Raw genomic sequence first — 288,358 nt, 5'->3', positions numbered from 1 at the left:
ATTTGCTTGTTTATTTTGTTGTTTAATTTTTTTTTTTTTTGCATATTGGGTATTGCACCAATAACATCATCAGCTGTCATGCTGATTGTCAGCCACATTCAATGAGTGGGCATAATTGTAGTTCAGTCTGTGAGGCCAGGCCACTGCTCAGCTTTCTAAGATTGGGGCCTGCTTTGGTTACTCATCTAAAGTTTTAATAAGGACAGATGTTTTTAAGAAATCAAATCTTTAAAAAGTTAGCAGTTCAGGAGCTTGACCTTGGCTTGCCCTCAACTTTGTTATTTCTCTTGCCCCTTTCTTCTAGATAGTATAGCTGTCAGATTGATTTTCCTTTACGAACTTTGCTGACTATGATATCATCGTTCTGTTATTTTGCCTCTCCCACCTGGTAAAATGTTCACTCTGGAGTAATATGTACTTTATTCATTAAGACAGATATATATGCACCTTGAGGTTATTAATATCATGAAGACTGTAGACAAGATAAGGTTGCACATTTTTATACTTCTTTCTCTTCCAATTATAGTATACAGACAGGCTGGTAAAGTTCAACATCATGTTTATTGTAATGTGTACAAAGAGCAATGAAAATTTAACTTGCATGTCTCCTCGAAATAGTCCCAAAAAGGTCACACACATACATACAATCAAAAATTTACTGCAAACAAATATATACCATATATGTTTTATATATGCTATATATATATTAGGGGGCTCTGCCCCCTGCTCGCTTCGCTCACCCACCCCGGGATTTGGTTTACCGGATATACAATTTAAAGAGATTGTTATTTTCATGGGAATTGTTACATATGCATTATTTTCACTTTTACTTTAAAACTTTTGTAAAAACAATACTTGTCCTTCATTTCCGGCCCCGGGCATGGTTACATCTCTTTCTCGCATGATGTATAACGCTGCTCATGTTGTGAAAGGGGGGGTGGGCAGCTGAACACACGCTAAGGAGATGCCGTCAGATCATCTGCTGTCTTTCTGCTGCTGCTGCTGAGCTGCCTGTTCTGTTTGTCGCGCTTTGCGTCGATCATTTCAAAGCCTGTGCAGCAGCTGTCCTTTTGCCACTTCATGTCTCTGCCACTCGCATTGTGAAAGGGGGTGGGGGCTGAATGCATGCCAAGGAGAAGCAGTCGGATCATCTGCTGGCTTCCTGCTGCTGCTGCTGGCAAGCAGCGTGTTTTGCTTGTCACTTGTCGTTGTTTTAAGAGCTGGGAGCACATGATGTCTGTTTGCCAAACGCATTCCATCATCTGCTTGGTTAGATGTCTGTGAACTTGTTTTAAATGTTGTCTCACTGTCTTGTCTCGGGGGACATCAAATTGTCTTTGCGTGACGTTAAAGTGTCTCTCTCAGGATGTTAAATTTTCTTTCAAGAAGATCACGTCTCATCTCCCTAGTCTCCCTCCCAGGATTTTATTTATAATAAATTTATATATGTGTGTGTGTGCGTGTTGATAAGTTGTGATGGCTGGGGGGCACCAGGAAGCCCCAAACCCCTAACACAACAATACAAACAGGCCTGAGTTCAAAATAAAGGGGTGTTTATTACACAAAATATGTTTTTACAAAGAATGCATATGATATCTCTCTCTCTCTTTCTCTCCACACTCCTCGCCAATCCTCCAGTCAAGTGTTGCCTTCCCTCCTCCCAGCTCCGACTCACCTGAATAAGGCAGTGTGGCCTCTTTTATTGAGCACCTGGGAGTACTTCCAGTGCCAGGGCTTCACCCATTGGAAGAACTTCTGGTGCATATGGAAGTCCTAAATAGTAGGGAGTGTAACTCCCTTTAGCAACCTCTTGAAGCACCCACAGACCCCAGCAGGGCTGCACTACTGGACTACAATTCCCAGCATTCCCATCTGGTGTCCAGAAAAGTATCAATATTTAGGAATGCTGCTATCTATTGTCTTGGGATATAAACAACCCCTAGAATCCTTCACTGTCCCTCTCTTGGCCGGGATATCTATCCATCTACCTAGAGCCTCCCATTTGGCCAAGGTACCTTTCGCTCAATTACAAATGATTGTAATGAGCTATCTTTTAGAATGACAAATGCAAGACATGTTATTACAATGTGCATATAAAAAAGACATTCCATTAAATGGTGCACTGCAAACGTTAACACTGAGGTCTACTTGTCATGGGTGAATGCTTAGATGGATAGCACAGCTAGTATATATGTGTGTATGTGTGCATATATATATATACATTTATCTTTTTGTAAAAGAGAACACAATGACAAGAAGAAGGCTTGGGGATTCACACCCATATATTGTCTGAAGTTTTTCTCCGTAGAGCAATCACAAAAGACTGAGTCCAGAATGGAACTGACAGGGAAGGGCAAGGAAAAGAAAGGTGGTGGAAAGGGCAGGAAGTGAGATCAGCAGGAGGGTGTGGCCTGGAGAAGGAAGTGGAAATGAGTTAGGCTGTAGTCAGTCTTATCTTCTGTGGTTCTGCAGAGATACCCATTGCTAAGCCCATAGACTGCCTCCCATGCGTACGTGTGTGACAATATGTATATATAGCCATGTACTGTTTGCCAGAACGGAGGAGTCAGAAAAGGGACTGCATGGGATGGCTGAGATCTTTAATAATCTTGTTTGTCTTTCTAAGGCAGCAAGTGTTGCATATGTCATAAAAAGAAGGCAGCTGGGTGCTGGCAATATTCTCTGCCGCCTTTACTACCCGCTGCAGGGATTCCTAAGATGTCAGCCATTTGGAAAACTTCCTGTGTTATGCCCTCTTCACTTAATCAATAATAGTCACTTCAAGAAATTTACAGTGCCTACAAAAAGTATTCATCCCTTGGAAGCTTTCACATTCTATACGCAACAATGAATCACTGAATTTAAATTAGTTTTTTTGACATTGATCAGCAGAAAATGACTCTTTAATGTCCAGGAATCTCAAAGAAAAGGGAATTGAAAAGCAAAAGTCATGGGGTGGAGACAAGAACATATCCAAGTCACAGAATATCTGTTGGAGTCCAGTTAAATCAGTCATTAAGAAATGGATAGAGAATGACACAGTTGTAACTCTGCCTTCAGCAGGCTATCCAGAACAACTCAGTGATCATGCAATAAAAAAACTAGTGAGAGAGGCCACCAAGATACCTATGATAACTCTGGAGGAGTTAAAAGTTACAATGACCGAGACTTGAGGTGCATACAACAGTTGTAGCCCTGGTGCTTTGCCAGTCACAGCTGTAAGAGAGAGTGGCAAAGAGAAAGCCACTGTTCAAAAATGCACAGGACATCTCGGCTAGAGTCTATCAGAAGGCATATGGCAGATTCTGAGGTCAGCTGGAATAAAGTTGTATGGTCTAATAAGACTAAAATTAAGCCTTCTGACTGTCAGACTAAACACCATGTTTGACATAAGGCAAACACTGAACATTATCAAAAACACACCATCCCTACTGTGAAACATGGTGGTGGCAGCATCACGCTGTGGGCATACATCTCTGCAGCAGGCACTGAAAAACATGTGAGGGTAAAATGGAGTAAAATACAGGGAGATCCTGAAGGAAAACCTGACGGAGTCTACAAGGAGCTTGTACCTTGGGAATTAAAGGTTTGTTACTTGACTTCATAAAGGTTGTTCACTCCTTGTGCAGCCTGAGACAGCTTGAACAGTTTTGCAAAGAAGAATGGGGAAACATTGCAGTGTTAAATGTGAGATGTTGATGGAGAAACCTGTGCACAAAAACTCAAGGCTGTAATGGCTGCCAAAGGTGCATCTACTAAATACTGACTTGAAGGGGGTGAATGATTATGCAGTCAGTTATTTTGTGTTTTTTATTTGTAATTAATTTAGATCACTTTGCAGAGATCTGTTTTCAAGTCTTATTTCTGTTGATCTATCAAGAAAACCAAATTATATTCACTCTGATGCAATTTTATATCACAATTAGTATTACCATCAAAATATACAAACCAGAGATGCACTGAAACATTTTTTTTATTTTTTATTTTTATTTTATAGCTACTGCACAGAATGCTAGTTTTTCAGCTCCAGTATTTTGTACAAATCCCTGTACCTCATGCATAACCTTTAATTTCTCTTTAAAATATTAAAAAAAATCACCACATAGTTAATTTGAAATGCAGTGGTGTGAAACACTTGATTAACTGAGCAGTCAACAGTATGAAAAAGAAGAAAAGAAAATCATTTAGCAATCCATATTTCATCCACGTCCGCAGCAGAGACATCTTTATATGTGTGTAATAAAACAAATAGTAGGTTCACATCACAATTCTTTTTTGTCATGTCATAAAGAGGCTGGTTTCTGCTCTTTGGCATAATGCTCCATTAATATATGAATTCTGAATAAAATGCACATAAATGGTTTCATGCAATATGCTTGAGAGCACTCTAATCCCTGTCTTAGGAGAACATCTTTGATCTGTTTTTTTGTTCACATCTATCTATCTATCTATCTATCTATCTATCTATCTATCTATCTATCTATCTATCTATCTATCTATCTATCTGCCCGACGTATTCAGTATCATTATCAACTTTTGTGCTACAGAAAAATACTAAAGCCATATAGATTAACATCAGGTTTTATAAGGATATTAGTTCTAAACTTCTGAACTATTTTTCATCTTTACTCTGACACACACACACACGTACACATACAGGGAAACTAATTCATCTGCCATCTTTCAAGCAGTAAAATCAAGGAAACGATGCTAACATTTATCAAATGCTTCGAAAAGAGTAACGGGAATGTCATCATTTGGAATAAATAACAGCGCACATGATGAGGAAAGCTTTGATAAGCATCAGGGTAATGCAAGCGACTGCAGTGTGGTAAATCTCACCCATAACAGGGCACAATTACTCATTCATTAAGTCATTTGCTATGCATCAAATGTCCTGCAAATTAACTGACCATGTATATATAAATCATCTGTTTGACAGCAGAATGGAGTCTCTAAGGCAGCAGGAAGGAGGGCGCATTTTAGCATTACCCTGACCTGATATAGTTGGATTAGAAGCAGTTTGCCAAAAACCAACATGAAAAACTAATTAGAGCTGCTTAGTGACCATGCTTTTGACAACATTTCCATTTCTAGAAATATCTATCTACTTAAATACAAAGCAAATGGAAGTGATCTGTTGGGGGGGAAATTAAGATGAACACAAGGTGTGTGTCTGTCAGCGCAACATAATATTTTTAAGAATACAATTAAACAGGAGAGCCCCAAAATTTGATTTACTTTATTTCCAACACAGGTGGATTGGAATTTAATTTGGTGAGGTTCACGCAAACGAAATATCCATTTGCAAAATAAAGTTAACAGTAAATGTTATCCCCAGCAGCACTCAAGACTTAATAAAAATGTTAGACTGTTCAGCCAATTTTATACAAAATGTGTTTTTAAAGAATATCACAATATTCTTCCACTGTTTATGCAGTATTTTTCTGCTATACTGGCTTAGGCACTGGAGTTTAATTCCAAAACGTGCTGGTTTAGTTCCCACCTTTCACTCAATGTGTGACACTGAGCAAGTCATTTAACATGCCAGTTCTCAAATTGTACAAAATATCTGTAAACAACTGAAATATTTTCTAATAATTCAAGTCACCTTGCATAAAGGCATCAGCTAAACATAAAATAATAATAACAATAATGATAATATTAAGACTATGAGCCATTTCAAACCAAAAGCATATACTGAACCTTCACTTGCTTGTATTTTCCTAATCCACATATTCTGTTACAGTGGCCAAGGGATCTGTAGTCTGTTCAGCAGTATCAGCTACATTCTGTTCAGGGCTGGTGTCTGCCTCATGCTGGATAATTTGGAACAGCTGCCTCCTCACTGTGACCCAGAACTGAAAAAGCAGGTAGTAAAATGGATGGCTCAGTGAATGAATGGATGGTTCTTGGTTCACAACCTGACAGCACAAAGTGAAAAGATTTACAGCAGAGTCCAATTCCAAACAAGAATTAGCCTTTGATTAAGAAACAGGTTATAATGAAAGCCAGTGGCTATCCAGACACTGAACTGAGTAGACCTGGTGTCATTTATCTTTCAAATAATTAAAAACATCGGGTTACGAATTTTTATTTATCTATATATACCAGAGGTGTGTACTGTATAGGGAAGGGCCCACTTTTAGCTTTTAGCAGTATCCCTGAATAGGACAACCATTTTTAATGTGAAGTCTATATATATACACAGTATGTGTTGTGAGTGTTTCGATGTGATCTTTGGCCATGATAACTCACTCCAAATCAAAGCTAATTCAGTTATTTGTATCATACACTATATGATCAAAAGTCAGTGGACATCTGGCCATCACACCTGTAATGAGCTCAATGGAGATGCCATTCCAAAACCATGGGTAAATAATGCAGCTAAAGCTGCTTCCACTGTTCTGGGAAGGCTTTCCACAAGATTTTGGAATGTGCCTGTTGGAATTTGTGCCCAATCAGGCAAAAAAGCATTTGTGAGGATTGGATGAGAAGTCCTGGTAGGCAATCAGCGTTCCAACAATCATGTGAAAGGCATATAAGAGGGCTCTGTGCAGACTACTTAAGTTCCTCCCCACCAAACTCATCAAACCAAGTCTTTATGGACTTGGCTTGGTGCACAGGGACACAGTCATGGCTGAATAGAAAAGGGCCTTCCTGAAATTGTTGCCACTACGTTAGAAGCGCACAATCATCTATGTGTCTTTATATGCTGTAGCATTAACAGTACCCTTCACTGGAATCAAGGGGCCTATAGTCTAAATCATGAAAAAACCCAGACCATTATCCCTCCACCACCATACTTTACACTATGCAGTCTGGAAGGTAGCATTCTCCTGGCATCTGTGAAACCCAAGTTTGTCTATCAGACCACCAGATAGTGAAGTCAGAGAACACTTTTCCACCACTCCAGAGTCCAGTGGCAGTGGTTCACCACTCCAGTTGACACTTGGCATTGCACATACTTATCTTAGGCTTGTGTGCAGCTGTTCAGCCATGGAAATCTAATTCATGAAGTTCCCAATGCACAATATTTGTGCTGATGTTACTTCCAGGGCAGTTTGGACCTCTGCTGTGTTGATGCATCAGAGGATCAGAAATCAGCAGCCCTGCTCTATGAGTTTACATGGTCTGTCACTTCATGGAGCTGTTGTTGCTCCTACTTCACAATAATTAAACAACAACAGCGACAACATTGTATTTCTTGTGGACTCAAAATCACATAAGGAATGCCTTGGTAGGCTTTAACAAGTCCTGTTTTGGACAGCCTCCAACCTTGATTCCCCAAGAAGACAAGAAAAAACTCCCAAAAAAACTTTCTAGGAAAAAAATATAGAATAAATTATGGGAAAGACAATTCAGAGAGAGACTCCCTTCCAGGTTTGTTGGGTGTGCAATGAATGTCAAAGAAATGGGTTAAACACAATACCCAAAACAGAATACAAGTAATCTTCTACACAGAAAATCTATGCCACCTCAGAAATACAATACAAAAGTACAAACTACTTTGTTCTTGCACAGTGCTCCTCACCAAGTACTGCGACAACTCTCCAGGTAAATAACATTTATTTATATAGCACGTTTTCATACAAATTATGTAGCTCAAAGTGCTTTACAAGATGAAGAAATAAAGAAAAATATAAAAATAAGATTAGGCAATGCTAAGTAGGTAGAATATCTAAATCAGTCCTATTGGTTCTCAGGCTTCACGTGGAAGAATTAGATGATGATGGCCATGTGGACATCTGGCCTTCAACCCATCAAAGTAGGGACTGCATGGTGCCTTGATCAGGTGATGGTGGCGCAGATCACCACCACAGAAAACCGGAAAAAGAACAGCAGAGAAAGTAGGGGTTAATAAGGATCGCGGAGCCTTGATAAAAATGATAATTAAATGCATATACAGAATGCAAAACAACATCCGTCCATCAGTCAGTTGTAGAACCACTGCTAGATTGTAGAAAAGGAGTCAGACAAGCCAGACACAGTCAGAGTCCTGGAGACCTCGGCCAACAAGCTGCTTCCCCCCCTACTGGCCTTTCTGCACTGCTGGGGAGGCCAATCTGTTGAAAGGAGCCTTTTGCCTGATGATTCCGGTGCTCATTTATCTGAGATGACTTTTCCATGGCAGGGAAACAACTTGGCAGTAGAGCAGTGGCACCACGTGCCACATGAGAATACCGAGAAGCGAAACAGGAAACGGAAGGGTTAGAAACAGTTTATAAATATTGTGTTGCTTTTATTTTAGTACTAATGACTAAAACAGAGATGCAGTGTGCATAGTTAATCAGCAGCTCTACTCAGGGTATGCTAAACTGAAGTAGTGAGTCTTCAGCCTGAATTTAAAAGCTGAGACTGAAGGGATATCTGTAGCAGGCAGACCAGCATTTGGGCCCTGTAACTCACACTCACAGTTGACCAGGGCAGATCTAGCAGACCAGAAATTACATTTACTGACTTGTGGCCAAGGTGGCATCCTATGACAGTATCGTGTTTAAAGTCATTGAGCTCTTTGCTTCAAACCACTCTACTATCAGTGTTTGTCAATAGAGATTGCATGACTATGTTCTTGATTTCATGTGCCTGTTAACAATGAAACACCTGAACTCAGTAATTTGGTGGGGTGTCTGCATACTTTTTTGGCCATACAGTGTAAGTTGCTAAAAGCGTATTTATCTTGAGAGAAACTGCTTCTGTAGATTTTAAATTACCGTATATACTTGAGTATAAGCCGACACGAATATAAGCCGAGATACCTAATTTCACCTACAAAAACTGGAAAAACTTATTGACTCGAGTATAAGGCTAGGGTGAGAAATGCAGCAGCTACTGGTAGTTTCAATAGTCAAAATAAATATCAGTAAAATTACCTAACATTAATTGAGGCATCAGCTAATTAATTGAACACACAGCCTGGAATGAGTCTCACAGAGACTGCACAGCACCACACAGAGTCCACAGCAGTTCTTCTACCGCCCGCAGACCAAACCAGATACAGTGGAACCTCGGGTCACGACCATAATTCATTCCAAAACTCTGGTCGTAACCCGATTTGGTTGTGACCTGAAGTAATTTCTCCCATAGGATTGTATGTAAATACAATTAATCCGTTCCAGACCGTACGAACTGTATGTACATATATTTTTTTAAAGATTTTTAAGCACAAATATAGTTAATTATACCATAGAATGCACAGCGTAATAGTAAACTAAATGCTTTCTGTCGGGTTGGCGGAGGCAGCAGGACCTGACTTGAATATAAGCAGAGGGTAACGTTTTTCAGCACATTTTGGATGCTGAAAAACTTGGCTTATATTCAAGTATACGAGTACACAGATAATAATTGTGCATTTCTAACACACATTGGCCTGCAGTACTTTATTGCTGGAATCATTGATTTGTGTAAGAAAAGCCATGTTCTGGTCATATTAAATATATATTGTTATTATGATTATTATTATTATTATTATTAAAATTAAGATGAACTAATTTACGACCTACTGATCTGTTATGCATGCACTGTAATGAAATATTAAAAAAAAAAACTGAAGTCATTTATTATTTAAATGTGCTGCATACCACAGAGGACTCAAAATTGTTTTGGAGTGCCTGAATGTTGGAACAGAAGGTAACAATTAAAATCCTAAACAGTTTTGCCTTAAGCGTATTACTAAGGGACACATATTACATCAGAAGGGCTCGGATGAAAACACAATTGTTTAAAAATTGAGGTAATTACTTTGTGCAAAGGGAACAAAAAGAAATCAAACAACTGGTGAATATGATTTTTTTTGCTTTCAAAAAAAGGTGTTTATTTTTTTCCAAATTAGCTTCATGCTGAGTACATTACTAGACAGATTCATTTGGTGTTGTCTTTCACTGCTACTTTAAATTCATGAATGACTCACAGTACTATTACTTGCAGTCTCTAGCGAAGCGTATTCTTGTATTCTTTACTTCGGAGAAAAAGCATTGGAGGCTTTAGTGCACACACCACTGGTTCTGTGGTCACTTACTAAGCTCCGGGAGAATAAGCATTGCAATTCAGACAGCAAGCAACATGTGGGGAAAAAGAATTAAATTTATGAAGTGCTTAGTAGCTTGTCTACAAAGAATATGGCTGAGTACTTACAGTGAATAATAATCAGGACACATTGGCCACGGGAGAGTGCCCGCATGCTCCAAAACATTTTTAAATGAGAACCTCTCAAAAAAATCATCACATGGCCATGTATGGCATACTGAGGGTAATTTACCTCTTGCATTTTCAAAAGTTAACATTATATCAGTCTTTATCTCAATAATTAATAAAAATAACCACATGAGCATCGCTAATTAGACTGAAGCCACAACTGTTAACTTTTTAAGGATTAATCTCACTGATCTGCAACCCAGCCTTTTAAAAATTGTATTACCTGGCGGCTTTTACTGATGGATGACACAATAATTTTTTAACTTCATTTTGCAAGAAGGGCCTTCATCCTATTCACCCAAACAGCAAACCCATAAAACCCTTCCATCAGTCTGGCTCATTACCTTATTAGATTAATGACATAAAACCTCATTCACCCTCTCTGTTAAATCTCTGAAGAGCAACCAAAAATAACATATTGTATTTATGATCCCACTAGCTTTATAAGTCAACTTTATTTTTCAGTTCACTTCTCAAAGTATGACTACAGTCAGTGTGATTTGCTCCTGTGATTAGTGTGAATAGGCAGCTCAGTGCTTAGTGCAAGGATTCTGCCAAACTAATGAGTGCGAAAAGCAGGATAATTACTTGAGAAACAGGCCAAGATATAACACAAAGACATGGTCTAGAGCCAAGCCAAGGGTTGCAATATCAGAAAAGAACTGAAGAACAGAGTGCCAATTCAAAAAATGTGTCACGAAAATGGAAGTCAAGTGACTGATATATTTTATTAATCCACAACATTAAATCACAGTGGATTTAATCTGGCTTTCTTTAAACTGATCAACAGAAGTTGAAGAGTCAAAATTAAAGTAAAACTGATCTTTGCAAATTGGTCTAAATTAATTACAAATATAAAACACAAAATAATTGGTCACATAAGTAATAACTCCATTCAGATCAGTATTTAGTAGATGGCGGCTCTGACCTTCACCCTGTGTCCATAGGTTTCTCTCTTTTTTTGCACATCTGGACACTGCCATATATCTCTGTTCTTCTTTGCAAAACTGTCAGGCTGTCTGGGGGTCATAAGAGTCCAGCCACAAACTCTCAATAAGATTGCAATCTGGACTTTGACTCAGCCACTCCAGGATATTAATATTGTTGTGTTTAATCTGTTTCTGAACAGCTTTCACTTTTGGCTTTAGGTTGTTGTTTTGTTGGAAAACAAATCTTCTACATCAGACTTTCAGCCAGGATTCAATGTATTACCCTCACAGGCTTCCCAGGGTCTACTGCAGAGAAGGATCCACACAGTATGATTCTGCCACCACCGTGCTTCACGATTAGAATGTGCATTTTTGATAATGCAGTGTTCTGCTTACCCCAAACATGTTGTTTAGTCTTATGGGCAAAATGCTCAATTTTCGTTACATCAGACCAAAGAACCTTCTTTCAGCTGACTTCTCTGAGTCTTCCAGGTATCTTCTGGCAAACTCTAGCTGAGATGTCACATGTGTGTTTTTTTTTTTAATAGTGGCTTTCCCTCTGCCACTCTCCTCTAAAGCTGTGACTGGTGAAGCACACAGGGAACAGTTGTTGTCTGCACAGACTCTCTAATTTCTTCCACTGTACCTTGTCCTTTAGAGTTATCTTAGGTCTTTTGCTGGACTCCTTCACAATTGTTCCTCACGCACAATCACTCAGTTTTTGTGGACAGCCAGCTTAATACAGAGTCACAGTTGTGCCATACTCTTTCCATTTTATAAATGATTGATTTAGCAGGACTCCAAGGGATATTTGGCGACTTGGATATTTTCATGTTTCCATCCCCTGACTTGTGCTTTTCAATCACCTTTTCATGGAGTTGCTTGAGTCTTCATTGTGTAGAGTAGGCCACTATACTGACTCACCACAAGCTGGACCTGCTAGATTAGGTGCATTTATATTATAATCAATTAAATCCTCTTGACTACAGGCTGATGATCTCTATTGAACTACCTGTGGGACTTCTAAAACTAATGGCAAGTGCCAGTGATGATGTTTATTTTGGTGTGTCATGTTAAAGGGAATAAATACTTATCTGGACAATTCCCAGACAGGGTGCCAGTGAATACACTTACACATCAGGCCCGAATTAGCAACTCTGACCCTCCTAATTGGTATGTCTTTGGACTGAGGGAGGAACCCCATGTGGGGTAAACATATAAACTCCATGCAGGGACTACTGGAGATACAAACCCCAGTCAGTCTCCTGGTGGCAAGTCAGCAATGTTACCACTGTGCCTCCATGCCGCCTGGTAGGTGAAATCCATGTCGTCTAATCCCTATACCTCATTTACAGTCTCAGTAATAATGAGTGATATAAAAATGTGTGTACTTAGAATTAGTGAGTTACAACCAGGCCCTTAAAGTTCAACAAATTGCTCCTTTTAGAGTTGTTTATTGTAATAAGCAGGTGTTACATTTTACACTAGAATGTTGTGTGTGAATTCTAACACACACAATGCATGTTCACAGCGTGAGACCATTCTTAGTTGTGTTGTCATTGAATTCTTAGCTTGTAAGCATGAAGTATCAATGGCCGGGAAGTAAACAAATTAAAAGAAAAAGACATCTTGCAGTTAAACTAGTGAATGTTACTGTTAAAACTTCAAAGAAGTAAACATTGTAAATAGCATTTAACTAATACGACACCAATACAAGAAAAGTACATTAGGGAATGCAAACTGTACATCCTTTATGGTTTCAGATCCAGCTTCTAAACTGTTAGACCAAACTGCCTACCAGAGCTATGTAATGCTGGGAAGAATCGCCAATCCACCAAAGAAGTGATAGTCAAGATATAGGTGGTGTCAAATAAAATAAATGGGAACAAGAGAAGGGGATTATTTATGGATATATACAGTATACAATCATAGACCAAGAAGGTATAACACAAGTATCAAATAATAATAACAAAATGATATCAAAATTTTGTAAAACAAAACATAAAACTCTAAAGTCCTTGATTTAATAGAATATAAAATCCCTTTCCTTTAAATTGCATAATCATGGAGAACCAGAGTCAATTCTAGCAGTGATACTAGATGATGATGCCAGTTCAGCACCGGCCACACGCACACACCCACTTTGAATCACTCATACAATAGCATTTTAGAGTCAACAATTAACCTAACATGTCACTGGCATCTGCAATTAAGCAGGAGTACCTGGAAAAAAAACACCTGGATGTTGCATAGTGGATAATACTGCTACCTTGGAGTTTCTCTTTGTAGTATTTAACATTTTTTTCATGTCCCCATTGGTAATCTGCAAGCAATCCTGTCTCTCCCATATCTCAAAGTCAGGCTGATAGGTGACTCTGTGTTGCTTTGCTATTAATGAGTGTGTTTCGTTGGAGGAAAGGACAAGGAACTCCGGATGCCTCAAATCATGTTCCTTTCTCTTTTTTCGGTACAGGATCAGAAATTTTCTAAGAAGGACATAAGATCAAAGATCGTTCCCAGAAGTGAGTGGAAGTTTACCATGACCCTGAAAGCATGCAACAATACTGACACCATTTCCACTCATATATTCCCTGGACAAGGCAGAACTTAGATCAGACTTAGAAAAGGCAGTTCACTTCCAGTTTCTGTGTGAGAAGCACAGCAGAATTTCAAAGGATCCCTAACTCTACAACTTAAGGAAGTAATGAATCTGGCACAGGATTCTGAACTTAGTCATTTATTATTTAAAGAGAAACTATTGGACTTTTTATTTGAAAGAAAGCCAGCTTCATTAGCTAGATGTGGATTTGCCTGACTAAGGTCATTTTCCCTAAATCTTTTGAAATTACAACTTGTTAGTGAACACATCTCAATACCCAAGGTTAGAGCCTGAAGTAAAAATGTGGTTGTCTTGGCATACTGATCAGCTCCCTGTTGACAATATGCATCTATATTTGTATTCTATTATATCTAATGCATCTCTTATAATCTGTTACCATCATACATTATTATAGTTTATCTTAATTTAAAAGAAAAAGACATCACAAAACATATTTTGTTCTTTTTCAAAAATTTTTTTTGACTTCTACAAAATATATAATAAAAAAACAAAAATATAAATGTAAATATAGATATTATTCTTGGCCCAGGGGTCCTCAATCACTGTCCTGGAGTGCCGCAGTGGCTTCAGGTTTTTGCTCCAACCCAGTTGTTTAATAAGAAGCACTTATTGCTCAAGTGACACTTCTGGTTCACTTTAGTTGCCTCCCTCGTTAAGATTTTAACCCTTATTGCTTATTTTTGTCTTAAACAGCTGTATTCTTGGTTTTTAATTGCTCCTAATTAGCAACAACATGCAAATGACAAAAGATACTCTCATTTCTCCATTTAGCTTGTTACCATTTACACCTGTGTGTATTTATTATGCACTACTGGGTTTAATTAAATACTTGGAAGGAAACTGAAGAGAAAAAAGTGAAGGACTGAGAATTACTCATCCATTTTAGCCTTCAAATCATTTGGATAATATCCTTAGAAAGGGGAAGAAAATCTAGGATATGAGAATTACCTGACATAGCAGAGTTAAAGTACTAACAAGCCATGAAATTAAATTATTGGCAAGAATTGCTTTCTAATTAAAAAACAGGGCTAGAACAAAAACCTGCAGCCACTGCGGCCTTCCAGGACTGTGATTGAAAACCCCTGCTATAGCCCAAGTCATTGGTTGCAAAGGTAAACCTACCAATGTGTCAAAATAGGCCTTCCACACATTGTCAATGTTGTACCATTGAAGGTGTCCACTATCATTAGCCTGACACTTTTCTTTTCCCGCCAATTGTTTAGGTCCAGTTATGAGAGTCTCTGTTTTAATTTCTAGCCAAATTAGAAAAAAAATGTTCTCCTTGATAAGCAATCCATGCTCCCCTAAGAGAGTGCTCCATGGACACAACCACACCAATCTGACCCTATTAAATTACATATTGAAATATGGAACTTGTCATCTCTGCAGTTTCCAATAAATATTTTATATAATAATAGGTGAAACTTGTAAAAATAAGTTCAGTAGAATAAAGCTGAAAAAATAAATAACTGAATAATTACAGCAGAGAACGCAAGACAATGTGTCCCTCAAGGAGCTTGGCTGTAATGTTTGACTTGAAGGGATAACTGCATACAAAATTCTTGTCATTGCATCTTGCTAATATCTTTGCAAATCAACCCCAGACAATCTCACTCAATAGAACAATCATGGAGTTATTACCAATACATTAAATATTCAAGTCCTTAGGCAAAGAGTTTTTAAGACGCTGTAATCATAAGCAGGACTGTCTCCTTGGAGACTTTTACCATGTCAGCTCAATATTAAAATGCTACAAAAAGCAGAAGACGCTGGCCTACAGAGATTTGCACAGATGGCAATATCCTTAGATTTTCAGCGGCACTTTATTTATGTGTATTTTTTGTAGGAGTTCTAAAACATGAATTGAAGTGCTGAAGCTCAGGATTGAAGGTGGGGTTCTTTCCTGAGAGTAAACACTTCTTGAAAGGTTTCAAAATTCATCTTTGAAAAGCAAAGCAGGGATAAGAGTTCACTGTGAGTGATTAATACAGTGTGTTGGCTGAGAAGCTAAGAAGTTACAATTAGAGGAAACTTTAATAACCCATCTACCTATTTTACAAAGCCACGTCTTCCAATAGAGGGTTGTTGTTAGCCAGTTCCTATCCCAGCAGCATTGGGTACAATCCTCACTGGCTTTTCAGGTTATCAGGAGTGCACCTTCATACACCCACACAGACATATACTATACTAATTAGTCTTACATTCATACTGTATCTTTGGAATATGCAAAGAAACTGTTACAGCGATTAAAATATGTTAAGAAATAAAAATATGCAAAAGAAAATTTAACTGAGAGTGAAGTACTAAACAAGTGCCTTTTTTTCTGAAACATCGATTTGTTATAGTCTTTTGCTGTTGTTTAATTTACTGTCCATTTGTAATATCTAGCATAGTAATAATTGAATGATATAACTGCTAATTGAGCGAAATAATGTCATGCACATTTTTAACTTAAAGAAAGGAACAGCTTTCTGGAAATAAGTCATTGTAACTCACTAACGTTTAAGCTTTGTAATCTTTAATAATAATTTCTGTTAAGTTCTCCTGGACATCTGTAAGGGGGATGTGACCAGAGTGGACGTAATTTTATGTGGACATGTCAATAGCAATGTTTTAGTTTGTATGAGCTCCAGATATCAAAGACAGGGACATATTATATTATATTATATTATATTATATTATATTATATTATATTATATTATATTATATTATATTATATTATATTATATGAGCACATCTTTCAAGGAAGAAACCCTGGCAGTTTACAACTTACCTGTGTATCCTTTTCTTTCTTGTTTCTCTAAAATTGGAGAGGATACTTACATGCAGGAGCAAAACAACTGAACTAGGTAGTGGATTATTCCTGAGCTGCTTCATTGGTGAATACTGTACCCAGCTGGTCCGGGGGTATGCCAGGGGCTACAGAGCTGCAATACGTAGAGGCTTCCATACTGCAGACTCTCTCTCTGCCCTTTTTCTTCCTGAGGAGAGGCCATCACTCTCTGATTCTCTCATGGTCTCCCTTTGTAGATGGCACGCTGAATCAAAGGATATGCCAAATCAATGTCAGAAAGGATAGAGAGCCAGCCTAGCAGCCTTTTGTTGAGACGGTTTTATTAACACTCACTGCTTACATTTTGGTCACATTATCTATACTAATAAAAGGCAAAGCCCTTACTGACTGACTGACTGACTCATCACTAATTCTCCAACTTCCCGTGTAGGTAGAAGGCTGAAATTTGGCAGGCTTCATTCCATACAACTTACTTACAAAAGTTAAGCAGGTTTCATTTTGAAATTCTATGCGTAACGGTCATAGCTGAATCCTACTTACGTACATATATACGGCCATAGCCTGCAGCTTGGTCGCCGTGTGAGGCGGAGTTGCGTCCCCATCACCATACCTCCCACGTAGTTGGCTGCCTGCCTATACTGCGTTAACCATACCCACGTCAGCAGCAATCCAATAGACACGCTGCCACTGAGAGTGAGAAATGCAGCTACCTGCTCCTGTGGACTAGGGAAAAAGGAAGAGACATTTTTAACACATGGACTCTCACCCAGGAGGAAGCCAATGTACTGAAAACTTATTATGACTGTTTTGAGGTGTTTGTCATGCCTAAGATAAATACAATATTCGCGAGATACAAGTTTAATGAGAAGACGCAGGGTATAAACGAGACTTTTGATCACTTTGTAACGGAGTTAAAATTGCTGGTGTAGGACTGTGCTAATGCAAATGAAGATGAGATGGTCAGGGATATACTGTACTAGTGTTTTGCACAAACTCAGCGAAAGTGCAAGAGAAACTTTTAAGAGCCAGGTCTGAGCTAACATTAAATAAAGCCGTGGACATCGCAAGATCGCATGAGATAGCACAAGCACAGCTGAGAACTATCGATGCATGTACTCCGAGCGGCTCATGTGAACTGAATGTGAACGCAGTACACACACAACAAGCAAGAGCTCCAAAGAGCGCTGAACAAAAAACGCATTACACAATTGACAAGGCAGCAAAAGAATATGAAGCGCAGCTACTGTGGAAACAAAGCACACGGTGGAAAAAGTCAATGTTCAGCTAAAGGAAGACAGTGTAAAAAATGTGGTAAATTGAACCACTTTGCTAAAGTTTGCAGGACTGGGAAAGGTAAATCCGTGCATGCAGTGTGTGATGTCTCAGATAAAGAGGAAGACGAGCTGTTTATTGATGCAGTAAGAAAGGAACAACCCTCTGAAGCTGAACAAGTCTTTGTAGACATATCAATAGGAAAGCAAGGTGTAAGGCTTAAGTTTAAATTAAGTTCATAGACATGCTGCCGCTAAATATTCGCAGGCAAATCCACAACTTAATACCGGGAATGCCTGTTAAACATATTAGATTCACGAGTACCAATTTGGGTATTGAACACTTCGATGAATGAAACCTGTTATCTTTACAACGGTTGACAAACACGGAATGTAACTTGAACACAACACATCCTTCAAATACGAACCTGATTGAAAGAAATAATGATAATCAAATCCTTGAGTACAGCAACACTCATAACAGTCACAAAACAATTACATTGACAATCATATTACGTTATTTTTAAAATGTTTCCTTTTCTTTTTCATAACTTCTATAACACACTACTTCTCTGCTGCGAAGCGCGGGTATTTTGCTAGTCTATAATATATGAATAAATGTGCAGAGAACAGCGACTAGGCTGATTCCAGGGTCACAGGGGTTTAATTATGAGGAAAGGTTAAAAGAGCTGAGCCTTTACAGTTTAAGGAAAAGAAGATTAAGAGGTGACTTGATTGAAGTGTTTATATCATTCTTTGTGTAAAGAAAATCTTCCTAACGTTTGTGTGAAATTTACCCTTAACAAGTTTCCAACTGTGTCCACGTGTTCTTGATGAACTCATTTTAAAATAACAGTCTCCATCTACTGTAGTAATTCCCTTCATAATTTAAACACTTCAATCAAGTCACCTCTTAATCTTCTTTTCCTTAAACTGTAAAGGCTCAGCTCTTTTAACCTTTCCTCATAATTAAACCCCTGTGACCCTGGAATCAGCCTAGTCGCTGTTCTCTGGACCTTTTCTAGTGCTGCTATGTCCTTTTTGTAGCCTTGACACCAAAACTTCACACAGTACTCCAGATGCGGCCTCACGAGTGCATTATAAAGCTTGAACCTCTTTGGACTTGTACTCCACACATCAGGACGCTATATAACCTAACATTCTGTTTGCCTTATTAATGGCTTCTGAACACCGTTGGGATGTTGATAGCATAAAGTCCACTGAAACTCCTAAATCCTTCTCATAAGGTGTACTCGTGATTTTCAGACTGCCCATTGTGTATTCAAACCTAACATTTTCATGAATAACACCTAAACAGAAAATAGGGATAATATGAATACGTCACACAGATAATGACCGAGCCAGGAAAATTGTGAAATTTCCATCTAATGCACCCCTGAACATACTTTTCAAAATTGTTTAAACCCATGCCATTATTTTAAAGTTCAGTAAAACTTTTTTGTGTGATTTCAGATTACGTACAATAAGCAGCTCCCGTGAAGTTCCAGAGTTGGAAATAGCACTCATAGTTAGGATTACATCCTGAAGACTAAGGAATAAAGTTATGAGATCAAACACATGAGAGTAAACTATTAAGAGCCTGGAAATATCACTGAAGATTATTTTGTGCAATTCAGCCTGTCTTGACCTCCTCTTGTGTATTCAGCAGTTAGCTGTCTGTAGACATGAGGCCTTGGTAACAACATTAAAAGCACTGATTAATAGGACAGCTTAATCATTTTAGTCAATTTTCTGAAGAGCGTGAGAATATGACTGGGCATAACATGTCAATAGCTGAGTACATCAAGACAGAAATGTTGGTGTAGACAAAAAACAGCATGAAATTAAAAAAAAAAATTAAGAAGAAGAACAAAGGAGCAAATCCAAAACAGGCTATCTGACTTTGCTCCATAATTAAATGTACAACACAGTCCATGTGTGCATGTATTATTCAAAAAAATTACCACCCATGCAATAGCATTGTCAGGATTGGGCATCTGTTAATTTGTACTTTTTTCATGTAGATTATCATAACCAGGAACAGGTTGAATTAAACAATTTTGATAGCACTAAAGATTTCAGGCAATAGTATATTAAATTGCTAATTTGTTTGTAAATGAGAAAGCATCACTATAAAATAAATAAAAAGTAATCTGCAAATTAGAGACAACCCTCAACAACCCATTTTAATGACAGGGAAAATTAATATTAAGAGATATTTCAAAATGTAGTTTAAGATATCTTAAAATGAATTTAAGTTATCTTATAAATTTAGCAAATCCAGAATTTTATGCACCAACCTTAAAACACAAAAACATGTAAGACGTGCACCCTGGAAATAAGCCTCCAGATAATACATCATGGTCCAAAAAGTCCTCTGTAAATAATTTTGTGAATCCCAATGTATAACAAACAGATTCTTTGCTGTTAATGATACAAAGAATTTCAAAATAACTTCCTGCTCATTTTCAGATATCTCAAATGACTTTCAAGATATCTCAAAATAACTTCCTGCTCATTTCAAGGTATCTCTATTGCATTTCAAGATATCTGCAAATAGACAGGAAGTCCCATTAATACATACACAATTTTACAGGAAGTGATTTTGAGATATCTTAAAATGAATTTCAGATATCTTAAAATGTAGGCAAAGTCAATTTGACATATCTGAAAATGAGCAGGAAGTTATTCTGAGATATCTGAAAATGCATTTGCCTGAAATCCATATGAGATATCGCAAAACATATTGTACATATCTTTGTAAAATGTAAAGGAATATATTTAGAGACTTTTGGAGACCATTTTCAGGTATCTTATAAGGTAAACTGCATTTTAAGGAATATGAAGTTCATGATGAAATATCTGTAAATGGTAATTTAGCATGCCACACACTTCCCACCCACATCTAGAGCTTCATCAGTTTTCTCCCTAAATTTCAATAACAGCAGGCTAGAAGATGCAATATATAGTATTTTGCAGGGTAAGTTGTACAAAAATGATCAAAAGCCAAATCACATAGAAAATAAACATTAATATTCACTGAAAATAAAACTTTTGAAGTCCAACAGCCAAACATTCAATCTCAACAATCACACTGTCCTAGAAAGTGGCACAGAACCCATAACAACCCCCATCACTGCCTATGGGAGTGCTGCACGCCCTCAGTACTCCACGTTCCAAACCTGTGTTCAAAGGCTGAATAAGGAAAGATTTGTGCCATTGCATGATGAATATATGGTACCCCAGAAAAGCAACAGAATTTAAAACCTATCAATACTATGCCTCAAAGAAAGGATTCGGGATCTGACTTTTAGCCTGTTAAATGATGAGCTGTTGTCATCACTTACTGTTTATGCAACCAACACAACTGCCATGACTCAACTAGGAATTATGGGATGAACACAGATAGAAATGGTGACCTAGTCTAATCTAATCTAATAAAGTGGAGGCATCCAGATGAGAGCAAAACAACTTTTTAGCCAATGTGCAATTATTTGAAAAAATACAAGACAATATTTAGGCTCCACAAAGGAATGGATGCTTTTTGTTTCTTTTAAACCAGTCTAACTGCTGAGACACCACCCACCACAGTACTCCCATATGATTTTTCTGTCTTTTATATGTATCAGACTGAACTATCAATTTCTAACTTTTTATAAGGTCGCAGTTTAGATTCCACGTCAGCACCAACAAAGCACTGAATAATCTTTGCATTATTAATTTACTGATAAACGTAAGTAGGCAAATTTCTGCTTTTGTCATAAAGGCTCAACCACTTCCTCAACTTTCACAGATATCTGATGAAAGCTGTTGTTCTTGAACTTCTGTAGGTGCACAATAGAGTCTGTCCTCACTGCCTGCATCACATACTGCTACTGCACCTGCTTGGCTGCAGATAGTAAAACACTGCAGAGAATGGTGAAGGCATCATAAACTATTACTGTCACCCAGCTGCCTTCTATTTAGGAGGTATAGAATATGTGCGGCCATAGAAATGAAAACAGGACTATTAAAGTCCTCAGCCATCCTGCTCAGTCTCCCCTTCTGGCAGTGAGTACAGGGCATTTGACACTCACATCAGCAGATTCCAAGAGTTTTTATCCACAAGTTGTAAAATTCATAATAGCAATAAGTCATAATAACAATAATGTATTTCGTTTTGTATATATATTGCACATATATATATGTGTGACTATAGACTTAACTGAGAGTATGATGCAGAGCCAGGGGTTTATGAAAGGTACAATGCCTTTTCTGACTCTTTCACAAACCACCAGAAGGAAAGCCCTAATAGAGCTTCCCTGTCAAACCACGCCCTGCAGACCTCACTTCCGGTTAAGAACCTGCCTCTTCCTGTCCTGCAAATATAAGTTCCGAGCACTCTAATCTCCTCCTCAGTCACAGTTCTGACACAGTCAAGCTACTACTGCTGGTTGTGTTCCAGACAATATACAGGGTATCTTTATATATGATATATGCTACCTTGGCTGTCTGTCCAGGATTTTAAATCACCTGAAGCTCGCAAACCGTTTGACTTATTGACCTAAAATTTGATACACATATACTATCTGATGTCTATTATCTGATTTTGGGGTGATGATTGACCTCCTAGGTTATTCGTCTTTTTATTTTTATTTTATTTTATTGTAGAATCAACTCTTGGCAGTGGCCAGCAGGGTGGCCATGCAGTGCATGCATGCAGACACCGTTCTCATTCCTACCACCTTTGCCATCACTTCACCTACCTCTTCATATCTTAATTCATTCTTGAGGCAGACTGAAAACTTAAGTGCTGGCCTAAGTGAAAAATTAAAGAAAACGCACTAAGTAATTGCAACACAAACACTGACTTAATCAATTTTAACGTGAAAAGATGCAGACGAAAGAAGAGAAGAAGCTGGCCGCTAGGGTGGAGAAAAGAAGAGCTGCTCAGGAAGCAGCAAGCGCATCAACCTCTGAGCAAACGAATGCTAAACGTACAGAGAAAGAGGATGAAAACTATGAATGCTCAAGTCAAGTGTATTCACTATATATATATATATATATATATATATATACAGTGGAACCTCGGTTTCCGAGTAACTTGGTTACGAGTGTTTTGCAAGACGAGCAAAATGTATTAATAAATTTTGACTTGATAAACGAGCGATGTCTTGCAATACGAGCAGTATGGATACACTTTGTCTGCTGAGTGTCATGTGATCACAACTGAGCTGATGGTTCTTCTCTCTCTCTCTCTCTCCTTATCTCTCTTGCTCGCAAAGCGTCTTTTTCTCCTTATCTCGCTTGCTCACAGTGCAGTCTCTCTCTCTCTCTTGAGGGTAATTGTCTCCTATTCTCCGTCTGAGTCTGTTTGCCTCACTCATATAGTCATCATCTGTACGAGCGTATACTGTTTACTACAGCATTGTGACTGTGTGTGTGTGTGCGCGCTGTGAAGTGCGAGTCCCCATCTTGCCCCAAAACACGAAGCTGAGTCTCATTACTTTAACAACACCAGCCGCCTGCAGCTTGAAACAGCAACAGCGCTGTTATTTATTGCAGCAGGATGTTTATAATGTTTCTTGTATCACCCATTGACGGCAGGCGCTTATAGCATGTCTGTGATCTTTTTGAATGTGCTTATACGGCGAACTGCTACAGCGCTGGGAGACTGCGATTGCTTTGGGACGCTCTTCCGCGTGTCGTCCAGTTGGGTGGAATCCCACATGAGTTTAGAAACTCACTCACACCAGCCATGATTCTTTTTAAAGGTAAAGTGCAGGTTAATTTGTTTTATGTATTTTTACTTTATATTTTGTATTAATCATTTTTATATGAATAGTTTTGGGTTGTGGAACGAATCATCTGAGTTTCCATTATTTCTTATGGGGAAATTCGCTTTGATATACGAGTGCTTTGGATTGCGAGCACGTTTCCGGAACGAATTATGCTCGCAAACCGAGGTTCCACTGTATATATATATACACACACAGTGGAACTTTAGTTTGCGAGTAATTTAGTTTACAAGTGTTTTGCAAGACGAGCTAAAATTTTTAATAATTTTAGACTTGATAAACGAGCAAGGTCTTGCAATATTAGTATGGATACGCTTTGTCTGCTGAGCGTCATGTGATCACAACTGAGCTGATGGTTCTTCTCTCTCGCATGCGCACATGCGCGTGTCTCTCTCTCTCACGCGTGTGTGTGTGTGTCTCTCTCTCTCTCGCGCGCGTATGTGTGTGTCTCTCTTTCTCTCTCTCTCGCGCGTATGTGTGTGTCTCTCTCTCTTGCGCGCGCACGTGTGTGTCTCTCTCTCTCTCTCTCTCTCTCTCGTATTCTCTCTCTCTCTCTCTCTCTCGTATGTGTGTGTCTCTCTCTCTTGCGCGCGCACGTGTGTGTCTCACTCTCCCTTTCTCGCGCGTGTGTGTCTCTCTCTCTCTCTCGTGTGGGTGTGCGTGGGTGTGTGTGTGAGTGTGTCCCTGACTCTGTCTCTCTCTCTCGTAGGCAATCATCTCCTATTCTCCATCTGAGTCTGCGTGCCTCACTCATATAGTCAACATCCGTATGAGCGTATACTGTTTACTACAGCATTATGACTGTGTGTGTGTGTGTGTGTGTGTGTATTCTGTGTATTTGGTTTGCAAACACTTTAAACAAATAAGGTGCTTCTTAATAGCAGTATTCCCTTAATATGGTGGCAGAAAAAAAATATTTCTTGTAAATCTCAACTTAAACATTAATGTGATTAAATCAAATATAAAAGCAAAGCTATTTGCCACTGCCAGGGCATTAACATTTTATCTAGTTTGTTATAGAAGGGGCCCGTGGTCACCGCCAGGCGGCACCCCACTTCCAGACCATCATCTGCCACATCCAGCCGAGGCAGGAGCCCGGCCAGGACGCCCAGGAGGACCGGAGGAGGGCCTGTACCTCCGCCAGACCACGAGGGGGTGTCCACCCTGGTTATGTTGGTGGCCTCGGGTAAGGGGCATAGAAGTCCAGCCCTGTAGGGGCCCGTGGCCACCGTCAGGCGGCGCACCGCTGCCTAAATATCCCGAGAGCCCAGCACTTCCGCCACCCCAGGAAGTGCTGGGGGGAAGACTTTGGGAGACACCCGGAGAGCTGCCGGGAGGACAGCCGGCACTTCCGCCACGCTGGGGCGTGGCCAAGGGAGGAATGCCCGGGAACACCTGGTGCTCATCCGGGAGCTGTATATAAGGGGCCGCCTCCCTCTAGTCAAGGGTGGATGTCGGGTGGAAGTGGACAGAGCAGGAGAGAGGACTGGAGGCGGCCAGGAAAGAAAGGCACAGGAACTGTGAGCTTGGACTTTGGGGAATCGGTGCAGAAGGCACTGGAGTTTTGTGCACGTGTGTAAATAATTATTGTAAATAAATAGTGTGTGGTGATGAACAATATGATGTCCGTCTGTGTGAGTCCGGGCCAGCATTCACAATATATATATATATACACACTGTATATACATACATTACATTCAGAAAGTATTTAGGTCCAGTATTCACTTTTTCATGTTTTGTTATGATGCAATTTTGCAGTAAAATCAATTAAATGCACTTTGTTTTACTTAGTAAACATTACTTTAAACTTCAAAATGACAAAGCAAAAACACAATTTTAGATTTTTTTTCAAATGTACTTAAAATAAAAATAGAAATTTCACTTTGACACAAGTATTCAGACCATTTGCTATGACACTTCACATTTGGCTCAGGTGCATTCCATTCTATTGAACATCTTTAAGATGTTACTACACTTTGTTTGGAGTCCATCTCTGATCAATTTGTTTCACTGACAGTGATTAGAAAAGGCATTCACCCATTTGTAGAAGGTCCCACAGTTTACAATGTGTATCAGAGAAACATCCAAGCCATTAGGTCAAAGGAGTTTCCAGCAGAGCTTAGAGGCAGGATTACATCAAGGCATTGACCTGGGCAAGGCTACAAGAATTTTCTGAAAGTTCCCCTGAGCACAGTGACCACTATAATTCATAAACTGAAGATGTTTGGAACAGCAGGGACTGGGGGACTAGACAGGGTTGAAGGAAAGTTGAACACAGCAATGTACAGAGATATCCTTAATGCAAACCTGCCCCAGAGTGCTTTGGACCACAGACTTGGGGTGAAGGTTCACTTTCCAACAGGACAATGACCCTAAGCACAATGCAAAGACAACATACGATCAGCTTAAGGACAACTCTGTGAATGTCCTTTAGTGGCCCAGCCAAAGCTTGGACATGACCCCAATTGAACATTTCTGGAGAGACCTGAAAATATTTTTCCATTGATGGTCTCCATCCAATATGACAGAGCTTGAGAGGATAGGCAGAGAAGAACAGCAGAAAATTCCTAAATCCAGGAGTGTGATGCTTGCCGTGTCAATCCTAAGAAGACTCCAACCTGGAATCGCTACCAAAGGTGCTTCAACACAGTACTGAGTAAAGGGTCTGGATACTTATCTCAGTGTGATATTTAAGGTTTTTTCTTAATATATTTTGCAAAAAAATGTCTAAAATCCTACTATCCAACTCTGTGGTGCTGAGTGTTGCTTGATGTGGGGAAAAATTCATTTAAATGATTTAATGTTATGCTACAGCATAACAACATGTGAAAAAAGAGAAGGGGTTTGAATACTTTGTGAATGCACTGCTTGTTTCATTCTATATGTGTATGCTGTGTGTGTGTCATTTGCTGGTATTGTATCACTGTGACAAATAAGAGGAGACATGCAAGTAAGAATTTCGTTGCACTATGTACACAGGAAAAAAATTTTAAATTTAACATGGCAATTATTTTAATTTTTATTAGGTGCTATAACAAAAAACTACGATTCATTTGGAGCATTTCATGTTACCTTTTCATTTATATTTCTATGGGTTAGAAATTATATAAAAAAACAGACTTTCCACTACTACAGTGTATACTAAATATGTTTTCATTCCATGAAATGAATGCTACCTGGTAAGTCTGTTACTACAGTTCTTTTTTTGCTCCAAGGTATTCTTTGCATTTTTCTACTTTAGTGTATTGTACATGTGTTTTTTATTGCTTTTTCACTTGTATTGAAAATAATTTCAGTTTTAAATTGTCAAGCTCAGTTCACAAAAAATGGTGAAGGATTTAGATATTGCAAATTTAAATTTGTTATTGGTGTTAAAAAACTGCACCCAGTCCCCCAAAAAGGTGTAAGACATCCCCGGCAAATCTAATAGAAGTATTGGTTTTATGCTTTCTACATGAAGCTCGACCTTGTGCGCTCTATGCATACTGTATGACACTCTGTTTAGTCTGCCGAAGAAAATGAATAATGAGATCTTTTAATAGTGGCAGAGGGCCAAGAAGTCTTATTTCCATGTAATAGCCCCATTCATAATTAATTATTCATAGTTTTTATTTGTACAGATCTTTCATAGATAGAACCAGCAAAAATATGTCAGCTCTGCAATTCAGTGCCAATGCCACGGTAGCAATTGTCAACTAAATCTGTCATATTATTACAGGTTGTAGCCTGTAACTAGATCTTCTAAAATTCTGTCATTTTCACACTTCTAAACTAATCTTTTTTGCAAATATGTTTTACTAGACTGACACACAGGAAGTTTTTCTTTCTGACATGTACATTATTTGTAAATGTTGAGGGAGTTCCCATAGCATCCCTCAACCCAGAATAATGCAAAGGAAATCAAAGTATTAGTCATAAAAGGTGCATTTATTAACTCAAAAGGAAAACAAAGGAGGAATGAAAAAAGTGGGCACAACAAAGTAATAAAATGAACAATGGAGCACAACACACCTACTGCCTATCTGAGCCTGCCTATACAGGTATCAGGACCGACCACAAAGCGTCACACTAAAAAAGTTGCCTACTCCACTGTGGTGTAGCAGGTCCGCGGCTACTAAATAATCCATTTGGCTATGTCAGTCTCCTTGGGCTCGATCTTGCATCCGCGGGGAGTTGATGGAGTAATTGGGGCAAGTCGCACCTAAACTTGAGGGTGTGATCATTCTCAATTGCTTAATCAGCTTCCTGCAGTGCGTGATTGAGGCGCTGTGCCCACAGAGCTGTATAAGAATGGGCCGGCACAAAGAGGAGAGGGAAAGGACAAATAAGATGGAATAGGAAGAAAGGCTTCGAGAGCAAGAGCAGCATAGGGCAGTGAAAGAGTGGACGAGCCGGGCAGTGAAAGAATAAGGTCAACGCAGTCAGGGGTCCTGGATGGAGTGAAGGATTGGCACTTAAGGGACAGATTGTGCCCAGTGAATGGGAGAGTGGGTACGATCATGGAGGAGTCCGCCCTAGGGATCCGAGGGACAACAACAAGTGACTTACGGCAGTTTAAGTCTCTCCTACTGAGCATGCCTTGGGTGAGCTGGAGAGACTGGGAAAGAGCTGTGCTAGTCTGGTGTGACCCTAAATGTCTGCTGTAGGTTTTAATCTCATTTTAGCCTTGATTTAAACATTTTGGATTTTACGGATTATTTATTTATGAAGATTTTGGAAAAACTGCACTATTTATTTGGCCACTTTGTTTTAATAAAAGCACTTTATGCACTTTGTACCTTCCTCTTGCATCGTTTGGTGTCCTCATTGTCCAGTTCAACTGGTTACATTATTAACGGTGTTGGGTTCGAGAGGGCCCCTGAAGAGAACTGGGAGCATTGAGTAGAACCCACATCATCACATTCACTTTCCAACTTCTTCAATCTCTCTCCCTCTCTGAGTTTTTTTTTTCAGTCAACTGCTTCCCCTCACTTTGCTTCCAATTCTACACTCTACAGAAAGGTGGGATTGAGAGAATTAACACATCAGCCCCGTGTCAAGCTTTGAATTACCTCCAGCGGTAGGAATAGCCTTTGAATGTCCTGTGACTGGCTCCTAAGAGCTCCCTCCTAGTGTACAAGTACATGAAGTTTATTGTTTGTGGGTATATACCACAGCTTGTGGCAGCATAACTATTTAATATTTATTGTGAGATTTAAGAGGATACAGAGATAAACAGACCAATTCCCAGAGCAAATTCAGGATATCAAGGGCAAAACACAGAAGACAAAAATAAACCGAGTACCAAATTGAAGGGGAGTAGCAGGGGTGGATTAATGAATTGGCTCCCTGACTGAATGTGCGGCCTTGTCTGTTGGGGACAAGGTGAGTCATTTGATCAATTCCTTTAACTAAATTTCCATAACTTCCTACGAAAATTACATTTTCTTAATTTACCGATGTGCTTTACATTACCTGCAAAGAACTAAATATTATGAACTTTTGTGCTCTCTCGCTCTCTATCTATTAGTGATGTGCCATGAATAAACAAACTAGTTCTTTTATGCTTGTCTTGGTCTCTGAATGAGTGTACTGGGTCAGTGATGTTAAAGAACAAATCTTTTTGAGGCATGCGCAGAGTGTGCTACGTTTTATATAGAATTCTGCAACAGTCTGGAGCTATCATCATAACTTCACTTAATATGGCTGCTGTCTTCAGGAAATAGCCTATCAGTAAACTGTTTTGAGCAAAACGGTCATGATGAGAACTAGCCAATGACTGACTTGGTAGATGACACCAAGCACCTCCTATTGATCAGTTCATTCCTACTGAGGGACTATGACCATCTCAGTACACTGACTGATTGAATAAACCAGTATGTCCCACTACTGATCTGGAAAAGTTCATTCATGAACTGCAGACAAGAGATTTGCAGTACAGTACACTCGACTAGGTCATCAAAAGAATCGGCTTGTGTACTGGACTGCAGAAAAGAGACTCAATACATTGAATTGCAGTTCACTTCACTGATGATCTATGCACAGGAGATTGCATCAGAAAGGACATGATATAAAAGAGGGAAATCGCAGGAGATTAATCCAAAACTGAAACTAATTTTATTTAGTTATATTTCAATGTTCACACGCTGTTCTTCTATAGTGATGTGTGCACTATTCTAAGGTTCTATTTGTACAATTTTTTATTTTTCAAAATTCAATAGATTATTATTAGTATTATTGTGCGTGAATTACTTATTGTGTTGCTTGCTTTTTATATTGTTTGTATTGTTTGGTGGTCAAAGTTGTTACATTGTTAGAATACTATTCTAGATTTTAAACTAATCAGTGATTCAAAGATTCAAATCGTTTTGGTGAACTGAAAAGAATGAAATTACTAAAAAGAATCATTTTGGCGTGTTGTCGAGCTACAAGCTGAGTGAGCGAGAGGGCAAGTGCAGTACCGCAGGCGCGAGAAAGGCACAACAACCCCACACCACCTAACCAACATATACAAAAAGTGCATTAAGAGCAGTGGCGAGACAGAGAATATAGGTTTAAATTTAACAAATTAGTGATTTATGCGCAAGGAACTGCAGCAGAGTCAGTATGTAAAAGTGGTCATATAATGAAATTCATACTTGCATTTCTCCTCAGAACAACTGGAGAAAAATATTGACAGATTCTTAATCTATATATGGAACAATATTCTGACACTATTTGTTATGTTACACTATTTGTAAAATAATAGAAAATTTTAAATTGTTTTAATCAACAACTGCAGTGGTTAATGTTCTGTTGGGTGATTAGGTACATCCAGTGTTAACAGCGTAATGTCAGGACTTCTCTTTTTTATCTTATATCCTCCCTTGTATCTAAATTATTTTATGTTTCATTTCACAAAAAAGCCAATTTTCAAACAAAGGGAGTGCAGATACTATTAGCTGGCAAGTCATGAACAGACATTTAGTTGGTTCTAAAACCTCATTTTGTCCATGTTACACTCTTACACATTCATGTTTAAAAGGGTTTGGCCAAGTGAAGCATCGAAAATGATGCTGCAGAGCAGGTGAGAGGCAGAAGGACAATGCAGCTGCAGGAGTATCTGAGGGGCAGGAAGACAGGGTGGAATCTGAACAGCCCGTGCCTTCATGGCAACAAGTCCTAATACCCCAAATTTGCTGTGGCTACAGGATTTCCTCCAAACCAGCTTCCTTTAATTGGGCGGCTACTGCTAAGGTTGGTTGCTGCATTCATCACATAACGAACCACCCGGATTGCAACGGGTGACACCTCAGCACCACACTGGCTGGAGTGCTACTAAGAAAGTGGTTATATCCAAATTTCAATCTTTTTTTTGCTATCAATCCAGAAATTACAAGCTGACTGTACTCATTTTTTGTTGAATGGAGCTTGAGTTTTTGTGTTAGACAGTTTCTAGATTTATAATGATTTGTTATTTTTAATGTTCTGGATATTGAAGCCACTGTTTGCAAATAAGGACATGTGGATATCACTGAAATAGTTATTCTTTGCAATTGTTGTTCACCTTGGGGTCTGCTGTGCTTATCATCAGTTCTCAGTATATTGATACAGTTAAGAGTTAAAAAGAAATTGACTAAACAAAGCATTTCAAGATACGGTAAAAACACAGATCTTTCTTACATGCGCATACATGTAGCTATGAAATTAATGCACTTTTCTTATTTCAAAACAAGAGAAGAAAAAAAATGTCAGATAATTAAACAATAAGATCAATAAAAGGTAGAATTCCTGCACAGGCTGTAAAACTGGTTGAAACAGAAACCTGCAGGGCGTGGGGAGGGGGATTTAGGACTGAACCTGAGAACCAGTACACTTCACTACTTATAAATCAGTAGGGAATATTATATGCATGTGCATTGGACAGGGTGCAAAAATAGGTTGTGCCTGGCCAACTGATGTGTATTGGTCTGGACAAAAGCTCTTGGACAATTTTAAATCCAAATCTATCCCAATGACAAGCTCTTTGTCAATGTGGTCTTTGGCGTAAAATAGTCTAAAAGTCTGTAGTGCAACAAGAAATAGTCAACTGTATGGACACTGTTGCTCATTGAAGCTGAGATACAATATATATTTATATTTATTTGCTTGGCAGATGCTTTTATTCAAAATGACATAATCGAGTAACATTAGGCTAGGGATATACTACAACAACTGAAGTAAACAGGAATCATAAAGGAGTTTGCAGCAAAGAGCACCAGAATGAAAAAGCTTGCAAAGGTAGGCCTATAGCTTTTGCTATCGCACTGTTTTGTGTTGTGAGTAATGGTAATGGACAGGTTGACAGACGAGATTAGACAGGAGTCCCCATGGACTGTGATGTTTGCTGATGACTTTGTGATCTGTAGCGAGAGTAGGGAGCAGGTTGAGGAGACCCTGGAGAGGTGGAGATATGCTCTAGACAGGAGAGGAATAAAGGTCAGTAGGAACAAGACAGAATACATGTGCGTAAATGAGATGAAGGTCAGTGGAATGGTGAGGATGCAGGGAGTAGAGTTAGCGAAGGTGGATGAGTTTAAATACTTGGGATCAACAGTACAGAGTAATGGGGATTGTAGAAGAGAGGTGAAAAAGAGAGTGCAGGCAGGGTGGAAGAGGTGGAGAAGAGTGTCAGGAGTGATCTGTGACAGACGGGTATCAGCAAGAGTGAAAGGGAAGGTCTACAGGACATTAGTGAGACCAGCTATGTTATATGGGTTGGAGATGGTGGCACTGACCAAAAAGCAGGAGACAGAGCTGGAGGTGACAGAGTTAAAGATGCTAAGAATTCCATTGGGTGTGACAAGAATGGATAGGATTAGAAATGAGTACATTAGAGCGTCAGCTCAAGTTGGAAGACGACTCAGTTAGTAGGAAGACAAGGTCAGAGAAACAAGATTGCATTGGTTTGGACATATGCAGAGGAGAGATGCTGAGTATATTTGGAAAAGGATGTTAAGGATAGAGCTGCCAGGCATAAGGAAATAAGGAAGGCCTAAGAGGAGGTTTATGGATGTGCTGGGAGAGGACATGCAGGTGATGAGTGCAGAAGATGCAGAAGACAGGATGATATGAAAGATTATGATCCGCTGTGGCAACCACTAACAGGAGCAGCCGAAAGAGAGAAGAAGAAGAAGAAGAAGCTGTTTTGTGTTGTATGTTCACCTATGATTTTGTGGATGTTGTTGGTTGACTGGCTAGGTGGCAGTAGGCCACTATGTGGACTCATGGAAAATACCTTTTTTGCTGATATTTTGTTTTTTGTAAGTGATTGACATTGCTTGGTCTTTCATTTATTATTGGTGATGGTTAGCTTTAAAGCCATATTGGAAATTCATATTGCACATTTTTGTTGCCCATTATGTATTGTTACATTCATGCATATAAAAGTAATGTGTGCATCAAGTGCCACACAGTGATTTGCATCTTGTGGGTCACTTCCTGAACATGTAAGGTGCAGAGAGGTGGGGCATTTATATAAACGGGAAGGTCATGAGGGGCCAATGCTGGCCTCAGCCTGGGGCCTCCAAATTAGTGAATCCATCTCTGGGGAGTAGTCTTGAAATCGAAGCCGGAATGAAAGTCAAAAAAACTTAACAAACCTCTTTACCCGTTTTATACACTATACAGAGAATCGCAAAAAAAGGGTTTTGTTTATCCACCGAGGGATAACTTCATGTTTTGATCCCGCCAAATGTATACTCATTGACCGTTACATCACCAGCACAACAGGATGAGTAATGTGACATCTAAATGGTGTTGCGCAAATTCATAATAACATAAATATTAACGTTTCTTAATCGTAACACAGAAAACCAAATAAACTGCAAAATCAAATTGCTTATAAACAAACAATAAAAAAAGAAATAAAACATGTACAGTATTTAATGACCAATAATAAATAAAATAAACCATAATTATAACAGAGTGCGGCACCGTACTCTCTGCCATTGTCAATTACTTGATGCTGTCCAGATTGCCTTCGCCTCTCCACTCCAATGAGCTATAGGGAATTGTTTGGGGCAAAAGATTACTAGTTTAAGAAAAAGGCTAAGGTTGGGGATGCATTGGTGTGGCATGTACAACGTTCCAGGTAGACAAGCCACCTCACTGGATGAATGTTTATTGTCATTTCCTTTGTATTTTGCTCTTTTTGTCTTGATCCCCATTTTGTGTTAGCTACGCACCATTTTTGATATAATCCATGTTTTATGGTGTATTTTAGGTATGTACTGGAGAATGACGAGTGATGGTATTGCATGTTAGTTGGACGTGCAAGTGAATATTTCACTGTACCCAGAACATATCACAATACTACTTTTACACGATTTTGTCAGGTGAAAATTTAATCTAAAATTAAATAACTTTAGAACTGCAATACATTCCAATTTCTGTTTGACTGTCCGGTCCATGAATAAAGAACAAAGGCAATTATTTTTACAACTGGAGCATTATGGGCAATCTTTCCTATGAACAATGCAGTGTAGTGAATGGCCAGTGCCCTTGCCCGGCTGGGATGCCTATATAATGGAAGGACCTGGGGAGAGTGTGCTCAGGCTTTATCTCCCCTAGGACACTAGATGGCAGTCCCTCTGGGTTGCAGTGATGCCTCAGATTCCCACAAGGCTCCAGGGAAGTTGGCACAGCCCAGTTGGGTTCTGTGGGTAATGCCAGGGGGTATTGTAGGAAGGGTTGAGCCCTTTGGTGCAGCACTTCCACTACATCCAGAAGTGCTGCTGGAAGTAGATCACAGGACATCTGGGAAACAGAGTCTGGAGGAGGTGAACAAAGCTTGCTGGAGGAGGAGTGGAGGTGAAGAGAGAGAAACAGAGAGAAGTGAAAGATTAAAAAAGAAGAGAAGTGTGTATTGTGCCATGTTTATGATTTAACTGTCCTGTGCAGATGGGAAACAAGGCAAGGCATTTCCCATGGTAAAAAAAAAATAAAACATGTGTGCTGAACTTGTGTCCTCCATCTGTCTGTGTCAGGTTTGGGTAGCAGAAGCGCCCTCTGAAGGCCACAGTACCTAATTAGCTAACCTTGATGGACTGAATTGTCCTGCCTTTGTTAAACTTCTCAAGTAATTATATATTTTATAAAAACATATTCTTTAAAATATTGCTGTTCTTAAATGAAAGGCCACAAATGTAGTCAAATTTATGTTATTTTATGATTTGAATACTTTTGTTATCGTACTTTCATGCAACTGAAAATACCAAGCCTTGGGTACAAAAATGACCTTTGATTTTTAAATTGCTCCACACCACAGACATTAATTACTGTGAGACCTCTCACTCCTCTCTACTCCAGTTCCGCATTTGTTCCTTCTTATTTCTCAACTCCATATTCACTGGCTCCCTTAAAGCCAGACCAAGGAGTACTTCGAGCATGTCAATATCAATCCTCACTAGCACTTCCATGTCAGAAGGACTCTGATTGGGTCAGTCTAGTCACCCCTCAGGAGCTCCCTTCAGTATCTCAAGATGCCCCTAACAAGGATAACTGTTCAAACTATAATTCCCATATACCAAGGGTGCCCACACTTTTTTGGCTTGTGAGCTACTTTTAAAATGACCAGGTCAAAATGATCTACCTACTTTAAAAATTATATATATATATATATATATATATATAGAGTATAATTTATACATAAATTATATGTTGTCATACCTTGCATAACTGAATAACCTTTATGGCACAGTAACAATTCAATACATTTATGGTCACTATAGTATTTGGATTTAATAATCTTCATGTGGGGAAAAGGCTGACTGGCATAAATAAGTACAGCCGGATAATGCATTTAAGGAGGTAGCACACTTCTTATGCTTAATGATCGAGTGACTCACCCGGAACAATGCTTCAGTGCGTCTGCCTTTGCTTTTGAATTCAGCCAAGTGTCCGATTAACTGCGATTTTAGTTCCTTCTCCTTTCTCTTTCTCAGATCGCTTTTCGGATGGAAGTCACTCCCCCAGTGGTTTGCACTCACACTGGGCTTAACGTTCTGGGCCCAGGCATAATTTCATCATGACCACGTGACTTTTTGTAAAGCCAAAACAAGATCCGAACATAGAGTGACAGCATTCATGTCAAAATGATTTTACTTATTTTGTGCTTTTTTTTTAATGGAGTCGTGTAGGGCAGGATAACGGGTTTATCCCCTTACAGTTTTATTGAGTGTGCAGCACAGCGTTTTGCTGTTAATCAGACTGCATGTACGAGAAGATTTTTACGTGACAAATCAAGTTAAAATGAGGAATTTGCAGCTTTTCTTGCCAACTACAATTCACATTCATGTGTAAGGTGAGAATAAAAACTTGTTTTTAACTCAAAAGATGTTGAATGAAATGAGACTTGTCACATAACTGACGTCATGTGCTCAGGTACGCTTAGTGATCACACTGTTCCCGAATGCTACTGAATTGTGCTTCCAAGTTGGCCAGGGCACAGAGCGATAACATTAGTCAAGTGAACTAAACTTCACAGGGTTACATGTGGACAAACATGCTCAGGTACGGAAGAAATTTCCAGTGTGAATCCACCCTCAGACAGGTCCGTGGTTTAACGCAGTTCAGTCCACAATCATCACAAGCGCACATGGAAAGTAGTCAAAACAAGGCGAGATGTATTTTGTTGTGGAGCATATCTGCTGTTTTAGAGACATTACCTGAGGGCCTCTAACAGCAGGGAAGTTAACAAGGTGTACTAGGGTCAGTAACTTGTGTGTTCTGTTGTGAATCACAATAACACATTTACCCAGCTGTCTGAGGGCTCAACCTTCTCATTCCTGTGTGGTTTCAGTGTGGATGTGTCTCTCCCATGTCAATGTTATTTACAATATGCTCTATTTAAATATAAAAGAATTGCACATGCACTTATCTTACAGCCTGGTGCCCCACCCAAGACAGACTCTTTGTACCTGACCCTGTATTGGGCACAGCAGGTAGGCAGATTACCTTACACTGAACAATTTTAGGTTTATATCTTTATAGAATATATTACAAATGCTTTATGTGCCTTCAAGACAGCAGAATTCCAGTCTTAAAAGGCACTTTACTGTAATTATGATATCTGCGATAAAAATTTTAGAAAGCGGCCTCAGGCTTTTTTTTTTGGTTTGTTTTAAGTGGTGAGGTCATTATTTTTCATAACAGCTGAAAAACCATATGCATTGCATTAGTGCCTGCTTACATTTGATGCTAGAGTTACATAAGATAATCATTTCATTCACAGCCTACACACCCAGGCACTAAGATGACCTCGGGGGCTACAGGCTTTGCATGTCCTAACATGCTGTAAGATGCCAGCGGAGGAACTTCAGGACATAAAATGTCTGTGCACAATACATTTCTTTGAATTACAATTTGCTTATCCAGGATTACTTTCTATCTTGCACCTAAGACTACCAGTACAGGGAGTCCTGGAATCCTGAACTAGATTGACTGAGCTTTCTGTGCAGTGAGCCTGCCTAAATATTTTTATGCTAGCGTTATGAACTTTTCTGATGCTTACCCTGACTTGCACCACCTGTCAACAAAGGAACCCACCTGAATAAAACAGCCAGATACTTTCATTCAGACTTTATATCAAGAGAATTAAAGCAGCTAAACCCTTGATATCTATTATGAAAATAGTTCATACAGAAAGTTAAAGAGCCTGCTATGATTAATGTATTATTATCCCATTCTTACAAGAGTCCATACATTTTCTGGTAGGTATTGAAGTGATCCAGTGCTTCTCTCAGCCCCAGTGGTCACCCCATACCCTATTATATTCATTATTTTAAAATTTTCATACATGGCTCAAGATAAGAAAACAGTGAATCCAATGATTAAATTCATCTTTTCTGCAAGATGGAACTCCTCCTTGCCTGTCCCCCATAGACTGTACTAAATTTATTTTTCTACTGATTATGCACAGCCAGAGCAGGCTTTCCACAGCTCTGAATAATGGAATTTACTCACCACTGAAAAAGCAGACCTGCAATGCATGCATGTCTTCACTTTTGCCCTGTTAGGTAATCCACAGCATTCCAACATCTCTTTAGGATTTAGCCTACTGTGACTGGTTGCAGTTCCTGGCCTGTTTCTGTCACCGTTAAGTTTTCATGTTGTCCCAGTGCTTGTGTTGGTTTACTCTAACACCTTTGTTTGTTAATCTGTGACTGTAAACTGGTCTCATATGAGTGGATCCTGGTAAGTGCAGGAGTGTGGCCATTGACAAAGTGGAGAGCTATCCAGAAAACCTCCAACCCTCCTGTTCCCTTGTTGTTCCCAATGCCATGTGGCCTAAGGGGGCTTGGGCCAAGTTAGTTAAAATTAAGGCAAAAGAAGTTAATTAGCAGCAAAAACTGGTCACTAATTAAGAAGATGGTTAGAATGAAAACCTGCAGCCACTGTGGCCCTCCAGGACCAGAGTTCAATACTCCTCATATAAACAGTCATTTTCTATTATCCTTTCACACCCAGGATGCAATCATAAGTGATCTTTTGAGCAGAGATAGGTGAATATACAGGGTGAGTCAAAATTATGTTAACACTAATGGATTATTTTTATCTCAACCACACCTTTCCAGGTGGACGGTTAGGTCATGGTGGAAGAACAGTATGGCCTTCACACTCCCCTAATTTGACACCCTATGATTTCTGGTTATGGGTTATGATGCAGGAGAGCGTGTATAGCAGGAAGGTTTATGATATCAATGACCTGAAGGACAGAATACGAACTGTGGTATCATCTATTCCCAATGAAATGTGTGTCATCCAGCCACTCACCATTGGCGGGGTCTGTGTTGAGAGGGTCCCGGTGTTCAGGTTTCTGGGCATTAAGCTGGAGGATGACCTGACCTGGAGCGCCAACACCAAGGAGCTGCTGAAGAAGGTGCAGCAGAGACTGTATTTTTTGAGAATCCTCAGAAAGAACCATCTCCCCAAAAAGCTGCTCCTTGCCTTTTATCACTGTTCCATCGAGAGTGTACTCACGTATGGACTGTGTGTGTGATACGGCAGCTGCACTTCCTCAGAAAGGAAAGCTCTCCACAGGGTCGTCGGGACAGTGGAGAGAACAATTGGTTGTACCCTGCCCACTCTGGAACAAATCTACACCTCCTGATGCCGCAAAAAAGCAATAGACATTTCAAAGGATTCATCACATCCCGGTCATTGCCTCTTCTAGCTTTTGCCATCGGGCAAGAGATACAGAGCAATGAAAACCAGGACAAACCACCTTAAAAACAGCTTTTATCCAAAAGCAATTATGGCACTGAGCTCAGAATAAAACTGCTCCATATTATTCTCCCAATGTGCAATATAGACTTTAAGTCAACAAGTGCAATTTGTATATTTTGTGAAGTACTATTATTACTATTCGGTCTGTTACTATTTTCTCTCTTCTTGTCTTTTTAACTCTTATGCCTCACACTGAGTCGACTGCACCTTCAATTTCATTGTTCCTTTGTAAAAGTGACAATGACAATAAAGATCTATCTATCTATCTATCTATCTATCTATCTATCTATCTATCTATCTATCTATCTAAATGGTACTGTTGCCTGTTGGTTTTTGTGTGTTAAACATGATGGCGACCAGGTTGAGACATTCCTGTAAATCATCTTGCACATATGAAGTATGTTTTGTGACTAAATTGTTTCCACCATTCAAATGTTAACATCATTTTGACTCACCCTGTACTTCAAATATACCCAATTTAGTGGTACAGTGTTCTAAAGGATTCTCCGCCTTTCACACCATTGGAGCTGTTAAACTGGGTGGCACATTAGGAGTCTTGCATACTGAATTTGTTGAGCTAATGTTTGATGCAGTTAAACAAATGAATGAAGCAGCAAACAGATGTAAAAACTGTAAGCTTTATTATAGAAATAATTCCCGTCAGCCTACTATTGATGCACATTGCACCATCACTGATATAATAAAGAGAGGTGACTCTTTTGAACTGAATAAAAGACCTTTGCTCACTTTGTATGGAATATGTTGTTGCTATTATCCTCATCTGAATCTTAATCACCCTCATTACAAACTTTTGGGCTGAGAGGTCACACATATTTACTTCTGGGCAGTAAAACTTCACTCCCTCCAAAGCTGATTACTTACTTGTGCCCATCGCTGTCCTTGCTAATGTATAATGAAAAAAGTTAGTACAAAACAAGATTGATGAAAAGCTTAGCCAGGAATCAAAGTCAAGGAACAAAAGCAATATTTGGAGCACATAGCTCTGATTTAGGATCATCATGAAAAGGGCTCAAGATAAAATTGTGATTGCTGCCAATACCCTTCAGTTTGTACTAATGATGATAAGGAATTGGAAGCACTATGGAGAGCTGGTTCTTGGCAATCAATGAAGTACATGGCAGAGTGAGACTGTAGAGGCCAGAGTCTTCTACTGGAAAAGAATCTGGCTAAGAAGGGCTGTTTTCTCATTTTTCACTTTCTTTGGCACACATGTGATGACAAGAGAGTCAATTGACCTTTTGAATTCAACAGCATCTGACAGAAGATAGAGAAAAAATCCCAGGGACGATGCCAAGCAGTGATACACACACACACTTAATTAAGAATGGCAAATAACCTAACACACATGTGTTTAGGAGGTGGGAGAAAAAAAGAGAACATGCTATCAACAATCACTAGGCCTCAGAATTGAAAACAATTTCTTGAAGCTGTGAAAATCTTCAAAGGTTGTGCCAAACTGATCACATACAGTGCATTCAGAAATTATTCAGACCTTTGCTTTTTACACATGTTGTTATGTTGCAGCCTTAGGCTAAAATCGTTTAAATTAATTTTTTCCTCATCAAGCAACATTTAATTATCAGCAATGGCAATGCTAAAACAAAGTTTTAGAAATTTTTGCTAATTTATTTAAAACTAGCAAAATACCTGCACTTCGCAGCAGCAAAGTACTGCCTTAAAAATTTTATTAAGAATATAATTAAACCTTTTTAAACTGAGGGAAAATATACCAACAATTATTTGTTAAGGATCTCTTTGTATGCCACGTTGTCAGTTCAGCCCTCCGGTTGTAATATGACCAAGCTGTGCGCTGAGGTTACTCTTGAGTATGCAACTTACAGTTGGCCATGTGAACAGTAATCTTGTTTCAAATCTCACAGCTTGGATTGCTGCTGTCATAATCGGTTTGAGTTTCATGGTTTGTTTCAATTACGACAGTATTTGTAGGACTTGTGTTGAAGAGACATTCGGCATCTGTCAAGCGTTGTAAGTATACAACCAGTTTCATTGATAACTTCACATCCAGCTTTTGAGAGTTTAAACATTCATAAACATCAAAGTGTCCACTATTGAAATCGTCACCTGTGAATCTAAGATGTTTAAAGCCAGAGTTATACTTCAAGCGACGCGTCGCATGCTGCAGTGGACGCTCCTGCTCCGCAAGCGTTGTAGTGCCTATATTTGCGCTGTCAGGGATGCCAGGGGCCATGACCCGGCCGGGACGCCAGGAGGGACCGGAAGAGGGTCAGAGCCCTGCCTGGACCACGTGGGGTTTGCCTTCCGGGTTGCTTTGGGGGCCACGGGTCAAGGGCATGGAAGCCCTTCCCTGTAGGGGCCCGTGGTCACCGCCAGGAGGCGCCCCAATGCCTGTGGGGACTTGTTTCCCCCAGCACTCCTGCCACACCAGGAAGTGCTGGGGGGAAGATTTAGGACGGCGCCCGGAGAGCAGCCGGGAGGACAGCCGGCACTTCCGCCACGCTGGGGCGCAACTAAGGTATGCCGGGAACACCAGGTGCTCATCCGGGTCAGCTATAAAAGGGGCCGCCTCCCTTCATTCAGAGCTGGAGTCGGGTGGAAGGAGGACGAAGCAGTGGAGAGTGGAGGCGGCCCGAAGAAAGGCATTGTGGACAGGACTTTGGGTGATTTGGGGTTTGTGCACTGAACTGGGTCTTTGTGACCGTTATTTGGGGGTCTTTGTGACCATAATTATTGTAAATATTCTCTGTAATAAACGTGTGGTGGTTTAAAAAACAACATGTCCGCCTGTCTGTGCCCGGGTGACGTTCACATCTGGCGTAGTCGGCAGGATGCTCCGCCTGTTTCAAGGCGGAGACCTGTTCAAAAAAATATTGTTGTGGACGGCCCGGTGCAGCAGGGACCCCACCACGCATACGCTGGTGCTGCGTGCACACAGCCCGCGGGTAAGGAACCCACGGACCGCCAGGGGTCCGCAGGAGGGCCGTTATTCCCTGAAGCGGGCGGGCGGCGTGCATTGGAGGAGTGCAGCGGGCTCCCGATCGCGCGCCGTTGCTGGAGGCGCCCGGGACGGCATGGCGTCCAGAGAGGCCGCGCCGAGGACGTTTCCTCGGTTAGACGGGACCTGGGAGGTGAGTCTCCTGCCTATCGGCAGCCGGCCCTTGGGGGCCGGGCGTGTGTTTTGTTTTCCAGGCAGGGACCTCCCGGATCCGCGTCAGTGGCGGGCGATGTTGGTTTGCGGGGCTCGGTAGGCGGCGGCAGCCGCGAGGGCTGCGGAGGAAGAGACGCTGCAGCTCGAAAGGTGCTGGCAACGACAAGGCTGCCGGCAAAGCGTCGCCGCCGCAGAAGGGGAGCCAAGATGGCGCGGACCAGAAGTCCCTCCCCTGACAGGCACGATTGGGCGGTGTGTCTTGTGTGCCCGCCGATGACTGCAGAGAGCGGGACCGAGGAATGTCCATCACGGGCAGGGGAGACCCGATTGGGCGGAGGAAAGGCCCACAGGAAGTGGCGGCGCCGGAGGCTGACAGACAGGTAGGCTCGCGCCGGTTAACTTCCTGTCTTTGCCGGCTGCTCTGGCGGAGCTGGAGGCGCCCCTTCAGCCCGTGGAGCAGCGTGTTTACAGATGCTACGTGCCCTCCGGGCTGAGGTGCTGGAACTGGAGAGGAAGGCGCCGCGCGCTGCAAACGTTCGATCGACAGCGGACGGGCGCGACGCTGGAATCTCCAGCCGGAGAGGTACGGCGGAGGCGGTGAGTACAGCCGACTCCGTACAGCATGCGGGAGGGTCTGTTGAAAAGGCTGTGATGATAACGACCAGTTCCGAGTAAGCAGCCCTCCGACAGGAGGTGCGGCGCCGCGGGCTGTATCGCGGCGAGGGGAGTCCGAGGACGCTGAATGGACACGGGCTGCTAAGTGCCCCGGGTCCTAGCGCCCTCCGCCCCGAGTCGGCTGCGGTCTTGCGCCGCACTATAGGGACGCAGAGCGGGACAGAGCGCCTTTTATTCCATAAGGAGTCTCAAACCGTCATGGCGTCCCAGAGTGAACGGAGGAATAAAGGGCTGGGTGCCGATTCCTCCGATATGTTGCGGACGCAGATGGGAAAGGGGCTCGTGTTGGTTAATACGGAGTCGCATATCGTCAAGGCGTCCGAAAGTGAAGGGAGGATTAAGCGGCTGGGTGCCGCCTCCTCCAATACAGTGAGCCAGCGTTGCTGGGTGCACGCCAGCGGCTGGCCGCCCTCTGAGGGAGCAGAGGGAATCCCTGAGGCCGGCGGTGAGAGAGCAGGCGGGGCCGACAGGTCCACTATCGAGAGGACACGGAAGCGCGGAGAGGGTGCCGATCAGGCAAGTGCCGGGTGCGGTTGAGGGGGAACGCTGCCCGTGCGTGGCACGAGCTGGGTGCTTTGGCAGCGGTTCTGCCCCTGTGTTCTCTTTTGTAGGGACGGACCCCGGGCGAGCTGAAGGAGCCCCTTCGTGGCGGAGCAGCCCTCTGATGTCGGGCCGTCTGCGGAATAATCTCTCTGCCGGTGCGCAGCTGCGCTCACAGCTGGAGGAGCCTACGGGGGAACGAGTGGCTCGGAACAAAGGGGCGCGGAGGTCTCGGAGGGGGTGCCTACCGAGGAGGCCCCGGGGTGCCGGTAAAAGGGGGGAGCACAACCTGTGCGAGGCGCAGGGATGCACCATGGGTTGGTGCTCAGATTGTGTCTCCGCCCCTGTCCCTGCTAGGAGTGCGGGGCCGGACCCCGGCTATCCTCGAGTGGGACCCGTTTCGGGGCTCTGCTGCCCTCGCGGGACGGGTCGCTCTTTCCCACGAGTGGTCTTCGCTGGCTGTGGGGCACTGTCAGGGATGCCAGGGGCCATGACCCGGCCGGGACGCCAGGAGGGACCGGAAGAGGGTCAGAGCCCTGCCTGGACCGTGGGGTTTGCCTTCCGGGTTGCTTTGGGGCCACGGGTCAAGGGCATGGAAGCCCTTCCCTGTAGGGGCCCGTGGTCACCGCCAGGAGGCGCCCCAATGCCTTGGGGACTTGTTTCCCCAGCACTCCTGCCACACCAGGAAGTGCTGGGGGGAAGATTTATGACGGCGCCCGGAGAGCAGCCGGGAGGACAGCCGGCACTTCCGCCACGCTGGGCGTGGCTAAGAAGGTATGCCGGGAACACCAGGTGCTCATCCGGGTCAGCTATAAAAGGGGCCGCCTCCCTTCATTCAGAGCTGGAGTCGGGTGGAAGGAGGACGAAGCAGTGGAGAGTGGAGGCGGCCCGAAGAAAGGCATTGTGGACAGGACTTTGGGTGATTTGGGGTTTGTGCACTGAACTGGGTCTTTGTGACCGTTATTTGGGGGTCTTTGTGACCATAATTATTGTAAATATTCTCTGTAATAAACGTGTGGTGGTTTAAAAAACAACATGTCCGCCTGTCTGTGCCCGGGTGACGTTCACAGCGCGCATACTTTACGTAAATCTGGAGGAATCCACCAGGTAGCAGTGCGAGATATTATCACGGTGAGAACAGGTACGGCTTCTCTGAGTTGTGAATTGCCTAGAACAGCTATTAAATTTCAATGACACCTTATCGCAATATCTCTAAAAAGGATGTTTATTGATTAAATCCATCAATCCAGGGATGTGTCCATTCCAGCAAGCATTGGGCACGAGTGAGAAACAATCCCTGGACAAGGCCTCAGCTCATCGCAAGGTGAATACAAGCACGCACATACACTAGCGTTATTTTAGCGGCACCAAATCACAGTGTGGAATACAAGCAGGAAATACCAGCAACATAACTCCCTGCGAGACAGCAGTGCTACCACTCTGCCACCGTGTCACCCCCATGTGTGTAATTATTAACAGTATTCATTATTTAAACAAAATTATATGTAAAATGTAACATACACACTTTAATGCATTTCATCATGAAAGTAATATAAAGTATAAATCGAAGGATTCTAAATGTGCAGAGAGTTGGAATATCGTACATTTAATTTGTTCTATGTGGTGATCTATTGCTGCTTGCCGCTGCTGTCAGCTCCAAGAAGCTCGTAGCGATTAAAAACTGGGATGACGTTTACGATGGTCTGCTTTAATAATAAAGTAAACTACGAGGTTAAAATGGACATTTCGAGATTAAAGCAGAAATTTCCACTTTAATCATGAAATACATGTTTTCACCGTGTACTTTATTTTTTTCTGAGTGGCTCAAATACAGCGCTATACATTATGCTGCTGTTATGAAGTTGCAGAAAAAAAAGACGGCACAAAAGATGGTATGTGAGACTTTTAAAATGTATCGTGTCATTACGATCGGGAATATGCAACGCTTGAATATAAAAGCACAAGCGCCACGAATGCATCTGTATGTCGGCATTTTGCCTCACCACATCAAACCATTCATCAAACAGCGAAGCACGCACTGCATAGAGGCTTTCTGTCACATGTAGATAGTAAACAGAGACTCTGACGTCACGTTCCGACTTTTAGCACACTGCGCCCCAACTTTTGCTGGAACTGCAACTCGCACACGCGTCGCGTTAATTTCTGAGGACCTGCTCAGAGGACGCGTGAAATGAACGCTGGGAACACGTGGCAGCCATGATGCGGGCGCATACGCGTTCTGAGCGTGAAGTATAAATGAGCCCTAAGAGGTATTGGCGGTGGTCGTAAGGTGTAAAATATTTGGCCATTTTGGTACACTTGAAAGTGACAACCGAATAATTCAGTGGCAGCCATCAACTCACATGCAGAACCATAGGTGAAGGGCTTTTAGCATTTCACTCTTATAGTGCTTCTGTGTAGTATAATTATCTCCTGTACTGTCATCAGTCCACACCTTGAACCTGTCCCAGTCATTCAATACATAAGACACAATGTTCTTCCGGATATCAAGAGTGAGTCTGATATGGCCATGCAATATGTAACAAAGAGAATGGAAAAGGCAGGTGCCATCTCCGGGCATGGAAACCACTCGGTAAGAGACAGTTCTTTGATCGATGGTGATCACCTCAATAGACATGTTAATAGGGGTATGGTTGGAACGATAAAGGAAATGGGTACCTGAACAATGTAAAGTAAGTCTAAAGTACCTACACAATTACTATAATCGTAATAAACGAACAATAAAACAGTGGAGAAGCCGTGGATTAAAAAAAAGGCTGTAGTTATCAGCAGGGAGACGTGACTCCCGTGGCGAAGCAAGTAAGGGAATGTAGAGACCGGAGAGACGGATGGCCTTATATAAGCAGGCAGCCAACAACGTGGGAGGCATTGGGATGGGGGACCCAACGCTGCCTCACATGGTGACCGAGCTGCAGAGTATGGACGTAAATATGTACGTAAGTAGGTTTCAGTTAGCGTTGGGAACCCGCGTACCAAATTTCTTGAAGATGGGCCCATAAGTAACAAAGACCATTGAAAAGTTCAATATGGCGGCCGACAGTGGCATCATACCACCAAAATAAGTACGTACATTGGTTTTGGTTAGCACAGGGAAGCCGCCTACCAAATTTCATGAAGATGGGGCCATAAATAAGAAAGTTCAACATGGCGGACGTTGTCGACTGTTATGACCGATTACACGTAGAATTTCGATATGAAACCTGCTTAACTTTTGTAAGTAAGCTGTAAGGAATGAACCTGCCAAATTTCAGCCTTCTACCTACACGGGAAGTTGGAGAATTAGTGATGAGTGAGTGAGTGAGTGAGTGAGCCAGTCAGTCAGTCAGTCAGTGAGAGCTTTGCCTTTTATTAGTATAGTTAAAAATAATGAAATACATATTGACATAGGCATTTAGAGCCTTTACTGTGCATTTTGTTGAAACACCTCTGGCAGCAGGCTTGGTATGTTCTTGGGTTTGACATAACAACCTTTACACACCTGGATTTGCGGATTTTCAGACATTCTTCTCTGCAGATCATTTAATTCTCAGTGTGCAGCTATTTTTATGGTCTATCCAAGAATGGGTTCTGGCTAAGCTACTCCAGAACATCTGTAGAGTTGTCCCTGTGTTGTCTTTGGTTAGTGCTTAGGGTCATTGTCCTTTTGGAAGGTGAATCTTTAGCTCAGTCTGAGGTCCAGAGTGCTTTGGAGAAGGTTTTTGTTAAGAATAACTCTGTACTTTGCTCCATTCAGCTTTCCCTCAGCCCTGACTACGGCTCCAGGCCCTGCAACTGAAAAACAATCTCACAGAGTGATGCTGCGACCATCATACTTTACTGTTGAAAAGGTATTGCAAAGGTGATGAGTAGTGCTTGGTTTCTTCCAGATGTGAAGCTTAGATTTCAGGCAAACAGTTCCATCTTGGTTTCATTAAAACAGATAATCTTGTTTCTTTCAGACTGAGAATTCTTTAGATACCTTTCTTGAGTCTGGCCACTCTTCCATAAAGCCCAGTTTTGTGGAGTCTTGCAATGGTGGTTGTCCTTTTAGAGGTTTCTCTCCATACGGGTTCTCTGAAGCTTAACAAGAGTGACCACTGGGTTCTTGGTCGTGTCTCTTACGATGGTCCTTCTCCCTTAATTGCTTAGTTTGGCCAGGCAGTCTGTTCTAGAAGAATTATTGTGGTTTCAGACTTCTTTTTAAGAATTATGGATGCCACCTTGCTTGTGGAAATTTTCAGTGCTTCAGAAATGTTTTTGTAGCCTTCCCCAGATCTGTACCTTGACACAATTCTGTCGCTAAGCTCTACAAGTAATTCCTTCAACCTCTTGGCTTGGTTTTTGCTTATATACACATTGTCAGCTGTGGGACATTATACAGTATAGAAAAGTGTGTGCCTCTCCTAAGCAGGTCCAAATAATTGAATTGACCACAGGTGCACTACAGAGAAGGCATAGAAACAACGATCAATAGAATGGGATGCACTTGAGCCAAATGTTAAGTCATAGCCAAGAGTGTGAATACTTATACCCATATGATATTTCAGTTTTGTATTGTGATACACTTTCCCAACACAGGTCTAATGGCAGGTTGCCAAGCCACCAGTTCCCATTTTTATTGGCAGTTTTGAAACAAATAATTCACACTGAATACAAATTAGCCTGTGCCATGATGGTAACGTGCCTTTTAACATTAAAACAAATGCAACAGCTGACAGTTCCATCTTTCTTGATTCTTTGCAGTCAAAAAACTGTCTCTTGGTTTCATTCTTCCACCATTATGGGCCCCAGCCCTAAGAGTGTTGTACAAACACAGACCATTGGGGGAGGGATTATGCCCCCTCTCTTGGCAATAGCTCAGAGCTGTGGAGAAAGCAGAAGGTACCGTTAGCCATGTCATCCCCTCCCACCCTGAGGTGATATTTGTGAGTTCACCACAACTGTCCAATGGTCTTGATGTACACGTATGCAACAGTATTTTCAATAAATTTGTAATAAATCCTAAAAGCGTTTGTGTTTTTGACTCATTATTCTGGAGTGAGTGATGGGGAAAATTTTAATTTCAATAATTTTGGCATAGGCCTGCAAAATATGAAAAAGTAAATGAGTGTGGGAGCTCTCTGTAGACACTGTAAAAATAAAAAATCCCTGTTAGTACATTGTTCAAAAAAAGTGTGTCACAAATTTTGCAAATTCTTTATGTGTCTCTGTGGGTTTTACTCCCGGTATTGCTGTTTTCATTCCAAAAATGTGTATGTCAGGTTAATTATGAATGAATGTGAGTATGCATGTGTGAATGCCCTGTGGTGGAATGGTGGACCATTTGGGATTACTTCTTAGTTTGCACCTCTTGCTACAACCACCAAGCCTCCCAATGACCATTAACTTGATTGCAAATTTCTCAAAATGGCAGTATATCAGAAAAAATCCAGTGGGACAATGCATTATAAAATACCAGTAACGGTGTACTGCACAATAATGTGAAGTGAATATATTTGACTTGAGCATTCCTAGTTTTCAAACTCTTTCTCTGTACGTTGTGAACGGTACCCGGGCACAGACAGGCGGACATGTTGTTATGACACCACCACACGTTTATTTACAAATTATTTACAATATTGGGTCACCAAGACCCCCAAACAATGGTCACAAAGACCCAGTCACGTGCACAAACCCCAAACACTCAAAAGTCCTGGCCACAATGCCTTTCTTCGGGCCGCCTCCACTCTCCACTGCTTCGTCCTCCTTCCACCCGACTCCAGCCCTGAATGACGGGAGACGGCCCCTTTTATGAAGGACCCGGATGAGCCCCAGGTGTTCCCGGCAATCTTCTGGCCACGCCCCAGCGTGGCGGAAGTGTCGGCTGTCCTCCCGGCTGCTCCCCGGGCACCGTCCCAAGTCTTCCCCCCAGCACTTCCTGGTGTGGCAGGAGTGCTGGGGAAACAAATCCCAAGGCATTGGGGCGCCTCCTGGCGGTGGCCACGGGCCCCTACAGGGAAGAGCTTCCAAGCCCTTGACCCGTGGCTCCCAAAACAACCCGGAAGGCACACCCCACGTGATCCAGGCCGGGCTCTGACCCTCTTCCGGTCCCTCCTGGCGCCCGGCCGGGTCATAGCCCCTGGCATCCCTGACAGTGCCCCACAGCCAGCTAAGACCACTCGTGGGTAAGAGCGACCCGTCCCGCGAGGGCAGCAGAGCTCCGAAACGGGCCCCACTCGAGGACAGCCGGGTCCGCCCCGACTCCTAGCAGGGACAGGGGCGGAGACACAATCCAGACACCAACCCATGGTGCATCCCTGTGCCTCGCACAGGTTGTGCTCCCCTTTACCGCACCCCGGGCCTCCTTGGTGGGCACCCCCTCCGGGACCTCCACGCCTTTGTTCTGAGCCACTCGTTCCCCGCTGGCTCCTCCAGCTGCGAGCGCACCTGCGCACCGACAGAGAGATCCTTCTGCAGACGGCCCGACATCAGAGGGCTGTTCCGCCACGAAGGGGTTCCTTCAACTCGCCGGGTCCGCCCCTACAAAGAGAACACAGGGGCAGAACCGCTGCCAAAGCACCCAGCTCGTGCCACGCACGGGCAGCGTTCTCCCTCCAACCGCACCCCGCACTTGCCTGATCGGCACCCTCTCCGCGGCTTCCGTGTCCCTCTCGACGATGGAGTCGCCGGCACCGCCCGCTCTCTCTCCGCCGCCTCAGGGATTCCCTCTGCTCTCCCAGAGGGCAGCCAGCCACACGCTGCACCCAGCAACGCGTCTCACCTTATCGGAGGAATCGCACCCAGCCCTTTATTCCTCCCTTCACTCTGGGACGCCATGACGGTTTGAGACTCCTTATGGAATAAAAGGCGCTCTGTCCCGTCTGCGTCCCTATAGTGCGGCGCAAGACCGCAGCCAACTCGGGGCGGAGGGCGCTAGGACCCGGGGCACTTAGCAGCCCGTGTCCCTTCAGCGTCCTCACGGACTCCCCCCTCGCCGCGCATGCAGTCCGCGGCGCCGCACCTCCTGTCGGAGGGCTGCTTACTCGAACTGATCATTGTCTTCACAGCCTTTTCAGCAGACCCTCCCATATGCTTTACGGAGTCGGCTGTACTCACCGTCTCCGCTGTACCTCTCCGCTGGAGATTCCAGCGTCGCGCCCGTCCGCTGTCGATAGAAACGTTCTCAGCGCCGCGAGCGCCTTCCTCTCCAGTACCAGCACCTCAGCCCGGAGGGCACATAGCACCTGTAACACACGCTGCCCGGCGGGCGAAGGGACGCCCAGCTCCGCCAAAGCAGCCGGCAAAGACAGGAAGTTAACCGACGCTGAGCCTACCTGACTGTCGGCCTCCGGCGCCGCCACTTCCTGTGGGCCTTCTCCTCCGCCCAATCGGGTCTCCCCTGCCCGTGATGGACATTCCTGGTCCCGCCTCTCTACAGTCATCGGCGGGCACGCAAGACACACCGCCCAATCGCGTGCCTGTCAGGGGAGGGACTTCCGTCCGCGCCATCTTGGCTCCCTTTCTGCGGCGGCGGCGTGCTTGCCGGCAGCCTTGCTGTTGCCAGCGCCTCGAGCTGCAGCGTCTCCTCCTTCGCAGCCCTCGCGGCTGCCGCTGTGCTGCCGGAGCCCGCAAACCAGCATGCGCCCGCCACTGACGCGGATCCTGGAGGTCCCTGCCTGGAAAACAAAACACGCCCGGCCCCAAGGGCCGGCTGCCGATAGGCAGGGAACTCACCTCCCAGGTCCCGTCAACCGAGGAAACGTCCTCGGCGTGGCTCTCTGGACGCCATGCCGTCCCGGGCGCCTCCAGCAACAGCGCGCTCGTTGGAGACCGCTGCACTCTTCCAATGCACGCGCCCGCCCGCTTCAGGGAATAACGGCCCTCCTGCGGACCCCTGGCGGTCCGTGGGGTTCCTTTACCCCGCGGGGCTGTGTGCACGCAGCACCCGCGGTACGTGGGGGGGGTCCCCTGCTGCACCGGGCCGCCCACAACAATATTTTTAGAACAGGTCTCCGCTTTGAAACAGGCGGAGCATCCTGCCGACTACGCCAGATGTGAACGGTACCGGGCACAGACAGGCGGACATGTTGTTATGACACCACCACACGTTTATTTACAAATTATTTACAATATTGGGTCACCAAGACCCCCAAACAATGGTCACAAAGACCCAGTCACGTGCACAAACCCCAAACACTCAAAAGTCCTGGCCACAATGCCTTTCTTCGGGCCGCCTCCACTCTCCACTGCTTCGTCCTCCTTCCACCCGACTCCAGCCCTGAATGACGGGAGACGGCCCCTTTTATGAAGGACCCGGATGAGCCCCAGGTGTTCCCGGCAATCTTCTGGCCACGCCCCAGCGTGGCGGAAGTGTCGGCTGTCCTCCCGCTGCTCCCGGGCACCGTCCCAGTCTTCCCCAGCACTTCCTGGTGTGGCAGGAGTGCTGGGGAAACAAATCCCAAGGCATTGGGGCCTCCTGGCGGTGGCCACGGGCCCCTACAGGGAAGAGCTTCCAAGCCCTTGACCCGTGGCTCCCAAAACAACCCGGAAGGCACACCCCACGTGATCCAGGCCGGGCTCTGACCCTCTTCCGGTCCCTCCTGGCGTCCCGGCCGGGTCATAGCCCCTGGCATCCCTGACAACGTTTAGCATTCGTTTGCTCTGAGGTTGATGCACTTGCTGCTTCCTGAGCAACTCTTCTTTTTTCCACCTTAGCGGCCCTCTTCTTCTTTTCTTCCGCCGGCATCTTTTTGCGTTAAAACTGATTGTCAGTGTTTGTGTTGCAATTACTTAGTTTTCTTAAATTTTTCACTTAAGCTAACGCTTAAGTCTTCAATCTGCCTCAAGAATGATTTAAAATATGCAGAGTTAGGGAAGGTTACGGCAAAGGTGGTAGGGATGAGAACTGCGCCTGTAGGCATATGCTGTACAGTTGCCCTGCTGCCCACTGCTGAGAGTTGATTCTACAATAAAACAAAATAAAAATAAAAAGAGGAATAACTTTTAAAGTCAATCATCACCCCAAAAGCAGATAGTAGACGTCACGTAGTACATGTTGTCACACACGTGCGAGTAGGAGGCAGCTAAAGGGCTTAAGTAATGGTAATACCACATCTGACTGGGGTGGTGGGGTGCACTGACTGTCTTTCTCAGTTCCCTGCAGACCTTTCCCAAGAAATCCTGCCAGGTTCCGGCACCTCTGAATACCTCACTTCCTGTTCTGGCCCCTTCGATGAAGTCACTTCTGGTCCAGACGACGGCACTTCCGGTTCCGGGACCTTCCATGACTTCACTTCCATCCAGAAGATGGCACTTCCGGTTCTGACTCCTTCGATGACATCACTTCCTAAACTGGCCTTTAAAGCCACCATCTTACCACCAATGTCTTTTCATAATGTCTTGTCTGTGTTTCTATCGCAATGTGTACCAAATTTCAAGTCAATAGGTTGAACGGTTTGCGAGCTACAGATGATTTATAATCCTGGACAGACAAATGGACAGCCACGGTATCGTATTATATAAGAAGATAACTCCTGTCATTATTAACAGGCTCCTATGTGTGTCCAAAGATTCTCATACTGTCTTAAAGTGAACATCTTTACAAAATAGTCTGCTAGAGTGATTTGTTTTATAAGGAAGAATTAATTTTGTTCAGGATGCAATTAAAAATGTTGGTGTAGTGAAGGCCATCATTTTTGGTGCACCAGAGTTGTGCACTGAGCGTTAGTTGCCTAGCAACAATTTCCTTCCCCAAGAATTGTCCTCAAATCTGGTAGCAGCATCACTTCAAGAAGTGGTCCACCATCCTATACCCATCTTTTAGGAGCTTGCTATGACACTTTACCTAAAGTTGTGTTAGGAATGGCAGGGGATTGATGTGCATTATGTGCTCACTTGAATCTATTGCATCGACCCTTCTTTTTCTCATTGAGGCAATTCATTTTCAATTTGATACTTTGCAAAGGTTCTTTAAAACCAAGCACTGACCTTTTCAAATCCTAACTCTTCAGGAATTATTAGATGTTACTGTCTTGTTTTTATTATATTTAATTCAGTTCTTCTAAGAAAGGAATTGGGGGATGCAAGTAGGGGTTAATCAGCCTTGGTGGAGACAGATTTTTGAGAGTCAGGCTTTCAGAAAACGATGCATGAAGAGGAAAAAAAGAATGTTATCTTACAGAAATGGAGCATAGAGACATTTCTCACAGGAGCCTCACCGTAGAAAGAGGAATGTCGGCTTTTATTTAAGGGCCTTTTTAACATCCCCACCTCTGAGCATTTTATATTCATTTTTTATATATACACAAATAAAGAGGACAGGGTCTTTGGCGCTGCATATAGAAATACAGCGGACACAAAGCGACTTCAAACATAATGAATAGCAGATCTAGAGAAGGAGCTTTTATGTAATTCAAGGGGGACTGTTCTCCATGATGAACATGGCAGTCATAGCAACAGCTATGCTGGTAAAAGGCTTTGTAAACTCCAAGGGCATTTCTATTTAATGAAAGTACAATGCTTGCAAAAAATGTTAAAAAAAAAAAAGGGAAAAAATAAAGAAAGAAAAAAAAATCAAATCTCCGTGCAAATGTGTGAGAGCCTAAAACGAGCCTCCATTTAAAAAGAATTAGAACAAAGAATGTAAGCCTGTTCTTCTTTCATATCCATCCCACCAGTGATAAACAGGCAGATGGGACAACTGAGTGAGTTTTTTGGGAATGTCTCCAATGTCACTTTTCCGCTCTGCTGGGCAACCCTGAAAAAATAAAGCATACAGTATGTGTAACTCTGAATTTTCTCAGGCGTACAATATTTTAACATTATTTTACTACATTAAATATAAGCACACCTTACAGGCTACTACGATATATCTTTGTGCTTTTTATTTCTATATTTTTTAGTGAGTCCATCATTGCAGCATGCATTAGAGGCAGGGTGGCAGCGTCCCAGCAGTCTAGAGCCAATATAAATGGCACCATCTGCTCACACTGGTTTATAGTAATGCTCCTCTTCACCATGCAGCTCTGAGATATTTTTTGCTCACTGTTGCAGCTCCCTGATTTGATCTTCAGAGGCATAGATTCAGAGACAAAATAACAATGCAATATTTTCCTTCTGCTTTTCTGAAAGCGCTACAAGAGAATCCCACTGCTTGTGTGTATCAAAAGAAAAAGAACGGCACGGTTAGCAACTGTAAGGAAGGAAAAAAAAAAAACATCAGAACTCTCCTCTCTGCAAGACAATCATGCCAAAAGCCACATGAAATGTGCGCCAGGGCTGGAGCTGCCGTAATAAACGTCAGGCATCAACAGAGGGAAGAGTGCCGACGTGTAGGCAGGTAGCTGACACATTGGCAAGGTCATCCCAAAGCGCTGATCAGGATGCTGGTATTCTGTGTGGGCTCTCCTGGGTGCTGAAAGAATTGTCTGGACTCAGCTCACATCAGGAATTCTCAGCTTGCAGCATTTTGTGGAATATTTGAACCTTTTGTGTTACACGTGATTAGCACTGTCTCTTTGGCAGTACACATCTCTTCAATGACCCCTGTGTAATACGTGAGCAGCCATTACTGAGCAAAAAAAAATATAAGTGCATTGAGATCTGGAGCCTGACAGAAAACTGCAACCAGATGTGAGTAACAACAGATGCTGCATTGAGTGCTAAACAATGGCTAAAGCTTGCAAGGTTTATCTAAAGCTCCATTTACTCCAGAATGATAATGGAAACAACAAACACTGCAACTACTCAGAATTAGAGTTATGACCCGGAGTAATAAATAAGAAGCATCTGCATCCAGGGGCAGCATGGTGGCACAGTGGGTAGCTCTGCTGCCTCGCAGTTAGGAGACCCAGGTTTGCTTCCCGGGTCCTCCTTGCATGGAGTTTGCATGTTCTCCCCGTGTCTGCTTGGGTTTTCTCCGGGTACTCCGGTTTTCTCTCACAGTCCAATGACATGCAGGTTAGGTGCATTGGCGATCCTAAATTGTCCCTGGTGTGTGTGTGTGTGTGCGTGTGTGTGTGTGTGTGTGTGTGTGTGTGTATGTGTGTGTGTGTGTGTGTGTGTGCACCCTGCCGTGGGCTGGCGCCCTGCCTGGGGTTTGTTTCCTGCCGTGTGCCCTGTGTTGGCTGGGATAGGATGTAGCGGGTTGGATAATGGATGGATGGATGGATCTGCACCTAGTCCCGGGGTCTGACTGAAGATGTATTCAGCTCAGAGTCAAAACAGACGCTGCATCTGCTTACAGTTATGGTTATAACTGTGCACACATCCAGTGTCTGCCCCTACAAAATAATTGACAACTTCATCTAATCTAAATCAAGTTATATTTTAAATGTCAAACTGGATGGACTGGCATCATGGCTGATCTGGAGAATGGTCCCTTACCTGTGCCTGGATGGGCTGGGAGAGATGACATCAAAAGGGCAGTCATTCCCCTTGTGTGACAGATGGCAATGTTTCTCTGGGGTGTCTACAGTTTGAAAACCCGCTAGATCACTATTCAGTGTTGAGTTCCTTGGGGGCACTGCCAATAGAACATCTCAATACTATGAGGAGCTTCTGCCTGACCTAGAAGTGCTTCTTCTGCACATAATCCTGACATCAGACATATTCCCAGGTCCTTCATAAAAGGGGCTGCCTCACAACATTCTAGGACTTGGAGTCCGGAGGAAGAGGATGAAATGTGCCTGAAAGAGTGAGGGGAGTGGTAAAGTAAAGGAAAGCAAAAGAAAAGAACTGCATGGTTTGAATTGTTGCCAAGTAGGAAACATGTACAAGGTGTTTTTGTTAATAAAATGGTCACTTTGAACCTGAGATTGTAGCTGGTACAGTTGTGTCTGTAGTTTGTGGTCTGCGGTGGTCACAATATCTGGTAAGTGGTAATAAATGAATCTGCATCCAGTCCTGGAGTCTGCCTGAAGTTGTATTCGGCTCGGAGTTAAAAGAGAGGCTGCATCCAGATACAGTTATGGCTTAATGTGTATACATCCAGTGTCTGCTCTTGAAGAATAACAGACAACTTCATCTTATTTAAAACCAAATTATATCTAGTAAGGAGCATTAAATAAATCTTCATTCAGTCCTAGATAATGAATAATAAATCTGCAGTGAGTCACCTTTATTCACTAAAACTGCATCTACTTTGAAATGAATACTGTAACTGAAATAGCAAAACAAAATCTTCAACTAGTTCAATATCAAATTATATTCAACAGTGGGCAATAAGTAAACCTGTATACAGTCCTGGATAATAAACAATATATCTGCACTGAGCCTTGAGCAATGGCCAGTCTAACACCTAACGTTGTACTGTATATTCTGCTGAAGTACAACTGAAATAGCAAAACAGAACCTTTGACCTACCCCCAAAAAAGTGTCCAATAACAAGCAATACATTTGTATCCAGATCTGGATAATAAATAGTAAATCTGCAGCAAGTCTGTTGTATTTTGTAAAGCTACATGCTCCTAATGACTACCTAAAATAGTAAAACATCCAAATCTTCCACCTTTTCAAACCAAATGATATCCAATAATAAGCAATACATATGTCTGCATCAAGTCCTGAATACTGAACAGTAAATCTTTGGTAGTTGCATCTGTTCCTAAAGGAAAACTGAAACAGCAAAACCACAAAATTTTCAAGAGGTGGCGTACTGGTAGTGCTACTGCCTCGTAGTTTGGAGACCTGGGTTCACTTCCTGGGTCCTCCCTGCGTGGAGTTTGCATGTTTTCTGTGTGGGTTTCCTCCCACAGTCCAAAGACATGCAGGTTAGGTGCATTGGCGATCCTAAATTGTCCCTGGCGTGTGCTTGGTGTGTGTATGTGCCCTGCGGTGGGCTGGCACCCTGCCTGGGATTTGTTCCTATGCTGGCTGGGTTTGGCTCCAGCAGACCCCTGTGTTAGGATATAGCGGGTCGGACTCTGACTGACAACATTTTCAGTACCGGGCTGGGTGCCCAAATTAAGACACCAACTAACATTGCAAGTTCACTTTTATTACTGCAAACTGGAGACTATTTACAAAACCATTATAATGAAACATGAACCACAATCTGAACAGAGGTAGTGTGTTAACTAAGGCATATATGCACACACAGAAAAAACTTAATAGCAAAATTGCATACAGTGAACAACTCAATATAAACACAACAGAATATTCAGATCCTTTGTGATTAACACAAAAATCCGCATTTAAACCCCTTGCCAGCCGCCTCACCTCTAAATCCAAAACTCGGATAACAAAGTTTAAGAGAAATATTTCAAATTCAGATCAATCTAAAAGCATTACCGACATCTGACCCACAGAACAACCTCTTTAAAACAGTAATAAATAATCAAAGAAAAAGAAAACAGCAAATGACAACCTCCGTTCCTGCCTTGGTCAGAGAACAGCATATTTAGGACAGCCGATCTCCCAAGACACACTCTGCCTCTCAGGCTAAACGCTTCCTATTACAAACAATATGGATACCAGCCACACTTCAGTTTAATGACTGCAGCTGTGTATTGACCTGATCTAAACTGCTTAAGCAGACCAAAACTTCACTTGTTAAATAGCAAATTATATTCCCTTAAGGGTCAATATATACTGTAAATCTGCATTGATTCTTAAGTAACGACATACTTGATATGTGACATAATGTTTATACTGTACTCTACAGTAAAATACTGTGTGAGCTTCCACTATTTAAACAAGAACGTGTTTTTGTGAAGTAAACAACAAAGAATGAATCTAGTCACAAACTAAACTGTAGGCTGTTAAATAAATAAATCTGCATCCAGTCCTGGAAAATGAATACTAAATAAATACCGAATCCATTTTTGGGCAGCAACTGAAGGTGATCTTCTTGCAATTCGTTGTGAGTGAAGATGAACAGTACAGTTAGTTCTAACAACTGAGAAAGCATCCAATCCCGCTTCTGAAAACCCCACCTGGTGTTGAAGAGCAGGTGAAACTGAAAAAGAAACTCCATCCACTAGGAATCAATGATGAAAACTGTGACCAGGCTTAATAATTGAGCAATAAAGAATGTCCAGCACACTGGCTGAAAGCAGCTAGTCAGCTCAAACTGTATCATCTCAGTTAGGAACGTACACTATATGGACAAAAGTATTGGCACACACCTCTTAATTATTGAATACCGGTGCTTCAATCAGAGATATGGCCACAAGTGTATAAAATCAAGAACCTAGCCATACAGTCTCCATTTACAAACATTTGTGAAACAAAATTTGTCATTCTGAAGAGCTCAGTGACTTCAAGCGTAGTACTGTGATAGGATGCCACCTTTGCAATAAGACGGTTTGTGAAATTTCATCCCTGCGGGATATTCCACGGCAGGGGCGGACTGGGTCTCAAAACTGGCCTGGGCATCCTTCAACGAGTGAGGTGAGGAGGTCAACCCACCTGACCCATTATTCATTGTAATTTTCTTAAAATTTGTAATGAGTATGCGGCTCGCTACTTGCTATGAGCCTATGATATGAACTCTATCTAAACTGCTGCCAAACTTAATCTGTACACTGTTGTTTTGACACTTATTCAAATTTTGACGACATGCTTAGAAATAAAATTTAATGAGAAATAAAAATTTAGTAACACAGCTTACACGTTACTAGAGTATATGTCAAATATCAGTGTCATGTCCAAGTGCCATTACCCATAGTACGCTAGTAGCTGCTCAGTTACAATGAAATAAATTATAACCAAGGTTATAATGAAAACCTCACATGGTTGAACTGTTCCATTAACTTAACAATAAACTATAGATGTTCCGTCCTAATATGAAAAATTCCTATCCTGTGCTTTATAACTTTATTTTATCATACTAATTATCGCAGCTGAAAACCGTTAATTATCGCTCACACCGATGACCAGAGAACAATAAAATGCATAATACATAATCTAAACTAATTATTAGTACAGAAGAATTTAAATGCTAGATATGAGATGAAATAAATTGCAATAATGTATACACTAACCGAAATGTAGCTGTATCAAAACAGAAATTGTCAAAAGGCAGTTTTGACAAAATTTTTCACTGCAACATTGTGTACTGACAACTAAAACAACTTGATGACGCAATACAGTATATTATATAGATAAGCAAAGTTTATCTAAAAAGTTTAATGTTTAGTTGTTTAGTAGTTTAGAAAATTAATTTTAATGTCAAACAGTAACCAGTACATAAGATTTATTTCATGAAAAAGCCGGCCCATGACCAGACCAGAGTCCACGGTCCACCAGGCGTTGCCCAAATGCCCTAATGGCCAGTCTGCCCCTGTTCCACGGTCAGTTGTAAGTGGTATTATTGAACATCTAAGTGTTTGGAATGTAATGTCATTAAAAACGCTGTTGGTGTAATGGTCTGGCTTCCTAATACTTTTGCCCATGTAGTATATGTGTAGGAGTTAGCTTTAATAATCCAATCTGCATTAAATCCATAATAATGACATCTCATTCTGCTGTTCAATGTTGTATCCTTCTAAAATAACTGAAATTATGAAACAGCAAAAATTGCATCTTTTCAAAATGAAACTATATCCAGTAATGTCTGCTACATCTAGTCCTAATAAGTGAGCAATAAATAAAATTTCATCCCATCCATTGTGATGTGAGATTTTGTATATAAATTGATACATATTTTGTATGTCTTTATTTGTAATTTAGGCAAAACTAAGTCAGGAAAGTGAATTTTATGACAGAGTTGGGGGAAGTGCTTGAAACAAATGTTTCTCTGCTAGAATCTCTCTCTCATCCGCCACACAAAGCCAGGTTGCCTAACTGCCAAGCTTTACCTTAACATATGGTCTTGGGGGTGGCAGGTGTTAAGATGTTCTATTTCCCCATTGGTCTGAAGTATGGCTGTTTGGAATTGGCTTGTATCAGAAGCCTTTATGTACCACAACGCCCTATTGGCTGTAGGGGTTGGACAGAACATCTATAAAATTTGCTTGGTTAACTTCACTCCCTCTCTTACTAACATCTGATGAAGGAGCATCTCTCTCTCTTACCAAATTGATGAACTGAAAGGACAACACAATGGAGAGCTCAGCTCAGCAGCCATATTGAAACAGGCATGCGGCCTGTTCTGAAGAAAGCTGACCACAAATGATGCCTTAACTAAGGACATTTTAAGTAACTACAAGTCTCTGTGCCGCCTGAAACTACACATCACCATTTATCAGGTTGTATGGTTGCCCATATTCAAATATACTTTGCATATTGTTATTTTTTATGAATATTATCAATAATAAATTATTTTATGTGTAACTTAACTGCTTGTCTTTTACTACACCTAACTGCCTGAGGTTATAGATGTAGAAGGGAAGGTGGGGAGAAGTTATATACTATATTACTTTATAAACAGTGGTAAGTCTGGGAGATTTGAGGCATTCTGACAAAGGCTACTTATTAATAATACAAAAGGGGAAAATAGAGCAATATATTACTCTACCAAGACAAAACACCATCCTTTAGACTCACCAGTGTTAAAAATAAATTGATTTTGGTTGAGAAGCAAAGAATAAGTGAATCAGGTCCACAATACTGACCAAAAGCAGTCCTAATAAGTCAGGAATAAAACTGCACCATTTTTAGAGTGATGACCCAAAATAAATCCATTGCTAATAAATGTACAATACTCTGGCGTAGTGAGCTAGACTTTAAACTTCAAACCCTGAGGTTGTGGGTTCAAATCCCACTACTGACACTGTGTGACCCTGAGCACGTCACTTCACCAGCTTGTGCTTCCAACTTGTTAAAGCAAACGAAATGTAACTAGTTGTACATCAAATGTCATGTAGACCTGAGCCATGACTTAAACTGCAATCAAATCAAAAATCTTAATGTATGTATACTCTTAAACAATAAAATTATGAAACAGTATAAACTGCAAATGAGCAGAACTTAAAGTGTTAACAGGAATGCTAAACAAATAATTGTGAATCAAGTCCTGACTTCAAATGTCTACAGCTAAGTCTTTGCCTGAAGAACAGTTAAATCAATTCATGAGCAATCAATAAATCTGCATCCATTCGTGAAGAGCTAACGAAACTGTAAAATTTAACTGCATCCAGTTCTGATCAACCAGCCTTAAAAAGTGAGCAATAAATAAAACAGACACCAACCCTGAACAATAACAAAAAATGCAGCCAATCTCAACAGCCATATACCCATCCTATACCGAGCACATAAACCAAGGTGGACATCCAGCAAAGAATAAAATAGCAGTAGGAATAAAATCCATTAGAGACATAAAAACATCATCCAGTGCAAAATAACACTATATATTAGAATTAGTAATAATTAGCAAAACATCCCCATCCGGTCTAGAATGGTGACTTATTATTACGTGTAAAGTTTAGTCTTTTCCTGAAGAATAGCATAAACAGCCAAGATATGCATTTAATAAAACTGCTTGATCCAGTTTTAGTAATGAAGTGGGTTATTCTGAGAAGAAGCAAAAAAAAGTAAATCTTCCAAGGCAAGGTGCCAGTCCAGCAACCAAAAAAACATAATCAAAAGCAAACATAGAATAATAAATGAACTTTCTGCTGAAACTGAGAGGGAGAGAGATAGAGAGAAGTTGGGAGCATGCACTAATAACAAGTTGCTGTACCCACCATACAACAAACCAATGAGCCCAGTCTTAATATGTAAGCAATAAATAAAACTGCATACAGTCCATGAGAGAGAATGAAAATGCTCAATCTTCTGATCAGTTCACACGTTCCATGATATGCACAGACAATATGATCATTTTGATCCCTGTGCCACAAGCGCAGACTAAAAAACATTGTATGATATTACAGCCATCCGCTTTGTGTATAAATGTGCATAGATCTATGACCTGTTACATTGCTAGTGAGGCTTCATCCAGTTCTGGCCAATGACTAAACCGGGATCAAAAAGTAAAGTCAGCGTGTCAGCTGTAATTATCATTCCAAATATAATGCCTAATTGTTCCTTAACTTGAGGGTTAGTTACCATGTATTTACAGTGTCACGTGCTGGAGCCCACTTCTGATGGGCTCACCACCAATGGGAGGGGCCAAGGAGGTCAGGTCAGGTCTGATCTTCAGCTACAGAAACTGGCTCTAGGGACATGGAATGTCACCTCTCTAAAGGGGAAGGAGCCTGAGCTAGTGCGCAAGGTCGAGAGGTTCCAGCTAGATATAGTTAGACTCACCTTGACGCACAGATTAGACTCTGGAACCAATCTCCTTGAGAGGGGCTGGACTCTCTACCACTCTGGAGTTGCCCCCGGTGAGAGGCACCGAGCAGGTGTGGGCATACTTATTGCCCCCTGACTTGGAGCCTGTGCATTGGGGTTTACCCCAGTGGACGAGAGGGTGGCCTCTCTCCGTCTTCGGGTGGGGGAAGAGTCCTGACTGTTGTTTGTGCGTATGCACCGAACAGCAGTTTGGAGTATCCACCCTTTTTGGAGTCTCTGTTGGGGGTGCTAGAGGACGTACCTTCTGGGGACTCCCTCGTTCTGCTGGGAGACTTCAATGCTCACATGGGCAATGACAGTGAGACCTGGAAGGGTGTGATTGGGAGGAATGGCCCCCCTGATCTGAACCCGAGTGGTGTTTTGTTATTTGACTTCTGTGCTCATCACAGATTGTCCATAACGAACACCATGTTCAAGCATAAGGGTGTTCATATGTGCACTTGGCACCAGGACACCCTAGGCCTCAGTTCGATGATCAACTTTGTGGTCGTGTCGTCGGACTTGCGGCCATATGTCTTGGACACTCGGGTGAAGAGAGGGGCGGAGCTGTCAACTGATCACCACCTGGTGGTGAGTTGGCTTCGATGGTGGGGGAAGATGCCGGTCAGGCCTGGTAGGCCCAAACATGTTGTGAGGGTCTGCTGGGAACGGCTGGCAGAGTCCCCTGTCAGAAGTAGCTTCAACTCCCACCTTCAGCAGAACTTCGACCACGTCCCGAGGGAGGTGGGGGACATTGAGTCCGAATGGGCCATGTTCCATGCCTCTATTGTTGAGGCGGCTGACCGGAGCTGTGGCCGTAAGGTGGTCGGTGCCTGTTGTGGCGGCAATCCCCGAACCTGTTGGTGGACACCAGCGGTGAGGGATGCCGTCAAGCTGAAGAAGGAGTCCTATAGGACCTTTTTGTCCTGTGGGTCTCTGGAGGCAGCTGATAGGTACCGGCAGGCCAAGTGGAATGCGGCGGTGGTTGCTGAGGCAAAACTTCGGGCATGGGAGGAGTTTGGAGAGGCCATGGAGAATGACTTTCGGACGGCTTCAAGGAGATTATGGTCCACTGTCCGGCGTCTCAGGAGGGAAGCAGTGCAGTGTCAACACTGTATATGGTGGGGATGGTGCGCTGCTGACCTCGACTCAGGACGTTGTGGGTCGGTGGGGGGAGTACTTCGAAGACCTCCTCAATCCCACTAACATGCCTTCCAATGAGGAAGCAGAGCCTGGGGACTCTGAGGTGGGCTCTCCCATCTCTGGGACTGAGGTCACCGAGGTGGTCAAAAAACTCCTTGGTGGCAGGGCCCGGGGTGGATGAGATCGCCCGAGTTCCTCAAGGCTCTGGATGTTGTAGGACTGTCTTGGTTGACACGTCTCTGCAACATCACATGGACATCGGGGACAGTGCCTCTGGATTGGCAGACCAGGGTGGTGGTCCCCCTCTTTAAAAAGGGGGACCTGAGGGTGTGTTCCAACTACAGAGGGATCACACTCCTCAGCCTCCCTGGAAAAGTCTATTTGGGGGTTCTGGAGAGGAGGATCTGTCGGATAGTCGAACCTTGGATTCTGGAGTAACAGTGTGGTTTTCATCCTGGTCGCGGAACAGTTTGCCCATCCAGTCTACATGTGTTTTGTGGACTTGGAAAAGGCGTTCAAACGTGTCCCTCGGGGAATCCTGTGGGGGGTGCTCCGGGAGTATGGGGTACCGGACCCCCTGATAAAAGCTGTTCGGTCCCTGTACAACCGGTGTCAGAGCTTGGTCCGCATTGCCGGCAGTAAGTCGAGCCCGTTTCCAGTGAGAGTTGGACTCCGCCAGGGCTGCCCTTTTTCACCAATTCTGTTCATAACTTTTATGGACAGAATTTCTAGGCGCAGCCAGGGTGTTGAAGGGGTCCGGTTTGGTGGACTCAGGATTGGGTCACTGCTTTTTGCAGATGATGTTGTCCTGTTTGCTTCATCAGGCCGTGATCTTCAGCTCTCTCTGGAATAGTTCGCAGCTGAGTGGGAAGCAGCTGGGATGAGAATCAGCACCTCCAAATCCGAGACCATGGTCCTCAGCCGGAAAAGGGTGGAGTGCCCTCTCAGGGTTGGGGGAGAGATCCTGCCCCAAGTGGAGGAGTTCAAGTATCTCGGGGTCTTGTTTACTAGTGAGGGAAAAATGGACCATGATTGGTGCGGCATCTGCAGTGATGCGGGCTCTGCATCGGTCTGTCATGGTGAAAAAAGAGCTGAGCCATAAGGCAAAGCTCTCAATTTACAAGTCGATCTACATTCCTACCATCACCTATGGTCATGAGCTATGGGTAGTGACCGAAAGAACGAGATCGCGAATACAAGTGGCTGAAATGAGTTTCCTCCACAGGGTGTCTGGGCTTTCCCTTAAAGATAGGGTGAGAAGCTCAGTCATCCGGGAGGGGCTCAGAGTAGAGCCGCTACACCTCCGCATCGAGAGGAGTCAGATGAGGTGGCTCGGGCATCTGATCAGGATACCTCCTGGATGCCTCCCTGGAGAGGTGTTCCGGGCATGTCCAACCGGGAGAAGGCCACAGGGAAGACCCAGGACACACTGGAGGGACTATGTCTCCCGGCTAGCCTGGGAACGCCTTGGGATTCTCCCGGAAGAGCTGGAAGAAGTGGCCGGGGAGAGGGAAGTCTGGGCCTCTCTGCTTAAGCTGCTGCCCCCGCGACCCAACCCCGGATAAGCAGAAGAGGATGGATGGATGGATGGACGTGCTGGTAATCTGAACTGGGTGACCAAATGAGCAAATGAGCAGAGAGCAAAAGGCAGCAGAATGACAGCACAGATTTTCCGTAGAAAGGGTAGCGTCATTCTAGATGACCTGTACGGACAGGCAGAATGGCACAAAGACACCATTCAGTACATCATGCAGTGCAGAAATGATACAATTCTGTGAGGAGAGCCAACAAAGACAGCAGTCCATGTATGCCATACAGCATTATTTTATTTTCCAGCTGTCAGGAGAATATATGAAAAATCTCTGCATTATTCATTTTGCCCAGATGAGTGCCACTCCTTTAAAAAAAGGAAATCAGAAAAAAGACATTGAAGTTTTGGCAGAAGCTGAAGACAACTATGAGACAATGAAGAGATTGCTTGGGATGAAAGCAGTGGTGCCACAGGGCACCTAATCTCTTACCACTGGTAAAAGAACCCAGCAGTGATGAATTTCCACACCTAGACACTTAAATATATATATTTCTTTTTGTTACAGCATGCCTCAGCAATTTTTTTGTGCATCTGCCAATGAGTAAAAGCTGCTAAGCACACATCTCTCTACCATTCATTCTAATTAGCTGAGCAAAGTCTGTTAGGCATATTTCCAAACTTCAGATGCATCGACCCTCCGATCACTCTGTCATTTAAAGCTAATCTACTGTGCAAATGAAATGTGTGTGTGTTCATCATTAATTCATGGTCCTCACCTTCTGCTGCCAGTGCCTGACTTACCCCAACTGCACCTCTGGCTCCCTTTCACTAAACCCCTCTATCTGACTCCATTCAATTTCCTCAGCTTTGTTTAACTTAATCCTGGCTCCTCAGTCACATTTTGAAAGAAGTCTCAATTCACACCATATATATATATATATATATATATTGTCAAAGAGATGAAACATCTGTGAGCCTCAGCTCCAGTTCCTAAACATCTGGAGGACTGTATTCCCTTGACATGCCTGTCAGACCCATTTAAATCTTTTACAGCTACGATCACAAGATTGCAACATAATTGCTCAAAAGTACTGACAGGAAACTTTGTTTTCTTTTGGCTCACCATTTAGACAATTCATCCAACCATCCACTATCGGACTTAATCCAAATTAGGATTGTGGGGGGCCAGAGTCTATCTCACAACCACTGGGCACAAGGCAGGAACTAACCCTGGATTGTTGTGTACTTGCACCTCCACACTCACTCATTTGGGGTCAGTTTAAACAGACAGATAAAGCTAACATTTGTTTGGGAAGAAAAGTTGCACTGACACAGAGAGAATGTGCAAAATCCACAGAGATGTGGCTCAGGATTTAACCCCGTCTTCTAGGCTTGTGAGACCACCATACTTACCACTAGGCCAACCTAGCACCTATGTAAAACTCAGAAATTTTTATACTACTTTAAGAAAGAGAACACCTACCGTATATATTCACATATAAGTGAGGTCTTGAAACCCGAAAAATCAGTCATAAAATCAGACCCCAACTTATATGCCCATTCAAAAATGTGACACATTTGTTTACATCTTCTTGCTTCTTCCAATCTCTCACATCAGTTTCTCAAACACCTCAAATTTTGTTGCAGCAGCGCAGTTACCAATTACTTTCGCCACTTCAACAACTTTTAATTTAAAACCAGCTTCATATTTTCTTCTGATGGAATGCTCCATCGTTGATAAGGGAAGCTCTTACGATAAGAGTGTATGAGGGTGTAAGGTACAAAAAACACACAACAGTGCAATTGTTGCTTCGGAATAGTTTGGGTATTACCGTGTGGTCATGAAGGCACAATACATAGAAAAAAAAGGCAGCATGCTCCGTGGTTACTCTCTCAGGTGGGCGTTAGCATAGCATAATCTCTTGGATCAATAGTGTGAGTTTTCCGCATTCGACTCATACAACCGACATTATAAAATACCAGAAATTATACAGTAAAATCTAGCCCCAACTTATCCGTGGGAGAACTTAAACATGAGTATATACAGTACGGTATATATGTGAAGCTACAGATCATTGGCTGACTGAAAATAAATTCTTGGCTATTTAGAGACAACCTAAGGAAAAACATGTCCCTGAGGCCCACAAAAATTAAACCTCACCGAAAAGTTAATTTAATTGTAAAACAATAAGAAAAACTTGCAACAATGTTTCACACTTAATAGCTGGAAAAGGTGATTTTATGTTGGTCTATGGCAGTTGCAGAACAGTGTAAATGGTAGAATGTCCAACCATAGATCAGCAGCATTAAGATTCAAGTCCCAGGCAACAATATCAGGGCCAAACTTTACTGGCAAAACAGTAAAGACATATTCCTATTATACACCATCAAAGGCTTTTATCTGTGTTTAGCAACACTAAAACTTCTGGAAGCTTGGCTGCTAAGGAGAGTACAGTATATCCTACAAGCAGCAAACATTTAGCTGCTGTGACAGATAGGGGGCACTATCGCTCCCTTGAACCCTTGTCCAAGACACCAGACACCAGATAAAAGTCCAAAAGTTGACTTTATAAATAATGCACAGTGCACAAAGCACCCTCCTCTCCACAATACTCATTAAATAACACAATACACAATAATCAATCCTCCACACTCCCAGATGCATTGCCACCCTTCCACTTAGTTCAACAATCCTTTTATATTCCTTGACCCAGAAGTGTTCCAATCCCCAGTCCATGTGATCTCTTATCACTTCCGGGTCAGATTAAAAGTTCTTTTCTTCACCCCGGAAGCACGTCATTCCCCTTGTCCGTGTGACTCGGATGTACTTCCAGGGCGTAAGGTAAATAAATATCGTTCCTCCCTGCAGCGTCTCCTAGTGGCCCCCATGGTATCCAGCAGGGCTGTGCATAAAGACTCCAACGTCCATGATGCCCTGCTGGTTTTCGGGGCACCTCCATACTGCAGGGAGGGCTCCACCTGGCGGCTTGGGGGTATTGGCCAGGATGAACGGCTGGCCTTACACCACACTGCCAATATTTAATTAATCCAGTTTGGTCTTGTGAAACTATTATAAGCAGCGCTATCTCAATTGATTTCCCTAGAACTTTGGCTAATACCTTCACATCATTAGTCAGTAATGAGATTGGTCTATAAGATGCACGTTCCAAAGGGTCTTTATTTCTCTTTGAAAAAGTGACTGATGCCTGACATAGGGTGTGAGGTAGAATACTCCAGTCTTTTTCTTCTTTAAACATAGCTAACATTAACAGAGCTTTGCTTTGGTAAATTTCTGCTGGATAGACATCTGGACCTCCAACTTTTCCACTTTGTAAGGAATTCATAACAATTAGAATTTTAATACCCTCAAATGTTTGTCCAGTTCGTCGAAAAACAATGTGCTAACTTTGGGCAGTTCTTTCATCGATACATATTGCATATTTGTCCAGGTTTGTCAATTTCTGTATTAGTGCTAAATATGCACAATTGAAAGATATGTCACAAATGCAGAGACCTGCCAAAGCCTTTCCAGTTGGTAGAGATACAACAATGGGATGATGTGCCACCAGTACAGAAATATACTACATTACAAAGGTAAAATGAAAGAATTAGGAGGCTTCATCCAGCCATCTATCAATTTTCTGAACCTGCTTAATTCAGCTTTAGACTGAAATCCCCAGATTGCTCTTCCCATTTTTGATGACCAAAGCAGGCCAAGCATATCATTGAAAAACTTTATATCAAATACATAGCCTGAATTCAAGTCCAAGACATTGGAATTGTGAGGCAGCAGTGCTAACCTCCACAGTAGCCTTCTGAATACAGCACCTTTCTATTGTATAAAAAACACTCCCGCAATAGTCATATGTGTTAAGTGACTCGCATAGGGCTTGAACTAGCAGCCTTGGGCTTTGATGTCCAAGCTTAACCAATATGGAGAAGTTCAACCCATTGGTCTTGATTGACAGGTGACAAAACCATCATGAAAAGATGCATTGTGTAATAAATAGAGCTGACATCAAAAGAACCAATTGGAAAAGTCCGCATTAATAATACTGGCCATTTCAAGTCTGCAGTGATTAAAATTAACATAACTATACTAATGAAGCAAAAAAAATTGATGAAATTATATTTCATAATAGATGACTCCCATTTAATTTCTTTCACAATTTTATGACTCATTTATATATATCGCTGTACATGTTCAGGGTATTATTTTATAATTGTTTTTCATTTAATTCACTCTGGACAAATGATATTCTATCGAGATGGACTGCAACCATATCAAAGGGATTTTTCTGCTTTGCACCAGATGCTGCCAGCATAGGCTTCCACCCTGAACTGGATAAAACAGGCTTGAGAATATAATAATATTTATTATCAAAAACGGTCTAGCATTTGTGAGACATGACCCATAACAGGTGCTCAAGGCACTAAAAGTAGTAGGTGAACGTTATCTAATGACCTGCCAAGGCTTGAAATCAAATCCCAAAGAACATTTGTGAGCATTTGTCTATGCAGCTTGAGCACCTCAGCTCTTCCGACACTGGCTTTCTTGCAATCCCAAGCTCTCCATACTTGGCAGCATCTGTCTAAATCCCTCCTTGAAGTTGCTGCCATTCACATTGAGCCTGAACAGTCAGCTTTACTCTGCTGCACTTTAAACAGCTCCTCACCTGTCACATTCCATTTGGATCTTTTCTTTTATGCCCGCCTCTTGTCTCTTCCTGCTGTTTTCTGTGCTGTCAGCCTATTTTCACATTCAACACACTGTTTGATAAATTTTATATTATACACACTTTGCCTTTTTATGTTGCAAGCTTATTATTAGTTTGCAAAGTGCCTTTTGAAAGGGAATCATTGCAGTAAATAAAGATCAGCTTACCACCACCTTACATCTTGTGAGTTTGAGCACATTTCTGGTCCCTGTCTGAGAGGACTTGGCACTAATTGCATTGAGTTTGATAATTTATGATTGGATGATTGACAGGGATGTGGAGAACTATTGAACGGTGGTTAGTGCTGCTACATGACAGATCCGGCCTCCTAGGTTTCAATTACGTGCCTGTCCCCTATCCATGTCCAGTGTTCTCCTTCTCTTTGACTAATGTGTGGGTTTTCATCCAAGTACTCCAGTTTTTCCTCCCAAATCCTCAAATATGTGAAAGTTTGGTGAATCGATAACTTCAGATTGTCCACATGTGAGTATGCGTGTGTGCACAAGTGGGCCTGCTTTGAGCCTGCTGTTCCCGGGATAGGCTCTGGCCCACCCCGTTACATCTTATTGGATGTGTGTCTCAGAATGTTATAATAGACAGGAAATCTGAGAAATTAATTACAAGAAAACATAACATTTTAATCTAGGTATTATGTGATGGAATACAAAGTTCCTCAGATCATTTAATGGGAAACCCCTAATGTAGTCCAACTTAACCTGATCAATTCCATTTAATCAAATACCACATTACAGTGGAGTGGGCCTATTCCGACAGTCCTCTCACACACTCCCATGGTAATCACCAATTCACCTCTCCTGAACATCTGGATTCTTTGTTAATGTATGAGTAATGGATAAAAACAAAGTAGCCGGAGGGAGAAACAAAAGGATATGATCAGAAAGGTGCATATGATATTATTTGATTTTCGGAAAGCATTTGATAAGGTAACACATGAGAGGTTTGGCATCAAACTGAAAGAAGTGGGAGTTCAGGATGTTGTGTGGTGATGTGTGCAAAATTGGCTCAGACGCAGGAAGAAGAGGGTGATGGTCAGAGGAACCTCATCAGAACTGGTTGATGTTAAAACTGGTGTCCTTCAGGGGTCAGTGCTAGGGCCTCTGCTATTTTTAATATATATAAAAATGATTTGAATAGGAATACAAGCCGGTTAAATTTGCAGATGATACCAAGAGAGGTGGATTGACAAATAATCTGGAATCAGATGAATTGAGACTACAGCCTTATGCAGATTTGCTGCCGATGAAATTATTGAAAGTAAATGTAAAGTATTACACACAGGAAGTAAAAGAGTTAGATTTGAATATACAGTGGGAGACCAGAAACCTGAAAGTACTGTGCTTATGAGAATGACTTGGGAGTCATAGTGGACTCATCAATAACAATTTCCAGGACATGTTCAGAGGCAGGGCCAGTTCTAGGTTTTTTGCAACCCTAGGCGAAGCTGACAATGTTGTGCCTAAACCTTGGAACTTTGACAGCCATGTTACATACATTTATTACATTGGAAAAACAGAGAGTGTTTTGGGGTTTAGAGCGCTCAAGTATATGTATATTATGGAACCCCATGGTGTTTCACCAGCAATTTACAGATATTAAATCAAATAGTGGGGGGTTGGTTCTCCCTTGGTGTTTGGAGTGAACCAAGGTATGTGTATATTATATAAGAATATCAGTGGGACCCCTTGTTGTTTTTGCCACCGATGATACACATATATTAAGTTAAATAGTGGGTGGGTAGTCACCCTTGGTGTTGTATTGAACATAAGCATTTGTAAATCAGAGTCTGTAATGGTTAGAAAAAATGCAGACATTTACTTCACCTTAATGGAAGAACCATCCATGTTCATAGGTTTTTAGTAAGACTAAGGTTATACAGCACCCTGATGTGGACAGGACAAATCAAAGAGGATTATAATTAATCTTTAAAGTGCACTGATGAGGCCATACCTAGAGTACTGTGTGCAATACTTCTCTGTGGACTACAAAAAAGACATAGAGGTTCTAGAGGAAGTCCAGAGAAGAGAGGCTAGGCTCATTCCAGGGCTACAAGGGATGAGCTATGAGGAAAGATTAAAAGAGGTGAACATTTTCAGTTTAAGCAAAAGGAGATTAAAAGGTGACATGACTGAAGTGTTTAAGACTATGAATGGAATTAGTGGATCAAGGCAGTTAGTTTAAAAAGAGTTAGTCAAGAATATGGGACACCGTTGAAAATTTGTTAAAAGTAAATTTCACACAAAAGATAGGAAGTTTCTTTTTACACAGAGAATTATTGACAAGTGCATTAAGTTACCAAGTATTATGTTAGACAGTCGTACTGCCAGAGCATTCAAAATTAAATTCTTGTTATCTTGGAGGAATTAAGTGGACAGGATCGGTGAGCTGTGTTGGACTGAATGGCCTATTTGCGTCCATTTTTTAACTAATGTTCTAATATTTGACCATACTGGGTCGCGGGGAGAAGGGGCAAACCCCACGTAATAAAGACTAGGCGCGTGCCGCCCGATGCTAACCTTTTAACCCTTCTACGATGTAACGTTTATCCCGTTTGTGTTACTAATTTGCACACGGTCCTGCTCCCAGATACCTTACAAGAAAAGCAGAATAAACGTGCAAATAGAAGTCTTGAATAAATTATTACAAGCGGCACTATACCATAAGCTACGGTGCACGCCCGGCATCCTCTACGAGTTTAGAAAGTCCGTGAGGTGACTAGACTACTTTCGCGGCGGTGACAGCTGATCTCAGCACTAAGCGTTGTCTGCCTTTCTCAGTTTCAGCGTTTCCGTTGCACAGTAATTCCCGTAAGCCGTTTGGGTTTCGCGGGATACCGGACCCTCTTCTGGCAGCGATGGGCACAAGGCAGGATCCGACGGGGTGTCAGTTCATCGCGAGACCCCCTCTGTTGTATTCTCTTTAAATCTACCCTTTGATCGCCGCTGGTTGGCTGCGAGGTGAGGTGACAGCTTATTTCTCATCCTTTCAAAGCACTTGCTTTGTCGGCTCATTCTGACAGGCGTTTCATTTTTTTGATATCCTTAAAGCTTACGCCAAAGACAGCATTGTCAAAATGTTTCATGCGCGCATGAGTGCTACTGTTTCAGATATTTTGCGGCTTTCAAATATATTTATTGCATTTCTTCTAATAGCATTAAGTAAGATTTGCCAGCCTGAGTAATTATTTTGCTCCCTTTTTATTTCCATTCACACTTTTAATATATTCTCCGATAAGGCGAGCAGCAGCAGCAGTGAGTTGTCTTTTCTTCAAGTAGCAATTAAAGTTAATGTCAGATCGTCTGGGGGTCTTTATTGAAATGCGTCACCATAACCAGGGGACATGAAAATATTCCATCCTGATAGGCTTATCGACACCAAGCTCCGCAATGGAAAGTTTCACGCTGCACCAAAGGAAGCGCGCAGATTCCTCTTGTCAAAGGAGACGTCACGGAGCCTCCAATGTTATTCGAGCAACGAGATTCGAGGGTCTCCAATGCCCCACAATGGAAGAAACTGAAAATACTCAGACAACAGAGATGTTTCTGGCAGGAAACTGCTGACTGGCTGTCCTTCCACCGCTGGGGGGTAAAACAGATGGTTTACGGTTCCTCAGTTCCTTCCGCCTGCTGTCAACTTTGCTGCCTCCCCCCACCTGCCCCCTTCACCGCACAGCTGCTGCAGGACCTCTTTTATAAAGTACCCCCCCCCCTAACCCCCCGCTTGGCTTTTGTGTGTTTTGTGCTTTTGTTGCACATCATTTTGGGTTTTAAATGTACTATGTTGTCTATGGCATCGTGTATGGCACGCTGGGTATATTAATAGAAGTACCCTTTGTAAAAATAAAATGTTAAGATCAAGGATACAGTGGGTATAATGCAGGGGTGTGTGCCAATTTATCCAAAATGCAGAGCCCTTCTCGCCTGGGTGCTCTTAATTGGTTTTAGATTGATGCCTGATCTAGGGTTGGTTCCTCTTTAGCACCACAATATTCACGGATAGGCTCCAGCATGCTCATTACATTATACAAGGGTTTAAAACATTCACAGAGTGGATGCACAGCTATGCAAGGCTGTAGGCTGCAGTGTAGATACTGAGATTTAGCCGAAGTGCACCAACCGATCTATACTAGCTGACTGCACTGATTTGGCATTCTGATGTTTGATCCAGGGTGGGTTACTACCAGTGATGGGTCCATTTTAAGGGCCAGTGGAGTGCAGCCCCATCAGATGTTAGGCAAAATAAGTAATAAGCTTCTTTCAGTAATCAACTTATTTCTATAATGTTTTAACAACACTCAACTTTGTCTTCTTTATATAGATATTCATAGATCTGAGTCACAATCTGATTTTTTGGTCGGCTAGTCGGCAAACATCTGCCACTTTCTCTCAGTTGCGAGAAGCAGAAATATGTGATACGATACCTGTCAAATAGTACAAAGAGTACATGACACATGTTTCACCCTAATTGAGGCTCATCAGGTGTATGAACCTTTGCTTCCCCTTACGGGGGTCGAACCTATTTATAAATTAAAGTTGACTAACTGACTCACTCACTCACTCACTCACTCACCCATCAACAAAAAATAATTTGGTCTGATGAAACCAAGATTAGGGTCCTTTCTAAATATACTGAAACCAAATATGATTCAGTAGGAAACATGCAAAATGTCCTTAGAGACATATATAATAAGACATGCAGATATACCAACAGGAAGAATTCCAATATAAAAGCAATATATTGATGTCATGTTTAACCAGCCATCCATTGATAAAAAAGTCATGGCTGGCAGAGTTGTACACCTTGGCAGCCACTGGAAGGAAGGATCTCCAAAACCACTGCAGCTAGAGCAGTCTTAAAAAGTGCTCTCTTGTTTAGTAAGAGCCCTATGCGACAGATGAGAGGCATCATTCATGATGGGCAACATTCTCCTCCAAGTGATCTGAGGTAACCCCTAAAACAGAATTCTTGACGAGTCTATTTATATCCCTGCCCCAGTACATAACAGTGTAAATATAATAGTTGACATTTTAGAACTGTATAATTTTGATTTGGCTCCACCCTTGGTGAAAAATGTTAAAAACCAAGATGGAAGTGTGATGGAGATTGTGTCTGATGTCTGCTTAGCCTGGAGGCTAAAGGAATGCAATAAAAATAAATTCAAGGGACTCCTTACTCTAAAATCAACCTTGCATTGGTTTTCTGGAAGAAAAAATGCAAATACGAGAAAGAAGAAGATAAATAATTCATTACTGTTGACACTACTGACCCCTGGACCCTATATTGGAGCAAGGAGATTCAGTCCAGGAAATTAACAAGTAAAATAATGAATAAATACATAAATATACTAATCCAAAACAGCACGTTCAATACTGTTACGAGAAGTTTAAAAATGGGGCAATGGTTTTATGACATCTGATAGTTTTAAACACCAGTGTTATAGAAAGAAAAGAGAGTCTTACTGTTTTGTCAGTCAGACCAGATACTTTCAGGTAACTTTAAAGAAATTTTCCATCCAAAATAATGTGAAAAAATTACATTTAATATTCCTGTGTATCTTTTAGAATGTAAAGAAAATAAATAATTTCCATTCATATTGCTTGTGATGTTTACTTTTAAATCGACTCAAAGGTTCACATTTCTTCCCATGTTTATCTTGAAGGTACCAAACATTGTCTACTGTGGCTAAGCTGTCCTTCCGTATCCTGAATACCCATCAGGCTTTTTTGTAGGTACTCCCTACACCAGACAGCTGTATCAATGCAATATAAGGAAGCAGGACACCTTCACTGTATACAAGTATTCCAAAACTGATGTCAGTGTGACAACCAAGAAACACAAGCATTAATAGATGGCTTTTATTTCTCAAAGCTAAATGCATAAACATATGGAAGAAAATACAAAAATAGTTTAATGTGGAATAGGAATATCTGAATTCTGCTGTCATCAGCTCTTACCCTTTTCTATCTTTGAAAGCCAGCTATTCATCATTAAGGTTGGACACACGCAAAGAAAGAAATGTCCATCCATTCATCCATCCAATTTTACACTGGATTGTCCAGTTTATGATCATAAGGGCCAGGGCTTGTTGGGCGTAAGACAGGAAACAAATTTGGAACATTCAATCACACATCCACACTTAATGCATTTTTATAATAGTAAAAATAATAATAGAGGGAATGGAAAACACTATACACAGCTATTAATACATTAATATCAAGGACCAAAGTAGAAGGGCTGCTCTTTTCCTTCTGAAACTCTTCAGCTTTTCTTGAATGCTGTCATACAATTCCAGAATGGTGTGGTGTGCAGGGAAATTCTGTTGTTCAAGATGAACATTCCCCAGGTGTTTGTTTGATAGATAGATAGATAGATAGATAGATAGATAGATAGATAGATAGATAGATAGATAGATAGATAGATACTCCCTTCAAGTACATACCAGAATTACTAAGAGAACCTGGCCCAAGATAAAAAGAGTAGCTCCAATCATGGTGAGGCATCATGCAGATGTATTGTTGTTGGTGTAAATGAGCCCTTTAGCATTTCCTGACAGACTTCTGCTGAATGATTTGCTGGCTGAAAGTCCTCAGCAACCAGGTTTCCAACCAAGGAGTTTTTGCGAAAAAATATTTAGCGCTTCAAATTTTAGCTGACGGAAATGCTAATTATCGATAAAATGTTGTACATGTCGACATAATATTTTTCCGTTTAACTTTAGCGCATAAATTCCATATCGATACTTCAGATGTCGCAAAAACTACATTGGAAACACTTTTTGTTGGAAAAAAGGGCTTTAACGCAAATAAATGTGTCACATGATCCATTTTCATCGCATGCAATCAAAACGAGAATAGCGGAGCGGTTCGCATGGTCTGATGAAGAGACTCGTTATTTCTCGCGATGAGCCAATGCAGTAGCGGATAGGCTGGGTCTCCTGCTACTAAAAGGGGTACCTGAACTCCCTCCACATCAACTGTAGCCTGGGGGTGTCTTTTAGGATGTCTAAATAATACAAAAACCGCAAAGGTAATTTACTGTGCCAGTCAAAATATTTAATAAACCGTGTGTTTCATTATCTAAACATTTTTTTCTTATTATTAAATGGCAGATGTTTTAGCATATATGAGAAATTCTCTCATTAATATTAACTTTAGTTTTTTTGATTAAACGTCGTTATTTTGTATTAATTCAAATTTCAGTTTTAAATTAAAAACCTTAAGGGAAGCAGGTTACAGTACTAATTCAGTTGTTATCGCACTGAGAAGGGATGTTGAAAGGTAGGCTCACCTGTACAGATCCGATGCTGCAAACACAGCTGCATCATGGGCACTTCCAGGAGTGCCAACGCAAATGTCTCGTATCATGCACCTGTCATCAACAAGGGCCTGGAGAACAATAGATGGCCACCCTTTGCGATTAATGTAATCGCGGTAGCCTTCCGTCGGGGGAAGAATAGGCACATGCGTGCCATCCAGCGCACCGTAAATCTGTGGCACAAGATGCACCAAGGAATTGCGGTATGCAATTTCATTGGCCTCCGCTACAGTCGGAAGTCTGATATAACGCCGCATTAATTTTTCTTTAATAGCGGTGCACACAGCATATACACATCGATGGACGGTAGTTTTACTAACCACGAAAGTTTCTCCAACTACTCTATACTCGGCGCAGGTTGCCAGCTTGTAAAGGGCGATGGCAATCCGCTTTGGGGTTGGAACAGGTGGTCGGTGACAACCTGTGATGGGCGCAACATCAGGACTGATGAATCCACACAACATCTCAAACATCGGCCGTGTCATTCTAAAATGTTGCAGCCAGAGATTTTCTGTGAAGTGTCTCCCACCACCTCCTCCCAGAAGGTCTTATTCCGTCGTCTCTCCCATACCCGTGGGTTTCGTCGCACTGGGGTACTTTCTTCGAGCTCTAGGGCTATCAGACAAGCAACTGCTTCATTCTGCTGTCGTCTTTGGATATTATGTACAATTCCAATTATTTGTGAAACTGAAATAACAGTAAGCTGGCAAATTTAAAAAAACTGAATAATCTCTCCATTTCTTTGTTTCTTTGTTTAGTGGAGGGGGTGTAACGTGGAAAACAAAAGGTAGATAATTTGCGACATACACAAAATTATGTATGGAAATTGCTCAAGGGCAGATTTTTTTTCGCGATACAACAAAACTTATGTGACAGTTCGTTTTGGAGGGGATGACGTCATCACACACACCTTTTTATCGATAAAAAGCCAGTTGGATGGAAACAGGCTGGAGACAGCAAATTTCGCACATTTTTTAACGTATATTCTGTTTGTCGATAACAAAACGTCGCAAAAAACTGGATGGAAACTTGGCTACTGTTAGTGAGTCAGGGACAGGATGTGCAACATTGTTCTTAATGGCACACAGTTTTGTTTCAATTATCTCCTTTGCTACACCCTCCAGGGGGTACAGAGTGTGTCCTATAACTGAGTCTGCTCTTTTAATTAGCTTGTTGACTGGGTGAGCCACTTGTGAAATGATGTTTATTAGTTCAGCACACTACAACATAGAAAATCACACTGGTCATCACAAGGTTGTAGAAGATATGAAGGATGTCACATTTCACATTAAACAAATGCAGTTTCCCAAGAAAGAAAGAGTCTGCTCTGCCCTTTTATACACAGTCCCCCAGTGCTACTGTTACCAACTCTACATCCACTCCCTGACTAGAGATTAATCATAAAGGCTCTTTTGTGTAGTGAAACAGTATAACCAGTTCCTTGGTTTTACTGAAGTTAAGTTGCAGACTGCAGTCTTTTCTGCACCAAGAAACAAAATTCTCGACCTGACTCCTATGTGCTGCCTCAACTTATCTGCAGGTGACATAACTCAGTGTTGCACATAAAGTCAAAGGTATACAGGGTAAACAGAACAGAAGTAGAGGCTGTTCCTTGTGGTGCTCCATTTTTTTTTCATATACATCACAGGTGCACATTTTGAGCCTCACAATGAATTAGGTTTATGCATTGATTATTCTTAGTTTCAGAATTTCTCATAAAGTATCACTAATATTTAAATTTGGGGATTGGGGAGGCCAAGGAAGGCAATTGAGTTCATCCTGGTGTTTATGAAACTACTCTTGAATTGAATCGTGTATTGGATTATCATGCAGGAATATTGTGCTTGCACCATAACGTCCACCTGGTCCTACAAATGGCCTTACCGGTATATTGTTTGCTAGCCAATTGGTACAGGTCCTTTTCTCCCTCCTTAGTGTCCAACCTTTCGCACAACTCATCATACATGATTTTTTTAGCCTTCACCACCTCTCTCTTCACCTTGTGCCTTATCTCCTTGTACTGTTGTCTACTTTCTGCATCTCTCTGACTGTCCCACTTCTTCTTTGACATCATCTTCCTCTGTATACACTCCTGTACTTCCCCATTCCACCACCAGGTTTCCTTTTCCTCCTTCGTCTGTCCAGATGTCACACCAATCACCCTTCTTGTTGTCACACTTACTACGTCTGCTGTAGTTGCACAGCTGTCTGGTAATTCTTCACTGCCATCCAGTGCCTGTCTTACCTCCTGCCTAAACTCAACCTTGCAGTATTCCTTTCTCAACTTCCACCATTTGATCCTTGACTCTGTCCACACTATCCTTCTCTTCTTTATCTCCAATGTCATCCTACAGACCACCATGCTATGCTGTCTAACTACACTTTCCCCTGCTACCACTTTGTAGTCTTCAATCTCCTTCAGATTGACTCTTCTGCATAGGATGTAATCTACCTGTGTGCATCTTCCTTCACTCTTGTATGTCACCCTATGTTCCTCCCTCTTCTTAAAATATGTATTCACCACAGCTATGCCCATCCTTTTCGCAAAATCCACTATCATCTAACCTTTTTCATTCCTGCCCTTGACAACATACCTACCATCACCTCCTCGTCTCCACTATTCCCTTCACCAACATGCCCATTGAAATCCGCTCCAATCACCATTTTCTGTCCTTTGGGTACACTGTTCATCACTTCATCCAACTCACTCCAGAAATCATCTTTCTCATCCATCGCACACCCAACTTGCAGGGCATATGCACTAACAACATTCATCATCACACCTCCAATTTCCAGCTTCATAATCATTACTCTGCTTGACACTCTTTTCATCTCCAAAACACTCTTGACATACTGTTCCTTCAAAATAACCCCTACTCCGGTTCTCCTCCCATTCACACCATGATAGAACAATTTGAATCCACCTCCGATCCACCTGGCCTAACTCCCCTTCCATATAGTCTCTTGCATGCACAATATATCAGCCTTCCTTCTCTCCATCATATTTGCTGACTCTCTCCCCTTACCAGTCATGCTGCCAACATTCAAAGTTTCGACCCTCAGTTCCACTCTTTTTACCTTCCTCCTCTCTTCCTGCCTGCTGACACGTCTCCCCCCTCTTCTTCTTCTTCTTCTTCTTCTTCTTCTTCTTCTTCTTCTACGGCCAACAGTAGCCCAATTTCTGCCAGTTTCACCCTGTTGACTAACAGTACTGGTGGCGGTCGATGTTAACCCGGGGCTCGACTGATCCAGTATGGAAATCTGTACTGTTGTCCATATGTTGATCTGGCAAAATTTTACACCAGATGCCCTTCCTGACATTTATAACACTTGTAGGGCAAAACATAAAAAAGATGTTTTTTTTGTGTAACATCATCTATATGACAGTAGTCCACCTGTAAAAAAATGTTCTTTGTGTTCAGCCTGTGTTTTGAGATATGGTCCTTGATTGGTCAGAGGACATATTGGTTACCAGTTGATACACGACAGTGTTTTAAATATTAATAACATACAGTATTACATTTTGTAAAGTCAAAACAAGTTAAAAAATTAACAATCTTACCACCAAATATCACAAGAAATCTCTGTTTACATATGTTTTACAAGTCAAAGTGTTTGGACTGCTAAGGGAAGGGAAGCAACATCTTACTCTTAAGGTTTTTCTCTTTTTTGTATACTTTGCAAGAATCTGAAGCACAAAACTTGGAAGGTGACAAGGCCTTAAGGAATTTGCTGTGCAGGGCTCATCAGTTGATGACATGAAGGATGTTGCAGGACCAAGAGGATTGTAACAGTCAAAGTCTGATCCCATGCCTGTTTTGTCCCATACATGTCCAACACAACAATTAGAGCCATAGATGCAGGCAACATCATCTTTTTGTTTAGGAGTTAAAATAGATGGTAAGGGTCTCACTTGGTGTTCTTTAAAGTGTACAGATCTTGTGGTTGCTTCTGTTAGGATTTTGTTTTCTACCAGGATAGCAACAATGCAGTGTTTCTTATAATGCTTATCAAGGGTCTTCTTCAAGGCAAGAACCTCAGAATTTTCAACAAAAGTGAAAAGGACTCCTTAAATAGCCCCATTCCTAACTGAGTGAACCTTAATAGAATGATCCTGATACTTACATCGGTCTGTTATTCCCTCTCTTGAGTCGGAATTTGGCCGTAATTGTCGAATGTTGTTTGGCAAACACTAAATCTGTAGTTGGTTATATAATGGTGTGCTGTATGGAGGGTGTGCCACTTTGAAGCATTAAGCCAGCAGTACCACTGTACTGAGAGGAAAGCAATGTGCTATGCCACCTACTAGCCATGTGCTACAACAAAAAAGATGTCATAGTCCTCTGCTGATGCACACAGCAATCGTCTGCAATGCCATAGATGTATGCTGCTCAGGATATGTTGATGGGTCACACGCCTAAATGGTGTGGTCTGCTTTCTCATAAAGGTTCACTCACTTGTTGCTGGTTGGCTGATTTGATTTTAGTTGTAGGGTCCTCAATATTGAATATGTGCAATTGAAAAAACACATGAAAAGTGAGTCTTTTTACTTTTCTCATAACTATTCCACATGTTTTTCACAGGCTGCACTCTTTGTAAATGCCTCCTAAACAGCAAGGGGGCTTTTAAATTAGCCAGTGGGCCACACAGGAGGTGCATGATTCAAGGTCGGTCTGTGACATTTTTCAGCATCTGGCTGTCATTAAAAGGCGCTTCACCTTTGGCCCATTTACACTGCAACGACTCTCTCGCAGTCAGGGGTCATCCTGTGTGGAAGGTCTCCTCAGTTTATGATGTGTGTGTCGACTGCAAGCCCTGTGGGAACTTTTCACACAAGTTGTTATCTGTGAGGTGCAGGACTCTGAATGAGGTGCCATTTGGTTTTTTTTTTTAGTGTCTATTTCCATGCAAAAAGCTAGAAATATATCAAGCTTACTTATCTTTCAAGTCAGAAAATGTCCAAAACCGCTCTCAGCACAGAATTAGCACAAACCACTGAGACTCTGGTCCAAAGTCCGGAGAGTTCTTCTTAGAAGTGGTCTTCACAAAAGAGTTGCAGCCAAAAAAACATTTTGTCAGTGGTGGAAATAAAGCCAAATGCATTACCTATGCACAGAAATACAGGAAAGGACAGGAGGGCAGAAAAATGGCAACAGGTGCTGATGAGTCAAAATCTGAATTTTCCAGACAGGCGGCAGTTTGTCTGCTGAAAAGCTAGAAAATGGCACATGGATAAATGTCTGCGTCTGCAGGCAACAATGAAGCACGATGGAGGTTTTCTTCAGGTTTGGAGTTGGATTTTTGGAAAGATAGTTGGTGATTTCATCAAAACTGATGGCCTTCTCACTGCTGAGGAGCACAGAAGCAGATTCTTGTTCATCATGCATTATCATCAGGGAGACATCTGATCAGGCTCAACTTCATTCTGAAGCAAGACAATGGCCACAAACACACAGCCAAAATCATATTTGCAGTGAAGGGAGAAGCAGGTAATCCTCCAGCAGATGGAATGGAGCCCACAGATCCCCATTATCAGTATTTTATGAAGCCAGTCTGCAATTTCTTGCAGAGACATAAGCAAGTAAATCAGCCAGATTCTGCCGTGGAACTGTGGGAGGTTCTCAGAGAGGTTTAAAACAACCAACCATGCAGATACTTTCAGACCCGCACTTTATCTACAGAAATTGCTGCTGGTTTTAAGGCAAAGTTTTTTTTTCTGTTTACTGCATATTCTAGAAAGTTTATTGATTAACTAGATAGTTCTCCGCCTGCACACTTCACTTGCCAAAAGCCTGCACTACATGCCAGCCACTTTGCATCTCTGCCGCTCACATTGTGAGGAGGGTGGCTGAACGCACCCAAGGAGATGCAGCCACTCCTCCGAAAACCCCTTCTTAAACGGTGATACAATGGGAAGCAAATACAGTTGTTTTTTTACCTCCTCTTTGCTCAATCAGTTGCTGGCTTGCTGCTGCTGCCATGTCGTGTGATCTGCATCTCACACAGCACTTCAAATATTGAAAAGCCTGTATAGCAGCTGTCCTACTCTTTGTCTTTTATTTCCGGCCCCAGGCATGGTTAAGTCTCTTGGCACATAGTCTCATCTCACGGGATGTGAGTTCTTGATAATTTTTAGTTTATAATTTAAAAACGGAATAAGAATCTGAATATCTAACAGCATCACATTAAAATCCAATAAATTCTGAAAAGAATGATACCAAACATATATATGTAGGTTTTAAAATAAGTCAGATTTAAAGCATGACAAAAAACATGACATAAAAATGTCATATAAAATTGTTCCACAAAATTGTTGCATTTTTAGGCTTAGGATTTTATACATAGAGAACAGATAAAAACTATTCATGGCATTATTTTTTAATGTATTCCTGCTTTGCATCATTTTGACAGTACTGTATATGAAACAGAATTTTACTAGAGCTGAAAAAAGAAAACAGCATTGCTGAGGTATAGCAATGTGCTAGGGCCTACTATTTCTGGTCACGACCGTTGCCTTATTGTTTATTGGTAGATGGTTATGAAAAACAATGAGATAATTAAAGGGGTTGAATCTTAACTAGTGATTAACTTAAAATTAACCCAATATAAAGACAAGAGACCCTGAGTCTGCCGATCCACAATGAAAGCTATGACTGCAATGACTGTATTGTCCCTGAAGTAAAACCCTGTACTGTTGGTGATTTCTGACATAACAGTCCAAGAACTGAGCCAATTAAATGACATGTTTTATTCATTTAAAAATATGGTTCAAATAATTAGCTACAGCCAGGAGGAAGTCTGACAGCCCAGTCACAGGTCATAGTGAGCACCATTATTAAGCAATTCACATGGTAAAAAACCAAACATCACCCAATCAAGTTACAAGTTGAACTTTTAATGCTTGGAGCCAAAACGGTTTTAACAAAATGTAAAGCAGCACCATGTGTGTTTTGAATTCTGTCAAAAATCAGAAATGTGATAAGCTGGAGTTAAATCCCCTCGGATCACAGCAGATCATTTTCAGTAATTCATCAATGCATAGGCTCCTGTATGAAATCAAAAAAGACCATAAAGATTTTGAGTGGTTCAAGGCTTAGAACAATGAGCTTCCAGTTACAGGAGACTGTTGTTTAAATCCTGGCCTGAGTGGTCCCTTTGTGAAGTGTGCACATTCTTCCCATTTCTGTTGAGGTTTTTTTCAGTTACTCCAATTTTCCCCCCTCACACCCCCTCACACTGCTAGGTTAACTGCCAACTCCAGATTGTCCCTTTATGAATGTTTGGGACATGCAGTTCACTTACCTGCTGTCCAGGTTTGGATCCTGCCTTGCATCCAATGATGCTGGGGTAAAGTCTGGGTTTCTGTATTGGAATAAGTAAATAAATGAAATAAACTATTGTTATTTCCCTTTATCAATCTACTTTCTTTTTTAATTTTGTTGTGCAGAATTTTTCTTTGTTTAATGTTTATTGCTGTTATTTTCTGCCATGCCTTGATCTCCTTGTCTTTCTTTTCATGTACAGAAGGTATGTAATAAGGTTTGTTTTAGGATGGTGGACACCCTTGGGTTGTTACTGTTGCCAAGAAGAGTTTTGTGATGATTTCACTCTAGCCTTTCCTCACTTATCTATTCTTAGAACATAAGCTTGGCGGACATAAGAAGTCCAACAAGTTGTTCCAAAATGTCATCCAGATACTTTGAAAAAGTTGTCAAGCTGTTCCCTTCAGCTGCATGACATATTCCTTTGTTCCATATTTCTATGACAGCTTTATGTAAAGAAGTCCTTCCTGGATGAAGAAATGCTGCTGGGTCAATTTCTACAATGCGTTTGATAGTTTTGAATATTTCCATTAGGTTTCCAATCATTCTTACTGATCAAGACTAAGACTCTGAAAATAGAATTGGCCCATTTGTTTCCAGAATGTCCTTAAATGGTTGCTGTTCTCCGCAGAACTTCTAGAGGTGCTGTATCTTTTTTAGCATGGAAAGAATAAATGTTATACAGCATCGGCCAGCAAAGTGGTACAAAAAGTCCACTACCATTTGCTCCCTTAAAGGTAACTAATGTGAAAAAAGAAAGGAAAACAATATCAGTAATGCATCAAGCACAAGATATTACACTGATTAAGACTGAGCAGCATCTTCATCCACCATTGAGGAGGACTGCTTGGTGTGCTAAATTTGAGAAGGTCACCAAGAAAGACTTTTGTATGCTTCCTCCATTTCTTGGAATATAAAGCAGCTGTATGATGCCCCTGCTTCAAAGAGGCCAGAGTCCGGGGGTGGAAGGAACAGACACTGTATGTAAAAAAACGTTTTTAGTAGCTTTCTGACCTTGTGTTGTACTGTAAACATCTCGCTGCACACTTGCTAGTGCCATCACCAGACAGCTTCAGCATTCAAGTGACACAGCGTGTGTAGTCTGCATGTTCTTTTTGTGTTATTGTGGCTTGTCCTCTTTTACCTCACTGCTGTTTGAGTCTGCACTTGAAGTGTTGCTGTTTCAATTTAAGCACTTCATAGCCAATCGACAGCCACAGGTAATGGTGAGGCTCCCATTTTACTTAGCATTGTTTTCTGTATTGGCTGTATTTTGTCAGATGATGATGAAGTCAAAAGGTATCACAATGATATAATACCAATCGAGACAAACCAGACACCAGCACCCTGTTGTTTGATTAATTTCTTTCTGATGCAAACAGTGCGCTAACTTGCACGTCTCACTAGCCATTACTAAAAGAGGGACAGACATTATTAGACGGGTAAATTAAAGTTAATATTAGAGAAGGCCTCACCAGAATTTTCATGCCTGAAACACCACTGACTACAATGCATAACATGTGGACATTTATGTTTATCTACCTAATGTTCAAATTAAATTGTGGCCTATCAGTTTATTCAAGTTTCTTTTCCATTTATTAATCTGATTTTGTGACTGTCTGTCAAAAGCATAATTATGTAGCTGACTTTCACAAGTACTTCTCAAGTGTGCTATTTACAGGATGACAAATCCTAATAAAGAATTGGTTTTGCAATAACAATAATGAAAAGCAGCAACAATTAAAAGAAATGAGCACACAAACAAATGGCAAAGGGGGCATTGAAATAATGAGGCGGGTCATCCTAACGTGACAAATCAATTTTTAGCTGTGTGTTTTATGTGTGATGACATAGAAAATCTGGAAATTACATATTAAACTAGAACTAATTTCCCTGAATAATAGCCCCTTTCCAACATTCATCCGCCCCCAAGTCCCAGGAAATACTACCACAAGTGAGGTGCAAGAGTGTCACACAGAGCCAGGAAAAATGACATCAAAGAAAAGAAAGATTAAAGAGCAGCTAGAAATGAGAAGGGTGCAACTTCAGGGGAGTGCAGAATTGAACTTGAGCAGCAGCTCAGCCCCAGGGGTGGACTGACCCATTGGATGCTCTCTTAATATGTGATAAATAAATCCAAGTGTATCAGATCATAAAATGAGGGCTGCCAACTCCTTAGAGTAATTAATTTGGAGCTCATCCAACAGGAGGCATGTAAGAGTTCAGCAGCTGTTGCACCCTGGCAGACAACCTTATGGTGGTATGTAAAGAGAGTGAGAGTTTAGAGAGGTCAAGGAGAACAATAATTTGAGATAAAAATGAAACTGAGGCTGATAACATCCTAGAAAGTGTGCAGGGAATTAAAACCAGAAAGTCAAAACAGGGACGTTGACAACACAAGGCACACTGAGATGGCAGACCCGTCAGAAGTGAGTTATAGGCTCTAAACTTTTAAATCATACTTGTTAATGATCAGTTTTTTCGAGAATGTTTTTAAAGATGACTCCTCAGCAAGGAAGGAATTTGGGGTGAAAGCCCACAATAACTGATTAGGTAGAGGGGGTTTTATAGAAGGACATAGACAGCAAAAGAACAGAGAGCAAAAATGGAGTTCCCTTAAAAATAGAAATGAGATTACAACAGTGTGATGAGGATCTATGGACATGGGCAGAGGTATTGAGACCCAATGTGTCTTTAAAGACAAGAGGATTTACAGATAGAAATAACAGGAAGATGAGAAAATGCCATACTAGGAACCTTTGCATTTCCACAACCAAAAAGTAGCAATAAGATCTTTAAGCTTCAGTACTGTCTGCATGGGTTATACAAAAGTATTTATACACCCCTCACAAAACGTAGGCCTTTATGATACTTTTAAAAAGCAGCCAGTGTGGCTTAGTGGATTTGGATTTGGACTAGTGCTGATCATAATGTGACCATGAGACATTTCCTTAATTACTTTATCTGTAAAGTGCCTCGGGCTGGTGTTTCACCATGGAAAGCCTCTTTTTGTTAAATTTTAATATCATAATTGTCATGACATGCCACACACTTCAGAAAGGCCGCATCACACTTCATAAAGACATTCATGACAATTTTCTTTGACAGTATCTGTGGAACTTATCACAGTTTTTACCCAACTGAAACATGAAAGGAGCAAAACAGCAAAATGATGCCGATCTGAGTTGATAAAGAAGGAGGTGTGTCCCAGTTAGGCAGTGTGCTGTGGTGGCGATTAAGCACAGCGTTCCTGGTACACATCTCACCTCTGACTTACGTGTTGTGATGCATGGCCGGCAGCTCAACCCGGCGGGACACCCAAAGAAAGGCTATTTTGCGACACTGCCTCGCCCATGACGCTAGATGGAAGTTTACCTGCAGCATAGCAGTGGCCTGGATTCCCGCAGGGCACCATGGGATCTGGAGTCCAGCTTCACAGCCCTGGTGGGTACCGTGGGTGCCACCAGAAGACGCTGCAGGAAGACTGGTGGATTTTCACTTTCTGTATAGCCCAGGGACAGAAGCCCCAAAGTACCGGGCTGAAGAAAACCCAAGCCCTCCATTTGACCCGGAAGTGCTGGCAATTCACGTGAAAGAAAGAACAGAAGCACTTCTGGGTCAAGGACTATATGAATGATTGTTGGGAACCCAGCAAGTGAGCCAGAGTTGAGAGGTAGATGACAGAGCTTGCTGGGAGGTATGGAGGAGAAAATTGTGAATAATTGTATTTATTATTATTATTATTATTACTTGCCTGTGTATGCTGGTTGGGGTGTTTAGAGGCACTATTACAGAAAAGGAAGGAATTAAAACCCTTTTTGTATTTTTACCTGGTGTCCTGGACGTTTGTCTGTCGGGTTAGAGGTGCGACAGAGCCCTCTAGTGTTCTTACAGTGTGCAACCCTGAGTAATTTGTGTAACTTGAATGTGCTGCAAATCTAATAAGCACATTTAGATAAGTGTAAGCTATCCCAGATCATATAAACATGCATAAAGGCGACAGTCAAATCTACAATAATAGTCCCTTGCGGTTCATTGAATGCATTAGGTGGTTTTGTTGAGTTATCTTATGATTATTACTTTTGTGGTACATGGCCGGCCGTTCATCCCGGCCAATACCCCCAGGCTGCCAGATGGAGCCCTCCTTGCAGCATAGAGGTGCCCTGAATGCCAGCAGGGAATTATGGACAATGGACTTTTAATGCACAGCCCTGCTGGATACCATGGGGACCGCCAGGAGTCGCTGCAGGGAGGCCCACAGACTATTTGCCTTACGCCCAGGAAGTACGTCATAGTCACGTGGACAAAGTGAATGATGTGCTTCCTGGGTGAAGAAAAGGAGGATTTTTATCTGACCCGGAAGTGTTCCAGGTCACATGGACAGAAAGGGTGAAATGCTTCCGGGTCAAGGAGTATAAAGGACTGTGGGAAATCCTAGATGGACAAGCTGAGTTGGGAGGCAGGGTGGCTAAGCGTCTGGGAGTTTGAATGATTGGTTTATTGTTTATTGTGTATTTCTTTATTGAGTATTGTGGAGAGGAGTGTGCTTTGTGCACTTTATTATTATAATAAATAATTATTTGTACTTTTATCTGGTGTCTGACGTGTGGTCTGAGGGTACAAGGGTGCGAGAAAGCCCTAATCTGTCACACTGTTTACTTTTAATATTTTTTAAAATATTTTGTGTATTTGGAACTCATTTGCCAGTGGATTGCCGGTTGTGCTAAAGCAACTCTTTCTGGGTCTTTTGTGCTCTTTAGAGCTTCTTGTGCTGCATTGCATTTTTGAAAAGAAATCTTTTATTCTATAAAGATTCTTTGTTAGCCCTTTTTTAGTTTACAAGCCAAGGGTTAATGGACCCTTCCACCTGTGGGGCTTTTTGCTACAACATTTGGGACTTTGTGCTAAGGAACCCCCTAGTTCAGGGGTGGCGAACTTCAGGCCTGGAGTTCTGCAGTGGCTTCAGGTTTTCATTCTAGCCCTTTTCCTAATCAGTGACCAGTTTTCACTGCTAATTAACTTTTTCCCCATCACTTTATTAGCTTTGTTAGAAGAGTTCAGCCCTCTGAATTAATCCTTTCTTCATTAAATGACAGCCAAGCAGAAATGAGATGTGAAACGAGCTAACAGATGACCAGCTAAACTGGGGCTTCAAACACCAACCAGTTTCACTCCAATCACTTTCTTAATGAGAAGCCAATTCTTGCTGTTAATTAAACCCATAATTTAATTCCATGGCTTGTTGCTGCTCTCATTCTGCCACAGCACACATTTTGAAAACTGTTGTTTTTCTTTTCTTTCTAAGAGCACCGTAAAAATGTTTTGGTGACCTGAGAGATCAACCTTCAACATCACCTCTCTTTAATTTCAGATATTGTGTAATGGGCACAGGGGAGCTAGTCATGTGGTGGCTTGTATTGTGTCATATTATTGTTTTGCTGCTAATTAAAGAAAAAAAAACAACTATGGGACCTGAGTCAGGTTAATTAAAAGAAGTAATCAGCAGCAAAAACTGGTCACTAATTAAGAAGATGGTAAGAATGAAAACCTGCCGCCACTGCGGCACTCTAGGCCTGGAGTTCGCCACCCCTGCCCTAGTTCATGACAACTGTAGGAGACACTCCTTTTATTCAGTAGGGAGCGCTGTCCTTGAACTATCGTTGCATCCTGTGAAGCCTTGGGTTTAAGCAAGGGTTTAGCACAAAGTGCTTACTGTTTACACCACCACACTAATGTTGTTATGGTACTTTAAATAAAGAATTGATTTTCATCCTATGGATTCTCTAACGACAAGTAAACGTCTTTCATGAATCAAACTGAAATTTCAATGTAAAATGTTTTAGCCTTATTGTATAACATCTCTAAAGTCGAAGATACACATTGTTTGGCCAATAACATAAGAGGTCATGTGGTCAGAAAATTGCCCATGCCCCCACACCTCCATTTCAGTCCTCCATACTGTCAAACAGCAAGACCAGAATTCACTTTCTGTAAATTTGCAATCTGACTCAGCGTCCTTTGGTACTTTTGTGGTAAGTCGAGTTCCCATGGCAACCAGATTTCCCCACGTGCATAGAGACGAGCTGCGCTGGTGTCTGAATTCAATCTTTGGCCTACATTTTAAGATCCAAACTATTTGCATCATTAATGAAGTATATAAAAAAGACTTTAGAGTTGCCCATCTGCTGCATTAAAAATGGTCCAAGGTAATGAAGTGTGCCCAGCGTTCTCGGCAGACATCAGCAACTGAACTGGCCTCGTTTTTAAATCACATTTTATCTAGGAATGACGTCTACCTATTTGAGATTTCTAGAATTCATCTTGCATGACATTTTAAATGATGCATCAGGCACAGGGGACATTTGAACCATATGTGAGGTTTTCTGTTAATGAGACTTCAGTTCAGACTAGACATATGACGGAGATGTTGAAGGCTGAGAAGCGCTCACAGTTATGGCAGATGCTTTTTCTTCTTGACATCCAAATGTCTCCTTTACTTTTATGTCTCGTTAGACACTCTGGTGACCACATGCAGTAGGCCCTTCGCGCTATATGCACCCCAAATGGTGGGCATGCATTCTAAATCAAAACACATTAAATAATTCATGATGAAAATGACATTTGAATGTCATCATTTGAATTTTATTGGCTTGGCATTTGGTAAATAAATTAAGAGTTACACAATGCTCAATCCCGTTATCTTTCTATAAACTTCCATCTTGTCAGATTTTACCTGAAGGAGGTATGTCAGCTGTCTGGAAATGCAATGTTGAATGGTTTTTAATCAGCCTATTCAGAGATACATATATTCCCAAAAGGCCAAAAGAGACAGACTGATAATAGTTACATTTAGAGTACTACTGTATATATAAATTATTTTTTCACATTTGTATGTGCATGTTGTCCACCGTGTATCATTTCACCAGTTTTTATTCAGCCAAGCCAGAAAAAAAATTTTGAGCCCCAGCTTAGCTCACCCATCACCCATACCCTCTGCCCACTCACATGCTCCACATATCTACAGAGATGTTAGCTGAAGGCTGCACCAGAGCTGTCTAGCCTGCCCGACTATAACCTTAGGTAGTTTCTCCTTCTGTTACTTTACAGCATGCAGCATTATTATATTTATCATATTAAAAGTTTGTTATACTGTACATACAGTTTTGCATATTGTATTATTGTTTCCCATAAATATTCTGTTTCTGTGGTTTATTTTTATTTTGAAATGTTTTTATAAAGTTTATTTTGGGTCACATCTTGATTTTTGTGTCGCCGTTTTAAGGTGACATGTGGTTGACATCATGGAGGTGGCGATGTTTAAGGGGAAGTTCACAGTCTGCATTATTCTTCTCTGTGGCTATACAATAAAAAAATGCCTCTCTGTGATATAATTAAATTCTAATTCAAGTAGGCCCTGGTAGTATGTTTGTTTTTCTGGTTGGTGGCCTACGATTAATGTCTTGACGCCTTTTTTGATTTTGATTGCTGATTTCAAGTTTTGACTCCTGGCTTTGACCCTTGCTTTGTTTGACCACTGCTCTGTTTTGTGTTAACCATCTCCTAATTTAATTATTCTCTCAAGTGCTGCATTCTACAGGACCGTTCTCACCCCTCTCATGGATTCCTCACTTTGCTGCCATCTGGATAAAGAGCCAGATCTGTAAGGTTATGTGACAGATTTCTCCTCCAGGCTGTCAGACTCCATAACACAATACAGCCCCCCATAATATTCCAACTAATCTTAAAATCTTAGATTATGATCACTTCCTCCAGTTTACACACAATTCACTTCACTTTATCTATCATTTCAGAGGATTAGGACTTGCATCAACTGGTCTCTGTGTAATTCTGGCAGTTCATTGTATTGGTGTATTGCCTTTTTTAACAGTATGGTGCTTGGTTTTGTCTGCTTGTGAAGTCTTACTTGCACTATATGTAGTCTGCAAGCCCTGACCTTCACTAGACCTTCACTATTTCATCTATATGTATTCTTGTATACAACTGACAATAAAGTTTACTTTGTATAGGTTCTCTGTTCCAGCAACTGTGAAATATAATCCCAGTCACTGTTTTGTGTAGTTTACTTGTTTTGTGTGTAGTTTTATTTTCTGACTATTGACTACCAGGTATGTACATGTAAAGTTAAATGGAAATTCCAAACTAACTCCCCATATGAGTGTGTGTGTATGAGTTTGACTTGTTATGCTCAGTGTTACTCAATCAATCAATCAATCAATCAACATTTATTTATATAGCACATATTCATACAAAAAAAATGTAGCTCAAAGTGCTTTACAAAATGAATAGAAAAATAGAAGACAATAAAAAATAAACATAAGTCAACATTAATTAACATAGAATAAGTAAGGTCCGATGGCCAGGGTGGACAGAAAAATAAAAAAACTCCAAAAGCTGGAGAAAAAAAATAAAATCTGTAGGGGTTCCAGACAACGAGACCGCCCAGTCCCCTCTGGGCAAACTACCTAACATAAGTCAAACAGTCCTCTTTGCCCAGAGGGGACTGGGCGGTCTCGTGGTCTGGAACCCCTACAGATTTTATTTTTATTTTTCTATTCATTTTGTAAAGGACTTTGAGCTACATTTTTTGTATGAATATGTGCTATATAAATAAATGTTGATTGATTGTATTTAAGGTTTTCATGAAAGGACCTGATGATGATGGTCACGTAGACTTCTGGCTTTCAGTCCATCAATGTTGGTGCATCATGATGCTTTGAGTAGGTGGAGGTGGCGCAGGCCGCCACCACAAAGAAACCGGAAAAAGAAACAGAAGAGAGAGTTGGGGTCAGTATGGATTTTAGAGCCACTATGAATAGTTATTGTGATGAATTGAACATACAGAGTATCAGGATTAAGTTAAAGTGAAGTTATGAGAAGGCCATGTTAAAGTAATGTGTTTTCAGCAGTTCTTTAAAGTGCTCTACTGTATTAGCCTGGCGAATTCCTATTGGCAGGCTATTACAGATTTTAGGTGCATAACAGCAGAAGGCCGCCTCACCACTTCTTTTAAGTTTAGCTTTTGGAATTCTAAGGAGACACTCATTTGAGGATCTAAGGTTACTATTTGGAATATAAGGTGTCAGACATTCCTATATATAAGATAGGGCGAGATTATTTAAGGCTTTATAAACCATAAGCAGAATTTTAAAGTCAATCCTGAATGACGCAGGCAACCAGTGTAGTGACATCAAAACTGGAGAAATGTGTTCGGATTTTCTTTTCCCAGTTAGGATTCTAGCAGCTGCATTCTGCACTCGTTGCAAGTGATTTATGTCTTTTTTGGGTAATTCTGAGAGGAGTGTGTTACAGTAATCTAGTCTACTGAAAACAAAAGCGTGAATTAATTTCTCAGCATCTTTCAATGATATAAGAGGTCTAAGTTTTGCTATGTTTCTTAAGTGAAAAAATGCTGTCCTAGTGGTCTGATGAATATGCGATTTAAAATTCAGATTACAGTCAACGGTTACCCCTAAATTTTTTACTTCCGTCTTAACTTGTAACCCTCCTTTACTGGGATAGGTTCTGACCCACACAACCCTAAGTTCAATTAAGATGGTTTGTTATATATAAATACTAGGGGGCTCCATCCCCTGCTTGCTTCACTCTAAATACTACGGGGATCCGCCCCCCGCTTGCTTTGCCCTAACCCCCAGGTTTTGTTTACCGGATATACAATTAAAAAAGATTGTTAGTTTCATGGGAATTGTTACATATGCATTATTTTCACTTTTACTTTAAAACGTTTGTAAAAACAATACTTTATTTCCGGCCCCGGGCATGGTTACATCTCTTTTTCACAGGACGTATAATACTGCTTGCATTGTGAAGGGGGGACTGTTGAATGCACGCTAAGGAGATGCCGTCGGATCATCTGCTGTCTTTCTGCTGCTGGCGAGCTGCCTGTTCTGCTTGTTTCGCTGCCCGATCATTTCAAAGCCTGTACAGCAGCTGTCCTTTTGCCACTTCACATCTCTGTCACTCGCGTTGTGAAGGAGGTGGGGCGAGGGTTAGTTTGGCTGAACGCACGCTAAGGAGAAGCATTCTGATCATCGGCAGGCTTTTTGCTGCTGGCGAGCTGCATGCTTTGCTTGTCTCTTGTCATTGCTTTAAGAGCTGGGAGCACATGAAGCGTGTCCATCAACAGCAGTCCAACAACTGCTAGGTTAGATGTCCGTGGACTTGTTTTAAATGATGTCTCACTGCCTTGTCTCGCGTAACGTTGTAAACACAATACTTGTCCTTTATTTCCAGCCTCGGGAGTGGTTAAATCTCTTTCTCAGGAGAGCATAATGCTGCTCGTGTTGTCAAGGAGGGGGTGGCTGAGCGCATAGTAAGGAGGTGCCGTCGCGCTGCTATCAGTTTTCCGTGCTGTACTCCGCCCTCCCTCAATCGGACCTAACAATCACTTAAAACAAAAAAGGCTTCAACCTGGCTGGGATGCTACAATACTTCTGAATTTTACTGCTTTCATATTCTTTACCTTTCTCTGCATGTGCATCGCACCATCGTTTGTTTGAGCCTTTCGAATTCCACTGCTTTCATAATCTCTTATCTACCTTTTTTTCTCTCCAATGCTTTTGGGTCTCTTTTCTCCATGCTGCTCTTTCTTCTTCTTTCTTTGACGTTTTATCTAGAACGCATTGTCCTTATACGCTTTATATGTGCTGAGAGCACAGGATCTGTGTGTGCTACGTGCCTTTACACGACTGAGTGTTATTTGATATTGTTTGCATCTAACGGGTCTTTTAAGTGTCTTCCAAGAACTTCAGAAAAGATCATGTATCGTCACCTTGCTTTTCCTTTCCAGGATTTTTTTTATAATAGAGAGACAGTATTTATTTTATATTAGCATATTACGTCACGTTAAGTTGAGTTGAGTTGAGTTATGTTACGTTACATTGTGGGAGTGCCAGTGGTAAGGGCACAACTAGAAAAAACAAGACTGAGGAATTTCACAAGACATATATCCAAGCATGAAACACAGAGAAGTAGAGTGACACAGACTCTCACACAAGCATTATGGAAAGACAGAGGCTTCCAAAGTGGTGGGTCTTAGAATTGCAACAAGTAGGGTTACAAGTGCAAAAGAAAAGGGTGGTTCTCCAGGATGCAAGTGGTCATGCAATCTATCAGACTCCAATGTGACTGAACATCAACATAGAAAGCTACTTGGGGGAAAGAAGATCACAAGATGCAGCAAAACCTCATGGCTTCTAAGTAGGAGTAAAAGGGTTCATCCTTGTAAAGGCAGGAGCCCAGCTGCCTTCTCAGATACCATGGAGAAGACTTTCTAGCTAGTAGATAAGGGGACAGATACTATGCAACAGATCAGCAGTGCTGCACAAAGAATTGGGCTTCTCGCCACCGCCACATGCTTTCCTGACACATGGCTCCTGCTGAGGACAATATGGCGTTGTGAAAACAGGCTGAGTTGGTGTCAAGCCCAGTATTGCAAGCTGGAGGTTTGGTGTTGACTGCAATAGACACAGAGAAGCATCAGTGAACAAGATATTTGAAATAGACAGTGCTATGGAAATATAGGAGAGTGAAGGTTTACAGTCACAGAAGTCCTGCAGGTTTATTGTTTGTTTATATCTAAAGTGACCCTGACATTAGGAGCAATAGGAATTGTGACCAAGCTTTAGAGAAAATGTAATGTACCTGGGCCATATGGAATTGAATGGATGTTGTAACATTTTATTATTTTTTCATTTTTATTTTGTAGGATAAACTGACTCTACAAATTTTGCTTTACTTTGGAATACATGTCTTTTAACTTAAGGTAACGTGTCAGCATTGCTCATAGGGCCTCTCTTTGGAAAGCAGTTTCTAGATCCCATCTGATAAGACTGATCATTCACAGGCAAATAACCTCGAGAGATATCTCCATGATATACCATTTTAACACTTGGTGACTGGGCAAAGAGCCATAACTCAATAACTTTGGTGGACAAAACCAAAAGGCTGGGCTTAAGTGCACTGTGATGGTTCACATTAGCTCCGTGCTCCCTTGACACTCCAACCCACAACCATCGCTAGCCATGTACCGAGATGAGCCTGGCAAATAAGGACACACATTCAGCAAGCGGTTAGTTCAAAGAATGTCAATCAATCCAAAAACAAAGTGCAAGCATAAATTCAGTCTTCGGTAAATAATCTAATAAAATCAAAGTGAAAAAGTCCAAATAAATATATCCATAAAAAGGTTAAAATCCAAGGGCAAACATATTCTTTTTAAAGCCACGAGCCATTTCGCTGCTTTCTAAAATCCAGTGTTTCCCAGGCTTACCCTCTTTGGATTCTGCAGCATGAGGAGACATTAACCAGTGGACACAGACAACCCTTTGATCCCGTTCTTTTCCATTTTGCCAGTCCGTCAGCATGTACAGGGCACCGCATCAACCTGCACTCCCTCTGCCATTCCCTATCCTTGCAGGGGACTCCTTCTGGAGTAGTTGGTCACTCCTGCTCCCAGGCTATTCAGAAGCAGCATCCCTCAGCCCCATCAAGCATCAGCCACAAGCTTCTTCTCTGGGGTTCACTTTCCTTCTGTTTGCTTCCCCTCTGTGCCACACCAGCTCTATTCCATTCCTGCCCTTCATTGTTTCTCTCCATTCTTATTCTGTTTCTTTTCTTTATGTTACCCCCTCTGCCGTACAGGCTCCTTTTTATCCTGCCTGATTGGGCGCAGTAGTGGTGCTTTGCCCACTCTGAGGTGTGAGAGAGGCACTTGACTGATCCGCTCGGATTTGCATGTATATTCATGATCAGCCTTGCACCCCAATCAACCTCAGAGTGAAGCGTGCTCTTGCACAACCACACCCGATCTGAGACTGTACTTCCCGGGACACAATTATTTATTTAAAAACTGCACTGCACCACAAACCTCTCATTACATGCATTCAGACAACCAGTGGCAAAATGTCTACACCTTTCTTTATAACCCTTTTAAAGCACCAGATTTATGCTGTCTATAGGCCCTCCACAATCTCAGCCTAGCTGTCAATTCTTCTTCATAGCAGGACACCTATTGTTTAAGCTGTAGTTTTTTGTTCTTAAGAATAACCTAGTGCTGAACCGTAAGAGTGGAACACCATGTGCAATGGAATTGGACGAGGACGCCAGTAATCCAAATCTTGCTAAAGTAAAGCAAGGTTCACATGCAAGAGAGACTGTAAATAAAGTAATATGTTCATCTTACTGAAGAAGGGAGTCGACTGATCACTGACTGCCAACAGACATAAATTTAATGCCAGCAAACATGGACCACTGATTGTGAGACCTTAGAGAAAATTGCAGTACGTCCCACAACCAAAGAGTGCCACCAAAGTGAAGAGTAGAAGAGTGTCACAATAAAGAAAGAAAAATCATGCCAAACACCCTTCCACAGCCCAGAAGGACTATCGCCTACACCTGGGGTCAACATATTATAAGTACACCAACTTTGATTCCGAGAATTGTGGATTGTAACTTAGTAGTTATAATAATGCTAGCTAATGTATCCTGGTTATTGATACTACTGTATCTGAAAAGTAGTAACCTTTGTGAAGGATGAGCTGCTACATTTCTCTTCCTGAATCTCGTAGGAAAGTTCAGAACAGCATCTTCCAAACACATACTGTGGAGCTGTGTGGAGGGGTAAGCTGTGAACAAACTGACACCAGCACCACAGTACAGATGCTATCAATTTTATAAAGTAGTGTAAAAAATTAGGCAAGACCCCAAAAACAAGGTCTGGGGAATCTGCTAGTGATTCCCATGTAACTGAAGTCAAAATAACATGTTTTTAAATGAATGATGGAGAAAAGATGTTTTCACAGACGAGAGTTTATAAAATGACCGACTCCATGATGGCAAAGGTGGCATTTAAAAAAGCTTCTGATGACCTCACGAGGTGGCACCAGAATTGACCTCACAGATCCTCAACCCTCAGAGTTTCTGGTCTGCAGATGGAAGAGAACAAGATGTGAATAGCTGCAACCGTTCTTGACTCAGAGTGGTATTACTGACAACATCCAAGCCCTTTGAATGCCTCTTAGTCACATATCTGTGACACTAGCTAAGAACCTGTCCATCTAACCATTCAAAGACCAGAATTCTGACTAGAACATTAATTAAAATATGTTTCCAGGATAATTCTTTAAACAAAAATTAAGGAAATAGAATTGGCATGTTGTGTACTTTTTCTATAAGAGAGAAAAGATCCAATCATGCTTGTGCAATTTTTACAGTATGTTCTGTGTTGTTTATTACTGTCCTTTGTCTGTATATATTCATATATATTCATCCTCTGTTATCCTTATGTTATGAGCAAACTGTGTTATCTGTCACCAAACAAAGAAAGTAAAATTTATTTCATGTGGAATGTTGCCAATTTATAAACTTCTTTCAAAAATTGCCCAGATTTCTTGTTCATTGTTATTCCGAATTAGGAAACATATAATTAATTTAGGGGTAGGCAGTATAAAAAGTGTATTAATCACTAATTGTGCACACATGCGCACTGCTTATCTGTCCAAATGGTTGTTAATGCCCTGCTACTCAAATGGATCTGACAGTAGGCATTCACCTGTCCTGAACTGATATAAATACAGGGTCTTTCTCTCTCACTCACTCATGCTTCTGCCAAGTAAACACAGCAAAAGACATCACTGTTTCCTGTCCTCGCTTCCTGTTTGCATTAACTAACCAATCAGGTTGAACTGCACATCACACGGAATGGTAATATTCTGAAGCAGTAGGCTCGCTTTATTAAATGCCGTTCATGTAAAAATTTGAACACAAAAACATTATCTTTGTGACATTTAAGTATCAACATAATTTTTTTTCATTTCCTTCTGCATGCACATACTTGCACATTTCGTACAAGAACATGTTTTAAGTGTAAATGTTTTTAAAAACATGTCTGGATCTACCATTCTGCAACCCTAAGGGCCTGTTTGCAATTGGGCCTTCACATATGCAAGAGAAAACAAATGCCTCAAACCAGGAAATGTCTAAGGTTTTCAGACAGTACAGGCCCTCCCTGAAATCTGCTATACACAAATCACTATTCTCATGATTAAAAATAAAAAAATACTTTAAAAAAAAAAAAGAAAATGAGTCCTTATTGGTTGATACAGGTGGGAAATGATCAGAGCCGGTGCATAATAGGTCACTTTTAATGACACTGACATTTGTTACCATGCTGCGAATAAAATAAAGTCCAACCAAATGGTCATTCATAACAGGAGCCCAGTGATATTGCAAAAATAAAAATAAACGTAAAAAGCGAGAGAAACAAAGAAACCGTTTTCCTGAAAACTATACCTGACATTAAAAAAACAAACATCATGATCTGGTCAAGTCGTAAATACTGCAGTTGACACTAATGAGTGACCTTTCAGGAAGTCAGGAGAGCATAACATTAGCAATAATGTGCAGCCCAATTCTGTTGTGTCTCATAACACTAACATAGATATGAAGAGCAATGGCATAGACAAAGAGGCCACTGCAGGAGGGAAGACCCACCAAATAATGCCAAACCAGGACAAAACATCCCTTTTCTGGTCTTATATTTTGTTTGGCCGCAAAATGCTTAGTTACAATATCATCATTCTGCAGAAAATGGCATGCACCTTTTAAAAATGTAACTGATGTTGGTTAACTGAAAGTTTCCAGCAGATATGATGTTGCACTTATCAATTACTTTGTTACATTCATTGTAATACACTAAAGAACAAAAAACGAAGGTGAGATTGACTTAATCTAAAATTTTGAAATTTTTTTCCTACCTGATTCGTTATTGACATAAGCTCCTAGTTGAAAGTGTTTAACTTACTGGTGCATATTTATTTGCATCGACATGATCACCTTTGCACTGAAATGGAATGATTTTGCTACTTTTAATTCAGTGGGAATTTCTTCCTTGTGCAGTTTAAATACACATCAAAGATTCATATGTGCACTCACTCAGGCTCAGATTCAGTCTTGTATTGGTTATTTCTGCAGATTTAAGGGGGATGACACAGGATCTTCTGAAGGGCTCAGGAAAACTCAATAATCCGATCGCAGAGCAGGATGGGGTGCTGCTGCTAAATGTATTTCTGGTTTAATTCACAACCCATCACTAGGAGATGATATTTGGCTCCACTGCCACCAGGCACAACACATACCACCCCTCTAGGGACCAGATAAATATAAGTGGGGCTCTTAACTATGAAGGTCATCTTTTGACCTACTAATATTAGGAAGATGGTTGTAATGCTATGGCTGATTGGTGCGTGTGAGCGTGTATGCTTCAAATGCTCATATAACATTTTACCAGCAACGACATGGAAATTAAGGCGAAAAAAAAAATCGTGGTTGATCTACTTAAGCTTCCCTCGGTACCTGCTGTGGCAACTACACTATCTGGCAGCATCGAAAACGAAGGTGTTATATCTAAATTATACACACATATACAATAATCAATAAAATTATTTTCATAACTTTGACTTAAGAGAGGTCTAATTCAACTCAAAATAATCTGTCACTCACATTTCCACCAGCTCTGATAAGTCCAAATATACCTGGGTCAAGACTCTAACTATGAATCCTGCTGGTAGGCACTTGCCTTACTGGGTCACATATATAGAAATATCCCACACATTTATTGGAAAAAAACATTATGTGTCGGGCAGTTTTACATTCACAATAATCTCTGTTAAACAGAACTATTCAGAGTAACGCCCTTTGGGACATTACTGTCAAGGGACCATCTATAGTAGTATCTTACACACATTGTTAGCACATTTCCTAACATGCAATTCTAACCCATCTACTATCACACAGTGGAAAAGCAATGTTCAGTTTTACTTTAAATAGAAAAGTCAAATTCATTTTACAAGATAATATCTAAAATATCTTTAGGATATAGCAGGCATGTATCATAGTGGAGCTGGGGAGAGCCTTTGCAGTCAGAAATGTGATTAATCAGTAGAAACAGAGGAGGTTCTCCTTTTCCTCAACAGGCTAAGGCAGCTGTACTCTGCACTATGAATCCAGAGGGCCATGTTCATGTCCATCAGCCCTAGTGAGAACCTACAAATAAGAAGGTGGCCACCCAAATAAACATCTGACAGTTTTGGGCTCATCCAGGATTCTCTCAGGAAGGGAAAACCAAGGCTGAAATGGAGAGATCCTGCAGTGAAATGAAGTTGCCCTTCCACTGAGAAACTCATTTGGTTACTATTGAGAGGGGAGTTCTCCTTTAGCTCAGCTAGATTAGATGGTTGAACTGTCCACTATAAATTCAGCAGCCTGAGTTTATATACAACATCTCCAAGACTGACCAAGATTATTTGGAGGTGTCTCCAGGATTCATTCAGGCCATGAAATATGAGGGTAGTCAGTCTGAAATGGAGAGGGACCTCTGAGAAAAGAAGACGCCCTTCCAGTCAAAGCCTCAGTTGATGACTAGGTGTGTGTGTGTTATGGATGAGCTCTACTTTAGCTCAGCTGGCTAAAATGACTATAATCTGCATTCTGAGTCCAGTAGCCAGCCACTCCGAGTGAGAACATGCAACCAAGAGAGCTTCTCCTTGAGTGAATGCCTCACTGGTGATTTTAGTTCAACGCTGGATTAAGACCCCCACTGACTCATAGGTCCTTAAAAAGAAAACTGATCATACTTTTAACAATGCAGCGCATGCACATTGGGTTTTTCAATCTAGCGCGGCATTTTTCACTCATTATTTCACATGAAAAGCAAGTTGAACCACCACTAACATTCAGGATGCATCAGTATCTTCAGACTAAGCCTTCTGACGTCTTTGTTCTGTAGATGAGCTGGTGAGGGAATGTTGTAATTGATTTGGACAACATGGAGCATTACATGTCTGACAGTTAATTAAAAAACAAAAAAAATAAAATAAAATAATGGACATTGGCACACGTCGAATGATCTGTTTAATGTACAAGGTCAGTGCTGTTGTACTGTGGTTTTTTACCTGTCACCTGAAATCCCACCAAGCAATCCGCTGTATTAAAGTAATTTCTTTTAGCTTAGAAAGCTAAGCCAGCTGCATTAACCTGTTGTCCTTCTCTCAGAACAGGTATTTCCTTTTTGAATGTCAGCCCGAACAAAAAAAACATTTATCACAATTAATGAACGATGCCACAAAATAAACAGCCTGGCAACAGCACACCAAACACCCTACCAGACGCAATTTACTGCATTCTATTATAAGGCTAGGGGATTAGTGGTAGTCTTCCAATTTAATTACACAAAAAGGAGAAGAAAATGCTTGAGGCAGTCATTACTGGATGCTTTTGGCCTTATTTCCTTCAAGTTTTGAAATGTGAATGTCAAGCTGTGAGTCCAGTCTCCTTCATGACTAGAATAAATTAGTTTTACAGACTACAAATGTAATTTTTTCCTCTAAAAATCCACTTACAGTTTCCTCTGTTGTGTATCACCTCGAAGAGAATCAGTCACAATATTGTGACCCCAGTGATGCATAAGCTCAGAGAACTTTAGCTTGGCTGCTTTCTTCTGTATATCATTTACTACCCCCAAGCCCCCGACAATCTGTGCTAAAACCAGCACTATGATTTATAGAAGGACTAATAGCAGCCAGTATTGCTTTCAGATTATTACAAATACGCAACAGAAAAGGTCTCTTCACATTTATCAATGTCTCAAGTGTGTGATGAGACCAGAGATCAGGCCAGTAACACATTTTAATACTCACAAGGTCTGTGCAGAAGATATTGCTAAATAATTTAAAAGGCAAGTGACATTTATATGCAGTTTGGTAAGGCACACCTGCTGCTCCTGCTGTTCCTCAAGTTGGTGCTAGCAATAAGAAGATCAAAGGCAAAAAAATTCAATCTGAGCAGCAGCATTCAAGACATAGAATGTGTTTAAATACTTGGGCTTCAAAAGCCTAACACTGCAGGTTTGCCACTTCAGCTTTGTAGAAACGAACCCAAAAGAACCCCAGGCTTGTACCAGTTGTGCATTCTTTTTTCCAAGCATTTCTTATTGCAATTAAAAAATAATTTTTAGATATTCACTGATCACTAAAACAAATAACCTGTAAGACTTCAGGTAGGGTAATCTCTCTTGGTATTGGTCCTTTTTTGTTTTTTTGAGGTTTTTTTTTTATGGAATGCTTTAAATTGTTTTCTACGGAAGCTGAGAGAGGACGTGCAATATCGTTATTCTTTTAAATTGTCTCTTTGAGATAACAGACTAATTTTATCGAGATCTCGAGAAAACGAACTTTGGAATAATTTTATCACGATCTTGAGAAAACAAAGCTTAACCTTTGCTCCTGGCTTCAGGCTCGCTTAAATTGTGACGCTTATATAGCTGAAGCCTTGCTAATCGTCTTCTTAAATGACGGACACTAAAGTTATTATTTTCTAAACTAAGGGATAAACATTATTCAGCCTGCGTCAGCCCTTGATTGAACAAAAATGTGATGCACTGATCAATACAGTTCTGCTCTTCTGCCATTTCAAACAGGACGTGGCTTCAATGGGCTAAACATTAAACGATACAATTATTTCATAATTTCAAGAAAACAAGATCTTTTGTTTTATCAAGATCTCGATAAAATTATTCAGAGAACTTTGTTTTCTCGAGATCTCAGTAAAATTAGTCCGCTATCTCGTGGCAACAATTTAATAAAATAACGATATTGCACTTCCTCTCTCGGCTTCTGTATTTTTCAAAACATACCCCACTAAAATTCTTGGAGCTATAGCCTTGGAAATTATTAGAAAATTAAGCCAAGATGTAGGGTATTAAATTTCAAGCATTCATAGAAAGACACTTCAAAACTGAACACTTTTCATTTATGAAACGTCACATTTTATTTTTCCATATCCTCACCACACTTTAAGCCAAAATATATTGTTTTACTACTAGAGACATCCCAGAGTCCTCAAAAGACTCCAATGAGATCAAATATGAGAGTTTATAAAACAAATAATAAACATGACAGGTGTAAATACTGTTATGAACTTGAGAGTTCTTAAGCATAAACTCTAATAATTACTCAAAAATGGCCACTACTGCAGTCAACCCCATCGAATGGAGGGAGGCAGCCCCTTTTATAATCATCCGGATGTGCCCCAGATGCCACCCGATAATCTTCCGCTGGCACTCCCCAGTGTGGCGGAAGTACCGGCTGTGCACCCGGAAGCACGCCGGGTGTCCCTGGTCGATTTCTCCCCAGCACTTCCAGGTGTGGTTGAAGTGCTGAGGACCAGGGCTCTCCAGGCATTGGGGCACCCCCTGGGGGTGACCACAGGCCCCTATAGGGTTGAGCTTCGAATCTCAGTTCCTGTGGTCCCCAAGCCCCTAGTCATGAAAAACAAACCCCATCAGTGTAGTCAGTGCAATAGTAAAGACCAATGTTATTTTCCCTTTTTTTGCAGTTGCCTCTCTGTTTCTTTTTTCTTGGTAGTAAAAACATCTGAAACCCAACAATATTATACACAAACACCATGCAATTTTAGAAAATATTCCTATTACTTTCTGTTACAGTTTGCTATAGACTGGCTGTGAAAGACTCAACTTGCTAATCTTCATGAAATAGATTAGGACTCTGTTACGTCTAGAGTGGTCTGGTATGGGGAATCTTTAGAAGTTTTTCTATGGGCTTAAAAGTAATAAATGTTCTCTTTTTACTATGAACCACCTACCTGTATTGTGTAGGCTTGTGTTCTGTTTGGTGAAACATTATGAACATTTTTTTTATTATAAATAACATTATGTCCTCCAGTCAAACTTCCTTTTATATTTCTGGTTAATATAGTTGTTTTTAACTGACTCTATCATTTTGTTCTGTTTTACCAAATGCAAAGATTCTTCTAGATTTTTTTTTAATAAAGTGGTTTAAATGTTTTCTTTAGATAATTAAATGCCAGTACAAGAAAGCAAAGGTCAAGGAGGTGCACTGTCAATCATGACTATTTATTCACCCAACAAGTTTAAATATTGTGAATACAAGAAAGCAAATGAATAACAATTAATCTATCAAGACATTACATACACATTTTATCCCAGCCTGAGGCCTCTTTGTGTTCACACACTCCCCAGGATTTCATTTTTCCCACATCCAGCAGGTTGGGCTAATTGGTAAGTTTAAGCTGAACAGTTGTAAGGGGGCCCTGTGATGGACTGAGTTCATTCCTACCTTGCACCAAGTATAAGGGAGGATGCTGCTCTTTTATGTTGATATACTTTGAACATCGTGTATTGTTACATAAATACAGTATATGGAGTATTTCTTTTCACTCTACTTTAATCATAAAAAGCTCCCTTTCTTCAGAACTGCATACCTGAATATGTGGTTCCAAAAAAACAAATGAATATGAATATACTGTATATTGACAGGAAGACTAGTGGCTGGCAGTTTGTTAACAGTGGCAAGGGCCAAGGTAATACGGGGAGGTAGACAGTCAGTGGTACAAGATGCAGAAAGAGATTTGCCCTGCAAGAAACCAGAAATGACTCTTTTAGGATACTACAAGGAAACGGTTTCATTTTGTGTTTTCTATTTATTCCAAGCCATCTGTCCTAATTATTGTCAACTATTGCTCTTAGGCCCTGCAGTAATTAGAACTACTGTGACCTGAGAGGTCTACTTAAAATTTTTACTTAACATTCTACCTGTTAAACAGTGTGTACATCAAACTGTCATGTACAGTATGTGCCACCAAATCCTAATCCCCAGTAAGGTGGATGAAGCAGACAAGAGTTAAATTAGAATGACTCAAAATTAATTGCCAAACTTTTTCAAAGAAGGCAATGGACTTGTAATGCTAAATATTTATTTGCAGATGTGTGTGGTTTTTGAAACAGAACAAATACAATAACATTAAGCAACTGTCGCAAAAATAACATCCTACAGAATACTTCAACAGGTCTTCCTCTTCTTCTTCTTTTGGCTGCTCCCGTTAGGGGTTGCCACAGCAGATCATCTTTTTCCATATCTTCCTATCCTCTGCATCTTGCTCTGTCACCCCCATCACCTGCATGTCCTCTCTCACCACATCCATAAACCTTCTCCTAGGACTTCCTCTTTTCCTGTTCCCTGGCAGCTCTATCCTTACCAAACTAACGAAATCTCACCTCTCTGACTATGTCTCCCAACTGCCCAACATAAGCTGACCCTCTAAATGTACTCATTTCTAATCCTATCCATCCTCGTCACACCCAGTGCAAATCTTAGCATCTTTAACTCTGACACCTCCAGCTTTGTCTCCTGCTTTCTGGTCAGTGCCACCATCTCAAACCCATATAACAAAGCTGGTCTCACTACCGTCCTGTAGACCTTCTCTTTCATTTTTACTGATACCTGTCTGTCACAAATTACTCCTGACACTCTTCTCCACCCATTCCACCCTGCCTGTAATCTCTTTTTCACCTCTCTTCTACAATCCCCATCACTCTGTACTGTTGATCCCAAGTTTTTAAATTCATCCACCTTCATCAACTGTACTCTTTGCACCCTCACTATTCCACTGACCTCCCTCTCATTTACACACATGTATTTTGTGTTATTCCTACTGATCTTTATTCCTCTCCTCTCTAGAGGATATCTCCACCTCTCCAGGGTCTCCGCAACTTGCTCCCTACTGTTGCTACAGATCGCAACAACAACAACAACACTTATTTATATAGCACATTTTCATACAAAAAATGTAGCTCAAAGTGCTTTACATAATGAAGAATATAAAAATAAAAGACACAGTAAGAAAAATAAAATAAGTCAAAATTAATTAACATAGAATAAGAGTAAGGTCCGATGGCCAGGGAGGACAGAAAAATCAAAAAAATTCCAGACGGCTGGAGAAAAAAATAATATCTGCAGGGATTCCAGACCATGAGACCGCCCAGTATGAGTAACCCCACCTCATCCGGAAATACCGCTATAAAGGAAGCACCGGCAAAGAGAAAGATGGCTTCTGCTGGGAAACCGGAACGAGCCGCACGCCAGAGTCCGTGACTTTTAAAAGGACTGGTTGTTGTGAAAGAAATCCCTGTACGGGACGGCACTGAAACGCTATTTTCGTTACTTTTCTTTATTTTGTCTGTTCGTCTCATGACGATTAAACAGGACGACCCGGTAGGTGTCCCAACATTCCGACTGTTTCCAGTCTGTCCTTCCACCGCCTGACCACACACAGTTTACGGAGAATGGAGATCACAAAGTTTATGATACAACACACTTCAATGGGAGCCAATACTGAACAACAAGAAATTAATATCAAAACCTCCATCAAAATAATCTTAAGTTTTTCTGGTTTCATGATCCACATGTTACCTACAGTATTTAGATGTTCACAATGTTCAAAATGCATGCATTTGTTGGTAAAATATTAAATACCATGGAACCTTGGATTGCAAGCATAATTCATTCCCGGAAACGTGCTTGTAATCCAAAGCCCTTGAATATCAAAGCGAATTTCCCCATAAGAAATAATGGAAACTCAAATGATTAATTCCACAACCCAAAACTATTCATATAAAAATGATTAATACAAAACAAAGTAGAAACACATAAAACAAATTAACCTGTACTTTACCTTTGAAAAGAATCATGGCTGGTGTGAGGGGGACGAGAGAGGAGAGGAGGAGGAAGGTTATTGTGTATAATGACTTTCACTCTAACTAACGGACTCCCTGCTGTCTGTTGGCTCACTGGAATCTTCCTCTTTTTTTGTGACTTTAACAGTGAACCTCTCTAATGACAGTTGCTTTTGCCTGAAGAGTCACTACACTTGGACACCAAATAAAAAAAATGCTTTACACACTGTAAGGTTTCTAAACTCTTCGGATTCCACCCAACGGGATGACACAGTGGGAGAGTGTCTCAAAGCAACCGCAGGCTCTCAGCACTGTAGCAGTTCACCGTAAAAGCGAATCCGAAAAGATCGCGGAGCAACAGAATCAACTCCGGCTGTTACAGACTGAAATCAAATGTATGTTTTTATTCTAAAATAGTAAAAATAAGAGCAGTTCACTTCTCAAAACAGAGTCATGCGGGATCGAACTCATGACCTTTTGATTCCTAGTCAGGAGTTGATACTGTTGCTCCACAGAGGCAGTTGTAGTAAATGTGTGTCAATGTCGCATGCTAATGTGGCTTTTTTTTTCTGCAGTTAGATTTTTGAATAGAAGCGCACTTGTTCTGTTATATTTGTACTTTTTGTGAAAGTGTTTATTTGATATTTGGATTTCTGGCTTCACACATTATACACTTCATGTCTACATTTTGTCAATTATTACTAAAACATGAAAAACGTTTCTGTTTTAACAATGTATTTACATGGATCGTTGGAGACACGGAACACACATGAAATGCATGTGTTCCAAATAACGATCTAGTATTTCTAAAAGGTGTCACTTTGCTTGACTTCTCACTCTATACAACTCCAAGCAACTGACACGCAGGTAAGCAGACTTGAGCTGAGAAAACTGTGCGTCGGTGCAGGATGTGATAGCAGGCTGCTTGCTGTTTATCCACATTTACAGGACAAAGGATGCTGATGGAGATGTGAGAAGTGTTTTAAGGTGGGACAGATCTATGAGTTTTTTTGTAAGCTCTGGTAATTCTAGTGTTAAAGAAGAAAAGAATTAGTTCAGAGGACTGAATCCTTAAAAACAGGGCTGTTAAAGAAAAGGTTAATTATCAGTGAAAACTGGTCACTGATTAGGAAAAGGGTGAGAATGAAAACCTGCAGCCAACTGCGGCTCACCAGGCCCAGAGTTCGACACCCCTGCCTTAAATGAAAGTCTGCAATGTGCACTTTAATCACGTTTGAATTGTTTGATTTGTAACTTTAAACTATGGAGCAGAGGGAAAAATAAAATCAAGGAAAGGTGTGTCTTTGTCCCAAACATTATGGAGGGCACTGTATGTACCAATGTTAATGAATGGAAAAGAACCACAAAGCCTATTCAAAGACATTCATTTATGCCCATCAATTGTGTATCCAGCCCTAATACTCTGCCATTTCTTTTTCATGTTCCTCTGTGACGGTTTGCCTTTAGTCTTCACTCTTATCTCTTCCTTACAGACATTGAGGTTCTCGGCCATGCCTTAACCCCCTCCTCCTCCCCGCACATCTGGTATGGACGTTCTGCTTAACTTTCCTGCTCTTCACTCCTTTACAGGACTCCTGTCACAATCATTTATCACCCTTCCCTATACTACAGTGACTTCCTCAAGACCCTTAAAGCAGAACCCCCACTCTGTTTGTTCATTCAACTTGCAAACTCAAAACCTGTTCAGGTTTTAGTGGTGCTGCAAATACAAAGGTTTCCGTAATAAACAAGTAGCATCAACACCTGACTAAATAAGGATAAGCTAACGGAGTTGACCATTACGACACCATTAGGAAGGAATGGCTGCTGAAAATGAGGCTTTGTAGCCATATGTGAATAATAAATAAAAAAACAACTGTCTTTCCAGACAGTAAAAGCCATTATACACACTAGTAATGTCATGGCTGTATTTTTAAATCAGTCTAATGCTTTCTTGACAAAAAAGGCATCAATTTCTATTAAAAAACATGAAAGTTTCTGGATGGGTGAAGACTTTTAACTGGTAGTGCATTTTTAAGTAGACAAAAGTACTTTAACTTAGCTTTATAGTACTAGGGTGTTGTACTGTGAATATAAAAACAAAGACAACAAGAACCGCATCCCCCTCGTTGTCACCTACAACCCACATCTTGAAGCACTTCGAAAAATTATGAAAGAACTTCAGCCTAGGGGTGTGCGATATTGGAAAAAAAAAATCTCTATATTTTCTGGGACTTTGAAGATAACGATAATTCCAAGATAATGTATTATTTGAAATTATATTGAATTATATGTTTGTCATCTATAGCTTTACTTATCAGGTCTTTTTGTATTTTTAAACGTCATAATAAATAAGATCAATTTAACCTAAACTGCATTTTATAGATGAACCCCAAACTACTCACCAATCACAATATGAAGCCTTTGCCCAACACAAGGTAGCCTCTTCCAGTTATTAATCCGCAGTGCACTGACAACGTTAGCCAATGTCATCAGCCTTACTCTTACTACATCTGCTGTTGTTGCCCAGCTGTCTGGTAACTCTTCACTGCCACCCAGTGCCTGTCTCACTTTCTGCTTAAACTCAACCTTGCAGTGTTCCTTTTTCAACTTCCACCATTTGATCCTTGGCTCTACCCTCACTCTCCTCCTCTTCTTGATTTCCAACATCATCCTACAGACCACCACCCTAAGCTGCTTAACAACACTTTCCCCTGCCATCTCCTTGCAGTCTTTAATCTCCTTCAGATTGACTCTTCTGCATAGGATGTAATCCACCTGTGTGCATCTTCCTCCACTGTTGTATGTCACCCTATGTTCCTCCCTCTTCTTAAAATACGTATTCACCACCGCCATGTACATCCTTTTGGCAAAATTCACTATCATCTGACCTTCTTCATTCCTCTCATTGACACCATACCTGCACATCACCTCCTCGTCTCCTCTGTTCCCTTCACCAACATGTCCATTGAAATCCTCTCCAATCACCACTTTCTGTCCCTTGGGCACACTGTTCATCACTTCATCCAACTCACTCCAAAAATCTTCATTCTCATTCATCGCACACCCAACTTGCAGGGCATATACACTAACAACATTCATCATCACACCCTCAATTTCTTGATTCATAATAATCACTCTGTCTGACACTCTTTTCACTTCCAAAACACTGTTGACATACTGTTCCTTCACAATAACCCCTATCCCATTTCTCCTCCCAACCACACCATGACAGAATAATTTTAATCCACCTCTGATCCACCTGGCCTTACTACCCATCTATTTAGTCTCTTGCACGCACAATATATCAACCTTCCTTCTCTCCATCATATCTGCTAACTCTCTCCCCTTACCAGACATACTGCCAACGTTCAAAATTCCTACCCTCAGTTTCACTCTCTTTACCTTCCTCCTATCCTTTTGCCTCCAGACACATCTCCCCCCTCTTCTTCTCCTTCTTCAGCCAACAGTAGCCCAATTTCCACCAGCACCCTGTTGGCTAACAGTATTGGTAGTGGTCGTTGCTAACCTCAATCCGGTGTGAAAATTTGTATTGTTGTCCGTATATTGATTTGGCAAAATTTTACACCGGATGCCCTTCCTGACATAACCATCTCCATTCATCCGGGCTTGGGACTGGCACGAAGAAACACACTGGTTTGAGCATCCCCTTTGGCTGGGTTACAGAACACTTCAACAGGTTATACTCAAAAAGGCCACAAGATGGCGGCAGAAATGAACGGAGCGCCATGACATGCCGTTGTGGCGAAGACACTGAAAGGAAGTTAATAAATGTGTTAAAACTGCACAAATATGGACCATGCACAGTCACTACTTAAACTGTTTTCTAGAAGTACTTATATATGAATAAAGAAATGTTTCTTAATGTACTTTACTCAGTTTTAAACACTAAACTGAACACACTTCGACATAAAAGGTTGCCAGAACACGTTAGTAAAACATTGTGAGAACCTTTACCATTACTTACAGAAAAAAAAGTATTATATTTCAAGTGTAACTAACAACAAACCGTGTAACTTACATCAAAATAGATGCACATAAAATTAACAAATAATTGAATAAATGCGACAACATGCCAACTCCAGGAAGTACAGCTTTTCTGCATATCAACCACAAACTAACATGTGCACATGCTAACCTGTATGCATGATGACGCAACAGCCAGCGCACTCAGACTTTTGTACGCTACCCATCATTCACACCTTGCTGTGCCATTAACCAGTGCACGCTGCCGTGTTCATTTTTTGTGCTATTTCTTTATTAAAAAAAAGATTTGCGGTGTTTTAATTCTTTTATTTTGGAATACTTATCATTGTGAATGATAATTTTCCTTTTGAGGACATTATGGGTTTTTCAGCTTTGTAAACACAGACCTAGTAAATACTAATTTGGATGGACGTTTTACAGATGTATTTGTTTTAGCCTTCCATCCATATTGAAAAGGGTACTTTCAACCACCAAAATATATCATTATAAAAATGCTATCCAAAGGGTGTATATCTGAAAACACTGCATCTTGCATAGCAGTAAGAATGGGGAAAACTGACATTTTTGAAATGACATATAATTGTCATGTAATCAGGCACTAACTTCAGTTTACTCTCACAATTTCCATTTTGCTCTCATCTCTACTGTCAGGATTGTCCTTGCTGAGTTCTCTAAATCAACTGAAGGATATTGCGCTTTGACACCTTAAGTATTTTGCAATATTTATTTTATTTTTGACCAGTTTATGTTTTATAAGGTTTTGGCAACCTTATGCTTGTTTGTATCCTTAAAAATCAGTTGTATTTAATCATTGGCCCAGACAAAGAAGTCCAATCAGTTTTTTTGCTTGTTCTTTTAGCATTTTGGTTTACTTTGATTTTGCTTTGTAAATAAGTGGTGTGCTACTCTGATAAACCGTGCATACGCAATAGGGAAGACTTGCACGTTTTTGGTATTTCAGTGTAGATGACAACTTTTTAAAAAACAATGCAGAACTCGGAGTCTAGCCTCTATCCTTTTAGCTTAAGCTTATTTAAGTTTAATATTAAAATATATGTAGCAGAATAATTATCAATACAGTAAGTGATATCAAAAGTCTAAGTTTAATTGTTTATCAGTATAAAGATGTTTCTTATAATAGTGAAAAAATGTTTTAAAACAGTACAATCTATACACCATTCAATCTATACTTCTTTACCTTTCCTATGTACTAAGAAGAATATTTATTTTATGGTATAATAACATATTTTGATTTCATTTTCATTTTCCAATATTGTCTTCTGTATAATTTAAACTGATTACATGCAAATGTCCCATAAGAAATCAAAACTATCACCAGCACGTCACTATCTACCTTGCATTGTTTTTTATTAGTTCTCATATCTGACGTGCTCCTGCACAATTATTTGGCTGGGAGTATTAAATTATCATTCAAGTTCAAAAGTACATCATTAGTATTCTATACCTTTCTTTGTTGCTATGCATGCTTTTGTGATAACTACATTATCTAGTCTACATTATCTAGTCTGTTTTGCAGAATAGTGTAACTATTGGTATAAAAGTATACATATACATATATATATATATATATATATATATATATATATATATATATATATACAGTATATACACTCACCTAAAGGATTATTAGGAACACCTGTTCAATTTCTCATTAATACAATTATCTAATCAACCAATCACATGGCAGTTGCTTCAATGCATTTAGGGTGTGGTCCTGGTCAAGACAATCTCCTGAACTCCAAACTGAATGTCAGAATGGGAAAGAAAGGTGATTTAAGCAATTTTGAGCGTGGCATGGTTGTTGGTGCCAGACGGGCCAGTCTGAGTATTTCACAATCTGCTCAATTACTGGGATATTCACGCACAACCATTTCTAGGGTTTACAAAGAATGGTGTGAAAAGGGAAAAACATCCAGTATGCGGCAGTCCTGTGGGCGAAAATGCCTTGTTGATGCTAGAGGTCAGAGGAGAATGGGCCGACTGATTCAAGCTGATAGAAGAGCAACTTTGACTGAAATAACCACTCGTTACAACCGAGGTATGCAGCAAAGCATTTGTGAAGCCACAACACGCACAACCTTGAGGCGGATGGGCTACAACAGCAGAAGACCCCACCGGGTACCACTCATCTCCACTACAAATAGGAAAAAAGAGGCTACAATTTGCACGAGCTCACCAAATTGGACAGTTGAAGACTGGAAAAATGTTGCCTGGTCTGATGAGTCTCGATTTCTGTTGAGACATTCAAATGGTAGAGTCAGAATTTGGCGTAAACAGAATGAGAACATGGATCCATCATGCCTTGTTACCACTGCGCAGGCTGGTGGTGGTGGTGTAATGGTGTGGGGGATGTTTTCTTGGCACACTTTAGGCCTCTTAGTGCCAATTGGGCATCGTTTAAATGCCACGGGCTACCTGAGCATTGTTTCTGACCATGTCCATCCCTTCATGACCACCATGTACCCATCCTCTGATGGCTACTTCCAGCAGGATAATGCACCATGTCACAAAGCTCGAATCATTTCAAATTGGTTTCTTGAACATGACAATGAGTTCACTGTACTAAAATGGCCCCCACAGTCACCAGATCTCAACCCAATAGAGCATCTTTGGGATGTGGTGGAACGGAGCCGTGCCCTGGATGTGCATCCCACAAATCTCCATCAACTGAAAGATGCTATCCTATCAATATGGGCCAACATTTCTAAAGAATGCTTTCAGCACCTTGTTGAATCAGTGCCACGTAGAATTAACGCAGTTCTGAAGGTGAAAGGGGGTCAAACACCGTATTAGTATGGTGTTCCTAATAATCCTTTAGGTGAGTGTATAGTGGCACGTGAGTTGCTGCCTTGCACCCAAAAGATAAGGCTGACTCTAAGGGCTTCAGGAAAACCAGCTTTACTCAACTTGAAACAGGAATAGCAAGGTTATTTATTGCAGCAGGAGCTACCACTCTACTACACACAGACACAGCAAACAGGTAGTGTCGGGGCCTAATGTTTCTTGCATCACCCATCGGGCGACAGATGCATTGGTTGTGGAGGAGGTGAGCTTGCAGTTACCTCTGTGCCACTTCAAACCCACGAGGTGCTGTGAACCTGAGGTTGCGACAGACAAGCAGCCCTTGACAGACATGTCAATCGCGTTTTGGCGGGTCGCCCCTCTTTGGTGTGGCTCCTCGTTTTATCCTGTTGCCCTGTTGAATATATATTTGTATATATATACATACAGGGGCAAAAGTAGGTTTACAGTTGTGATTTGAGCACTTATGAGATACCTAAGTGCGCTGTGCCATTGTATCATTCTTTTAAGTTAATAAAGTTAACAAAGCTATTCCATACGAACAACTATAAACCTACCTTTGCCCACCCACCTATATATATATACTAGCAGAATACCCGCGCTTCGCAGCGGAGAAGTAGTGTGTTAAAGAAGTTATGTAAAAGAAAAGGAAAAATTTTTTAAATATCGTAACATGATCCATCCATCCATTTTCTAACCCGCTGAATCCGAATACAGGGTCACGGGGGTCTGCTGGAGCCAATAAGGTAACATGATTGTTAATGTAATTGTTTTGTCTTTGATATGAGTGTTGTTGTCATATCTATATATCTATATATATATATATACTGCTCAAAAGAATTAAAGGAACACTTTTTAATCAGAGTATAGCATAAAGTCAATGAAACTTATGGGATATTAATCTGGTCAGTTAAGTAGCAGAGGGGGTTGTTAATCAGTTTCAGCTGCTGTGGTGTTAATGAAATTAACAACAGATGCACTAGAGGGGCAACAATGAGATGACCCCCAAAACAGGAATGGTTTAACAGGTGGAGGCCACTGATATTTTTCCCTCCTCATCTTTTCTGACTGTTTCTTCACTAGTTTTGCATTTGGCTACAGTCAGTGTCACTACTGGTAGCATGGGGCGATACCTGGACCCTACAGAGGTTGCACAAGTAGTCCAGCTTCTCCAGGATGGCACATCAATACGTGTCATTGCCAGAAGGTTTGCTGTGTCTCCCTGCACAGTCTCAAGGGCATGGAGGAGATTCTAGGAGACAAGCAGTTACTCTAGGAGAGCTGGAGAGGGCCATAGAAGGTCCATAACCCATCAGCAGGACCAGTATCTGCTCCTTTGGGCAAGGAGGAACAGGATGAGCACTGCCAGAGCCCTACAAAATGACCTCCAGCAGGCCACTGGTGTGAATGTCTCTGACCAAACAACCAGAAAGACTTCATGAGGGTGACCCAAGGGCCCCATGTCCTCTAATGGGCCCTGAGCTCACTGCCCAGCAGCATGCAGCTCGATTGGCATTCGCCATAGAATACCAGAATTGGCAGATGCACCACTGGTGCCCTGTGCTTTTTACAGATGAGAGCAGGTTCACCCTGAGCACGTGACAGAAGTGAAAGGGTCTGGAGAAGCCATGGAGAACATTATGCTGCCTGTAACATCATTCAGCATGAGCAGTTTGGTGGTGGGTTAATGATTGTCTGGGGAGGCATATCCATGGAGGGTCACACAGACCGCTACAGGCTTGACAAAGGCACCTTGGCTGCCATTAGGTATCAGGATGAAATCCTTGGACCCATTGTCAGACCCTATGCTGGTACAGTGGCTCCTGGTGCACGACAATTCCTGGCCTCATGTGGTGAGAGTATGCAGGCAGTTCCTGGAGGATGAAGGAATTGATACCATTGACTGGCCACCACACTTTCCTGACCTAAATCCAATAGAACACCTCTGGGACATTATGTTTTGGTCCATCCAATGCCACCAGGTTGCACCTCAGACTGTCCAGGAGCTCAGTGATGCCCTGGTCCAGATCTGGGAGGAGATCCCCACAACACCATCTGTCATCTCATTAGAAGCATGCACCGATGTTGTCAGGCATGTATACAAGAACACAGGGGCCATACAAAGTGCTGCGTACAATTTTGAGTTGCTGCAATTAAATTTTGGCAAAATGGACTAGCCTGCCACATCATTTTTTCACTCTGATTTTTGGGCGTCTTTGAATTCAGGGCTCTGTAGGTTGATCATTTTCATTTCCATCAAAGCGATGTGGCATCCTTTCATTCCTAACACATTACCCAGTCTATATCAGTATAGATATCCAGGAGGATTTCTTTTCCCATTGAGATCTGATGTGTTTTCAAAGTGTTCCTTTAATTTTTTGAGCAGTTTTATATATATATATATATATATATATATATATATATATATCTATATATATATATATATATTTAAATATACACACTCTTTGGGGTGCGAGCATATATATATATATAGCAAAATACCCACGCTTGGCAGCGGAGAAGTAAAAAGAAAAGGAAACATTTTAATAATAACGTAACATGATTGACAATGTAATTGTTTTCTCATTGTCATGAGTGTTGCTGACATATATATAGATACATACATGTGTACATATATACACACACACATATACTATGGAGTGCCAAACAGGCAAATACATTGATTTTGTGAATATATAAAGTCGGCGTCAGAATATATAAAGTCAAAACTTGAATATATAAAGTCATCGCTGGAATATATAAAGTCAAAACCTGAATATATAAAGTCAGCGTCGGAATATATAAAGTCAAAAGTTGAATATATAAAGTCAGCGTCGGAATTTATAAAGTCATTCCTGATTATATAAAGTCAACATCGGAGTATATAAACTCACTCCTGAATATATAAAGTGAAAGTCAAAATCTATTGATTGAAACGACTCTGAACTGAACTAAGTTAACAAAAGCGTATTCAGAAAAATAAATTAAAAAAACACTGTTCGGTTAATGTTTTGAAAATGATGCATGTGCCCTGCCCAGGATTGGTTCCTGCCTTGCGCCCAATGTTGGCTGTGATTGTCTCCAGCAGACCCCCGTGACCCTGTGGTCGGATTCAACGTGTTGGGAAATGGATGGATATTCCAGCGCTGACTTCATATATTCCGACGCTGACTTTATATATTTAAGTTTTGACTTTATATATTCAGAAACAAGTTTTGACTTTATATATACCGACGCTGACTTTATATATTCAAGTTTTGACTTTATATAGTTAAATGTAGTCATCATTGCATAACTTTTTCTTTACCATAGAGATTTAAAGGGTAAATTCAACTTCCATTCCTAACAAAGATATTTCTGTCGACTAAATAGAACCTACTTATATCCAAATTCGAGCTATTGAGCTGTCGCCTGCCTGCATGAATAAGTCTCCCTCGCTTCGGTCTTACTTTTTTATCGTTCAATTAATCATGGCTAGTGGCGGAAAAATTATAAAATGGAAGGAGGATTACACTGAGTATGGCTTTACCAAAACAGTTATTAATGGCGAATCGATTATTTATAAAGCTTCAATTGGTGATCTGTTTTTCTGTGTTAACCTCATATTTTTTCATACTTCTTCTCAAGCCAAGGGGGTGCGAGGGTAAAATGAATCGGGAAGCGCTGATCAATGTAATTGGTGTACCAGGAAATCATGCATTGACAGAAGTTCCCCTTTGCTTGTGATTAAATGCGTGATTTTTTAACGCCTTATGGGGTACATGCATCGAAGCTTCTCAGCTGTGCTTGTGCTAAGAAAAGGAAACATTTTAAAAATAACACGATTGTCAATGTAACCTTTTGTAAGTAGTGCCTGGGGGATTCAGTGTGGAGAAACTCTAGACACAGCGTGTGTATTAACTTGTGGATTTTTCTGTGAGTATTTGGTGGCAGCGTTACAAAGTCGTAACACTGCGTAAGCTGCGGAGCGCAGCTCAGAGCAAAATGAGGTAAATGGGAGGGGAGATGATGACGTGACTCCCCCACCCGCCTTAACTGTCAATCCCCCACAAACACAGTCTCTCGGAATTTGCATAAGCACAGCCCCTCACCTGCAATTTTAACTTAGTTACAAAGTGATCAAAACTCTCGTTTATATCCTCGTCCTCTCATTAAACTTGTATCCCATTACCCGTGGGCATGAGAAACGCCAGCGCAGCCTGTCTATGAACTTAATTTAAAGTTTAGGTTTACACCTTGCTTTCTTTCCGAAGTAGCAGCACTCATGAATATGGTAATATATGTCACTCGCTCGCTTCTTATTGTTTTGCTGCCTTCTCAATTGTATAATTCATGTTTTCTTCAGCGCTTTTTGGAGCTCTTCCTGGTTTTCTACGTACTGCGTTCACAGTCAGTTCACGTGATTACGTGGGAGGAGTGATGATGTCACAGGAAACTCCGCCCCCCCCATGGCTTTCGAGCGCAACTCCATTACAGTATATGTAGAAAAATAGCTTCCAGTTATGACCATTACATGTAGAACTTCGAAATGAAACCTGCCCAGCCTTTGTAAGTAAGCTGTTGGGAATGAGCCTGCCAAATTTCAGCCTTTTACCTACACGGGAAGTTGGAGAATTAGTGATGAGTCAGTGAGTCAGTGATATATATATATATATACTAATAAAAGGCAAAGCCCTCACTGACTCACTCACTCACTCACTCAACACTAATTCTCCAACTTCCCGTGTAGGTAGAAGGCTGAAATTTGGCAGGCTTATTTCTTATAGCTTACTTACAAAAGTTAAGCAGGTTTCATTTTGGAATTCTACACGTAACGGTCATAATGGTTGACAACGTCCGCCATGTTGAACTTTCTTATTTATGTCTCCATCTTCACGAAATTTGGTAGGCGGCTTCCCTGCGCTAACCGAAACCACTGTACGTACTTATTTCGATGGTATGACGCCACTGTCGGCCGCCATATTGAACTTTCCAACGTCACTAATTCTCCAACTTCATGTGTAGGTAGAAGGCTGAAATTTGGCAGGCTCATTCCTTACAGCTTACTTGCAAAAGTTAAGCAGGTTTCATTTCGAAATTCTACGCGTAACGGTCATAACGGTTGACAACGTTTGCCATGTTGAACTTTCTTATTCATGGCCCCATCATCACGAAATTTAGTAGGTGGCTTCCCTGCACTAACCAAAACTGATGTACGTACTTATTTCAGTGGTATGATGCCATTGTCGGCCACCATATTGAAATTTCCAATGTCAGAAATTCTCCAACTTCCCGTGTAGTTAGAAGGCTGAAATTTGGTACTTATTTCGGTGGTATGATGCCACTGTCGGCCACCATATTGAACTTTTCAACGGTCTTTGTTACTTATGGGCCCATCTTCAAGAAATTTGATATGCGGGTTCCCAACGCTAACTGAATCCTACTTACGTACATATATACATCCATAGCTTGCAGCTCGGTCACCGTGTGAGGTGGCGTTGGGTCCCCCATCCCAATGCCTCCCACGTTGTTGGCTGCCTGCCTATATAAGGCCGTCCGTCGCTCCAGTCTCTACATTCCCTTCCTTGCTTCGCCACGGGATTCACGTCTCCCTGCTGATAACTACAGCCTTTTTATTTAATCCACAGCTTCTCCGCTGTTTTATTGTTCATTTATTACGATTACAGTTATTGTTTAGGCATTTTAGACTTACTTTACATTGTTCAGGTACCCATTTCCTTTTTCAATCCAACTGTACCCCCATTAACATGTCTATCGAGGTGATCACCATCGATCAAAGAACTGTCACTTACCGAGTGGTTTCCATGCCTAGAGATGGCACCTACCTTTTCCATTCTCTTTGTTACATATTGCACAGCCATATCAGGCTCACTCTTGATATCCGGAGGAACGTTGTGTCTTATGTATTAAATGACTGGGACAGGTTCAAGGTGTGGACTGATGACGGTACAGGAGATAATCATATTACACAGGAGCACTAGAAGAGTGAAATGCTTAAGCCCTTCACCTATGCATCTGCATGTGAGTTGATGGCTGCCGTTGAATTGTTCGGTTGTCGCTTTCAAGTGTACCGAAATGGCCAAATATTTTACACCTTTCTACAACCGCCAATGCCTCTTACACATCTTAGATTGAAAGGTGACGATTTCAGTAATGGACACTTTGATGTTTATGAATGTTTAAACTCTCAAAAGCTGTATGTGAAGTTATCGATGAAACCGTTTGTATGCTTACAATGCTTGACAGATGCCAAATGTCACTTCAACACAACAAGTCCTACAAATACTGTCGTAATTGAAACAAACCATGAAACTCAAACCGATTATAACAGCAATCCAAGCTGTGAGATTTGAAACAAGATTACTGTTCACATGGCCAACTGTACGTTGTATGCTCAAGAGTAAGCTCAGCGCACAGCTTGGTCATATTACAACCGGAGGGCCGAGCTCACAATGTGATATACAAACAGATCCTTAACAAATAATTATTGGTATATTTTTCCTCAGTTTAAAAAGGTTTAATTTTCTTCTTAATAAAAATTTTAAGACAGTACTTCGCCGCTGCAAAGTGCGGGTATTTTGCTGGTATGTATATATATATATATATATATATATATATTCAGGGATGCCGGGGCAACAACCCGGCCGGGACGCCGTGAGGGACCGGAAGAGGGTTAAGGCCCACCCTGGATCACGTGGGGGCCGCCTTCCTGGTTGCTCTGGGGGCCACGGGTTGAGGGCATGGAAGCCCCACCCTGTAGGGGCCCGTGGTCACCGCCAGGAGGCGCCCCAATGCCTTGGAGACCTGTTACCTCAGCACTTCTGCCACACCACGAACTGCTGGGGGAAAGAATAAGGACGATACCCGGAGAGCTGCAGGGAGAACAGCCGGCACTTCCGCCACGCTGAGGCGTGGCTAACGGGGGAGTGTCGGAAGCACCTGGAGCTCATCCGGGTCATGTATAAAAGGGGCCGTCTCCCTTCATTCGAGGCTAGAGTCGGGTGGAAGAAGGACAAGGCAAGAAAGAAGAGTGGAGGCGGCCCGAGAAGAAGGCATTTGTGGCCAGGACTGTGTGGTTGGGGTTTGTGCACATTATTGAACTGGGTCTGAGTGACCATTATTGTAAATATTGTTTATAATAAATACGTGTGGTGGTGAAAAACAACATGTTCGCCTGTCTGTGTCCGGGTCGGCTCCACAATATATATATATATATATATATATATATATATATATATATATATATATATATATATATATATATATGACATTAGTTTTCAGTTATAATCATTAAAATTAAAGAAATAAACATTTGAAATACATCAGTCTCTGTGTAATGAATAAATCTAATATACAAGTTTCACTTTTTGAATGGAATTACTGAAATAAATCAACTTTGTCATGATATTCTAATTTTATGACTGGCACCTGTATATATTAGAACATTAGAACATTAGAACACTCTAGATGAGAACAGGCCATTCAGCCCAACAAAGCTCGCCAGTCCTATCCACTTGTTTCCTCCAAGAAAACATCAAGTCGAGTTTTGAAAGTCCCTAACGTCTTACTGTCTACCACACTACTTGGTAGCTTATTCCAAGTGTCTATCGTTCTTTGTGTAAAGAAAAACTTCCTAATGTTTGTGCGAAATTTACCCTTAACAAGTTTCCAACTGTGTCCCCGTGTTCTTGATGAGCTCATTTTAAAATACAAGTCTCGATCCACTGTACTAATTCCCTTCATAATTTTAAACACTTCAATCATGTCACCTCTTAATCTTCTTTTGCTTAAACTGTAAAGGCTCAGCTCTTTTAATCTTTCCTCATAATTCAACCCCTGTAGACCTGGAATCAGCCTAGTCGCTCTTCTCTGGACCTTTTCTAGTGCTGCTATGTCCTTTTGTAGCCTGGAGACCAAAACTGCACACAGTACTCAAGATGAGGCCTCACCAGTGCATTATAAAGGTTGAGCATAACCTCCTTGGACTTGTACTCCACAGATCGTGCTATATAACCTAACATTCTGTTAGCCTTCTTAATGGCTTCTGAACACTGTTTGGAAGTTGATAGCTTGGAGTCCACTATGACTCCTAAATCCTTCTCATAAGGTGTACTCTCGATTTTCCGACCGCCCATTGTGTATTCAAACCTAATATTTTTACTTCCTATGTGTAATACTTTACATTTACTGACATTAAATTTCATCTGCCACAAATCTGCCCAAGCCTGTATGCTATCCAAGTCCTTCTGTAATGATATAACGGATTCCAAATTATCTGCTAATCCACCTATCTTGGTATCATCTGCAAACTTAACCAGCTTGTTACTTATATTCCTATCTAAATCATTTATATATATTAAAAATAGCAGCGCCCTAGCACTGACCCCTGTGGAACACCACTCTTAACATCGCCAGTTCTGATGAGGTTCCTCGCACCATCACCCTCTGCTTCCTGTGTCTGAGCCAATTCTGCACCCATCTAAAAACATCACCCTGAACTCCCACTTCTTTTAACTTGATGCCCAACCTCTCATGTGGCACCTTATCAAATGCTTTCTGAAAGTCCAGATAAATAATATCATAAGCTCCACTTTGATCGTATCCTTTTGTTGCCTCCTCATAGAATTCCAACATGTTAGTAAAACACGACCTCCCTCTTCTGAACCCATGCTGACTGTTCAGAATAACTCCTGTCCTTGTCATGTGTTGCTCAATCTTATCCTTAATAATTCCTTCCATTAATTTTCCTGTGATGCTTGTTAAGCTTACTGGCCTATAGTTGCTTGGATCTGCCCTGTCACCCTTTTTATATAATGGGATGATATTTGCCATTTTCCAGTCCTTTGGAATCTCTCCAGTGCACAGTGACTTCCTAAAAATATGTGTCAAGGGTTTATATATGTACTCACTAGCCTCCTTAAGAACACGAGGATAAATATTATCTGGGCCTGGTGATTTGTTTGATTTCATCTTATTTAATCTGAGCAGCACTTCTCCCTCTACAATTTCCAAATCCCTCAGTACCTCCTTAGTAGTTGTTTACCTCTGGCAGGTTATCCACTTGCTCACTTGTAAACACCTCAGAAAAATGTAAGTTTAGGGCATCTGCTATTTCATTGTCTGTATCTTTTAATTCCCTTTACTATTCCTGATGAACTTGACCTCCTCCTTAACTGTTCTCTTACTACTAAAATACTGAAAGAATCTCTTGGGGTCTTCTTTCGCCTTATCTGCTATATTCCTCTCCAACTGTCTTTTAGCCTCTCTGATATCCTTCTTAATGGTTGCCCTCATTTTCTCATACGCTCACGGTTCTCTTTGCAGTCATTAGTCTTATATGCCTTATACAGCAGTTTTTCCTTTGCAACTTCTTTTTAAATCTTTATTAATCCATCGTGGAGTTTTTTAGTTTCCTATTACTTCCAAATTTAGGTATGTATCTGTCCTGCATTACATGTAAAACATTTTAAACCTGTTCCACTGCTCCTCGACTGTCTCCACATTTAAAAGCTTATCCCAGTCTATCCTACTTAGACTTTGTCGCATCTGCTCAAAATTAGCCCTACTAAAGTTCAACTTAACAATTTTAGTCTTTGCATCTGTACTCTTACAAAATACTGAGAATTGTATTACATTATGGTCACTTGACCCTAGTGGTTCAATCACCTCTACACCCTCAATTCTATCCTGATTATTACAGAATACTAAATCCAGACAGGCTTCACCCCTTGTTGGTGCTTTAACATGCTGTGTTAAAAACAGTCGCTGATTACTTCTAAAACTCCTGCTCTTGTGCTCCTCCATCTGTAAGGTTATCCCAGTTAATATTTGGATAATTAAAGTCCCCATGACTATAATATCCCCTGTAAACTTGCCTTTTGATATTACTAAAAGATGTGTGTTGAAATTACTGTCTGAATTGGGTGGTCTATAACACACTCCTAAAATGAGACCTTTTCCCTAATATTTTCCAGGCGAAGCCACATGTCCTCACTAAGATGGGGCTCATCATCCAACTGAAGATGACTTACATTTAATTCCTGTTTGGCATAAACAGCAACCCCACCTCCTTTTCTGTTCTGTCTATCCTTCCTCAAAAATGTGTATCCCTCTATGTTACACTCATCCCCATCTTTGTTATTTAGCCAGGTTTCCGTTATTGCTATAATATCATAATTATGCTCTGCTACATACAACTCCAACTCACTTACCTTATTTTTGATACTTCTAGCATTAAGGCAAGCTATTTTTAATGTGTTAATCCTTCTATCTTTACGTGTTTGCTTAAAATTTACATTACTATGCATTTTTATTTCTACACCATTGTTGGTTCTTCCATGTATAGATCTAAATCTGGCCTGTCCTAAACTCCCTGCCCCTCCATTCCCTAGTTTAAACAATCCTCGACTAGCCTACACATACGCCTCCCCAATACATTGGTGCCCTCTGGTTCAGATGTAACCCGTCACGGCGGAACAGGTCCCATCTGTTCCAAAAGGAGTCCCAATGCCCCATAAACCTATACCCTTCTACCCTGCACCAAGATTTGAGCCACGCGTTAAGCCTTCTAATCTCCTCAATCTTACCTGGACTGGCGCGTGGCACAGGCAGAACTTCGGAGAAGACTACCTTGTCAGTTCTGCTCCTCAGCTTGGTACCTAACTCTTTGAATTTGGATCGCAGAACTGACAGACTACCCTTATGTATGTCATTTGTTCCAACGTGGACAATGACAACTGGATCCACCCCCGCTCTGGCCAAGAGCCTATCCACCCTTCCAGGGAGGTCTCCCACCTGTGCTCCCGGAAGGCAACACACCGTGCGAGACTCTCTCTCTCTGGAGCACACCTGCGCTTCAATCCCCTAATGATTGAGTCCCCAACTATCACTACCTCTCTCTTTTTGGGAACTGGTTTTGAGGTGGCCCGTTGGGGCTCCTCAACCCTGCCTACCACCTCAGAATTATCAGAGTCATCGTCCAGCTCCGCCAGGACATGATAACGGTTAGACGGTTATATATATATATATATAGTGACAGTGGAGGTCGCTTTTGCCCCATGAAACCCGCAGACAACACGTCCAGACACCAGGTAAAAGTTCCAGAAATGAATTTAATTTCTTCAATTTTGCACAAAGCACCTCCACCTCCACAATGCACAATAATAAATCAATAATTACAATAATAACAATAAATCCTCCTCTGTCACACTCTCTCCCAACTCCGGCTCAGTCTGCTGGGGCACTCCATCTGATGGCATGGGGGTGTTGACCGGGATAAACTGCTGGCCATCTCTCACTATATATATAACGAGCTGTATGGACCAAGGGAAGGTAATTCCACTCCAGGTCAGGGGGTGGCAGGATGCACTAAACCTTCTTCTGTTGCCTCTGCAGTCCAAACACAGGAAAACCTGCCTGATTCACCCTTGATGACTTCACTTCCGGCACCCAGAAGAACGTCATTTCCGGTTCCAGCACCCTGAAGAACGTCACTTACAGCTCTGAAATGTCAACATTAGTTCTGGCCTTTAAAGCCGCCATATTTTCACTAAGACATCAGTTCAGTTGTAGATTCCAACCTATGCACATCAGTGCCATTTTCATTGCCTTTTGCAGCCAGGGATATTATACAGGTGGCTGCCCCAAACCATTTTTGAGTGTGTTGAGTCTGTTTATTTCAGAATATATATACCGGTATATTCATAAATATGAATATATAGTCACACATACACGTCAGAGGATCTCCTCACAGCCTCAGCTTTACAACCTGACTATCCAGCCCAACATCTTCCATTTGTTGCTTTGATTCACCTGCTTAACAGGAAATACGCCAAAGAGCCTTTTCTTTTCTTTTGGTTAAGTTTGGTCTTCGGACAATAAACATGATGACCCATTTGCTGTACCAAATTTTCCAGAGTAGTGGAGCTGTCATTCCTGTATCTGGCCACTATGTATGTATATTCACACATGTTAAAGGAACATTTCCCAGGCTCATCTAAGGTATGCAAATCCCCCCGGGTAGAAAAGGGGTGTTATCACTAATGGTATTGTCACTTTTCTTCCCCACAGCACCAAGAAGTCACCCCTTGTGGGCAACTAACCCTTTGGGTTGGGGGACTATAAAAACCTGAATGGCCCAAATGGCATTTCATCATTTAGGCCCAGACTTAGTCGAGGATGAAGCCTCACCAATCTTAAGTGCCAACTTCTTTGAGAATCCAGGAAGGATATTTATGTTTGTTATATTTTGTGTCCTCATACACCTAATTTGTTTAACAGCACTCCTTACAATTTAAAGGGGAACTAGCACCCCAACACTTTGCTCAACTCACTCTGCGTTCCTTCCACCTCTCCTCTATATATAGAGGTGTGTATATATTCGTGTATATATATATATATATATATATATATATATATATATATATATATATATATATATATATATATATATATATATATATATGTAAGTGTGTCTGTGTATATAGTTCTATAATTGGCATAATGTTCTCCACAAAATGTCACAATGACAAATAGGAGTTATATTAGTATACTTTGATTCCTGTTGGTTTATTGACACCTAGTGGAGAGTTAAAGAACTGGGGCTAGCAGTTTTTTTTTTTTTCATTTCTTTTGTTGTAGTTGGTATTGAATTTCCAAGGCATATATAGTATGGGTTTATTGGGTCATAACATTTTTTAGTTTTTTGTGATATTTTAAATAATTTCATGCGGGCAAGACTGCCTAACAAAAGTACTTAAACAGTCCTAACATTTGTCAAAATTGGTTAAATCAGAAGATTAAAGAAAATTTCAGAATATATACTATTATATTACTAATATATACTATTTTTCCCTTCACACGGATTCTAGCACTAGGTAACTCTGCATGCAGTGGATTCGTGCTGGAAACATTGAAAACAGTTGCTCAACATAAACAAGGAAAATAATACTGAAAAAAACATGACCATGTCTTGTATGTGCATACTATATAGATATATATATTACATATATATTATTATATCTATATATTCAAACATATTATATCTATATTGTCATACTTGCAAGCTTCAGGATTGTCTCACAGGTGTCCATATGAGGAAAAGTAGGGGGAAGATGTTTTCTGTGACACAAGCACTAACCCAGTCTGTGTCTCCTTTAGAGTGGAAAAGTCATGGAAGACAACTGATGTTATTTCTGGTTCCATTCCTATCAACCTCTTCTGCCTCAGCCTCCTCTTTAAACCCAAGTCACATTAGGAGTCATCGTTCATTTACGGTCAATCTTCACAGTAGGACAGTCTGTGATCTGGAGCTCTTTTTGTTTTCAAAAGAAGAGGGCACTACTAACCCTCTACCACAAGACATTACTCTTACTCTTACTATTTCCAACCATTTTTTTGTTTCTCCTACCTTTATTTACTATATACTGTATTATACACATATTATACATGGACATTTCCTGAGCCCTATTTAGCAGTACTTCTCCCACACCCAGAAGTGCTGCCAGAAGGAGCTCATTGGACATTTGGAATGCTTCCGGGTGTCCTATAAAAGGAGCCAGTCGCCACTACTCAAGGAGCCAGTGATGGAAAAAGGTGAACACGCAAAGAGTAATTGCACCTCATGTACTGTTCAGTTTTGTCCCTTAATCGTGAGGTTCACACATTGCAGCTGGATGACAGCCACTACAGAATATCTTCATGGACTTCAAGACTGGGATTTGTCATTGCGTGTGAAGATCCTGTTCAGACCCTACTTGATTGCAGCAATGACCTGGGTGTGAACAATACCAGGACACAGGAACTCATCACATACATGTGGAAGAGAACTGCATCATCATTGGCAGCATTGTAAGAGGTGACTGCACACTTCTTACTCCTGTCCACAGTGAAACACAGGAACTGCTACCTTTTATTTTACTTATCCTTGTATCTGTTGTTTTCTGCCATATTGTTTTTCTGTATTATAATTTATGTGTGTATAATATGAGGCCTGTTTGTGCTGTCCTTTTGTGGTCTTTTCATCCTGTATTTGATGACTTTTTAATTATAAAAACATGGATCAAATTGTGAATACTTCAAAAGCATGTAGACGAAATGCAGAACAGTCAGTAAAACCCAACTGTTAGCCACATATCTATCATTTAAATAAATGAAAACACTATTTTGAGGATTTTCTAAGACTGGAGACTCACAGAAAAGTTAAATAATCAAATTCTACAAGTTGTTGTAACTCTAGGGTTGACAAGTAATTAGATAAACTGATGTAAGAACATTCATTTTCTTAACTGGCTTTTTCCATTATAGGCGTACTGTATAGAAAACCAAAGACCATCCCGGTAGCTCTGGAAACCCAACCCAGGATGGTATTCACTTAACAACACTTGGATAATTTAGTCTTGCCAGTTGATGTGACAAACACATCTTTAGGGTGCAAAGGAAACCAGAATAGCAAATGAAAATGTAAAGGGAGTGTGTAAGGAAATCAGCTTGAAGTTACCAATGAGCAGCACTAACTGCTGTGCCTCTGTGTTAGTGCAGACACAAAGAGTAAAAGTGAGATTGATGGACTGAGCATGCATCAGTAATTCTGTGAAATCCATCCAAATTCAAAACACCTCCCCAGGTCCCAAAAAAAAAAATCAGGATCACCTTTAGGCTTGCAGCTCACTCTGGAGAGTTATCATTCCCTCTTGTAAAGGATAGCCGGTGGCCTTGTTGATAAATGCTTTGTGAAGTAAGAACAGCGTTTCATAGAGGATAACAAGAAAGTGAGCTGGAGCCCTCGGTGTAAATCAAATATGTCTTTTTGTTTCATGTCTGCTTCACTGGTAACTCACCAATCTGCACAAACACAAGAGAGGAAACCATATGCTGGGGGTCGCAAGGGCTTCCTGGATTTGCCTAACATAATTTCAATATAATATGAAATGCCATGTCTGTTGTATTTTAAAAAATTAAATTCTTATCAGCTGCCTGTGACATTTAATATTTTTCCTCCTGTGTTATCCACACAATGTCAATGTGCTCCTCGGCTGGCTCTACAGCTTTGCTCAGATTTTATGTTCTGCATAAATTTAGTACACAATACGAATCAATTTGAACTAGCATATTGTTACAGACCATTCCTGGACAATGGGCCACAAAATAACAGGAATAATAGACAGTGGTTGAAAACTATTATTTTTTTATTTTTGGAAAAAGAAAACAAAATGTTAAACAAGATTATTTATATTAATATATATACATATAAATGTATATGTGTGTGTGTATATATATATACAGTATATATATATATATAGAGAGAGAGAGAGAGTATATCGTACAAATGGAAGTGAAGGTCTGTGATACAGTTTGCATATTTGTAGCTGGCAATCCACAAAGGGAGAAAATGAATCCCGTATCTTAAAATGGTTTTTTATTCCTAAGCTTTCAACTCTTATCAGAAATCATCATCAAATGATTAGACTTACGGGAATCCAAGGCAATATGTAGCAAATGGGGAGGGAGGAGTAGGTGGATGGGGGGAATTGATGAGGGGGGTTCGGAGGGTGTTGGTCATAAAGTTTTATTTCTTAAGTGCATGTTCTTCTTTTCAAGCCTTTATATACTAGGTTCATGTCCAAATGACTATTAATGGCATTATCATTGGAAAGCCCTGTTTTAGCCAACTCTCTGGCACTTTCCGTAGTAGCCTACTTGGACTGAGTCCCATTCAAATTTGTGTCCAGTTGAACTTGTATGTGTGTAAATCAGAGACCATCGGTCCTTTCTTCTGACCACATTGCAATGTTCCTGTATATGCGTGGCAAGTGTTTTTGAAGTTTGTCCCACGTATACAGCTAGATACACATTATTCATATAAAAAAGTGACCAGCTGAATGATTTCCACAACCGCATCAGTACAATACTCCCTGCAATCCAGTTTACTATGGAAAAAGAAATAAACAGATGCATCAGTTTCCAGGACATATCCATTAAAAGAGGTAACAACGCTGCCCTGATTACAAGTTTTTATCATGAGGAAGTCGGGAGTGGCAGAGAAGTACGTAAGAGTTGTATACGATATGTACAAGTGAAGTGTGACTGTGGTGAGGTCTGCGGTAGGAGTGACGAATGCATTCAAGGTGGAGGTGGGATTACATCAGGGATCGGCTCTGAGCCCTTTCTTATTTGCAATGGTGATGGACAGGTTGGCAGACAAGATTAGACAGGAGTCCCTGTGGACTGTGATGTTTGCTGATGACGTTGTCATCTGTAGCTAGCGTAGGGAGCAGGTTGAGGAGACCCTGAAGAGGTGGAGATATGCTCTATACAGGAGAGGAATAAAGGTCAGTAGGAACAAGACAGAATAGATGTGTGTAAATGAGAGAGAGGTGGGATGGTGAGGATACAGGGAGTAGAGTTGGCGAAGGTGGATGAATTTAAATACTTGGGATTGTAGAAGAGAGGTGAAAAAGAGAGTTCAGGCAGGAGGGAGTGGGTGGAGAATAGTGTTAGGAGTGATTTGTGACAGACGGGTATCAGCAAGAGTGAAAGGGAAGGTCTACAGGATGGTAGGAAGACCAGCTATGTTATATGGGCTGGAGACGATGGAGGTAGCAGAGTTAAAAATGTTAAGATTTGCATTGGGTGTGACGAGGATGGATAAGATTAGGAACGAGTACATTAGAGAGTCGGCTCAGGTTGTGCAGTTTGGAGACAAAGTCAGAGAGGCGAGATTGTATTGGTTTGGACATGTGCAGAGGAGAGATGCTGGGTACATTGGGAAAATGATGTTAAGGACGGAGCTGCCAGGAAAAAAGAAAAGAGGAAGGTTTAAGAGAAGGTTTATGGATGTGGTGAGAGAGGACATGCAGGTGATGAGTGTGACAGAGCAAGATGCAGAGGACAGGAAGATATGGAAGAAGATGATCCGCTGTGGCAACTCCTAACCGGAGGAGCCGAAAGAAGAAGAGGAAGATCATGAGGAATGTTATGCAGACAAAATAATACACTTTGCTAGCAATCATCCATCATCACATAAACAGAGCTGTGTTAAGACACTATTTACAAGAGTTTGCACGCATTGTAATACCAAGGAGACTAAAAAGAATGAAAGGCACTATCTTTACCAACTGTTTACATCAAACAGCTACCCAAACACAACCTCACATTGTTTGCCATTCAAATGGGCAATTCCCAATTGTTTTGAAATATCTGTTGAGCTATTGCTTACAGTGTTTTACAAAGTAAATACTCATTATTTAATTGTTGGCCAGCACTGCATCCACACTGTTGCAGCAGAATGATTTCTATCTGTCTATTGCGAGTTTGCACATTCTCTGCAGGACCTTTCCTAGTTTTTTGGGGTCCTAAATAGTATATTTATTTTGGGACCAACATACTTTCATCCATCAAAGACATATCCCTAGTCTACAAAAGATCTTGTGTTAGTAAAAACATAAATGAATGTGCTTATTCAAAGTGTTTGTTTATCTACATATACTGTATGTATTTTATATTGTCACACACGTGCACATGGGATGCAGCTAGAAGGACCAAAAGAAGGTAATTCCACGCCAGGCCAGGGGGAGGTGGGGTACAGTAGACCTTTCTCTTTTATCTCTGTAGACCAGACCCAGAAAATTCTGCCTGATTCCAACAACGTCACTTCTGGCTCCGGCCCCGAGGACATAATTTCCGCTGACTTGCTTTAAAAGCCGATCAGTCTCCAGTTGTATTCAGTTCTGTCTTGGACTCAGTTCTGTGCACAACTCTGCTCCTTATTTGCTTTTAGGAATTAAGAATACAGGTGGCTGCCCCAATCCTTTTTTCATGTGTCAAGGCTGTTTATTTCGCAATATATACAGTAGGCAGCACAGTGGTGCTGCACTGGACATTATTTAGAAAGGCACACCCTTGTGTATATAAGGTCCCACAATCCACAGTTCATGTCAGGACAAAATTCAAGTCCAAGGAAGTCTTGATACTCCTCCATGATCAGACTGAACTGAGGCAAAGATCTGGGCAAGGAGATAAAACCATTTCTATAGCTTGAAGTGTTCCCGGTAGCACAGTGGCCTCAATCTACAAGGATTCTGTTATTTTCGACCAACCTGGAGATAAGCCAGACAGCGAGAGTGCTGCTGAGACACACTTTACTGAAACAGCAGTGGCTGACTATTTTTTGTTTGCATTATTTAAGTTTGCTTTTTAACCTGGGAGTACTGGCTTGTCCCCCAAACTTTGAGGCTGCATATATCCTCTCTTTTCACAATACACACACACGTATAAATTATTTATATTATAAAGGTCTTCCTATTATAAAAAAGGTTATAGAAAGTTCAGAGAAAAGCAACTAGGCCAATCCCAGGACTGTGACATATGGGTTAGGAAGAAAGATATAAATTAAATTCTTCAACAAGAACATGAGGCACAGACGGAAACTTGTTAAGGGTAAATTTCGCCCAAATGTTAGAAAGTTTTTCTTCACACAAAAAAACCACAGACACATGGAGTAAATTACCAAGTTGTGTTAGGAAGTAGGACCTTAAGAACCTTCAAAACTTGAATTGATGTTATTTTGGGGAAATTTGGTGGATAGGATTGGGAAACATCATTGGGCTCTATGGCCTGTCCTAGTCCTAATGATTTAATTAATTGCATTAATTAGTTAAAAGACTGGCTGATCAGTAACTATATGTCTCTGAAAACAGAAGAGACAGAAATGTTCTTAACCTAGGGGAATGATATAGACATCAGTGTTTTAAACATTAGCTTATGTTACTGAATTGACATCCAGCCTAGGTGTCAGTCAAACCTTTCACACACACACATCACAGCACTGTCTAAAACTTACTTCTAAAAGTTTGCACTAACCAAGAATTTTTCCATATATATTGGGGAGCACAGAGAAGTTATTCCATGCATTTCTTTGTAGTAGATTTGTCTACTGCAATGTGTTATTCACAGACTGTTCAAATTGTTTTATTTCCAGCTTATTTCAAAATGTTGCTGCAAAATTCTTACTAGAACTGGGGTGACTGACCACATAATTTCCTAAATCCTGATAAAGGCTCCCAGTTAAGCTTAGTGTTTATTTCAGAATCTGTCCTCTTGCCTATAAAGCTTTAAATGACCAAGGCCCTGATTACTTGTCAGAACTTATCATTACATACAAACCAGAATGTGCAGTAAAATCTCAAGATGCCAATGTAATAAAAACTCCAAGGATTAATAAAACAACAGTGTGAGGTGGAGATTACAGCTACAAGACCCCAAAACTGTGGAACCATGTGCCTGATTGTGTGGCAGATGTCCCTTCAGTCTCAGCTTTTAAATCCAGCCTGAAGACTCGACACTTTAGCGTAGCACACCCTGATTAGAACTGCTGATTAGCTGCTTGTTAGTCATTTGCACAAAAATATGAGCTTGTCAATTGTTATGAACTGTTACTGACTCTCCTCTCTTCAGTTTCTCTTTTTGGTATCCTACTGTGACACTTTGTGACACTGCTACTTTGGCACGCTGCTAGTAGTTCTCAGAGATGACGACCCAGAACACATACTTAGTACAGTATAATTCATGGGAGGTGGTGGGTGCCTAGTTAACCTATGTCTCCAACCTTTGTCCACAACCATGGACCTCCAGTTTATGTTCTCTTTGATTGTGTTAATTGTGGTTTTTGTTTTTTTCTCCTCTGTTGTGAAGTGGCCACATCTTAATTATAATGTTAATGAACTCATACTGTATTCTCACAAATACGTGGTATTGGATTGAAATTTGCTCTGCTTTACTATATGTTCAATGTGATTTGCATGTTTCTGTATGTACATGATATATGGTTTAATTATTTCTATCACTTCATTATAGATGGGAATCGTGGAAGCACCCTAAGCATGTACTTAATGAAGAGCAATATACAAAAAAGTGAATTGACTGACTAATATGTGCTTTGGTTGAATTTCACCTCAAACTAAGTGGTTCCTAAGACAAGTCAATAAATCCCACTGTGAATGCTGCCATTAACCCATTGTTTTTGCAATGTAGATATAATTATGGGACGGTAGTTTGAGCATGTTTATAAAAAAAGAAAACAGCAGAAACTGAAAGACCTTCTGGTTTTCTCGTGTCTACATGATCACAAAATGACATCAGGTCATGTAGACAAGTCTCACAAATCTAAGAAATGCAGTAATGTGTAATGAAAGCTTTAGTGATCAGGACAGACGCCAAGCAGCAGCGTTCAAGGTTGGTCTGCAGTGCCCTCTAGTGTTGTCTGTTGAGCACAGCTTTGGAAAGGAACACCAAATCATAAGGATTGGATAATTTAATGACTCATAACAGTGCTAGTATATACAAGTTCATTATAATATATTTGTATAGAGAGCAGATATGTTTTTGAGTCTGCCTAACCCTGATACTGTTGGGATAGACTCTAGCTTTCAAAACTCCAGTACTGACAATCACTTCAAATGGCTGATGGATGGATGGTTCTACTTTCTTATATTTAATTTTACTTGTAAATATTTCTTTTCAGTCTGGGTTTACAAGACAATTAGTAATACTTTCTCACATTTCTGGGGTGTACATCTTGGCGTTTTCACTGCCTGTGCAGAACTTTCATTTACTCTCAGTGTCTCTGTAGGTTTTTCTCCGGGTATGCCAGTAATCCCCCACATTTCTAAGACCTCCACATAAAGTTGACTGGCAACTCTAAATTGACCCAGGTCGCTGGAGATTGCCCAGCGTCCAATCCAATGTTATTTCTGCTGTATACCAAAACCTGCTAGGAATGGCTACAGCTCCCCATGAGCTAACATTTGATTAACAAAGCCATGGAAATGGAGAGATAGACTCACTCTGAGTCTGCACTCTCTCTTGTGTATTTTTTAAATTAGATAATCACAGATAAGGAGATACTCATAAACTGACCAACCTGATAGTTTGATTCCTGGTCACTGCAGGGCACACATTGGCACATTCAAACTACAGCCTTCAGACTATGTAGGGAAGCCAGATGCCATAGAAGAAATCTACTCAGATACTGGGAGAACATGCAAGCCCAGTGCCTCAGTTCGGCCCACAGTACCACATTGTCTTTTAAGGATACATTTGGTATTTTTCAAGTCTAAGTTATTTTGTCACAAAACATGTCATATATGCATCTGACATGCAAAATTGATTTTTAAAGTGCTTTTGATAAATTTATAAAAATAACTTGCAGGCACTAGCACTTTACAATGGAGGCTATGGGGCATAGCGGAAAAGCTTAAAAACATACCAAATACATCCTTTTGTCAAGCCAAGACAGTCGTCAAGTACTGATTCGTGCATTCCGTGTTTCTGACACGTCTGTGAAAACAAAACGAATCTGGAAATAATCATTTTATTGAATATTCCTGGTACTATTTTCCTCATTGTCAGAATATATTTTCTATTCACTTGTGCCAGTTCCCACATAAATACATAAATTAACAAAACCAACCACGTGGCACAAAATTTTACTGTGACTTGGTCTGTCGGGAGGAAACCACATCAGGTTGAAAGGTTGTTGTGCAGGAAGAGTAAGTGCTGAGCTATCACGCACAATGTCTTCACAGTGTTTTTTTGTTCACAGATGACACGTATAAACTATTTTACAATGTTTGTGCAATTAAAAGACACAAATCAATACTCAACAACTATCTTAGCTGGAAAAATGGATGTATTTGGTACCCTTTTCCTAGGTGTTCTATATCCTCCATTTTAAAGTGCTACTGCAATCAAGATATTTTAATTAATAGAAAGTATAGTTGCCAGCATGTCACACTAAATATACAGTATGTGGGCAAGATGGATGATTGACAGCAAAATGTCAAAAGGTGCGGTAAGCCTAGAGAATCCACAATGCATCTTACGAGGCTAGTATGGCTCAAGAAGGCAGGTTCTGGGAATTTGGATCAATCCAGCCTTCCAGTTAATAATGGGGGATGATGAGGGATGCGGTGTGCAACTCTGAACAGTGATTAGAGACACTGAAAGAGTGGAATAGCTTGACTAGTTTAGGTGATTGTTATTTTTAAGAGGTGTGTCCTGCGGAACGTGATTCTGCCAGAAGTGCGACTATAAGTAATTTATTGTTAAATAAACATGTCTGTTATAAGGTGTTTCCAAAAAGTAAATTATTTATTTTTGTCTGTTGTTCAGAGAATGCATTGCATCGTGAAGCCTGTATAGCAATACTGTAGCGTCAGCGCCGAGCTCCACAATGGATGGATTCTCTGCTCTTTACATGACATGCTATCCTTAAAAGAACTTCTCGTCTTTTGCCACACCAGTTGGAAAAACATGCGACTTTGCAGGCTTGCCATTTAAATAGATGCCTCTTGCCATTGGTGATGTAATGTCAACTCATACTTGGGCGACTCATCCCTGATGTGGTACAGCAGGTCCACAGTTCAGAAAAAGGTGGCCATTTTAATAAATAATTAATTGGCCCGCTCAGTCACCATGGGTGTGTATGCTCACTCAGCTGCGGGGAGTTGGTGGAGTAATTGGGGCAAGACACACCTGCACAGCCTGTCTCAAATGCTTCATCGGCTTCCTGCAGTGCATGATTGAGACGCTGTACCCACTGATGTATAGAAGAAGGAGCCGGCACAAGATGAAAAGGCAATAAGGTTAGCCAAGAGGTTGAATGGGGTGGTGCTGAAAGAAAACCTGCTATGAAGTAAGGAGTATCATGATGCTCCATTGGTCTATGACGTGTGACACGAGTTAGTACCTCTGCTTCAATATCATTCTCTCTTACACTCTTTCTCCAGTTTGAGAAGACCAACTCTTTCTTGGGGGCCCAATTGGCTTTATGAAGATGATGATAACCAGAAGTGAGCTGACCAAAAACATTCAAGTGTAAATCAAGTTTTATTTGCTGCCCAAAACTACACATCTAGCACTTATCAAGATGTATGGTTCACCAACACTCACATTTGAACTATGATTATTATTTTGGGCATATTATCTACTCTGTGGTGGGCTGGCACCCTGCCCAGGGTTTGTTTCCTGCCTTGCACCCTGTGTTGGCTAGGATTGGCTCTGGCAGACCCCCGTGACCCTGTGGTTGGGATATAGTGGGTTGGATAATGGATGGATGGATATTATCTACTAGCCATGCTCCATGGCTCCACCCACATAGACGTGAAAGACAGCGAGGAGGGCCCTGCCCAGCTCCCCACTCCTGATGTCACGCTTCCCCCTGTCCTCGGCCTGCAGCCTCTGCCTCGGATTAGCGCGAATATATCACTCCTGCAAGAGAACTATGATTCTTAGCACGATGAGAGAAGTCGCAAAATCAACCAGAATGTTCAAGTAAATTATAGAAAAAAAACATCTAAATCCGTTAAGTAGCTCTCTCATTTGCTAGCTAAGCCAAGATAAGGAACGCCCTGAGACTGGCACGTGAGTGAGGAAGGGGTGCCCCCTTACCCTCAGCCTACTGCGTGTCTCTCAGATTCGCACAAAAAAATTGGTACCATAAGTGAACTATGATACATAGCACAATGAGAGAAGTTGCAAAATCAACCAGAATGCTCAAGCAAATTATAGAAAAAAGTTGTTCTCTGGTGAAAAGTGGACAAACATACAGACAGACAGACAGATACTGGATTTTTTTAATATATATATATATATATATAGAGAGAGAGAGAGAGAGAGAGGGAGGGTGAGAGAGAGGGATAATCCATTTTAATAAAAGGACAAGTATCTTTGAATGTATGTTTATGATGTGGCATCTGTTGGAATAATAAATGCAATCCATTTTTTTACTATAAATGTTTAGGATGTACAATCTGCTGGAATCCATCCATCCATGCATATATCCTAACTACAGGGTCACGGGGATCTGCTGGAGCCAATCCCAGCCAACACAAGGGGCAAGGCAGGAAGCAAACCCCAGGCAGGGTACCAGCTCACCGCAGAGCACACACTCACACACCAAGCGGACAATTTAGGATCGCCAAATTTTGGACTGTGGGAGGAAACCGGAGCACCCGGTGAAAACCCATGCAGACACAGGGAGAACATGCAAACTCCACGCAGGGAGGACCTGGGAAGCAAACCCGGATCTCCTAACTGCAAAAGCAGCAGCGCTACCACTGCGCCACTGTGCCACCCGACCTGCTAGAATGATAAATGCAATACATTTTATTACTATGAATGTTTGTGATTCACTATTTTTTTGAGCAACAAATGCAATACACTTTATTATTACATGCATTACAAAATACATTCCTAAGGATACTGCACTGCAAATGTTAAAGTTCATTACTCAGATTTCAACTTGTCAGACAGGTGGCGCAGCTATTGCATAAATAAATGTGTGACTTTCCTTTCCTGTTCCTTCTCTTACTCTATCTAATTGCCTGGGGTTAGAGACATAAAAGGCAAGGTGAAGTGCTGAACCACAGTGCCTGACTGTAGTATGAGTATGACTGTGGCATTTAGTGTGCAATTTGATACATTTTGTTATTGTTCAAATCAGGGGTTGATGAACTTTTTGGTGACAGGATAGATTGTGAATAATGACTCATACAGCAGACGGTACTTAAAATCATGGTGATAATATAAACTCAGATAATTTAGCACACGTGTCAGTCACAGACATTAACTTTAAAAAACATGAAACTGCTTATTTCTGCTCAAACTGTTAACCTCAACTAAAGAATCTGGTCTTCACAACTGCATTTTAACTCCATCCACAACAGGTCTGCAAGGAAAACCACTTTGAACAATTAGGCCTAAGTGAGGGAAAGTCACCAAGGCAGTTGTGTAACGTCAAAGCTTGAAGGGCCGGGCATTTACTGTACATCGGACTGTTAGGCCAACACAATAACTCAATGACTGCATTCTGCTTCTGTCTTCCTGCTTATTTGCTCCATGCAGCTGAATTAGCTTTCCATTTATGTAAATGTTGTAGCATTGATTTTATACAGCATAATTTGAACATACTCATATAGTAAGTATTCACAAATGGAAGTCTATGCATGAGAACTGCAGAAAAGAGGCAAAAAACTGGCAAAAAACAGCAATGTTTCTAGAGTCATAGTTTTTCTATTAGTACTTTTTCTCTGTCCTAAAGTTTTGGCAGAAAGGAGAGACCATCGGAATAAAGACATCCTAACTCTGCACCTCCCCACTGAATTGACTCTGTAATGTTACATTAGTAAGAATTACACAACCTGACATTAGATTGAATTTTAAGGACATTTTTATGAACCCAGAAGGAATCTTGGTGTTTTCCTAAAGTTTAAACAAATTAACAACTGTCAAAAAAAATAACGGCTCTCCATCTAGCATTATTCACTGCACAGGACGTGAGGCCAAACAAACCTTCTTGGCAGGCATGAAGGACTTTCAACCCATGTGGGACTGAAAGAATGTGGATTTACACTTTTCTCTCGGTACTCTTGACAGTTTTTTTTTTTTTGTTTTGTTAGATTCATCAATCAATATATGAATATGTGATTCAATACACTCTTCACAGGAGCCATTAACACAAAATGTGTAATAATGTAAATGTACACAAAAAGGAGAAAAAAACAAATGTACTATTAAAAAGATTCAAAGTAGACTAATAACTAATTAGTAGAATAATAATTTTCTTTTTATGATCATGTATTTGATGTACTAATTATTGACAATCAATTAACTTATCTTTAAAAAAATGAAAACATCAAAGCAGCAAAAAAGAGAGGGATGACCATGGAACAAATGAAGAACCTGGCAAAAGATTGAAAAAATATGAGCAATGGCCCGAGAGTCCGACACTAAGGTACAGTGGGAGAAGATAATGTAAGGCGCTCATTCCTTTATTAACTAGTTGGCTGTGTTTTTATTCTGTATTCAGAAAGCCTAGCGTAGTGAGATTCATATTTGCAAAAAGTTTGTATATTTGTCATAGCTTTAAATGCTTAAAAGTATCATTTGTCATCACAACTAAAGAGTGAGCAGACACAGGTTACATCCTCCTATGTGTTCATTAGTAAGTGAATAAATATACAGTATACAGGTATGTATATAGTATATATTTATTAGTAAATTCAGTAAAGGAAAGTAATTCATCAAAACAGGTAGCAATGCTGATTTCAAGCACATACCCCAACATATATTGCATATCAGATTATCAAAATACATAAAAACTGTACAGTAAAGTAGAACATCAACTTAAAACAAACTAACAGTTGCTCATAAAAAAATTTTAAAGAGTAAAAGAGTACAAAAATGTAAATTGTCTTGGCACAGGCTGATGCTTTATTTTTTTTCTCTCCATACCGTGTTCCTCTTATTGTCGATCTGTCTCACTCACTGTGGTATGAGCGTCTCTAGTACTCAAGCATTCCCCTCTCACTCACACCAGGGCCCGAAGTCTCCAAACTACTCTTGGCATGTTTTACTGTTGCAGACAGTGGCTCAAGAGGACTATTATACACGCACAATACTGCATAGTGCCCGCTGAAAGATGTACCCAGCTGTTCAAAAGAGCGAAAGGCATGTTTCCTTAACGTCTCATTTCACAGTGGGATGGTGATGAGAAGAAGCAAGACCACTCCACTCTGTGCTCTCATGCCCTCTTTCTCACCCTGGCATATGGCAGGGTGAAAATAAGAGGGTTGTGCCAGTGTGCTTGCTCTACTCCCCCTCTCTTTCACACTAATGCTCAAGGTGAAGTCCTCCACAGTCTTACACCAAGTAGCACATATCATTTTTCTGCCTTTCTCAACATTTGCATCTTGACTGTCAAGTGTTGACATCAACTGTCATTTTTTGGAAATAATAAGTAGACTCTGATTATGTTGAACGGGAATGTGGTGAAGTGCTTGCTGTAAATTAAAGCATGGAGACCAGGTGGCTAGCAAAGTAACATTACTGTATATGAGTATATTGCATTTAAAGATATTGACGCATATTACCCAGGCATTATATATAGAGTACAGCATATATCCACACACACCACACGGAACAATGGGTGCAGGTTAAACCATTTTTATTATTTTAGGGGCAATGTAAAGGGTTGTCTATGTATACATTTGGCTGTGAATTTCCACTATACACAAAGCTTTGAAATGTCACATAAGATGACATAATCATATAAGATGAGGTTCTATTGTATTTGCTTAACAACATATCCAAAATTTAAAATCTACCACTTGAATATAAATGAAATTAAATTAATAATGCACTTTAATCTCATTTTTGTTCCTTTTCAACAATATCTTCTTCAAAGAAGGCATAAAGACTATTGCCTTTTGACACATATTTGATGTTCTGAACTTCTCCACCTGAATTGATGGGCTTCTGAAAATAAATTTCTAAACAGTCTTGTAATTCTTCGTCATCCATTAGATTGTTAATACCAGATAGCAGCACTGTCCTTTTGGATTTAACACCAAATGCCTTTGAGAAAAAAAAAACCATAATGGATGAACTAGATAAGGAGAATGGAATTGAACAGTACAATACAGTACTTTCATATTTAAATATATGTACTTACCCACAATTCAACGTGAATTTGAAATATTATGGATATAATAAGGCTGCTGTCATGTCATGCAAGCAAGTCTTTTCATTGCAAAACGCTATGCTTAGTATGTAACATTCTTTACAAAGTTCATAATTACCTCAAGTACCCCAAACCCTTATTACATTATGATTCTTACCTGAAACTTTTTTATTTGCTTATCGTTGTGCAAGTGGACAGGAACTGAACAAACCCTTGTTCCTAAATCCAAGGTATATTTTCTTTTCTTGGCTAAGCGCTCAGCAACTGCAGATACAAGAGGAGAACCGTATTTGACAAAAGTCCACTTACTTCTGAGTCACAGCGTGTTCAGGTATTGTGAGTACTACAGAGAACCAAATTAAACTTCTTATTCCAGTTTCTGTTTTAATGCTGGATGGATTTCATCTAATGTGAGAGGAAAAGGCAAGAGTGGGGTCGGATATCTGTCAATGACCAATATTGAAAAGGCGAGCATATTACAAATAAAACAAAAAATGTTGAAATACTGCCAGGTTTTATCTATGTCACTGACTAAACTACATCACTCTGATTATTTTTTTTATTCCCCTCTATGCCAACAGGGACTCGTGATTCACCCTGTTACCAACACTGTAATGATGAATAATTCTAACCATGGAATGGTGGTGACTTTAGAAGTAACAATTACAAACTAGGAGCGTCTGTAAAGTCTTAATATACCTTTGGGGACAAAAAAAGTATCATCTATGAAGTCTTGCGTACAACAAGAGATCATTCAGTCAATCAATCAGCTAGCTAAAAGTCAAGTTATTATTTTGTGTTTATCTTTATTTAAGTAATTGAGGAAGCTCACCAAGACTTTGCAACATTGTAACTATTTGTTTTGTGTATCAGAAAAAGGTGGGCAATTTCTAAATACTGTAAATAATTGTCCCCTGAATGTGCAGACTCCAATCGGGTGCAGGTATGCCTAAGTGCATTTCGCTCCATGGTTAACTGAGAAACTGCCTGACAGCACCATGTACAAGTGCAGAGGCGGGCAGATCAGTCAGGCACCTAAATGATGCCATGGAGGGAGCAGCTCCTCACACTTGTACCCAATTAGGGAGCAGAGGATAAAGGAGCATACGTGGGGCAGAAGGGAGAGAACTGAAAAGAGGAGAACTCAGAGAAAACAAAAAGAGAAAAATGAATGATCAAAGAAAGGAGGTTAAAGATAGGAACTGAGAGAAAGACAGGAGTGAGTAAGAGCTGGTGCAAGACAGGAGGAAGCAGGTGGACGGGAAGGCAAACCCCAGGAAGGAGTGTGTGGCCAGCGCTTAGGAGGGATTGCTCCTGTTGAGTAACTATGGAGCAGGAGCGACCATTGTGCTCAGGGTGTGCTCTCACCAAGAGGAGCCAGCGATTGGCAGCGGTGGGAGTGGAGCAGGGCTCAGTGGCTCACTGTCGAATGCTGTGGGATTGGATAGGCCAAAATTAAACTGGAAGAAACATTCAAAACCTAAATAACCAATGGGCAGCTTTCATTATAGTAACTTTTCTTACTGATCGTATTTGTTGCAGTATTAAATGTTTACTTACCATTGATGGGTGACAAATCTGAGTCACCATATGGAGATTATTATTTACACTGACAAAAACCAAGCACACAATTTAAACCCATGATGCTAGATCTGTGAAGGAGCACCAGTAACGATCGTTTCACCTTGGCATCCTACATAAGAGCTACTCATCTGGATTCAATTTGCTAGTGAAACACATTGGCATTGTTACTATTCTACATCTCTACATTTCAGCCCTGTTCAGCTACAGTGAAATGACTTACCTGAAGTACTGCAGTTGGCTCCAATAATAGGCAATCAGGAACATGTTTTTTGTGCCCTCTTCTTCCCTCTACCCATCCACAGAAAAATGAGTGCTAAAAATGTCAGGTTCACTTTCAGTAGGTCTTCTATTCGAGTACTCCTATCCAACCTAAGCACTACAAGCCATAACTTCAAAGTATCGTGGTTACCATAAGGAAGTCGATGAAATCCGTAAACACCTTGTTTTCCAAATTTACGTTCACATCTCAGATATGAGTATTTTCAATCCATTTTCTTGAAAGACAAAATTGCTCTAAGCAGCTTCGGACACGTTTGGTTTCATGTTGATCAACTTCCTTATTTATGTCTAAACTACATCCACGATGGTGGCTGTGACCATATGAGCAAATAAGAAATGTATTCTTAGTTCAAGGAAAATTGTTCCAAGAATTTGTGATAAAGAAATGAGTTCTAGTTTCATTTCATTATCTCAAACATGCCTCATGAACAGGAAAGCACGTTTTGTTAAAACAAAACCTTTGCTAGACGTATTTGGTAAGTTTAAGGCCAGGGATATACTTAATGGTACGCGATTCATGAGCATCAGGATGCAGCTGGTACTCAACCAGTGCACAGTCTATACTTGCGTGCGTACTTTTAAGTAAATCTGGAGGATTCCACTAGGTGTCAGTGTGAGAAAACAGCGTTCAGTTTTGCTGTGTTGTAAGTTGTGAGAATTAAGATGTTAAAAATAAAAATTATTTGCATTCTGATGCTGTTGCAAAGGTGCAAAAAAAAGGCAATAACAACACTTTTAAATGTATCATGTTATTACAAGGGAAATTATGCGACGCTTGTATTGCCTATGCGAAAATGAATAAAAAAGCACAATGAATGCATTCACATGTCTGCATTTAACTTTGATGATATGCTTCACCTCATTGAAACATTCATCACACATTGAAGCATGCAGATTTATCCTGTGTGTAAGAGCCAATCTTAGAAACTTAAAACTTTGAGTTAAACTCATATTAGTGTTTGCTTAATTTCAATAGAATATACATTTCTTTCATAGTCATAGACAATGGTATAGTCTTTATCACTGTAAGTTAGTATGAGATAGAACTTTCCTGCTATAATTGATTCAGTTGTTGTTTAGAATAGGTCCCAGTACTCAGGGACTTAAAAGACCCATTTTCAAAATAGAAATGGGATAGGCATACAGTTTTCTGACCATTTTTATGTGATTTGTAAAGATTAGAAATGTACCAAGACAGAACTTCTCATAAGCAAGAACTTTTCTAGAAGATATTTTGTCTGTGGAATCATTTCAAGGGTTTTGTTGAATCCCATTTTCTATGCTAGAGCTGCTGAACTTTGGTAATTTTGGGGAAACACAGCTACACTGTTCGAGCAGCATTGTGGCTTGCTGTCACATTTTGAAGTAAACAACAAAGCTGACGTCAAGTAACAAAACTTGAACACACACGCCACCCATATTTTTGCTGGTACTGCAACTTGTGCGCGCGTCGCATTAATTTCTGACAAAGTGCTCAGAGAACATGTCAAAAGAACATTGGGAACGCATGGCAGCCATTCTGAGTGTGAAGTATAAACCAGCCCTAAGCCTTTTTATCATACCTGGAGTCAGGTTACCATAAGACCTACTTGTAAGATGCAAGGCATTTTTAAAACTAATAAAAATACTCTTTAGAACAGAATTTTATGTGGCATATTAATATATAACATGATTGTGAAGAAATAATTTTCACTTGAAAGATATTGAACTTATCATTAAAGGCCCCACCCCACCCCCCGAAAAGCAATTCCTCCTTTGGGCTTCATAATGGCCAGGAATTAAATGAGCCCAGAGGTACTCTTAGCCAGGCTGAAAACTGAAATCAATAGGAGTACTTGCATGTTCATTTAGCTGCCAACCCCTGTGGCTCACAGACAAGAGACTAATATTCAATAACCATACTCATTTCAATAGCATGTTGTGGAGCGAGATGCTCTTAGTGATGATCTAAAAAAAGTGGCAATAACATCTCCTTTGATGGTTCCCCAGAACTATATTACAAAAGCATAAAAAACATCACCAAATATCACTATTACCTCTTCTACAAGTTCTTGACAGGATTCTTCCTGGAATTGAAATCTGTAATGTTTCAATGTATTCATACAAACCTCCAGTTTGCAGAAAGGTAATGACAGCCATTCCATCTTGTTTGTTGTAATTCACATTTTCAATTTCTCCTCCTCCCTGGCTGGGTTTTGAGAAGCTTATCTCTATTTTGTCTTTCATTCTGTCATCTTCAAGGACACAAGGAATATCACAGACTACTAGCTGCTTCCGTGAAATAATGTAGTTTATCTGTATTAAGGATGTAGAAATTATACAGAAAATGTAGTATACTGTACTGAGAAACACAGAATTTACAGTATTTTGCAAAGTCTTATTTTGTTACTACAGTTGAGATAATACAATAATAAAAAAACTACACTAGAAATTAAAAGATCAGAATAACAATGTTGATTTTCTATACTGCATACATAAATTATTTATATTTCCATTTACAAATGTTAATTTTTTTTATTTACCTCAAATTTTACTGCAGAGTTTATTGAAACAGAGGAGGGCTTCACATCCACTTTGCCACTTGGGAGAGTCAGTACACATTTAGGAAGTTTCAAGATTTTCTGAGCAACTTAAATGAAACAAAATTTAAAATATTTTTATAACAAACTAAAGCATGCATGAAAATAAAAACAATACTCCACTAAAATGTCAGCAACACTTAACGTTTTGTTACTTAGTATACAGATCACAATTAGGATACGGCTATATAGAGTTGGGCTCCCATCCTGCACATACACAGTGGACACATTCCTCCCATGTCTGCATGAGTTTTCCTGCACTTAGCCAAAGATGTACCGTTAGATTAATCAGCTATTTCAAACCAGCTAGGTGTGAACGTGTATACACTGTGTGCGTCGGTGGGTGATGTGCTGCTAGCATAGACTTTGCTTCCTGCCTGTGACCCTGAATTAGATTTAGTGTGTTTGAGAATGTTACGTCACAGAATTCATTTGAAACTGTGGTGTTACCAAAATGAAATTTAAATTGTTAGAAGAATTATAAAGGGAAGAATATGACATTGTATACAGAATATACTAATTTAATACTCCAAAATATTCTCATTTCTAATAAATAACATTCAGTACAGACTTCTCAAGGATGTTTGAATAATATAGGAAGCCCAAAATAATTCAGAGTGAAAAGCCTGTCTTTTTCTATTTGTGAACAATGCTAGACTTCTATTCATAATTGTCTGAAAGCATGTATGGCAAATGTAATAAATAATTTCATTAGCTGATTAGCTGAATTAGCTGAAACTAAACCCTTTTTGATTTTATAATGCCTGACTTTAATACAGAGATGTTGCTTAAACGTTCACTGGGATTGAAAGTGAACATTTTTCTGGATAGTTGAAACGGCTTTGTTTAAACTGAAATATCACTGCACGCCCTCGGAGTTTCAAGTGCCCCATTACAGATCCTTCTTTGGTGCTGCCCATATAATATACCTATCTATACCGCAGACAAAGAAGGGACTCAAGAAATTGTTTAGAACAATAGACGCAAACTACAACTTGTCCAAACACAAACAAAATGCTTATTATGCTGATGAATGTTAGAAAATAAATATCCACACACGTCGTACAGACTATTACATTTGAGAAAAACCATGTATAAGGAAATACATCATTTGGAACAATTATGAATGGTGTAAAGCATAAACAATTTGTGTTAAATATACATATGTACCTGTATAATGATCTGTGATACGTACAGCAATAAATTGAAAGCTTGATCTTTTCATATATAAAAATATAATATAAGTCACCGAGCAATGGATAGAGAGGGAGCAAGAGCCATGTTTACTGACTTACAGACGCAGATGCCAGCAAGGCATTCACAGTGCATGCTATGAATACTCACATATAAGTGGAAGTGATATAAAACAAAAGTGTTTGGAAAAGATGTGTGATTTAGGCTGAAAGTTTTATTTGAAACAAAACTATTCATGAAATTGTTACATTTTCTGGGATAATATACTAATACTTAATATTATTGTTGTGACAAAATATAACACTGTTTAGTGTCTTTATAGAAAACATGTATATACATGTTTATACAGTGTTGATTTTTAATGTTTAACCTCCTTGGCATTACCCTAGAAAGTGACTCATGCTCTGATTTGTATGTTATTACGATTGAGCCAAGTCAGACACGGGGTGACGTATAACGATCCACTTTACTCTTGGGATAGTATTCTGCTGCCATCTGGTGGATAAAGTAACATACTGTGAAAAATCATGAATATGTCTGTGTGTTTTGTCATAAATATTCATGAGTTAGGTGGAGCCTGCAACCAAAACACAATGGTATGCAACCGAGAAGCCGTAAATCCGGTTTTAGAATAAACTGAAACTGAACCATTAGTTGAATCAAGTGATAGATTATAACAATGTGAATTGGTCATTATATGTTGGCATGGACAAAGAAACTGATGCATGCATACTGTATGACCAAATCACCACGATATGCCTGGTAAATTAATTTGCCTTAAGGTTCACTGTGCAATAGGTGCATGATAAAAGAAGGACAAGAAAGACGTTAGTCCCCTAAGCACTGCTCACAATACAGTAGCTGTCATTCATGTCAGGAGAAATGTGGAAGTCACTGAGCCTTGCACAGTGATAGTGTACCATAACACAATGGGCATATCCATAATGCATATCAGGCTCTCACATTTACCCTCTCACGCTCAAACAGAAAAAATATGATAAGAAAAGTGTGCAAAGAAACACGTCTACTGTCCAGATTACAGCACCAGGCTGTTTGTTTGTGACTGCTGTCCTACTGCATTTAAATTGATGTTGCACTATTTATGTGGTTTTGTTACACATAATAACATTTATTTAAAAAAAAAAATCAGCTGTTTTTACTTGTTTATTGGTGGTGAACAAAACACTAAGGTTACTGGTGGTTTGAGAATATATTGAGAAATATCAAATATCACATTTTGGGTCAAAATAATCACAATATAAATTTAAGTCCATATCACCTAGCCTACCTGGTCTTTCTCTAAATACAATCTTACCTTTATGATGATGATCATATATGCACATGAATGTTTGTGTGGTGTAATGCTTTAATAACAAACATATGAAATTTAAACAGATTTAGGATCAACCGCATTTACCACTTTCTTCTTCAAATGTAATAAGAGCTTGCCCTCCCTGAATTTCAACAGCAGGTTTCTGATGAAGGGAGAACTGGGCATCAATGCGCATACAAGCATCTTCCAGTCTGTTTGCTGCAATCTCTTTTTCGACTTTTGTAAACTTGACTTTTTTCTCTGGAATCTCAGCCTCTATCTGTTTGAAATATAAGAAATAAAACAGAAACAATACTATATGAATTATGTGGTATGAATATTAATTAAATAGATTTTAACCTATAGTGAAGGCAGTAAGGAAAACTATACTCTGTTACTCATAACAACGATAAAACATATAAAACAGGAACCTGAACCTGTAGGAAAAAAAAAGCTGCAGATGAGCCACAGCACGACTCTCCTACCATGAACATTTGTTGTAAGTGGCTGTATTCTGTGTTTTGTAATGTAAGATTTTCTCTGAGCTCCTGATTTTGCCGTTTTATTTTATTGTTCTCTTCTGTTATGTTTTGCAGCTCTTTCTAAAAAAAAACAAAACATATTGAAGAATTCCATAAAAAGAAGTAAACAAAGTCATTAACCAGGCACATGAGTCAAATTTCAATATTAGAAACTAAAAGCAAAGCTGAATAGCAACAGATTGTAAACAGAGGAAAAACGTTTGAAATTTGAATTCATGCCTTTAAAATATGACAACAATTAAGAAGATGAACTGTATTAAGCTCTAAGTAGATAATAAATTTGATTAAATCACTGGTACGCTGAAGATGGGTTGGAGCTCTTCACCACCAAAGCCGACTAATGAGCTGAACTAACGCTTTTCTCAGATACGGATGAGCCTTACATATTGTTCTGACAGCATCAAACAATGCTTTAACCCCTGTATTATGTTTCACTTAAAAGATAAGAGATAAAATAACATCCTCAAAGCTGCTTAATCCAATTCAGACTACGCAAACAGCATGCAGCAAGTCCATTGCAGGTCTCACTCATACTTACAAAGGGGCCAATTTGGAATCACCTGCTAATTCACCCTGAATGTCTTTGGGGATGTTGGAGAAAAATCCATGCAGAAATGAGAACGATCTGCAAACTCCACTCAGACCACGTCCAGAAACAGGACACTGAGTCTGTGAGGCAGCAGTACTACCCACGTTATTACTGTGACAACCGAAAAGGAAACTAATAATTAAAAGAAAGATTCTTCTGTATAGCAACAGAAGTATAACTCATTTGTAATGAAAGCTGCACTAAAGACAAAATTTGTCAGCATTCTTGTTGGCTGTGCAAAGAAAGCTTAGACAACTGTGGGTTGGAATTCAAGTACTTATAATAATAATAATACTAATAGTAATTCTTCACATTTATACAGAGCCTTTCTTACTACTTAAAGCACTTTACATTGAAAGTAGTGAACCACTTCAACCACCACTAAAGCATCCACCTGGATGATGCAACAGCAACCATTATGTACCAGTACACTGTTACGTGGTGAAGTGGTGAAAGATAGCCAACCAATTAGAGACAAGGGATGATTAGGGGGCCAGAATGAGTATGCTGTGGTGGACAATTTAGCCAGGACATCAGGAAACATCCTACTCTTTATGAAGGATGCCAAGGGATCTTTAATGACCACAGAGAGTGAGGGTCTTGGCTTTACATTTTATCTAAAGTATGCAGCCATATTTATAGCACAGTGTCCCTGTCACTACACTGGGGCATTGGGTCCCACACACAGACCACAGGGTAAGCACCCCCTGCTGGCCTTGCCAACACCTCTTTCAGCAGAAACCCAAGCTTTTCCTGGTTGGACTCCCATCCAAGTATTGGCTGGGCCCAAACATGCTTAGCTGGAGGTTGAAGACGTGTTCTGAAGTGCGTGTGGCATGGCTGCTGGCTAATGGCTCATTACAGTCAACAAGCTGGATCACACAAAGCAGATATTGGTGTTATGTTTGGAAACCTTGGGATTAAATCTCAGTGTGTGATTTATGCAGATTCCTAGTCATCAGCCTCTGTTACATTCTGAGCTACTTTACATGCACTTAATTCTGTCTGAAAACAGACACCATTCTTTCCCTGCTCCAAGATTCCATTATGGAGGCCTTACTTTTATAGTAAAGGCACTACTGTATTTTAGGTCATAAAAGGTAGTGAATGGTCATAAAGTAGTATGTCATTTGTATATGCATCTAACAGAATTCAGACTCCTTATCTATCACTATGCATAGCAGAATGCTATTTTCCCATCTTAATTTAAACAGGCAAGTGTGATTTTCTCTTTAGTGTAGGACCTTTGTTTAAGTCAGTGGCAAAGTTTCATAAACTTATTTTATGTGTCTGAACACACAGAATGCTTTAAATCACTAGCACAGCCTATAGAACAGAGCAATAGCCTAAAGTACTGTTGTTTTGAAAGCAGTTCTTTTTCTGCAGGATACATACAGCTCAGCTCGGTGAAGGCAACACACTTTTTATTTTGTTCTCCTTTACTCTGTGTTACCATTCCACCTAGCAGTGCATAAGGTGATATACAAATAAACATTTACATTGGACAGGACGCCTGTCTAACATGGAGGTCTTTCAAGAACACACTCACAAGCGGATATGATTAGCCAGCTTATGAAATATTATGTTTATATGTATTGTGTATATAAACTAGCTGTGTAAGCCTGTGCTGCAAAAAGTCAGGGATCCTAGAAACTATTGAAATCGTCAGAAAAAAACTGAAATGTAGAGATGTCAGGTAATTGAAAGGAACTACTCTGGGCATCGCTCTCCTAGGACAATTTGTTTTGCTGATGTGCTTGCATCGCTTGTGCATTACCGGCGGGAATAAAAGGGATACTGTTTTTCCAATGTTAGCATTGTTTTGCTAACGTGCTGGCCTTGCTGGTGTTATTAGCGGCTATTGGAGGTGGAGCCCTTACCCCGACTCCACGTCTCACTTTCAGGCTAGACAGACAGACAGAAACAACCACGTGTTGACGTGTATATATATATATATATATATATACACACACAAACATACACACACCACTGTCATCCCATTTTCCATGAGAAACTGACGCACACTCAATGCTGTATGGGCAGGAGCGCTATTGTGATGCAAAAGCCACTCACCTGATCACCACAATTCAGGTCACATTCTCCGCATTGCATCACACAATCGCACATCAATCACACTGCTTGGCCAAGTGATGCAGAGGGCAGTCTAGCACATGCACCTAGCAGCAGACGTCGGAACTAACACCCCATATATATATATTTATATATATATATATACACTAGCAAAATACCGAGAAGTAGTGTGTTAAAGAAGTAATGAAAAAGAAAAGGAAACATTTTGAAAATAACGTAACATGATTGTTAATGTAATTGTTTTGTCATTGATATGAGTGTTGTTGTCATATCTATATCTATATATATATATATATATATATATATATATATATAAACTGCTAAAAAAATTAAAGGAACACTTTGAAAACACATCAGATCTCAATGGGAAAAAGAAATCCTCCTGGATATCTATACTGATATAGACTGAGTAATATGTTAGGAACGAAAGGATGCCACATCGTTTGATGGAAATGAAAATGATCAACCTACAGAGCCCTGAATTCAAAGACGCCCCAAAAATCAGAGTGAAAAAATTACGTGGCAGGCTAGTCCATTTTGCCAAAATTTAATTGCAGCAACTCAAAATTGTACGCAGCACTTTGTATGGCCCCTGTGTTCTTGTATACATGCCTGACAACATCGGTGCATGCTTCTAATGAGATGACAGATGGTGTTGTGGGGGATCTCCTCCCAGATCTGGACCAGGGCATCACTGAGCTCCTGGACAGTCTGAGGTGCAACCTGGTGGCATTGGATGGACCAAAACATAATGTCCCAGAGGTGTTCTATTGGATTTAGGTCAGGAAAGTGTGGTGGCCAGTCAATGGTATCACCAAGAAGTAGTGTGTTAAAGAAGTTATGAAAAAGAAAAGGGGACATTTTAAAAATAACGTAACATGATTGTCAATATACAGTAATTGTTTTGTGAGTGTTATGAGTGTTGCTGTCATCAAGGATTTGATTATCATTATTTCTTTCAATCAGGTTCGTATTTGTAGGATGTGTTGTGTTCAAGTTACATTCCGTGTTTGTCAATCGTTGTAAAGATAACAGGTTTCATTCATCGATTCGTTCCATACAGCATCAATAAACAGCTCGTCTTCCTCTTTATCTGAGACGTGACAAACTGCATGCACAGGTTTTTTTTTTTTTTACACTGTTTTCCTTTAGCGGCACATTGACTTTTTCCACCGTGTGCTTTGTTTCCGCAGTAGCTGCACTTATGAATATGCCTGTATGTATCACACACTTCATATTTTTTTTGCTGCCTTCTCAATTGTGTAATTCGGTTTTTGTTCAGCGCTCTTTGGAACTGTTGCTTTTGTCTGTGCACTGCGCCAGTTCACGTGAGCCGCTCGGTGTACATGCATCAAAGGTTCCCAGCTGTGCTGGTGCCATCTCGTGCGATATCCACAGCTGTATTTAATGTTACCTGTTGGGCAGGCACTAAATTAAATGGGAGGCGTAACTCCGCCTCCCACGGGCATCGAGCAGAAGTCCATTATAGTATATGGACGAAAAAATAGGTTCCAGTTATGACCATTACGCATAGAATTTCGAAATGAAACCAGCCCAACTTTTGTAAGTAAGCTGTAAGGAATAAGCCTGCCAAATTTCAGCCTTCTACCTACAAGGGAAGTTGAATTAGTGATGAGTCACTGAGTGAGTGAGTGCTTTGTCCCTTATTAGTATATATATATATATATATATATATATATATATATATATATATATATATATATATATATATATATATATATATATATAAAAAGTGTGTGTGTGTATTTCTGCTTATTATTATGGTAGAGTGTTCTTTTTTTCACTGTGTATTGGTTTCCTTTGTTTTCACTCTTGTGCTGCACAAATCTGTTAAAAATCACTTCTTTGACTTTGAAACATCTAAAAGGTTCTATGTTTCTCAAATTTTCTAGAAACAGGACTATTTTCATATCATTTAAATTGCCAGATAAACTCAGATGGTGAAAGGACACTGGGAGTTTGCATTAGGTAAAAGTAAGCAGAAGTTTGCAGAAGTGCTAAGAGAAAAAGTGTAAAGTTCAAATGTAATCTGCGCTCCAACACCCAACCTGACTTTATTTTGAAGAAAAAATGTTGCTCCAATCTTGTAATGTCTCTGCAAACATGGAGACAGAATTTAAACTGTATTGAAAAGGTTAACCAAACTATTTCATATAGTGTGTCAAGCTCATTATTTTATATAATAATTTTCCTTAATGTATAAAATCCCAAACAGCTTTACAGGCACCGCTGACTATTGTTTGCCTAAATTTGGAAGGGTAAATAATTTTGCACAAAATCCCAAATTGAGTTAATGGTGGGGCTTAAACTTTCGTGGTTATATTTGATTTACTTAGTCAGTGGTCTGCACTGCTTGCCAGTGGAGCTGGGGACAAGCCTACCTGCTCTGCTGTGCCGTCCGTCACTCCATCCACAGTTCACTTTTAATAAATATGTCTTAATGAGTTTGACAGGTTTTTGAGCAAAGGTTTTCAATTAAATGTAGCTTTTTGAGGAATCTTTATATTATTAAATTGTATTATTGGTAAACCTTTGTTAAATGCCTTTCTGAATAAGCCTGCAGTATCTTACTTAGAGAGACATTACATAAGCATATTGTTTATTTTAAAATTCACATTTCCATCAAGAACAGTAATATTTAAAAAATGAATTCAACCAACATTTCAAATTGTCTACTTTCATCTTTACAGTTGAATAAAATTCTCTTTACCTTGTAGTTATTCTTATCTGCAGTTATAACTTTTGAGAGACGCTCTTTTTCTTCAAGAAGTCGACACAGCTCTTCTTGGGATTTCCTTTTACTGTCTTCAGTAGATAGCTTATCTAGCAGCAGTCTTGATTTTTCTGTGTCACATTTCTCATATCGGGACTTGTTAAAATATTTTTAAAAAATGTCATAACTCAATATCAAATTGTAAATGAAATACAAACATCAATATTTTTTCAGCAACAAGAACAATATGCCTGTCTGTTTCAGACTTCTTTAAAAATGTTTTAAAGACAGAAAAACTTTCAGGTAAGAACCAGACATATTTTAAGCTGCAATTATATACAATGTGACGCTCCCTTCAGTGTTATGACCAGGATTAATGCACAGGCCTACCTGGGGGGCCACATAACATAAAGTGTGACCTTTTTAACATTAACGTATTTCTGTGTGCTAAATGAATATATGAAAAATAGTGATTTAATTTAAAAGAACCAATAAAAATATTTGGATCTTGTAGTCTAACTCGGTGGTAATCAAAGTGGGTGGCACTAGGGAAGTTCTAGGGGGTGCCTGAAGTGGCTTGACTCTTCTGTAAAATAGTAACTAGCAGCGGGATGTAATGGCACACAGTGCATCAGTCACACTTTGTCACTTTAACAGTTTCATTTAGCCGGATTGCAGCATTGTTACAGTCACTATAGACATTGGTCTTACGCAACTGGCAAAAGCCTCGTTTATCCAGCTGTCATTGCAACGAATAAAGCACAATAAGTTTGTTTCCAGCTTGAAAAAAATACTCCTTTCTGTAATATGTAACACACAGATGACAAGACATTAAATGAAAGAGTCTTGTAAGGTGAAAAATCTGATCTCCAGTTAGATGAGCCAAGGGACTGAAGTCTGCTTAGCTACTTGTACCTATGAAATACTGCTTTGATAAATTTAACTGTATGCAGTTGTGAAATGAAATAATGAATGGGGAGGGTAGGGGCACCAGTTATAACCTGCATGTTACAGGAGGATGAAGGAGAAAAAGGGGTTAAGAATGACTGGTCTAACTAGCCAGTTTCCTAAAATGAGTTGCTTATTGATCCTCTACAGTAAGCTGTCATGTTCTTCCTCCTGAGACTCTGCAACTATATCTAGCTTGCAAAGCAGAATATCATCTGTTTCATTTAGGACTGGGCTCTACAAGTTTGAGTTTTGGATTCATTTGTGAGGTTATTGTTAATTCCTTGAATTCTTTCCATCCCATTATGTTATTTATCCCCACTTGAGTGCTGTTGTACCAAATAGGGGCTTGCAGGCAGACATATCATAGCCCAGGGGCACCCATCTGGGCCAATCTAGCCCTGGTTATGACTAAGGGACGGACCCCAAGAAAGCACGAGGAGTACATGAAATTGTATTGGGACACTTGGTCCAAAACTGACATCAGGCCCATGCAGTGCAAGGTACCAAGGATATGCTTTCCACCAATATATCATCTTTCCCATTACTAATTGGCTTCTCTTTTCTTCTCGGTGGATGAAGCATGAACAAAATTTTAAAATGTCCTCCTCACGGGCAATGGGATTACCCTGAAAGTCACAATTATACATTGCAGCTGTGACCGATGACAGCATTATGCCATGAAAAGAGCAAATCCTTGCTAATGTCTTACCTTTTTTGGGTGGCACAGATTACAAAGTGCTGAACAGGGACCATAACCTTAAGACAAAGACTGGATGATCAGACTTTTGTATTTAAGGGTGCAAACTTTGGTTGATTTTTTTTTTAAGTACATAAATATTTACAGCCATCCTTTAATCTTACTTTAGATGGCATCTGATGTATCACCACTCGACACACATATATCGACACACACAGCAACAGGAAAGCCTCCCTGGATATTTAGCAAGACATCAGGTAAAAAATGAACATCAACATGGCAGCACTGATGCTGTGCCTAGCTGTTAGTAGACTTATAACAGTCCACCGATGGATTTGAGTAAGACATGTTAGCTTCTTTCAGTCCTTTTCAACAATAATTTCTTTTCAACCACAGAATTAGTACCAGCTGGATGCTTTTGAGTAGTTTTGATAAATACGCAGTGCTGTTATTCATGAAAACCACAAAAGGGTTGCTGTTTCTGATATGATCACACAAGCGTGTCTAGCTGTGCTGTGTTCAGACTGACAGAAATCAGGAGTTTTGCCCTTTCTTATTCTGACTTGACTGCACTCATATACACAAACCATGGATTGTTTGGTATCTGTCTCAAAGTGCATGGTCTGCCCATAAGATTGTGCCACTGATTCAGCATTAAATTACATTGCATGCACAGCAGTAGAGTGTTGTACCATGTTAGCCATAGATTGATACAGGAGAAAGTAGGTTGAAATGACACCTTTTATTGGCTAACTAAATAGATTACAAATGCAAATACATGCCTGATGAAGGGGCCTTAGCAGCCTCAAAAGCTGCATTTGTAATCTATTTAATTAGCAAATAAAAGGTGTCATTTCACCCTACTTTCTCCTATTGGATACACAAGTATATAACTAATCAAGTCAGCATTTTCCTCATAATCATTTTTTAGCTAAGTTCCAAAGAGCTGATGTACACAATAAAAACAGCAGTAACCTGTTTCAGGTCTGAATACTACACAGGTCGTATGCATGGCCACTCACCTTTAATAATCATTATACTTTTTTATTTATATCCCTCTCTGAACTCTCACACATGACACCATCCAAGACTGACTTGTGAACCTGGGTGAAGAACTGCTGCTGTATTAGGCACACAATTTTGATTTAACTATTAAAGCTAGCAACTATATAAGCTAATATGAGTCAAACAAATCTGAAGCAATTCCTACCTTCCACAATTCCAGCTGTTCTTCTGCTTTTTTAAGTTCTTCATCATTGAGTGACAGAGGCATTCCCTTCTCTGAGAATGTCTTTCAATAAAGAAGGATACCTTTATTAGTGACCCTAAACAGTTTTATTTACTTTAGAAAACAACAAAACAAGTTAGGCTCCTTTTCTTATTATGCTATCATAATGCTCTACCATTAAAACATTCAGCAATTAATAATGGAGAATGAGCTGCAGATGATTATAAAATACATTAACAAGTACAATGCTTCTTCAAATCTCATGACTGCAGCATGTACTTATTAACCAAATTATACATTTTCAGATTAAGAATAATGTGGGGTTTTTTTCTTCAAGAGACTTCAGGTGTATGAAATTCAAAGCACTATGGACCAGCAATTTTATTTTATTCATGATTTTAAAAAATATAATAATATAAAATATATACTTCTGGAGCCAATCAAAATTAATATTAATGCGGATTGTTGAACAGTGGAGTTACATATCTTTGAATGATTACTGTACAATAAAAATATGACCATGCTCTAACCCTAACTGTTTAAATTAAAGAGTCATAGGGAGCCATAGCCAATCCTAACAACATCAGGCATAAGGCAGGTAACCAGTTTATCATTTAGAACTCCCCTGCACAAACCTACATTTACTCAAGCTGGGCCATATTAAAAGTCACAAATTAATCTAATGTTAATCTAAATTGGGGTGTGGTAATAAACCTGGAATTAATAAACCCTAGCATGGGGAGAACAGAAGCAGTGACCTGGCTAGGAATGAAGTGTGAGACTGCAGGGCCAACGAATACATTTTTTGTAATACCGTATATACTCGCATTTAAGTTCTCCCGGGGATAAGTCGGGACTTGATATTACCGTATAATTTCCGGTATTTTATAATGTCGGTTGTATAGATTGAATGCAGAAAACTCACGCTATTGGTCCAAGAGATAACGATATGCTAACGCCCACTTGAGAGAGAAACCACGGAGCACACTGCCTTTTTTTCTATGTATTGTGCCCACGTGACCACACGGTAATTCCTGAACTATTCCTTAAGCAATGTTTGCACTGTTTTGTGTTTTTTGTATCTCACACCCTCATACACCTTTATCGTAAGAGCATCTTTTATCTACGATGGAGCGTTCGATCAGGTTTTAAATTAAAAGTCGTTGAAGTGGCGAAAGAAATTGGGAACTGCACTGCTGCAACAAAATTTGATGTGTCTGAGAAACTGGTGTGAGAGATTGGAAGAGACAAAAAGAAGTGTTAGGAAAAAAAAAATTTAAGTGCCGCATTTTTGAACGGGCATATAAGTCAGGGTCTGATTTTATGGTCTATTTTTCGGGTTTCAAGACCCAACTTACAGTATATGCAAGTATATACAGTAAAAACATACAATGAAGGATTGTGTTGACCCCAAATTAAACATAGTTATGAATGAACATGCTGTGCAACTGAATTATTTAATGCATTTAGAGACTTCTGAAAATAAGAGTGTGGATTAACTGGTTTCCCTATAAATGCAACTGCTTTCTTATTCCGTTTACCAAATTACTTAATCATCAGTTGGGCAGTACAGGGGCTCGGTGGCTTGTTAGTTCTGCCATCTTAAGAACAGAGTACCTCGAGTTCAAATCATGTGCCCAGCTGCTGTCATTCTCCCCATGTCTGCACCAGTGGTGCCATTAGGGGTACGTCCGGGGCTTTATCCCCTTATCTTTGAGAGCCCCTCCCCACACCTGTTCTACTCGTGTATGCCTATAGCCCCTGATCTCTTAAAGGCTATCCCTGGTTTCTACCATTTACTGCTTTGATAATGACCGCTGACAGCAATAAAACTCCAAGAGGGACTGCCCCCCTCAAATGACAACAGCACAGAAACTGGGAATAGGCCTGATATAAGTGTGTCGGAACAGGTTTCTTCAAAGACCTGCAAGTTTTGTCAAATTAGCTCTGTATAGATGTGTGTGAGCTCTGCAATGGACTGGTGTCAGTGCTGTGCTGAATTCATCCCCCCTGCCACATCACACACCCCCTCTTGAGTACATGCATCAAGTCGGATCAGGTCAGGTTGGTGAGCATGCACTGATACAGCACGTTGCCATACCCTCCACACGATGGGATCGTTGTTGGCAATCCCCCCAGGCAGACACGCGGCCCAGTCCCACCCCCGGGAAATGACCATCTACAGTATCTGCTGTAGCCAAGTGTTACGTGGGCATCCCCTTGGCCTGGTCTAACTGCTCAGATATTCAACAATGAGGATCTTGTGATCCGGATAACCCTCAGAGAATCACACCACATGGCCGCAGCACCGTAACTGATGCTCCCTCACAATGCATGTAATGTGCCTCATTCGGGGCTCCGACATTTGACACAAAGTCAAACCAGCAGTACCCAAGGATTCTCTGAAGAGACAGTACCAAAGGTGTCCAGTCTATGCATCACCCAAGCCAAAATGGATTTTATCTTTCTTAAGGTAAATATCTAAGTCCTATTGGTTAATTCCATCATAATATTCGGAAAGCCCATAGCAATCATAAAAGGACATCATCTACAGGTCAGTAGGTGAAAGCAGATAAAATCAGAACTAATTATGTCCTTCCCATCTGGAGTTTGGGGGATTATTTCAGCAGGGGTGATATCAACATCCTCAAATCCTGCTTCAGCTACTGTCAAATAATATTGTGATCTTAAAATTGCTGTTGGGGATGATTTGTTGGTTGTTTGGCATGTATTTAGTAAAACACCAGCCAAGGTTGTTTCCTGCCTTGCACCAAGCACGGTCTGGAGATGCACCACCCTGCCCGATTTGGTTTAAGTACTTTTGAGAATACTGTTGCTTGCACGTGCGCAGTGAAATGTGGGTGTCAACAATGAAGAAACATCAAAGTCCCGCACAGGAGGCCAGTCCTAAGTATGACACAGGCACTCAGCCCTAAATGTCACTATTGTGAACGTAAAGGAAAAACACAGAAATGCTCACCTCGTCAGAGTTTCCACCCGATTCATCATTACTGCTGTTCATCGTTTACCTGTTCACAAGAAAGTGTGGATAAATCATTCACTTAGAAGAGCCGTGTCTGTTTATTTCTACTGTTGATTATACACATGTCGCACGTTTTGCGCAGGCGCTAAAGTAAAGGCTTTCTCAGCGAAAGACGTGGAGCAAAACTGCGCCACCACCTGTCCGGAAGGGCTGCGGTCGCCCAAAGTTTTTAACATGAAAGTTAATTTCAGAATAAACATGGAGAGGAAAAATAAATTGTGGACCCGGAATCGGCACCGTCAATATAATCACACGCAAACGGGGACTGAAGCACTAAGGTCGTGAGTAAATACCAATTTATCTTACTTTCACTTTCTACCTATAAGTGCTAAAATACAACGTTTCACGACCATTCGTTCAAACTAAAAAGTTCAGACTAAAAAAATGTACCGCGATTGGCCGGGATCCTTCGTCTCAAGTCGTCTTGTTTACATCTTTACTTACGTGATGGAGATGCGCTCCAAGTTCGTACTGCTGCTGTGTCTCGGCTGCGTCGGCTTAGGAATAGAAAACGAAAGTTACTAGCACGTCATTGCTAGGGGTGTGGCATATTTAGCATGGAAAAAAAATAGTTTTAAAAAGCACGTACCTGATATTCAGGTTCTTTAAAAATAACCAACGATGATAGGTGACGTCTGGAACGGAGGCTGTTAACAGCCAGACTACCTGTAAAAAGACTCACGTCAGGGCTGTGGAATGAAGTACTTCAGCCGAAAGAGATCAATACAAGTGGCCAATGATAAAACGGCACATTCTGGAAGACAGAAGAATTAAATCCCACGATCTGTGCTGCGTGGAGTGACCCCCGTGGCTGGGGCACCAATTTGTTGTGTAAAGTTGGACAGTTTGAACGGTGCGGTTCCTGGAGTCTTGTGGGGGAATGGTAGCTCACACAGGTGCTTACTATTGAGAAGGTGAAACTTGAAACACGGCCCGCGTCACATAAACTTATCCAGAGATTTTCAGTCGCTGCCTTCATTTACATAATTATGAGCTTTAGACAATCACGGCACGCACCGGTAATGGCAGTCATGTAGTATGAGATGCCCAGTAGCCCAGTCAAAAATCACAGGGGTTCTCCATAAACCCCAGTGCCCTACACCGCCTAAGTACAAAGTTAACTTCACTCATTAAATCAGGATTTCCTTGGGTCATTTGTTATTTAATTTTTCTGTACTCTCTATTGCCTGATTTGCTCATTTTTAAGATCAAATATTTTAATTTTATTTCAATAAAAAAAATCAACAAACAGAAAAAGTAGCAGTGACAGTAAGCGACAGACCCCCCCAAAAAAGAGGGTCTGTGATGATTAAAAGCTACTGATGCCTATGAGAGAAACCGTACAGACAAACGGAGCCCAAAAGCAGAGCGAAGAATTGAAAAGGGAAGAATTAGGGATTAAGACAAGCAGCAAAATGCAGACCACCAGGCAACCAGCTCCCCACCAAACAACATTGCAACTTGTCACTTCTCTATATTGGAGACAGATAATCTGCTGATCCAAATCGCAGATTGTTCAAATAATTAAGACTAGAAAGTTTACAATTTCCAAAATTTAATAGGTGAGAAAGTCAGGAGGTTTTCAGTGAGAGGCTACCCAGACAGATACTCTGACAATTTTTAAACAGTTCTTGTATTTTGTAGGAATTGTAACATGGTAAATATTATTGGCCTTCTCTGTATAAGATTTAGTCACTTTCTTCACCTCACTGTATGATTCTAAGCAAGTCACATTTTTAAAAAGAAAACTACAGACAAATGAGGGATGACACAGTGGCAAGCACTATAAATGTACACTCTTAAATGCAAAGGTGCCAAAGCAGTTCTTCAGAGCGATGCCATAGGGAATCATGTTTGGTTCCTAAAAGAACCATTCATATGATGGATCAAAAAACAATCCCTAATTTAGATCTCTTACAGGTTTCATAAATACCCACAATTAGATGACAACAGATTTTTAAAATATGAAATATGAATTCCTAATTTTAAAAGGACTCTTATTGCATACAATAACACAGTTCATGTTTGCTTAATCTTTTAGCATCCTGCTATGTAGTTTGCTGTTTATTAAATATTTCTGCTTTGTCCACACATTAAGAACTTTTTCAGTGTCGAAAGAACCAATGTCATATGCAAAAACATTATTCGCAGAATGAAATGGTTCACTGTCCAGCAACGGTTCTATGAGGAACGACACAACCCTGGAAGGTGCAGCCGGTCTTTTTTAAAAGTGTATCTTCCTTTCCTGGCCTGGTTGCTGTGCGTATGTGTAGACTTTGTTCAGTTCCTTTGTGTCAGTCTGAGTTTTCCCGGAATACTTGAAATTTATCCCGCATCCCAGAGATATGCTAGGCAGATGAACTGATTTACCTGAGTTGACCTGGGGTGGTCGAGTCGGTGGGTCAGTGTCCCAAAGGTTCGTTCAAAGTTTCTGATGATGTCAGCCTGCACTAAAGCTCTCCATGACCCAGAAATCTAAAATATTCAGAAAATAGCTGGACATTTCAGCAATTGTTCCATAGTTCTATACTTGTAAACTGTCATATGTTGATGTTGACAATACCAATCCACTAGATGAACCATTGCTTGTTTGATTATAAAACACAGTGATGTGTTGCATGTTGGTTAGCAAGTGTAACAATTTCACTGCATTCTGCATGTGTGACAACACTAACCCAATAAGGCAAAAGTTATAATCCATTTCAGATTTTAATTTTCTAGTTTCTCCCCCTGTTGTGTTTTAAATGTCTACGCTAAGTATACAAAAAGGATGTTTCAAGCTGGTGTATATTTGTTTTATGGCCATAACACTGTAAAATAGATAGAATTAAAGTATGAAAACATGAGAAGAGCCAATATCTTTCACAAATGACGCAGCATTACTGATTTTCAGCCAATATATAATATTCTCAAACCCCATTACTCCAATTCAGAGTTGTGGTGGAGCTGCAGCCGATCCTAGGAGCACTGGGCGAGTGGCAGGGAGCTACGCTAGGCTGAGCTGCGGTTCATCTCGGGGCTCACACGGGCAGTTTAGAGGACTTGGGTGGAAACAAAGAGCAAAATCAAGACGACCTCCACACGCACACGGCGCTGGATCATCCTTCTTCATATTTCACACACCAAAGACTTGAAACCTGGTGTCTAAAACAATTGGAACTGGATAGCAGGAAGAATGGACTGCCGGTTAATAAAAAACAGCAATGAAAACCAGGAGCAAACTGTGTCGAAATCGTAATATAATAATGTACTGTGTCGGCAATCTGTGTCAGTTTCGTCATAGTTTGCATAATTGTGTATTTAAACACTGCGTGTTGTAAAAGCTTTTTTTTTTTTTAAGTACTAGAGAATATTTTTTCTAGTTTTGTGTATTCATTTTAGTTATATTAACATGTCTTAGGGTATTCACAATTTAATACGGTTCACTAAAAGAACGGGGTTTTAATAATCCATATTATTAAAATGACTCCTTAGCTTTGCGTGCGTGCGTGCGTGCTTGTTTTTACTGTTTGGGTATTTTTGTTGCTTAAGATGTTGTAGTTCGTTTCATTTTCACTTTCTCCACTTGCAGCTGATTTAGCAGGAAATGCACGGGGGCACAGAGCCTGCTCGTTGTTTGAAATCCTAAAGTCGGGCCAAGTTCTGAAAGGTCATAAAACTTCACCGAACGTGAGGGGATCGGCAGCTAATGGCTGCAAAAAGTCTTCTCGTGCAGGTCCGTGGGCTCCCTGATAATTTCGAGGCAGTGGAGTCGAAGTTACAGTTGTATTTTATGAATAAGAGGAAATCGGGAGGTGAAGTATTGGAGATTAGAAGGCACCCCACGGACAACCGAAAAGCTCTGCTGGTGTATCAGGATGAGATAGGTAATGATCGGCTGGGTTTGGGGTGGGAGACGCCACACGTAAACAGACCCCTTTCTGCGGCACTTCCGCATGGCGTGATTCGGTCAACCGGGATCACAATCTTTCACGTCGAATTGTTTCGAAAGGTTCGGGTTACTTTACAGATTTGATTTTAAAAGGGATATCCATACTTGTCAGTCGACATTAAAGTGGAGGTATAATTGTGACTGTAATGTTCGGATCTCCTTGAGCCTTGCCCATAAACGTCGTTGTTTAACTTCAGTATTTAACGCCACGTAGGGTATTTGATGATGGAGTTGGTCGTGACATTATTTGATCTTGTGTTGATCGTACGAGAACGGACTGTCTTTGTGGATGTAAGGGTTCCCCTCGTCAGCTCATCGATTCGAAACTATTCAAACAGCTGATGTCAGTAGAAGAACAAACTGAAAGATCGCAGGGGTCTCCATCTCCGGACTGGAGCGCTGCTGTGCTCGCAGGTTTTCATATTAACCCGCTTTTCTAATTGGTGACATTTTTTTGACGCCAATTAACTTCTTTTCCATTACCTTAACAGACTAGTTTTTGGGGTTTTTGTTTTTAACACGCAGTCCTCTGAAACACCCAGTTTTCTTTAAACTGCAAGCAAACAGAAGCGAGATGTGAAGTGAGCTGGCAGATCACAGGCTAAGTAGGGGGCCTCAAACTAACCAGTTTCACTCCAGCAGGTGTTTTTTTTTAAATTAGAAGCTGGTTCATGTTGTTAATTTGTGTGAATTTCCCCTTGGGATTAATAAAGTATCTATCTATCTATCTATCTATCTATCTATCTATCTATCTAATTAAATTGTTTTTTAAATTCCATGGCTTGTTGATGCGCTCATTGTGCCACACCAGGCCTTTACAAAATTGTTGATTTTCTTTTTTCAAAGAGCACCTTCAAAATGTTTTGCAGACCTGAGCAGCTGAACATTACTGAGACTTTAACATTTCTTTATTTTCCAATATTGTATAATGGACACAGGTTGTTGATCGAGTGTTGCCACATTTTGTATCTCATTATAGTTTGGCTGCTGATTAAAGAGTCTGAGTCTTAAATAGCAATTTAGTTATTATTAATGCAAAAAAGTGAATTAGCTGCAAAAACTGGACCCTAATTAAGAGAACTGTTAGAATGAAAACATGCAGCCAGAGCAGAACTCTAGGAGTGGAGTTGAAGACCACTGCTACATTCGCACAGGGAAGTTTTGCATTATGCCTTTACAGTATTTTCAGCAGTCAAAAATAATAACAGTATAATTTCGCTTTGGCCTATAAAGTATCCACCAGGAGGAATGTCGTGGAAAAAAACTTAACTCTTGTCTTCAAAGAAGGCAGTCATGGAGCCCAGATGAGAATGCAGAACAATTCTTTACTTACACAGAGTTATGCACAAATGTCTGACTTCATGGAGTGAGCCCATAATTAAACAATTTATGCTTTTTCTGAGTACATCTATATATATAAAAGCCAAATACCACTAATTCACTCATCACGAAATCTCCCAAACCATGAGGACTTGGGACTTAAAATTTGGAATGTAGGTTACCCTTGGCCCATAGGTTTTAAAAATTTCATGGTCCAAGCACGAAAATACCCATTTGTATGTCTGCCCGCTTTTCACGAGAGAACTACTTAACAGTTTTAGACCTTTTTTTTTCTATAATTTGCTTGAACATTCCGTTGATTTTGCAACTTTCTAATCACACTAAGTATCATAGTTTGCTTGCGGTACCAACTTATTAGCGCGGATCTGAGAGAGACTCATCGGGCAGCAGGGAGGAGGGTGGAGCCCCCCTCACTTACTCACACTTGTGCCTCGAGGCGTAACCTTAACTGCACTTAGTTAGTGAACAAGAGAACTACTTAATGGATTTAGATCCTTTTTTTTATATATAATTTGCTTGAACGTTCTAGTTGTTTTTGCAACTTCTGTCATTCCGCTAAGAATCATAGTTCGCTTGCAGGAGCGATATATTTGCGCTAATACAAGACAGAGGCTGCGGGCCGAGGGAAGGGGGTAAGGGTGACGTCAGGACTAGAGAGCTAGGCCGGGTCCTCCTCACTGTCCCCACTAATACACGGGCAAAGCCGTGTGGTTTGGCTAGTCACCTTATATAATCCATCATGTCATCTGACTCTTAATATGCAGAACTTTGATATTCTCCCCTAACCAACTAAGCTCACCAGTAGTTTCTGATTTATGTTGATTCTCCCATTATTCATCAGATCATGGCTTTGTTAAGAGAGGTATTTTGCAGATTATCCTGTTGATATTAACAACGCTTCATAGGAGGGGGTGTATGGGCTTTCCCATCAATTTATCCCCACTTTCTGGAGGGGAGTTCATTACTCATTTACCTCATTCTAACCTTGGTAGCTTCTCAGAGATGAGGCAGAGACCTCTAGCTTAAACTTTGTTACATTTAGTTAATCCTTGAATTACATTCAGTCCTATTCATTCTGTTCTAGCTTCATATATATATATATACTTGTAATAGATTGTAAAAGATTATTATATATTAACCTAAAATTCTATAGGAAGAAGTGAGCTGATGATCAGTGCCCATCCATTTACTACACACTTAGCTAGGGTGGGTCCTGTCTCAGCATCACAGGAAAAAACCTGGGTGAGGTGCTAGATCAGCGTTTCTCAAACGCGGTCCTGGGGACCCCCTGTGGCTGCAGGTTTTTGTTCCAACCAGATTCCTAATCAGTGACAACACCTGATAGCACTGAGCTCATTTAATTAGCTGGGATTTTTTTTTTCTTTTATTCGACATTCAGAAAAGCACAGCAGCATGATTTTTACGTTTATAAGACATTTATAAATATTTCTGTCTTTGCTATAGATTTAAATGCTTAACTCTCTTTTGTTGATTTCATTATACTTTGCCCTTTCTCTGTGCAGTTTTTCCCCCTTCGTTGTATCTTAATAATGACAATTAAAAACAAGCAGATCAGACACCCTGGCAAACAACACGGAATAATCAAAGGCTGCAGCTACTTTAGCGTCAGACCCACTAATTAGTAAATAATGGATTAATTAAACAATTAGAACACCTAGAAAAGTAGAATGAAAATCAAGATGAAAATACTGTTAAAAAGAAAAAAAATACATTATTCCTATATAACTGCTTGGTACATTTTAATATTTTTTTTTTTAGCAAACTTAGTTTTCTAATTTCTGTTTTGTTCCCTAAACACAGAACTTGGGAAATATCAGTTCACTTAATTAGTCCAGGAGTTCAATTAAAAACAGAAGCTGGTTGGAACAAAAACCTGCAGCCACTGTGGCTCTCCAGGACCGAGTTTGGGAAACACTGCGCTAGACCATTAAAGAGCACAATTACACACACGCACACACACACTTACTCATAGTGGGCCAATTTAGAATTGCCTGTTAACCTGACCATAGAATGGTAACACCTGGACCAGAGTTTGGTAAACAAGAAAGGGAAAAAAAAGATTTGGTGTGGAAACCAATAGCCTTTTGAAGATAAGAGTGCAATGGCGGATGGTGCTGTGCAAGGCCAGATTCAGACCTCGGCAGGCCCAGGGTGCCGAAGCTCATAGGATGACCCCCATGCACAGGCACACATTATGACCGTGACATACTGTACTGTATATTGATAATAAATGCATTAAAGTAGAAAATTCCAGAACTGTAAATTGGGCCTTCCTTTTTTGCTCATTAGTGTATAACAATGAATGTAACGAAACTATTTGATGAGCGCATTGTCTCATCTGCTGGAAATGCCTTTCTTCTGATAGGGCAGGAATTAAACATTTTTAAAGGTCCATGCCACTTTGGCAAATACTGTATATAACTGATCATTTTGGGTTTGCATATTTAGAGCAAATAAAATAAAAGGCGCGCGAAATGCTGGACTCACACATATTTACAGGATGTAAAAGCAGACACATCAAATTAAAATTTAATTTTAAGGCACAATTTTAAAACACCATAAGTGTAAACCAATGTACTGTACAATAAAATAAAAAAAAATCAATAAAAAATCAGTAAACAAACAAAGGCAAAAATGAAATAAATACTAAAACGAATAAGTTAAAGGAACCGATTAGAAGAAAAACAATGGATATGAAAAAATTAATAAATTTAATCCAGAGTTACTCATATACAGTTAAAAGCAATCGAAAAGACACATGCAAGTGCAGTAGAAATTTCAGCTATGACAAGTGCCAAAGGGTCAAATGGGCGGTTACAGGAAAGTCTGGTTCAGTGACAGCAACAGAGAATAACACTGTAACTGGCACAATGGGGAATTCTTTATTCAGGTTTGGGTTGTTGCCTTTCACCTTGTTATTCTAGCCTGTGTCGTACCATTAGCTACAAGGTCAGTCTAGTTAATCTCTGCTGAACTTTTTAAGTTTTGGTTCGGGGTTCTTGTTCTAGTCGTCAATTTTTTTTATTAAAGCTGATAATGTCTAGTACAGTTTTTCAGCAAAGCAATGTCTTTTGTTTTGCACTCTTTTTTTCTTCTTCTTCATCTTCTTTTTGCTGTGTCTTTGAAGGGCTGTTGTTTTAAATGACCATTCACGTAGACATTTTGGCAGCATGGTAACACATTAAATGAAGGATTTCATAAAAGTGACGTATCGGACAACTGCTCTGATTGTGTCCCACAAACATAGGCCAACCATGACTCGTTATGTCTCTTTTAAAAAGATTTTTATTTAAGTCTATTTGGACAGGTTTGTAGTTTTGAGGAACAAAGTGTGAGCTGAATAGCAGGTTAGTGAAAGTGTCTGTCGGGAAAAACGTGAACGTTTCAATTTACTTGCCATTTTTGTCTCGCATATGCTAAGGCTCCTTTATGTTCAGAATCTCTGCGTGTTCACTCAGTTTACCCTGATGGTAGATATTGCCATGTCAAGGTGGCTCAGTGTTTAGTCCTGCTGACTTTTGGATCCCATGTCTAGAGTCTGAGTGCTACATTGGCTGCATGGAGTTTGAACGTTCTCTTCTGTGCTTGCCCGGGTTTCCCATCCCCATCCTCAAAGACGTACAGGTTAGGTTAATTAGCCATTCTCAACTGGCCTTGTGTGGGTGTATCTTTGAGTGGGCTTTGCAACGGAACAGCGTCCTGTCTTGTTCCCTATGCTTCTGGAATAATCTCTGGACCCTTGTGACCCTGAGTTTGAGAATATTGTGGTAGAATATAATGGAAAACTGTATGAAGGATGGGGGAGTTTGAAAGAGTGTGGACTGACATGGGAGTATTAAAATAGTAAAAACAGAAAAGTCAATCAGATCCCTTTTCAAAGAACAGAAAAGAAAAAAGAGAATAAAAAAAGGCATATTAGAATAATGATAATGAAATTGCATGAAAAGAGAATTGGAATTTGTAAAAAAGTGAGCTGAGAGATTTTGTAGATCATTTATGGAAATGCTGCGGTGGGTTGGCACCCTGGCCAGGATTGGTTCCTGCCTTGTGCCCTGTGTTGGCTGGGATTGGCTCCAGCAGACCCCCGTGACCCTGTATTCGGATTCAGCGGGTTAGGAAATGGATGGATGGATGGATTTATGGAAATGATAGATTTTTTTTTGAAGATTGGTATAAACAAATAAAAGCATTTAATATAGATTAAGAACAGGAGAGAGTTAAGTAGACCGAAATGGAGGAAAAGTGTTAGAAATGTGTAGTTTCGCTCTAAACGTTGTTTTACTAGATGAATGCTACAATGTCGGAAAGCTGCAGTGAAATTGTTTAGAGAGATATTAACTGACAGAGAGACCACCATCATCAAAGCCACTCAAAACAAAAAGACAAAAGCATATTGTTAATTGGGGTGCCTAACTCTGATCCTTGAGGGTCACAATGGCTACATATTTTCATTCTTACTGTTTTCTTAATTAGCAACCAGATTTTGCTGATAATTAAATTGGTTTGCTATTTAAGACTCTGACTGTTTAAATAACGGGTGAGCAACGGTTGTCCTGGAGGGCCGCAGTGGCTGCAAGTTTTTGTTCCAACCCAAAGAGACAGACATATATAAACGAAAGACGTGTGTGTGTGTGCTACGGCTCACCAACGTGAAAGTGAAACACCTCAGCAACGGAGGACAAAAATAACTAAAAATATTGTCTGTCTGGAGGCATTTTCTGGAGACCAAGATTAATAGGACTCGTATGCCAGCGCTATGGTTAAGATACAGTATGGTATCGCCAGTGTCTTCTTACGAAAGCCAGTGGGGCAGCAAGCACAGGTGGGTCCATGTCCTCTGCACTGGGTAATTCTTAAGAGTTAGCTGACGCCTCTCTGAGTTCATAAATACAGTAAAACTGCTAGGGAGTCTTTGGGTTGTTTTTTTTTTTGTCCCGAAGACAACACGCAGCTGGTTGCTTCACAAGAAGTAATCAGTAACATTTTTGTTTCATTTTAGTTATCTGACTTAAGATCCCACATCCTTAATTGTTTATTGAGTCTTAGCTGCATTCTCTGTTTTTAATTGCTCCTTACTAGCAATATGATGCAAAAGTCAAATGAACCAGCAGTTGTCCATCTAACTTGTCTTTATTTACAATTGTGGGTATTCATCATGCACTGTTTGGTTTAATAAAACATTTGAAAGAAAACCAAAGTGAAGAAAGTCAAAGAGTGACAATTACTCCTCGGTTTTAGGCTTCAAATCATTTGGATGATATCCTAAGAAAGGAAATAAAATCTGATTTAAGAATGGCCTGACATGGCAGAGTTAAAAACGCTAACAAGTTTAACATATTAAACAAGACCTGTTATTGACAAGGGTGGGTTTCTAATTCAGCAACTGGGTTAGAACGAAAACCTGTAGACACTGCAGCCTCCAGGACCACCATTGATCAGCCTCGGTCAAAACAGTCAAAAGATCATGAGAATCGGCTGCATCTGCAGTCTACTAGGGGGAAAAAGCAGATACCATGAATTATCCAAGTGACGGACAATGTTCAATGCCTTTATGTTCACTTCATATATTAACCAGTTCACACACAAATATATATGGAATGTGTCGAGGAGATGAAAATCAATGAGTTAGATCAAAATTATATATTGTTTAATTAAATATGAAAAACTGAATCAAAGCATTAAAAATCGCAAGCGTGAGAATTACGGCAACATTTGTGGTTTTATGTTGTATTGTGCCATTTTCCAAAAGAATACTTTGATATTTAAAGTACAGAAGTACCTCATAAGATTTCTGTTAATCAGATTTAAAACTAAATTAAGAGTATGTAGTGCTATTTAGAATGAGTGGCCACAAAAGGGAATTTAACATGATGGTTGAGGTATTAAGTATCAACTATAGAGCTATAGTTCAAGCCCTTAGTGGGAGTATATCGATCATTCTGATAGGATGAGTGGTGTCAGCATCTTTACATAACTCCGACAGAAGTCTTCACTTAATTAAGGCCTTCTGAGTCGGCCCAGTATCAGGACTTTAAACATATTGGGACATATATTTGCACATGCTGCAATGACTGTTTTATTTGGTTTTTCAAACTGTTAATTTCAGCAACTGAATAGTAATAGTTTATTAGCTGCTTCCTCTTCTTCTGTAGCTATTTCCATTTTTATATGAGGTTGTGATTTTTTTTTTTTTTAATTTTGACTTCTCCAATAGAGGTTTCGTGTTTTTTTTTTTTTGTTGTTTGTTTGTTTTTAATGGCCACATGCCTTTCCTGACACCATTTATCCCTCCTTGAGACAGACTCAAAAATGGAGGCTGGGTTAGTAATTGTTCATTAGCCTGGAGAAAAATCTATAGCATGTTTTAAGTTTGCATTATAGAGTGGTTGTGTTTTATCTTCTTTTCATTTGTAAATTCAATGAATTCAATTTGATCAAAGGTGTTCATGCTATGTGTAAAATTGTATAGCATTTTATGGGAACACTCGGTGTATAAAATACATGCAGTATTCAATGTGTGTTTGTGTAGTGCACATCTATTACTATACCATGGAACATCTCCAATGTATTCTGCTTTCTTAATAACAGGAAGAAATAAAGTGCTGTCCAAAGAAGCTCATCATGTAGACTTTAAACAGTTTGGAACTGTGCAACTCTTTGTTGAATGTTTTATAAATGAAGATGCAAATCCAGAACGTGGTGAAAAGGAAATTGGTTCATCAACAAGCAAGGTATACTACTTATTATCATCATGTAGTCTTAATGGAGCTGTTTTTTTTTTTTTCGAAAAGCAGGTTTTAATTCATTAATATCATTAGTAGATTTTATTAAAACATCACATACAGTACTACAACTGCTTGTGTGAAGGCATGCGATTGAATGAAGGCTGTAATATAAGAATTTGTTCATCCCTGCAGTGGATTGGCATCCCATCCAGAAGTGGTTCCTGAGTTCCTGAATTTACCAGATGTTACAGGGATAGCGTCCAACTCCCCAAGCTCTGTGCTGGACAGAGCAGAACAAAACATGAACAATAATGATCTTGCAACACTTTGGGGGAAAAAAACAGAGTGGTTAAGGCTTTTGTCTTATAGCTTCAGAGAAGTGGTTTAGATTTTTGGCCTGTTCACTTTGTGGACTATTTCTTTGGAAACAGTGTTTTCATAGTTATCTTAAATAATTAGGTTTACTCTCAATTGTCATAGAACGAGTAAGTGTGAGTGTCCATTTAAACTCGGTGTTATGCCTTCCTACTCCCTGTGCACTGGATATGGCACAATCAGAAAATATATATAATAAAGAGGAAAAAAAATTTATAGAAGACCACTGTAAGAAAAACCACAATCAATCAATAAAGAGTTGGGGCATTCACAGGCAAACCCCATATAATTGAAAACAAAACACAAGTTATGTACACGTTTTAAAAAGAAAGACGCGTCTTCACAGACATGAGTCTGAGTAATGACTGACTCAAGATGGCTGAACTTGTGGTAATAAGGACTTCCAGCAGAAAGAGTTGGGACCAGGGGGATGGACACTGGAAGTGACGTCAAAGGTGGTAAAGCCACCAGTCTTCCAGCTGACACAGGGACAAAGAGACAAGGTGTTAGTAAAGAGCACCATCCTGTGTTCTGGCAGGAAATTCTCATCACCCAAACACTTAAGCTGTCCCCGATGCACATGCGTGTGATACCCTAGCCTTATAACTAAAATTGTGTAAGTTACATGCAAAGTGTAAAAGTGTTCTTAAAGATTATATTCATATTATATGAAGTGAGTGTTGTTAACTAGATAAAAAGTCAGTTTTTACTTTTTAGATAGCATGCCATTTTTAAACCTAATTGATCAAATCTTGTTTTTAATTTCACAGGAGAGTAGTGATATGGATGACGTTGTTGACCTCACAGAAGGTACTGTGGAAAGAATAAATATTTCCTAGTCCAAGAGATAAAATATTACATAGATTTATTACATTTATGTTATGAAGTACAGTAGTTTCTGTTTTGTGTTATTAAAAATTTCTTTTGGTATTTTTCTTGCTTGAAAATATGGAACTTTTATTGCAATTTTGATTTGGTTTGCAAGGGTCTGCACTGAGATACAATGGTTAGAAACTGTGCATCACAGTTCTGCAGTGCAAGTCCTCCATGGAGTTAGCAGGTTCCTGTGACAATGTGGGTTCGTCTCCATGCTCCCATCGCTGTTCGGGAGCCCTTGAACCCAACACCGTCGATAATGTCACCGAGTTGAGCTAGACAGTGAAGGCGACAACATAGCAAGGGGACGGTTCAAAAAGTGCACAAGTGCTTTTATTTAAAACAGTCAACAAAACAATCAAAGTGTTCAATAAATAGTGCAGTGATCCAAAGTTTTTCAATAAATAAATCTATAAAACAAACGTGGAGATTTAAAAAACCAATAAATAGAACACTCCTTTAAAAACTAGAGGTTAAAACGTTCATATAGGAAGCAACCTTTACAACAAGCTCGGTGCTCCTTTTAACTGGTGACTCCCCTGCTTCTCCCTGTCCAGGCTTCGCAACAGAGGAGCCATTCTACCTGCAGCTGACCTTCTCTCCACTACTGATCTGGTGGCGTCCCGATCGCTGGCTTTGGTTACGCTCCCTCCAGACCGCGACTTGGCTTCCCTGACGACTAGGACGCTCACGCCAGGGAGTTTACCGCCCAAGCCTCCTGACTCCTGCAGCCTTCTCAGCCTTACGCGACCAGTCATCCTTCTTCCCGTCACTTCCGCTCTTCCAAACATGCTCAGCGGGAGCGACCACTAACTACAACCCATGGGTGTCGGCTGAACACCCCGCTAGGGCTCATTGTCCAGCTGCCTGCGAGCCTAACTCTCGCTACCCACTCACTTGCTCGTTCTCTTGCACCGACTTGTTCATACACTTCCTGCTACCTCCGTCCTTTGTTTTTCTTTCTCTCGTTCTTTTTCTTTTTCCTCCCCCCAACCGACTCGCGCTTCTTTTTTATATTGTGAGGGGCCATAGCAGCTGCAGCACATTAGCCACGGGAACAATCACGGATGTGAGCAGTCCCTCACCTGTGCGCTAGGTGAGAAACGCCCACACTGCAGATCGCCCAGTGACTTGCTACGGCCACTACGCCCCCTCACTAAGCCGCGAGCACGGTGATTATTTATTTAAAATAAACGACCTTAGCTGGAAGAGCTGTCAAACCCATAACACCACAGTTCCCCCATGTCATCATGGGCTTTCCTCAGACAACCCATAGACATGCAGGTTAATATTATCATTTTTATTAAATCATTTTCTTTTTATAGCAAATTAGGTGATCTGGCGAATGTAAATTGAGACCGCATGCATAAGTGTACTTTGCATTGGATGGGCTCTCTGATTCCCACCTTGGGAGTAGCACTGTGACCCTGAACTGGATTATCAGATGACACAATGGCGGATGGAGTTCCATTTACAATCTCTGAGTGCTGGGCCTATTTGTGAATGTAAAATACTGTAGCTACATTATCAACTCCCAGAGAATAATGCCAATGAAATCTACATATACACGTTCAAGATATAAATTAATGTATGTAGTCAATGTTCCTAAATATTATTAATATAAGTAAATGGTAGAATATGAATATGTTAAGCTGAAGTCACTTTACACAGAAAGAGAAAAACAAAACTCGTTTACCCAGAATTCAAAGAAAATTAATCAATAGAACCATAAATTATAAAACTAAAAACTATTACAAGAAAGTTTAATGTGTCACCTCACATGGACCCCAAGTCAGTTGTGCACATGGGATCACTTGGTGTGGCATTTCCACCAGATTTTCTTGCATTGTCAGCAGTCGTCTTCTTCATTGAACCTGAGTTTGCTATTGTTTGATTTTAGATTTATGGGGCTTCTTTAATGGGGTCCTGAAAAACACAGCCTTGATGTTGAGTAAATGGTTACATGGATTGCTTATTTAATATCCAGTTATGTTAGGAATAGAACTGATCTGAAATGTCTCCTTCAGATTCGCTGTTTTTGTTGTGCCGCACTGATTCTGAATCATTTAATGATGAAATCCTCAAGCTGCACTTTGAACAGTTCTGTGAAGAGCTTCATATTCAAAGAGAGGATACAAACAAATGGATACTCAAATGTGCCAACCAAGACGGTGAGAATGCTATATACTCAATATTGTACTTTAACACCCGTCCATTTTTGATGTTACTATAATACTTTCTGTGTATCTTTTATAACTTGTATGCTGTCTTGTAATATAAAATTTATCTTTTGATCTCTTATAAATTTACTTTGGTGGCTGGCATAGTTTTCTGTTTTTATCAATCTGGCATATAAACCAGGAAATAGGAGTAGAAATACGTCAAGGTGGTTATGCACGCGATGCATGAATGCAAATAACTTTCTTATGGAATTCCCCAAAGTATTATTATGCATGCACCTTTTACACAGGGAGATCTTGGACACATTGCCACCTAACTGCCCTTACACTTCAGTTCAGTTCCCAGCCAGAATGACTACTGCCAGGAGTTTCCCCTGTGTTTACAGGTGTTTCCTCCGGGACTTTGTCTTCATTCACAGTCCAAAGATAAGACCGTCCATTCTAAAGTTGCCCAGTGTGAGTGAGTATCCCACCAGGATGTACCAGGGACATTACACTGAAAAAAAACTATTTCATCCCATAGATGGGTGAGTCATGTTCTCCACCCTTTCAGACATCTGTGACTAGCCATGAGATCTTAATCGGTTATTAATGCCATATATTTTTTCAACAAAAACAACTTATTTCTTATTAAGCCCAAAATCCACACAAGGAATTCCTCAATGGGCTTTTAAAGGCTCTCTTTGTTGTGGGTGTCAAAAATGGGGTAAATACAATGCACAGAACAGAATACAAGTAATCCTCTTCATAGAGCTAGATGGCCAATCTGGAAATGCCACCTCGGAAATACAACACAATACAACATTCCTCCCCTTAAGCAGTTTTTACAAATATATTTTAACATATGGGGTATTGTGGCACGCTCATTGTAATGATCCATACACTGCTATAACTGGATAAGAAATAATAAGGGCTGGAATATTGTTTGGCATCAAAAGATATTTCCCTTTTATGGTCCGAGTGTGCAACAGTCTCATAAATTGCAGCCGAGTGAGGTGGTTGCCTAATGGCTTTGTTCATAATTAGGGTCTGGTCTTGGCCTGGGTACATTTTAGATCACGAAAGTCACGTTAAATGATTGCAGTTTACAACCTTTAGCTGATTTACACCATGCCTTGCGTAGGTTGATGAAGAATATTCCATGTGTAACCACAAGGGGGCACCACTGAGCCCCCAAACTACAGGCACAACAATTCCCAACACAATTCCCAATTCAAATAAAGGATTTTATTGGACAAAAACACATTTTCCGTAAGACCACCAGCAAAATTACACCAACACACAATTTGTGCTCACTACCTCCTGACTCTGACTCGATTTAAGTACAGTTGCAGGCTTTCTTTTAAAGTCAAGAACTGCTTCTGGTCTTCTGTCCAGGTCATCTGGAGTACTTCCAGGTCATGCAGAAACCAGGGCAGTCCTTCCCAAGCAGCGTCCTCTGGTGGTCCCCATCAGTTGCCGTATTTCTGGTGGAAAAAGTTGCCTTTTTACCTGGTCCTTCCATTATGGCCTTCTGGCTGGGTATGAATTGCTACTTTATCCCCGCCAGGACGCCTGTCCTTCATTTCGGCACCTACAATTTGTCAATGTCTTATTTTTTCTTTTTAATATACTTTATTAATCCCTTGAGGGGAAATTATATTTTGGCATGACATATGGGGGTCAGAGTGCAGGGTCGGCCATTGTACAGCACCACTGGAGCAACTTTCAGGTTATGGACCTTGCTCAAGGGCACAACAGAGTAGGATCCCTTCTGGCAGTTACAGGATTTGAACCATCAACCTTCTAGATACCAGCACAGATTGTGTTTGTATTGTTTATCTGAAATTCAGATTGACATGTCTTTTATCCAGCACAGCCTGAAGTTATCTAAAGAGGAACTTTTTCAAAAAGAGTGTGGGAAAGTGTAGATATACTCTTCAAGGTTGCTTTATTTAGTCATGTTTACACAAGAAAACATAAAATTTGCCTTCTCATAACAAGACAGAAGGAAATAAAAGAAAACAAATAGAGACAAGACAGGTTAGGGTTAAGGTAAGGCAGTTAGATAATGCATATTCCCACAGTAATTGTTACAGGAGACATGTAAAACCTTACTTAATCATTTTTTGAATATTCCTTATTGAAAAGTCATATGGCACTAGGAAGTAAGGAACTTCTGGAGCAATTTGTGTGGGTTTCCAAAGCGATTATCCTACCTGATTTACTGAAGTTAAGTTCTACATGTAATGAATGTCTGTCGTCAGTTGAGATTATTTCTAGTTTCTTTAGCATTGTCCTCTGACACACACTTGCCATATCATCTACATCAGTCCCAATAACTTTAGCTACATGCTTAGAGCTGCTGGAGCTTTTTTAAATGTTGGTTTATATAGACCACTAAACCAGGCAATGAAACTGAAAGTGATAACAGACTGAATCATACTGCGATAAAAGGACAACTTGAGGAGGAGAGAATATTTTCTTTATATTTGCATTCCAGTTAAGATTGTTAGTTCCTAAGTATTTATATTCATTCACTATTTCTACCTCCTTCCCCAAAACAATAATGGGTGAGCATACAGATTTCTGTCTCTTAAAATCAAATTTTTTTTTTACATTCAGAGTGAGAAAGTTTTTATTGCACCAATTTACCATACAGTCCACTTGATTTAGATAGTTGCCTTCATCCTATATATATATATATCTTCAATCTTCCAAGTCTGTATGGCTTCTGTTACTAATATTAAAGGAAAAATAGGCAAACTAGGCAAGTGACTTTTACCAAAATGCCAGAGTTGCATATAATAGAAGAAATGGGTTGCCAAATGATAAACATCTTCCATGTTCCCTGGGACTTAATTAAGGGAGGTTGTAACAGATGAATATCATTCCCTGGCTCAATCACTAGTGACCACTGAGACTTAAAGTGCCTTCCAGTCTGGACCAGGACAGGTTCCTACTACAGCAGCAGTAGCTGGTAGTAGCAGGTGCACAGTGTAAAGGATAGAAGATGAATTGGATCAGGATTTTCTTTCTAAAGTTAACCAAGCCAGTACATCTTCATTTCTTCCTGTTGTGGGGAACAGGCTGGACACAGACAGGCGGACACCGATGGTTCAACAACCAACACACGTTTATTAAGCATTTTATATTTACAGTGACGCACACAACCCAGTTGTCCTGTACCACAACACCCTCAGTCCAATGCCTTTCGCCCATCTCCAGCCCAAGGCAGCGGTGGTGGCGGCAGCAGCTTCGTTGTCATCGTCGTCGTCGTCGTTGTCATCCTCGTCCTCCTCCCAAAATCTGGCGCCTTGAGTATTGGCTGCAGGCTCCTTTTGTAGCCCTCCCAGCAGTGCTCCAGGTGGTAATTGGCCTAATTAGGCTGCGCTTCCGGGTGTGGCTGCATTCCAGCCCACAGAGGCTCATTAAGCCGTGCAGCTCCTTCAGGTGGTGGCCACGGAGCCCAACAGGTCTGAGTCCTGAAGTCCCACACCTGTGGCCTCGATGTAACCCAGGAGGGCTGCCACCACGCATTCCAGGGCACGTAGAGTGCATCCCATGGCTGCTACCCAGGATCCAGTGTTGAAAGGATGTCCCAGCTAGGCATGGGTCCCGGCCATCCCTCACAGTGTCTTCAAAAATGTATGCTTGCAACCCAGTAGGACATCTGAGAGCTAGGTAGTGCCAGGCTACCCTCTGCTTTAGATTTTTTTTAATCCTGATTCTTTCAATCCACAACCTCTTTGCTTTCCAAATCAATGTCCGCGTAATTGTGTTTTTGCCCCTCAAAGATAATGTTAGATGATAGGATGACTAGCCATCCAAATGTAGCTTTGAACTTTTCAGTAGGTTCAAAAATTAAGGTTTAAACCATAAATGCAATACCATGTTTTAAATATTACGTATCTGCACTTATGAACTTTATTTGTAGTACAGTACAGTGTAATAATAAAATGTTGTGACTGCATCTAAATAATATATTTGCCTATCCTTGTAATAATGGTGAAACCTACGCCATTTCCCTTTTTCACTTTATTTGGCTATAACTGTAACTTTGTTTCAACTGTATTAATCATCGTATACTCTCCCTGCACTCCTGTGTGTTCACAGTTTATCTTTACTTCAGGAGGCTCTTCAAAAATAGTTTTTTTGTTATTTGCCATGTATTGAATGACCTTGCATTTTTAATATTCACTTTGAATTTCACTCCTATTTATCTTGTATAGCACCTTGTAATAATGTGCATAAGGTAAACACTTGCATTTAACTGAGGGACTCTTTAAATGTAACACCATCGAAGTTCAGTGAAAACGATTTACCATCTACTGTTTCCTACCAGATCGGGAGAAGATCCTTTCTTGCAAAGCGCACAAAATTGGAGAAATACATGTTTTTGTTGAGCTGCTCAATAATAAAGCACACCGAGGAAAATGTGACCCCAGAAGGTTCATTGTGACAGGATTTAGTCTAGACTGCAAGATCAGCCATATTGAAGTCTACCTCAAAAGCTGCAGTCATGGTGCAGACCTCTGCTTTGACATTGTGGATAAAGGACATAAATTAATAGTAACATTTAAAGAGGATATCGGTAAGTCAAAAGCAATTTCTCACTGATTTATGTAAGGAATTACAGTATTTTTCGTATCTGGCCCAATAGAAGTTTGCCCTGTGACTGACTTCACAGGTTGAGATGATACAATTCTTCTTTGATTTTAATGAAAACCGCTCTAGCATTGCAGTTGCGTGCTACATGCACTGCAAAGGAAGTTATTCATCTGAAGCTAAACATATTCGGGCTTGGAAGTACTTGGATGGGAGGCCAACCAGGAAAAGCTTGGATTACTGCTGAATGAGGTGTTGGTGAAGCCTGCCTACACTGTGATCAGAATGTGGGTCTCAATGCCCCAGTGCAGAGATGGGGAAACTGCTGTAAAAATGGCACCAACCAATGGGTGAGATGTAAAGCCAAGGTCCTGACATTCTGTGGTCATAAAAGATCCCTGGGCATCCTTCATAAAGAGTAGGGTGTATCCTAATGTCCCGGGTAGATTGTCCACCACGGCCTAGTCATTTTGGCCTCCTAATCAACCCCTGACTCTAACTGGCTATCTGTCTCACCAATACACAGCCTCATGGCTAATGTGTGGTGAGCGGACAGATGCAAACGTGACTGCCATCATTGAGGTGGATGCTTCACATTAGTGATGGTTGAAGTGGCTCCCCACTCACTTGTAAAGTGCTTTGAGTAGCAAAAAAAGTGCTATATAAATGTGAAGAATTATTATTTTATATTGAAGTAGAAATTCAATTCATTCCCTTTATGTAACTAAAACTTTATAAAAATAATTTCCATGTACTGTATGCCAAATTGTAATGACATTCTATCATGGAGTTTAATTCTTTCTTTTGGTTATTGAAATACCACAAATATTGTATACTAGCCAACCCCCGGCGTACCATACGCCGTATAATCAGGCCGGTTTTTTAATAATTTTTAAGCACAGGGAGAAAATGAACATTTGAAAAATCGGTAATGTCATAAATCAGCAAGAAAAGCAACATTGTAACAATGAACGGAACGAACCAAGACACAATCGTCCATGACTGAAAACTGGAGGACCGCCATCGCGCCCTGCCTGCTCATGTGCCCACCTCCAACTCATCACTTGAGTCGTTGTCGTCTTTGCACAGTCTTCATGCACCTGTGACTCACGTAGACTTTTCATTGCTCAGTGCGGTTTTGGCTGCTTTTCTATATATAATCCACCAAGACACCCGACCACGGTAGTAGCACGAATTGCTGTATGTAGCGTGTAAAACAGTTTGCTATGGTGCACGTGGTCGTGCATCGTAACCGAAAACTCGTTTTTTAAAGACTGCTTACTTCATTGTGTTTTAACCTCCGTTGTAAAGGATTGTTTTTTGGATCCCATGGGATACCCCTCGCAAACCGTTTCACACGCTGCATATGGCGATTCACCGCCGCGAGAAACATGCCTCTATGAACAGTCAACGTGGCTCGGAGTTGCATGTGGCCTCTACGACAGACGAATATAAATGACGCCGTTTTTTCTGTCGTCGCATCCGAGTTGGTGGGCGTGGCTCTGCGAGTTGTCGTCGTATCCAATGGTCCAGTAGTTGGTGGGCGTGGCTCTTTCCTGCGTGTGCCATAGGTGTCTTACTTGTCGGCGGCTTAGTGAATCCACGCCCCTTCCGGCGTGCTTTCCATGGGTGTCTTGCCTTAGTGAATTATATATATAGATAGATAGATTAATTTATTGTTCAAAAATAAGTCAAATTGAGGTTAACATAAACTATGGCCTATACAGAAGTTAAAAATATTTATTTTTTTATTAATTTTATTGTAATCATTCCATACAAATTGATCAATTTTTACAAAAAATAGGATGAGAACAAGTCGACCCCCACCCCTGAGAGAGAGAAGATGTAGAGAGCTGTAAACATACCTAAATTGATGAGTTTAATAGACCAATAGAGATGAATGGAGAAGAAAAAGAAATGTGGAGATAATTGCTTCCTCGGTGCTTTAAGTGCTTATTCTAAAATATTACTGATTAGATCCTGCCATGTTTTGAAAAAAATCTACACAGAACCTCTAACTGAGTATTTGATTTTTTCCAATTTCAGATAGTATAAAACATTGGTTTCCCACTGACTTAAAAGAGTAGAGTTAGGATTCTTCCAGTTTAGCAAAATAAGTCTGCGTGCCAAAAGTGTACTGAATGCAATCACAGTTTGCACCCTTCTCCACTTTACACCCATCTGGAAGAACACCAAACACAGCTGTTAATGGGTTAGGAGGTATTGAGACACCAAGGCTAAAAATTAAAATTTTGATCCAAAATGATGTTCATTTGGTGCAGGCCCAGAACATGTGACCCAGTGGGGCTGGGACTTGATTGCAACGTTCGCAGGTTGGATCCTGCCCTGGAAACATTTTGGACGGTTTTAGTCGAGACAGATGTGCTCGATATATAATTTTAAGTTGTATAATTGTATGCTTTGCGCATGTGGAGCTCGAGTGAATTCTCTGCATTGCTATTTTACACTCCTTTTCTGATATATTGATTAAGAGATCTTTTTTCCAGTGTCCTCTTGTATGGCGTTATTTCAGTGCCACTATTCTGAGCACACGTAAAAAAAGATTGCAAGTGCAAGTGTTGCATTTTGAAGAGAAATTTATTTTGAGCGTACAAAAGCTGAATTTGAGTGAACAAAATTCATTGCTGCGTGCAAAAAATGTATTTCAGTGTTTGCGCTTATCCATATACACACACACAATAGCACCCCCTCTCGCCCAGTTTTTCATTTGCGCTTGCTCGCAATGTGTTGCTTGCGCTCACAACATTCTCTGCTGCGAGCGCTCAACTCTCTGTACACCGTTATAAGTGTGCCACAAAACCAACCAATCACAGACTTGGTTTCAAAAATTCTGATTGGCTCTTACGATCTCCAATCAGCTCGCTAGCTGCTGCATTCCGGACACCGGAAACACTGTCCACTCAGCCTCGCTTCTTGCAGATAGAGGGAGTTTTGATTTACTCTGCAGCCAAAGAAGAGATGGCAGAATCAAATAATGGCTCCAATAATAATAATAATGATTTTATATTACTTACATGTGGCCGGGACATGTTGTTTTCGTGCTGCTGTTCAGTATTCGACGACATAAAAGAGAGCTACTCAAATATAATTTGGAGAGTCAGTTGGCATGGTTGTATAATGCAACTACATTATACTACACCAACGATAGTCTTAACAAATAATATATTTGCCCTGGGTTTAATTGAGTTCAGCTGGATTTAGCTACATTTCAGACTGTTTCCGGAATGCAGCAGCTAGCGAGCTGATTGGAGACCGTAAGAGCCAATCAGAATTTTTGAAACCAAGTCTGTGATTGGTTGGTTTTGTGGCACACGGTGTACAGAGAGTTGAGCGCTTGCAGCAGAGAATGTTGTGAGCGCAAGCAACACATTGCGAGCAAGCGCAAATGAAAAAACTGAGCGAGAGGGGGTGCTATTGTGTGTGTGTATATGGATAATTGCAAACACTGAAATACATTTTTTGCACGCAGCAATGAATTTTGTTCACTCAAATTCAGCTTTTGTACGCTCAAAATAAATTTCTCCTCAAAATGCAACACTTGCACTTGCAATATTTTTTTACGTGCGCTCAGAATAGTGGCACTGAAATAACGCCATACTCTTGAATCTTTGAAAGGTAGGGACTGTAAAATAATTTTATATATTGCAGAGATGGTGTCTAAGTCCTTGAAATTGAGCAATATTTTTTCCAGCATGGATGAGGGTGCAAGATGAGGAAAATCTGGAAGGTTTTGTTTAACAAAGTTTCTGATTTGAAGATAGTGAAAGAAATGTGTAGCTGGAATGTTAAATTTGCAATGTAATTGTTCATAAGATGCAAAGATGTTGTCTGTATAAAGATCTCTAAACAAGTTAATCCCACATTTTTTCCAAATATTAAAAACTGCATATGTTTGTGAGGTTTGAAAAAGGTGGTTCTCATGCAGATATGCCACAGATAAAAGATTCTCCATCTTAAAATTCTTTCTACATTGGTTCCATATTCTGAGTGAGTGAAGCACAATTGGGTTATCAGTATATTGCCGGTAACTTGTGTTTATTGGGGCACAGAGCAGGGAATATAAAGAAGTACTGCAGGATTTTACTTCTATTGCGGACCAGGCCTGTGTATGTTCTTCTATTTGTGTCCAGGTTTTTATAGGTTGTATGTTTGCTGCCCAGTAATAAAACTGAAAGTTGGGTAGAGCCATGCCACCTTCTGCCTTTGGTCTTTGTAGGGTCGCTCTTTGGATACGTGGATTTTTTGAGTTCCAAATAAATGAGATAATTGTTGAATCTAATTACTTAAAAAAATTATTTATTGTTGTATATTGAAATGTTTTGAAATTAAAAAAGAAGCTTAGGAAGAATATTCATCTTAACAACGTTAGTTCTTCCAGCTAGAGTGAGATGAAGGGTTAAAACTATTTAAATCAAAAGTTTGTTAAATACTAATGTGAAAATGTGTGTATTTAACCACTCCCTGTATAGTCTGTGACAGCTGGGATAAGAAAGTGATCACAGAGGACCCTATATTCATTATTCTAGTTTTGTGTCTAGACTTGAGCGATTTTATTTTTCACATCTGGCCCAATATAAATTTGCCCAAGGACTGATGACACGATTCTTCCTTGGTTTTAATGAAAACTGCACCATTGCTTTGATAGTGTAAATTATTTTGGGTGCCACTTGATTCTGAAAGCAGTGCTGCATTGTATGTCTCAGAGTAAATATAATTGATTGCATTTTTATTTTTGGCTAACTTTCAAGTTCATTTCTTGAGGTGCAGTGCTTATCTGATCCTTGTAGCTTTATCATCTGCAGATTTTGAGTGAGCGCCCTCCATGTCTTACTATTTCAAACACAGCGCTGTTGAAGGAGTCACAAAGGGATGCACGCATACATGCAACTGTGAAAGGTCAAATGAAAGGATTCAAGTCACATTATTAGCTCTATTGCATGCCTAAATAAGAAGATACCTGTTCTTTGATTTCGATCGTTGTCAGAAACTATGACTTGCTGAGGATCACACCACCAATGACTGTTTAACTAACACATCCAGGCCATTTGTCTACCACAGCACAGTGCCTAAGAGAAAACCATCTGACCGTTATTAGCAACTCATTCATTTTCCTTTTCTGGGATTTCAGACCGAGAAGCCTTTATTAAGAAATGTTCCAAGAAGACGTTCCTCAACAAAGAGATCTCAGTTTTTCCTCTGCAGTACTCCAACTCTGTATTGGTTCTGGGAGATGTTGACCAAATCCAGTTGGACGAGGTGAAGCTCTACTTTTCAGATACTAAGAGAAGCAAGGGCGGTGCAATAAAGACAGCGGCGCCTGATCACAAATCTGGTGGTGTTGTTCTAACGTTTGAAGATCATCACGGTAATTATTCAATAAAGAACGTTTTGCACATTAGACTTTTCTCTAATGATTCTTGCTGCTGTTTATTGTGGCAAAAGAGTGCGGTGCAGAAGAAGAAAATAGTCAATTCTGTTTCATTTTGACTGAAACAAAGTGAATATATTTGTATTCAGTTAGAAGGCATACATTGTGATTTAAGTGAACATAAATCTGCTTTAGAAGCTCTTGTACAACCTAAAAATAAAAGCACAAAACGATATGTAAAATTAAGCAAAGCAGTTTAACCAGATTTTTAATTAGGTTTGCTTCAATCTTTTGTATTGTCTTTGTTATGTAATGAAGGCATTTTTGGATTTTGTTTGTATTATTTTGTTAAATCTTTATAAAACCAAACAGCCTTATTGAGGTTTACTCCGCTCTCTTTTATAAGTGTCCCAACTAAGAAAAAACAGGAAAAAAAATACAAATTATGAGTGAAATGTGCAGTACATACACTTTCTAAAATATTAAACTACTGAAAATAATAGGAAGACTAAATGTGACTGAGAGCTAATCTATATTCCTGTTATTGTCTTGCTAATTAAACTTTATATAGGCTCAAAAAGTTTGTTTTTTAAAGGCAATGTCATAATTGAGGTTCAAAGAAGCAAAGAAAAAAAATCTGCGTTACCCAATTCACTGTTTTACTTTAATATTTCAAGCAGGGAATCGTCCCCATCCTCAACCACTTTTAGATTTCCCAGTGTACAAATGGATGCTAAAATATTAACTGATATGTAAAAAAAGATCAAATAAACTTTGCTAAAATAAATCCATTACGTCCTTTAACCCATGACCGTCGATAGTCATGTCCGAGGATGAGACAGGTAATGAGGACACGTAACAAGCAATAGTACGGTGCAAAGTGTGGTGCTTTTATTAAAACAAACAACAGTGTTCCAAATGAAAAAAATGTGTTGTTCAAGTCTTCAATGAATAATAAAAACGGTGATAAAAGTGGAACTTAAACAAAATCCAATAAATACAGTGTGTTACAAATCCATACAGGTGAGGCAAACCATATATGTTCCTTTTTTCTCTTCATTTGTCTTCGCCAGGACCCTGGTGATTCCCTCAGACACAGCCCACTGCTTCTCCACAGTTCGCCACCTCGTTTGGTACCCGTGGACCCAAACTGCAGCCTCTACTGGTACCCATAATTCGCTGGACACAATGCCCATCCTTAGGTGGCGCCATGTCGTACCACCTTATATCCTCTTGATCCCTCTCGCTAGTTCAGCCGACGAGAGAGCATCCACCTGGGCTCTCCATCGTGTTCTCTGAAATTTAATACAACCAGTGAGATGGAAATTTCCTAGCTCATTCACCTCCTGCTGTACCTCTCCCCGCCGGCGATCGCTGCCTCTTTCTTTTTATTTTGGTTTCCTTTTTGTTCCCTTTATCCCACTCACATTCCTTTTATACTTTAGTGGGCATGGGTGGAAAATGTCATATCCCAGAGCTGCATGCTTTGGCTCCTAAAATCATGCTTCACCAATCGACACCCCAGGGCCACATGTTCATGCTACCATGCGCACATGTGCCCACCCCGAGCCTCAGTGCACTGTTTTTAATAAAAAACTGACACACTGCCACAGACCCCAGTCACACCTAATCACACCCCCAAAATAAGAAAATGGCAGTGTATGCCTCCACTGAATTCATTATATGCTGCCTTTACAATTGTATTCTTCATAAAATGAACTACCTCAGGTAATGCAAAAATGGCAAGGTGTTCCTGCAGTTATCTGTCATTCTTCTGAACAGTCTGTGCAGGTGTTTGAGCGCCCTAGCTGTTCGTTCTCCATCTTTGGTTTATCCACTCCCTCCAGCAGTTTTTATGTCTTTCCGAGAGGCTCGTTTTCATTACATTCTTACTCTTTCACTCATAATTCTTGCTATCTGTGTATACCTTATTTAGATCTCTAATTGATTTTCTGTTCATTATCATTGAAAGCTATGCTATCTTCATTGTATGTACATTCCATAATAATATGGATGTTAAAATCTCTTCCTAGTTGGTCTATGATTGCTTTCATTTAATTACAAAAAAAAAAGTTATGAAAGCACCCACTATGACAGGTGCCATGTTCAGATGATAAATGATGACAAAGTGATTTCATTTTTGTAATATTAGTAATGCACTTCCATACGTGACTTGTCTAATGTGTTTTGTTTTGTTTTCTAGCTGCTCAGCAAGTGGCTGGACAAACACATGAACTGCATGGCACTTCTTTCCAGGTCTACCTCTACTATGAGTCTTTCCAGCAGCCATTAACAGGAAAAACACATCTGTCAAACCTTCCCAGAAATGTACATATCCCAGTGGAACCTGTTCTTTTGGATTATATTTTGCACAAAAAGAAAATCAGGGAAGAGTTGGAGGAGAGTCTACAGCATATTTATTGCAAAGTCATCTTTGATGAATTGCCGGATGAATGCAATATCATTCTACAAAGCTCTTTTGACCAGGACACGCTGCTGGCTTACAATGTGGCTGACAACTGGAAAGAAGATGTTAGCACAATGGTGCAATCATTTCTGAAGAGATATCCTACTCAGGTGTTTACAGTCGACAGAGACATATGGGAAGAGGTTCAGGCTAAGTGCCTAGCTTTCAACTTCTCTGATCTGAGTATTTACTGTAAACAGTCTGCTAACCAAGTTGTTGTTGTCGGGGAAGAAAATCAGTTAGCTCGTGGAAGAGATGCAATAAGTAATGTAATAAAAACTGTCCAAGAGGAGTTTGAGGACAAAAGAAATGCTATTGAGGAAAAGATTGTTTTAAATAATTCAGATGAGCTTGCATTCTTATTAAACTTCGTCTATGAGCATCTTGGAGAGGTTGAGAGCAAAATTGACGAGATTGCTTTAGCAATAATTATTAAAGGACACCGAACAAAAGTTGAAAAAGCTAAAAAAGCCATTGAGATGACCCAGTCTGCTTTGTGCACTAAGAGCTTAGATTTCTCACCTAATACTGAGGCTGTTTTAAGATCAATTGATTTGGAATTATTCAAATTTAACTATTTCTTTAAGAATAGCATTAAGGCTACAGTTCTGCTGGTCAAAGATGTCAAAATCATGGCTGTCCAGGAAGACTTACCGAAAGCAGTTGATCTTATTAATGATCTTTTTAGCAGTGAAGTGATTACGCTGTCATCTGATCAAGAGAAACTGACCGAGGAAGAAGACTGGAAAGAGTTTTTTAGTGATCTTGAAAAAGAAATGGACTCCAATAGTGCAGAACGCAGGATTAGTATTACATTCTGTCCTCCAGAAATAAGGCTAGGTGGCTTCTCAAATGCCGTCACAGATGCTGCAAAGAAGCTGCGAGGTTATCTTGACAATAAAAGGCCTGTCACTGAGATCATTCCTCTAAAGTATATACGTGCAGTTGAATTTGTAGAGAATTGCATAAAACTCACCAATATTCCAGAAATTATGGCTATGGATGTCAGCATATTGTTCAGCAGAAATATGACCTTTCCATGTCTTAAAGTGAGTGGCGTTCCGAACGTCCTAAAGAATGCTGTGGCGCTGGTTAAATCTCACATTGATGGCATTGTGTCAGAAACGTACACGTACGACAAAGCAGGAGAATCAAAAGTCCTTGAAAAGCACCGTGTTTCCCTCCAGGCTCAGGCAAAAGACCTAGGCTGCATGCTATGGCTGAACTGTTCAACAGATGCAAGCAAAATGTCACATGTTTGTTCGCAAATCTGGAATTCTTTCCATTTTCAGATCATACAAGGTGACATAAGAAAACAAAATGCTGATGCTTTAGTGTGTCCTTTAAATGGCAATTTGACTTTTGACAACCCTTTGGCTATGGATCTTCATACTTCAGGTGGAGATGAAATTAAGCAAGCATGTGAGGAGTTACTCAAAACTAAAAAGGTCATAGAAGTGGGCACGGTGATTCTATCTAACCCAGGAAAGCTGCCTTTTCAAAAACTTCTCTTTGCTGTGACACCAATATGGGGAAAGTGCAATTATGACTTTAGGGGAAAACGCAAAGAGGAAATCTACCTGCAGGCTTTAGTTCAGCAGTGCTTGAAAACTGCAGAAGAGGAGAAATGTGCTTCAGTTGCACTGCCTGTGCTCGGACACGGACAATTTGGCTTTCAGCTCGACTGCAGTGCTAGAGTTTTAACAGAGGCAATTAAGGAGTATTGTGAAAGTCAGCAGAACACCTTCCACAACCTGAGGGAGATCTTTGTAGTTGATCCAGATGTTGGGACGATTGAAAAATTCAACAGCATGATAAATGATGTGGTAATCCTGTCACCTTCTGTGTACAGTAGTAGGTAGATCGGGGGTATCAGATGTGTGGAGATTATGAGATAGCTCCGGACATTTTATGTTTTGTAGCATTTAGCCAAGCATCTAACTCGGCAATAACATGGCACACAAATCCAAGGAGTCAGAGTCCGGCCTACAGCTTATTGCTTACGATTTAAAAAAATAAATGCTCACAGATATGTTAACTGTTGGTGGTGAATGTTTCTTCTGATTTATGGGTTTTAGGATCTTCAGATAGGCAGGGGGGAAAAACAGTGTGCCAGTTAAACTATCTAACAAGCTAAAATGACTGCATACAAGTAATCCAAAGTAAGCATTTATGGGTATGCTTTTCAAACATTTTACTTCTTTAGTCCCTGGCTCACTTTGGTAGGTAGTGTTCTTGCAGAGAACAGTTGCTGCAGTGTTCAGTTTCATTGTGGTGTAGAATATCACATATACTGCATTTAATATTGTTAGATTTTGCATTTTTTTAATCAATTATTCTTCCTGATACATTTTAATAACAAAAAATAATTCATATGTAGATGAAGTGTTTCATTTTACCTAAAAGCCTTCAAGAAGCTTACTGTATATACCTGTGTATAAGTCGGGTCTTGAAACCCGAAAAATCGATCATAAAATCAGACCCCGACTTATGTGCCTGTTCAAAAATACAACACTTTATTTATTTATTTTCATCTTCTGCTTCCTCCAATCTCGAACCAGTTTCTCAGACACATCAAATTTTGTTGCAGCTGCACAGTTACCAATTTCTTTCGCCACTTCAACAACTTTTAATTTAAAACCAGCTTCATATGAACTTCTGATCGAATGCTCCATCATAGATAAGGAAAGCTCTTTCAGTAAAGGTGTATGAGGGTGTGAGATACAAAAATGCAAACGTCGCTTTGGAATAGTTCAGGTATTACCATGTGGTCACGTAGGCACAACATATAGAAAAAAAGGCAGTGTGCTCCGTGGTTACTCTCTCAGGGGAGTGTTAGCATATCATAATCTCTTGGACCAATAGTGTGAGTTTTCCGCATTCGACTCATATGATCGACACTATGAAATACCAGAAATTATACGGTAAAATGAAGCCCGACTTACCTGCGGAAGAACTTAAATGCGAGTATATACGGTAATTCAAGCAACAGGAAACACAGCAAAATTTATAATATGACTGTACTGAATCAAAACACGAAACTGTTATCAATGAAAGGATATGCAAGAGGGGCCCCAAAAAATTCCCGGAATTGGTCAATATATTACAGTCGTAAGGTGTAGTTATTGACTGTGCCACTGGGTTTTGTATGCCTGCACTCTCGTTAATCAGTCTGCCGTGTGGCATTGTGTTGAGTTGGTTGAGTGCATATTGACATTTACTCTACAATCATGCGTGTGGCTTTGCCAATTCTTTTTTTCCCCAAGCCGAAAAAAGTACACAGGTCATAGCAAACATCAAAAGAACAACGGACCTGTTCCTAAAGAGTTTCCACATTAATAGACAGCTAATCAGCAAAATTACACCGAACTGCTGAGGCGGCTGAAAACATTAGGAAGATAAAACATCTGACATCGTGGAACATGCAAAACTGTATTTTGCCCCATAACAGCTCACCTGCACACAATGCATTTCTAGTAAAAGGGTTTTTGACCACAAACAATGTGGCTGTTGTTTCGCACCCACTTCCCACCATCGTGTTCTTAAATCTTGCCTTCATTTTATCCTGAAAATTAAAATTCAGACTGAAAGGGAAAACGATTTGCCACGTTGGAACTAATTCAGAATTAAATCGCAGGAGGTTGTAAAAAAACAGAAGTACAAGAAACGTTTCCAGGATTGTGAGAAGAGCTGGGACAAATGTATTGCGTGTCAAAGGGAGTACTTTGACGGTGACTACGTAAAATTAAACTACTCTAAGCTGTATAACAAAGTTTTTTGTTTTAAACAATTCTGGGAATTTATGGGTTCCCCCTTGTATAAAAACAAAAGATAAATTAAATCAAAGTCTTCTGTTATTGATTATGCTATTCTAGACCATTTAATCCTGGCAGCAAAAAATGTTTATAATCAATCCTTTAATTATACACAGTAACTGTCTTGTTTAAATTCTCCAGGTCAGTAAAAAAGAAGCCAACAAAGTTCAAGACGGCACTAGAGATCAGTCTGCAGCAGGTATGGTTTCTACTACACCCAACATTATTAAAAGCCCTCTCTTGATAACAAGTGGCAGTCAAGTTTTATCTGTTACATTCATAACATCTTATCCATGGGTAAGACTTGCAACATTTTATAATTATGCTTACAGAAAAGTGTTCAAAGGCATAACTTTGAGCTTAGCAGAAACGTGGGACATTTATTTTCATTTATTTTCAAATTGTTGTTAAACCAGCAGAGGATTCTCATTCTTAATGTGTAGTGTAAAAGACCCACTGAAGCAGCTAGTACCCAAAATGTGAGCGTTATTTTCAAGTCTGTGATAACTGCTGGTCTCATTTTTCAAAATCGGCATTCTCTATTTGGCAGTGGACTGACAACGCTGTCTAGGCTTGTTTTCCCACCTCATGTCTAGTGATCCTGGCATAAGCTTCTTGTTGTGATTCTGGATTGGATAAAGTCGCTTTACGCCTCTGTTCACTTCCTCTTCATGAAGCATTTGATTTAATGATTTAGTCTCCTTTTTAAAGGACTGTCCAATTTCTGCTTCTGTGTATTTAACGTGGTCTTTCGTCAGAACACTAAAGCACAGTCCCCACTCTTAGAATACATTAATGTACATGTAGGATATTTTTCCCATAAAGGTTTGTATACTAAATTGCTTTTTTAACTTTCTACTATAATAATTGATTATTGGATTGCATTTGCTTACATATCTTGTTGGTAAGAAATCATCTGATCACATTTGCATTTCTTGAAGTTGCAGCTACGCCATGCCCAACAATCAGTGTAGCTGGGTTTCCAATTAGCCTGACAATTGGAGACATCACAAAAGAAAATGTGGACGCCATTGTGAATTCAACCAACAGCACACTAGATCTTAATTCAGGTAAGCATCCAAAAGAATATTAGAGGTAATAAGTAAGACTAAAAATATCTTGTTATACTCACATTGTCCCTGGGTACTTTAGCCATTGTGTCTAAGTTAGTTTGCTAGTTCTCAATGTTAAGCTTTTAGTAGTTGACAAACATGCTACAGTAACTAATGACTGATGCTGGTGAGTGGGATGTTTGTTATTTTCATTTTTCAAATATGTGAAATAATGGATGACATAACATTCTGTCAGGTTTTATTTGCAGTATGCTGCACACAGTAGGTGAGAGTTGGCATTTCTGTCATAGAAAGTTGCATAAGTGGTGAGGCCTTGCTTTATGACAAAGTTGGAAAACTCAAATTTGATCTGATTGTTCAGCCCCTTTAGATGCGGTTCATTGTGTCTGCAACAATTCAGCTCAGATGAATGAAAAAAGCTCCTCTGTGCTCAGCTACAGAGGGATTAAAGTTTGGGAGAATTCAAAACATATACTACTATATATCATTTTTTAAACTCCTTACTTTTATAAAACCGATCATTTGACAATAAACATCTGACATCTGTTACACCCTTAAGCTGTCTGTGAAAGGTCCTCAGTGGACAAAATGGAGTCTTGTCCACAAATGACTGTGTTGCCTGAAAATAGTAGTCTGCTGATGCAGACCTCCATTAAGTAATAGTCAATAGACGCATGTGAGTCACATATTTAAATACACTGCGTTATACCAGTTAAAGGGGTAAAAATTTATCAGAACTCACAAAGACACTTGCGTTTAGCCAGGATGGATTGATTTCCCTTACTGGTTAAGAGGCCAATATCATCTATGGACAATAGAAATCTGCCTCCCAGGACCATTTATTCTCCCGTTGTGCTGAGTGTCGGCATTCTTCTGGTGGAACTCTCATTTTGAAACCTGTGGTACTGTATGGGAATAGTAGCTCCAATACTCCCACTAGCAGCCCCTGTTGGGGTCCAGGGCACTGCTGGAGGGAGCTGCTGGGAGAAGACTCCCTGTTATGTTGAAGTTCTGTCTGCCCCTGAAGTGCTTTCTGAACCAGACATTCTTCCAATTCCAGGTTGAAAAGTGTCCCCTAACCTTAGCTAGATAATTGAAGTTGAGCGCGGATGAGGACAGCACTCACTTGGAGAGGAGAATGAGAACAGGGGAGTCATGGTTGGTTTTGTATGTGTTGTGGATTCTGCTTTTGCTTTGTAAGAATGGTATGGTACTTCGCTGAATAAAAAAGGCTGTGTGCTGTGGATTATAAGTCAAGGGACGTTATGCTCAGACTATATAATGCACTAATAAGACTGCTTCTGGAATATTGCGTTCATTTCTCATCATCAAGATACAAGAAAGACTTGAAGCTGTGCAAAGGAGAGCAACCGTGTGCATCCTAGACTTAAGGACATGTCCTACTGTAACAGACTCAGAGAATTAAAATGATTTAGTCTCAAGCAGAGATGATTGTATGGGGACCTAATCCAGGTATTTCAAACCCGCAAATGCATTGCTAAAGCAGATCCAGCAAACATTCTTTCGTCTTCAGGGTGAATCACATACTCAAGGACATCAGTGGAAATTAAGAGGAAGTGCATTTAAAATAGGAAGCTCTTCTTTATGGAGAAAGTTGTGGGACTCTGGAGCAAACTAGTAAGACGTGTAGTTGAAGCAGAAATCTTGATAACCTTACCTATTAGCTAAGCAAATGGGCTTGATGGACTCGAATGTGGTCTCCTCTCATTTGTCAAATTTTTTTGTTTCTGTGTTTCTTATTTATGTCGGTCAGTTGTGTCTGGGGTTTGGGGGAGTGAGATGTTCCTTATTTGCCACCGACATCATTTATATTATTTTATTGAAGATGCCAGTTTGAATTTTAAGCTTTTGCAACCTGTAATGTCATCCAGAATTTGAATATGAGGAAAGAACTACAGTACTATTGCCATTATAAAGAGATCACAATCTAATCCCCAGGTCACCTCCTGCACCAGTAAGTCATTAACTATGTTGCTTTTAATAAATGAAAATCAAAAACTGCTAAATTAGCAATAGACGAACATGCATGCTAATTCTGGAATCCTCTGATCTTACTAATCGGTGAGGGCAAACAAAAAGCCAGCAGTGGTCTCTTTGTAAAAGTGAGTCAAAAACACGAGTGTGAAATTATTACAAACCCCGAGCAGCAGTAACCCTGGTGACTTGGCACACAGAAGCACACATACAGGAGTTCTTCAAAGTCCAGTTGCCAGTCTATCTATAATGCTTAACCTCATCGAATAAAAAGTAAACATTTCACAATCTTGGGGAACCCACAAAACCTTATGGGGTTGAGGCTTGCCCACCTTGGTTACAATATTGTATTAATTAGAATGATCAGTTGTATTTCAGGTTTTGTTATATCGACTTGTGCCCTTCAAAGGATATAAAGAGCCCTTCTTCTTTTGCTTTGAACGCAGGTGTTTCTGGAGCCATCTTGAAAGCTGCTGGAAGTGCTGTTAAAGATGAGTGCAAGACGCTGGGTAAGTGGAAAATCTGAATGGCGAGGTTTCAATGAGACTCTATAATGGTAATTAATTTTAGGAATTTCAGAAGTAATGTGAAACACCAGATATAGCAAAGGGAATGAGAGGTACTTGAGGAGAATTCAACAGCTAATCCTTTGTAAATAACAACCGAGTGAAAGGTCATTGAGCACAATGCATGATGTGAGGCTTTGAAAAAAGTAAGGACAGCGACTGAAATAATTCTCAAGTAACATTCTTAGGCTGGTATGTTGGAACACCTTGTGTTCTTGGTCTTTAATTATAGGATTTCTTGTTTGTTTTCAAAAAGCTTCTCTTTCTAACTAGTCATAGTCAGTACCTGCACACAATGTGCCGAAGAAACCTGAACTTGTCCCTCATGCTCTGACTGTCCTGTTAGGTGCTCAACCTGCTGATGGGGTAGTTTGTACTGGTGGTGGAAACCTCAGCTGTAAGCACATCATCCAGATGGTTGGCCCAACTACAGCAGCTGGAATTACCTCATCTGTGGAAAAGGTTCTGGAAGAGTGTGCAAAAAAGAACTTAACTAGCGTTTCCTTCCCAGCAATTGGAACAGGTAAAATTTAAACAAGATGCAACATTTTCTCCTGTACCAGTTGTGGGGTAGCCCAGAATGTCCTCTGTCTCTTTCTGTTTTAACCTTCTATAGCAAGCGGAGTTAACATTTAGAGACCGGTCAAAATAAATTTCTGATAACTTAAAATGTACTTAAAATGTCCGAAACTCCTTTCCAGATTTCTCAAAATCTGTTCATTTTTACTTTAAGACATTACAACACATTAACTCAAATACATTTTCAGATATTGCAAAATAACTGTTTGTGTGTTTCAAGATCTTTCAAATTGAGATATCTACAAATCACTTCCTGTAAAATTCGCTGTTTTTAGTTGGCCGTCTCATTTATTTTTTGATACCTTGAAATGCATTGGAGACCCTTCAAAATGTGGAGGAAGTCATTTGGAGATATCTTGAAGTGTATTTCAGATATCTGATAATGGACAGGAATCTATTTTGAGATATCTAGAATAGCAGAAAATGAAATTCAGATATCTTAAAATAAGTTCATGTCTTTTTAAAGATACCTTAAAATGTATTTGAGATATCTTGAAATCCATTTTGAGATATCTGATATGGAGCAGAGAATGGTTTTAAGATATCATGAAAAGAATTTGAGACGTCTAAACATGTATTATATTTTAGTTATAGTATCTGAAATGCGAATCAATATGAAGATATCAGAAATATGATTTCTTGACTACATGCCCAGAGATCTTAAAATAACATCCAGGCCATTTTGAGATATCTGAAATGCATTTTAAGTGACGTCCCCTATCGATAGTGCATTTTAAGGTATCTCAAAACAAGCGAAGGATTATTTCAAGATATTTGACAGTTGCCTGGAAGTCCCGATAAGAACAGGAAGGCTATTTTTACAGAATATTTTGAATTGCATTTGCGATTTTTCAGAATGCCTACAGGCTTAGTTTCGGATATCTCAAAATGCATCAGAACTTTATTTCAAGATGCCTTGAAGTGCATCAGAGCTGTCTCAAAATATCATTTTGCGATCTCTTGAGATCTATTTGAAATATCTTAAAATGTATTTTAGGTCTGAAAATGGATAATCTGTAATTAATTTTAAGAATAACTAACCTCCATTTCCATATACCTTAAAGTGCATTTTGAGATTTTGCTAAAAGTTAATTTGGTTTGCTATAATCGTGTCTCTTTACCTTTTAGTGAAATCATCATCCTGTCTGTCCCTTCTCTATACTTGTAAACAGTTCACTGCTTTTTCATCGTGTACTTTAATCCATTTTAATTGTTTCTCAGAATATTTTATAATCTCTAGGACCCAAGTTGTATTTCAAACGCTTGAAACGCTCAGACGGACTCGGCATTGCTTGATTTTAACAGTAACAGAATGGCCGTTGCTTTTTGCCAGTTTCTTGGTTTTGTCCTGCAATTATTTTCTCCAGATTTTACTACTGATGGCTGTTTCTGGTAGCTTTTTGTATTATGTCTATTATGCCCTTTTTTATTTATTTTCAGATTGTTTGTAAAATAATGAAGTATCGGATTTTATTTCAAGGTTTTGACTGTTTGTATGGTGTTAGTTGAAGGACTGGAGAGCAGCTTTAAATCTTTTCCTCCTTTTTTTCCTCTAGGTAAAGGGAACATTGCACCTTTAGACTCCATTAAGGCATTTCTAAAGGCAGCGGAAAATTATTTTACAAAATCGCCTTCCACAAGCCTTAAATCTGTGGCAATTGTTGCATTTGAGCAAAACATCTATGACTCTTTTAAGGAATATTTTAGTCAACAAATCCAGCAGTCAAGTGGGACAACCCAGGTATGTTTATTCATGTAAAATGTCAACTTCCTTAACTAACTTACTATGAAAGAAATGTTCAGAAATAGTTCTGACAATTTCTAGAAGAGGCAAATGTAAAAGTTACTTTGGGCTGTGTAGCAGTTACTCATCAATGAGTCCGCAGCTCTTTGTGCTCTCAGCACAGGTTTACATGGAGCTGAACTGAGGCTTCACATTTGTTACCTTTCACAGAATGTCAGTGAAACCGTGTGCAGTCTTCAGAGATGACTTATTAAATGTCGCGTATAATTCTTTTAATTAAATGCAATAAGCTGCCCAGCTGCTTTTGAAAATGCCTGTTTTTTCCTGACCATGAAGCTGCAGTTTCCTCCTGTTCAAAATTAACTTTGTGTTGCCAACAAGTTTATAAGTGAAATGAGAGTCGTGGCAGGGCTGTCTTAATGTATGGGCACAATGGGTGTCGGCTGGTGCCCCCCAGAGCATAGGGGCCCATGATGTTTCTGATGCCTATGCATGTTTCTGTTTTGCTATCAAAACAGGGACCCCAGCGTACTACTTTGCCTGAAGACCTATGGTGCTGTTAAGATGGCCCTGAGAGTCGAGGAGGACAGCAGCGCCTTAAGTTGGTCTTTGCTTATCCTGAAAATATCATTAGCTTGTCCCCTCTGTGATAAGAGGTCCATGGCGAAGTGCAATTTTAAATAAATAATTGTGAATCTCAGAGTGTGCAGGTTCTGAATGGGTGCTGGTGACACGCGCTGCTCCGAGGTTGATTGGGGTGCTTGGCTGATTGCACATTCATATGCAAATGTGAGTGGGTCAGTCAATAAAGACAGCACTGGCACCCAATCAGGGCTATAAAGGGAGCCTGCAGAGGAGAGACAATTGGATAAGAAGAAAGAAAAAGACAGTCCAGGAGTATAGCTGGAGAAGCAAATGGTCGGGAATAAATGAGATGGCAACAGCAGCATCAGTGCGTCAGAGAGGAGACAGAGTGACGGGCCTCCGCAAACCGAGCAAAGAGAATAGTGAGCTGTGGGGTGTCGCCGTGAATCAGTGTAAGAACAGGGACGGTGAACGAACCTCCCAGACATCCTTTACCTTTTGGAAGCTAAGAGCACTTATGGAGAAAAAATAATCTTCTTTTTTTTTTTCTATATTAGGTATCAGATCCTCAGAACACCTCTGGACCTCCCACTGTGTCCATTCCAGGTATTATCAGTCAGCAAGTTTTGAAAATGTGCAGACAAATGAACCCCACAAACCTGAACAGGAATAAGAGGGTTCAGTTTTGTGTAAATGGATGGAATATGCAGTAGTTTAGAGAGTGCAGTAACACGGCCTGTTCCAACTCTTTAAGACAGACAGACAGACAGAGGGTTTTTAAGTAATCAACAGAAGCAGGGACACTTGTGCAAATTGTTTGCTTCAACTTGCAAGGCTTAATTTACTTTCACTGCTGCAGAACAACTGTAGGTTGTTCCATGAAGAAGGCCCATTTGTAACATTCTGAAGTTTCCATTTTTTCACTTTTTGCTAACGTAAACTTTGAATTTAAACCCCTGGCAGTTTACTGCTTACCTTTTCACCTTTTTAGATCATTCATTACATTTCAGCTAAGTTGGGTTGAAGAAAAACTGGGTTGTTGTAAAACGTTTGACCAGTATTGTATATATGTATGTGTAAATACTATATATGGAATGTAATGCAAACTTGCTTTACTTCATTCAATTTCTCGTTTATTTAAAAAGCTGACATTTGGCAGGATGGTACATTTAAGGCCAGTAGGTATCTGCTAAGAATGGACTTTTCAAAATAGCAGTAGTTCAGGGTAAACCTACCCAGTAGGAAAAACTAAATACCCCAAAATCTCAAATGCTTTGACTGATTAAATTAAAACTTGGTGACGTTATAGAAAAAAGAAAATTAGCTGACACTTTTTTATATATTTTATATACTTTTTCATTTCTCAATATTATTGTTGTAGCGAGTGTGTTATTCTTAGGCCCCACATCCTTTTTGTATCTCGGCACAAAGAAATGTGGCTTGCCGTACGTGCAGATAAGCTGCACCAGCACAACACTAATGACCAAGCAGAGGCTGTAATTGTGTCGAGGATTTGGACTGCCGCTTCATGCAAATGAACAAGAAGCGATGTGAAGACTCAAAGCTCAAAGAAGAAATACTTAGCAAGTTGTGTCCTTGGATTAACACTGTACTCCATGTTCTGTCAGCTTCTTCTTACTCCTCACAATATGATATAAAATACATACAAATTTAAAGAAGGCAGACCTGTTTCTGATGGATTGTCACGTGTGCTTATATAAATACACTTCAGACAACAGGATGGGGGACGACGAGCCCTAGGTGGTGAAATACAGACAATGTTCTAGAGAAACAGAATGGAGGTCACTACGCTCGGGTTCACAAAGCAGAAGCAGGGAAGTTCTGGTACAGTGTGTCGGCCCACTTCAAGTCCAGGGTGCAATGCAAGCTGAGAGCGATGGCATTCCTTGGTCGGTTTAAATGCTTGCACAGCTCAGTAAAGGGGTCCCCCACAGACAGAACATAGAAGAGGTGGACGTTGTACTTGCAGTAGTTCACTGTGTTATTTCTTTTTACCTGTTTTTATCTGTACAATGCTTAAACGTTCAGTTCATTGGATGGGCCATGTACTGTACATGTGCAGCCTGGAAACGTCAATGCTGTATGTGATGAGTTAAAGTAAAGCACGGTTCAGTTTATATTGCTTTTGATCTAAGCCCTCCAAAACTTTGTAATGGTAGAAGATTACAGATCAAAATGTTACACTGAAATCTGACTCAAGCTACCATTTTTACATAATGAGGCACAGGGTGAAATTATATTTATACCTAACAGCCGCGTTAAAAATAAAAAAACCTCACACTGTTCCATTGCATTCCAACTGGTGTGGTGCTGAGGTGTCACCCGTTATATGGCTGCACTTGGGTCCTATTTTGGAATCCTGAGGTGTTTCACCGTGTGGTGGGTGCAGCAACGCGCTGTATCAGTGCATACTCCCAACCTCATCCTCCTCAAATTTTCATTATCTATATATATAATTCACTTAGGCAAGACACCCATGGAAAGCACGCTGGAAGGCGTGTGGATTCACTAAGCCGTCAACAAGTAAGACACCTATGGCGCACGCAGGAAGGAGCAACGCCCACCAACTCCAAGACCATTGGACACGACGACAACTCGGACGCGACGACACAGTAAAAACGGCGTCGTTTATATTCGTCTGTCGTAGAGGCCACATGCAATTCTGAGCCACGTTAACTGTTCATGTTTCTCGCAGAGGCGAGTCGCCATATGCAGCGTGTAAAACGGTTTGCAAGGGGTATCCCATAGGATCCTTAAAACAATCCTTTACAACTGAGGTTAAAACACAATGAAGTCAGCAGTCTTTAAAAACCAAGTTTTCGGTTACGACGCATGCATCATAGCAAACTGTTTTACACGCTACATACAGCAATTCGCGCTACTACCGTGGTCGGGTGTCTTGGTGGATTATATATAGAAAAGCAGCCAAAACCACACAGAGCAATGAAAAGTCTACGTGAGTCACAGGTGCATGTGGACTGTGCAAGGACGACAACGACTCAAGTGACGAGTTAGAGGTGGGCACATGAGCAGGCAGGGCGCGATGGCGGTCCGCCAGTTTTCAGTCACGGACGATTGTGTGTTGGTTCGTTCCGTGCATTGTTACAATGTTGCTTTTCGTGCTGATTTATTACATTACCGATTTTTCAAATGTTAATTTTCTCCCTGTGCTTAAAAATCATTAAAAAAAACGACCTGATTATGCGGCATATGGTATGCCGTGGGTTGGCTAGTTTCTACTATTTACCTGTTTCAATTAAAAAACAAATCAGTTTTCTTTAAAATTTTGTTTTCCAATGACCATTAACAAAAGCCAAGGTTCGTCACTAGGAAAAGCAGAAAATGATCTATGGCAGAAATGTTTTACTGATGGGCAATTGTATGTAGCATATTCAAGAGTAAGGAGCTGCAGTGAACTAATAATGTCAGCCCCTGGGGGAAAAAAAATAACAAATATTGTATATGGAAAGCTACTCTGTTCGTTACACAGTACTGCTGATACATCAGATTAACTGACACGACTAGAACTGATGCCCACTCTCTGAGGAAATGCAACACAGCTAATCTAAGGGTGTTACGTATGTATGTGTCTATGTGTAATCACTCAAAATTAACATATTTAAAATGAAAACGACATGATTTAGTTTGAATAATATGTAAAAATACAGATGCAGTATACACCTATTTTAAAATGTAATTAAATGTGCTTTAAACTTTTTTGTTATACATTTTCATAGGGTCTTCATTTCAAGTAAAATTATCATTTGCAATTAATTACAGCAAACCCTCATTATTTAGGTGGTTGACGACCCTTGCACACTGTGCATTATGAAAGTATTCAGATCCTTTGCAAGTCTGAAACTGTTGATAAATTACAAATGACAACCAGTTTGGGATTGGAGTGATTTCTTATTTAGCTTATGAACTTGCTTACATTACTGTGTATTGTATTACATCTTTTGTAATTCTCCCACATCTGAAGTAGGTCTGAACTCTTCTCCCACACTCCTACTGATATTTATATAAGTGATGGTGGCGACGCAGCTGCATACTACATATGGTGTCACAAAAAAAGGAAAACTGTTAACAGTCGTAACAAATTACTCTTAATGCACTTGCTTGGTGGTGCCTATTAAAACTGTGTAATGCTTCTTAGTTTGTTGTGGGTTTTGTGCTGCTTTCTAGTAACAAGTCCTTGAGTTTTTATCTCTCCTTGTTTGCCTCCAAGGCTGTCCTATCATCGCCATTGAAGTGAAGATCTGCAATGTCACTGTGGCTGTAAAGAAAGGAGACCTCGCATTGGAGACTGTCCAAGGGATTGTCAACACAACCAACAAGACTTTCAACTCGACCAAAGGTAAGAGTTTATCTGTCCTTCATGTAAGTGGATTAAACTAAGAGTAAAGTAAGAATGACGCTGACAACAACAACAGCACCATTTATTTCTATAGCTCAAAGTGCTTTACAAAGGTAACAAAGAGAAAGTTACAAGAAAACAAAAACAATTAAGATTAGGCAATAATATTAAAGAATTAAGTAACAACAAAAAAGGCAAGGCCAGATGGCTGGGAGGACAGAAAAAACTCCAGTTAGGCTGGAGAAAAAAACAAAATCTGCAGGGGTTCCAAGGCCAAAAGACCACCCAGCTCCCACTGGGCATTCTACCTAACATAAATGTTTCTCAATCAAACCTCTTAGATTTCATGGTTAATATGATAGGATTTGATGAAGCTGTTTTTGTCGATAGCTGATACATCCGCCTCAGGGGGCTGCATGGTGCCTTGATCAGGTGGTGGTAGCACAGATCACCACCACAGAAGAACTGGGGATTAGTACAGGTAGTGAATTCCTGAAGAATATGAGAATTCTATACCCATATAGTCTATCAGGGATACAACTGAAATGTATCTACGAGAAGGCCAAATTAAAATAATGGATTTTAGTAGTTTCGTAAAATGTTCTACAGTGTTAGCCTGGCGAATTTCTGTAGGTAAAGTATTCCAGATTTACTTGCATAACAGCAAAAGGCTGCCTCACCACTTCTTTTAAGTTTGGCTCTTGGAATTATAAGCAGACCATTTTTAGAAGATCTAAGGTTAAAACTTGGAGTGTAGGAGGATATAGGAAGGAGCGAGATTATTTAATGCTTTATAAACCATTAGTAGTATTTTAAAGTCCATTCTGAATAACACAAGTAACCAATGTAACAACACTAAAACTGGTGCTCACATTTTCTTTTCTGAGTTAAGATTGTGGCTGCTGCATTCTGCACTAACTGCTGTTTTTCTTAGGTAGTCCGGTTAGGAGTACATTATGGTAATCTAGCCAACTAAAAACGAATGCGTGAACTCATTTTTCAGCATCTTGTAAAGTTACAAGAGGTCTAACTTTTCCTGTATTCCTTACGTGAAAAAATGCAGTCCTAGCTATCTGGTTAATATGTGATTTAAAGTTTAGATCAGATTCAAAGATTACCCCTAGTTTCTTTACTACTGCCTTGATTTTTAAACCCGATTTCGAGTTTATTTCTAATATCCTTACTATTTCCATGTTCGCCAATCACTAAGATTTCTGTTTTCTCCCTATTTAGTTTGAGAAGGTTCCTCTTCATCCATTCGGTAATACTGCTAAGACATTGAATCAGAGAGCCAAGAGCATCAGGGTGATCAGGCACTATAGATAAATAAAGTTGTGTGTCATCTGCATAGCTGTGGTTGCTCACCATGTGCTTTGATATAATCTGACCTAATGGAAGCATGTAGACTGAAAAGTGCAGCTGACCCAGAGTAGATCCGGGTGGTATACCATATAAAATAACATGTATCCAGGAAGCACAATCCCCACATCTAACAGAGAATTTTCTACCTTTTAAGTACGACTGAAACCAGTTTAAGATGCTGTGAGAGGCCCACCCACTGTCTGAGGCGATTTATATGAATACTGTGGTCTATGGTGTCAAAAACTGTACTGGGGTATAAGAGAATAAGAACAGATATACATCCTAAACCTGGTTCTATTACCTGACTGAAATATGTCAAGAATAAAATGTTGAATCAAGTAATCATTTAGCTGCTTAATACCTTTTACTTAAGAAAACAGGTTAGAAATTGGTCAAAAATTGTCGAAAACAGAAGGGTCAAGTTTATTTTTCTTCAGCAGATGTTTAACAGTTGCAGTCTTTAGACAGTCAGGGAAGAGACCAGTATCTCATAATGGACAAAAATATAGCAAAATCTTCACAGCTTTCACTAATAGTATTTAGCAAGGATTCCATTAAATGAGCTAGGCTTAAAAGATGATCAATAGTTGAGATAATAAAACTTCTGGATTACCAGCATTTTCATTTGTAATTTTAGTGAAATAGGACGTCCTCTTAAGGAGGACTGCATTGTTATATTCTATTCTATGCCATTCAGTTTGTGTTTTTTTCAATTTACACTCACCTCTCCAGCATGTTCTCTTTGAATCAAACACTCTTTGGGCCTTCCAAGGTATAATAGGGCTGGAAGATTTCTTAATGGTCTTTTCAGGGGCCAATATGTCAACTGCAGCTCGCACCTTAGCATACAAATTCTCCACTTTACAATTAACACTGTTAGCACTATTGAGGTAAGCACTACACTGCAAAAAATGCATATGCAAAAACTAGACAAAAAGACTTTAAATGAGAGTTGTTTTGCTTTTATTTAGCAAAAAAATCTGCCAATGGGGTAAGCAAAATTTACTTGACAAGATTTCTCAAAACATGCTAAATAATTGTAAATACAAGTTTTTTGACAAGTCAATAATTCTTACAATAAGGAAAAAAAGATTTAACGTCATGATATAAGTACTTTTCACTTGCTTAGATTTCGTTTTTTGCAGTGTACAATCTGATTGATTATTTAAAATATTAGCAAACATTGAAGCTACAGTACATATGTTTCAAAATAATGTTTTTTAACAATATGCTTCTCATTAGTTGTAGTTATCAGCATTTTTACATTAAATAATATGCAAAAAAATATACCAATATCCACGAGCTGCCTCATGTCAACTTTTAATCCTTTTGAAATCACTAAATCCAACATGTTTATATTCATGATTATGTGAATTTCCCCTTGGGATTAATAAAGTATCTATCTATCTATCTATGTGTCCTAACTTGCCAACTGAGATCAAAATAATGCAGTAAGTTCAGGAATTCCCTTGCTTTCAAGTCACATTGGATATCCACATGAAAATTAAAATTACCTTTAATTAAGAAACTGTCATAATTATTATTATAGATACCAAGTCTGAGAATTCGTTAATAAAAGACGTATTATATTACTATAATTGGTCAGTACAAGAGACTCCTTGAATAACAATGGTAATATGTTCAAAAGAAGTGAAAGTACCAAAACTGGAATTTTTAACATTTGATCGGGTTGAGTAAATACTCCCTAAACCCCACGACTTTTTTGCCTTGCAAACCAAATGAGCAAAGCTGTAATTTGGAGGTGCTGCTTCAATTAACACTGTTGCACCATCTGAGCTGAGCCATGTTTCACTTAGTGGGAGAAAGTCAATTTTCCTATCACCGATAAGATCGTTAATGTAAAAACTCTTGGTGGTTAGCACTCTAATATTTAGTTAGCAAAGCCACATTTATATTCTCAGAAGAGTAGAGCTAAATCGGAGTGCTACATCAGCTTGAAATGGTAATTAAATTATTTGTATTAATGCTGCTTTATGCAAATTTTTTATTTAATCTATAATCTGTTGTTATCGTTCTAATACAGCGCACATCTAAAGATGAAATAGTAATTAAATTATTTGTATTTACAGTACAGTGGAACCTCGGTTCACGAACATCTCGGTACACGTACAACTCGGTTAACGACCACACACTCGGTATACAAACAAGCCAGTTTCCCTTTCGGTTTGTGCACGCCGATGATTTCCGCACGTGTTGCATTGTCCTCGGTCAGACGTGCTTGCCTGCCTGCCTGCCTGCGCGTGAGAGAGAGCGAGTGCGTGAGCCAGCTCCTGCAGCTGAGCAGGGAGCCTGGGTATTTTGTGTCAGTGTTATTCAATGTTTTTACATTAGTTTATTATTACACTGAGCATTCTATGGTGTAATTAACTATATTTGTGCTTAATCCTTAAAAAAATATATTTACATACAGTTTGTACTGTCTGGAACGAATTAATTGTATTTACATACAATCCTATGGGGGAAATTGCTTCACGACCAACTCAGTTTACGACCAGAGTTTTGGAACGAATTACGGTCATCTGTGTCTGTTTTTTTGGTTAGACTATGCTTGGTTATTATAGTGCTAATACAATGCATATCTAAAGGTGAACTCACTACAGAATTATCACATCCTAGCAAGGCATTATGGAAAACATTAGGAGTAAAATTATGTAGTCGGGAAAGGTTGTTTACCTTCAAGATGTTTTCGGAGAGGATCAGGGTGCTGAATCTGTTTGGCTGCAAACCATCTCACCTGAAGAAATGTGGTCTCTCCCAGAAAAGATCCTAGTGGTCCATTGAAACTGAAGTTTTGTCTCTTGCTAGAAGCTTCTCAAACAGTCATTCAAGGCCACCAGACAATTATACAATTCATCTGAAATTCTAGCCAGAGGCAAGGGACATGAAATGATGCTTCACACGGCCGGGGTCCTGTCCTGTCCTTTCCTTCTTGGCTAGAAGGAGTGCTGCAAAGTCTGCATGTAATATGATGGTCTCAACATCCCTGTCCTTATGTTTCTCGAAGATTGCCAGCGCTCTTCTTGTAATATCACGTACACGTGCACCGGGAAAGAAACAAAAGATTTCTGTTTAGGGCATGAAATATTGAGGTTGCATACAATTGAGTCCCCAGTAACCAGTTCTTCACCAAAGACTGCTGGCATGGTGGTGGAGTGGAGAGGGTCGAAGCGGTTCTGGATGGCGATGCTTTGCTAAGCTGACGGAGGTGATCTAGCCTTGAGCCCCCGTCTGCATTGCTGAAACAGCCAGATTTCATTGTTGTCGTCATTTCAAGTATTAGCGGTGGGTAAAAACTCACTTGGCCCAGTGAATGAGTGGCATGGTGCGGGTTTGATGCTCCTGAATCGAGACAAGTTGCAATGATCTCAGCTGCTGAGTAGGACTCTTTTAGCGGACAAGCCTTCAGTTCCCTGAGGTGCATTTGTCTGGCTAGGAGTTGCTGAACCTGACTCTCAAGAGCCAGGAGTTCTTCTTCAAAAGTGCGCTGCAACAAATCGGCAATTTCCCGCTTCCCATTAAGCATGATAATGAGAAGCATTAGGTGCACTGCCCATGTTAAAGCTCTGGGTGTTCAAGTTTTTAGTTTTGTAACCCATGGAAAATGAGTAAATCTTGCAGACACAGACAGAAAATGAGAGATTATTAGACAGGTTTCATATACTGTTGCACACTGCTGTATTCATATTATTACTGTAGGCAGCATATTCAGCCTCAATCAGCTGCAACATTTCAAATAGTGCAAAGTAAAGTACAGAGGCTAAATTGTAATTTTAGTTCTCCTTAAATCTTCAGTGGTTCATAGGTGTTTGTAGATGGCGCACTCTCTCTTTTGATTCTGGATGCACGTCTTTCTCTTCATTTCATGGATTTTGAACCAGTAGTAAAAATTCAGTAACTGCAAAGGCTTCTCTTTCTTTGTCTGTCTAGGGGTATCGGGAGCCATCTTTAAAGCAGCCGGAAGCTCTATTCAGGATGAGTGTAAAAAACTCGGTAAGTGGATTAGAGGACCAGTAGCCTTCAAGGAACTCGGACCCTGCAACTGAGGGCCAAAATCCAAGCTCTGCTGGTACATTTCTGCCATCTCCTGGGTGTAAGTGGTAATGCATGAAGTTTTACTAAGGTGTGCCCTTTAGAGCAGGGTGGCTCAGTTTGCCTTCAGACAGCGTGACTTAGTGGACGTACCTGTTTAATTGTCACCTGTGACACACTAATGTCACCTGTGACGGTTAATACTGCAAAGTAACAACATGTAAGCAACAGTATCTTCATATAAAGTACGTACACTCCACTTGTAAGGCAGCTTGGAGTGTGTTTGTTTGTGCAAACTGCTTTATTACCATAACGGTGCTATTACAGTCATTACACACCTCGAAAGAAACCTGAAACCAAAGTGTAGGACTGTCATAAAGGAAAAAAACAATCATTTTAGTGTTGTGTGACGTCAGCTTCTGATCTGCACGCCTCTTCATTTTAGTATCCTTCTTATGGAGTAGATGGAGCTTTAGAATAAGTTCTCTGGACCATCTGAAGCTTCCTAGCAGTTTGCTTTGATGCAGCCCATTTGTTTTGGGCAATTCTGTCAATCTCCGGAGTTTCTCTGCATTATCTTGGTTATGTTATTGTAATATCTTAATCCAAATAGTGAAATCCCTCCTGATTGTTTTCTTCTGTCAACTGTATAGTCCTGTGGTTGGTTACTTTCAGGTGAAACATAGCAATGAAATACCACAACTTTTTATCATTAAATTATATCATCTTTATCCACTAAAAGATCTCCTACTAGCCGTAGTAGTTGTGAAACAGGGCAAACTTTAAAAATCAATAAACAAAAAGGTATTGCTAACTAAGTGGAGGCAAAGTACACTCGAAAACGCAGGGGTAGACTGACTCCCCACTCCTGATGTCACGCTTCCTCCTCCCCTCAGCCCGCAACCTTTGTCTTGGATTGGCACGAATATATAGCTCCTGCAAGCGAACTATGATTTTTAGCACGATGAGAGAAGTCGCAAAATCAACTGGAATGTTCAAGCAAATTCTAGAAAAAAACCCGATCTAAATCTGTTAACTAGTTCTCTCATTTGCTAGCTACGCAGAGGTAAGGTACGCCCCGAGGCTGGAGCATAAGTGAGTAGGGCCCCGCTGCGTTTCTCTCGGATTCGCACAAATAAATCGGTACTGCAGGAAAACTATGTTACTTAGCATGGTGAGAGAGGTCGCAAAATCAACCGGAATGTTCAAGCAAATTATAAAAAAAATTTTGATCTAAATCCACTAAAGTGGAGCAAAATGGTTTTATTTCAGGTGACTACCTATTGAAGCTCATCGAGAGAATGCCAAGAGTGTGCAAAGCAGTAATCAGAGCAAAGTGTGGCTATTTTAAGGAAACTAGAATATAAAACATGTTTTCAGTTATTTCACCTTTTTTGTTAAGTACATAACTCCACATCTGTTCATTCATAGTTTTGACGCCTTCAGTGAGAATCTACCAATGTAAATGGTCATGAAAATAAAGAAAACACATTGAATGTTGAGGTGTGTCCAAACTTTTGGCCTGTACTGTACATTTATGCAATTATCTTTTTTTAACCTATTCCAAGCCCTTATATATCTATATATAGAGCATACTGTATATACACACACAAATGATGGTGTGTTCAGTGCTCCTGCATGTCTGGGGTCCAATGGTTGTGAGGTTCTCAATGTCAGGGTATGGTTAACACATTTATTTAATTTTAAGTTTATATTGTGTCGGTGCAATAAACTAATCCTTGTCTAAAACTAACAGCTTGGTCCCCGACTCGTGTTAGAAATATTCAGAAACACAGGATGTTCCTTGTGTTTCTCCTGCTTTCTTAGAAGGCTGATACAGGATAATAATGAAAACCAAAAGGAAGAATGTGTGGTAAAAAAGAAGAGAAAGCAACATACCATGTAATGGTATAAGTGGTCTTGAAAGAATAATATTTGATAAGCAGGTTATTTATATAAGCAAATCTTATTACATACAGAGAGCACATTGACACAATATTGGACTATGCAGTTGGGTTGAGACTTTGCATGAAGACACCACATGACAGGTTACGGCTCAGGGATCATCCGCTGAGTTAGCCGACACTTAGAAATGGAGATAAATATGAATTCATATTTTATAGATTACACTGGATTAGGTAGATTATTGGAAAACTCTAAGAACAGTGACAGTGTGGTGCGACAAATTATATTTAATATAAAAAATACAAAGTTTTAACTACAGAACTGAAAAAAATTGGATTTCATGATACAATGTCAAGCTTGTGCAGAGATTTGCTCTTCATGTGTTAAGAAAAGAGCAGCGATGAAGGTTCAGAGCACACAGTGGACCATATCCACAGGAGAGCTCATTTCTGGTGTCAGTTCAGAGATGTTTCGTTCATTCCAAGTCTCAGATCCCAGGCCTTCATTAGCCAGTAATAAAATGGAAAATGAGGCGAGGCCACCATCTGCTTTCGGTCTCTGAAACTGATGCCTTCTTTTGACCCTATCAGTGTCGCTTCATAAATAGCTGGGATTATGACATTTTTTCAGTTTCTTAATGAAGATGTAGTTGTGTAAGCAGGTAAAGATAAGAATCTGAGCAATATCTTTATCTAAATTGCATTATTTCTTATGAGTCAATACTGAACCAGTTAGAAATACAAGGAGATTCACTTGAAATTGGCCCCCAATATACGGTTGTAACTCCCGTTAGGATGAAGCAATCTGAACTACAAAAGTTCACTTTATACCTCTTGACATATGTGTAATCGATTCCATTACATGCGATGCTGGAAGTGGTTTCCGTTTTCTGCGGTCCATGTTCCTGAACGTATTGAGAAAGAACTTTAATTCCTGTTGCTGTGTTTTTTCCGCAAGGACGCACAGCATTTATGGCTCAAGTGATAGGAGAAAAGGACAAACTATTCTCACAATGTAAAGCAAGTAAACAAAGGAACGAATGATGTGCGAAGCCTGAACTTTCACCCGGAAATATGTAAGAAAAGTTCTACAAGTGTTTCTAATATTCTGCCATTAGAGGTCGCAATTCACCCTGACAAAGGACTTTCTGGCATAGCTGCCCCCAAATTTGTTAGCACAAATTTGTACTTCAAGAAGAAAGTCCTTATCACCCATCTGGTCTATATCCATCACAGTCTGCAACAGCTGGAAGCCTGACTAATTTGACTGCAGGTCAGACATACACTCGGTCCTTCACCTGAACCTTCACCGTACGTATGCGACCATTAGGTCCTCGGTAGGTTTCAATGATTTTACCGCTTAGCCATGATGCTCTTGGGACACTCATTACTGGGTGGTGTTCTTCGATTTCGCCAGCATATAGTTGCCGTATCTGGTGACATTGAGGCTATGTTTCATCAGATACGTTTGCTACCTTCTGACAGGTCATTACTGAGGTTTATATGGAGAAATATGGACTATGATGAGATACCAAGTGTTTATGAATGGCAAGTCCTACCTTTCGGCACAACCAATGGAAAATGTTTATAAGCCGTAGCATTGATATGGAATAATATGCCAAAATGTTTGTTTTTAATCAGGCAGTAATGCAACAGTGGACTTTGTGCTGACCAGTGGCGGCTCACTCAATTGTGACTTCATCATACATTTAGCTGGGCCCAAAACCATAAGTGATGTGACGTCTAAAGTGGAAAAGGTGCTTCAGGAGTGTGAGAAGCAGCAAATCTCGACACTGTCTGTTCCTGCCATTGGGACAGGTAATTGAGTACACACATCATTTTTCCTTTTTATTAAATCCTCCTATGTGATTGTAATTATGATTAATATGTTATAATTTTTATGGCTCATCTTTCACTTTGACAAAGGTGTGTGTTTTGTTATTGTTCGTTTAAGGAGGAGGAACATTAAAAGCCCAGAATGTCATTAATGCCATGCTACAAGGATTTGAAAATCATTTATCCAAACAGACCTCATCGTTCCTCAAGCTAATATATATCGTTGTGGACAAGGACAACATCTTGCAGGATTTTGTGACTGGAATAAAGCTGTGGAGTATTACCCGATTCCTTTTAAAGGAAAATGTAATGAAGGTATGCCATCTCTCTGTAGCACCCACTGTTATTTTCTGTAGAGCATTCCCTAGTAGCTGGACTGGAGTTGAATCCACATACAGTAATTGTTAAGCATCTCCCATCCTATTTGTCCTGCTTAGAGCTCTGAAAATATTTACAAATGCACTTCAAGTAAAAGATAAAGCATAATGCAGTATATCTGCAATCCACCGAAACATCTGCATACAGGTGATATACTGTACATTTTTATTATAAATCAATCTGTCATTATTTTAAGACTTGTTCAGTATGGGAAAGGTGATCTTAAAGTATCAAGAATAATAGTGAATCATAACACAGCAGATAGAATTTCAATATGTTTTGTTTAAAACTAAAATATACTTTTAACTTTGACCCTTGTGCTGCATCTGTGGAAGATTTTTGGAGTAATTTTGTTTAACGTATTTTGCAGAGCGCCACTGCCAGCAATGACGAAGATTCAAAGTCGGACACTGAAGGTACTGCTGCGTACGAAATGTCTGTCATTCAGACGAGTGTGCCATGGTCAGACCAGCTCTCCTTTCTCAAAGACTATTGTCAGATTTATAGGCCACATACACGAGTTCGAGGGGTGTTTTCTACATGTGGTCAAGTGGAGCTTACAGCTTTATGAGCAGATGTCATTTTGTCTTTCAATGTTCTCATTTATTGTGAAATCATTATTTAATCAGAGTGAATAACTTTCCTTTCTAAAATTGATAATCACAAATGATAAGTATTAGAAGAATTAATGATGCGGTTTAAAAGAAAATATGTACCGTATATAATCGCGTAAATGACCTTCAACGACTTTTAATTTAAAACGAGCTTCATGTTTTCTTGTGGTCGAGCGCTCCATCGTAGATAAGGATTGCTCATCTGATAAAGGTGTATGAGGGTGTGAGATACAAAAAACACAAAACAGTGCAAACGGCCCTTCAGAATAGTTTGGGTATTACTGTGTGGTCACGTAGGCACAGTACATAGAAAAAAAGCAGTGTGCTCCATGGTTACTCTCTCAGGTGGGCATTAGCATATCATTATCTCTTGGATTAATAGCGTGAGTTTTCCACATTCAACTAATACGACCGACCTTATAAAATACTGGAAATTATACAGTAAAATCAGGCCCCGACTTATCCGTGGGAGAACTTAAACGTGTGTATATACAATAAATAAGAACTGCCTCAGGTCAATGCAAATGGAATAACAAGCTTACAAACATTTTAAAAAAAGTCTTTTAGTTACGTGTTCAGTTCATACAGGTGGCTGAGACTTTCAAAATGGCGTCCTAAAAATACAGAACACACATCAATGTATGAAAGCATGTTTCAGATTATTTTAAAAAGTTAAAAACCTCATTTGCTAACACCAATTGTTTGGTACCCTTCGGTTTTGCATTTTTTTGTTGGGAAGGGAAATTAGGTTTATTTCAAATCAAAGTTATTTATTCATAATCATGGTATGTATAAATTTGCCACATGAAATTGTGTTCTAATTTGAACCACTTTCTGTAAAGTAAAAAAAAATGCATTGGTTGCTGAATTAATACGAGTCCAAACCAATGTTCTCTCTAAGCTGAGCGCGTGAGCGATCGCTCACACGAATTCAGAGCGTCGCTCATAGTTCCCGCACGATCGCTCATTCCGACGGCGTCGCTTGTACTTATCTCGAATATTGGTGCTCATAAATTTTTGGCTTAAACAAAATGTCGCTCATAAACAATGTTTTTTGCTCACTATATGCTACTCCTTAGAGGGAATATTGGTCCAAACGTGAAAGCAAAACTCTCAAAACTTACCGAAGGCGTCCATTTTAATGCAGCAAAGGTTTCATTATAAGAAAGCGGGCCTTTAGCATTTCTGATGCCTTCTTGGGACAACAAAAGTACTTTGATCACAGGTTCTTCATACTGTTTTCTTGAAGGGAGGATACGTTTCCTGTTCACTTGTCTGCTTACAGTGGCTGTCATTGGAGCTTTGATGTGTTCCACAATTGTCTGTTGCATCAGTGTATAACAGAACAGTGCATTACCCTCCTTGTATTTGTCCAATTCTGTTTTATCAACGGTTATGCTCTGCCGTGGCTTGTAACAAAAAATGCACAAATCGTGTCACGTATAGAGGCAGCTGTTGGTATGCCATGACATCACCTGATTTGGGTACACATCTGTCATCACACCATTGTGAATGTATGTGCTTCAAAATGTGCAACAGCTCTAGCAGCACATGTGTACTCCAATCCCATTTTATTATATGCACGTGCTGAATCGCAGAGAGACACAGTCGTTTACCAACAGATACACACTCATATCATAGGATTATTTTCGTCCCTAAATGGCACTTCACATACAGTCCATTTTACATTGGCCATGCCAGACATAGCTCTAATGCAATGGATGTGTGTCACCTTCTACCAAAGAAAGCCAACTATTTATTGTTGCGTTTTCATACGTTGATTGCTTGACTATCGACCAATATTTGATTCAGTTTTTTGATGTGAATAACTGACACTTTCTGCATGTTTTAAATACTTTGTTTTTGCATTGAAAACTCATTTTAAACTGCAGGAAAAGGCTAGGTATTTTTCTAAATTAATACAAATAATGCTTAACTTTAGAACGCAACTTAATTTATAACATGATTGTGAGCAAATTAATTTGACGTGAAACATTCCAAACCCATTTCCATTGCATGTGGTGGTATTTGCTCACCATATACGTTTGAACAGACCACATAAACTGTAGAATTCCTGGTGCAGCTATGAAATTCTTCCCTTTTTAGTACTAGTTGTATTAAACTTTAATGTTTGGAGAACATCTGAATGTATAAAGAATGTCTTAGTAGACCAAAAGTCGACTTTTCCATGTCCATTCAGTCAGGCCTGATTGATCTGAATTTAAAAGTAAGCCTTTTTTTGTCATCATCCATCAGCTGTCCTGTTTTTAAGTTGAATTTGCCGTTATAGTTGCTGATGTTTTCAGTTAAACACATATTTTATAACACAAAACTGAAGTAAGTAAGTCATTTTCCATTTTCACAAGCCTATTTGCTTTTGTCCACAGATGCATCAAACACGTCCACCAATATCGAAATAAAAATCGGAACTGTAAAGTTGCAAGTAGAGGTGGGAGATCTCACTTCTGAAAGTACGGAGGCAATTGTGAACAGCACCAACACTACTTTGGACCTTTCATCTGGTAGGCACATCTAGACTTTTATCAGAAGATTTATGTTTGTTTGTTATTTACTGTAAATTTGAACACATTCAACAGGTTTATTTGCCTCAAACAATGTCCTCCAGTGTGATACGCAAAGATCAAAAGACAAACAAAACTGCCAGGTCTTGTAAATGTAGGGATCAGTTCACAAGGAGTGTAATGAGATGAGCGTGCCTGTAATCAGGTATCTGTAGAAGACAATATGTTGTGACGGAGTGAAGCCACTTAAGGGAACTTTATTGTTAGAAAAGTGAGACAAAGCTTCACAATTTTATTGCAGAGCACACGGGTGCAGCATACAAGGATTTCCACTGGTGTTCTATTTATGCCTTTCACTGGTTGCAGAGCTATATGAGGATCCATTTTTTCCAGTATGATGACATTCACATACCACCAAATTGCATCCTTAAAGTCAGAACATCTTTAGGGTTTGTTCCAGTTCAAATAGGTTCCATGTGGACTTCTACCTGCTTCTTCTTCCAGTCAGAAAATGAAGGCAATGATTCTGTAGTGGGAATATCAACTGCTTTTGGATGACTTCAACATTACAGTACCTTCAGAAGATATGTACTGTATATACACTACACCCCTGAACTAAAACCAGATACTCAAAAGTGGACGTTTGACCAAACTACACTTAAGGTTTAGGGGGCAGAATGTTTCAAAGGTTGACACATACAGATTACACCGTTGGGTAGAGGAGTCCTTTCATCGGATTGGCTGGCCCGGCGCTGTGTCAGCTGTGGGATGGCCAATAAAGGGGGGCAGCTTGATGGCTGACGTCTCCAGGATTCTGAACAAATTCAAATTCTATTATGTGCTATCATCTACTGTTAACTTTTGCTCTGTACTTGTAAGATTTCTATTGCACTATTAGAGGATTACTTGTGTTCTGTTCTGTTCTGTGTATTGTATTGTATTGACCTCCTTCTTTTGAGACCCACTGCACGTCCAACCTACCTGGAAAGGGGTCTCTCTTTGAACTGCCTTTCCCAAGGTTTCTTCCATTTTTTTCTCTACAAGGGTCTTCTTGGAGAGTCATAGCTGGGGGGCTGTCAAAAGGCAGGGCTTGTTAGAGCCTATTACGGCACTTATTGTGTGATTTTTGGGCTATATAAAAATAAATTGTATTGTATTGTGCTGACACAACCGGAAATTTGCAATGGATGGCAATTTCCTTTTTTTTTAATTAGTAATTTAATTTTAGTGTAATTAATAATGTTGCCGAAAACTGAGACCTTATTGAGTAGCACTACTAAACATCAATGCACTTTCCTGTGCAGTCCTGTCGCTCTACGGTTTTGTTGCAGTCTGATCACAGCATTTTGTGGCAGTCATGATTATCCTGCTTGCTGAATTTCAGGAGTATCCGGAGCAATTCTGAAAGCGGCTGGGCAGTCTGTAGCAGATGAGTGCAAGAGTTTAGGTAAGCATGTTATCTAACTTTATTAAAACTGTGCTTCTGACAGAGTTTACCTGTCTCGTCACTCATTTTTATCATCATGATCTTTTTTAGTCAAATTGCTTTATATTGCAGGAATGAGACAGAATTATATTTGTTAAAGATTTATAGTAAGCCCAGTAAAAGGTCTATTGTTTATTTTGGTGAAATGTTTTGTCTTCCCACTCTGATATCCGTAATTGTGTATTGTGTAGTGGCAATCATCTTGTAAGTAAATCTTTGAATAACTGGCCAGCACATGCCCGGGCACCATCTGCAAACTCCAGCTTACGATTATTCAGCCTCTTAAAGTCTTTGTTTAGGTTGACATCCACAGTTGTGTTATGGCTGCCATCATCTATTGCTCATGAATTGCCACTATGCAGTAGAGGGACGCAAAGAGCTCGATTTAATCCTATGACTTTCAGAACCGTCCATGCATTCGCTGCCAACCCACCTTACTCTAGCTCTGCATCATGGTCGTCTGAGACAACCAGGTATGGTGTGCCACTTTAACACAGGACTTTTAAAAGCATGCTTAAGAGTTTTCAGATGAGCATTAGAACACTCTAGATGAGAACAGGCCTTTCAGCCCAACAAAGCTCACTGGTCCTATCCATTTAGTTCTTCTAAAGAAACATCAAGTCGAGTTTTGAAAGTCCCTAACGTCTTACGGTCTACCACACTACTTGGTAGCTTATTCCAAGTGTCTAACATTCTTTGTGTCAAGAAAAACTTCCTAAAGTTTGTGCGAACTTTACTCTTAACAAGTTTTCCAACTGTGTCCCCGTGTTCTTGATGAACTCATTTTAAAATTACAGTCTCGATCCACTGTGCTAATTCCCTTCATAATTTTAAACACTTCAATCAGGTCACCTCTTAATCTTCTTTTGCTTAAAGGTTCAGCTCTTTTAATCTTTCCTCAAAATGCATCATCTGTAGCTCTGGAATCAGCCTAGTCGCTCTTCTCTGGACCTTTTCCAACACTGTTATGTCCGTTTTGTAGCCTGGAGACCACAACTGAACCCAGTCCTGCAGATGTGGCCTCAACATGTTTGTTAAATATGCACCGTCATCATTTGAAGGAATTGGAATCAATTGTTTTTGCTGTTTGTTCTGCTTTAGTTGTGTAAATCTAATGACACTATAGTTAGAATTACAAGTAGCTGTGCTACCTGCCTAGAATGAAATCTAAGTAATCAGTGTAGGCCTCATGATCTTCATTTGATACATGGGTTGTCCATTTGGTCTGGTATAATAAATAATAATAACAGTAATAATACGCAGCCGATCCCTTTCCTTTGCAGATAGAGTCCCCCATTTTTACTGCTTCCTCTCAGTTTGGCTCATCAAACTGACTGCTCTTATAGTCAAAGTGTTTTGCTGGGAAAATGTGGTGGTTGTCGCTACTGCATTGGCCTGGTTTAGCAACTCTAGTTGTGGCGGGCTTTGATTTCCCATCACTTTTCACTCGTCCATCGCCCACTGAAGCCATCAGTCATTAGCATTATGGCTATAAACCTCGTTCATTTGGCCCGAGGGGGTACCACGCTGCTGTTGCCAGCATATAACATCAGAAAACAAAACAGACTGGCAAGACCAATTTTCTTATTTTTAGACATTTGATATTTTTATTATCATTTTTGATTTCTTTAACCTTCTTTTACATGTTTTGCCTATTTTTTAATTTTTCTCCTAAATCCTACCAACCAGAAGGATACACAAGTACTTGTGTTTTATAAAGGTGGATACTAATTGCCAGTATTTTTATAGATGATTTAGTTATTTACTGATTAATCCTTTTATTATTCTTACTGTATTTATTTTTATTAAGTATCATGGGCAGAGGTAACATTGTGGAGTTGTAAGGATAAATGTGAGCAAACACACGTGTCTTGCAGTTGTTTCCCCCGACATCCCAAAGCCACGTGCAGGCGACTGCCGCTCAATGTTGTTAAGTTGTGGTGCCTGGTAGGACTGAACCGGTTAGGGCAGGTATATCAAATGGATGGATGAATGGAAATATTCAAGGATAAGATTAAAATATAGATGTGATCAGAACTTCATATTTTGCCACGATGGATTCACATTGACCAAAATGATGCAATTCCTGTCCATTTCCACCAAATGTAGAAGGAGATGGCGGCTGTATAGGAAATGGAGACCACAAGTGAAGCCAAACATCCAAATCTGCATCAGTGCTGAACCTACGATCTGATAGCATAGCACATTTGTGGGAGAAGAAGAACTGCACAATGCCAGCATACAGTGTACTTCCTCGGGTTTCATATTTAAAAAGCTAGAATACTGAATTAACAGAATATTTATGCAAAAACAAAAGCTAAAGAGTTTACGTTACAAATACCATACCGTAATTTAGTGTACACGCATTTCTTATGTAGTGTGGCAGCAAAGTGATTTCCTCAATTCAACATCAGTGATTCAAATCCTATAGCCTGTCTGCTGCTCATGTGTTGTTTCCTCCAAAGACATGGAGGTCAGTAAGGTAAGTTAACAGCCACCTTCAGATCAGCTCTGTGCACGGCTGGTGGTAGTGGTGGTAGTGGTGGTAGTGGTGGTAGAAGTACTGTTCTACGTACAAAGCACAGTGAAGCTCTTAGTTACATTGAGACCTTACTACATGTTCTGTCCTAAGTGAAGTTTTGGTTTCTTTGTTACAAACAAGAGACCGCCACACTAGAGAAAGTCCAGAGAAGAGCAGCTAGGCTGAGTCCAGGGCTGACAGGTATGAGCTATGTGGAGAGATTGAAGGAGCTGAGCCTTTTCAGTTTAACCACACAGAAATTAAGAAGGGACAAAGAAACACAGTTTAGGTAGACTGGTGACAGTAAATCAGCCAGTATGTGTGTGTGTGTTTCTCTTGTAATGGACTGGTGACCTGTGCAGGGCTTGTTCCTGCTATGTGCTCAGTGCTTGATGATTAAAGTGCATAAAAAAGAAAAGGAATCAGTACAGTGGTTCCTAGCTGTTGTTTTAAAATAAATTCTTCAACAAGAACATTAATGGAAACTTGTTAAGGGTACATTTCCCAGAAATGTTAGAAATAACCATAGACAAATAATATATACTGGAGAGTAGGCCTATAGAGGCCTTCATATCCCAACTTGATGTTATTTTGAAGAACCTGGGACAATTGGATTGGAAAGTTTGATGGGCCGATGTCTCCAGCAGGGAATGCTTGCTCCATGGGAATGTGTTCTTTTTTAGAAATTCAGGACATACTGTACTTGAATCTGTTTATGTGCCACTTCAGTAACCATGGTGGAAGTAGTAAGACAAGAAGAATATGGAACAAAAGGATATGTATGTAATAGGCTTTAAAATACGAATTCAGACTGAAGAGAAGCAATGAGAATAGTACAATCATCGTCCAGTTCTTCAGTGGACTGGCGTCTTAGTTCGGCGGAGTGCAGGAGGCATTCTTCTGGTTTCTGAGTAGCCATAAAAACCCACACATTTCACATATTCAGTGAGATATTTGTGACAATGACCAGGTATGTGTAACTATTTGAATATGCTGTATATGGACTGAGCTTTTCTAAGACCCAAACACAACACGTTCTTTTGACTATCTGTCTGTGAACCGTGCACCTCTTCTAACCACTCATGGTCTTTGACTTAAAAAAAGCGCCCTTACTTCAGCTGCATGCATGCTAACATAAGTGAGCTCAAAAATCACGATTATCAAATAGTTATTTTTCAATTCCAGTTATAGGCGAATGGCCTGTACTCATCAAAATTGTTCCAACGTATGAATGTTTGAACACACAACACGTTGACACTCTCAGGAGAATGTGTTAAAGTATAGAACTGCATCACCTTACACAATGTATTTCTTACTCCTGCTTAGTCCTGCCTCTCTGCATCCATTATGACTGATCATGGGATGAGCGTGTGCTTAAATGGAGCCTACAATGGACTGGCACCTCTTCCAGGGCCAGTTCCTGCCTCGCTCCTAGAGGTGTTAGAATGGGCCACGATGCTCCTCAACTTTGAAAAGGACTAAGCAGGTTTAAGAATGCATGTCACGTGTATTTAGTGGGGTTTAGTGTTAAATGGATCGCACATGGCCCATAGCCTTTTATTAGTACACCGCCATCTTACAGTTACTTGTAGTACGAGGATTATGAACAACTGACATTCTCAGAGGTGATGATCACACAGGAATCCTTGTGGTTTTTAGCACAGAACTCAAGGCTTAAGTAACTTGGTGGCCCGAGCCACCAGTCTTTCAGCGTAACATGTACTTCCTACACACAGTGACAAATCAGTGCACCCTTGTGCTGTTTGAACTTCTTTTTAGTTCTGACCTGGCATTGTAGGTTCCTTGTGGTGATCCATACTGTAAATTGCCTTTGATCACCTGAGACCCCTTACCTTTTCCAAAGTAAGCCCCTGCCATGTGCCCCCCCCCAGACTGTTTTAGCTTTAATGTATTTGCTTTCTCATTTTCCAAGACTTGTTGTAGAATAATTCATTTGTTTTCCCAGGTGCTCAGTCAAATGATGGTGTGGTGATTACCAAGCCAGGTAATCTGACGGTGAAGCACATAATACACATGGTAGGACAAACCAATATACCAGCTATTGCCAAATCAGTGGAAGCAGTTCTGAAACTGTGTGAAGAAAAGAAGATTACATCAGTCTCGTTTCCAGCCTTAGGAACAGGTAATATGAAAGCACATCAACGTATCTCACAGCAGCTTAAGGTATAGTAGGTGGCTTCAGACATGATCAGGCCCCTTCAACTGCCCCAGTAACAACTGAGGACTGTTAAAAAATATGAACGCTTATTGGTTATTAATGGATGGTGTGGTGAAAGCGAATTGTAACGTGAAAGACACAACTAGAGACAACAGCTTTCAAGGACTTTGACTCATCATTAACATTGGGGGGCAAAAAATGATAAACTACAATATAAATAATAATTCAAAAAACAATAGAAATAATCCTGAAGCTAGGATAGCATGGTAGATACAAGCACAACAAAATAAAATTAAACAACGAACATTGCCACAGGACTGTGTCGTAGAAATTGTTACCTTAAATCTCTATATATAATCTTCATTTGGGTCTTGATCTTTGTTTGTCCGCGAATGAATTAGAAGAAGCACTAGATGGCAGTAAAGAGACAGCTAAAACATAGGCATTGCATTAAGAATCTCCTCCAGGGTTATACTACTGAAGACTGTAGTACTCCAGTCACACCTCAAAACGCAGGCATTCAAACTAAACAAATTGTTGTGCTTTAAATTAACTAAAGAGATCTTCATTTAGATCTTGATCTTTGTTTGTCCGCAAATTCCATGAATGCGTAGACCACCTTCCAGTTTAGTTGTTGTTACTCACGGATGTCAACAATGTGCTGGAATAACGAAAGGAGTGGTGGACAGTGTTACGCTGATTAGCTCCTGAGGCCTGGTTAGAGAATGAGATTGCCGAAGATAAAAGGTACGTGCCTACATAACATATGAATGAAAGAAAGACAGTGGGTAAAATGAATGACAACGTAACAGCACGTTCCGTAAATAATTATTATTGTTACGTTGTAGCCAGCGAGTGCTGCGCGTCTCACAGTTGTACATGCTCACATGTCAGTGAAGTGATCCCTATTTATGCTTTAAAGAGCCCGGATACCTATGTGTCCCCCCTTTATAACCACTGCTCCGTGTATATTGTCTTACTCTTTGGATTGTCACAAAGCACCCTGCGAGATTAGAGAAAGGTTGAGAAGAGATTGTGAGAGGAAACGACAGCGTGGTGAAGACAAGACGGACTGTGAACGGACAGAAGCAGAAATGTTCCTACACCACCACATAATTACGATTCGGATAGTGATTCCGAGTGGGCCATTCCTATCGAATCAATATCCAAGGGTTTTCTTTTTAATTTTGTTTCCCTTAAAAAAAATCATAATGCTCTGCGACGAAGGGCCCAGTTCACAACTGGCAGTCGCGTTTAAACAGGGAGCCCTTCACAGACAACTTTAACACGCGCGACGTAGTTGGGCGCACATGGCTAGTATATATATATTTATCTATCTATTAATAATCAATCCAAAGAACCAGGCAGGAGGAAGCTTGTCCTTTTATTTCTCATGATGAAGAGGAATACACAGGAATGGTCACAAAGTAAAAGCAGAGAGCTATATTTGTAGATAACTGAATTTAAATAACAGTGCTAAATTAATGATTATATATCATACTCTGATTGGTTTGCTGGTTTCCACCATCAGAATATTAACTTGATTGGTTAAACGACACGGGGTGTTCTAGCAGCCCACATACTCCAAAATAACTGTCTAATTTCTATTACACTCTTGGTCCTCACAATACTTTTCAATACTTCTCAAGTTCCTGTGTGCATGACATTTGTCAAGTCTTACTGGGTACATGAGAGTCGGATAACTTCTTGAATAATCACCTTCTTGTTCTTTGTTGTTCACCTGACCTTTATCTGGTTTCCTGCTGTGCTTAAACAAGTTTCTGACATAAGCACACCAAAACAGCATATGCGCAATAACGATATTACCCCTAAATGACTATATGACCCCTAAGTATCATTTCTCTTCCTAGCTTTGAATGTGTTGCTAAAGACTCACTTAATTTAAAGTGTAAGTAACTCTCAAGTGGGCTTACATTAAAGCTTGCATTCAAATTCCACAAACATTGTCCTCCATTGCTTACCATCATGTATGTCTTGTTTGCTGACCCTCTCCACGTTCACTCATGGCATGATTAAAAACGTTCTCCATAGCTGGTGTTTTGCTGGACAAACTCTGAAGTTGTGCTTTGAAAGGATGGTGATATTGACTTGTTTGCATATGGTATCTTCCTTCCACCCGCCTCTAAGGTTAGTGCATATACTTTTAACCAACTGTGCCTTCTCCTACACAAATTGCTAAATCTCAAGCCCACGTTTTTCAGTTCTGTGACGTACCTCATCACACGGCCCTCTTCAAAAAATCTTGTGCTAAACAAAAAGACTCCTAGAATCACTTGGGCAGATGAAAAGAACAAGATACAGGCAGAGTTAAAGACCTCTAAAATCGGGCACTGCAGTCTAGGAGTAACCCTCTACCTTTTTGATTTATTTGTCTTTTTAGGGGCAGGTAACCTTCTCGCATCTGATGTTGCCACTGCCATGATTGATGCGATTCGTAACTACAGCACATGCCACAAGAATCCTTCAGTCAGGCTGGTTCGCGTTGTGATATTTCAGCAGAAGATGATGCTCGATTTTGAGGCAGCTGTAAAGAAATTTAAAAGAATTGTTGCCGGGATTAAAGGTAAGTCAGAGGTAACACTGAAAATGTTCAAATGTTTTTTTGGGAGCACCTAATCAGATATCATAATCGTAGATACTGCTGTATTATAATTCCCCACATGGCCATCTATGCATTCACTTCAGTTCATTTTTGTGTAGCTCTTTTCTCAGAGTGCGTCCATCCCACTTATTTACTTCCCATCCTAGCAGCACTAGGTGTAAGGTGGAAGCCAACCTCATTCATTGTGGTAGTCTATCATAGGGCACACTCATAAACACACCCACAGTGGCCAGATTTACACTCCACCTAACACACATCTTTTGATGTGTGGGATGCAGGCAGCGATCAAACGCAATTCAAACACAGGACTCGAAAATCTACAGTGCTGACCGGCGCTAATCATTGTGTGTCATCAGCAAGGAGTCACTCAGGGTCTCGCCCCTCTCTATTTCACATGCGAATCTGAAGTAGATGTTCATCTAGCTTTGCTCAGCCAGTGAAATTATTCCTTCCATGCTACACAGTGACGCGCTCTCTCAGCCTTGCTACCTCTTCTTGACCCCAGACTGCCATAGTTAAGGAATGGCCTCTGTGGTCGAAATTTAACAAAAAAAACCTCCTCTAACAGGACAATTCAGTAATCAGGCAGGAGAAAAGCTGTTCATTGTTATCTTTGAATTACTCCTCGGCAAAATGCCTTAGAGGGAGCATTCCTCAGAAGCAGTCCATTACAGCATGGTCAGAATGATCGGAGAAAACAAGGAATAGAGGTTAAGTTTCTAAACTGTTGAGTTTACATACAGTGTCAATCAGTGCATACATTTTACTCCGGTTGGTTCATTGGTTTACACCCAAAGGATTTATATAAAATAAAAGTCGTCTTATATTCTGTTCTGGTTCATCTTATACCTTTGAGTTGCGCCACCCCTCTTGAAATTTCTGTGCATATAACAACTGTCCATTCTCGTTTACATCTGCTGATTTCTTTGTCATCTCTTAGTCATCCTTGAGTCCATTTTGTATATCACATCAACCTTTCTTCTGGTACATTCTTTATTTACTTGACCAATTCTTATATTTCAGTATACATTTTGTTATACACTTGACCTTTATCTGGTTTCCTGATATGCCTGAACAGGTTTCTGACATTTATTAACCTGTAACGGCCGCCCCTTACCCGGCCGGCAGCTACACCTCCAAGACCTGTGGCCTGGATTAATTGCTGAGGTTAAATCTTAATCAAGCCGTACCTTTAACAAATTAAACCTTTCCCCCACAATCGACGGTGTAAAAAAACACAAACGAAAAGCAGATATGTAAACTTAAACTGATAAATTGTATTAAATGAAACAGACAAGCTAAACAAATTATAAATATCCCTCCACCAAAGCAACACCGTGACAAATCCTTAGATGAATATAACTACCCCTCCCTTGCCCTTGTAACATATAACAAACAACACAAATACCAAAAAAGAACGAATGAAATACGGAAATGAACGGTCGTGAACTTGAGTCCGAGTAACAATTGTCCTGAATGCAGATGACTGGTTAACCAATATATGAAGTGTTTGTAATTCCCGGAAAAAATGGAACAGCCTCACCGTGTATCCTCGGCGGTGGTGGAAAATGATCCGACCCCGGGGTCTCTCGATGATGAGGGTGTTGGAGTGAGTCCGGCGGAATGAAAAACAAACTGGCTGGAAATGCGCGATGTGAAATACAACAGGTACAGGTGGTTCGTGGTCGTATATCGAAAAATCTCCTCTTCTCTTCCTCTTCTCTTGATTGTTTTTATAGTCCTGTGACGAATATAATTGATTAATTGAAAACCGGTGTTTTCCAGGTTTGGGGCTGCGATCTCCTTCCATCATCCATCCCCCTTTACGGGGACGGCATTCACTGACATACACAAACAGTAAACGGGACGATGGAAACAAGACGCACGTGGTACGAACACAAACACTATTACTACTATGTAGCCCCGCTACAAACCTTTTACGCTATTTCTTTAAGGTGAATGCTATGTTACCCTAAAATTATTCTTCCGCACCTCCAAGTCAGAAGTGACTGCTCCTACAGCTTTGCTACTTCAGTGTTGTTCCAGTTTTGCCTTTACTTGACACATGCCATTTCTAGAATGGATTTAGAATACAAAGAAAAGCAGCTCGGATGTAGGGCTCCAGATCAACTAGGCTCACAAGGAGATTGGCACGTCCCTTCAGTTAGTTGCGTATTCAAAGGCAACCATTTTGCAGATGAGACACAAGATGGCCGAGCTTTATTTTCAGCTGTATGTCATTTTCTGTTTCTATAACACATAATGGCTTGATGTGCGAAATTCCTCCGTTGAGATTTACCATTGCAATATAAAAGACCTGGACAGTTTAAGTGTTTGTACCCATCCATTTTCCCATCATACATCAGCTTACAATTCACATTTTTGTCAATTTCCTTTTAAAACTCCGATGTATTATGTGACTTTTGGTTCGGCCTCTTGTGAATCTTGAATACTGGTAACTTGGTCATTGTACTTGTCCATCCTGTTAAACTCAATGGCTGGCAGAGGCTGAGTGTGATCTGCTCCTACATAAGACCATCACTGTCATGTAATGTAGAAGTGAAACTTAATGCTGGGTTGTGGTTTGTCTTCCCCTGTGCAGGACAGGCAGATGGCATCTCCAAAAGAACACCCGAGAACGTGCCCACTAGGTACCGTCTCAAGTCTTTTCCTATCACCACTGTTGAAGTATATGGTCGTAATAAAGATGACCTCTCAAAGGTAAGGAAATGCATTGATGACCTGATCAGGGAGGAGTGCTGCACCAACACCTTTGATTCCGAATACATTCGCCATTTACTGGGCAACGAACAACAAGAGATATTGACCATGAGTGAGACAAAGCAAATTGAAGTTGATATTCAGGCAAGCAAAATATCCGTCACTGGGAAGCGGGATGATGTGCTAGAGGCTGTTGTAACAATCAATAAATTCCTTCAAAATGCAAAAGAGAGAGAAGCCAGAAAACAGGAAGAAGAAAGAATACAGAAAATTGTCCAATGGGAAACTGTTGGCAAGAAGGAGAAAGTAGTGGAATCGAGCATCAACTATGACTTGGAGCTGGCCTACCAAAAAAAGGAGAAATCCTTCACTTATGAGAGAAAAAGAAAATATTACAATGTGGATCTGGAGAAGATGATACAGACAAATGCAAAGGGAAGAGTGAAGAGAATTCGACGAGTGCCTCTGACCGATCCTGACACAGGTAAGAATGGCAGAATGATCAATCAATCGTTTTAAATGAGATAGAAGATGGACAGAGTAACTTCAGAATGGACTGTCCCACGGTAACTATTATTAATAAATGAACCGTTTACTTTTTTTTTTTCAGCATTAATTGAACTTCCAGAAATGTGGACAGACAAACAGAATCCTTTCAGTATAGTGGTGCTACCCACAGACTCGGAGGAATACAAAAATATCTGCAAAGAATTTATGAAGTCATGCCAGTATTTTATGACAAAAAGCAAAAGAATCGTTCAAGTGGTTCAGGTAGGAGTGAGTGTTCCCAGCAGGAGGCATTCTTCATTTTAGAGCACTCTGTTTCTTTCCCAGCCTTGGTTTTTGGATTGTAGATCCATACCATGAAGGTTCTTGCGCCTGCTGAGACGGCAAAGGCTAAGCACAGAGTGTGACATGTTCATAAAAAATTCATTTTGTTTAAAACATCCATCCATCGTCCAACCCGCTATATCCTAACTACAGGGTCACGGGGGTCTGCTGGAGCCAATCCCAGCCAACATAGGGCGCAAGGCAGGAAAACAAACCCCGGGCAGGGTGCCAGCCCACCGCAGGGCACACACACACACCAAGCACACACTCGGGGACAATTTCAAGTGAAAAGAAAAATCTGAAGCACACACAAAAAAAATAGAATCCTGAAACATCACAGATAAGAAGGTTTATTATTTTTCTTTAATACATTACTACGTAACTAAGTGCGTTCGTATACTGTATATGGTACTGTATACAGTCAGAACACTGTATGCCTTTGTAGCGTGGCACTTGAAAATACACTCTGGGGTTATCTTAGCTACGTCTGAATTATAGCAAGGCAGCAGCTTCGTCTTCCAGGTATGTACTCCGTGGATCAAGGCAAAGCCATGCATTTTATCTTCGCTAAACTAATACTTCATCTTAACTTCGCCAAACATTAACACAGCGAGAATGTCTGTGGGATTTTATGGCCAGTAGGAACCAAACTGGCAGATAATGGGTAGAGAACAGCATGGAGCTGCAGACTGTGCATGACAGAAAACTGCTGCAGTTTGGGAACAGGAGGATGATGGCCTGTTGTTCGTCACAATTGTGGACTCCCCACAGGCTTATTAGTTTCATGAATGCATTTAGCATGAAGGTGGCACCGTGGCACGGTGTTAGCGCTGCTGCCTCACAGTTAGGAGACCTGAGTTTGCTTCCCGGGTCCTCCCTCTGTGGAGTTTGCATGTTCTCCCCATGTCTGCGTGGGTTTCCTCCCACAGTCCAAAAACATGCAGGTTAGGTGGATTGGCGATTCTAAATTGTGCTTAGTGTGTGGGTGTGTGTGCCCTGCGGTGGGCTGGCGCCCTGCCCGGGGTTTGTTCTAACCCTTGGATTGGATCCAGCAGACCCCCGTGACCCTGTAGTTAGGATAGAGCGGGATGGACAATGACGGACATTTAGCAGGTCCTTGTTGATGCTTCAGCAGTCCAACTGATTTGTCTAGTGGTTGCCTATGTCACAGTGGGTATTGCTGCCACCTCATGCATCCAGGAGCCTGGACATGGCCAAGGTGGAACTTGTTCATATCTCCATGGTTTCTCCTCCCACACCCTTAAAGACTTGCAGGTTAGGTGAACTGCCAACTCCAAACTGGCCCTCCAGGTGTGTGCGTCACTGGACTCAGAGCTGCTCCAGTCCTGAAATCTTTTAAGCATGTTGGGAAATGTTAAGTTCATGTTACTCTAAGGTTTTGTAAATACGTGTCAGCCCTCCGAGTCTGTACTTGGCAAGGGTTTAAGAAAAAGCTGAAACTGTTAAAAATCAGATGTTTTTGTAATCCACTTGACTTCTAGATTGAAAGAATCCAGAACAGAGACCAATGGGAGAAGTATGCCGTGAAGAAAAAGGCAGTGGACAGGAAGTACCCCAATGATCAGAATGAATGCATTCTGTACCATGGAACCACCAAAGAAATTTGCCAGAAAATTAATAAAAATGGTTTTAATAGAAGTTTCTGTGGAAGAAATGGTGAGTTGAATTTCTCACATATCACAAATACTTACCTAAGCTAAATGTGGTGCTGGCCTACCATAAACACAACAAATAATCTTTAGTAGAGATTAGTCATTTGACGTATTTTGAACTACTGTGGTGGGGTGCATGAAGCAGAAGCTTAGCAGCATGCAGTGACAGACTGGACAGAACAGACAAAAAAAAAGCATGACATGGTTTACAGACAGCCATAGCTGACCCCTGCTCCTTACAGTTCTGTCCAAATGCGTGTAATACACTCAGTTTATGCAGTCCTTAAGGATTATTATTAGAAAACTAGGAAACAGGAGGACCACCCATGATCAGGGTCCCCAGCCCTGGCAGTTTGACTACCAGCAGGCTGCTGCACTGCATGTTCTCGACAGATCCCAGAACTGCCATTTTCCTTCCTCTGATCACATAATTCATTTGTGTGTTTTGTTTCATGCTCAGCAGATGTTGCTGCTCTTCTTTTTATTTGTGCCATGTCATCTTCTTGATCAGTCTGTCTATGCAATTTGCCTTAAGAAAGACACGAACCTCAATAACTTTTCCATATTTTTTGCTTAACATCATAATCTTTCAAATAAGACCAAGATCAAGGTTCTAGTCCCAGTGGTTCACAAGTAACCACGTAACAGACAGACCCAACATTTTTGATGTTAATGAAATTAACAACAGGTGCACTAGAGAGGCAACAATGAGATGACCCCCAAAACAGGAATGGTTTAACAGGTGGAGGCCACTGACATTTTCCCCTCCTCATCTTTTCTGACTGTTTCTTCACTAGTTTTGCATTTGGCTACAGTCAGTGTCACTACTGATAGCATGAGGCGATACCTGGACCCTACAGAGGTTGCACATCAATACGTGTCATTGCCAGAAGGTTTGCTGTGTCTCCCTGCACAGTCTCAAGGGCATGGAGGAGATTCTAGGAGACAAGCAGTTACTCTAGGAGAGCTGGAGAGGGCCATAGAAGGTCCATAACCCATCAGCAGGACCAGTATCTGCTCCTTTGGGCAAGGAGGAACAGAATGAGCACTGCCAGAGCCCTACAAAATGACCTCCAGCAGGCCACTGGTGTGAATGTCTCTGACCAAACAATCAGAAACTGACTTGATGAGGGTGGCCCAAGGGCCCCATGTCCTCTAATGGGCCCTGAGCTCACTGCCTGGCACTATGGGACTCATTTGGCATTTGTCATAGATACCAGAATTGGCAGGTCCACCACTGGCACCCTGTGCTTTTCACAGATGAGAGCAGGTTCACCCTGAGCACATGTGACAGACGTGAAAGGGTCTGGAGAAGCTGTGGAAAATGCATGACTGGTTTGGTGGTGGGTTAGTGATTGTCTAGGTAGGCATATTTTTGGAGGGACGCACAGACCTCTACAGGTTAAACCACGACACCTTGACTACTATTAGGTATCAGGATGAAATCCTTGGACTCATTGTCAGACCCTATGCTGGTTCAGTGGGTCCTGGGTTCCTACTGGTGCACAACAATGCCAGGCCTCATGTGGTGAGAGTATGCAGGGAGTTCCTGGAGGATGGAGGAGTTGATACCATTGACTGGACCCCACGCTTGCCTGGCCTAAATTCAACATAACCTCTCTGGGACATTAGTGTTTGGTCCATCCGATACCACCAGGTTGCACCTCAGACTGTCCAGGAACTCGGTGATTCCTTGGTCCAGATCTGGGAGGAGATCCTCCAGGACACCATCCCTCATCTCATTAGGAGCATGCGCTCCCCAGAGGTTGTCAGGCATTCATACAAGCACGTGGGGGCCATACAAACTACTGAGTACGATTTGGAGTTGCTGCAATGAAATTTCGGCAAAATGGACTAGCCTGCCACATCATTTTTTCACTTTGATTTTCGGGGTGTCTTTGAATTTAGCCCTCTGTAGTTTGATAATTATCATTACCATCAAACGATGGGCATCTTTTTATTCTGAACACATTACCAGTCCGTATTGGTAGAGAGATCCAGCAGGATGTTTTCCCCTTTGAAATATGATGTGTTTTCAAAGTGTTCCTTTAATTTTTTGAGCAGTTATATATATCTATCAATCTATATCATGCCCTTCATAATGTTTGGGACAAAGGCACGTTCTTCTGGATTTTCCCTTCTGATCCAGTTCTAAAATTACAAATCAAACAATTCAGACGTGATTAAGGTGCACGTTGCTCATTTTCATTTAAGGGGATTTGCATATACTACAGTCACGCCTTGTAGAATTAGTGCAGGCATAAGATAACCTCAGTTTGCTTCTGCCCTTTGGAGTCTGAAGTTTCCATTGTTCAACATGAAGACGAGCTGTGATAATGAAAGTCAAAAAAGCCATTATGAGGCTGAAAACCAAGAATAAAAACACTAGAGCCAATAGTAAAACCTTAGGATTGCCTAATTTAAATGTCTTGAATATTGTTAAGAATAAAGAACATACTGGTTAGCTCAGTAATTGCGAAGTGACTGCTAGGCCAAGGAACACTTCTTTGCTGAAAAAAGAACAATCCTCACTGGTAAACGAAGAGCTCCAAACACCTGTTCGAAAGATCAGAAACAGTCTTCAGTAGCATTATGTGTATGTGTCAGAGACGACTATCTGCAGAAGACTTCATGAACAAATACAGAGGCCACGCTGCAAGACGCAAACCACTAGTTAGCTACAAAAACAAGATGGGCAGATTACAGTCTGCAAAAAAAAAGGACTTAAAAGAGCTTTCAGAATTCTGGAAAAAGGTCTTGTGGACTGAAAAGTCAAAGATGAACCTGCATCAGAGTGACAGCAAAGGCAAAGTGTGGAGATGAAAAGGAACTGCCAAAGCAATGCATACCACGCCATCTGTTAAACATGGTGGTTGGAGGACGCATATCTGCCGCAGGTACTGACTGGCATACTTATCTTCACTGATGATGGGACTGCTGATGCCAGTCACACAATGAATTCCGAGGTGTCTACAAATATCTTAGCTGCTCAAGTTCCAGTAAATTCCTCCAGGCCCGTTGGATGGCACTTCATCCAACAAGAAGATAATGATCCCAAGCATAGCACTAAGAGCAAAAATAAATTCTTGAATTGCTAAGCCAGTTTAAATCCAACTGAACACGCCTTCCATATGCTGGAGAGAACTTAAGGAGACGAGCACCTGAAACATGAAGGAGCTGAAGATGGCTGCATTAGAGGCTTGGCAGGGAAACCCCAGAGAAGATCCTCAGCACCTGAGGTGACGTCTGTGAATCCCACAGAGTATTAAATATGACTGCTTTAATAGACCTGCCATTATCATGTCCCAAACATTATGGGCACCATGTTATTAAAAAAACAAAAAAGTATGCAAATACCCTTAGAATTAAGTCTGCAATGTGAAGTTTGGTTGGATTGGTTTGTACTTTTAAACCGTGGAGCAGAGGGGTAAACCAAGTAAAAATGTGTCTTTGTCCCCAAACACCATGGAGGGCACTGTCCATATCTACCGTGAGAGAGAGCGCCTTATTTATTTATACCGTGTCCCGAGAGCATTGCATTATTTTGTTGTCTGTGTATAGTCCAACAGGAACAGTTTTGGGACCTTTCAAATTTTGTACCACCCAGCTATTGGTTTTTCAATCCATACACGTGTATCTTGTCATTTCCTGCTGCAAAAGAGCACCATCCTTAAATTTTTTTTTGTTGAACTTGATCACAAGGCAGGCAAAGTTTAACTGACGAACGTCTTTAAAGAGGCTCATGTAGACATGGCGGGTATCGATTCCTGCTAGAAAATAAAAATTCAGAACAAAGTTGGAGTTAGTGTGGGCACCAGAAGAAGGCAGTTAGATCGGCTTGTTCTGCTGGCTCAGGCATCACCATTAATGTTCTACTCGTGCTTTATTTTCCAGCTACTAAATTTGGACAAGGGACCTACTTTGCTAAGGAAGCGTGGTACTCTTGTGAGGATCAATATTCAAATCCAGACGAGAATGGACTCAAATACATCTACAGAGCTCGTGTCATCAAAGGGAAGGCTTGTCAGGGTTCTTCTCACCTAAAAGAGCCAAGTCCTGTGAATCCTGGGAATCCAAACTCGGACCTCTGTGACTGCGCTGTGGACAATCTAAATAACCCTTTCATATTTGTCATATTTTGTGATTTTGGAGCATACCCAGATTACCTGCTCACTTTTAAAACTCTGTAAGCTGAGCCTCCTGCTGCTCATTGTAGCTCTTCTAAATACATCATGAAAGGTAACAAACAGTTTCTAGTAAAGAATCTCCTTTGTTAATAAATCACACAGAAAACACCCAAGCTATGAAATGTAAGGGACATGGCATCAAGGCATTAATTGCTAAAATGTAAATTGTACTACTGCCAAATAAACAACAAAAAAAAGGGGAATTGCTGGGAACGCTGTTCATAGCGCAAAATAAAATGTCTCCAAATGAACCAAATCTCTTTGTGAAGATTATTAACAGACCAGCCGGAATGAATGAATGAATCTGTTCATTTGCATTAACGCCTAAGACGTGACAGCCATGCAGTTCAGACTGAAAGGTCAGCCCACCGTCACACACAGTCCATGACTGGAACGGCCTGCTAAAAGACAGCAGTAGAGAAAATGCACATTACCTGCTCTTGATGGTCATGTCTTCAAAAGGAAACGTCACAATGTTTAATTACGGCTTAAAATCCGAATGGCTATTCTTCACTGGTGTAGAATAAGAAAACAGTTTGTTCTTTCCTTTTGCATTTATAAATGAAGAAACAGATTTGGTGACATTCTCTACAGTATTGTGGCTAACAATTGTAAACCATGTATGTAACTCAAGATCTTAGTTAACATCACAGTTTCCTTTTTATCAATCTCGACAAGCAGATCAGTCACAACTCAAACAATTTTAAACAAATATGTTACCGTAAGTAAAAACTTTTAGCTGTCCACAATTGTTAAATAATACAAGATGGCAACTTTACAGTTAAAGCCATTTCAGAAAATGCGTGTTGGCCTTTATTACTGAATAGTCATATTGTACCTTTTATTACAATTGCACCATCTAGTGCCCTTTTTATGAAATACAGTTCATTACTTAATATCTGCACAAAAAAAAAAATAAAGCTACACACACTCTAATGTATTTATTCTCAGAGAATTAGTTCTTAAAATTAATGCACGTTCTGTTTAAAATGCATTAGACAATTGTGTGAACTTGTCAAAGTGATTTAGCTGTGCTGTGTTACTATTCCATAGAACTACAGTATATATTATACATTTCTGTAGTGTTTGTGTTAAAAAGATTACCAAAAAACTGGTAATGGCGCTGTTTATACAACACCTTAACTGACTGAGCCGTACAGCCACATTCTGTTCATAACTGCACAAAAGGAGTGGTGGGTGCAATGCTAGCCATATAAACCATTCTGCTACTTGAGCAAATGTGAAGGTGCAGCAGTAGAAATAATCTCCACCTTCACCTTACTGTCACTTCAAGTTACAGCTACATTTATAAATCACCTTTCCTTTAGCATATGAAACACGGTGTGAATACAGCATTGCAGGAGTTCAAGGAGTTCTCAAGGGTTAAGGATCTTTTAGTGTCATTCCAACATCTAAGTGCAGAAACAAAATTCGGTACTCAGGTCCCATAATAATCCCATTAAAAAAGTAGCCCCTTAACCCAGTAGACTTTGCGACGAAGGTATCCCAGATAAACAATAAATAGAACAAAATAACACTAATACATAAATATAGTAAGATACCTATGGCTAAGATTATTATTACGCTATGCCCTGTAATTAACAGCAAACAAAAAGGTAGTAGCAGTAGTTTAGCACAAGACGACTGAAACAAAATGTAAAGTGTCGTATAAATCACAGTACAGAGTGTACAGTCACATTTAGTGATGACATATTCATTAGTCTAATACACGGCGGTCGAACACCAGGCCTGGAGGGCTGCAGCAGCTACAGGTTTTCATTCTCACCCTTTTCCTAATCAGTGACCAGTGTTCACTGCTAATTCACTTTTTCTGCCCTTCATTTTAATAGCCCTGTTAGACGGATTCAGTCCTCTGAATTGATTCGTTTCCTCATTAAATGGCAGCCAAACAGAAGTGAGATGTGAAACGAGCCGACAGATGACCAGCTAAACTGGGGCTTCAAACGCCAACCAATTTCACTGCAACCAGTTTCTTAATGAGAAACCGATTCTTGCTGTTAATTAAACCCGTTATTTAATTCCATGGTATCTTGCTGCTCTCATTCTGCCACAGCAGACATTTTACCATCCAAATGTGTTGATGACCTGAGAGATCAACCTTAATGAGGCCTTCACTTTTCTTTATTTTCAGGTATTGGTGTGACGGGCACAGGTGAGCTGGTTATGTGGCGGCTCATTTTGTATCTCATTATTTTTTGGCTCTTAATTAAGGAAAAAAACAACTAAGGAGCCGGAGTTTATTTAAAAGAAATAATTAGCAGCAAAAACTAGTCACTGATTAAGAAGATGGTTAGAATGGAAACCTGCAGCCACTGCAGCCCTCCAGGACTGGAGATCGACACCACTGGTCTAATAGCATCCCAGAAGAAGCTGTTCTTTGCCCTGGTAGTGCCAGCTTGTGAGCTGGGGGCACACAGTCCATGTGCAGGATGAGTGACATCTTCCATAATGGAGGAGGCTTTACTTTGACACCTGCTGGTGAAAATGTCCTCGATGGTGGGTAGGCTGCTGCTGATCTGCTGGGCAGATGTACCCACCCATTACAGTGCTCTCCTGTCTGCAGCCAAGCAGCTGCTGTAGTACATCATAAAACAGAAGGTAAGGATTCTCGCTACCACACACTTGAAAAAGGAAGTCAGAATCGAGGGTCACAGACCAGCCCACTTCAGCCTCCTCAAGGTGCACAGGTGATGGTGGACTTTCTCTACCAGATAGGCCATGCTGTAGCTTCAAGAGAGGTCATTTGTAATATTCACACCCAGGGTCTTTAAGCAGGTGACAAATTCAACTTCTTCTCCATCGATGTAAAGGGGGAGACGAGGCACAAGTGTCAGTCCACAACCATTTCCATAGTTTTCTCAACATTGATGGTAAGATTGTTGTCCTTCCACCAACCCTCCACTATAGCCACTTCCATCCTGTATGCCGATTCATTATTATCAGTGACAAGTCCTACCACCGCTGTGTCACCTGCAAATTTCATTATGCGATTGTTCAGTCAGTGAGATATGCAGTCATATGTCATTAGAGTATAAAGCAGGGGGCTCAAAACACACCCCAGGGGGGTGCCAGTGCTGAGAATTATGGTAGAAGATGTAATGCTGTGGATTCTGATTGATTTGCTGGTTTGTTAGAAAACACAAAATCCAATTGTAAGGTACCGAGTTTAATCAAAGGAGGGACACTTTGTTCACCAGCATTTGGGTGATGATGGTGTTAAAGGCCAAGTTAAAATCTAAGAAAAGTAATTTGATGGAGTACTTTGTCTCCAGGTGGGTGAGAGCCAGAAGCTTTTTGATGGGGGGTACACTGTTACATCGATGGTCTGTTTTGAGATTATAGATTATATATTGAGCAGTTGGGAGATTACAGGTGTGAGAGCCACTAAATGGTAGTCATTCAGACAACACACCATGGAGCTCTCTGGGACTGGAATGATAACAGAGGTCTTAAGGCATGTTGGCACAGCTGCCTGAGGCTTTGAGATGGTCTCTGTTAGCTGGTGAGCGCAGTCTTTCAAGACCCTGCCTGGGATCCCATCTGGGCCTGCAGCTTTACGGAGATTAACCTTCAATAGGGACCTCCTTACATCTGCTGCTGACAGGGTGAGGGGGAGCTCATCTGATGCAGGGCTCAGTCTGGTAGTGGAAAAAGTGTTCAATTTCTCAACACAAGCACAGAAGGTATTTATATAGCATCAGGCAGAGACAAGTCTGTTGGGCACTCTGCCTCTTTGCTGTTATAATGTGTGATGTTCTTAATGCATCAGTAGGAATATGGCAGTGTCTTTAAAGAGTGTAGTTGTTTTTGCCCCTTTTATTTCCACCACCAGTTTCCTTCTTGCTGCCCAGAGTGGTGCCTGCATTTCCAGACCCAAAAGCAGAATTCCAAGCTCTCAGTAATGAACAGACCGCTGCGTTCATCCAGGGTTTCTGGTAGTGATGTGTGGTGATTGCCCTGGTGACAGTAACATCCTCAACACATTTACTGATCTAGAGGGCAAATATTAGCACATATTCCTCACGGTTCACAACTCCCCCATGTGTTACTGCTGCATTAAACATCTGCCAGTCAGTACATTCAGAACATTCTGTAGTTTTTATTAAGAGACAATCAGAACCAGCCACATCAAGAAATCTATATATCCTTTTCCATATACAGTACACTTACCCAAATATGTAGCAAAAAAATAAATTTAATGCCATAACTTCATTTCTTCTTCACATAGCATCCTAACTGTTTCAAACTTAAATTCATCACAATAATTATTTCATTATATTCATTACTGTCTCTTTTAACCATAAGAAGGGTCTCTCGTATGAACAACCCCTGCTTTCCCTGCTTCAGCAAGCTGCGACAACAACGGAAAGCATTCCTTGTAAAATTTTCCTTTTTAATATGTTGTTATGGTAAGCCCTTGTGTTATGACAAACTAGCAAACTAGACATCCAGTTTAAGTTACAGACCAATCATGTTTGGGTATAATAGTGTTATTATATTTACTTTTTCCAATTCTTGTGTTTTCATTAAAGCTTTCTCGATTCAACTATAAATGTTATACAACACTAGTAGAAAATATTTTTTCCCCCCAAAACGAGTAATGAAAAACACGAAGGTTCAAATGATAACCAGAAAGCCAACAATTAGTCATTAAAATCTCATTTACACTAATAAACCTAATTAACAAAACAAAACAAACAAAAAAAAAATATGTAGCAGCATTTAAGGACAAAAGTTCCTGTCCATACTCATGGTGTATGCTGTGAGGACATACATTAGATTCATAAAGGTGTCCTGGTACCAAAACACAGATATATGAAAAGATAACAGATGCGAAAAGACAGGCAAGTGAAGAGACAAACATAGCTATGCAGCTGAGCTGTTTGTAGTATTTAATTTAGGAATTACAATGCTGAAAAAGTTTATATTCTTATTCCCTTTGGTGACATCTATTTTATTACAAGAGATTTTAAAACCGCAAATTAGGAGTTCTGGAAAAAAAGGTTAAAAAGAAAAAAAAAAAAAGAATTTTACCTGCAATGAACACACAGATCTGCCCGCATAATCCAAGAATGCAAAGATGTTCTTCAATGCAGTAAGTACCGAGAAAGCAAACGAGCCAATATTAAATGACAGCAGTGTTTTAAATTTAGCATCATTGCCTTCTTCCATCTAAAATATTTAGCTGATACCTTAAACAGATCATATTACCACAACATCATTTGTATTAAAAAGCAATATGCACTATGAAAGTATGAAATTTACCAGTCAACACATGCATAACTGTATCCTAATTTCCTTATGTAAAGGAAAGTAAATACAATTACTGTGCAAGGTCTGCTTATTTTAAATGACAGCAAACTGGCTTAACAGCGTGAAAGGAATTGTACATACTGCTTGATCCAGTTTGAAGATGTCTAGTTATATTCCACCATGCAAAAGAGTGGCTAATAATTAAGTTCCACATCTGTACACAGGCAACAATGCCTTGTGTTCACAGATCTGCCGATATAATTTAATTCAACAGTATTGAGTAAAAAATGTATTGCACAATATTAGGTATCTTTAGACTACATCTGCTGGGTGGAATTCCCATTCCATGTGTTGTTGTCATCCTCATTATCTTCCTGAGTCCTTAATCTATAGATTTTCCCATCTCTTTTAAAATCTTCAGTACGTTTCTCAAGAATTCTTTTTCTCATATTTTCTCTGAAATGGTAAGAAAAAAATAATGAGGTTTTGTAAAATAATTATCTCTTAATTTCACTTATAGCTCATTATATAAAGAACTCCTTTCTCTTTATCTTATCTTAAGACAGAATCTGATTAGCCTTGGAAGGAATTTTCATGGGAATTTTATTTTCAAGTGATTTGAAAGACTTTAAAAAACAATTATACTGTATGTACTGCTTTTTAAAAATATCCATTCAGTTGACTTTCACCTTTTTTGTCAAATAACAGCATCAGTATTTTGGTTCCTTATTCATACATAGGTACTATATCACATGCCTTTCAGAATGCAGACACTCCTGAAAGAGTCATTTTATTTAAGATAAGCTTTTCAATTCATGCTTATATAACAAAAGAGCTTGAAGTACAAGGTATGTATTGTGACAGGCTGCAAAATTCTGGTTCTCTTATTTATTGTCTGTGGCAATCCATTTCCTAACAAAGGACCTGTAAGGAGGGCAAAAGAGGGCCAACCACCAATAGAAGCCTTTATGGGTGACATGATAATTATAGAGTGTGGTCAGTCATAGAAGGTAAGTGGGTATTACAAGAGATTGAGAGACGTTTTACATGGGCAAGGGTGACCATTAGGTTAGTAAAATCTAGGAGTTTGAACCAGGTATTATTGTCCACTTTTTCTTCAGAGCCAGAGTTGGTGGAGAGGAAATATGTATGAAATACTAATTCTGCTTAGGGGTTTGGGAACTTTAAAAAGACTCTGAAAACAATTTGTTGATGTCCTTAACGACATGACATCTAAGGAGGTGGTAGTGGTGCAGACAAAGAAGCGTTGAAAACTAGAATACCACTCAGATCTGCTTCAAAGCGGTTTCATCAGTTTAATACAAAATATAAACATGCTAGCGTAGCAACTCTTGTTTATTAAAACTGGCTTATTGGTACAATGGTAAGTGGGCCTGTTTCGATGTCTTGCATTTACAAACACTTGTTCACTGGATACACTTTACATCCCTCTTTCTTTGCATGTAATTGGCTCTTTTTATTGGACATTCTAGCCCTTACATCAATCTCGCATTGTGCTTCTTGTTGCCTTTTTTCATTGGCCATTCCATACTTCGTTGTACACTGTGCAGTTTACTACTTCACGCTGGCCACACTTGCTATTATTCATCAGACATTCCCACCCTCTTGTGTTCACCGGATGACATTACCCCAGGCAAGAGCACCAACAACAGACATCTTATTCCTTTACAAACATACTATCTGTGCTACTCGTCTAACACAGGTTGAAATCTAAGTAATCAACGCAGACCTCAGCATTAACATTTGCAATGCACCATGCAATGCATGTCTTTGGTATATGCCATTTATTATAGGATTGTTAAAAGCAGTGTTGATGTTTATAATATGCCTTCTATTATAATGAGAAATGCAATGCAATTTATTACTAAAACCTGTTATGATGCATCATCTTTTGGAATGACAGAGGCACGGCAATGGGACAGTCACACAGACAGCCAAACTTCTTTTATTAAGGTGGACTAGCTGTGCTAGCTGTCCAAGATGGGTTGAAATCTAAGTAATCAACACAGCTCAGTATTAAAATTTGCAGTGCACTAGCATTGCATTTGTCATCCCAACAGATGGCATATCGCAAACAATTTTAATAAAATGCATTGCTACAAATGTTTGATGCGCACCATCTATTTGGATGTCAAATGCAATTTATTTTTTATTACAACAAATAGCCCTTGTTTTTGATACACCATCTGTTTGAATCAAAGAGATGTAGCTAGCAGATGGAGGACACAAAAATACAGACACTTGACCTTCCACTAATATAAATGGATAGAGACTGTACTGTATACAGTTATGGTGCATGCCGGATACTTGATTCTTTTTAATGCATTTCTTTAATTCACAAGAACACACACAGTGATGCTAAAAAGTATGTAAACCCTTTGTAAATGTTTGTTTCTGCATAAACCTGCTAAAACTAGATAAAGAGAACCTAACTAAACAAATTAGAATATCTGTTTATTCATTTGAGGAAAACTATATAATGTCAATGTCACATATTTCTGTGCAAAAAAAGTATATGAATCTTTGCTTTCAGTCACTGGTGTAAACTCCATGTGCAATAATAATGTCAGCTAAAGGTTTCTGGTAACAGTTGATCAGCCTTGCACATAAGCTTGGAGGAATACAAGCCCATTCCTCCACATTTCTATAGAATTAACGTTACAACTGTGACTTAGCCATTCCAAAGCATTAAATTTCTCTGCTTAAACCATTGCTTGGTAGAATGACCTGTGTGTTTAGGGTCACCGTTTTGCTAAATGACCCACATTCTCTTGAACTTCAGTTCACAGACAGGTACCCTGACATGCTCCTGTAGAATATGCTGCTACAACTCAGAATTCATAATTCCATTAATGATGGCAAGCTGTTCTGGTCCAGAGGCAGCAAAGCAGTCTCAAACCATGATCCTGCCTTCAGCATGTTTCACAGATGGGATAAGATTATGCTGGAATGCAATGTTGAATTTTCACCAAACGTAATGTGTCTCATTCAAGCCAAAAAATTTATATTTTGGACTCATCCACAGAACGCTCTTCCAATAGCCTTCTAGCTTATCCACATGGTCTTCAGCAAACTTTAGGCAGGCAGGAATGTTCTTCTCGGAGAGTTATGGTTTTCTCCTTGCACCCTGCCATTCACACCACTGTTTTTCGGTGTTCTCCTGAGGATGAACTCATGAACAATAACATTAGCCAGTGCAAGAAAGGACTTTAGATTTGACATTACTGTGGGGATCTTTGTGACCCCCTAGAACATTACACGCTTTGCTCTTGGAGTGATCTGTGTTGACCAACCACTCTTGGGATGGGTTAACAGTAGTGCTGAATTTCCTACATTTGTACACAATCTACCCAATAAGGGACTGCTGGAGTCCAAACTTTTTAGAAATGGTTTTGTAACCTTTTCCAGCCTGGTGATCATGAAAAACATGTTTCGAGGTTGTCAAAAAATTTATTTGATCAATGCATGACACACATCCACAAACCCATGTCGTGAAAACTAGATCTGGATATGGAGGACCGAGATTAATGATCTTTAAATAGAGCAGAGCCTCTCACAGTAGCACCTGATTGACATCCCATTGATTGAAACACCCAACTCCTAATTTCACATTAAAGCAAACTGATGATAAAGAAGTTCACATACTTTTTTCACACCCAAAAATGTGTAACATGTAAATGTGTGTATATACAAGCACAGTATATTCCCTTTGCTGTAGAAGAAGTGGGGCTGTAATGGGAGTGAATGTGCTGCTGCAGTGCTGCCACCTCCCAGGTCTGACATCTTCCGTACAAATATGATACTCAGTTATTATCCATGTGGGGTCTACAATGGTTTTCCTCCCACATCTCCAAGATAGTGTGTGTTGGGTTGAATAGCAATTAAATTGACCCTGTGTGATTGTGGATGTGTGTATGAGTGGGCCCTACATTTGGCTGGCACCCTATCCATGGATTTTTCCTGCCTTGCTTGAGGTGCTGCTGGACCCTCTGTGACCCTAAAAAAGAGGTACTGAGAAATTTATGTTATTTAACTATATTGAGGCAATTCTGGTAGTTAAAGGCCAAGTCAACAAAAGATCTAAGAACTAGTCAAAAAACCAGGCTCTCCACAATACAAAACTTTCATGCAACAGTCCTGTCCACTTAAAGAGTCCAGGCATGGCTTTAAAATGTGTGGCTGTAAAGCTTTTCAGATTTCAGTTTGGATCAAAAAGACTTTCTCTTTAAAATACCAATGCCCAGTTTTAAAAACATGACAGACTAATATATTAAAACATTTTTCACCTACCTTTTCGGTTCAGTCGTATTAGATGCCATGGCTTGGGAGTTGGTCGACTGGGAAGTCTGCCTAGTAGATGAAGCTGTAGATGGTGTTGAAGCAAACAGAAAGCTAGTGATGAATTTCCAAACTGCAAGCAGAGGATAGAGAATTGTCCCAAGAAATACCCAGATTCCTCCACCAGATGACTGGACAACCGATGTGGATGGTCTTCCTGTTTGCTGTTATAAAGCAACAAATCAATTTTAGAACAAAATGATTAAAATTAACAGTATCTCTCATCAATTTAATAATTTAAAGATAAACTGTGGCACATTTAATCCAGGTACTGGACCTAGTCAGTGAAAATCACAAGTTCTACAATTTTCTAGACACTGACTTGGAAAGATGAAGGTTACAGGGCACCAGATGAGAAAAACATACTACATTTAAGGACACGTTAGAAGTGGCACCTTAATGTCTACAAACCCCAAAAGAACAAAACAAAAAAAAGCTCTCCTCACCCAGGTACAAAAGTAAACTTTGAAATCAAATTCATGTAAAATATTTATCAAATCATTACTGGTGAGAATGTAATGTAATTGGTTAGGTTAAGAAAACTGAATAAAGGCATACCGGCAGAAGTACTACAGAAGCACTTGGCACCAACTCCAGATCAAGCAATGTTTTTTTTAAGTCCTCCATTGTGAATTCTCTCCTTGGAAACATAGTAGCCAGTGAAAAATTTCCATACTTGTTGCCCACTTCCTAAAGAAAAAGAGATAAATAACACTAAAGTAAAATCTGGATTATTAAAAGAAGTCTATCATTTAGAAACACCTGAACTGTTACAGTGGATTTACTGTAAACAGAAATAACACATGCTTCTAAAAGAGAGTGATTATATGCATTTTTCAATTTTGTAATGCTTTCCGCAAAAACAAAAATCCTCATGAAAACTTAAGCTTACATGGAATCCTTTATTGTGATTAATTAATTTTTCACCAATAAAAACAAAATCAAAACGTTTAAAATGAACATATTACTGCAATAAAATTCCATCCCAACCAGTACATTCCTAACCAGAGGGGGGCTTGTTTGAGATTGGAATATATGTAATTTACACCACAAAACAAAAACAAAAAAAAAACAAATCCCCTGAACACTGAAGTTTCAATTACTGATAGGTAAGACCACAAAAGAGGCTACCAATGATAAATTGTGCTAAAAACAAAAAAGGGTTGTAATAACAATAGAATATGAGCTAGGTTATACAGTATAAGATTTTATAGGATTTTAAACTATCAGGCACCACCACACACAGGTTGATAGACTTAGAAGAACCATTATTAATTTTAGCAGTGGACATTTCTAAACAAACTGAATTAAAAAAAATGAAAGAACACAGTAGTCAGTTGAGTAGTCATTAATTATGGGAATTTCCATCTAGGAACAATTTTAGCAGATACAGTACCTAATAAGTCTCTCTTTTGATGGTATAATTAAAGGAAAGTGAAGAATTATCAGCAAGGAGAAAGACTGAAAACAAAAATTGGGGTGGATTTTAAAGTTTAGCATGCAGTAAAGAAATGGGAAACTGGAAATGAGAAGGCAGAGATGCTCGTAAACTCCCAAAATACATGAAGGAAAAGTACCAGGTATATCTAGCGAGCAGGAATGACAAAACAGTTCTGACACCAGGCCCATTTTGGATCACTTTCTAGAAGTAAATAATGTTCTATGAATGATCTGCAGTTGTGAAAACTGATAGTTTCTGTTTCTAGAAGACAAACACACATTCTTAAACATAGTGTCCCAGCAAACGTCATTTATAATAAGTCTTCAGTCCCCCCAAAAAAAAAAAAAAAAATTCAAAAGCCGGTTTATATGAGTATTTAGATAATAAAGAGTAAATAGCTGATACAGGGCATTTGCTAGAAGGGATAACTAGATAGGTAGAGCTACATAGGGTGTGAGGGAAGATCAGACTATAAGCACACATCTTTGGTCTTAAGAGCATACTTGTGCTGGAGATAAAAATAAAAAGAGATAGAGGACAAATTAAGTGCCTAAGCAGATTCTAAAAAGGGCACAGTCCCAAGTCATTACAAAGAGACCAGGGGGTGTACATGCATTGGTGTCCTCCAATTAGGACAGATAAATTATTAAACATAGGTGTCTGTGTCATCTTGGTATAGTCTTCTCTAAACAAAGCACCAGCACTGGAGGGCGCAAGTCATAACATACTCAAAACAAAGTCTACAAGACCTTATGGTAAGCCCACAGAACTGAATATTAGTTTATAAGAGCTACAATCCTTAACGATTAATTCCATTACAATATGTTTAAAAGTAAAATTTAAAAGTATTATCTTATTTGTGAAAAATATTTGACCTGGAAATCTGCATTAAACGAAAAAGGCTCCTATTCCAAGCTGCAAACATTCTTGTTTAATGACCACATAACGAAATATTTTTTATAACAAATTTATGTCAGGGTTTTTTCTCAGGCAAGTATACAGTCACGTTTAACACTAGAATCACCAAAGCCTATGAAAAAACTCATAATACCGGCCCACCTTAAATCCATTCGCACCACTCCATCAGCGTCTTTTGCGTTGTAAATGTGTCAATAAGCACAAGCAGCCTGCTATCCCATTCCCCCGACGACGCAGAAAGTTCTCTCAAGTCTGTTTACCTGCGTGTGAGTTGTACAGGGCAAATATCTCATTATTTGGAATACATGCATTTCATGCGTGTTCCGTGTCCACAACAATCTATGTAAACACATCGTTAAAACAAACGTTTTTCCTGTTTTAGCAATAACTGACAAAATGTAGACATGAAGTCATATATATGTCAGTATAATGTGTGAAGCCTCAAGTTCAAATATCAAATATACACTTTTTTACAAAAGGTACAAGTGTGCTCTTATTCAAAAATATAACTGCAGAAAAAGAACCTGCATTAGGGGGTGACATTGACACGCCTTTAATACGACCGTTTTGGTGGTGTAGTGATAAGAGATGCTGACTGGTAATCACCGGTTCGATCCTGGATGACTATGTTTTGAGAAGTGAGCTGCTCTTATTCTTACTATTATAAAATAAAAAAACACACATTTGATCTGAGTCTGTAACAGCCAGTGTAAATTTACGGTACCTGTAAAGGTTAGCTTTTTTTTTTTCTTTCCTCTCTCTTTTAATTCAGTTTTTTTCTCCCAGTCACGGTCACATTCCCCCCAATCTGACACAGCTGTTTTCACATAAAGATGTGCTATAACAGAAGTGAATTAAGATGATGATGATGAGGGTTCTACATCAGAGAAAGAGAACAGAAGCCCACTCCGCAAGAAAAGTCCACACACATAACAACATAGCTAAACCAGGCATAAAGGTGAAAGATGGCACTATTTGGATAAAACAACAGGTCAGCATGCTCACAAAGTGCATGAGTAACGCCACGAAAAGTGCATGCTGACACTTAGTACGCGAACAACTTTGAAACAAAATGTCCATCCAGCACTGCACAGAAATTGTACAGGTGCAAAAGAAAAAAAAAGTGAAATCAACTGGGTAAATGACGTGAAATGATGTGCTAGTGAGGAGCAAACATAATTCCAAGAAAGTAGATCAGTTTTCTTCCTACAATTCTGGAGTCATGCCTCAAACTTTAGAAACCTCAGCAGAGGTTAAGAAAAAAACAAAAACGTAGTGAATGCTCATCATTTGGATGAGGTTATAAAGTAATTTCAGAAAGATTTTGCTAGACAAACAATAGCCAAGTGGATAGCTTTTACAACAAATGCAAAAGAAGTGGCCGTTCTCCCAAAATTTCACCAGGGGGCCACAAGGAGAATAAGAGGTAAAAAGTTATCCTAAAATAAAATCCAGTAGTGATGTACAGATTACAGAATTGAGGAACTACTGAGAAATTCATAATAACCATGACAGGCTATCAATTAAATATTTAAGCTGGGTATAAAGTGAATGTTTCAACATGACAAAATTACTCTAAATATTCAAGTCAGTCCAGTAAAGAATGGCTAAAGATGGTGGTCAGATGGGATGTCAAACTTGATGACTGTAGGTACTGCATCTCATTGCCTTGAGCATACCAAATTGCACAACTAAGAATTTTAAGAGGATGACTAATTGCACAATGCCATATAAAACGTCCAGCAGTGTCAAATTTCCAAAGTATCAAAAACACCCTCCACATGCTGACAAACAATCAATGTGCTGTTGCCTGATGGCACCACCCATAAATATACATTTGATGCATAGCATGTTCAGCTGTTTTTTTTTTTTAATTCTTTTTCCAATTCTGTCATCATTTATGAGAAAAAAAGAGACATCTTCTGTTTACAAGGTCCAAAACACCTACATAAACACCACCCCACCCCTCTCCTCCAAACACATTCCAATTACCATCTTAATATGAATGTAGTACAGGAATATTTACTTTTTTACCACACATGGCTTCTCTATGTTGGTTTACTGGTTGTCAAATCAACAACAAAGTAAAATCTATTACATGATTTTCTTCACTAGAGATAAAATATTTCTAATTACACTGTGTGCACAATTATTAGGCAAGTGAGTATTTTGACCATATCATCATTTTTAATGCGTATATTCCAACTCCAAGCTGTATTAACTTGAATGCTTATTGGATTTAAGCACGTCAGGTGATGTGTATTTGTGTAATGAGGGAGGGTGTGGCCTAAGGAGATCAACACCCTATATCAAGGTGTGCAGAATTATTAGGCAGCTAGTTTTCCTCGGGCAAAATGGGCCAAAAAAGAGATTTAACTGACTCTGAAAAGTCAAAAATTGTAAAAAGTCTTTCAGAGGGATGCAGCACTTTTGGAATTGCTAAGATATTGGTGTGTGATCACAGAACCATCAAACATTTTGTTGCAAATAGTCAACAGGGTCGCAAGAAACGTGTTGAGAACAAAAGACGCAAATTAGCTGCCAAAGATTTGAGAAGAATCAAACGTGAAGCTACCAGGAACCCATTATCCTCCAGTACTTTCATATTCCAGAGCTGCAACCTACCTGGAGTGCCCAGAAGTACAAGGTGTTCAGTGCTCAAAGACATGGCCAAGGTAAGGAGGGCTGAAACCCAACCACCACTGAACAAGAAACATAAGTTGAAACGTCAAAACTGGGCCAAGAAATATCTGAAGACAGATTTTTTCAAAGGTTTTATGGACCAATGAGATGAGAGTGACTCTTGATGGACCAGATGGATGGACCTGTGGATCAGTAATGGGCACAGAGCTCCACTCCAACGTGGAGGTGGGGTACTGGTATGAGCTGGTATTTTTAAAGATGAGCTAGTTGGACCTTTTTGCATTGAAGATGAACTCAAAATCAACTCCCAAACCTACTGCCAGTTTTTCGAAGACACTTTCTTCAAACAGTGATACAGGAAAAAGACCATGATTTTTATGCAGGCCAATGCTCCATCACTTGCATTGAAGTTCTCCACTGCGTGGCCAGCCAGTAAAGGCCTTAAAGATGAAGGAATAATGACATGGCCCCCCTTCCTCATCTGACCTAAACCCTATCGAGAACTTGTGGGCACTTCTTAAACGCTAGATTTATGGGGGAGAAAAACAATACACCTCTCTGAAGAGTGTCTGGGAGGCTGTAGTCACTGCTCCACAAAAAGCTGATCGTCAACAGATCAAGAAACTGACAGACTCCATGAATGGAAAGGCTTATGACTGTTATTGGAAAGAAGGGTGGCTATATTGGTCACTGATTGATTGATTTATTTTTTTTGAAATGTCAGAGATGTTTATTTGTAAATTTTGAGGTGTTTGTTTATTATTCTCACTATAACAGATGAAAATAAACAAGTGAGATGGGAAAATTTTCATTTTTCCTTTAGTTGCATAATAAATCTGCACACTAATAGTTGCCTAATAATTGTGCGCACATATGTATTCCATTTACGTATTTATGTATTTATTAACATTTTGGATTGACTGATAGCACTGTGTTTGTTCCATATTAAAATTAATCCTCAAAAATACAACTTGCCTAATAATTCTGCACTCCCTGTATAAGAACTTACAAGGAGAACTATGACCTGAAATACTATAGAATTAAAAGAGGGCATACTTTTTAGTATCACTGAAATTAATTCTGCATCAGGTTCATTAAAGGTCAGTGTGTAGGAAAAAACAAATCTGCTTGCCATAGTACTACTCCCTTCTTTATTTCAAAACATTCCAATATACATTAATAAATCATTCTTTAAGCAATTAGATTCAACAATAACCTTATTTATTTGGAATTCAAAACATCCACGGATCCAAAGAGCGACCCTACAAAGACAAGGCAGAAGGCGGCATGGCACTACCTAACTTCCAGTTTTATTACTGGGCAGCAAATATACAGGCGATAAGAACCTGGACACAAATACAAGAACATACACAAGCTTGGTCCGCAATAGAAGTAAAATCCTGCAGTACTTCTTTGTATTCCTTGTTCTGTGCTCCAATAAACACACGTTATCGGCAATATACTAATAACCCAATTGTGCTCCACTCACTTAGAATCTGGAACCAATATAGAAAGCATTTTAAGACGGAGAAGCTTCTATCTGTGGCACCTCTGCAAGACAACCACCTCTATTAACCTTCCCAAACATATGCAGTTTTTAATATCTGGAAAACATTTGGAATTAACTTGCTTAGAGATCTTTATATAGACAACGTCTTTGCATCCTATGAGCAATAAACTGTAAGAACCCAAACTCTCATTTAAGTCAGTGGGAAACGTATGTGTTATACTATTTGAAATTAAAAAAAATCAAATACTCAGAGGATCCGTACAGACTTTTTTCAAAACATGGCAGGATCTAATCAGTAGGCTAATATTTTAAAGTAAGCTCATAAAGCACAGAGAATTTATTAATTTAGGTATGTTTACAAGCCTTAAAATTTCAGACCGTTTGGCTTGCTCTCTCTCTCAGGGGTGGGGATCGATCTGTCCTTAACTAAATATTTCTTTTTGTAAAACTTTATTGATTGGTATGGATTGCAATAAAATTAATATTAAAAAAAAAAAAAAGAGAGTAATGGATACTTAATGCAAAAGTGCCCTTGTACCTCTGATTGAAAAATAAGAACCACCAAATACTAGTAAACCAATACACTGTAACACATTTTTAAAAATAGTAGTAAATACCTGTGCAACAAACTGTCTTGCTTCTTCCAATCTGCTTTCTGAAGGAAACTGATTTGTGACGAAAGATCCATCTGGGAGTCTGAACTGTATTCTGGCTATCGTACTGGAATGTATAAAAACAAACACGTCTTGAAAAGGACTTTTTCAGAACTTTTATCTTTAGAATAGCTTACAGTATGAATTGATACTCCTCCAGGGTCCAACTTACTGTGTGTGATTCTACAAGTCCACCAATGCATTAAAAATGTAGGCGTACAAAAGCTGACATTATCGATTTGTATTGTTTGCAGGATTATTATTACTACTGAGCCATGAATCAAAATATTACTTTTATGATATTTGAGTAAAAACTGCCATTTTACATAATATGTTAACATTTGAATGGTGGAAACAATTTATTCACAAAACATATTTCATATGTGCAAGATGATTTACAAGACTGTCTCAACCTGTTCGCCATCATGTTCAATACATGTACCATATGTGGCACATAAATTGTCCACAAAAATTGTATGCAAGTATATATTATCATTAGTGTTAACATAATTTTGACTCACTCTGTATATAACTGATTAATATTGCTTTAAATTTTGTATTTAATTTAGATCTCTTTACAGAGATTTGCTTTCACTTTGATCCATAGATGATTTTTTTTAATGTCAATGTAAAAAAAAAGGGGAAATTACAACCACTGTGATACAAAGTTTTATAAACAATAAAATGCGAAAAATTCCAAAGGGGTAAACACTTTTTATAGGCACTATACGTGGAACATGTATGAATTAAAGGCAAACTGTTTCCACAGTCATAAAGCGAGAACTGTATTTATTGTTTAAAAGAAACAAAATGTATATTTTTTAAATAAATAAAACAGAAGAGCAAGCCACAAATGAACAAATTTTACTTGTGATTTTAAGTGTACCTTCTCTCCTTAGCTGCAGCCTCTCTTCTGGCATCCAATTCAGCTTGCCTTGTTTCAAGAGCTGCAGCTTTAGCAGCTTCTACTTCTTCTTTTGTTTTTGCATACCGTGCTGCTCTTTCTGCACGATCCTAAGTATTGTAAAAATAATCCATCATCTTATAAAGACAAAGATAGATTTGGTTATACAGACAAGCATACCGATGATGTGGGTCTATGGGGGCATTCAGAAACATGTCAAGATAAAAAGAATGCTAAATTAACAATTTAAATTATGTGCTTATATTAAAACTTCACAATTCATGGTGGCTAGAGACACAGCATTGCCCATCACAAAAAAACACACAATGTGATATTACCAAAGCAATTTGTTGTTTCACTCGCTCTCGTGCTGCTTTCTCCTCTGCTTTCTCCCGGTTTCTTTCTTCCAGTATTCGTTTTGTTTTTTCACCTTCTTGTTTTTTCTTAAACTCCAGCATTTCTTTTCCAAGCTTTCTCCGTTCTATTTCTTTCTTTATTTCATTCTGTCAAAACATTAGAAAATAATTTCTTTGTAATATACACATTTAACAGAATCTCAACACATCAACTGTATGCTAAAATTTACTGTCAAAAATATAAATTGCATACTTCCTCTTCATCTTTCTTCTTAAGCTCCCTTCGTGCTTCAAGTTTCTTGGTTAGCCTGCATAAACAAATTGAAAAACTTTAGCTGCAATTATTAATAAAAAAATAGAAAAATATATACATAAGAGCATAGATTTTTTCTGAACTTGTTACCTTACAACATTGTTGGGGAGCCAACAATGCAACTGCCAAAAAACAAGAAATTTATATAAGAAAAGTAAGAAAATGTCCACTGATCTGTTTCAAATCCATGTAGCAAAATTAGCATCAATATAGAGATAAGCTTATTACACAGTTTTACTTTTCATTTTAAACAGGAAAATTAACAAAAGTAACTGAAATATTAAGCAACTGCTAGGACTGGGTGATATGCTCATTCACAGTAAAATTAAAAATTGAGATAATTTTGGGAGATATTCATACAATGTATTTGTAGATGATTTTCAGACTGCAACAAATAAACACATTAATAATTAATTGTGCCCACAGGAGTGCCTTTCATCCATCTAAATGTTTGCTAATGCTCTGTTACTCAAAATAATTTAACAGCAGGTATTTAGCTTTCTTAAACCAATACAACTTATTTTCTTATTTATGCTGTCACTAAGCAAACACATCAAAAGACAGGTCTTTTACCTGTCCTCTCCAAGGATGTCACTTTTGTATCTGATGCCAATGCCAGTGATAATTTCCGATACTCAATACCACAGGAAAAACACAAAATTCCGTTCAACAGCTTGTTAAAGTGAACAATATTATGCATTCCACTGTAACACATTATAAAATACATAAATACTAACAGTAACAGCAGCTTTAAAATACTTCTATATGCCCATCAAGAAGTTGCCAAACTCAAATCACTTAAGTAAACTTTTATTGACATTCATAAATGTCTAAATATAATGCAAGGCTTGAATTTTAATGTGCATCTTATCATGTGCACGTTCTAAATTTATTCTCTGACATTTTCTGTCCAGTAACTGAAAACTACTGTTTCAAAGCCATACTAAATATAAAAATTCAAACATTATTATGTGTGTTCTGGTGAATCTCTGAATTACAAGATATTCCAAATATTTCTATTAAAACCAGCTCCTTGAAGCAGTTTTCTCTGGTTTGTCAGGGAACCAATCATTTAGGTTTTTAATATTTGCTATCATAAGATTTATATTAGAAAAACTACCTGGTTAAAAACATTAAACAGTAATGTTTAACACATTAGTCAAATGAATTAAAATTTAAAAAATGTCAAAAACTCATGGTGCTTTAATTTTCCAAATCTGTCCCAATTTAAAAAAAAAAAAAAATCTGTCCCAATTTTAAACCTCCTGTGTGAAATCAAACTTGTCAGTTTTACATTAATCCTTTATTTCAGAACTCATCCTTTGTTTTACGGTTTTCAAGGTTTCTAGCATTACAATGTACCATTCACATATATGGCATGTGCTTTCGCTTACTGGTTATATAGCTGAACAGTAGTTTGCCTGCAAATGACAAATTCAGTGCTTGCAGATTTCTATTATGCAATGAAGTATTTTTCTGCAAAGTATGCCGTTTTAAATGCTCTATTAACAGCATGTTTCAGGAGGGACACAATACACACTGTATTAATGCGGGGCATATGCATTGTTCTTCAAAGCATTGAGCTGCTCATGTCTTTTCTGGTATAAACAAGCTAATCAGCCACTTCATTTGAATCTTGCATCAATGTTTCTTGCTAGGACTGTTCTTAGAGCTACCAGTCCTTCCATATCCTACTATCCTGCATTCGTAACTGTGGCTATGTGCAAGTCGCACTCGACTGTAACCCTGAATAGAGTACAACAGTTAGGAAAATGGATAGATGCTTGGACTGACTGACATATATAGACGTGCTGATTACAATCAAAGAATGAATGTGAAGCCTCTGTTACTTATTCAGGACTGTTCAGGACATTATTTAAAAGCAATTAATCTCACTATCTTATCTTCTTTTATAAATGCATAACAATACAAGTTAAATGATTAATAAAAATACATTTTATTTATATAATGCTTTTCCCATGCTCAAGGTGCTTATGTAAAATGCAAGGTATATGTAACACTGCACAGAATACTAAACTGACAAATAAAGGAAATACAAAGCATTAAACAGAATAAAAGACAATAAACCAGAGTAAAATACTAAATTCAACAATAAAAAAAGCCCGAACAAATAATAGCATTTGTGACAGAACACACACACACAAGTTATCCTGCGCAATCTGGACAGAGAGGTAAACCGAAAGAAGGGGCAGAATATTAGGTTAAGTTACAAAAACAGATGAGTTTTAAGTTGTTCTTTTAAGGAAAGAATTGAGTCAGCTGATCTAATTAATTTCGTGAGGTCATTCCAAAGAGTGGGTGCTATACAGCTTAAGGCCCTGTCACCTACAGAGTGCAGGTTAGTGTGTGCCAGAATCAGAGGACCTTAGTGGGCAAACAGGACAGCAATGGAGAAAGTCACTGATGTAGTCTGGTGCAAGGTCATTTAAAGCTTTGTATGTTAATAACAACATTTTAAATTCAATTCTGTAAGACACAGGAAGCCCTTGGAGGCAAAGCAGGATGGGGGTTATATGCTTGTTGCTGGTTTGTGTTAAGACTCTTGCAGCAGAGCTTTGAAACAGATGGAGCTGTGATAGAAGATTAGAAGGGATACCTGCCAGTAGAAAGTTGCAATAATCAATGTGGGATGTGATAACAGCATAGACAAATTTATCAGCATTTGAAAAGGAGAAGAATGAGCAAACACAGGATATGTTACGGAAGTGAAAGTAAGAAAGCTTCATAATGTGGTTTATGTGGGTGGACTAAGAAAGGGAGGAATGAAAGAAAACACCAAGATTCCTTGCATTAGAAGAAGGTCTGATGAGATCACAAAATAATAGCAGCTCACTACACAAAACACAGAGCGCCCAGTCTCTAACCCAGTACCTTTGAGTTACAAGGCGGTAGTTGTTACCTCTGCACCATTGAAGAGTACATATCAAGCTCCTGTCAATTGACATTTGAGCCTAGGATTTTAATTGATTGACAGCAAAATGTAAACCGAATGCTTTTTTTTCCCCTTTTGGTTATATTCTTGAATAAAAGCGCACACTTATTTGATATTTGGACTAAAATTTTCACACATTATACCCTTCACATCATTATTAGGATAACATGGAAAAAGTTTCTGCTTTAGGTATTTGTTCAGCATTTCCTTTCATCCTACACTTACCTAGATATTTGTAGACACGGAAGGCATATGAAATGCATGTATTCCAAATAATGATATACTTGTATTATTTACCCTATACACCTCACATGCATATAAGGAATCTTCAGCTGGGAGAACTTTTTGCCCAAATTGAGCTCCGTCTCGGATGGGGTGGGGTGGGGGATGGCTGGTGAGATAGCAGGCTACTTGTGCTGATTGACACATTTACAAAACAAAAAAGCCAATGGAGAGATGCAAAGGGATTTAAGGTGGGCTGGGATTACGAGTTTTTTCATAGGCTTCAGGGACTCTACTGTTAACTACAGAGAATAGAACCGTCAGGTTATCATGGCCACTTTCTATTATTCTGCCTTAATGCATGTTCCCAGCTGAAGTTAATGCATCCCCCTGTAAGCCCTCTGGTGGTCAGAGAAAGCCTGGATATGCATAGAGGGGCCAGTCTTATGCAACATTCTCTCAAGTTATCGGCCAGTTTTCATAGACCACAGTTCTAAATTGAACTATGGAGATGAATGCTTAAAATAAATGTCATGTTTTAAAGGAGCTGTTTTATCTAGTGGTGAATCACAGGCTGAGTTATAATAGTCAACAAGGCTATCTAGCATTGATGGAATAGGGGAAGACAGAAAAAGATCAGAAATGGATCCAGCAAGGATAGAGGGACAGATATTTTTAGGGTTTCTGAAAGAAATTTGACATTTACAGGTAAGAGGAGGGAGAGGTAATGAGGCAGTGAAAAGTGTCATAAGGCAAGATACTAGAAAACAGAACCCTGTGGATCAAAGGTTACCATGGTGGGAGACAGGCAATGAGACAAAGGCCATAGTCAGACTTCTATTTAAAATGGTTGAATACTACAAACCTCCACCTCCTTCTTAAAATCACATGGGTGCAATGTTTATAACCATTCTTGGCTTGAAAATGGAAGTGTCTGATACATTTAACGGATTTTATTTCTATGTTTGGTGTTCTGAAGGCAATTTGGTTTTTTTTTTTTTTTTAATTTTTATTGCACTCCATACAAAGCAATCAAGCCTTTACAAAAAGAAAAATAGAGTTAAGAACAGATCGATCCCCACCCTTGAGAGAGAGAGCAAGCCAAACAGCATAAAAATTTTACAGCTTTTAAACATACCTAAATTAATAAATTCTCTATGCTTCATGAACTTATTTTAAAATATTACTGATTAGATCCTGCCATGTTTTGAAAAACGTCTGTACGGATCCTCTAACTGAGTATTTGATTTTTTCCAATTTCAAATAATATAACACATCAGTTTCCCACTGACTTAAAAGAGGAGAGTTTGGATTCTTCCAGTTTATCAGAATAAGTCTGCGTGCCAAAAGTGTAGTAAATGCAATCACAATTAGTTTGTCTTTCTCCACTTTAAGCCCCTCTGGAAGAACCCCAAACACAGCTGTTAATGGGTTAGGAGGGATTGTGAATCCAAGGCTATCTGAAAGGTAATTAAAAATTTTTGTCCAGAATAATGTTAATTTGGTGCAGGCCCAGAACATGTGACCTAGTGAGGCTGGAACTAGTTTGCAGCGTTCACAGGTTGGATCATGCCCTGGATACATTTTGGAGAGTTTTAGTCGAGACAGATGTGCTCGATAAATAATTTTAAGTTGTATAATTGTATGCTTTGCGCATATGGAACTCGAGTGAATTCTCTGCATTGCTACTTTCCACTCCTCTTCTGATATATTAATTGAGAGATCTTTTTCCCAATTTGTTTTTTAATCTCTAAGATAAAAAAATTATTTTAAAAACACAATTTCCAATGGCAATTCAATGTACAGTATACTATGACTGAGGGGGACAAAAAATAAAGATTAATTATTTCCATGCACTGAAGTACTTTAATAAATAAACTCCACAGAAAAAAAAACCTAGAAATGAGCCATAGAAGAAACAATTCCACAGCGTATCATAACCAATCCATGCCCTTCATTCATTGGTCAAAAGTCTGTTTTTAATTCAAAATCCACCATATTAAGAGGTTTTCCATGTGTGGACTACTTTAATTTTCCAGAGATTACATTATTTTAGCAAAAAATATATATGTGTTTTGCATGTTATGCAGATGACTTGAAGTACAGTAATCCCTCGCTATATCGCGCTTCGACTTTCGCGGTTTCACTCTATCGCGGATTTTAAATGTAAGCACATCTAAATATATATCACAGATTTTTCGCTGGTTCGCGGATTTCTGCAGACAGTGGGTCTTTTAATTTATGCTACACGCTTCCTCAGTTTGTTTGCCCTGTTGATTTCATACAAGGGACGCTATTGTCGGATGGCTTAGAAGCTACCCAATCAGAGCATGTATTACATATTAACTAAAACTCCTCAATGCTATAAGATATGCATCCCGCGCAGCTTGATTGTTTGCTTGTCTCTGCCTCTCTCTCACCCTCTCTGACATTCTCTGCCTGACGGAGGGCTGTTTGCTTAAAAGATACTGACGCTCCTCTAAAAAATGCCGCTTTATTGCGGTGCTTGGCATATTCAAAAGCACATGTATTGATTTTTTGATTGTTTGTTTTAATCTCGCTCTCTCTCTCTCTCTCCGACGTTCTCTGCGCCTGACGGAGGAGATGTGAGCAGAAGGGCTGTTTGCACAGAGGCTGTTTGCTTAGAAGATACCGACGCTCCTCTAAAAAATGCCGGCAAACTTAAAAGCACACGTATTGATTTTTTGATTGTTTGCTTTTCTTTGCGAGCGCTCTCTCTCTCACCCTCTGAAATTCTCTGCTCCTGAAGAGAAGAAGATCTATTTGCATTCTTTTAATTGTGAGAAAGAACTGTGATCTCTGTCTTGTCATGGAGGACAGTTTAAACTTTTGACTAAAGGGTGTTATTTCATGTCTAGAGGGCTCTAATAATGTTAACTATGTGGGAGAGTTTATAAGGGCTTAAAATATATAAAAATAACTACACAAACATATGGTTTCTACTTGGATTTTTAGTCTATCGGGGGTTCTGGAGCATAACCCCGATCGAGGAGGGATTACTGTATAAGCAACACGAGTAACATGAACATTTTTAGGGACATTTCTGATACCATTTATTGTTGTCCAGCGTTCATCACTATTAGGTCCGTTTCTATCAGAACCTTTATATTTTGTTTCCATGAAAACATGAGATTAAATAAAAATGTTCCCGGCCACCATTACATACATTACATGGAGTAAGTAACATGAAGAAACAGATAAAATATAGATCACTTTTGCTTGGAGAACTCGTTTAACATTAATATATAAAAATCAATAAAAATTATAGTTTACACATATATTATTAATCAAAATAGCATGATTTAAATGTTCCTAAAAAATTAACACTGAGAAAGAATTACAAACCTTTCCACTTTGACACTGAGGTCATCTTCCAACTGTGATGCTTCATCTGATGAGATGCTAACTTCTGCCGGACTAACTTGACCAGAACATATTCCATTATCTGCAGACATTCAAAATGAAAAACAAATAAACGATTAACAAAGCAGCAAGGAAATTAGTTGTAAATTTGCACTCTCTTGAGTAGTCATTACCAAAATGTTTAGCCTTTAATTAGTGTTTAATCATCAAAATACATGTTGCTCTAGCCAAGCTATTAAAAAGTAGATACAATAAAAGAACTGCCGCAACTAATCAACACTATATAACAGATTAATCAACTAAAAGTACAGTAATCCCTCCTCGATCGTGGGGGTTGCGTTCCAGAACCCCCCGCGATAGATGAAAATCCACGAAGTAGAAACTATATGTTTGTATGGTTATTTTTATATATTTTAAGCCCTTATAAACTCTCCCACACTGTTAACATTATTAGAGCCCTCTAGACATGAAATAACACCCTTTAGTCAAAAGTTTAAACTGTGCTCCATGACAAGACAGAGATGATAGTTCTTTCTCACAATTAAAAGAATGCAAACATATTTTCCTCTTCAAATAATGCGTGTCAGGAGCAGAGAATGTCAGAGAGAGAGAGAGAGCACGAGAGAAAAGCAAACAATCAAAAATCAATACGTGCTTTTGGGCTTTTATGTATGCCGAAGTGCCGCGATAAAGCAGCATTTTTTAGAAGAGCGTCCGTATCCTCTAGGCAAACAGCCTCTGTGCAAACAGCCCCTCTGCTCACACCCCCTCCGTCAGGCGCAGAGAGAGTGAGAGAGACAGAGAAAAGCAAACAATCAAGCACCGCACGGAAAGCATATCGTATATCATTGAGGAGTTTTATTTAATACGTAATACATGCTCTGATTGGGTAGCTTCTAAGCCATCCAACAATAGCGTCCCTTGTATGAAATCAACTGGGCAAACAAACTGAGGAAGCATGTACCATAAATTAAGACCCAATGTCCGCAGAAGTCCGCGAACCAGCGAAAAATCCATGATATATATTTAGATATGCTTACATTTAAAATCCGCGATGGAGTGAAGCCGCGAAAGTCGGCCGATATAGCGAGGATCACTGTATATTTTTTTAATCGACTGTCCCTGCTCCTCCCCCAAAAAACTCCTAAGTGAATTAAATTGGGCAGTTAATTAACAAACCTACAAGTTGACATGTCCCTGCATTATTATTTCAAAACATGTTTATTTCAAAACATGTAACAGTGAATCAAACAGATACAATTCATTCATCTTATTGGTACAGTCCATCCGGAAAGTATTCACAGTGCATCACTTTTTCCACATTGTTATATTACAGCCTTATTCCAAAATGGAACACCCCATAATGACAGCGTGAAAAAAGTTTACTTGAGATTTTTGCAAATTTATTAAAAATAAAAAAAATTGAGAAAGCACGTGTACATAATAAGTATTCACAGCCTTTGCCATGAAGCTCAAAATTGAGCTCAGGTGCATCCTGTTTCCCCTGATCATCCTTGAGATGTTTCTGCAGCTTAATTGGAGTCCACCTGTGGTAAATTCAGTTGATTGGACATGATTTGGAAAGGCACACACCTGTCTATATCAGGTCCCACAGTTGACAGTTCATGTCAGAGCACAAACCAAGCATGAAGTCAAAGGAATTGTCTGTAGACCTCTGAGACAGGATTGTCTCGAGGCACAAATCTGGGGAAGGTTACAGAAAAATATCTGCTGCTTTGAAGGTCCCAATGAGCACAGTGGCCTCCATCATCCGTAAGTGGAAGATGTTCGAAACCACCAGGACTCTTCCTAGAGCTAGCCGGCCATTTAAAATGAGCGATCAGGGGAGAAGGACCTTAGTCAGGGAGGTGACTAAGAACCCGATGGTCACTCTGTCACAGCTCCAGATGTCCTCTGTGAAAAGAGAAGAACCTTCCAGAAGGACCACCATCTCTGCAGCAATCCACCAATCAGGCCTGTATGGTAGAGTGGCCAAATGGAAGCCACTCTTTAGTTAAAGGCCTGGAGTTTGCCAAAAGGCACGTGAAGGACTCTCAGACCATGAGAAACAAAATTCATGAAACAAAACTTGAACTCTTTGGTGTGAATGCCAGGCGTCACATTTGGAGGAAACCAGGCACCGCTCATCACCAGGCCAATACCATCCCTACAGTGAAGCATGGTGGTGGCAGCATCATGCTGTGGGGATGTTTTTCAGTGGCAGGAACTGGGAGACTAGTCAGGATAAAGGGAAAGATGACTGCAGCAATGTACAGAGACATCCTGGATGAAAACCTGCTTCAGAGCACTCTTGACCTCAGACTGGGACGACGGTTAATCTTTCAGCAGGACAACGACCCTAAGCACACAGCCAAGATATCAAAGAGTGGCTTCAGGACAACTCTGTGAATGTCCCTGAGTGGCCCATCCAGAGCCCAAACTTGAATCTGATTGAAAATCTCTGATCTTAAAATGGCTGTGCACCGTCGCGTCCCATCCAACCTGATGGAGCTTGAGAGGTGTTGTAAAGAGGAATGAGCGAAACTGGCCAAGGATAGGAGTGCCAAGCTTGTGGCATCATATTCAAAAAGACTTGAGGCTGTAATTGCTGCTAAAGGTGCATCGACAAAGTATTAAGCAAAGGCTGTGAATACCTATGTACATGTGATTTCCCAGTTTTTTATTTTTAATAAAATTTGCAAAAACCTCAAGTTAACTTTTTTCACATTGTCATTATGGGGTGTTGTGTGTAGAATTCTGGAGAAAAAAATTAATCTAATCAATTTTTGGAATAAGGCTGTAAAATAACAAAATGTGGAAAAAGTGATGCACTGTGAATACTTTCCAGATGCACTGTACATCAATGACCATAAACCTGTGGTATAAAATGAAATTGGTACTTCTGATATGAACTCCCTTTTACTTCAAGTCTTAGATTTTACTCACTGCAATGACAATCAGACTTTTAATACTAGAATTACCAGAGCCTACGAAAAAACTTAAAAATCTGTCCCACCTTAAATCGCTTCTCACCTCTCCGTCAGCGTCCTTTGTCCTGTAAATGTGTGGATAAGCACCAAACAGCAAGCACCCTGCTATAACACCCCCCCAGCCCGCAAAGTTTTCTCAGCTCAAGTCACTTTACCCGCGTGCCAGTTGCTTAGAGTTGTATAGAATGAGAAGTCAAGCAAAATGACACCTTTTATAAATACTATATCGTTATTTGGAAAACTTGCATTTCATGTGTGTTCTGTGTCTACAACGATCTATGCACAGTAAACACAACATTAAAACAGAAACATTTTTCATGTTTTAGTAATAATTGACAAAATGTAGACATGAAGTGTATAATGTGTGAAGTCTGAAGTCCAAATATCAAAAAAAAAAAAACACTTTCACAAAAGGTACAAATATAACAGAACAAGTGCGCTTTTATTCAAAAATAGAACTGCAGAAAAAAAAAAAAGCCGCATTAGTGTGTGACATTGACATGCATTTACTATGACTGCCTCCGTGGTACAACGGTATCAGCTGCTGACTGGGAATCAAAAGGTTACAAATTCGATCCCGCACGACTGTTTGGAGAAGTGAACTGCTCTTATTCTTACTATTTTGGAATAAAAACATACATTTGATTTCAGTCTGTAACCCGGTGTAATTTATGATACTTGTAAAGGTTAGCTTTGTTTTTTTGTTGTTTTTTTTTAATTCCGTTTCATTCTCTGCTGTTTTCACATAAAGACGTGTTATAGCTCTGCAGTCAACTTGTGACTGCATTTGCGTACCAATGCTTGTGAACTGAAGTGTCTGCATGCAATTTTCGTGGCATTACACGTGTATTTTTTGAGCATGCCCGTGCCGGTAAATAACATTAGATCTGGCTTTTATATAAGTAACATATATATGTTAATGTTTTGGGCACATGCACCGTCCTTTGTTACCTATTTACCTTTATTTATTTACTTACTTCCTACAGCGTGAAGTCACGAGTGCAGAGCTTCCCATGTACATATACAAAGTACAGCGATGGCAAAAGTGCATTCTTGATCCGATGTAGAATCATCGTCATGATTTCAGTTTACCTCTGTTATAATAGCGCGTTAATGCGAAAACAGCAGTGTCAAATGCTTTGGGGGACTTGGTTTGGGGAGCTGGGATCGTGAAAGCAGCCGAGAGGAGAAAAAAAAAAACAAAAAAAAACCTAACCTTTACAAGTATCATAAATTACACCGGCTGTTACAGACTGGAATCAAATGTATGTTTTTATGCTAAAATAGTAAGAAGAGCAGCAGTTCACTTCTCAAAACAGAGTTGTGCGGGATCGAACTCGTGACCTCTTGATTCCCAGTCAGCAGCTGATACCGTTGCTCCACGGAGGCAGTCATAGTAAATGCGTGTCAATGTTGCATGCTAACGCGGCTTTTTTTCTTACCGTTACGCCACGGAAGCTGTTGTCTTTTCCTTGAACCTTTTGTGAAAGTGTTTATTTGATCTTTGGACTCACTCATCACTAATTCTCCAACTTCCCATGTAGGTAGAAGGCTAAAATTTGGCAGGCTTATTCCTTACAGCTTACTTGCAAAAGTTAAGAAGGTTTCATTTCGAAATTCTACACGTAACGTTTATGTCGGTCGACAACGTCCGCCATGTTGAACTTTCTTATTTATGGCCGCATCTTCACAAAATTTGGTAGGCAGCTTCCCTGCGCTAACCGAAACCGATGTACATACTTATTTCGATGGTATGACGCCACTGTCAGCCGTCATATTGAACTTTCCAACATCACTAATTTTCCAACTTCCCGTGTAAGTAGAAGGCTGAAATTTGGTACTTATTTCGGTGGTATGATGCCACTGTCGGCCGCCATATTGAACTTTCCAATGGTCTTTGTTACTTATGGGCCCATCTTCAACAAATTTGGTACATGGGTTCCCAACGCTAACTGAATCCTACTTATGTACATATATACATCCATAGCCTGCAGCTCGGTCACCGCGTGAGGCGCCGTTGGGTCCCCCATCCCAACACCTCCCACGTTGTTGGCTGCCTGCCTATATAAGGCCGTCCGTCGCTCCAGTCTCTACATTCCCTTCCTTGCTTCGCCACGAGATTCACGTCTCCCAGCCTTTTTATTTAATCCACGGCTTCTCCGCTGTTTTATTGTTCATTTATTACGATTATAGTTATTGTATAGGTATTTTAGACTTACTTTACATTGTTCTGGTACCCATTTCCTTTTTCATTCCAACCGTACCCCCATTAACATGTCTATCGAGGTGATCACCATCGATCAAAGAACTGTCACTTACTGAGTGGTTTCCATGCCCGGAGATGGCACCTACCTCTTCCATTCTCTTTGTTACATATTGCATGGCCATATCAGGCTCACTCTTGATATCCGGAGGAACATTGTGTCTTATGTATTGAATGACTGGGACAGGTTCAAGGTGTGGACTGATGACGGTACAGGAGATAATGCATCTGCATGTGAGTTGATGGCTGCCGGTGAATTGTTCGGTTGTCGCTTTCAAGTATACCGAAATGGCCAAATATTTTACACCTTTCGACAAACGCCAATGCCTCTTAAACATCTTAGATATACAGGTGACGCTTTCAGTAGTGGACACTTTGATGTTTATGAATGTTTAAACTCTCAAAAGCTGGATGTGAAGTTATTGATGAAACCGGTTGTATGCTTACAACGCTTGACAGATGCCAAATGTCTCTTCAACACAAGTCCTACAAATACTGTCGTAATCGAAACAATCCACGAAACTCAAACCGATTATGACAGCAGCAATCCCAGCTGTGAGATTTGAAACAAGATTACTGTTTACATGGCCAACTGTACGTTGCATGCTGAAGAGTAAGCTCAGCGCACAGCTTGGTCATATTACAACCAGAGGACCGAACTCACAATGTGGTATACAAAGAGATCCTTAACAAATAATTATTGTTATATTTTCCCTCAGTTTAAAAAGGTTTAATTTTCTTCTTAATAAAAATTTTAAGGCAATACTTCGCCGCTGCTAAGCGAGGGTATTTTGCTAGTACATTATATAGTTTCTGCCTACATTATGTCATTTACTACTAAAATATGAAAAATGTTTGTTTTAAAAATGTGTTTTCACAGATTATTGTAACAGAACACACATGAAATGCGTGTTCCAAATAACAATCTATTATTTCCACTCTAAAACTCCACTTCACTCCCAGATAATCAAGGCATGAGCTGGGAGAAGTTCGTGCAAGTTCTAAGTCAATGGGGTGATGGAACACCCAGCTGCTTTCAGATTGTCTTTATCGGCACATTAGAGGACAAAAGACGCTGGCGGAGATGTGTGAACGGATTTAAGGTGGGCCGGATCTACGAGTTTTTTCGTAGGCTCTGGTAATTCTAGTGTTAATAACTTACAAAATATTCTCAGACATATTACGCCAGGATTAGTTTCTGAATATATTAAACATATATGAAATCACCAAGTGCAATTTGTTACCAAACCTGATACTAAACTATAATCTGCAAAACACTTGAGGATTTTAGTTTCTGACTGTGTGTTTTTTCTTCTCTAATGTCCCCTCTGCTGCTGTTTGTACAGAACCAAGAGGATCATGTGATTTTTGATATTAATGCTGACCCAATTTGCTCACGATAAAGGTATATGAACAATTTCATTTTCTGTTCATAAATAATGCATTCATTTGTGATTTATACTCTCTTTTATCACATCTTTATAAAATATGGTCAAATAACATGAATGCCATCTTTAAAAATAATGCAGTAAACAAATATGTGTATACTTAAGCCATAAGATTATGATACCTCTTGAAGAATCTGATGCAGCTATTTTTGATGATTCTGAATTGTCATATGTGTTTTCCAACTGCAAACTTCGGTTTTCAACGGTTTCCTCTTGTGACACAGAAGAGGCAGCTTCTTGTGAATGAAGTGATGCTGTTGAAGATTCATTGCCTTCATGCTGCTGTACTTTCTCTGTGTGCATCTTTGAAAACATAGGACATATTTAAACTACTTAACACTCTACAAAAATTAAGAATACAGTCAGTAAGTATGAAAATTGTTCAAATAAAATGGTTTGGGGATATCTACTTTCAGCACTTCCAGAAAACATCTACAAAAGGGTCTAGAAAGAAGACTGCTCACACTGTAGAACTACAGAAGTATGCTCAATTAATATGATTAAACATTCATATTTAACACATTTTCTTAAAAAGAAATGCTTTCACAAATTTGAGATTACTTTATGAAACTCAAAATATTTGGCTCTTAATGCATTTTCAGATCTCATACTAAAATGTTCCTACTTGCTAATTGGAATGAAGCATGTAATCAAATCCAGTATCACTGAAAGTAAGCTGGACTTATTCCTGGAATGAAGAAATGTTTTAAAATGAACAGTATGCATTTTTCCTTAAATAAACTGTTAAAAATTTATGGTTATACTCTACATATGAAACTGCTCATCACAGATCAACAACTATAGTGCCCATTACTTCCACCTCCTTGTATCTGCCACCATTTCTTGACAACAACACACTACTACCAGCTCTTCATTAATATATCACCATTAATTCATTTAACCTTTAAAAAATGTATATCAATAAATGGCTTAGCAACAACTTTGACTTTTTTTTTATTATATTAAATATAAAACCATAATCCAAAATATACAGAAATGAAGAATTTGGGCCAGGCTACATAATTATGGATATTTATATGAAAAATTACAAAAAGCAAAAGCATTTTGGAGTGTCTGGGGATTTTAGTTGTAGTACTCTTTTAGTTGTACTGTAGGAGTGTAAAAGGAGAGGTGTTTCACTCAAGTAACATTTGTTTCTTTGTATTTCCTTATACCTCTCACATATTCACTGCCCTTAACTCCAATCAAAGTTTATTCAAAAGAAAACATTTTTTACTTACCTGTTTTACTTTTTCAATACGCTTTATAAGCTCTTCCACAGGGACACTACCTGCAATAACCTCAAGGGGAATGCCATTACCTCCTATAAAGAAGCTGGAAGGTATACATACAACAGGATCTTTTACTTGTGACTTAAGGAACTACACAGCCTGGATTAGCTGGAAATTACAGTGAAAACATGCATAACTGAAGAGTATCTAAAAGAAAATGGGTATTTGACTATGTTACACAAGCCCAGCATTAAAAGTAAATTATTTTTATCCCCACAAAACCAATGCTTTGATAAAGTTTGGGACCAAAATAAAATCATAAAAAGCACACAGAGAAAAATGCAAAAGTTTCAAAAGAGGGTAAACTGAGAAATGAAAAGGTGTGGGTGACAAACACACAAAATACAGGAGTGAAGCAATTTGTGAAAATTAAACAGATAATGCTCAAAGATCAGATAAAACACACATTGGTATTGCAATTTCCCCAAAGAGTTCGAACAACATTCAAATAAGAGAAAAAAAAGAGCAAACACACTTTCAATGTTGAAATATTGGTCAAAAGGATACAAATTTGGGAAAACTGTGTACACGATTCACTAAACAAAAAATAAGAGGAAAAACAAAACATTACTAAATGCCAGAAAAAAATACCTGGAATAATATACTTGTAGTTAAAAGTACAAAAGTAAATTATTTTTTTACAAAACAGTTTAACTGCAATTCTCTCTGTAATCAGTTCTAAACATCTAATAGAGTGTTCAGAGAGTTATCAGTTGACATAAAGAGCTTTTTACAATACAAAGATAAGGCATATTAAATACTTAATTCATTCAATTCAATTTTTCTTCGCTAGCAAGGAAGAAGCTGAAAAAGAATTAAGAAAGCTGATCCCGGGATCAGTTATGATTATGCCGTTAATGATATAGCAAGGACTAATAATTTACTGTCTGATCTTTTTGTTTAAAATACGGGTTTATCTCATCATATATGCTCATTATTACTTAGTATTACTAGGGCGCTATCCGTTTATGTTTTATTGTGCTTAATTACTTTTTCTTTTTTTTTTCTTTTTTTAACTAATTATTTTATCTCTACCCTAAACGAGACTGTTCAACATCAAACCCTTGGTTTATTGTTATTGCTATTATTGCATTAAGACTTATTATGGACAAATTTCTAACACTATCCCCCGGGTTTATTGTCTGGGTGTATTATCTTAATGCACTAAGATTGCTGAAGACTATATATTTATTAAATGCACAATTTTTTTTTTTTAAGACTATATTGGTAATAGATATCCTAAAACGCCGCTGCGTGGGGGCTTGTTTTGCTTTGGACGTGCTCTGTCTCTGGGTATGTCAGAGGACTGGGACTGTGTGAAGTGGGTTCTAGCCTCACTTGGGGAGGCAAAAAGGGAGGTTGGGGGTTAAGAGGGGAGAGAAAGAGAGCAGGCTTGATCTATACCTAATCTATCCTCTTTATCTTTATAATTATAACTACCAACGTAATAAGCTGCATGGCAACAACTCTAGGGGAAATAGGAAATTAAAGCCCAAGCTGTCTCACTTGCAGTTAAGACTATAAAATGACATCAAAAACTCAGAATCAATGTCTTAATGATGGGACAGTTAATTTCGTGAACTGGAATGTTAAAGGCTTGAATCACAAATTAAAGAGAAAGAAAGTAACAGGTCTAAACGCTAATATAGTATTTTTACAGGAGACCCACTTACTAAGCAAGGATCAGTTCTGGCTGCAAAAAGACTGGACTGGCCAAATGTTCCATTCTAGTTTTACAAAGAAAACTAGAGGTGTGGGAATTCTCATACATAGAACAGTACCATTTGTAGCATCAGATGTAGTATTGGATCCTGAAGGGAGATATGTAATGGTCATGGGAGACTTATCTAACTGTAAAATGATCTTGATAAATGTTTATGCACCTAATGTTGATGATAAGGAATTTATACAAAATTTATTTGCATCCATTCCCAATCTGAACACTCATAAAGTTATAATGGCTGGGGGACTTTAATTGTGTTCTAAATCCACTTTTAGATAGGACTTCCTCCACAGGGGAACGCCATCTAACACCGCAAAGATAATTACAAAGTTTATAACTGATCACAACTTATCAGACCCCTGGAGGTTTTAAACCCAAATTCAAGAACATATTCTTTCTACTCACCAGTACATCATTGCTACTCAAGGATTGATTACTTCTTTATAGATAATAACTTCTTGCCTATGATTAAATCTTGCGAATACAATGCTATTGTTATTTCTGACCATGCACCTATGATCTTGGAGCTAAAATTACTAAGCCCCATACACACACCCCAGATGGCGTCTCAACCCGCTTCTATTAGCTGACGAGAATTGTACGGAATTTATATCCAAACAAATCAAATTCTTTCTAGAGACAAATACATCCTCCGAGATCTCTGCAGGAATACTCTGGGAAACTCTTAAGGCCTTCTTAAGAGGACAGATTATCTCATATCTTTCCCACAGAAATAAAAATGAAGCCAAGAAAATAGCAGAGATAAAAAGCGAAATTACTAGAATAGATGAAGAACATGCCAGACTACCAAGCGAGACTCTACATAGGAAAAGGCAGGCTCTACATTCAGAACTAAACCTCTTGACAACTAAAGAAACTGAACAACTAATTTATAAATCCAGACATCATTACTATGAACAGTGAGAGAAAGCTAATAAGCTTTTAGCTCAACAAATTCACAAGCAAGAAGTGCGCAACGCAATCTCAGTAATCACCAATACGAACAGAGTTAAAATCGTCGACCACAATATTATAATGCACACTTTCAGAAACTACTATAAATCCTTATATACTACTGAGTTTATAGAAGACAATACACAATCTAATGCATTTCTGGATACATTACAAATATCACAAATAGACACTTTTAGTGTGGAGGAACTTGAGAAACAATGGTGTGCTTGGTTTTAACGTAACTTTATTCTTTCATGAGTTATTTACAAGTTTCTCTTTGTTTACAGCCATTGACATGTCGCAGAGGTTAACACGTGAGGAACGGATAGAAATTGTGTTGATGTCTGGAGAACGCAGTAACCGGGTCATTGCAGCAGATTTCAATGCAAGACACCCTATGAGACACACCCATCTCCCATGCTACAGTTAGCAAACTGCTTGCTAAGTTTCGTGAAACTGGTTCAGTGTTGGATTTGCCAAAATGTGGACGCATGAAAACTGTCACTAATGAAGAAACGTCAGTGGCTGTCCTAGCTTCATTCAGCAAGAGCCCACAGCGTAGCACTCGCCGCATGTCACTGGAGAGTGGTATTAGTTGAACATCCCTTCGGCGGATATTAGCTACTCACAAATAGCACCCTTACAAACTCCAGCTACTGCAGCATCTCAACGAGGATGCCCCAGATCGGCGCACTGAATTTGCAGAATGGGCAAAACAAAAATTGGAACAGGACCCTCAGTTTACGCAGAAGATTTTGTTCAGTGATGAGGCAAACTTATGTGAATGGTGAAGTTAACAAACAAAACCACCGCTATTGGTCTGACACTAACCCACATTGGATAGATCCCTCCAAGACTGTTGTAACAAAAAATTGATGGTATGGTGTGGTATATGGGGTACAAAGATAGTGGGGCCATTTTTCATCAATGGAAACCTCAAGGCCACTGGATATGCGAAATTGCTACATGATGATGTGTTTCCCTCTTTATGCACTGAAACTGGCACGTTCCCTGAGTTTTTCCAGCAAGATGGTGCACCACCACATTATGGGTGTCAGGTCTGAGCATTCCTAGATGAACAGTTTCCTGGAAAGTGGATTGGTCGTCGTGGGCCAGTTGAATGGCCCCCAAGGTCTCCGATCTGACCCCCTTAGACTTTTATCTTTGGGGTCATCTGAAGGCAATTGTCTATGCTGTGAAGATACGAGATGTGCAGCACCTGAAACTACGGATACTGGAAGCCTGTGCTAGCATTTCTCCTGCGGTGTTGCTATCAGTGTGTGAAGAGTGGGAGAAGAGGGTTGCATTGACAATGGGCAGCACATTGAACACATTTTATAAGTGGTCAGAAACTTGTAAATAACTCATGAAAGAATAAAGTTACGTCAAAACTAAGCACACCATTGTTTTTCTTGTGAAATTCCCAATAAGTTTGATGTGTCAAATGACCCTCTTCCTATTGAAAAAACAAAAGTTGGATCCAAAATGGCCGACTTCAAAATGGCCACCACCCATCTTGAAAAGTTTCCCCCCTCACATATACTAATGTGCCACAAACAGGAAGTTAATATCACCAATCATTCCCATTTTATTAAGGTGTATCCATATAAATGGCCCACCCTGTATATCAGAAAAATAGTGGAAAGTAGCAATGCAGAGAATTCACTTGAGCTCCATATGCGCAAAGCATACAATTATACAACTCAAAATTATATATATCGAGCACATTTGTCTCATCTAAAACTCTCCAAAATGTTTCCAGGGCATGATCCAACCTGCGAACGCTGCAAACTAGTTCCAGCCTCACTGGGTCACATGTTCTGGGCCTGCACCAAATTAACATCATTCTGGACGAAAAGTTTTAATTACCTTTCAGACAGCCTTGGACTCACAATCCCTCCTAACCCATTAACAGCTGTGTTTGGTGTTCTTACAGATGGGTTTAAAGTGGAGAAGGACAAATTGTGATTGCATTCACTACACTTTTGGCACGCAGACTTATTCTGATAAAAGAGGAGAGTTTGGGTTCTTCCAGTTTAAGTCAGTGGGAAACAGATGCGTTATACTATTTGAAATTGGAAAAAATCAAATACTCAGAGGATCCGTACAGACTTTTTTCAAAACATGTCAGGATCTAATCAGTAATATTTTTAAATAATCTCAACGCACAGAGAATTTATTAATTTAGGTATGTTTACAGGTCTTAAATTTCATGCCATTTGGCTTGCTCTCTCTCTCAGGGGTGGGGTCGATTTGTTCTTAACTCAATTTTTCTTTTTGTAAAAACTTGATTGATTTGTATGGATTGCAATAAAATTAATAAAAAGAAAAAAAAATCTTAATTCACATATGCACAAAACAATCTTTCATTTATCTTTTTCTATTTTTTTTTTTTTAAACAACTGAATGTTATGTCTTGTGTTATTTTGTTAGAAGAGATCTTACCATAATTAACATCTTTTAATCACTCTTTATAATTGCAAGTTCCTGCATTCATTCTGCCTACATTATAGGAAGGCAGTCAATTTAGGATAAAGAAATATCAGTGAGGATCCACACTGTTTAACTTTACAATTAAATGATTTCTTCTTCATCGTTGCCCACTTCTATGTGGGGTCAATGTAATGATTTAGGGAGAGAAAATAAAATGCTAAAGTTGGTTAGTTTTGCATATAATACAATCTTAAATAGATTATCAGATATCCTAGAGTTAAATTAATCCCTACAGGCTGCTGGAAGTCTTCAGTATCAAAATTCACTTTATTGGCCAGGTACACTAATGTGTACAATGAATCTGCCACAGCGGATCATCTTTTGTCGTGATAGTATTGGTGCAACAGACAATGACAACACAGAAGGACAATACAAAAAAATAGAGATTAAAATGTCCAGGCAGTCTAGTGTGCAGGTATATATAGATACAGAGTAGATGAGTAGATGCTCAGACCTGATTAGTAAGAGTAACAGCACGTTAAATAATACTGTTTAGGTGATCGGTTGTTTTAGCTTTCACTGCACAAAGACGTCTCCAAGTGGGAAGTCTTTGGAATAAACGATGCCCTGTGTGAGTCGGATCAGCAATGATCTTTGCAGACCTCTTTTTATTCTGAACTCATATGGACTCGATGATGGCTGTGTAGAATTGGACCAATACTGCTGAACATTCTCTGACAGAATTTCTTAAAAAAAAATTTTAATGATTCTGTCATCCCAACAGTCGAGTCTTTTATAAGAAAGTGATCCAGATGAATCACCAGAGGTACAGTCATTTGTACAAGGTGAGAAGAGTAGTGGGGAAAGGACACATTCCTGTGGTGCACCGGTCCTAAGGATTAATGGGTCAGACCTGTGCTGTAAAAAAGTCTGTGATCCAATGGCAGGTTGAACTGGTTGAGTTTGTTTTTTTTTTTTATTATCTAGGAGCTCTGGAATGACTGTCCTGAAAGCAGAGCTGAAGTCCACAAACAAGAACCTCACAAATTCCGCTGGCTTAATAAGGTGTTGGTAAATAAAGCTCAGACCTAAATTCACTGCATCAATGAGAAGACCACTGGCTCTGTATGCAATCTAAAATAGGTCCAGGAAGTCTTTTGTAGCATTCTTAAGATAATTCAGAATAAGGCTTTCAGAGGTTAAAACTACTGGGGCCTCACGTATAAACGGTGTATAAGAACGTTTCCACGTTCAAATCGCGATGTATAAAACCTAAACTTGCCGTAAAGCAAGAGTGATGGTGGAGGTCCTGGGTGTGGAATAATTTGGAAATAAGGTTTGGCACTGCAGCTTTTTTTAAATATTTTTCTTTTTGAATAATCTGCAGATGTCTTTTGCAGTGATGACAGGCAGGGGAAGGTGAGAAGAAGAGGAGTGTAGATTAGTAACAGTGAGATCACTGGGTAGATTTATGTCGCATTGTCTTTCAAAGCACCCGTGAACTGATTTAACTGATAAGCAGAGTGAGATCAACGGAAATGTTTTTTTCTAGTAATTAGTAACCTGTTTAAGGCCTCTCAGAAGGATGTGCTGTCATTTACAGACAATTGTTCCTGCAGCTTATTGGAGTACTTTCTTTCCACACCTTTGATTCCTTTCTCCAAGATAAAATTGGCTTCCCTGTACTCCTCACAATTGCCAGATCTGAAAGCACACTCTTGTCCTGGCGCAGTTGTCCGAGTTCCGAGATGAACCAAGGACTATCATTGCTAAACTTCATAATTGTTTTTGTTGGAACACAAACATCTTGACAAAAACTAATATATTAAGTTACAGCATCAGTGTATTCTCTCAACATTGATATTCTACAGTCCTGGAATGCGCCTCTACCTCCTCATTCACAGGTCAAGAATCCTGTCTTCAATTCAGAAGCACTATATTATGTGAATGTACCTTTCCAGTTTTTTTTTTTTTTTTTGTTCTTTATTTTGCCTTATACAATTTCTTGTATTACAAATTTGTTAGTTTTCGCATACCCCTTGGGGTCAGAGCGCAGGGTCAGCCAGCGCCCCTGGAGCAACTGAAGGTTAAGGGCTTTGCTCAAGGGCCCAGCAGAGTAGGATCTCTTTTGGCAGTGACGGGGATTCGAACTGGCAACCTTTGGGATACCAACACAGATCCTTAGCCTCAGAGCCACCACTACGCCAGTTTTCCATAAGTATAAATTATATTTTAGCAAAAACATGCATGCATTTTGCACATTCTGAGCATACAAATTGCTAATGGACATGTAGAGTATTTGACATGAGTTCTGTAAGATTTTTTTTTTTCCATGGTTGTTTTTCACAGGTTGCTGTTGTCCAGCTCTGGCCACTATCATATCTTATTCTATTCTAATTTTTGTTAGGTATTTTCTTCATAAAAATACAAGAATCAATTTTTTCCCTTGGCCACTACTGCAAACTGCATGCAAGTAACATAAAAATATCAATTTTGAGTGGAGTATTCTTTAAAATACTTTCCATCTATTTAATAAAGTATCTATCTAAAATATGCACTGCTCAAACTCAACACTTTTTTACTTTCATAATACTCATATTAGCTGCCCTTATTTGTATTACAAATGTACAGAACAACAACTTAAGCATAAATGTTCTGTACTAAAACAATGTCTATTGATAAATTACATATTACCCACCATCGTTGGTGATGTGTAATTAGACAAAAGAACAAAACAAAATGTAAAATTCAAGTTATTTATGCACTAAAAAATACAGGAGGTTTCAAAGAATTATCAAGAAAAGAAGGAGTGCAACTTCCTTCAAACTCTTCACCTTGGTTGGCTACTTTTTTTGTATCTGACTACTTTAAAACCTGTGGAACTCCCTGTCTGAGTTGTACCAATGTGTAGTTTTGAATATAAAAAATATTCTCTGCTTTAATGAAGTTAAGCTACTAAAGGTATAATTAGGGGAGAGGCATAGTATTTTGAAAGAGAATATAAGCCAATTCTTCTGACATTTTAAAACTATATCTTAGAACAGCCTAAGCAAGGGTTAGGTACAATAGAGTGAGCAGTATCTTCAGTATGGTGACAGAGAGGCATGTTTTTGGAATGTTTTCTTTTATACAAACGCTATGGTAATACACTCTTCAAATCAGATTTGTCAGAAGGCCATTTTATCAAGTTTGTGACATTTGCTGAGGTAAGATTTATGTTTATATCAGTATATGGAGGAGATATTCGGTGAATAACACCACTTATGAATCGTAATATTTAATGGACAAGTCATTAATTCATGTCACACATACCAAATGTTTTAATTTTTCACATTTTTTTTGTTTAGATTTGTCCCAACTTTAAGACTTGTCAAATTAAGTTATAATTTCAAAACTCCTTTAAAAACTTTTATGCTGTTGTTCTCAAGCTACCCTATAATCCTGGGTCCACTCCAAAATATATCATGTGTGCTTTAGTCACATTTTAGTTTTACTGATAATCTAATATACATTGTTCATTAGGTTTTACATTAGGTCTGTTTCTCTGAGGTTACCTTTTACCGTCAACACATTATATTTTGAATGAAAGTTTAGCTTGGAATGATGTGTACATGGACGTGTAGGTATGTGCAAGGTGGACACTTTGTCCAAGACTGGATATGGTCTGAACTGGGTATGCCAGCTAGAAAATGGATGGTTGGATGGACAACTGCAGGCATGTTCATAATCACTATGATGAATAATGTCTCCATTTCTTTTTTCACAGCTGCACATACTACTGGATTAAAAAGCAAATAATTTTACTACTCATAGTTGATTGGTCAAATGATTGAGCTATTAATGGTAACACAAACAGTGTACTTTTATTTCTCATCTAATTGTATAATGACACAAAAGTGGCAACAATAAATGTTGTTTGTTGCCTTAAAAGAGATTTTCCTGCTGTACTAAAACCATGCAGATAAAAAAAAATAGAAGGGATACTTGTAATCCCACACCTGAATTGAAGCCCTAGGTCTTTAAATTTTCTATTCTTATACTAAGCATATGATTTTTATGTAGAAAATAGATGTTGCTGATCTTTGAATGATCTAATCAACAATTATGTAAAGGTTCAAACTTTAAATGAATGCAGCTGTGATTTGACTGTGGACTTTAAATGTAAAAAGCTTTTTTTATTATGAAAAATTAGTATCAGAATTTAAGCCACAGTGTGGTCAAAATACAATCAATACAGTATTATAAACATTATGTTCCAAAAAATATGTTGTTGTAAGATTATTTAAGATGCAGCAGCTCAAATCATATCTACATCACTAGTGGAACACACAGATCTCCAGTTTTCAAGTGGGGTGATGTCCACCAGTATAATCATAAACTTATTATATGAATATACAGTATGTCATATGGGATTATTGTTGTTATTGGATACAAACAATAAGGAGCTGGCGGTTCTGTGTAGGTGTTTCTCCAGTTATCAAATAAAAAGGACTGGAAAATGTAGTAAGAGGCAGTGAAAAGTCCAAAATGAAAAGAAAACATCTGTTGAAATAAAACAAAACAAAAAAAAAAACACTGAAAAACAGAAAGACAAACCAAGAAAGAATGCAATGAAATACTAAATCAAAAGCCTGAAAAATGTTTGCAATTACTTTTACTTACTGAAAAGCAGATCTTCTGTTGGTTCGTTTCTAGCACATCTAAAAAAAACCAAACCACAGGATCTACATAAACTATGGTGTGGGTTTCATTAGGATATATTCTGTTTGATCATGGTCTCGTGAACACAGACAAGGATCAGTGGGCTTGCATTTGTTATCCAGTCCAAAATGTGATCTGAATACATGTCAGATGGTGCATGCACTTCTCATGACAACAAGCAGTCCTGGTAATTATGCCAAGATTATTTTGAGGGTCTCATGTTTGCATAATTGGCTTTGTGTCCACTGTCCAACCTGCAGCGTCATCGCTCATCTGTATTTGATGTGTCAGCCATGTAGGACAGTGCTCGCTGTTGGCCTTGCCTATCACTGCTGTGTAGAGGTGTGTGTATGTACTGTTGAAAGGTAAAGTCACAGCTGCTAAGGTGCCCAACATACAATTAAGGGATCACTTTTGTGTCAGAACTGCGGCATTTTTGATTGGCTGTACAGTGATCCCTCGCTATATTGCGTTTCTACTTTTGCGGCTTCACTCCATCAAGGATTTTAAATGTAAGCATAACTAAATATATATCACGGATTTTTCACAGGTTCACAGATTTCTGCGGACAATGGGTCTTTTAATTTATGGTACATGCTTCCTCAGTTTGTTTGCCCAGTTGATTTCATACTAGGGACGCTATTGGCGGTTGGCTGAGAAGCCACCCAATCAGAGCATGTATTACATATTAAATAAAACTCCTCAATGATATATATGCTTCCCTCTCGGTGCTTTGCACACTTAAAAGCTCTAACAGCATGTATTGATTTTTGATTGTTTGCTTTTCTCTGTCTCTCTCACTCACTCTGACATTCTCTGCTCTTGATGGAGGGGGTGTGAGCAGAGGGACTGTTTGCACAGAGACTGTTTGCTTAGAAGATACGGACACTCCACTAAAAAATGCTGAAAGACTACCTTCACATTGATCCCTTCCTTGCGGCCGCTTTATCGCGGTGCTTCCACTTAAAAGCCCAACAGCCCTATTGATTTTTGATCGTTTACTTTTCTCTCTGACATTCTCTACTCCTGACACGCACTCCTTTAAAGAGGAAGATATGTTTGCATTCTTTTAATTGTGAGAAAGAACTGTCATCTCTGTCTTGTCATGGAGCACAGTTTAAACTTTTGACTAAAGGGTGTTATTTCATGTCTAGAGGGCTCTAATAATGTTAAAAAACATATTTTGAAGGTCGTAAACAGGTTCTCTATGCTCCAACTACGAAAATATTAGATTTATAAAGAATCCTACTTTGCGGAAATTCATTTATCGCGGTAGAGTCTGGAACGGATTAACCGTGATAAACGAGGGTTTACTGTACTTATCGTATCAGTATGCGTGAGGTAGCATGCAGAGTCGTGGGGCCATGCCACATCTCTGGAAGCCATGAAAAGGAAACCCAAATGTGTGTTATACCAGCAGTGTGATGCACTTGACATTATAGGCTATGCATGGACACGCACGCTGCATCTATGTCAACTGTGAGAGGTACTTGAAGCCCAATTGTATTCCCACTATCCCAAAATCATGAAAATCATGGGCCATGTGCATGACTCACAGCACAAGCTGTCAACTGAAATGAAGATCAAGCTTCAAAGACCAGGGTGCCTAAGGTTTTTGTGCGACACATAGACAATCCTTACAGTTATACAATTGAAATCTCTAAAGGTCTAGATACCCAGCAACATCCATAGATGTATTATTATATAGCACAAAGATGATTGAAATATAGAATTATAATACATTGGGCAGCAAAAGGGAACAGCTCTCCCTTAGGCATGTCTAATACAGCGGTACCATATTTTGAGAGATGAGTGGACCACTAACCTAATAACTTGATAGTAACTAGTATTGACTGCAGGACAACAACAGACTTTTATTTTCCAGGTTAACCATGCAGTTATGATTGCATTGCCTTCTGTCTCCTAACGTGTCACTGTATACATATACACAGCCCCGTACGAAAGTTAAGTAGTGCTATGTTACCTTCTGCTTTATATCACTGTAAGGTCCTGTTTAGAATTCAAGACAAAGTAACAAGTGTGTCTGACTTTTAAAATGTATACTAATATACACATGTATAATTTATATGTGTGGGGTGCTCCAAAAGGGATACAGGTGCTTTGGAAGAATATTAATTTTGCTAAGGTAAGATGTTTGGATGATGATCTGTTAACATCTTGTTTGATGCTTTCCATCAGTGACATTTAAAAAAGGTTCAAGAGTTTGGGTGTGGCATAGGACAATACTCCTTAAATTATTAGTAGACACCCAAGGATTGAAATATGAAAATTCTCCTTTATTTGCATCAGCAGTAGAAATTAATCCAAATATATTGCACTGCAAGGGTGGAAAGAGAGAAATGTGCCGTGGGTTTTAATAAATGCTTATTTACTGCTGATAATAATGAAGAAGCATACACAGAAATAGTCTTGTTAGCTTGAGGAAAACTCTGAGCTCCTAAATAGAGATTCTTCAAGGTACATATACGGCTGTTTGAGGATGGAGTGCTTAACCTAAAGTAGTTAAAAACAATTAGAACTGTATTCTGACTCTTCTTCAATAAAATGCACAGATGCTTACTCATATTGGTACTTCAGCTAAGTCATGGTCTTCCTTTGGCAAAGACACAGATTAGAACAGAGAATTTATTAACTGAAATGGAAAAAAAAAACAATATGGAAGAAGCTTTCAAGATAATTGCCTGACTGGGCCGTATTTTGTTTAAATCAGCAGAATAATAAATTAAAAAAAAAAATACTTGGATGAAATCTGGCCATACTGGTTTAAACTTGGTATTAGCAGTAATCAGGAAAAGCATAAAAATATATGGTATCAGAACTGCTGCAGACTGTAATGTGTGAAGAGAGCTGTTAACATCAAAGGAGTGGTAACAATACAAGAAATATGGAAAAGCAGAAGAGCACTAGTATATGGAATTAGTGCCAAGTTCTGTTAGAAGACTGTGAGGCAAAAATGGAATCATGCAATTTTTAGTTTCATGCTCTCGTGCAACTGTTGATGAAACTGCAGCTTTCTATAGGATGCAAATCGACACAACCACTAGCGACATTAAGTCAAAAGGCAGATTAATACTTCTGTGTCAAGCTAAATATGTCAAGCTTACGCCTTACTATGCAAGGACGCTACACTGTCAAAAGCAGTTTGTATTAGCTCCACAAACAAGTGCCTGAATGCTAGTTGGCAGTGCTTGTAGTATACAAGAACAGAAAATTATCCATTAAAATGCAGGTAGTTTTGGCTTTCCAGGATCATAACTCCTCTTGCTACACATTTTCTAGGAAAACATTTGTTCCACACGTATTTCCAATTTTTTATACACTTAGTTACTTTCAAACCAGAAGACAAATGGAAATGCATTTCAGGAAATACGTAGTTAACCAAGCTGGCCACTCAGACTCAAAGGCATCTGCAAAAGGTTTACGTCAATGCAACTCAAAGTCACATTTTTGAGGAATCAGACTACACAGGCGACAGTGCGGGGTCAACGCAGAAGTATGAATTACCCTTTGGGCTTACTAACAGAAGGAGGGGCATGCTTTGCTCTGTCTCAGCAAGTGGGAAACACTACTTCATCTGATAGGTAAGAAACACAACCACTTGGAGACCATGCAGAGCAGGAAGTCTGTAATGCTAGTAAATAGCTATTATTCTGGTCTGTGTAGCATTACTTGTTTGTTTTCTCTGTAAAATAAAATATTTCCAGTCTATGTTAGATTTGTTGTGGCAGTGAAAAGGGATGATGCATCTTCAAGGTGGTACAAGATCCCTAGTCGACCAATATGAATTTGGAAAGGGATATAACATGGTACTTAGAAAGGCAAGTTCAATGAATCAGCCCATAAAAATTATGATGGCCTCCTATGTAGGTGAGCATCCCCAAGATTAATGGGTTCCAGAGCTCTGGTTTTCCATTAATTTGGCAGCGCGTAAGGCTGCTAGTGAAACCCCTACTATGGGTCACCAATTAAAAGGCCCTCTTGACCCTCTAAATGTATTAATTTTGTAATTTTCTTTTCTACAAAGTACTTTCCTTGCTCAAGTATGGTATAAAGGGTGGCACAGTGGTAGCACTGCTGCCTTACAGCAAGGAGACCTGGGTTTGTGTCATGGGTCCTCCCTGTGTGCAGTTTGCATGTTCTCCCCATGTCTGCATGTGCTTCTTCTAATGGTCCAAAGACATGCAGGTTAAACAGACTGCTGACAAATTGGCCTCGGTATGTGGTTTTTTTTTTGTGTGCTCCCACTGCAATGGACTGACTTTAATCCTGTCTTGTGCTAACTGAAGTATGGTATTAATATGCATTTTCTTCATGATATAAATTTGTCCATTAAGAAAATGAACCTCTTGAAGTGTGTTGTTAAGCCCAATAAAGAAGTCTGCATATTTACAGCACTGAAAACCTCATACTTTAGGAGAAAACGGCTGAGTAAAGATTACAAAATAGTTTTTTATATAGTTTAGCTATAAAATAATTCTGTTAAAATATAATAAAAAACACAGTTTCCGAATAAATTTTATGTTGCAAATGTAACAAAACATCTTGCCCAAAATATTGATATTTTGCCAATTTTTGCAGCCTTTCTTCGGATTGAATGTACTGCATTTGCTGTATTTTATACTTGTTTGTTTATTTTGATGCACTGCATTGGAGTAATGCCTTTTAAATTAATTTGTTCCATTATCACATTGGAACTAAGGAAAAAACTAGAATAAACAATACTAGCTGTCTAAAGACCACAACCAGCAATACAGTAAGAAGAAAAAAAAAGTTTTCTAAATGGAGAATTTACTTACCTTTTGGCATCAACTTTAATTGCAACAAATAAGTCTCTGGCTGCTTCAACAACCCTGGCATTCTCCCAGGTCGAAACCATCTCTGTCGATTGTTCATCATCACCTGCAAAATTTATTGTAACATGATAAAATGCCACAGCAGAGCAAAAGGAGCACTAACACTAGACATTATAGTGCACTCTTACTTTGCAGGCACTTTTTAGGAACTGAGATGGTAGTGAATGCGTATGTAATGTTTGTGCCTTCAACATGTTTAAGAATATATATATATATATATACACACATTCATATTCTGAATCACAATCTGATTGTATGGGTGGTTACCTACCAGGTAACGCTTGTGGTTGGTCTGCAAGTCGGCAAACATCTGCCATGGTGCCCTCTTTCAGTTGCGAGACGCAGATCATAGAATGGTTGAACAGTTTACTGTCATATATGGCAAAGAGTCTTTGCATTATTTGACAGTAAACTATTCAAAATATATATATACATATATAATACACACACACACACAATATACATACATATATACATATACACTATAGGAAGTTTAACTACATTGCGGACAATTCCACAAGGCCAGGTTACGCCCTCCGAAACTCTTAAATAGGAAAATGCAGGGTCAGATAATGGACGTATGGATGGTCCTGCATGACGTTTTGAAATCCGCTCAATACAATTCAGGATGTTAAAGCCTACCCTGGCAGCATCAGGCGCAATGTAGGGACTAAGACAGAACGGGGCATAAGTCCTGGATGATAATAAAGGATCCCGGGAAACTACCAATAAACACAGTATAACAACTATTAAACATTAAGAGTTGAATCAAACCCTTAATACGGTAACTTTAATAACTAATACAGTAATGTTTTTGATGTCGTCAAACGGTCACATTACATTTACGCTTTCATAACACGACTCTTTAAAAGAAATGGGAACAACGCGATTTTAAGTCAAAACTACTGAACCTTCACATTTTTACAGACATCAACGCACAAAGTTGCACGGGGTAATGAGAACAAGGCCGAGGCGATACTCAACAGTTCACTTAAGATGTCACCGTAACCTTAAGACGTATTTTCAACAATCATCACAGGTATTTTAGCTCCCAATGTATTTTATTATTCAGCTTCATTTGATGCTTTAATTTGTCATTCAAAGAAAACTACTGCATAACAAATTGTGTGTTGCCAATGTCAAACTTAACGCGCAAAACTCATTTAGGACAGCAAAAGTCCTCACATATATAAACAAACGACAACCACGACAGAGCGCATTTCCTGTTAGGCCTCTTCTATTTCCAGTCAAGTCAGTAATCACCAGTTGACGGGAAAACATGCTAAGGAAAGTACCTTTAATAAAGACGACAAAAACACAATTCTTCTCCTTGCTCGAAGCAATTGCTGAAGGTACGGAACCCTCAAACCAAAGCATTTTAAAACAGTTGTTTCCAATCCCCCACCTAGCTGGTGCAATACTCGGTGAACAGCTGTGACGAACTGACACCTCAAGCAGGCACTACTGAATCAGCGTAACGCCGGTGCGATGCACGATGGGAAGTGAAGTCCGCAAGAAGGGCGCGGCCTTCTGGGAGGTGTAGTTCATTTCTGCGTTTTCATTCGCAGAAAGTGTCTTGGCGTTAAACTGTACGAAATGATCATTTGAAACTATCATTAAGAACGTCAGTTAAAAGAGCTAATATCTGTTTATCTTTAGACTCATTCTATATTTATTTACCATCGGAAAACAGGTCGATTTGCCCATGAACGCCAGCTGAGCTTACGTTGGATTCGAGAGGATAAAGGAGTTTCAATAGTGTATCCATCCATCCATCCATTTTTCAACCCACTGAATCCGAACACAGGGTCACGGGGGTCTGCTGAAGCCAATCCCAGCCAACACAGGGCACAAGGCAGGAACCAATCCCGGGCATACTATATATTCATTGTGTATACATATATTAACATAAGACTGTAAAAGTCCCTCAGTTGCAAGGTGTTTCCTTGTTTGATAGTCACGTGACTTTGATGTTATTAAAAAAGGTGCACGGTGACATGCATGGAAACAGTGTAATTAAATATATTATACTCTGCCTATATCCTGTTTTTATTTTTCCCTTACTCTCAAGAGTACATTGATAATAATTTTTTTGCCGTTGCAATAACATTTAGTTTTCACACGAACAGGTTATGGGCTCAGGACACATGTGATTTAATTTAGCATTGGCAAGTAATTTTGAGAAAACGGGATGGTGGGTATGGCTGGTGCACAGGTTGCTGGTATCAACAAAGAGAGGACAGGGTAACCGGTGAAGTAGGTCAGCATTCGAGGGACATGAGAACTACCAACTGTGGGAAAGAAAGAAAGTTTTTGGGCCATCTACAGTTACAACAGCTGAAAGAAATGGTGAGGCCAATGCTGAATGAATACAGTTTCTGGACAACGTGAGTCTTCCCTTGTTATGCCGGAAACAGCAGATGACGACAGAAAATCATTAAAAATCTTAAGAGACTATTAAGTTATGAAGACTGAGAAATAATGTATGCATCGGATGATCACATGATGAGAATATGGGTACAGGAAAAGCCCAGCACTCTAGTGTGAAGCAATGCAGATATTGTGTGCTGCTGTTGTGGTCAGAAAGGACCTATAGTCAGAGCATGTCCAAACAAGCATTCAAGACAGACCCAGTAGTGTAGCTGGTGCAAAAGTAAGATACACAGAGATGCAATGTGCCAAAGGAGACAACAGAACAAAAACAACACAACGCAGATGGCTAAGGATAGCACCGGATGCACTTATGCTTACAAGACAAGTGAAAACCTGAGTCAACCAAAGGTGAAGCTGAAGGGCTTGATGAACTTTACAGGAGTGACATCGCACATCGTTACAGACATTAAAGGGTTTAAAACATTTGACGACAAGTTCCAGCCAGGGAAGCACACCATGGAATTGGCCGAGGAAACAAGGGCCAGAGGATCCGCACAACGGAGAAGAGATGCAGAGGTGAAGATGATTGGCAGAAGAGGATGACAATGCACAGTGACACTTAGAAGCACGCTGTACTTTCCCTCATAACAATAGGACATTTTCTCTGTGAAAGCAGTGATGGCCAGAGTGATCTTCGAGCAAGAAAGAGATGTAATTCAGCTGAAGTAATTAATTGGACATCAAAGAGTTAAACAGACTGTACTTCTTGAACACCGTATCTAATGAAAACAATGATAATTGTAAGAGTTGTCAGGATGTTCAGATACGGCATGAAATTCCTGGCCATTGTAATTATGATGACATATTGAAGCTATAACATGTTGTAGATGGGTCTTTACTGTGAAGTGTGCATTCAGTCAAAATTTACCAAGAGTAGAAACAGATGCCCTGACAAAAGAGCCAAAGAAGTACTTGAGTTAGTTCACACAGATTTAGCAGGGCCCATTGATCCAGTTTCAAAAGGGGATATAAATATGTGATGATACTCACTGATGACATTTCCAGTGTAATATTTATGTTTTTTGAAGGATAAAACTGGCACCACTGTACTTTTGAAGTTTATTGCTGACAGTGCTCCTTATGGGGAAATCAAATGTGTGCAATCAGACAATGGTACAGAGTTTATATGTGAAGCCTTTAAATATGACTAAAAATGGCATTAGGCGTGAGACGTCTGCATCATACTCACTCACCAAAATGGTACTGCAGAAGTCTGTTGAAAAAAAGAATAAAATAGAGTAGAACACACAAACTGACAACAGCAATGTAACACTCAGATCAGCAGAATTATTGGTAGTTCTGACGTTACTGATGAAAAGCCAATAAAGGTTTATGGAATTCAAACTGGGGCAGGAAACAAAGAAAATTCTCAAGACAATCCTGGTACATGCTATCCCAGGAGAGAGCATGGGAAGCCAGCATACTTGAATGACTATGTAGATGACAAAACAAACAATAATTAATATTGACTATTGTTACAGGGTTATGAGTAACATTTACAGAAGCTGTAAATTCCAAATCATCCAACGAGTGGAAGAATGCAACAAAAGAAGAAATGCAATCATTGAAAGAAAACAAGACTTTCACATTAACCACCTTAACTGAGGATAAAAATGCAGTGGGGTGTTGAATAGTGTATGCTGTTAAGAACAACCCTGATGGTTCTGAGACATGCAAAGTGAGGTACGTGACTAAATGGTACAAACATGTGGCAGGATTAGATTATAAAGAGACTTTTTCTCCAACTGCTAATATGACAAGCATAACAGTTTTGATACAAATAGCTGCACAGATTGTTATGTTGTTACACCAGATGGATGTAAAAACTACATACTTGCATGCATCAATAGATTGTGAAGTATATATGGAACAGCCAGAAGGATTTGAGGTTGAATCTGAGAAAGGAGGGGAGTTGGTGTGCAAATTAGAGAAGTCATTTGAATGGGTTAAAGGAATCAGGCAAGAATAGATAGAAAATGTTACATAATCACTTGTGTAAAAATGGATTCATACAATATCCAGCTGACCATTGTGTGAATACTAAAAGAAATTGGACGTGACAAAGTGACGCTAATTATTTGGGTTGACAATTTGATAGTAGCTGCAACTGATGAAAAGGTAATGAAAACTGTAAAAAAAAAAAAAAAGCTCACAGAGAAGTTTAGAATGAAAGACCTGGGAAAACTGAAGCATTTCTTTGGAATAACGTTTGAGCAATGGAAAGATTTTGTAAACCTAAAAATAGGTAGCAAAAGACCAAAAGGACCAAAAGAAGTATATTTAGAAAATTTTGCAAAGGTTTGCCATAACAGAATGTAAAACAAGAACTTCACCCTGTAAGCAGAATATAAGTTACAACCAGGAGTGCAAGTCAGTGGATTCCAGAAAATGTAGAGAACTAGTTGGCAGTTTGATCTATCTAATAACATGTACTAGACCAGACGTACGTTTTGTCTTCAGTAAACTGACACAGTACAACAGTGGGTGACAGGAAAACGTGTTACAATATTTGAAAGGAACTGCTGACTATACTAAATGATATAGAAAATGTGGAAAACTACAGGCCTATAGTGATGCAAATTGGGCAGCAAATGCAGGTGATAGACACAGCATGAATCAGAATCACTTTATTGCTAGCATCTGAAACACACCAGAAATGACTTTGGTTAGGTGCAAAACATGAGATACAAGACATTACCAGCTTAAGACAACAACATTTCAACCCATCATAAACCCAACACTGTGAAAACCACTATACAAATACATTTTTTTGAAAAAAACATTTACAAATTTCAATAGTTAACTCAAATAAAGAGAAAAACAATGCAATATAAATATCAAATAGTATAAGTTGAGCAAGTATGAAGTATTTATGAATAGACAAACAACACAGTTTACCAGTTATATTTTGCAAAAACAATTAGGAGTAACCCTATGTAAGTTTATTTAGAATCTGACTAATTCAAGGAAAGAAGCTGCAGAGATGGGGTGTAGTTTGGGTTGCAATAGACCTGTACCTCCACTGTGATGTCACTTTAATGAACTGGTGGCTGCTGGGGTGGGTGGAGTCAGCTGCAATATTCCTTGCTCGCTTTTTTCCTCTGGCAATGAACAGAGCTTGTAATGTTCGATGACAATAGCCATCTCAGCTGAACAAATCACCTGCTGCAAATGAGTTTTAGAAAGAGAGAAAGCAGAAGGAAACCCACTGGTAATGGGGGCGGTCATGATACTCGGGAGTAAAAATTTTACAATATACGCCTTTGTATGCCAAGCATCTGAAACTGACGAAGGAAGAACAGTCTCTGACTGGCTTTCTTGATGGTGGAGGTGATGTGCTTATCCAATTTTAATGTATTAGTGAAAATAATCTCCAGGAATTGAATGACTATACCTCAGACACAGTCTGGCAATTCATTTGCAAAGGTTAACAGTTAGTGAGTTGTTGGCAGAAATCAACCAACATGACTGGATTCTGCTTTAAGTCGAAGTAAAATAGTGGGTTTGATTTCATGGAGAACAAAGAAGAAATCCACTGTGGCATTATCTACATGTGGAGCAGAGTATATAGCAATTACCATCACAGTACAGTAGAGTATGGAGTACAGGATGAGAGTATCTCATCCTGCTGT

At 39.8% G+C, this 288,358-nt stretch overlaps 3 protein-coding genes across 5 annotated transcripts; 1 reads left to right on the top strand and 2 right to left on the bottom strand.

Annotated features, from left to right (window-relative positions):
• Positions 1–141,815: 141,815 nt before the first annotated feature.
• Positions 141,816–161,693, bottom strand: nmi (N-myc (and STAT) interactor). The gene is made up of 10 exons (XM_039757334.1): positions 161,616–161,693; positions 161,109–161,157; positions 158,111–158,191; positions 155,250–155,408; positions 149,782–149,898; positions 149,402–149,576; positions 146,734–146,840; positions 146,320–146,506; positions 142,506–142,612; positions 141,816–142,242 (listed from the first exon to the last, which is right to left on the bottom strand). Exons 2-10 carry the CDS (start codon positions 161,148–161,150, stop codon positions 142,036–142,038), a joined length of 1,182 nt encoding a protein of 393 aa, XP_039613268.1. The 5' UTR covers positions 161,151–161,157; positions 161,616–161,693; the 3' UTR covers positions 141,816–142,035.
• A 2,947-nt stretch (positions 161,694–164,640) lies between these two features.
• On the top strand, positions 164,641–234,936 carry parp14rs3 (poly(ADP-ribose) polymerase family member 14-related sequence 3). 3 transcript variants are annotated; one of them, XM_039757332.1, is made up of 26 exons: positions 164,641–165,037; positions 173,053–173,195; positions 174,335–174,374; positions 176,468–176,611; positions 180,945–181,193; positions 186,357–186,593; positions 188,800–190,889; positions 193,020–193,077; positions 193,826–193,948; positions 196,393–196,455; positions 196,859–197,035; positions 198,648–198,832; positions 199,978–200,026; positions 203,670–203,798; positions 209,109–209,171; positions 212,756–212,932; positions 213,069–213,265; positions 213,699–213,744; positions 216,330–216,464; positions 217,849–217,911; positions 222,438–222,614; positions 225,052–225,234; positions 227,876–228,478; positions 228,605–228,765; positions 230,328–230,502; positions 234,393–234,936. In XM_039757332.1, the coding sequence occupies exons 1-26, from the start codon at positions 164,860–164,862 to the stop codon at positions 234,686–234,688; spliced, it is 6,141 nt and encodes a 2,046-aa protein (XP_039613266.1). In that variant the 5' UTR covers positions 164,641–164,859; the 3' UTR covers positions 234,689–234,936. The 3 variants fall into 3 exon arrangements, with proteins under 3 accessions (XP_039613266.1, XP_039613265.1, XP_039613267.1); XM_039757331.1 differs by having other exon boundaries at positions 193,820–193,948; XM_039757333.1 differs by lacking the exon at positions 186,357–186,593 and having other exon boundaries at positions 164,642–165,037; positions 193,820–193,948.
• Positions 234,937–238,785: 3,849 nt separating this feature from the next.
• On the bottom strand, positions 238,786–283,762 carry ubxn4 (UBX domain protein 4). Its single transcript, XM_039757330.1, has 13 exons — positions 283,589–283,762; positions 282,237–282,339; positions 268,116–268,144; positions 267,558–267,676; positions 266,439–266,619; positions 259,598–259,697; positions 252,997–253,051; positions 252,726–252,890; positions 252,370–252,497; positions 251,448–251,550; positions 244,877–245,008; positions 244,271–244,482; positions 238,786–240,415 (listed from the first exon to the last, which is right to left on the bottom strand). Exons 1-13 carry the CDS (start codon positions 283,668–283,670, stop codon positions 240,277–240,279), a joined length of 1,548 nt encoding a protein of 515 aa, XP_039613264.1. The 5' UTR covers positions 283,671–283,762; the 3' UTR covers positions 238,786–240,276.
• Positions 283,763–288,358: the final 4,596 nt, after the last annotated feature.

Source organism: Polypterus senegalus, chromosome 6, assembly GCF_016835505.1.
Source record: "Polypterus senegalus isolate Bchr_013 chromosome 6, ASM1683550v1, whole genome shotgun sequence".
NCBI lineage: Eukaryota > Metazoa > Chordata > Cladistia > Polypteriformes > Polypteridae > Polypterus > Polypterus senegalus.
This window is presented reverse-complemented; position numbering and strand designations above follow the sequence as displayed.

Bases quoted from the DNA above. Each gene is read 5' to 3' on its own strand.
- nmi (XM_039757334.1), bottom strand. From the start codon at position 161,150: ATGAACAGCAGTAATGATGAATCGGGTGGAAACTCTGACGAG. The intron at 155,409-158,110 runs GTAGGAATTGCT...TATTTTAACAAG, and splicing joins AACAGCTGGAATTGTGGAAG to TCCCGATATGAGAAATGTGA. The intron at 146,507-146,733 runs GTAAATAAAAAA...TCCTTAATACAG, and splicing joins ACTCTGCAGTAAAATTTGAG to ATAAACTACATTATTTCACG.
- parp14rs3 (XM_039757331.1), top strand. From the start codon at position 164,860: ATGGCTGCAAAAAGTCTTCTCGTGCAGGTCCGTGGGCTCCCTGATAAT. The intron at 174,375-176,467 runs GTACTGTGGAAA...TGTCTCCTTCAG, and splicing joins CGTTGTTGACCTCACAGAAG to ATTCGCTGTTTTTGTTGTGC. The intron at 213,266-213,698 runs GTATGCCATCTC...CGTATTTTGCAG, and splicing joins TAAAGGAAAATGTAATGAAG to AGCGCCACTGCCAGCAATGA.
- ubxn4 (XM_039757330.1), bottom strand. From the start codon at position 283,670: ATGCTTTGGTTTGAGGGTTCCGTACCTTCAGCAATTGCTTCGAGCAAG. The intron at 252,891-252,996 runs GTATGCAATTTA...ATGTTTTGACAG, and splicing joins AGAAGAAAGATGAAGAGGAA to AATGAAATAAAGAAAGAAAT. The intron at 252,498-252,725 runs GTAATATCACAT...TACAATACTTAG, and splicing joins TGAAACAACAAATTGCTTTG to GATCGTGCAGAAAGAGCAGC.